Source organism: Neofelis nebulosa, chromosome 8, assembly GCF_028018385.1.
Source record: "Neofelis nebulosa isolate mNeoNeb1 chromosome 8, mNeoNeb1.pri, whole genome shotgun sequence".
NCBI classification, from domain to species: Eukaryota; Metazoa; Chordata; class Mammalia; order Carnivora; family Felidae; genus Neofelis; species Neofelis nebulosa.
In genome coordinates, this window is record NC_080789.1 from 104,838,374 (window position 1) to 105,096,075 (window position 257,702).

The window sequence follows — 257,702 nt, forward strand, 5'->3', positions numbered from 1 at the left end:
GACAGGAGGTCTGTTTCCACGTCCCTATCTCAGTGACGCTCCCTGCTAGCTCTAGATGTGTTGAGAGGGCAAAGGGGTCCAGAGGGCTCAGAGCCCTCACTCACCTCCCAGGCCCCAATGGCAAGGATCACATTGCCTTGTATGTGTGCACTCCTTCAGCACATGCTTACTGAGCACCTGCTATGTTCCAGATGTGGTGTTTGGTTTACAGAAAGCAACAGACCAAGGAAGCTACAGTCTCCACCCACAGAAGCTGAGTCTAAGAGGAAAGACAGACTCAGAAGCAGACAATTACATGTGCTTCTCTGTGGTCCACAGCAGCTCCACCATTTATTTCTAAAAAAAAAAGGCAAAGATTAAAGACCAAAAATATTTACTGCTTGTTTCAAACACTTCCAGGATCTCCCTTCACAAGGAGTAAAACCCAAAGACCTTGCCAAGGAAGGGGGTGTTGGGCTGCGGAGGAAGTTGGATTGCCTGGCCCCCACCCTAGTCTGGGCGGCTGGCCCGACCAGGATCTAGCCCCTGCTGCCTCCGTACCTTAGCCTGTGCAGCTCTTGCTCTCTGTACCTGGCACACACCTCCTCTCTGCACCTGCCCTGCACCCAAACCTCCCTGCCTCTACTCAGAATGCCTTCCCTCACCTTCCCCGGGCGGGAGAGGCTTTCCCAGTGACTCTCAGCTCCCCTCACTGCCGTGAAAGCACTTGCCATGGTCTGCACATCCTGTTATGTGCTTTGTTTCCCTCCTCAATGAAATGTAAGCTCCCCAGGGACCGCATCTGTCTTGGTCAGTGATATGTTCCCAGTGCCTGGCACAGAGCAGAAATTAAGTAAATATTTGCTAACTGAATGAAAAAAATGCATTAATACTCTAAGCAAGTTAGTTTACTTCTCTGTGCCCCTTTCCTCATCTTTCAAAGGGGGACAGCACAATACCCACTGGGTGAGGATTAGAAGAGGTGACAGGGTGCCTATGTTCTGGTACCATGTCACAGGTGTCCAAGGGGTCAGGAATAGAAGGCTTCTGCCGCATAAGGGCAGGTGTGGTTAACCCTTCTGCATGAGAAGGGGTGAGTGCACACCAGCTCCTGAAGAATGTAACAGTTCTCCAGTGGGAGAAGGGCAGGGCACAACTGGCCAGGGGAACATTTGGTGCCAAGGCCGAAAGGCAGGGAAGGGCACCCACCTCGGGCCGCAGGGCAGTCAGTGTCAGAGATGCCTAGCAGGAGAGGCGGGCCAGGCCAGGGCTCCCACTTGCCCCCATGGCCGCAGTCTGCACTGCACCAGGGGAAAGGCACCTACGTCTGCATTCCTGTGGCTGACTGGCCTGGAACTTACAGCTGTAAGTACATGACTTTCCATTAAGCTACTGAGGTCAGGTCATAAAGAAAAGGGAAAATGCACAGCCAACACTTGGCCCCCACACCTGCACTGACTCCTTTCCACCCATAACACAAAAGATCATCTCCTTGACTCGTGCATTTGTGCCACGGCCAAGAGGCTGCTCACACATCCTTCCTGCATATTTACCTAGAGGTTCACAGTCAAGCTAGAAGTGTAGGCATAAGGTGCCCCTTATCCAAACAGCCTGAGGGGAAAGATGCGGGGAGAGGGCAAGGCTTGTGACAGTGACTAGGGGTGGGGTGGGACAGGCTCACACAAACCCGCCCACAGACACGTGAGCACACGTGGTCTGCTCAGACACTCCCGGACCCCAGGCCCCACCTCCACATCACATCTTTTGATGCGAGCCGGCCCCGCATAGAGTGCAGTTATGTAACTTGGCACGAGGTCTAGCAGCCGTCCAGAGGCGTCTGCTTAAAGTTGCTTCTTGATGAGAAGTGGCAGTCCTGGCCTGTGAGGTAGGAAACTGGATAGCCAGCTTCTTTTCCCCATCTGGAGCACTGGCCAGCCCTCATCCTATCTGCTGATCTAAACACTGCTTATCTAAACCCTTTAAGGGGCAGCCCCTCTCAATCGCAACCTCTTCCCTGGATCTTCCACACCCTGCTCTCTACCATCTCTGAACTCCAGTTTCTGTGAGGACCAGCCAACCCCACTTAAGAGTTATCCAATCTGGCTTTTTAGATTGCGAGCTCCTGCTATGAATAATAATGTATATTTATCAAACATACTTATGTGCTCGGCACTATGCTAGGCACTCTACGTATACGAGGTAGGTACTCTTATTATACCCATTTTACAGATGGGGAAACTGAGGCATAGTGACATTAAGTAACTTGCCCCCCAAGGTCACATAGCTAGTCAGTGGCTGAGTGCCAGGATTCCAATCCTAGCTGTTTGACTTGAGCCCTTGATCCTAACCACCATAACACCTCCTAAATGCTATTTTACTCACTTTTGTATTCCCATAATATATCTCCCTGAGTGCTGGACACAAAGTAAACACTGGTAGGTTGAATCTTCTTCCCCTTCTGCTCCAGGTTGCTGGAATTGTGGTTCCTGCTGTGGATGATAACAGAGGGCCACTAGATGGCAGCAAAGAGCCAGGCCCAGGCTCCCCTGAAGGAAGGGAGGGATAAACTAATTAACAACACTTAATTAGTGCATCTTGCACCAGGCACTTTTATAGACATTAGCTCTCTTTCTCACTAAGGCCTTCTAAGGTAGGTACTATTGCCTTCCCTTTTAGAGAGAGCAAAGGACACTAAGGCTCAGACAGGTAGAGAAATTTGCCCAAGGTCAGACAGCTAAAAAATACCAGGACTGAAGCCAGGACCACCAAAACCCTAAGCCCATGCACTTCTCAAAAGAGATGAACCAGGGAACCCTTCACTGGTTCCCTCAAGGCCCAGAGAGGGTTTCACCCCCCTCCTCCACCCACAGGGAGTACAGAAACTACTACTGTCTGGGGAGGGAGTGGACAGTCTGGACTGACTCCGAGGCAGTCACCACCCAGCAGGCACCCCGGCTGGGGGTGGAGGGGAGCCCAGGGAGGACTCACAGATCATCAGAACTGTGTGGTCTCAGAGACCACTGGTGCACTGCAGACCTCTGACCCATTTTCTTGGCCTTCACCCCCCACAAAGGATGCTGTGTGATACCAGCCTCACCACCTAAACTCTGCAGGCTGGCTTCCATGCCACCCCTCTCACCCTCCCTGTCTCAAGCTCCTATGATCTGCGACAGCTACTCCGAAGCAGCCAGCATGACCATGGAATCTATGCCCACTGGGGATGGACGGATAGAAACTATCTAGAGAGCTCTGGCTGTGTCCCCTTCCAACCTTTCCAACAACTGTTACCTCCACACCCCAAATCCGACCCCCGGGCTGGACCAAGCCTCCCTGCTAACTGTGCTGGGGAAGGGGCAACAGAGGTGGCCAGGGCCGTGCACAAGTCCCGCACGTGCACACATGGATATGCACAGAACCCACAAGCCTATCCTCAGGCCTCCCAGGGTGACCAGCAGCACAGTGCAGGGCTCGATGACAGCAGAGGAGGAACAGAGAACCCGCGAGCCTATCCTCGGGCCTCCCAGGGTGGCCAGCAGCACAGTGCAGGACTCGATAGCAGCAGAGAAGCCATCCTATCTTGAGCTTCAGCATCTGGCGACGTTCCTGGCTGAGTCCACTGGGGATTTCGGGAACTGCTTCTGGCTGCTTCCCAGTCGGTTCCCCTTCTCCCACAGTCCCTCCCGAGGCTCATACAGCCAGATCAGGTCCTCTGAAAATACACACCATCTTGGGTTTATTTGGGATTGGGCATTGCAGGTTCAGGCACAGTTTGTTCCTGGATAGGAAGAGTCATGACCTCTCAGCTCTCCTGGCACTTCAGGGGCCGCCCCCACAGATCCCCTCCCCATGTCCCTGCACACACGATGTCACTTCCCCCCTCCCTGCTCCCTGAGTCTCTTATTCTTTCACCAGCCGGTAGATATGGTGCTGAGCCCCGTGCTCGCTGGCTGACACCTCAAAGACATAAGCAACGCACAGCAAGGTCTCTTGCGTGTCTCTGTTGGTGACCACCTGCAAGTGATGAAAAAGATGAAAAAGGTGAGCCCCAAACAAGGGCATGCCAATTGCTCTACCTACCGATCCGCTCCCACCCCACACGTGCGGGGCCCCTGTCCCCTCCACACACACACACCTGCAGGATGGTGAAGTTCTCCAGCACGCTGTTCATCATGTATTTCTCGGGCAGGTGCTTCAGCTTATGGATGAAATTGATCATGTACTCGCAGAGTGGGGACCGATGAATGCGGTATGAGTAGTGGCCATTCTCATAGCGGGCATACTCGGTCTGCAGGACCCAGGGAGCAGCGGAGGCTTAGAATCTCTTTGGACGACCTCCAGCCCAGGCCCAACTCCACAGGGAAGCTCCATGACCCACTCACTCTCAAGTAGGAAGAAAAGGCAGGAGGCCTGGAGGCCCTTGAGAACAGAGCCCCCCTCCTCCCTCAGTGATAGGCAGGCCAGGTACAGGAGGAAGGAGCATTGAGTGTAGCAGCACTAGGCGAGATGGGACAGAGCGATGACTCAGTCCTGACTGCACACTAACACACGCTAACGTGCACAAATGACAGCATGTAAACAGGTGACACCCGAACCGGATTGCTGGGCTGCATCAATGTCAATTTTCTGGTGGCCAATATTATGCTCTAGTTATGCAAGATGTTGCCCGATTAAGGGTACATGGGGTTACAATTGCATTGCGTGTGGAACCATAATTATCTTAAAATAAAATTTTATTTAAAAATAACTTCAAGAGGGGAGCCTGGGTGGCTCAGTCGGTTAAGCGGCCGACTTTGGCTCAGGTCATGATCTCACGGTCCGTGGGTTCGAGCCCCGCGTCAGGCTCTGTGCTGACAGCTCACAGCCTGGAGCCTGTTTCAGATTCTGTGTCTCCCTCTCTCTGTGACCCTCCCCCGTTCATGCTCTGTCTCTCTCTGTCTCAAAAATAAATAAACGTTAAAAAAAAAAAATTAAAAAAAAAAAATAACTGGAAGAGCATCTTATAAACTACTATTGCTGTGGAGTGGGGTTCAGGCACTGGTGTGTTTCCAAAGTCCCCAGATGACCGAAGGTGCAGCCAGGGCTGACAAGCCCTGGGATGGGGGGCACAGTCTCTTCCCTGGTGCCAGCCCGGCGTCTGTGTTTGACATGAGGTGGGTTGCCAATAGGTAACAGACTTATTTATGAGGGGAAGAGCTCACTGACTCACACAAATCTGGGGAAAGAGGTGGGGTGGGGGGGACAGGGATGAAGGCCAACCTGAAGCAGCAAGGGGCCTGGTTTAACAAACATATGGGGAGGGCTCCTACCTCCACTTTCTCTACCACCTGCTTGCCGAAGGAGCAGACCTTGGTGGAACAAGTGATTATCATGTTCTCCGGACTCTCATATTGGCTGGAGACTCCGTAGAAGGAGCTGCCTTCATCCTCGATGTTGGTGTTGAGGTCTGCCTGGAGGAAGACACAGGGAAGACAAGCAGTGGACAGGTGAGTCAGCAGGGGCTCCACCAGGGGTGGAGTCAGAAAGAAGCCTGGGGCCACAGTCCAGGTTCTAGGGCCAGGGAAGACATCAGGAGGGCCTAAAAAGAACTTGGACAGTAGGATCTTGGAAAGCTTCCACCTTTCTCCATATCCAGGCCTGGTATAAGATCAGGTTGTGTTGTCTAAACAATGGAAAAAGAGAACACTGGCACCTGTGTTAGTTTCAGGCCTCTGCTACCCATTTAGGCACCAACACACCCAGCAGGTGGGGCCCCCAATTTTGTCCTTAGGACTTCAAGTCCTATAGTCTAAGGCTCTGCTCTTGTTAAACTGCAAACATCTGAATCTATATCAGTCATTTCTATTTTAGTATGAATTTATCAGATCCTCTCCAGAGTCCATCCTAATGGTGAAGTAAGCGTGGGAACAGAAAGCCAGAATGGGAGACTGGCAGAGCGGAGAGTGGGAGGGGGTGCTGGTACATGGAGGAGAAGCTGGGACTTGACTATGTCTCATCCTCCAGTCCAGCTGGCCACTGGACCCTGCCAATGCTCTTTTGGAAATGGCTCTGGGGGTTGGCCTCTCACCCATCTCTACAGCATTACTGAGTCTAGCTACCCTTGACCTTCTTACATCTCTGTTTCAGCCTCCAGACTAATCCCAACACCAGTCTCCTTCCCTCTGGTTCATTCTCTAACTTCTCAGAGTTCTCTCCGAAAAACAAGTCTGATTGCATCACCCCATAGTTAAAACCCTCTCACCGAGCCCCTTGCCATCAGAGAACACTGCTCTCACTCTCCAGCCTGGCTTGTGAGCCTCTGGTCCTCTAGATCAGCTTCTTGCTATTCTCCAACACACAGCTTTTCCTCCCCTCCTGAAAGCAGAGCCCGAAGCATCTGCTTGATGTTGGGTTGATTAGAAAAGGTGGAGTAAGATTCCTGATTTCACACACGGATCTCGGCCTCGGTCTGATCAGTGAGGCTCCCTGACCACAGGCCCCGCCCAACACCACACAGCTGACAAGGGATGGGTCCCAGGTCTTCAGGCTCCGACTCCAGTGCTTACCCAAATCTGGCAGAGTTACAGGACAGGGAGGGAGACACTGGATGAGATAATTCAGTGCCTTGGAGACTCTGAGGCAAGAACTGTATTTCAGAAGCCCTGAACCACTTGGGGGTCCCTATCCCCAGAACTTAGGCCCCACATCAAATCATTCCATCCGAACCAGGGGTGCTAACAGAGCCACTTAGGACCCAGAACAAATGCACAGATTTAAAAAGGTTCATTCTGAGGGTGGAGCCTCTCGTCCCGCCTACACACTTATCTGAAATCACTGCCAAGCTGGACTCAGAGTGAGCCCTGCGGATGCAGTAGAAGCTCTAGACCCTTGGTGTCTAGATCCTGACACCAAGGACTCTTCTGCACAAAATAAGGGGATCCCCAGAACCCCAGGAAGCCTCTGGCACCATTTAGAGCCAGGCACAGGCAGTTCTGTTACTGGCCATTAGGGGAAGCTCAGTCATTATTTTTCTCTACTTTGGGGAAAGAAATTTTCCAAGAACAAGAACATTCTCTAGACTGGTGGAGGGCATTGAATGTCTTACGGCACAACAGAAATATTATGTAGCCACAAAAACTGTTGAGAAGGACCTGTATTTACTATTGTGAATTGACTACAACAATTGTTAAGTGGAAAAAAAAAAAAGCAGGTTATGGTTATGGAACAGAATGTGGATGTGTTCCTTTTATGATGAGAAAAAGAAAAAAGGGTGTTTTCATGTTGAATAGAATGGCATATGTTTAGTGTAGTCTGTGATGGTTTTAATGAGGCCACTGGGAAGACAGGAAAAAAAGGAATTACGGCTACATTCAAGTCAATGCTCAGCCTCTGAAATAAACAGCAGTGTTGTGAACACCCTCCGTCCCGCCCCCGGGCTGGCCTGTCTCAGTACTCTGTGGTGGGGATGGGGCCTGGCAAGAGAGAGGGCCCGAGTCTTGGCTGGGGTGGACCAGGCCTCGGTGGGCTGCACACTGACGGCAGCTGGGACTGGCCCAAAGCTTTACAGTTAAGTATAAGGTGAACTGGGCTCAAAATCCAGCTATTTTCCCTGCTAAGTCACATGCTCCTCCTGGGAGACGAAGTTTGCCAGACTTCTTTAAAAAGGAACAGTTTGCTCAAAGTATGCTGCAGCTTTTAGCGCAGGGCAGAAGTGTGAAAAAGAGCTGGCAGGAAGCCCGGCTGCCCGGGAGGGCAGGCACCCGAATACGGGATGATGGGTGCCAGCCAAGTGGTAAGGCCAGGGCATAAGATAGTAGCACTCAGACTATAGCCCCTGCCAGCCTCCTCTTGATTAATGGTGTATGTGTGTCCCACCTACCACAGGCCTTACCATGCCCCTACTGGTTTCTCTTAAATCAACTCGTTCCCTAACTCCATGCTAAGTAAGCAATAATACCCATGAAATCAGTCAGGGATTCTATTTTTTTCTGATACATGTAATAACAACAGCATGACTACTAAAGAAGAAATATTTATTCATATGTCACCTAAAAGAATGCTGTGCACCATGGCTGGGCAGGACTGGTCCAATCCCTCCCTGGTTCTTCCCAGCACACAAAGGTCATGGCTGCCTAGCACCCCTGCAGTGCCCTGGACGTGACATGCCCTTCATCACCTTGTGCTGGTAGGATCTGTTCGGATGGCCGTGGCCCCTTCCAGATGGTAGGCACCCTGCCAGCAAGGACTAAGCTCTCCCAGGGTTTGGACCATACCTGGTGTGAGGTGTGCCTGTAACAAAGGCCATGTGTGGCTGTTCAACCTCTCACCTTTCGGTGGCACTGAGCGGGGAGAGAGATGAGCCCCACACCTCCCACCCCACCCCACCCCTGCCAACCTCCCCCTGCAACCTCCACACCCTCCTCTGTCCCAGGTCTTGGTCAGAGCCCTCCACTCACCTGGCCCTTCCATCTCTCGGTCACCCACTTTATCCTGCTCCCTGCCCCCAGCACAGCCAAGGGGGGTGGGGCTCAGAGAGGCTGAGACATTGTCTCTGCTGTCAAGGAATTTGGAACTTGTAGGACAGCAAGTAGGATAAATGCGATGGTGTTTTGAGTGGTAGAGAGGACAGAGAAAGAGGGAGAGAGCTAAGGAGGCAGTGGGAGAGAGATAAACATCCCGCCAATGACCATCCAAAGTCTGCCCCGGGACCTGCCCTGTGATTATGCTGCACGGATCCTGGAGAGGCAGCCGGGGACACAGACAACCCACTCTCAGCACCCCCTCTAGCCCTCAGTGCCCCATCCTCCTAGTTACTACCCCACCCCCTCCTGCAGCCACACTTCAGGCACTTCCTGTCCACCCTTACATTCCCCCTTACTCTAATAAGCATGGCTTACCTTTCTCAGCCTAAGAGGAAGACTGCCCCCCCCCTCGCCCTCCTGCCCTCTGAGTGCCCCCATGCTCCCCTCCCTTCACCCTATTCATAGCTGTGATGCGGGTGGGCAGCCCAGGCGGGGCCTGGAACAGGTGTGGGGGATCGGGTGACTGACAGATGAGCCGAGACAGCCGCAGCCCAGGAGTGGGGGCCAGAGGGGCTCAGATTCATTGTCATGTGCTGGTATGTGCCTGAGAGAAATGTCAGGGCCCAAAGGGAGCAGCAGGCTGGGATGCAGACCAGTCTGGGGTACTCGCCTCCCTCCAAGGCCTCAGCTCACCTCTGCCCAACATTTTCAATTTACAGACTGGTGTTAACAACCATCAGTGTCTAAGAGTCCTCTCTCCCCCGCCCCAAGGACAGAGGTGGCCTCAGCTGGTCTCCTGTGTTGTGGGGAAGGAGGGAGGGATTCAGCTTCTCAGTCCCTGCTCTAGACCGTGCATGTCACATCCAACAGAGCACAGCCTCACAACTCAACCCCTCCTGCACCCAGATGCCAGCTCCAGCTGGAAATGATTTGTCCCGGCAGCCATGAGCCTAGGAACTAATACCACAATCCCATCAAAGAACAGTAACTTTCAATGGGGGGTGGGCTAGGAGGCTGGGTTGGGGGTATTAAAGTCCTCCTCCAAGCAGACCCTGATCAGCTCCCCAGCATGCACAGTCAAGGCCTAGGCTGGACCAGAAGAACACTGCCAGGCTGGAGAAGAAAGGGAGGCTTTGGGGGAGGGGGCTTTGTTTCCTTGTCTGCTCAGCTCTCCTAACTGTGTGTGGTTGGTCTCACAGCAGCTCACAGCAGGGGAGGGAGCGGCCAGGCAAGTGGGCAGGAGAAGAGAGTTCCAGATGGCTGGGAACGCCAGAGCTGGCTGTGAGGACCCCATGGCTGACCAAAAGTCTCATGGTTAGCAAACAGGAGCATTTATTTTCCCCCATCACAGATTTGTACTCCCTGGTGGCTCTGCCCTCCCCACCCAGGAGGGACCAGATGGCTGCCAAGGTGCCCTGGCTGCTGCCATGCCCCCATCTCCGATTTCACCCGTCCTCACCCTGACCAAGTGTCTGGCCTTCAGAGAGGGCCTGGCTCTAGGGGCTCAGGCAAGGGGCAGGGGCAAGGCAGGCACACAGCCTCCCTTCAGTGCCAGCAGACCCCTCACACATCGGGGTCCTCAGAGAGACAGCCTCCTGCAGGCCCTCAAGAACAAATCTGCTGACTGTTCAGAGAAACAGGCCCAGGGAGGCTGAGATCTGCTTAGGTCATCACAGTTCTCAAGCGGCAGAACGGAGACAAGAGCCTCTACAGCCCAGCTGGGCCCCACTGCTGCCCCCCTGCTCTCCCATGGCACACTGGAAGGGCCCCACTTGTGGCCCACCATGCTCCCCTATATCCTGGTTACTGTCCCGGGATCCTGAGATCTGCTCTGGATTCTCCCACTTGGAAGGTGAGCTCTTGGAAGACAAGGTCCATGTCAGGTCCACACAGTGGGGGCTATGGGCACAGCGCAGAGGCCACAGGGGAACCTGCTGGTTTTTTCCACCCCTCCCTTCTCCCATCAATCCCTGCCTCCTACCTCCCCCAAAACATCAGAAGGAGGGGATGTGGGCCACAAGCCCACAAGGTTGGACAAGAACACTCTAATTCCTTTTCCCTACCCGCCCAACTCTCACCTCTGGCAGGACAATCTTCTTCATTTTCTGGAAGGGAAGTCTGGACTCTAGAAAACTCAAGAGGCCTAAGTGCCCAACTCTACAAGAAATGCGCAGTTAAGTCTGCCATCTCCACACCGCCATTCTCTGCTGTCCCTCAGGGCCTTGCAGATCCTTTCTTAGGCAATCCAGAGCCTTCTCCAATGGGAACAGGGGGAGCACAGGACCCTGAGCAGGGTACACCCCAGGCACTCTGTAAGGTCGGGCAGCTCAGTGTCATGGTTCCGAGCACACACCCTGGAGACACAGTGGGTGTGAATCCTCGTGACCCTGGCAAGCCATTTCACCTCTCTGTGCCTCAGCTTCCCCTCTATAGAGTAAGGCTGTCAACTGAACCTGCCTTTGGGGTTGCAGCCAGGATGGAACATGCTGATATATGTAAAGTGATGAATAGTGCCTGGTGTGATTGTCCACCGACTGCCCTGACCTACCTTACAACATGTAGATCACGAGAACGACCAAAGGAAAAGAGGCTCACCCTGGCTGGATGTCTTAAAGCCAGGCCCCTGCTTACTCTATGCCTCAGTTCTCCCCTGCCTTTGTGAGATGGGAGGCTGAGGATGGTCCTCGTCTGGATGGTGGCTAGAAAAATACAGAATATTACGACTAAAAGACAGGAACTAGTGAAAAGGCCCCAAATATACCATTCACTCCTCCAGGGTACTGTTCCCATAAATGCTTCCTGCCAACTAGGCCTTCCTCTTGATCCGAAATTGCAACCCCAGGGTGACTGAGCCAGTGCTGAGAAGGAGCCACAAATCACCTTCCCAAGTTCCTTCTTCCAAGTCAAGGCTAAGCCTGGACTGATGTGGGGGCCTGGAGGAGGAAGACTCAAGAGAGGGTGCAGCCTTCGCCAAAGAAAAGACCAGAAGCCTCCCTAGACACACAGCAGGAACAGGAGTTGCCTGTACAGTGACAGTGCTAAATGGTAGCCCATGGCAAAGCCTCTTGGCCCCAATTTCCATGTCATAGCTGGAAGGGAGAGTAGGGAAAGGAAAAAGGGAAGTGAGGTGGACTAAGCCCCTCCTGAAAAAAGGGAGAACGGGTCCCTGGGTGGCTCAGTCGGTTGAGCATCTGACTTCACCTCACTCAGGTTACGATCTCACAGTTTGGAAGTTCAAGCCCTGTATCGGTGAGCACGAGCCCTACTTTGGGTGAGCCCTGCTTCTCTTTCTCCCACTCTCTGCCCCTCGTAGGATTCTCTCTCTCTCTCTGCCCCTTGCTCACTTGCACCCTCTCCCTCTCTCACAAAAGAAAAAAAAAAAGGGAGGACAACCTGCTATGTCAGCCTCTCTGGCTGAGGTCCTGAAGAGGCTGACATGCCTGCCTGACCTACCCTATTGGCTTCCAGTCTGGATGGCTAATTATTCAACTCAGGACAACTCTGGCCACTTCCCACCTGTTCAAAACCCTTCAATGATTCCTTATTACTAAAGAGAAGGGACAGCAAATCTTTCTCAAGTGTGCCACTATCTTCCCCCACTGCCTTCACCCATGGCAGTCATTGCCCGTCAATCCAGAACTTTCTCCTTCTAGATCTTCTCAACCCAGCATGGAGGCAAGACCACACCACAAGAAAGTTCAGCAAACTCAAGACTAAAGGCTGGCCAGAGCTAGAAAGAGCCCTGGGGGGCAAAGGAAGCAAAAGGAATTATAATCTAAAGCACCTCCAGAGGGCTTAGAGATAAGAAGTGAGCTGGTGTGCCTGAGAGAAGGCCTCAGTGGCTCTGGCCTGGAGGGACCAGGACAGTGGGGGCAGGGGAGGGACAGGCTTCTACACAAGGAACTGACTGAAAGGCAGTACGAAGGATGGTTAGGCCTCCGGGCCACCTCTCCCACCCTTCAGCAAAAGACCAGGGAAAAATCATCTTCAGAAATTAAACAGGAGGGCTTTGGGCTTCAGGGACCCTGGGCAGGCCCAAACAGGGAAGACAGAATTAAGTGAAACCCGCATAAGAAATGTTTGGTGCCCCCTAGCCCTTCCTGCTACCTCACGCCTCGGATGCAGTGACCACGTATACCCCTTCCAGGGGCACAACTCAAGAAGTCTTCTATGGAGAAACTGAGCCACCTCAAGAAAAAAAAAGGTCTAACAAATATACTGACATTTATTGATTTCCTAAAAAAAAACAAAAAACAAAAAAAAACAGATGTCAAGTCCGACCTTGCACACAGAGCTCCCAATAACTATTAAATATGGGCATGGCATAAACAACAAAAGAACTTCAGACTTCATCAAAATGAAAACCCTCTGTGCTCCAAAGGACACTATCAAGAATGTGAAAAGAGAGCTGACAGACTGGGAGACAAATCTCCAAACCGCACATCTAATAAGGGACTTCTATGTATAATATATAAACTCATGACTCCATAATAAAAGACAATCCAATTTAAAAATGGGCAAAGGAGCTCAAGAAACATTTCTCCAAAGAAGATACAAAAATGACAAGCACAGAGAAATGCAAATCAAAACCGCAAGGAATCCCACTTCATACCCACTAGGATGAGTATAATCACAGAAAATATCAATTGTCAGCATAGGTCTGGAGGAACTGGGACCCTCATACAACTACTGGGGGGAATGTAAAATGGTGCAGCTGCTTTGGGGGACTGTCTGGCAGCTCCTCAAAAAGGTAAAGAGTTGCCATATGACTCAACAATTCCACAAGTGTCTACCCAAGAGAAATGAAAACCTACGGCCACAAAAAAACTTGTCATGAAGTTCACAGCAGCATTATTCATAAAAGTTGGAAACAACACAAAAGTTCACCAACCGATGAACACATAAACGAAATTTGGTATATCCATGCAACGGAGTCTAAGTGAGCCATAAAATGGAACCAAGTACTGATTCATGCTATAACACAGCTGAACCTTGAAAACATTATGTTAAGTGAAAGAAGCCAATCACAAAGGATCACATATTGTATGATTTCATTTATATGAAATGTCCAGAAAAGTCAAAGCTATAATGACAGCATTAGTGGTTGCCTAAGGCTGGGAGAGTGAGCATAGGATGTGGTAGCTAAAGGGTATGGGGCTTATTCTGGAGGTGATGAAAATGTTCTAGAATTGACTGGATGCACAACTCCGTGAATATACTAGAAAACACTGAACTATACATTTTAAGTCAGTGAATGTTATGGCAGGTGAATTATACGACAAGAAAGCTATTAAAGAAATATGGACCAGGGGCGCCTGGGTGGCTCAGTCGGTTGAGCATCCGACTTCGGCTCAGGTCACGATCTCCCTGTCTGTGGGTTCGAGCCCCGCGTCGGGCTCTGTGCTGACCGCTCAGAGCCTGGAGCCTGTTTCAGATTCTGTGTCTCCCTCTCTCTCTGACCCTCCCCCGTTCATGCTCTGTCTCTCTCTGTCTCAAAAATAAATAAATGTTAAAAAAAATTTTTTTAAATATATATGGACCAAAAAATATGACCATTTTAGGAAACTGTCCAACTTAAAATACAGACATCAAAACAGATAGAAAAAGGGATTAAAAGGAAACAAAGAAAGGAGAAGAAACTTAAAAAATGATTCTAACTTTGTATCCCCAGAAAGGAAGAGAAAAACTGTAGTCATGAAACAAGATCAGGATGCACTCAAAGAACAAAAAGGAACTCTTAAAAATGTCATGGTCAAAGTTAAATATCTGACAGAAGGTGGTGCAGAGAATGCCACCATATTCCATTGATCTAATCCACCACTAACTGTGTGATGTGCCAAGATCTTTGGAATGACTAAGATAGGAAAATGCCACCAACTGAACTATGACACACTAGCAACTGAAAGACTCATCCATCTTCTTCTACAGTCACAGAACCCTAATTTTATTGAGAATGGCAGTTTACTCCACCAAAAGAGTACATTTCCCTGGCTCCTTTGCAGCTAGGTGCAACCATACAACATAATTAGGTGCTGTGTGGGACTTCCAAGAAGGCTCCATAGAGGGAATGAAGTTGGCTTCTTCCTTCCTGATGGCTGGAACTGGAAGATAAATATGATGGCTGGAACTCCAAAAGCCATGATCTTGAGGACAGAAGCCATGCACTGTGTATGGCAGACAGTTGGAAAGGAGACGGGCCCCAGTGACTTCAAGGAGCTGCTGGACCAGCCTAGACAGTCCATCTCGACTTACTTTACATGAAAGAAAAATAAACTACATCTTTATGCCACTGTTACTTTGGGTTTTATGAACTATACACTTAGATACACTCTTAACTAATTTAGAAGAATTAGAAGATAAAGTTAAGGAAATCTCCAAGAAGATGAATTGGAAAATCAACAAAAAAACTATAAAATTTATAGAGGATAGGTCCAAGAAATCCAACATTAGACTAACAGGGGTTCTTGGTAAAGAACACAGAGCAAACGGAGGGAAAGAAACAATATAAGTAAATTTCCCCAAATTGAGAAATACTAATGTCACAATTGAAAGTGCCTGGCTTAAAAATTAGAAAGTAAAAACACAGACAGCCCAAAGCTCATGAATGTGAAACTTAAGAACATAAGGGATAGAAAGGAAAATGCAAATTTTTCAGACATAAAAAACAAAAACGAAACCCAGTGGCACAACAAAGGATAGAGAATTAGGATATCATGAGACTACTAGTGTTTGAAGACAACGGAGCAACACATTGAAAAATGATTCTTGCAAATCCTTTCTGGGAAAATGATTTACGACCTAGTTTCTCTACCCAAACTATTGATCTGGTCCCCAAAAACAGGCATTCAAACAGGCAAAGACTTAGAACATTTATCTATCACACATTTTTTTCTTAGGGAGGTACTAGAGAATGTTTTCCAGCAAAACAAGCGGGACACCAAACAGAGAGAAACAGGAGATCTGGAAAGCCATAGATTCAATACAGGAGAAAAGTGGAAGCAGTCTAGGTGTAGAGAATAACCAGTTCAGATTGGAGCAGAACAGAGGCACCCTGGAGGAAAATCTCCAGGAGAAAGGGTAAACTGATGAATGATCTGATAGCATTTGGGGAAAAACTTAATAAAAAAAAAAAATTTATATGATGGTTATGATGGAACAATTTGTAAAATTTTAATAATAGGTTTATTTAGAAATATGCAAGTAAGAAAGCCATTTATTTGTAAGAAAAAAACAAGAAAGTTGTACAAAAAATAAAACGTGATCATAACACATAATTACATCATAAGCATTATTCTTGGCTCTCTGGTAGTCATTTTGCATGGTCAAAAATGTAAACATTTTATTGCTTTTATTAAATTATACAACTTACTGTATATGATAGTACTGAGGTGATGAGGGGGAAAGTGATATAACATTGCTGATGCTTTTCTACAGTACTGGAATAAATACAAAATGTCTTAGTTGTGATATCAAGGTATAGCAATATAAAGGTAGGACTTTGAACTCAGGAGATAAAACCTAGAATAAACAAGCGAAAATTTACATCAACTGCCTCTGGGGATTGGGGTTGGGGAGGAGTGGGACAAAAATCTGACACTTTTCATTATAAGCCTTTGGTATTAGTTAATATTCACTGATTTAAAAATAAGATAAAAAGAAAATATAACCAACCTATTTTTCATCCCAGGATAAATTAAAACTCAGACCTTGTATGACCAAGACCTTCAGGATCCAACTCCCCTTTCCAGTCTTATTTTCTATTTTTCCCTCTCACACACCTGTACCCATGATTTCCCCTCTAGAGCCCACTTCCTTATGCCTCCCCCAGGCTGTACCAGCCCTTGCCAGGCTCAGATCCTGATAGATCTGGCCCATCCCTAAAGGCCCAGGTCCAACTTCCATTCTGCTCATATAGCAAGCCTGCAGTGTGTAAAAGCCAAGCACCCTAAAGCTCAGGGGCCCCGAGTCTCAGTTCTAGCACTGTCTCTTCTGAAGATAGCCAGGCCCGTGGGTTTGATTATAGAAGCCCAGGCTGGAGATTCCCAGCCAGCGGCCTTTAAGCCACCTGGAATTATATGTAAAATACTCTGAAACTGTTCAAAGGCTCCAATCAGCATGCCCGAAGGACTCTGCACTTCCTCACCACTGGCTTAGTGTGCACTTGTCTGACTCTCTTCCCTGCACCCCTTTTCTGCATATACTGGGCCCCCAGAAGGTAAGCTCCCAGCGCAGGTACTACACCTCCTAGTCTTAGAGGAGATGTTTCAAAAGCAGGGGGCTCTCCCAACACAGAACCCGTCCAGGGGTGAGGCAGGGAAGGCAGCAGAGGCAAAGCCTACGGGCTCAGCTGTTTGACAAGCTGGGTAGGTACTCCTCTTGGGGTGACCTATCCTAATCCTACGGCCTACTTCTCCAAGCCCTGCCCAGCCCAAGAGCTGCTCTGTTCCAGCCCTGAAACCAGCTCAGGAGTTGGCAAACATTCCACGTTGGCTCTTTACCTATGCCCCCTTCAGTGTCTCCTGAGGTCTGTTTGCAGCGCTATAGCCCCCTAGAGGCTGCATTTCCTGGCCAGACCCGGATGCCATCACCACCTCTCAGAAGAGGGACTGATTCTGCTAGCTCGGCCCTCCAGCACCACTGGCTGGCTCCCTGTCTCAGCCTCCCGCCACTGTGTGGCCGTTTTGTGCTTGCTTCCCCACTCTCCACTGGCCCTGCCTTCCCCGGGTTTCCACTCATGGAAGGGGCACCTTATGCTCACTCTTCCTCCGTTCTCCTCATTATCATCAACGTACTAGGGACTGGAAGGAAGAGTTTATCAAAGGGCTTACCCAGAATTTCACAAGAAAAAAGGCATTGGAAGGTCCCCGTTCAAAGAGCTCCTTGAGTCCCCCCTTTTTCTCTGGGAATTTGTCATAGATCTGGCGGATGTCCACGGCTTCGAGGTAGGGGTCACTGTAGCTTGGGCTTGACTGGCCAATGTGTACAAACAGGTGCTTGTTATACTGTGGAGAGAACAGCTGGTTTCAGGGACAGGTAGAAGGTATCAGGGCAGACACAGCAGCCCAGAGCTCAGATCACAGCCATGCCACCTAGAGCACGTGACTTCACTTCTCTGGGCCTCAGTTTCCCAACTGGTAAAATGGAGACAGTAAAAGGATCAAATGTAAAGCAAAGTTAACGGGTATAAAGCATTTGGTGCTGTGCCTGCACCTAGTCAGTACAATTGCAGTTATGTGTATCATTCTTGCCCTGGCTATGTGGGCATTTTCTATCTTTGGGCCTCTGTTATCTCATCTGTCACGTCAGACCACTGACCTAGATAAGCTGTTTTCAAACGGTGCTCCACCCTATAGATGGGGGCTAGGCTGCCTCTGTGTCCCTTACAGGCACCTGGCTACAACCAAAGTCTACTTCTTCTGTTGTACCCACTGGGCTTCTGAGAAAGAGTATGATTAATGGGTGCCTCAGCTGAAAAAACAAGTTTGAAAACATCAGTGTGAAATGGTCTGTGAAGTCCCCCAGGCTCTGGCACCCTGTCAGCCCAGCCTCCTCTAGCTCCTCCTCCTCCTCTGACCTCTGCAGGTAACGCTGGTCACCAGGGACATGGGACCCTGAAGGAGACAGGGTGGGGATGGGGCTCCTCTCTCTGCTACCGTCCCAAAGATATGGGTCAGACACAGGAGGCTCCTCAGAGCCACAGGGGAAAGGGGGAGCGGTGCTGGGTGGGAGGGCAGAGAGCATGGAGGGAAGAGTACAGATCAGAGAGGGAGCAGCAGAGGGAGAGGCCAGGAGAACCGGGATAGAAAAAGAAACCAGGGGACGGCTTTGGGGTGGGAGCATCAACAGTGTCAGGGAAAGAGGGAGGTGAAGTGAGGAAAGAAGAGGGAGGGAGGATGAAGGAAAGGGGGAGGGCCAATGGAAGGGAAGACTGGGAAGCAACAGGACATCTAAGTAAAACCCAGAAGTGGAGTGGGGCAGAAGGCCAGGGCAGGAAGCCAGAAGCGGGTGGGAAAAGAGCTGGAAAGACATGGGAGCAAGAACCTCCGGGAACAGGAGAGGGTGGGAGAGCCGGCCAGACCCAGGCCAGGACCTACCGTATCAGGGTCCTGCTGCTGCTCCAGGAAGGCAGAGAACTCCAACATCCAGAGCTTGGAGCTGGCCACACTGCGGCCCTGCCATGGGGGTGCCGGGGGCGCTGAGGGCGATGGGGCGGGTCCTGCAGGAGACTCAAACCCTGCATGCAGCAGGAAAGGCACATGGGGACGGGTCCACACCTCAGCCTCTGCGAGGATCCCAGGCCCAGCCGTGAGACCCTGTGCTGGCAAGGGAATCATCTCCTGCCTCCCCTAAATGGGACCCCCACCCCCGGCAGGGGTGGTGGAGGGGAGTGCCTGGCCTGGTACAAGTTAGGCCCCTTGGGCCCCCCGTACAGAACTGTCCTCAAGGGAAAATGGATGCCGCATGGAGGGGCCGGGATGCCAGCTGGGCTGAGGGCTTCCGAGCAGCACAACTACGTTCTTGTGGAGGAGCTTCTGGTCCGGTCAAAGATAACCAGACACACTGACTGCTATAGTGATGGAAGCCTCGTGAGAACTGGAAGTTTCCGGATCTGTTCACTGCAGTCTCTCCAGCCCCTAGAACAGTGCCTGGCATTCCTTACAGGTTTGCTAATAACAGAAGTAATGAGTGTGATAAGAATTGACAAAGTATGCACTTGGGGGTGGGCAGGGAAGGTTTTTCCCAAGAAAGTGATGCTTGAAGGAAATAGTAAGTACAGGCAGAAGGGGAGAAAGGGGAAAGGGTGCTCCAAGCAGAGGACACGGCAGAGGCAAACTAGGAGCTGTGAGAAGCCCCGTCCTCAGAGGAACTGGAGAGTGGGTGGGTTTGTGCCAATGGCAGGAAACGAAGACAAGAGATGAGCCGGACGGGGGATCTGGGCTAAGCAGCATGAATTTTAGCCTGAGAGTCTGAGAGGGACAGAGGATTTTAGGGAGGACAGTGAACTGATCAGACATGCATTTCTGAAAGATCCTACTCAGTGTGAGGGAAGGACTAGGCAGGGGTGAGGTGGTCAGAGGCTTGGTCCCAGGGATGTTTTCCCAGTGGAAAAATGAAGGCCTGAATGAAAGCGGTGTAGTGGAGGGAAGAGTAAGGGATAGAGGAGGCACATCCTAGGCCTTAGTGACTGATGGGACGTGAGAAAGCAGTGAGACAGAACTCCAGACACCAGCTTTCCAGGCTGGGAAGCCCCACATGCTGAGGTGGGTAACTCGGGAGCATTCAAGGAAGGAGACAGAGAAGAAACACAGGGGTGGGAGGAGGGCCATGCTGGACACTGAACAAGTGCTATGTGCCAGACATGACTGGATATACAGAAGACACAGACCAGTCAGCCACAGACGTTGCCCCCCACCCCAGATACTAGCAATAGAGTGTCAAGTGCCAGATGGGGGTGCAGAGCGCTCAGGATGCCTAAACTGGGTGGGGGCAGGTCAGAGGAGCTTCCAGGAGGCCTGAGCAACAGCCCAGAGGCAGGGCGGGGCTGGGGGCATGGAGGGAAGGAGGGAGAGGAGAGAAAGCTAAGTTACCAAGGAGGTCCATGCAAGTCCTACTACAGAGTTTAGATTGTACCCAGAAGGCACCAGGGAGCCAGGATTGGAGTGAGTGAGTGAGTGAGTGAGTGAGTGAGTGAGTTATTTATTTTAGGATTGGAGTTTAAGCCTAGGAACCACATGGTGGGATTGATGCTTTAAAAAGGTCCCTGGGGTAAATTACAGGGTGAAGAGGGGAAGCAGGATAAAACCGGTGTCAGGTTAAGAGGCTGCTGCAGTAATCCAGGCAAAAGTAGGTGGGCCTGAACCAAGACAGTGAGGCCAGGGAGAGGAGGGGACACACAGGAGGGTGGATCACTCGTGCTGGGAGAAAGTAGCAATAGGGACACCAGGAGGGTGGTGGTGGGCTGCTCTCAGAACAGAACCAGCCAGGCCAGAAGGTCAGCAGGGAGTCATTCCCCGAGCCAGAAAAGGTGGTTAAGGGGAAGGATCCTGTCTTGCCCTTCAGAGAGGAAGGAGGTAAGGCACCTCCTCCATGAGAAAGAAGCAAAGACAGGGCAGGTTACCTGAGCAGTGAGAGGGAGGGGCCCTACCTATGCTCCAGGTCTCTGCCCAGGAGTGTTCCCTCTCCTCACAAGTGGCTCCAGGCAACAAAGCCACGCTCTCCTTGGACCTCCCATTTTGAAGGAGACATCTTAGCATCACCAAGAGGGAAGCCATCCCAGGAGCCAAGCTGCACAGGACACACATGCAGCATAGAAAGATGGCCGGGGGACAGCTGCCCTGGGGCACAAGGACCACCCCCTCTGACCCATGTGCACCCCTGGAAGCCCTGAGTGTATCAAACAACCCAAGAGGCATGGCGGGCTTGGTGCACGGCAGAGGTGTGCGTGGCAGGAGCACAGAATGGGGTGGGGCCAAGAGACTGAGCACACGCCAGGGCAGCATCTAACAGGGGCATGAGGCATCCAGCTGTCGGGGGGCCGGGACCTGGAGGGCAGGAGCTGCAGGTGTGCGAGGTGCACGGGAGCTGTGCGCTGCCGACCCACCTGGCAGAGGCAGCGAAGGCTGGACAGCGTAGGTTTGTTGAGAGAAAGGTTTCACACTACGGAGACAGGAGAGAGGAGGTGTAAGCCCTGGGCAGGTTGCAGCCCAGGAGTCTCTGGCAGTGTCCAACGCTGTGTGTGGCTGGCCCCAGTGGTCTGAGCATAAGTGGCCTTAATGGGCTCTGGCCACCTGCTCCCTCCCCTGCCAAGTCCCTCAAGTTTCATGGATGACCCACAGAAGCAGCATGTCTGTTGGGAAAATCCATTCCTCCCTCCTTCCTTCCCTCCCAAGCCAGTCAGAGGTCTGCTTCCTAGCCTCTCTCCCTCAGGGTCCCAAGCTCTGGCCTTGTTTCACGCTGGACAGACTGGAGTTTCAGCAAATGCCACCCCAGCGTGTCCACACCACAGACTGAGCTATTGCCTAAAAAGCAGGACAGCCTGATCCCAAAGCTCAAGCCCCTCCTGAAAGGCTGCCCCCAGACTGCTACCCTGTCCCATACTGGGAGCCAGGCTCAACAGCACAAGTTCACAGGCTCAAGTTCAGTTCAGAGAGCAACTGGTAGCAGGCCATACTCACTCATGGGATGTTCCAGCTTGGCCCGGCAAAGCTCCTTGCCAAAACTGAGGAGGCAAAAAGCACAGAGTCAGCACAGCCCCATGCACCAGGGCCGTGGTGTGGGAAGACCGAGCAGGGGCCTCATCTGGAAGGCAGGGTTGGGGGCCTAGACCCAGTGGGCAGTAAGGAGAGTCAGCACTGCTACACTGGGCTAGGTTACAGCAGTGTCCCAAAGTGTGTTTCAAGGAGCTCTAGTCTCTAGACACACTCTGCCAAGAAGGTGCTCCTTGAGAGAAACCCCAGGTTTAGAATTACAGCAACTGTATTCCTCCCTTAGAGGCCCACAGTGCGTAGCAGCACATAAGGCCTGAACAGTCCAAGGTCAAGAAACCTATTTAGGTGTAAGCGTCCCAAACTTCCTTACGCACAGAATTACTTTGTTCCCTATCTATGCAATATTCTGATGGACTAGCAGTCTCTGGAGCACACTTTGAAAACTCCTGGACGAGAGGCTCACTGAGCATGGGGTGAGGTCCTTCCCTACACGCCTAGGGCAGTGCTATGGGTGCATGGTGAAGACCCATGTAGACCCTATAGCCAAGAAAACCTTGTGAGGACACAGCCCTAGAAAGGAGGAGCCTTTCTAGATCATTCTGAAAGGGTGACCAAAATGGCCGTGGCCAAGAAATTTAAAACCCAAACAAGCGTTTGTTCTCCGACTGGAAAGAGAACAGTGCTGAGGAGCAGAGGGGAGGGGGGAGCCGGGACAGGGCGGAGTGGTGGAGAGCTGCTCAGGGGCATGCTGATGTTACACCAAAGACTCAGGCGTCAGCCCCCTCACCTGTCAATCAGGCCAACTCTGTAGAGCTGCCTGGTTGGTCAGCTAATGGGAGCTGCTTGGCCCCTTGTGGGAGGTCTGCTGTGTCACCGTCAAGGCCCCCGAGAAGGTGGTGCCGATGCCAGCAGAGCTGTGCCTCAGCGTGGCCCCTTGGCCCTTGGTCCCTCCTTCCCCCTGGCTCTCCTGGCCTGGGAGGACTCAAGTGACAGAAATGTGGCCTGGCCAGTGCCTCTGGCTCCTCAGGAGGGGGAGGAGTGAGAAGGAGGGGCTGGTGTGGTCTCTGGCTCCAGGCAGCCCCACTTACCCCTGAGACTGCTGGGTGGCCTGGGCCCCGGGCGAGGGCCATTTTACTGTGGAAGGCTGTGGCGGAGATGGCCTGGGCGGGCGACATGGGAGCCATGCTCTGCAGGGCCTTGTCCTTAGCTGCCTGGTCCTGGGGAGACATTGGAAGGGAGGGCCTCAGCAGTGGTCACTAGGGCAGGCATGGGCAAGGCGGGGTCTGAGCTTGTGCTCAGGAAAGCTGTCCTATCGCCAGTGGCCAGAGCCCTGGACAAGGCCCTGAGGGCCAAGGCTTATGCCCCTGCAGTGCTATTAACTTTGTTTGTGACTAAGTGCAGGTCACTTGGTTTCTCTGATCAGTTTCCTCATCTGTCAATGGGGCAAAATACGTGTCCAGCCTATTTTATTAGAGCTTAAAGGGCCTTTTGGAGACCATCTGCCAGGCGGTGTCTCCACGGGGATACTCTGAGAACAGAAGCTTTTTAGTCCTTGCTCGCCTCCACACCACTGGCAGCTGGCATGGTACCTGGCTCATAGTAGATGATACATAAATATGTCAGAGCCCTCCTCGAATGGACAGGAGGGGTCATCCTCGGTCACACGAACTGTCTAGAGGCATGGGGCGATCTCCTGTGGCCCCACCTGTCTCAGGCCTGCCCCAGGGGTCTCCCCTTGCACTGTGGACACCCGAGGCACCCCCAGACTTTTCCATGTCAGGATGTAAACACGTACAGTCTGCCCTCCCTGGGTCCAAAGGCCCCAAAAACGGGTTCACCCTGCACCGGCTCTGAACAAAGAAGTACTCAGGGAAGCATATGTGAGGAACAAACAGGCACTTAATGACATTAGTGATGATGACAATAATAGTAGTAACAATTTTTACATGTGTGTAAGCCAGCAGTTCCCATCCGGAGTGTCCTAATCCCACAGGTCTTCAAAAGTGATGAGACCGTACTTCAGTACTGAGATTTCTGTATTTCAAAAAGCCTGATGGGAACTGTGTTTTTGTCCAAAATAAGACCACATTTATAGACTGGAATGGCAAGTATTATTCAGCATGTATAGCTTAATTGAGGCCAAAAGATTGGATTATGTCAACTCAGGAGCTCAGATTAGAAATTCTATCTTTATGATGAATATTTTTAAACAGAGAAAATAAATTAGCTGTTATTTGGTAATGAAGTTGGTAGACCCAGATCTGTCCTGAGTCATAACCGAGTCACCCCGGAGAAGCGATGGAGGTCCCTGTAGCCTACAGGTGCCATTCTATGACAGTTTCACTGAGTCCCCACCATAGCCCTGTGAGGCGGGCACCACCTTGGTGGCCCCCGACAGCATCCCAACACCTCGTGATTGTGGAGCAGGATTCCAAAGGCCCCTCCACTCAGCCTCTCCAGGACCATCTGCACTCACTTGGCACAAGGTGACCCACACGTGGACTCTGAACATCACAGCACTCCTGTGAGGCCAACAGGACCAGTAGGATCCCCATTTTAAGATGAAGAAACCGAGGCTCAGAGAATTTATGTGACTACGGTGTTGACAGTGGTGATGGTTGGCCTGAGAGTTTGGCCCCAGTTGGCATTATCAATTTACCTCTGGGCCTCTGCAGGGCCGGGGTAGGGGGGCGGAGGACACAGGGCAGGGAGTGAGGAGGATGGACACTGACATTTACCAGCACCCAGCGCACACCACAGAACACACAGGAAACCCTTCTGAGTGGATGGGTCATCCTCAAACCACTGTCCTTTTGGGGTCAAACTTGGGCCTTGCTCTCAGAGGCTCCCTGATAACCAAAGAGGGAGCTAATCAGCATAAGGTGGCCTCTTCCCAAGGACACTTGCACTGTTCAGGAGGAAGAAGTCAAACACGCCCAGGCCAGCTGGCTCAGGCCTCTCCCTCCAGGAGGACATGTATGATGCAGCAGGCCGTACCCTCCCAAAGCTTGCAGACCTCTGTGGTTAACAACTACATTATGAAGCCAGAGAGCTCCATCCGCTCAATGTCAGCCACTTACGTCCCTTCCCGGATAGCTGATCTAAACAAATGACTGGGACTCAGGAAACCACGTCCTCACCAGGGTGGGACAGGAATCAAGGGGAAGTAGGAAGGACATTATGAGGAGTGACATCAAATGGCCAGGCTATAAGGCCAGGGAGTCACTGAATTTTGGGGCTGGAGAGGACCTCAGACGTCAACTTGCTTAACTCTGTCATTTTACATTTTAAACCAAATGGAGCTTGAGGAAGGTCAGTGACTCATCCAAGTTCACATGGTACAAGGGCAGAGCATGCTACACCAAATCCCGGGTCCTGGAGGATTTCTATCTAATTAATAGAAGTCTGTCCACCAGGGATTATGTTAGGTCACAGACCCCTTTGAGAATATGACAAAATCCTCAAACCAATCTCCCCAAGAAAACTCATATAAAGATTTGCATATTATTTAAGGGGCTCATGGCTGCCCTTGATGTCCATCCAGTGGTCTACGAAGGCTCTCCCAGGCCTCCAAGTTACAGCCTGTGGACAAAGGTAGGTGCGATTCCTTGAAGCAAATGTGCCCATACAGATGGTCCCCAAGGGAATTAAAAGTTTCCCTGGATGGCTGTAAACAGAACACTGTAAAGTCTTGTCTCCATTCTGGCCCCCTGCCAGGGTCCCAGTGAGAGGCAGACCGGAGAGGGAAAGTGGGGCTCAAGTTGGACTCCAGGACCCAAGGGTGTCTGAGGGTACGTGTGCTGGCTTGAAAGGGAGTGACAGCTGAGGCCCAGCCAGCTGTCCCAGGGACAAAGGAACGAGGTGCCGGGCTGCAGCTGTGGGGGCTGGGGACAGCTGGGCTGAGTGGGCAGCGGGGTGCGGCTTCCTGGGAGTTCCCACCACTCATTTGGAGCCTCCCATGTCAGGATCACAGACAACTGAAGCCACACGGGACCTTCAAGCTCCTCTAGTTCAGGGGTTTTTAACTGGTTTATGAGCTACTTTGGGGTTCAAGAGCCACAGAGCATCAGAAGCAGATGGGAGCAGGGTCTCTGGCCTATTCCTCACTAACCTAGCTTTGACTGGAGTAGCCCCTTTGATAACATACTGGGGTGATATTTTGTTTGGGGGGGAGAAGGGGGACCCGGCTGCTTAAAAAAAAAGTGTGTTAACTGCTGGACTCAGTCTGATTCCCTCAGATGTTAGCTCTTCCTGCCAAGTAGCTGGGCAAACTCTGCTACAAGCGTGTCTATGGTGGGGTGGGGGCTCACTCCCTCTTGCCATTCACCAAAAGGGTCCCCTGGCTCCAACGACCAGGAGGCCTAAGTCCTGTGGGGAACAGAGTGCACCGGGGGGGGTCCTGTGGGGCATGGCCCTGTAAGGTAGGGCTGACCTGGGGAGGGGAGAGAACTGCCCATCTCAGAGAGCAGAGTGCAGGAAGGAATTCCACCATTTCCCACAGTACAACCCACCCCCACCCCACCACCCACAGCAGTGCCTCCCAAGCCTGACCACCCTGTAGGCTCAGCAGATGGCAAATAAGGGGCCAGTGACTCAAGGACGTCCTCAAGGAAGGGGGTATGGAGAACAATCCCACTGTGATCTGGGAAGTACTCTGTCCAGGGAGGAGGGATGCTCTAGAGCCTGGTGGTCACACATACTTACACACACACACACACACACACACACACACACACACACACACACGGCTCTGAAGTCAAGTGTCATTCCCTATATAGACAGGAGCACGATTATAGGCTAAATCCCAGTCTTCTTAACACCAACAAGCATGCTGGCTCTGCACACAAACAGCCAGCCCCTGAACCCAAGGGAAGACTTTTCCTGCTGGAAAAGGAGCTCCAACTTCTAGGAAGCTGGCCCCACCCATGCTCTAGGTCCTCCCTCCCACTGCTGCTGTTTGCCTTACCTTTAGCTTGGCCTGGATCTCACGGGCTTTTCGACGGGCCAGCACCTGGATGTGGCTGGAGACCTGCAGCAGGAAGAGAAGGCTCCTGTCCCTACCTCCCAGAAGGCCTGTGCTCCCCATTCTGGCTCCCTGACCCTCAGCACCGCCCTCCTCAGCCTCAATCCACATCTGTGGAATGAATGAATGAAAGGGCCAGTCAATGGTGGGCCTTGAGTCCCTCCATATCCAGCTAATCCAGACTTTGGCAATAAATACAAGTACAGTGCCAGCACTTTGTCCTCTGTTCTTCTGGTGTCCTGGAGAGGGGAGGGGGCTGCTGACTCCCCTGTAAGGTGAGGGATTTCCTCCCAGTTGATAGCAACAGGAACCACAGGGAAACTGAACTATCTGTGGCACACCAAAAAGACACAACCCCTGTGAACCAGCCCCACCAGGAATCCACACTGGGGCCTACAGAGGCCCTGGCCCACCATGGGAGCAGGCTGGAACTGGGGTACCTGCCCCTGGGACTCACACTCATCTTTCAGGGCCCACCTGCTTCCTGGTGCGGGTCTTGCCTGTCCGGAGCTTGATGTAGCGGGCAATCAGCTCATTCCGACCTACAGAGACACCAACAGCTTCTCAGCAGAAGAAGGACAAAAGGCAGGCACACAGGACGATCTGGGAGATCCCTTCCCTCATCCTCTGGCCACCTTGACTGGGTACTTGGGGTGAGGATTCTACAGGTTGCCTCCTGCCCTCCTTGGATCCCACGGATCTCCCAGCAGCAAGAGGAAACTGAGGCCTTGGTGGGAGACAGGTAACCTGAGAGCAAGGAGGTGACAGGGCTGTGGGCCCCACACAAACTTGGGGAGCCCTCTCAGAGGCCACCTCCTCCCCTCCACTCTACAGCAGCCTGACAGTCCTGCCTCCTCCTGGGGCCTTCTGCACACTTGAGAGGCTGCAGGGAGGCGCTTGGGCTTTGGCCATCCCCCATGCAGTCCCCGCGGCTTCCACCACTTCCATATGAGCAGGGCCTTACAAGATGTCTTGTCTGGTCTGTGAGCAGCAGCGGGGATGGGGGACATACGTGCTGAGACACCGAGGGTCCCCAGAGAGGAGGTCTGAAGCACTTAACTCAAAGAAAACCCAGACAGACCACAACTCCAGCTCCATGCTCTAACCAGTCAACAAGTAATACTGAGTGTGCGCCATGGGCCTACCCTGCTAGGGGCTAAAGCTGCATCTAAGGGATCTCAGAAAACTGTGAGGAGCCACCTGTGTCCTCTACTACTATAAATGCAATTATGAAAAGAGGTTCCGTCTTCAAAGAAACTGCCACCTAGCTGAGGAGAGACGTGTGCCCATGCTGTAACTCCAGTGCGTGCCACAGACAGGGAACACACAGTGTGTTCAGAGCAAAAGGGGTCAGTTCAGGTTGGGTGGTCAGGTGAGCCTTCAGCTGCACCTTGACCACTGGGTAGGATTAAACCATAAAGAAGGGCATTGGGCTGGGGAGAGGGAGGGCAAGGGGATTTCAGCAGGAGCTACCACCTCCCTGGTCCAGCTCTGGGGTCAGAGGGCACAGCCGACAGCCTGCCCTGTCCTGCTGGCCCTTGTTGAGCCTGGAGGACTGTGACTATGAGTAAGGAGACTGCTGGTGCAGGGGGTGGGGGTGGGGTGGTGGTGATGAATAGGCTGTCCGCCACCCTGCTGTAAGCAGAGAGCACAGCCAAGGCCAAGCTGGCCCCCCAGCTGACCTTTCCCCACTGCCAATGCTGAATTAAGAGGCCACCCTGAAGAGGTCTCATCTGCCAGAAAGACTAGCTGGCCTGAGCACTGGACTGTCTGTGTCAGGGAAAGAAGGGAGGGAGGATCAGACCCTGAGGATATCACCTGCTGGCTGGTCTGCACCTAAAACAGGGATCCAGCAAGGTGGCTCTTCTCAAAGCTCTCCAGGGAGAGGTATTCCAAAGGCTCCTTTAAACAAATGTCTGAATAACGTTCAACAGTCCTGCCCCATGTCTAACTTGAGACACTCATGTTGCAGCTATGAAGTGCTATTATCACTTGCCAGAGAGTCTAAGTCATCACCAGTGGTGACTATACACGGGTCACAGAACTGGGATTTGGGGAGCCAGATGCTAGCCCAGTGGTTCCACAAATGAGCTATGGGACCGTGGCCAATGGGATTTTATTCCTCCATGGACCTTTACCCAGACTTCTCTTCTTAAAACAGGCCCTTTTAGGTGCGCCTGGGTGTCTCAGTCAGTTGAGCGTCCGACTGGCTCAGGTCATGATCTCGCAGTTTGTGGGTTTGAGCCCCACATCGGGTTCTGTGCTGACAGCTCAGAGCCTGCAGCCTGCTTTGGATTCTGTGTCTCCCTCGCTCTCTGCCCCTCCCCCGCTCATACTCTGTCTCTCTCTGTCAAAAATAAACATTAAGGGGCGCCTGGGTGGCTCGGTCGGTTAAGCGTCCGACTTCGGCTCAGGTCATGATCTCACGGTCCGTGAGTTCGAGCCCCACATCGGGCTCTGTGCTGACAGCTCAGAGCCTGGAGTCTGTTTCAGATTCTGTGTCTCCCTCTCTCTCTGCCCCTCCCCTGTTCATGCTCTGTCTCACTCTGTCACAAAAATAAATAAACATTAAAAAAAAAAATTAAAAAAAAAAATAAATAAAAAAATAAACATTAAAAAAAATTTAATAAAAATAAAATTAAATATAAATAAATAAATAAATAAATAAATAAATAAATAAATAAATAAATAAAACAGGCCTTTTTAGGGTATTTTCTCAAGATTATTCCAACTAAATTTTTATAGACTTAGGAAACAGACCTTAACTTTGGCTCAGTTTCCTTTCCTGTAAAACAAACAGGCCTGTGGGAGTAGTGTAGCCCCCACCCCACCATAGACACACTTGTAGCAGAGTTTGCCCAGCTACTTGGCAGGAAGAGCTAACATCTGAGGGAATCAGACTGAGTCCAGCAGTGTAGTAGTGTAGTTCAGAGACCAGCCTGGGAGCAAGGAGAAGAGCAAGGGGAGAGAGAAGGTTCCTGAGAGCCAGGAAGCTGACTGCAGTGCTGGAGGACATGCTCTTGAGAAGGGCAAGTTGGAGAGTCCTGGGGCGGGTGGTGGGAAAGGCAGGGGGCACTCGTCTGAATGGCATCAGAGACCATTGTGTTCTCGTGCTGCTCCTCTAGCCCACACCTTGTGTGCAGGGAGCAACCTATCAGTTCTATCTGTCTTTTCTGTTAGATTCTCAACACCTCAGAGCAAGAGACTACACATCCCCATTCAGGTCGGCATCTCCAAAATCTGGCCCTGTTTGTCAAATAAAGGGTATATCAGCAAATCTTGACAGCCGACCCTTGAAGAACATGGGTTTGAACTGCACAAATCCACTTACACATGAATTATTCTCAATAAATACAGCACAGTACCATATGTATTTTCTCTTCCTTAGGATTTTTTAAATAACATTTTCCTTTCTCTAGCTTACTTTACTATAAGGATATAGTGAATACATACAAAATATGTATTAATCGACTGTTTATATTATTGATAAGGCTCTGGTCAATAGCAGGCTGTTAGTAGTTAAGTTCTGGGGGAGTTCAAGTTATACGTGGATTTTCTACTGTGTCTGGGGGGAAGGTAGCATCTCTAACCCCCACATTGTTCAAAGGTCAATTGTATAACCGGAATCTAGACACTTCTCACCACCTCACCCTCTGTGGTCCAAGCTCCCATCCTCCCTGGCCTCAACTACTAGAATAGCCTTCTACCTGGATCCCCTGATCAGCCTATTCTCAACACAGCAGCCACAGCAATCCTGTGGCTCAAACACCCTCCAGTGGCTTCCCATCTCCCTCAGATTATAAGTGTCCAAGCCCCTACAATGGCCTAGAGAGACCCACAGGATCTGTTCACTCCATCCCCAGCTCAGCCCCTCCCTGAACTTACGTCACCTGCTACTCGGTCTCCTGGCTGTTCCTAAGACCTGCCTGACCTATGCCCATCTGAAAGCCTTTATATGCCCTGTTCTCAGCCCAGTCACATGTGGCCCACAACCTCACCTTCACACCCTTGACACCTTCTTTGCTCAGATGCCATTGCCTTAGAGACCACTTCCCTGAACACTCCCCTGAAAACTGAGGTCAGCCCCCGCCTACCCACCTTGGACTGCCTACTGTCTTTACTGTTCTCATAGCACCTTCTCACATGCCATGTGATCTGCCTACTTACTCGGAGCACTGCCTACCTCCTCCCCACTCCCAGCAGAAGGAAAGCTCCTGAGAACAGGGATTCACACCCAACACCTAGAACATTGCCTGCGGTTTTCTGTAGCAGGTTCCCACAAACATTTGTTAAATGAATGATAAGGGATAATGTTAAATAGTGATATGATACTGGCCAAATGTCCCACAAGGCTCTTTAGCCTTCTATAGGTAAGGTACAAGTTATAGAAAAGCAAATACCCTTTTACTTCTGATTAGTCCAACATAATTTTTTTTTTCAACGTTTTTAATTTATTTTTGGGACAGAGAGAGACAGAGCATGAACGGGGGAGGGGCAGAGAGAGAGGGAGACACAGAATCGGAAACAGGCTCCAGGCTCCGAGCCATCAGCCCAGAGCCTGACGCGGGGTTCGAACTCACGGACTGCGAGATCGTGACCCGGCTGAAGTCGGACGCTTAACCAACTGCGCCACCCAGGCGCCCCAGTCCAACATAATTTTTAAAGTGATTTCTTATCCCGGTCTCATTTGACCCTCTCCATGCAGGAACAAATCCAGATTTGGGGGGAGCCTAAAGCATCTAAAAATTGGAAGGCTCTCATTGAGAAAAAGAATTTAAAATATAAACCAAAATTAGGCTAAGATCATTTTAGGTTAAGATGGGTATGTTTATTCTCTTAATGATAGTAATTGGTTTCATAGGTGTATATGTCTGTCAAAACTCAACCAAATTATCCATTTGAATATGTATGTATAGTTCACTGTATGGTAATTATATTCCAATAAAACTACTTTCCAAATTTAAATTAAAAATAAAAAGCTTAGAGGTGTGTGGGTGGCTCAGTTGGTTGAGCATCTCATTGCCTCAGGTCATGAATGATCTCACGGTTCATGAGTTCAAGCCCCTCATCGGGCTCTGTGCTCACAGCTGGGAGCCGGGAGCCTGGAGCCTGCTTCGGATTCTGTGTCTCCCTCTCGCTCTCTGCCCCTCCCCCATTCCCTCCCTCCCTCCCTCTCTCTCTCTCTCCCTCAAAAATGAATAAACATTAAAAAAAGAATAATAAAAGGTTTAGGGACTTTGGAAGGGGCATATACTAGTGATGGTCTTGAAGCGTTAGCCCCATCAACTTCACGGTAAACCTCCCTACTGCCTGTAGAAAGGCCAGCAATTACACCTATTACCAAAGGAGAAAACTGAAGTCAGAAAATCTCACCCAGATTGTCTACCAGCAGATCAAGGACCAGCTGCCTGGGTTTGAGCACTGGTGCAGCCACTGCGGGCGGTACAGTGAGCACCTGGCACCAAGAAGGTGCTGCTCAGTTAATGGGAACTCGCCTCCAACACTGGGCCAGCGTCCTGGCCCTTTACGCAGCGGCACATCCTCTACAGTACATGTCAAGCAGCAGCAGCAGCTAGAGAGGAGGCCTGTGTCCTCCAGTGGCCAAGACCCTTACTCCAGACATTACAGATGGCTCGCCTCCTGTGAGAGCCCCAGGTCACGAAGACAGAGCCCCTCCTAGCCCCACAACTGCCTCTGCCCTCGGCTACAGAGTTCAGGAACCAGACAGGCCATCCTGGCCCTGGGCTAAGCAGTGGGGGCCATGGGAGCCAAACCCAAGGGGTCTGGGCTGGCTCAGCTGTCTTTTACCAACTTGTGCATCCTCCCCTCCCTTACCAGCTCATCTCAGACCATTATTCCACCCAGCCTTGTTCTGCTTATCAGAGGCAATGCCAGGAGTCGAGAGCTCCCCCTGGGTGGGAGTGAAGTGCTGGGCTTCTGTGGGTGTGTTGGGCTAAGAGGGGTCAAACAGCTTCCTTCCTGCCACCGGGGTGCTTTGGAGGTCACCCTGGCCATTCTGCCTCCAGGCCAGCTGGCATCTAATCCAGGCTTTACACATACATGGGGAGTTTCTACAGCTTCTTTCCCTCTTGTAACAAGAGCTACGATAGTGAACATTTATTTATTGAGCACTTATATGAGCTAGTACCTGTGCAAATACATGATGTGTACTCGGAGTTTTATTTGCATGCTCCTTGTCAATCCTCATGTCAACTCTATGCAGCTGCTACTACTGTCACATTTAACAGACAGGGAAATCGAGGTACAGAGAGGTTTGGAAAGCTGTTCAGGGTCACAGGCCAACAGGTAGTTAAGACTGAAATCCATGCAATCTGGTTCTATAGTCTGTCTCTTCAGTATTGCACAGAATTACTTCTATTTCACATGGGATTGAGGGCCGTCTCTCTGAAGGGTTGGACCTGGAGATCCCACAGGTCCAGTGTAGCCTAAGGAAGACAACTCTGTGGCCCAAGCAAGGGAAGTGATTTACTGAAAGTCACATAGTTTGTTAGTGTTCCAGGTGCCATGAGAACATACATTTCTAAGGCTTCATGACTATGATACAATGACTGCCCTCCCTTCGCCAAGCTGGGAACTTCCTCTGCAAGACCACTGTGCTCCTCCCTCTGGATTGATCCCCCAATTCTCTGGGGCTCTGCATGAAATAAGTCCTTGATGATGTCTGACTGCCCCTCACCTGACCCAGGTGCTGGAGGAAGAGCCGACTATTTGAACCCAAAAGCCTGCCCACCTGTTTTCATTCTCTTATGGACAGTGGTACCCACAGCTGATAGAAACCAATGTGCTTTGGATGATGTAGACGTCAGGAAGCCACAGAGTCAAAGGCAGAAGCGGAGAGAAGTAGGGAGCATGTGTTCAGAGGCAGAGCCCTGAAACTACAGCCAAGGTCAGCAAAGAGCAAGGGCCGAAAGAAACTAGTACAAAATCCAGATGAGTTAGTGGGAGAGAAAGAGACCTGCATCCTTGTCCCAGCTCTGCCACTTGCTGCTAAAACCCAGGCCTTTCTTCTCCCCTCCAGTTCAGAGACCACATGCTGGGGCAGCGGGAGGCCAGCTTGGACCTCGGTGGGGGCAGCTGGGCATTACAGTGTGGCAGATGGCCTTGGCCAACCCAAGAGAGGGCATGGGTGGGGCTTCCAAAAGACAGATGTGGCCCATCTGTCAGGGGACATGTGTCCAACAGCCCCCACCTCATGTCCACAGCCCCATCCCATCATGGGTGAGGACAGCCGATGGACAAAGGTCAGCCTTGGCCTAACTACAGGCTGAGGGTGGGGCGTTCTCGATGCAGGGTCCACATATCACCACCACTTCCTCCCAACCCCACATACAGTGTCACACGTACCTGCCAGCCACCCCAGGCTTTTCCTTGAACACACACTACCACTGAAATCCTTATCCCGTTTGCACAACCCTGTCTGGAATAGGCCATTTCTGCATCTCATTTCCTCTGTATTGCCTCCTCTCTCTGCACCAGCCCTCTGTCTGGGCCATAAGGGTATTAAATGGCACAAAGGAAGTGAAGCACCTACCACCTAGCAGAAGGTCAGTAAGGTCAGTAAGGTCAGCTGTTGTTGTTCAGGTTGTTCATAAGGCCCCATTACACTGAAAGCTATTAGTTTTCAAAATTGGAAAAGTTGAGAACCTGGGCACAGAGCCTCCCACCCAAGAGGAGACAGATCTGCACCTGCAGTGTTTTGGTTCACCAGAGGCCTCTCACGGGAGGGAGCCTCTTATGAGCTCTCCATTTCACCCTGGCAGCTTGGGACTGGTGGGGGGGGGTGGGGGGGGAGGCCAACCTTCCTCCACAACAGCCCTAATCCCGATGGCCTGGGGGCCTCTCTGTCCAGGGATCGGCTGAAGCTATAAACACCTGCAGCTGGAGGAGGAGGCTATTTGTGGAGAAGAAACTTCTGCCCGAAGCCTGGAAGCCTGAGAAGGCAGTGATTAGGCCTGACATCGGAGCTATTACCACCGTTGTCCCTGGAGGGCTCTGAGGCTTCTGGTGAAATCCTACTCGGCCTTCAAGGCTGCCGCCCCAAGAAGCCTTCCCTGATCCCCACCCAAGTGGGTGTGCCCACTCCCACCTCCAAGTCTGGGTGCACAGGGGTCTGTGCCTTTCTCTAAAGTCACTGGAGCGCCTGTCTTCCTCCCTCACTAACATTCAAGCTCCTTGAGGGCAGAGGACATGTCCCATTCAGCTCTACACTCCACTGCTGCTCTCTGGGCACCTCCATGGGCTCCCATCCCTGCGGTAACACTAAAAGGTCATGTCTTCTTCCAATGAGCACACGAAAAGATGCTCAACATCACTAATCATTAGGGAAATGCAAATTAGAACAAGATGCCATTTCACACCCACGAGGATGACCATTAAAAAAACAAACAAACGGAAAGTAACAAGTGTTGGCAAAGACGTGAAGAAATTGGAGCCCCTGTGTACCACTGGAACGACATAAAATGGTGCAGCCACTGGAAGACAGTTTGGCGCTTCCTCAACAAGTGACCTCCAATTACCATTCAATCCAGCAATTCCATCTCTAGGTCTATACCCACAAGAATTGCAAGTAGGGACTCAGATACCTGCACACCCATGTTCAGAGCAGCACTACTCACAACAGCTGAAAGGTGGAAACAACTTACTGTCCATCAAGAGGTAAATGGATATATAAAATGTGGTGTATCTGTGCAACGGAGTATCATTCAGCTATAAAAAAATAATAGAGCTATGACACAGGCTACAACAAGGGTGAACCCTAAAGACACTGTGCTAAGCAAAATAAGCCAGTCACAACAGGACAAATATTGTATGATTGATTCTACTTCCATGAGGTACCAAGAATAGGCAAATTCATATGGACAGAAAACAGAACAGAGGTTACCTACGGCTGGGGGAGGGGGTTGGGGAGTTAGTGTTTAATGGCTACAGTTTCAGTTTGGGATGGATGAGAAGGTTCTAGAGAGAGATGACAGGGATGGCAGCAACAATGTGAACGAATTTAATGCCACTGAACTGTACCTTAAAATGGTCACAATGGTAAATTTTATGTGATGTATATCTTCCCACAATAAAATAAATGAATGTAACCAAAACCAAACAAAAAGGTGGCATTACTGTCATCACTCCTCGGTTGTACAAAATGAGGAACTGAGGCTGAGAAAGGTTAGACCACCAGCCCAAGGCCACACCAGTGCAAGTTTGAACTGAGGGTCACATCATCAGGCCTCCAGAAGCATGAAGTTAGCATTGTAAACCAGAGGGGCGGGGGGGGTACACAGAAGGAGCCAGAAACCACAGAGCAACAGAGCAAAGGGCAGTGGAGGATCCAAGGAACATGGTGGTGGCAGGGGGCAGAAGCTCGGATGAGGGCACTGACTGCTGTCCCATCACCTCAGTGACCAGAGCCTTGACCTGGGCCTAGTCCCTACTCTGCCTCTCCTTAGCTGTGTGAGTTATCCAAAACAGGGTCTCTTCACCTCTGACAGTGGTCATCGCAGCACCTGCCTACAACGTCCATCAAAACCACCACACAGAGTCCCTCCTCTGGATGGGTGCTCACTGTCTTCCCCCTTCCCTGAGCACCTCCCTCCTCTACCCTGCTCACGCTACACTTCCTTCCAGAAAACTTCTAAGATAGCTTAGCCCCCTGAGTAACACTATACACAACATAAGTGCCATGAGATTACTTTCTAAAGATGTTTCTCCTGCCCCTCCATTGTCCCATGCAGTTGTGGACAACAGAGGCTGCAGCCCTCAGCCCAGGCCTGGCTCAGGGCAGTGGGAGCTTGTTCAAGAGGAGCTGCCCAGGTGGTAACAAGAACAAGAAGCCTGGGCCACAGGGCACCCAGTGAGACAATGGAGAAAGCAAGGAGAGGAGAAGCAGAAAGAGGGAAGAGAGGCCAGGAGAGCTCAGAGATTCAAGAGCATGGTGGGCAGGAAGGAATGGACACACAGAGAAGACACAGCTGGCCAGCCAGCCCTCTTGCAGGCAAGGCAGAGATGGCAAGACAGCGGGGACCAGGGCAGAGCTGCGAGGGGGGAAAGACAGAGTGTGCGGGCAGATGGGGGTGACAAGTTACCCCACGCTCACCTCCCCACCACCTGCCCACGGGGCCAGAGGCCAGGCTGGCCAAAGGAGGTCAGAGTGACCAGCATGGCGATGCCAGGGCGAGGGTCACACAGTGACGGGGCACAAATGAAGGCAGTTGTGAGCAAAGACGGCTAGCGGCCCTGGGAGCCTGTCTGCAAATGTGGGAGGCTCAGCTCAGAAGTCACAGGCGCTAATCTGTGCTGCAGCTCTGCGTGCTATCCACATGTCTGCCTGGCCTTCCTCAGTGTCCTGCTCGGCTGCACTGGGGCCAGAGCTGGGAGCAGGCCTAATTCCTGTCCTCAGAGCCTCCAGCTCTAGACTCCTCCTCTGGGCACCCTGGAATCACTCTGATGATCCTCAGCTCCCACCCTGTGCCCCACTGGGCTGGCCCACCTGGAAAACAACTGATGGCCTCTGAATGTGGGAAGCGGGGTGTGTACGGAGCGGGGCTCTCAGGGGCTCAGGCACTGGGGGATGGCAAGAGAGGGTCCCCAAGGGAAGATGAGAAGACGCAGGAGAGCAGCCAGAGTAAGGTGACGTCTGAGTCAGCTTGGCAGCCTGTCCCTCTTCCTCCACCTCCCGGGTCCCATCTCACACACACACACACACACACACACACACACACACACACACACACACACACACGGGGCTGAGCTCAGAGCTATATATACCTCCCAGCTGGACGGCAGCCCCTGCTGAGTGAGGGCCCCTTCATCGACTCCCTGCGAGGTCCTGCCCTGGCTCAGCCCCCATGCCTGGTAAGAGGAGATGGGGATAAGCCAGCGTCTGGACCCCAGCAGGATCTGTAGTCAGGGAAGACAGGTGCTGTGGGGGCTGAGTGAGTCATCAGACTCATAGTGCCCCTGCCCAGAGCCTGGCCCACCTGGAGCCCAGGCCAAGCAGAAGGGGGAGGTGGTGCAGGGAGGAGAGGAGCAGGCGGGGCAGGCTTCACAGAGCACACAAAGGCGTTCAGGGTGATGGGGGAGCACTGTGCTTGGGGGTAGGGGAACTGGTTCTACCCGTGGCTCTCGCACTTACTACCTGAGAGACTCTGGGAGAAACTCTTGGCCTCTCTGAGGTTCTATCTATCTCTACATCTGCAACCAGAGATTATAATTCCTCCCTCCTCTCCTTGAAAAGATTGAAGCGATAAAGGGTATCAGAGACCACTGAGAGCCTCTATCTTCCTTGGCACAACTAAGAGGCTCCGGGCCCCTGCACCCCTCCCCTCCCTCCCTCCCAGGTCCTCCCCTGTGTGATCCCCCTCCTGGTCTCTCTGCACAGGAGGAGAACCACAAAAGGGACACCAACATGGCCAGGGCAGTTTGCCAAACACCATTTTCAGCCTGTTTCCCCACCACTTAACAGCTCCCCTCCAGCCAAACAATTCCAACCCAAGGCCTGCCAGAGGCCCGCAGGCTTGCACTTCCCAAACTGGCTCAGTCACAATCTCAGGCTTACACTTCCCAAACTGGCTCAGTTACAATCGTCTGCTGACTGATAACAAAGTCTCTTAACCCAATTCCTTTAAATGTGAAATGGGGAGAGAAATATCTACCCACAACCACTAAATAAAACTAAGTATCCCCCCACCAGACATCCACCACCAGGTGAACAGATAAACAAACTGTGGTCTATCCATACGGTGGAACATTATCTGGCCTTGAAAAGGAAGTTCTGACATAGGCTGCAACGTGCAGGAGCCTTGAGGACATTACGCTGACTGAACTAAGGCAGTCACAAAAGGGCAAACAAACAACACCATAGGATTCCACTTCTCAGAGGTGCCCAGAGCAGTAACATCCATAGAGACAGAGAGCAGAACGGTGGCTGTCAGGGGCTCGGGGGAGGAGGGGATGGGATGTAGTGTTCAGTGGGTACGAAGCTTCAGTTAGGAAGATGAAGTTCTGGAGATGGATGGGGCTGGTGGCCGCACCACAATGTGAATCTACTTTCTGCCACTGAGCTGTACACTTACAAATGGTTAAAAGAATATACTTTATGTTATATATATTTTACCATACATGCACACACACACACACACACACAAAGAAACATCTCAGCATTCAAAGTCTGGTCCACAGTGGCACCCAAATAAATGTCTGCTGATTCTTCCACATTCTGCCATCTCCACAGGTACCCTCAGCTCTTGCCCTTTCCTGAATGCCTCTTAGCTGCTTGTGTTTGCCAGAAAAACTTGTGCTTGTCCCGGGCACACATCACGGCTTCCCCACAAGAGACTCTGACAACTCTCAAGCTAAACAGTTTGCCCTCCCCTTCCCCCCAACCCCTTCATACCTTCACACCTCAGCTCTTAATCAATACCCATCCCATTCTCCACTAAAGTAGTAGAAAGAGCCTAGAACATCAGTTCTCCATTCCTCTCCAGCTCTATGGGAAGAAACTAGGTAAAGCGCTTGATCCCACATCTAGCACCCAACAGGTGTTCCATACGCATCCACCATCTTCTCCATGAGGATTCCCAAGGGGCCAAAAATAAGAAGCAACTACTAGAGCAGGAAGTGGTTAGAGCAGGGGTGGTACGGGGTGTGGGGAGGACGATGCAGGGCATGGACACCTACAGAAGTAAGACAGACTCTGTAGGGATCCAGCAAAGCCACAGCGGTAGGGCTGGTGAGGAGAGATGAGCAGTTAGAACTTGTAACTGGTGCCCGAGGATGAGATCCAGGGTCCACCTTGCCCACCTTGCTTTCCCAACAAGTTAAAGAAAGAGAGGAATCACTCTGGCCTTGTAGGTAAAGCTGCAGGTAAAGAGTGAGTACCAGGTGCTGTGAGAGCCCTATACTCCCCAAGGCAGTAACACACAGGACCCATGTTCAGTCCAGTTGAGCTCAGTTGAATAGTGTCCCCCCAGAATTCTTGTCCACCCAGAACTTCAGAATGTGACCTTATTTGGAAACAGGATCTTTACAGATGTACTAAGATGTACACTGGATTAGGTGTGACTAGTATCCTTACAAGAGGTCAGGACACACAGGGAAGACAGTCGTGGGACAACAGAGTCACTGACTGGAGTGATGCAGCTACAAGCTAAGGAAGGCCATGGATTGTGAGCGACCCAGGAGCTAAGAGAGAGGCTGGAACAGATCCTGCCTCAGAGCCTCCAAGAGGAACCACCCCAAAGACACCTTGACTTCAGACCTCTGGACCCCTTAACTGTGAGAGAATACATTTCTGCTGTGTTAAACCACCAGTTTGTGGTCATTTTTCATAGCAGCCCTCTGAGGTGAATACAGCTAGCTCCCACGAACCCCTCACAAAGCGCCCTTTACTGTGTTGGAGGGAGGGGCACCAGCGTTGGATGGGGGAGAGAGAACCTGAATGTAAACTTCTGGGGGTGGATACCTGGCCTACAACCATTTTGTTGGGAGCCAGGGCAGGGCCCTCTGTTGTCAAGGGTGCCAACCAGTTACAGAAATCCTCCCACAGCCTACCCAAGACCAGTGTTTCAAGCTGGGGGTCCTGGGAGACTTTCCACTGGGAATGAAAGCCTGACCTGGGCCTTCCAACAGCTATTCAGTTTTTGGTTTTGTTTTACTTTTCCACATAACCTCTCTTCCATCCAAAAGTCAGCACAGCCCCAGGCAGACTGCTTGGTCCTTCCCACAGGGCTACTGGACATAAAGTATCTCTGAACGTTCTGAATCCTCAGCCACTCACAAAGATCAAGCCTTTCCAGATCACTGTGAGCTCAATGGGACCTTTCCTGAGGGAAAGGTCTACAGCACTCTGCTTGACTCTCTCCTGCAACACTCCACATCTGTCGTGTTGCACAGACATGTGTGTGCTCACCTCACCTACCCCCACCATATTGTGAGCAGGGTCCAGATCTTCCCTGCTTAGGCTTGGCACGCAGAAGCCTCACGACTGAGTGCATGAATGAGGGAATGAGTGAGTCCAGTAACCACCTTCCTAACCTCCCTTCACAGTCAAGGTAGGGAGCTGGGAGCTCATGAAGCATTTGCCTGGGGAACAGCTTATGGGATTTTCCCAGCTTGCTCTGGCGGGAGGGGGTTATTCTTCTCCTTTCCCAAGCCTTCTACCACAGCTTCTCTCCCACTCTAAGGCTTCTCCTCACACACCCTCCCACACTTTGGGAACCCAGGTCAGTGGAAGCAGTGTCCACCTGATAAATGCCCTAGCAGTCATTCCCCCGTGCATTACTTGAAGAACCCCAAGGTTGCTGTGCCTGGCCCCTTGCCGGGCCCTATTTCCAGAGCTGGATCACGAGGGCAGGGGCCTGCCACCCTACCCCAACAGGCTCCTTACCGTACATCTTGCCCTCATCCGAGAGGATGATTTTGCGGCGGCCGCAAGGCGGGTAGATGGCCAGGGCCTCCTGGAAGCTCTGCTCGATGTCCGGACTCCATACACCCTCCGCATCATTGTCGATGGGCTTGTCCAATGCCTGGCTGCCCCCAGAGACGTTGCTCCCCTCAGGGGAGTTAGGAGGGCTCCACTCGTTGGAGGTAATGGTGCCGGCCTTGCCCTCCAAGGCTCCGCTTGGAGGAGCGCCCGTTGGACCTGTTTAGGCAGAAACCTCCGCTTTGGTGGAAGAACACATGTCCGTGGGATGGGGCACCCAGGGGAGTGCCAAGCCCCAGGATCAGTTGCCCTTCCTTGCTTGGCCACCCACAGCACAGGAGCTCAGAGGAAATAAGGCCAGGGACCCAGGGGATAAGGAATGAACTGAAAGATCTGGGAGCATCAAGAGACCTGGAATCTGGGGCAGGTCATGTCCCCTCTGTAGACCTAAGCTTCCCACCCTGTTAAGTGAGCACAAACATCCCAGGCACCTGGGGTGACCTGACAGATACAGGGAGGTTGGAACTCAGAACTAAATCTCAATCTTCAGCAAAAAGACAGAATACTGACAAAATATGACAAGACTGTCTGTCTGCCTAAACCCTAGGTTAAAAAGACAGTCTTAACCCACACTGCAGAAAATTCCCAAAGATAAAATCTTGCTAAAGAGCTTCTCAAAATCTAAAATTACAACATAGAAGAAAGAGGAAACAATCTACCATGATCAAGATTCAATAGAATTAGAGCCAAGAACTAGAGATAACTGAACTATCAGATAAAAACTATTATATAATGGTATTTCAAATAATTATTGACTTAAACAAGGAATTGGAAACATGAGAAAGAATTAGACACAATCAAAAAGCACAAAGCAGACTGGAAAAAGAACCAAATAAATATTTTAGTCACTGAAGTTAAAACTAAATCGTTTGGGGCACCTGGATGGCTCAGTTGATTAATTGTCCTGCTACGGCTCAGGTCATGGTCTCACAGTTCGTAAGTTCAAGCCCCGTGTCGGGCTCTGTGCTGACAGCTCAGAGCCTGGATCCTGCTTTGGATTCTGTGCACCCCGCCTCCCTTCCCCACTCATGTCTGTCTCACTCTGTCTCTCAAAAATAAATAAATGTTAAAAAATATATATTAAAAAAACTCAATGGTTTAACTGAGATTAACAGCACATTAGATACAGCCAGAGAAAGAAGAACCTGGAAAAAATATCTTAAGATATTACTGAGAAATGTATTTTTGTAATGATGATAAAGAGCAAAGGAGAACAAAATAAGGCACTTCAACATACCTCCAATTAGCATTCCAGAAAGAGAGAATACAGAAAGTGAAGTAGAACAACATTTGAAAAGATAATGGCAAGGAAATTTTTCAGAAATAATGAAATACATGAATCCTCCAATTAAGGAACCATACTGAATCCTAACCAGGATAAATTAAAATAAAATAAACACATACTGTAAGGACACTGCAGAATACCAAAAACAAAGAATAGGTCTTAAAAGCATCCAGAGTGAAAAAAGACAAATCACCTACAAAGGAAGGACTATGATATTAATTGTATATACAGATAGTGGACTTCTCAACAGTAGCACAGGAGGACCCAAGATAAAGTCTCTAAACTGTTGACAGAAAAATAACTGTTAACCCAGAATTAAAAGCCCAACCAAAATATCATTCGAGAGTAAACATTTAAAAAAAAAAAAGCATTTTTAGACAAAGATGGAGAGAATTTACTACTAACAGACCCTCACTTAAAAAAAAAAAAAAACAGTAAAGGAGGTATTTTTTTAAAGGGAGCTTCTAGGAAAAGAAGGCATGACACACATGGAAGAGGTGAGCAAAGTTATGGTAAAATAAAAATGAATCTAAACAATATTAACTATATAAAAACAATAACAACAATGATGGTGGCTACGTTTGGTCATGCAATACACACACGTGTGTATATGTACATGCAAGAAAAACCATGTTTCTGAACCATACATTCTGAAGATGCATCTGCTAAAACTCCAGACCCAGTCACAATAAAAAAATACTTATTAGCAAACTCTATAAACAAGGAAACTTCCTTAAATGTGACAAATGGCACCTTCCAAAACCCTACTGTGATGTTGTGATTTATAATAAGAAATGTGTATCTGGTCTTTGTCCCAGTTTCTAGCACAGAGTTCCTAAAACCCCTGGAATTTCCAAAGAGATGAGAACGATAAAGGTGTCTTATTATGTGAATGTGGTGACTTTTGGAATGCATCTATCTAAGGATGAAGGCTGGTGGTCAGGAGAACTAATTTTAACCATGTAATTAGAGGGTTGGAACCTTCAGTCCCACACCACCACCACTTTTGCAAAGTACAGGGAAGGGAAAGGGACTAGAGGTTGTATTAATTGCCAATGGTCAATAATTTAATCAATTGTGCCTATGTAATGAAGCCTCCATAAAAACAAAAAAGGAGGGGCTTCCGAGAGTTTCTGAGTTGGTGAACACATGGAGATTTGGGGAGAATGGCACACACTTGTAGAGGTTATGGAAGTTCTATGCCTTCCCCCCGACCTTGCCCTATGTATCTGTTTCACTTGACTCTTCCTGAGTTACGTATTTTTTGTAATAAACCAGTAATCTAGTAAGTAAAGTGTTTCTCTGAATTCTATGAGCCACTCTAGCAAATCAGTTGAACTCAAGGAGGGGTTACTAGAACTTCCAATGTATAACCAGTGATAACCTGGGCTTGCCACTGGTATCTGGGGTTGGGGGGGCAGTCTTATGAGATAAGCCATTAACCTGTGGGATATGATGCTACCTCCAGGTAGACAGTGTCAGAATTGGATTGTAGGACACCCAACTGGTGCTAGAGACTTGTTGATTAGTGTAGGAACATCCTCACCCCCCAACCCCACTCACACACATGCACATTGGAACTGGTAACCAGAACTTTAATGTGCACAACACTTACTGATTAAACACTAGAAGCATTACCTTAAATTCAGAAATAAGGTATCACTTTCAACATTTATACTCACACTGTACTAGAGTCCTAGCCAACACAGTAGGACAAGACAGATCTCAAGATTGGAAAAAATGAAGTAAACTGTCATTATTATAAGGAATTACAATAGAAGACTGAAGGGATTTCACAAATTACAATTACATTCTTTGATACCAGAAGTAAGATGGCATATCTTACTAATTTCTAAAAATATTCCGTCTAGAGGGGAGTCTGGGTGGCTCAGTCAGTTAAGCATCTGACTTTGGCTCAGGTCATGATCTCACAGTTCGTGAGTTCAAGCCCCACATGGGGCTCTGTGCTGACAGCCTGCTTTGGATTCTGTGTATGTCTCGCTCTCTGCCCCTCCCCAGCTTGCTCTCTCTCTCTCTCTCTCTCTCAAAAATAATTTTAAAAATTTTTTAAGAAAAATAAATAAATATTCCATTTAGAAACCAAAGTCGTAATTTACCTACTGATAAATCTAACAATAGGTGAGACAAAGGAAATCATAATGGTTTTGAAAGACATAAAATACCTAAATAAATGGAGAGGAAAATTGTGCTCCTGGATGGGAAAATATCATAAAGATGTTGAATCTTTACCAAAAAAATAATTTCAATGAAATTATGATTAAAAATTCCACAAGGTCTCAGGGCACCTGGGTGGCTCAGTCAGTTGAGCATCCGACTTCAGCGCAGGTCATGATCTCACAGCTCGTGGGTTCAAGCCCCGTGTCGGGCTCTGTACTGACAGCTCAGAAGCAGAGGCTTGCTTCGGATTCTGTGTCTCCCTCTCTCTTTACCCCTCCCCGCTTGTACTCTGCCTCTCTCTCTCTCTCTCAAAAGCAAATAAAACATTAAAAAAAAAAAAATTCCACAAGGTCTTCCACAAAACTTAACAAGCTGATCTCAAAATACATGGAAGAACAAAGACCATTCTCAAGTTGTCTTAACTCACTGTCTTCACCCTTCCTTTCTTCTCTTTGGTCTCATATTTTGCCAGACCCATTCCCTACATGTTTTCCTCAGGGTTCTGACCTGACCTCTCCTTTCAAAACCCGATACATACCCCCCTGGGGGATCCCCACCCACAGCTTACATTCCCACTGTATATTTTTGATTCCCAAATCTGTACGTCCTTCCTGAGTTTGGGCATATATGGCAACTGCTTACCAGGCAGCCCTAATCAGCCTTCTCTGAAGCTCCTCAAACTCAACATGCCCAAAACCAAATTTTCAGCTTGCCAGTGAGTCCGGGTCCTCCTCCTCCTCCTCTGTGTCTCTCAAGAAATGACACCGCCATCCACCCAGAGGCCAGAAATCTAAGAATGTATTGACTTTTCCCTCTTATCTCCATAAATAATTAACAACCACATCCTATCTATCTCCTAAAAGTCTTCTTGAAGCCACATCTCTATCTCAAGCCCTAATCCAAGCTTCCGCTAGTGCTCACCTGGATGACTGTGCCAACCCCATGTAGACTCCATAATCTGTCACTGCAGCCACAGTGATTTTTCTACAATACAAATCTGATCATGTGATTCCTCTACTTAAAATCTTTCAATGGCTTTCCCATAATCTTACATAAAATGATATGTTCCACAATAGGATTTTATAAGGCCCTTCATCAACTGATTCCTGCTCTCCTGCCATACCTTCCATGCACCTACATGGTCCTCTATACTCTCTTCTTTGCACCCGGCCCTAACCCCCACACTCAATTAACATAGTAAGCTCTTTATACCTGGAAGGGCTGCCTGCAGCCTTCCTCCCCATCCCTCCCTCACCTAACTCCTACGCATCTTTAAGGTCCAGCGAAAATGTCATTTCCTCTGGGAGGATGACCCAGACCTCAAGTCTGGATTAGGCACCCACCTCTGAGCTCCAACAGGTCCCCGTGCTTTACATATCTGACCCCTCCATCTCCCATGAATGATCGGCCTCCACCATACGTCAGACTCCACGAGGGTGGGGATGGTTGTCTTTCTCTAAGTCCTCAGCACACTGCACAATGCGGAGAACAAAAGAATGAATAAATGAGTAGATATTTGCTAAGTGTTTTTTGTGAAGTAATGATTTCCCTGTGGGGAAAATGAACTGTTCTGTGTTTAGTGTCAGGAAACCAAAAAAATATCAGTAAATGTCCGGACTTTGGCACACCAGGGGGAGAGCTTCAGTTGTAGGTTAATTCCTTTGGGATTTATTTTGGAGGTTTGTAAAATGAAAGTGTGATGTCTGGGCATCAAGAGACTGGTTCTAGTTCCAGTGTTATAAGCAACCGTGTGACCATTGTCAAATTGGTCCATTTCGTAGATTGGGATCTAAGGTCCTTTCTGTCCTACAGTGCCTGTGGCTCACATTCGCTGCCCAGGTCCTCCACTTCTTCTGGGACTGCTCCTACCATGCAGACTTTCACCTGTGGCTTTGCTCAGAGAAGGCTGGAGAACTGACCTGCCATGGAGAGATATCCCATATGCTGGTCAACAAGATCTGATGTTAACTAGCATGGGGCATGACGTAGAGTCAGTGCTCAGTAAGAGCTATATTAATTGTCACCATCATTATCTAAGCTACAAATAATGCCTCACGTGGAAGGTCTAAAGTCCTAAATGGACCTAACAGATACATATACCTTCAGCTAGTATTAATGTTAATAAATAAATAATATTAATACTTAAAGTCTTGTATGTCCTAGCTTCAGCCTGGATTCTCTTCTGGGACCTGGCACTAAACCCAAATGGTTACCCCAAGCCAGATGGAGGGTGCTATGAAGTCCAGAAAGGAGAGAAGGAAAGGAGGGAGGCCCAATCTCCCTGATACTACATAAACCTTTCTGAGGAGTAGAGACCGGGGTATCTGGGCCCTCTTTCACCACAGCTGAGCTAGACCAGCCAGGTGAAGTAAGCACGTTCAGCCCCTGTATTAGTTGGGCCCAGGGCAGCCCAGTGGACCACCAGACCTGGGGAAAACCAGAGAGTCCTGTCAGATACTGCCCCACAAGTGAGGTTTCTGAGGACCTGCGCTTTGTGTTCCCAAGATTGGGTCCATCCCAGGGGAAGCAAGGCAGGGGGTCACCCAAGGCCCCAAGCCCTGGGATTTGTGACTGAAATGGAGTTGCTCCCAGCCCTGTGTGGCCCTGCTGCCCCCAGGCCATAGCTCTCACTGGCTGGCCTCTCCCAGCCTCACTGCCCACGGCCCCAGGCCTGGCAGCTGCCTTCCCTCACCAGGCAAACCTCCCACACAGCCTAGGCCCTGCAGCTAGTAGAATGGAGGGTAAGCCAACACCAGTCCAGAGAAGGAGCCCCACTCCCCCTCCTTCCCCAAACCCTCCACAATGACCCCATGGGCCTGCCAGGACGAGAGCAGCAGGGGAGGACAGATGGCACAGTTATGCCTGGGCCATGTGCCATGAACAGAGGAATAAAAATAATCCTTGGCTTAGCTTCCAGGGCCTGGCCTGGAGGCCTCTGGTTCTGCCCCCAGCCCCACCCAAAAGCCCACCAGATGGCCCACCCAATGCCAGCTCCAGGCCCAAACAACACTCAGCTCCACCCTAGGGACCACAGATGCCAGTTACTCAGGAATTTTCAGGAGAATTACAACTCACAGGCTTTTATTAAGATCTTTTTAATAATGAGAAGAATAAACTCCCCAAAAACACTTTCAGGAGAAGAAGGGGATCAGGATCCCCAGGTTATAAATGGAGAAACGAAGCCTCAGGGAGGGCAAATGGCTTGCCCTGAGAAAGTTGAAGAACCAGACCTCATCCCCTTTGGTCCTGTCCCCTGCCTGCTCCAGGGCCATATCCTCAATCAAAATCTCCATCTCCTGCTCAAAAGCCCACCCCTTCAGTACCCTTCCATGGCCATCAGGGACCACTAAGCTCTACCCTTCTCCCCCTAGCCTGCAGAACCCCCAAGATGCAACTCAACACGGGACAGTGCCTGATCTGTGTTCACCTACTTCCCCACTGGTTTGTGAGCTACCTGAGCACATAATTATTTCTTATACATTAGCACCTCCCCCAACTCTCCTGGCTCAGTGTTGGGAATTTAGATAGATGTCACCCTACTTTAGGTAGTACCAGTTATCCCACTGATTCCCTTTCCTCAGTCAAGAACAAATCTCCCACTCGTTTCCTTTTATCATAGTATCTCTAACTTGTTGAGGGTCAATGCATGTTATAACCTTCTCCCTGTGCTCCCGACCCCAAATCGGAAGTGATGGAGACTGAAACTCAAAGTTTATGACACTTGCCTGGTATCATCCAGAGTAAAGGAGAGACAATTCAGAGGGGCCCTGAGTTCCCTGCCCAATTATGAGGGTAGAAACGGTTCTCTCTGCCCCTTGTCTCCCGACTCAGATTCCAAGAGCTCTGGGATCCAGGCTAAAGGCTCCAGCTCCATCAGGGTCCTCATGACCCGTGGGCCCTGACATCCAGCACACCTGCCTCAGCTCTTACTCTGATGCTCTCCTGGGGCCCCTGGAAAGAATGGCCACCTTTATCCCAATGACTCTTTAAATAAGCTGAAAGGAAAGAGAAAATGGGATTTCCTTCCAGGAGAACCATCCCATCTCCCACTATATGAGTCTCAGAAGTATAAAGTTAGAGGAAGCAGAGGGAGCTGCTAAAGTAGTTAGCAGCTTCTGCCTCAATCTGAGAGCATGAGACCTTCTTCAGGCTGGTGGGCTTATCTGCAAGGCTTGGTAACCGAGGCCAGTGGAGTTATGTCTCTGAACCTCAGGCGCTTTGTTCAACCCACCATAGTTGTGGTTATAGAACATCTACGTTGGATGCAGTGTGGATCCTTTGTATCAATACATTTCAGAGCAGAGACAAGAATGAGCCCTCCCATCATTACGTTGGCTATTCCCACTGGACTAGACTCTGGAGACTGGGCCCAACTGTACGAGTGCCAAACAGTGCTACACACACTGAACCACAAGTACAAAATGCAGAGCTCTGTGCAAGCTCCCTGATTTGGGGGGGTTGCAGTAGATCTCTAAGTCTTCACTGCCCTGACCTCATTTCTTAGTAAGAACAGGAAGGGAAATCAGGAACAGCGGATGCCAGACTCATCCCCACTCTCCCCTCCAGCCCCCTTGGTCTCCTCAGCAACCCCTGAACCCCAAGTTTACTCACAATGACTTCCTGCTTAGGGTGGGCCTCCTTCCTGACACCAGTCCATTAACAACCATCTGCTGAGGGTAGGAGAAGTGGGGGGAGGTGGTTCAACTACAAGCTGAATAAGGTCTGAGGATCTACTGTAGAACAGGGTGACTACTGCCGATAACACTGTATCGTATCACTGAAAATTGCTGAGAATACAGCTTAAATGTTCTCACCAAAAAGAAAGACATGAGGTGACAGATGTGATAATTAAGCAGATGAGGGGGGATCCTTTCACAATGTGTATGAATATCAGGTCACCACAATGCACACTTAACATATCTTACAATTTTAAGTCACTTATACCTCAACAAAGGTGAATTTTTTAAAAAGAAAAATACATTTTTTAAAAACCACCTGCGTACCTATTTTGCGGACTCAACTCTGGAGAAATGGGTTCGGGCCCTCAGGGAACTTAGATGGGGGAGGGAGGCTGAGTGCTACAGAGGGTGAGTGGCTTCGGAGGAATCAGGTACAAGGCACACAGCTCAAGCCAGGGCCTGCATCGGCCCCGGGCTCCACCCACAAAGTAGTTCAGGTCCGAACTACTCACTGGGCCTCCTCAGAGGTCTCTGTCCTGATTCTAGTTGATGTCTTCTTTACCAGTCGGCGATGTCTGAGGAGCAGGGCAAATTTACAGCCCCCAAGGTGCCTAGAAGACTGGCTGCTTAGTTGTAACTGCAGAGGCTGAGAGATGGAGGAAGAGAGAACCCAGCCTCCAGGCAGGGCTAGGCCATAGTGGGGAGGCCCACTTCCCCAACACACAGTGCTGCCTCCTCCCCTAGTGCACGGCCCCCATGCACTGGGCAGATGAACTGCAGGACAGGTTCAGGTGGCCCAACACTCGTGGCAGAGAGGGCGAGCAGTCAAGGAAGCACCGGGACACTGAGGGACTGACATTCTGCTCACCGAAGAAAGAACTAGTTTTATATTAAGACTAGAAGGTACCATTTTTACATACCCATTCTGTGCCTGGCACAGGGCTAAGCACTTGACTATAATATCTCCTCCAATCCTCCCAACCCCCCTTTGAGGAGGCTAGTACCACTCATTTCAGATGATGATGCCGGGGCCCCCCAGGTGCAGTGCTATGCCCAAACCCCAAAGCTCCAAGTGGCAAGGCTCAGTCCCTTCCCCTCAGCAAACTGCCTCTTGCCCACTGCAATGCTGCTTGAACCTCTTTGCCAACAGTTCTGTGAACAACGGGATGCTGATTCTACACCATGCGGGATTTAAGTTAGTTGTAAAGCGTAACAGGGACAGGTACCAGCTCCAGGACTGACCAGGTAAGGGGAGCTGGAGGCATACGGACCCCACAGCCCCCACAGCCTCTGGCAAAGGTCCCAGGTGGGAGATGCAGGCATCCCAAGGTTTGTGTGTGTGACAAAAACCCCAAAAGAGAAAGTTGCCCTCCATCTTACAGATACAGGGACTAAGGCCCTACGAGGTAAAACAACTTGCCAAAAGGCCTCATGGCTCATTAAAACCGGGACTAGAACCAAGCCTCAGCCCCATGCTTTCTTGCCACGCAAGTAAAACTGCCATGCCCATCATCTGGATGCCTCTCAAAGAGGAGAGAAAGTTGGTTCCTAGGAAGGAGGGCAGCAGGTGACCCACATGTGGATAAGCAGGTTCCCCAGCCAAAAAGATTGTTCCCTCCTATTTTCATGCCCAACAGCTCCCCATAAGGGATTTAGTCCTTTGAGTCTTTCATTCATTCATTTAAAACTATATATTGAACAAATACTATATGCCAGGCCTTGAGTACAAGGTCACAACTGACATGGTCCTGCTCTCAACATCCTTCAGCCTAGTGGGTGCAGGGGCCCAGAGTTCCCTGTGAAGCTCCTGATTATTCACAGAACATTCACAAATTCTGTATTGCAAATCCACCTACCTACTAAAATCTATAACTCCTACATCAATACTTGCAGCGCTTCTGTGGTTATTTGGAGAAATGTACACACTCTGCACAGCCAAAAATGTGAGTTACCATCATACACACTCCCACCTGAGGTTGACCAAGGCTGTATCTGCTTTCTGGCTCCAGCTCTCACAGTGTACACAAGTGTCCTTTTCACCGTCTATTCAGTGCCACTTTTTTCACAATTTTATGCTTTTTGTTACTGATTTCGCAGTTTAAAATGGCCCCAAGAGCAGTGCTGCAGCGCTGGCTAGCGTTCCTATGTACAAGAAGGCTGCCATGTGCCCTACGGAGAAGACATGTGAGTCTGATAAGCTTCGTTCAGGTTGACTAATAATGCTGTTGGCTGTGACTTCAATGGTAGTAAATTGGTAACATATATTTTTTTATTGTTTATTTATTTTTGAGAAAGACAGCATGAGCAGGAGAGGGGCAGAAAGAGAGGGACACACAGAATCTGAAGCAGGCTCCAGCTCTGAGCTGTCAGTACAGAGCCCGACACCAGGCTCAAACTCACGAACCGTGAGATCATGACCTGGGCTAAAGTCAGACACTTAACTGACTGAGCCACCCAGGCATCCCAAATCATGAGACATATTCAATAAGGTGTCTTTGAACAGAAACACACATAAAACAAGGGTTATGAATTCATCAGTTGAAAACATTGCACTAGATGCTCATAGGGACCTAATAAGAATCAGGTGTACCCATGGAGGGTAACAGATTAAACAATTATAGATGAGTATCTTAGGGGGTGGGGATAGGATTTTAATAGATGCTGAGCTCAAGGCCTTGGGAATACCACATCTAGTGGAGACAGAAACATCAAAAGGTAGAAACCACCCAAATGAGCATCAAAAGACAAAGGGACAAACAAAATGTGGCATATCTATACAATGGAATATTATTCAGCCTAAAAACAGGAATGAAGTACTGACACAGGCTACAACATGGATGAACCCTGACATTATGTTAAGTCAAATAAGTCAGTCACAGAATGACAATTCTATGCTTCCACTGATTTTACAGCAATCCTTTTAAGCGCACCAGGAGACAGAAGGGAAAAAGATAAGGACAGAGAAGGGGATCAGGAGACACTTCAGGAGACGTGGGCCTAAAATATAGGAAACACAGGAAAAGGGCCTAGTTATAGCTAGAAATGAAAGAGACAAAGACAGCAGTGTTTGGGTCATGGGTGGGGAGTCCCTGCGGATGAAAAGAAGGAGAAGGAACAGAAGAGGAGAAAACAATCCAGTGGAGAAATGGGCCTACATGGCCTGAACTGAGCCATATACTCAGCTGAAAAAAACTGGCCCCAATGTGACTTTAGAAGGCTGGCCAGGGCTTACTGGATGTCCGAAGTAATACATACATATAATAATATTTTTATCATAAAAATAATAAAACTGCACAAAACCTGGGTGTCCCAATTGCACCCCAGGAGCAGCCTCCCTAGCTCTAAGGAGTTCCTCTTCCTCTGCTGACACACACAAGGCCCTGGGGAAAGCATGACACAAGGCTGGTCCACTGTGAGCAGCTTCAGAGTGGTACAAGCTGAATGAAAATCCTACCAGCTGTGCAGCCGATCAGGAACTTCTTTAACCTCCCCAAAGCTTCTGTTTCCTGATCTCTCAAACAGGGATGAGAAGACTGGCCTGGCAGAGATGAAGGACTGAGACATAACAGGTAAAGAAGCTGAAACACAGCACACTGTGTGTGAACCACCACCACCCTCACTGACCTTTCAGTGTGAAGGTCACTGATCACACCTTGTTCCCTGACAGGACAGGAGTGGGGAGAGGTGAGAAAAAGGACAAAGGAGGACCCCACCACCCCAGCAGTGTAAGCATGCATCGGAAGGAACCAGTCACTGAGAGCCAACCCACCAGGCCAGGAGAGGGGTGCCTGCTTGGGCTCTGGAGTCAGAGGCCCGGCTCAGATCCTGGCTGGGCCTTGAGCAGGCTACTCAACCTCTCTGAGTCCGTCCCCCTGAATACATGCCAGAGGTAATAATGTCATCTCCTCATGGGACTGTTGTGAGGATTAAGTTCAATTGTATCCACAATGGGCAGGCACAGAAGCTGCTCTCAACAGGGCTCCTCAAACATTCGGGGTTCTTGGCAGGATGGTGGAGGGGGGCAAGAACCAGGGAGAAGGAATTTTCTCTGGGACACAGTGAACAGGAGAGAAGCAGGAGGAATGAGGGGTACAAGAAGAGGTAAGGGTGAAGAGGGAGCAGGTCGGTGGGAGGAGCCTCAACAGGGAGGGGCAGCGGTAAATATACGGATGTAGCCCCAAGCCATCAGCCCCATTGGGCAGCAAAGAGTCTGTGCTCAGAACCCTCAACCTCAGGAGGGGCAAGCAGGGTAAATGAGAACACGGATCCAGCTTCCCAGGAACTCAACCTGGGACACTGCCCCATCCATCCCTTCCAAGCAGCCAGGAACGTGGGTGTCTATGGACCTGGCCCTAACACATCCACGAAGTGGGTCACAGCAAGTGGGTGTCCACGGCCCTCCACTCCCCACCCCACTCCACCCCAGCTCTGGCCCCAGAGCCACTAAAGAGTCTGGTGATGCGGTGATGGGGCTTTCGGTCCCCGCAACAGTGCCTGCACAGAAGGCACCCCGCCAAACAGGTCTCGAAGGAAGGTAAACCAACCTCGCTCCGAGCTCAGCCTTGCCACAGATTCGCTTCCCCTATCTGGACCTCGGTGTCCCCACTCACACAAAGAAAAGGTGGGGAAAGAAAGCGGAATATCATTCAGCGATAAAAAGAAATGAACTATCAAGTGACTAAAAGACATGGAGGAACCTTAAAGGCGTATTGCTAAGCAAAAGCCAATCTGAAAAGGCTACACACATACTGCATGATCACAACCACAGGACATTCTGGAAAAGGCAACACTGAGGGATATGCGGAGCACTGAAGTTTTTAGGGCAGTGAAACTCTTCTGTAGAATTCTATAATAGTGGAGAGAGGACATTCACCTGTCAAAACCCAGAGAAAGCACAACACAAACAGTGAGCCCCAATGTAAACTATGGACTTGAGTTAATAATAACATATCAGTACCGGTTCATCAATGTAAAAAATATGTTGCACCAGTGCAAGATGTCAATAATAGGAGTAAGCAGGCGAGAAGGGAAGAAACTGTACTTTCTGCTCAATTTTTCTGTAATCCCGAAACTGCTCAAAAAAAAAAAAAAAATACAGGGGCGCCTGGGTGGCTCAGTCGGTTGAGCATCCGACTCTTGGTTTCAGTTCATGTTATGATCTTGTCGTTGGCAAGTTCAAGCTCCGCACTGGGCTCTGTGCTGACAGCATGGAGCCTGCTTGGGATTCTCTCTCTCTGCCCCTCCCCTACTCTCTCTCTCTCAAAATAAATAAATAAACTTAAAAAAATTTTTAAATAATAATAATAATACTAATAAAGGAATGGGAGAGGTTAGGCTATTAATTTATTTTTTATTGTTTTCAGTATATTTATTTTAGAGAGAGAACGAGCAAGCAGAAGTGGGGTACACAGAGAGAGAGAGGGAGAGAGAGAATCCCAAGCAGGCTCTGCACTGTCAGCCCGGAGCCTGACACAGGGCTCAAACTCTCACAAACCATAAGATCGTGACCTGAGCCAAAATTGAGTCGGACCCTTAACCAACTGAGCCACCCAAGCACCCCTCCTTTTTTTTTTTTAAGATAAGGAGAGTAAGGCTTGCACTTTTTTCTCCTTGGGGCCTTTCTTCAGGATTTTTTTTTTTAATTTTTTTTTTTAACGTTTATTTACTTTTGAGACAGAGAGAGACAGAGGATGAACGGGGGAGGGTCAGAGAGAGAGAGGGAGACACAGAATCTGAAACAGGCTCCAGGCTCTGAGCTGTCAGCACAGAACCCGACGCAGGGCTCGAACTCACAAGCCGTGAGATCATGACCTGAGCTGAAGTCGGACGCTTAACCGACTGAGCCACCCAGGTGCCCCAGGATTTTTTTTTTTTTTTAACGTTTATTTATTATTAAGAGACAGAGAGAGACAGAGCATGAGCATGGGAGGGTCAGAGAGAGAAGGAGACACAGAATCCGAAGCGGGCTCCAGGCTCCAAGCTGTCAGCCCAGAGCCCAATGCGGGGCTCAAACTCACAAACCGCGAGATCATGACCTGAACCGAAGTGGGACACTTAACTGACTGAGCCACCCAGGTGCCCCTTCTGGATTCTAAAATAAAGCAAAGGTTATGAAAGTTCTGGAGAGGCAAAAGTACTGAACCAAACTAGCTGACTTCACCTTAGATAGGCCTACGAAAATTCAGATCAGGGCGCCTGGGTGGCTCAGTCAGTTAAGGGTCCAGCTTCAGCTTAGGTCATGATCTCGCAGTTCATGAGTTTGAGCCCCGCGATGGGCTCTGTGCTGACTGACAGCTCAGAGTCTGGAGCCTGCTTCAGATTCTGTGTCTCCCTCTCTCTCTGACCCTCCCCTGTTCATGCCCTATCTTTCTCTCTCTCTCTCTCTCTCTCTCTCTCTCTCTCTCTCTCTCTCTCTAAAATAAGTAAACAAGAGGGGCGCCTGGGTGGCTCAGTCGGTTGGACGGCTGACTTCGGCTCAGGTCACGATATCGCGGTCCGTGAGTTCGAGCCCCGCGTCGGGCTCTGTGCTGACAGCTCAGAGCCTGGAGCCTGTTTCAGATTCTGTGTCTCCCTCTCTCTGACCCTCCCCCGTTCATGCTCTGTCTCTCTCTGTCTCAAAAATAAATAAACGTTAAAAAAAAAAATTAAAAAAAAATAAGTAAACAAGAAAGAAAGAAAGAAAGAAAGAAAGAAAGAAAGAAAGAAAGAAAGAAAGAAAGAAAGAAAGAAAGAATAGATTCAGATCTCAAGGTAGATCCCAGAGCTGGAGAATCTTTGCCTAACAGACTGGCCACTGAATCCCATCAAACAGTGACTCTCCCTGGGCACCGACAGAACCAATGTCTTTACATGAGCCCAGTGTGCTGCTCCACAAATGCTTGCTTTCCCCAGCCATGGGTGGGTTTGCCCCAATCAGCTGCTTTGCCAAAGACAGACATGCCATACCTCACCCTGCCAGGACCTGAGGGTGTGCCCACACTGGGCCCCCAAGCAGCACAAGGCACCATGGGTGGGGGCTCTAGGTGCACACCCCGCCCACACAGGAGCTCTCTGTGCTGAGGAACAGCCCTCCAAGGTCCAGAGCATCAGGGAGCTGCGGGGAGCCTATAGGGCCATAGAGGTAACCAGGCAGCCAGCCTTAGCAGCTGCAAGAAAGCAGGACCCATCTTCAGCTCTGTCCCATTCTCCACCTGTAGGCCTCTGGAAAAGGCCTACCCCTGGGAAGAATGAAGGCTCTAGCATCTGGACAGTGCCATAGCTGCCAAGACACAAGAGCAGGGGACATGCTGGACTGGACTTGGCCAAGAGGCAGGAGGCAACACCTATGCTACCATTGGTCGTCTTTCACAGAAATGTTGTTCTGTCTCAGAGCTACCCCGCCTGGACAGGGACAGAGATGACAATCACAATGCTCTGGAGATTCTAATGGCCCAAAGCCCTCAGATCTTAGGCTGAGGTCACCATCACCGAGGACCCAGCCTGACCCAGAAAACTCACTGCACTGATTCTCTCTTGCACCAGCCACACAGCTACCCAGTGGCTTACCCCTGCAGGCCCAACAATCATTCCACCTCCCATTCCAGAATGCAGTGGTCATCCAGTTTGGAAACAAGGCCATGTAAATGGTTGGTACCCAGACTGGGCACAAGCAGTTGTTGTTCTGGATGGGGCCGGCCCAGCTTGAGCCAGGGGCAATGAGGAGTAGACCAGGCATAGCAGTCAGTCAGGGAAGGTCCTAGCAAACTAAGAAGCTACGTGCACCTCCTATTCAAAGTATACTCTACTGCAGGTGCTAAGCCAGGAACAGAACTTCATAGAAGGCCCTGTTCCTTCCTCCTTTCCTCTTCCTAAGTCATTCTGTAGGTGTTCCCCGCCCTCTATCCCCCTGGGCCCCACCTTTGCCTCTGAAGAAAGGCCAAGGCTCAGGGCACCAAACTCTTTCCTTGCTTTCAGAGTCCCTAACACCCACCATATTCTTTTGGAGATTCTCTCCTTAAATGAATTTTCTCCAAAAATTTGTAAGTCACACATCTGACAAGGGACTTGTATCCAGAATATTAAAGAACTCTCAAAACATAACCATCAAGAGGAAAAATACGCAAAAGATTTGGTAGACGTTTCATCAAAGAAGTTACATAAATGGCAAATTAAAAACACAAAAAAACGTTCAACATCATTAGTTATTAAGGAAATGAAAATTAAACCGTGCTGAGCTACCACTACACCTATCAGAATGTCAAAAAGACAAAAACAAAAAGAAAGCCAACAAGACCAAACGCTGTTGAAGATACAGAGAAACAGAACTCTCCTGCTTTGCTGATAGAAATGCAAAGGGTATATACACTTTGGCAGTTTGCCAGTTTCTTAAACCACTGCATGTATACTACCACGTGACCCAACAATCCCACTCCTAGGTGTTTAAGAAAGAGAAATGAAAGCTTGTGTTCACACAAAAACCTGTATAGAAATGTTGACAACAGCTTTACTCAAAATCAACAAAGGCTGGAAACAACCGAAAAGTCGTTCTGCCAGTGAATGGATAAACACACTGCAGTGTAGCTATAAAATGGAATACTACACAGCAATAAAAAGGAACAAACTATTGATACACACAACCGGATGAATCAAAGCATTATGCTGAGTGAAAGAAACAGACGCCAAAGCTCCATACTGTCTGATTATCCATCTGATATTCTTGAAAAAGCACAATGACAGGAGTGGACAGATCCATGTTCTCAGGGGATGGGCATGGCGGGGGAGGGGGAGACAGATGGACAGCCCACAAAGGGTGGTAGCGTGAGGGCATCTTTTGGAGATGGAGCCCTTCTGTATCTTGACTGTGGTGGGGAATCCCATGCCTTGCATTTGTCAAAACCCACAGAACTGTATACCATGAAGAGTAAATTTTGCTGTATGTGAATTTAAAAATAAATTTTTAAAAAGTCCTCCTTACTCTGCCCAGAGGACCTGGCTCAAACCCTCCTCACTTATAAAGCTCCACTGTCTCCTCTCCTCTGATTATTTCATGACCATGACCCTGAAATCACTACTTTTCCTGTCCTCTCACCTATATTTCTCCCTCTGTCCCTGTTTCTCTCTCTCTCACACACACACACACAGCGTGCAACACTACCCATCCTTCAAAGTCAGCTCAAGTGCCTCCTCCTCTGAGAAGCCTTCCCTGACTCCTCCCAGCCCCATCAGAATGAATCACCTTTACAAGACACCCCCTCAGCGCTAGTCTGTGCTTCTAACTAGCCCTTCTTTAATCTTGCAGGTGTTCAGTGTTTGCTGTGCAGTCCGTCTTCCATGCAGTATTGCAAGCCCCTTGAGGACACAGACCAGGTCTTCCATTCCACATTTCCCCCACTGCCCCTGGCACAGTGCCAGGCACACTGTGGGTGCTCTGTGACCACTGCAGGCTGGCTGGGGGCAGGTGCAGGCAGAGGGGGCTGATGCCAAGAGAGGCAAGCAGGCAGTGTTGGGGCTGGCAGAGTCCTGAGGAGAGTATCGGAAGCCACTAATACAGCTCTGCTTCCTCTCTTGCAGAAGCAGCAAGACTACTGCTTCAACCTCCAAGTGCTGGAAGTGACCTCACCCCCCATTCCAACATGAGGTCACGCAATCTAAAACGAAGCATTTCGGAGGATCCTTCTGTTTCTTCCATGTCACGCAGCACATTTCCAAGCCCCAAGCAGGACAGCTGCTCGGGACATACCTGTCAAAGGATTGGAGCCTATCTTATACAGGTGCTGCCATTTCTTCTCACTTCCAGAAGGCGGGCCCTCTCTTCAGCAATAGATTAGGTCCATCTGATCTGAAGGCAATTTCATTTTGTAGAACTACCAGATATAGGCACAGCCTACCAGTAATGTACAGGGACTCTCCACGACTGGGTTTTTCCTAGCGTATCACAGGCCTCTCCCTCCAGAGTTTATGGGTCATTTACTTGATAAACACTTAGATGGTGTTTAGTATATGCCAGGCAAAAAAACTAAGTATATTACAAATATTAACTAATGTACTCTTCACGTCAGCAAGAGGTTGGTCCTATTAATATTATTTTCCTCATTTTGCAGAAGAGGAGAATAAGCTACTGTGCAGTTAGATAACTTGTCCAAGGCCACATAGCTTGATAAGTGGCAGAAAAGGGATTCAAACCCAGGCAGGCTGGCTGTAATGCTATACTGTCTAAACATGAACCACTAGCCACACATGGCCATTCAGCACTTGAACAGCAGCTAGTCCAAATTGAGATGCGCTATTAAGTGTAAAATGCATGCTGGAATCCAAACAGTTTGTATGAAAAAAAATGTGAACTTCTCATGAACATTTTTTCACTATTGATGGTACAGTTAAGCGATAGTATTTTAGATACAGCTGTTTAAATTTTTTTTTTAATTAATGTTTATTTATTTTTGAGAGAGAGAGACCGAGTGCAAGTAGGGGAGAACACAGAGAGGGAGACACAGAATCGGAAGCAGGCTGCAGGCTGAGCTGTCAGCACAGAGCCTGACACAGCCCTCAAACCCACACACCATGAGATCATGACCTGAGCCAAAGTTGAGCGCTTAACCAACTGAACCACCCAGCTGCCCTCAGATACAATTGTTTAATAAAATATATTATTAAAATTCATTTTACCAATTTCTTTTTACTTTGTAAAAGTGGCTCTAAGAGAACATAAAATGACATATCTGGCTTACATTGTATTTCTATAAGGCAGGACGGGTCTGGAGTCTGTGCTTATAGCCACTACCCCATGCTGTGCTCATCTTCCCCTGCCCCAGCCTCAGGGGTGCAGCCTGTCCCTAACACCTGCTCATTCAGCTTGTACAAAGGTGATGGGGAGCCAGGCAATAACTCCCACATCTCCTCATTTGGTCTCCTCAAACTGCTGGGACTGGACATTCCCACCTCACATTTCTCAGCCTTGCTTCCAGCTTTGGAGACAGCTTATCTTTACCTCCCTCCAGCAGGGATCCCAGAAGGTCAAGGTGGGAAAATATCTCCTTTATCGCCAGGGCAATCCCCACCTGCTGCATGCAGAGAAACTGAGGCCCAGGACCACATGGAGGAAACAGAAGCCCTAGAGGTCATCTGGTGCAATCTCCCACCCACTGGAGAAACTTCCTCCAAAGAAGCCCTAGCAAGTTCTACCTACATCATTCTACATTATAAAACTCCACATAGGTCTATGTAGTACTAGAGTGAAACCGACTTCCAATCCCTTGGACCTGATCTGCTATTACTGCAAAGAGGGACTAACTTCTGGCAATGAGAAATGACAGCACGCTGAGGACTGCACAGGTTCCAACCCCCCCTTCACCAAGACACTCACAATATCTACAAGCTCAATACTGAATAGATCGGGGTGTATCTACCCCCCAAAACCAGACATGGTTCTCAGTGTGACCAGAGCATCACAGAGCCTAGCAGACTATGGTTTTCCTTGATGCAGAGCCCCCGACCCCACTAGCCCACAGGCTCAGGGTTTAACGGGTGACAGGAAGAGTCAGGCTGACCTGGGTTCAAACTCCAACCCCAGCATTAATCTCTGGGTAACTTTTCTCCTCTTTTGTTAAAGCAAAGGTGAAAAAAAAAACCACGGGCACCTGGGTGGCTCAGTCGGTTATGGGTCCGACTCTTGATTGTTGCTTAAATCATCATCTGACAGTTCATGAGTTCGAACCCCACCTCGGGCTCCAAGCTAACAATGTACAGCCTGCTTGGGATTCTCTCTTGCTCTCTTTCTCTGCCCCTCCCCTGCTCACGCTCTTTCTCTCTCTCTCTCTCAAAAATAAATAAACATTAAAAAAAAAACAGGGGCGCCTGGGTGGCTCAGTCGGTTAAGCGTCCGACTTCAGCTCAGGTCACCATCTCGCGGTCCGTGAGTTAGAGCCCCGCGTCGGGCTCTGAGCTGATGGCTCAGAGCCTGGAGCCTGCTTCCGATTCTGTGTCTCCCTCTCTCTCTGCCCCTCCCCCGTTCATCCTCTGTCTCTGTCTCAAAAATAAATAAAACGTTAAAAAAATTAAAAAAAACAAAACAAAAAAAACGGGGCACTTGGTTGGCTCAGTCAGTAGAGCCTGTGATTCTTGATCTCGGTGTTGTGAGTTCAAGCCTCATGTTGGGTGTAGAGATTACTTAAAAATAAAAATTTAAAAATTAAAAAAAAACAAAAACAAATCAGCAAACCCTATCTCACAGGGCTGCCATGAAAATTAAATGAAGTGATGTAGACAGAAATGTCTAGAACAAAGCTTGGCACCTGGTAGGCACTTAATAAATGCTCATATCCCGGGGCACCTGGGTGATTCAGTCGGTTAAGCATCCAACTTTGGCTCAGGTCACGATCTCACGGTGCGTGGGTTCAAGCTTCATGTTGGGCTCTGTGCTGACAGCTCAGAGCCTGGAGCCTGCTTTGGATTCTGTCTCCTTCTTTGCCCCTCCCCTGCTCACGGTCGGTCTCTCACTCAAAAATAAACATTAAAAAATTCTTTTTTTAACTTGTCAGAATGGCTAACATTAACAACTCAGGCAACAACAGATGTTGGCGAGAATGCAGAGAAAAAGGATCTCTTTTGCCCTGCCGGTGGGAATGCAAACTGGTGCAACCATTCTGGAAAATGATAGGGAGGTTCCTCAAAAAATTAAAAATAGAACTACTCTACGACCCAACAACTGCACTACTAGGTATTTATCCAAGGGATACAGGTGTGCTGTTTCAAAGGGACACATGCACCCCAACATTGATAGCACTATCAACAATAGCCAAAGTATGGCAAGAGCCCAAATGTCCATCGATGGATGAATGGATAAAGAAGATGTGGTATATATGTATACAATGGACTATTATTCGGCAATCAAAAAGAATGAAATCTTGCCATTTGCAACTACGTGGATGGAACTAGAGGGTATTATGCTAAGCGAAATTAGTCAGAGAAAGACAAATATCATAGGACTTCACTCATATGAGGACTTTAAGATACAAAACAGATGAACATAAGGGAAGAGAAGCAAAAATAATAAAAAACAGGGAGGGAAACAAAAACATAAGAGACTCTTAAATATGGAGAATAAACAGAGGGTTACTGGAGGGATTGTCGGAGGGGGGATGGGCTAAATGGGTAAAGGGCATTAAGGAATCTACTCCTGAAATCACTGTTGCACTATATGCTAATTAACTTGGATGTAAATTAAAAAAATCAATTAAATTAAAATTTAAAACAAAAAAAAATATTATTTTTAAATTTTTTTAAATCTTTATTTATTTTTGAGAGAGAGAGAGAGAGAAAGAGAGAGTACGAGCGGGGGGAGGAACAGAGAGAGAGGGAAACACAATCTGAAGCAGGCTCCAGGCTTCTCTGAGCTGTCAGCACAGAGCCTAACACAGGGCACAAACCCACAAACTGTGAGATCATGACCCCAGCCGAAGTCAGACACCCAACCAACTGAGCCATCCAGGCGCCCCTAAACAAAAAATTTTTTAATAAATAAAATAAATGCTCATTTTCCTTCCCCTGCTTCATCAACCAAAACCCCAACTTTTTTTCCACAAGAATTGACAGTAAATTCCTATTATATATATATATACCTATTATATATATACCTATTATATATGTATATATATGTAATATGTATATGTATATATATACCTATATTATATATGTGTATATATAATATAGGTATATATATATAATTGATGCTCTGACCTTAAATGCAGGATTTTACATTTATGTCTATTAGAGTTCATCTTGAGATAAGTGTACCTATTTAACATCACTCAACGTCAAGTAATTTTTAATGGCTAAAAATTGAACACAATTTTTAAAAATGTTCAGGAGTGTGCAGTTAAAGAAATTAAAGTGTATTCATATGAGGTAATATTATCCAGATCCTTACAATTATAGCTTTAAATTATTTATGATAGGGGATATTACTCACTACATAGTATTCAGTAGGAAAAAAACCAGGATAGAGTATAACTGCAATTATGTTAAAATACACAGATTTATTTGCATGAACACAAATTTGAAGGGACATATACCAAAATATTAACTGTGCTCACCTGAGTTGTGGCATTATGTACCAGTTTTTCTTGTTTAATTTATAAAAGTTGTCTACAATGAGTATGTATTAATTTTAACAGAAAAAAACATGGTTCTTCATTTCCTATTTCTGCTTAATCTCAGCATTTAGTTAATTAAGATGACTTTGAATCCTGGTTCTGTCATCCAATACTCTTGCTATCCTAGACACGCACAGAACTGACAGGGGACAAAACCAAAACGAGAGTTCTGTGGCATATCACTAGAGACTGCCCACTCCATGGTGACAAGAGCTCAGTATGAGTAGCCTGGACAGCCTTTCAACCAGTTACAAATCCATCTTACTGCTGCATCAACCAGATCCTATTTATTTCTCTTGAACCCAAGAAACCTCATTAGACTCAAAGTCCTTACTAAACGTTCTTCCATCTAAACTAGATTGTTTTTCCAAGACTTGGTAGGGTGACCCATGTGGGCTAGTAGCTATCTCAATGTCATTTTTGAAGGCCCCACATCAATAAGAAGCTTACCGGCCTGCCATTTCCTGGATCCCCATCTTGCCACATTGAAGAAATAAAACAGGACAACATTTATTATGTTGCTACCCTTACCTCTCCGCTCCCATTTGTCAGGGCTCCTCCCAGATCCTAGAGTGATTCTGTGGTCACTCCTGCAGTTGCTATCAGGACCCCAAAACCTGATCTGTAAGAACCTGGCCACCTGAATTCACAAAAGGCAACTCAGTGCAGTCTCTCACTTCTCCCAAAGCCTGCCTTAGCCCTCTTGCCAACTCTGTTCTTCCTTTACAGAGATAAAGGCAAGATAAGTGTGTTGTGCCTCCAAGAACATTCCACCACCTGCTTCAAGCAGGAATCTCCCCCTGCCTGTCCTGGTTGTCTTCTTGCTCTGAAGATGGCTTAAAAAAAAAAAAAAAATCCCTTTATGTTGTCCAGCTGACCCAGGCCTGTTGCCTCCCCACCCAGAGCTCTGCCTACTGAACAAATTGCCTCCCTCGTCAACTATTACTCAAGGCTCAAAGCCAAGATGGAGACCAGCCAGGAAGAAACAAAACTAGACTTTTATTCAAGCCAGGACAATTCACGCAGACCTCTGAAGTGCTTGAAGGGAAGGGGAATTCATGGTTCTGGCAGGGGTCAGCTTGGCATGAGCTGACACTGGCAGACACCACAATACCTTTGCTGGTAAGACACAAAGCAGACGGCTCCATCAAATAATGAGCTCTAAGCAGCTCAGGTTTCACTCTGAGTCAAGGGCCCCCTTGGAAGGAGAGGCCCACCCTATGTGTCATCGGCCCTAACCAGTGCCCTCTGCACTGCCCCCAACACCCTGCCTTTCCTTTTGGCCGGATATGCAACCCCATCCTGCAGGAGGGTCACCCTGCCTTAGCACAGCTCCTATTTCCTGCCCCTGGTGACTCCTCTGAAGTCCATTGTTCCCATGAAGTTTGGGTCAAAGGAAGCTGGGTCCCCACCCATGGGGGCCCGCCTACCCTCAGCTCAGCGAGGGCGCTGGCCCACACCACAGGGAGCCAGGGCCCATCCTCCGGCCTTTCCAAGGGCCTGTATTACAGATAGGAGGGCACGGTACCTATCTTAGGGACTGGAGTTCCAGTGGAAATGTTCCCAAAGATCCAGTCGCTAGCAGCTGAAGGCTCCAGGACCGTATCACCCAGGAGGTGACTCGAATCTCCCTAATATCTAAATGGAAAAACCAAAAGCAAGGGAAGAACTGTCATTTCAGAAGAGTTCAGGAAAAGCTCCAGAGTTGGAGACCGCACTGCCCAGTGACAAAGCCCTGCCCCCACCTCCACCTGGGCCCCTGAACTGGTTAAACCCCTGGGGGGGAAGGGGGGGGGCAGGAGAGCAGCTGTTCAGCTCCAATTTCAGAGCTTTAAAGGGAGCTGTCCTCCAAACCCCTGCCAACAAAGGGTCATGGGGGGCAAAGCAAGACAGACAAGGTAAAGCCACCCTCACAAGCCCTGAATTTCCCACTGCCCCCAGACTGACCTCAACTACAGGAAAGGCAATGGAGCAGAGCTGGTGACCTGTGTCCTCCACTTCCACTGAGAAGGAGGAGAGGAGCCACGGATTAGGCAACAGGTATTGCTGTGTGACAGTCACCAGTACAAGACTCCAGAATGGAGGCAGAGGGAAGTTGCGACACTTGCATCCCAGAAAATCTAGAAAGATAAGAAGACCCTTCTCCACCTGGCTGAGTAATGTACAGACCAGAGAGGAAAAAGGAGGGTGCATTTAAAGACCCTTTGAGGGTCCCTTCCAAAGTTGGCATTCTCAGATTCTACAGTTCTGTGCTTTCTGCTGGGAAGGAGGGGAGAATTTCTGCTTCCTATCTGAGCCACAGGATGGGAGACATTGCCAAGCCAGACTGTTCCAGCCTCCACACCTGTTAGATGAAGTGGCTAGGGGGTCTGAGCATTGGGAGCCACAGAGCAGGAGACAGAATGCAAAGTGGAAACAAAATGGACTCTAGTCCCAGCTCTGTGACTCACCAGTTGTGCAATCTTAGGCAAGTTACTGTCCCACTAGGGGCCTCGGTTTCCCCATCTTTAAAATGAGGGAGTTAGAGGCTAACATTAGAGTATCCAATAATGTTCAGCAGATTCACCCTGAGGTCAAGGCAAAACTGAAATTAGAACAAAGGTGTTGGAGGACTGCCTGGGTAGCTCAGCTGGTTAAGCATCTGACTTCTGCTCAGGTCATGATCTCACAGTTCATGAGTTCGAGCCCTGCATCAGGACCTGCACTGACAACTCCGAGCCTGGAGCTGCTTCAGAGTCTGTGTCTCCCTCTCTCTCTGCCCCTCCTCCCCCTTCTCAAAAATATATAAACATCAAAAAAAAAACAAAAAAAAAAAACAAAGGAGTTGGAGACCCTGTGCCCCTGTGACAAAGCCCTGCCCCCACCTCCACCTGGGCCACTAGCTACCTTGGTTCCTAAGGATGATGAACATCACACAGGGCCTGGTCTATGGTAAATGCTCAGTTCATGTTTGCTGAGTAAACACAAATGAACAGGGCAAGGTTTGTCAAAGGGTATTCAGTGAAGTTCTTGGGGAAAAAAGAGGTTCCATGCTGAAATAAGCTTAGGAAACACTGGAGTCTGCAATATGCCATGCACTGTGCTAGATACTTGGCAAACAATGAATTTTCACAACAAACGTTTTAGATAGATATTAAATAACCCACCCTCCCATATTACTCATCAGGAAACTAAGCCTGAGGGCCTTAACAGTTGTGACTGTCGGGATTTGCACCCAGGTATGTCCAGCCCCAAGTCTGTACCCTTTCTATTCCATCAATGCTACCTTTAGACCCGGTGCCCTCAAAGCCCCAATCACACACCTGGTCAGGTGAGAGGGTGAGGTGGCTCCCACCAAAACATCTGCATCCTCAAGGTGCATGGAGGAGCAGCAACCAGCCCCCACCCTTCTGAGAGGATCTTGTTCCTTCCTTCCAAGAAATCCTCAACATTATGCCCCCCATCACCTTGTTGTAGGAATGAAGAAAGAACTCTGATTCCAGGTCTGCCTGTGCCCCCCCTCCCAACACCATCACATGCTGTGTCACTTCTGCCAATCTCCCGGACATCTGTGGCTCCCTCCCCACCCAGCTCCCACCTTTAAGATATTTCAAATGGGTAATCCCAACTGGAGTTGGGGGGGGGGGGGAGCAAAGCATAAAGGAAGGGGTGGGGAAACTGAGACACCCAGAAGGGTCTTCCCTAGCAAGTCAACTAGCAAGTCAGAGGCAGCCCTTCCCTCCCGGGTTGGTACCAAAGCATGCCTGCAGTTACCCCTCTCCCTTCCCACAGCCAAGTGCAGAGTGGTCTAGCAAGTTGTAAAGAACTAGGATTCTTCCATCTGACTGCTGGGGAGCTCCAAGGAGAGGTGGACCAGCAGAAAGTAGTTCAGGCTGGTATACATCCATTCTTCTTTGTCCTTGGGGCCAACTTGAAAAGCAGGGGCTACACACCCTTCAAGATTCAAAACGGTTTCCTCGGGGGGGGGGGGGGGGGAATCCTCCCCCACGAACATCCCCAGTTCTGCCAACAACCTGTGCCATCAGGGAAAGACAAAGATCTCCACTTCCTTTAGCCTTCTACCATCTTGCTCTGTGAAGTGTTTCAGGCAAGAACAGCACCCACTCTCCCTCAGAAAGACAGCTGCCTGGAAGAGGCGGGTGTGCACAGCTTCCTTCCAGCTCTGCCCAGTCCAGGGCGCATGCAGCCCGCGGACCGCACTCCCGAGCACCACGGTCCAATTATCCCTGCACACCTGACCAGAGACAAACTCTCTTGCCCACGGCCGTGCAGGGAGGAAGAACAGTCATGCCCAGAACCAACATCCTCGCAGAAAAATACACACGCAGAGACGTAGCATTGCACAAGGGCTCAGAGACACTCAGACTTCCAGATAGGCAGCACTGCTCTGAAGTGTAAATACACTCACGTTCAACACAAACAAGGTGAGTCACATGTGAACAGATATCACCCTCACCTACACCCAAACCTAGGGAGACGGGACAGTCAGGCGGTCATATGAAATCATCCGACAGCCACCGTGTGTGCCCGGAATCCCCTCTCCACACGTGTGCACGGAGGCTGTGTCCCTGGGAAACGTGCGCTTCGGGTCTGGGAGTTCTCCTCCCTGGAGCTAGTCCCCACCACAGAATACAACAGGCTTCTCAAGTCCCGGGGAGCCGGGGACCCTGCGGAGGGCTCTCCTCTTTCGCAAAGCCTCAGCACTTAAACCGGCCAATACACTACCTCCAGGGCTCGCTCTTCCAAGTCGGAAAAGGGCCCGGCAGAAAAGAGGCATGGGTGCTGGGTCTCTCCGACCGCCGCTGCTCTCGGTTCTGCTTCTGGGCCTTTCGGCTTCCGGGACCCCCTTCCCGCGAGCCCCGAGCATCCACCCCCGGCCCGGCCAGAGGTCCGCGCCGCCTCCACGTGCCGGGAGAGCTCCTCACGCACCGCCGACGCCGGCCCTCGGGCGAGGTCCTGGAGACCCCGCGCCGCGCCGCAGCCTTACCGGTCCCAAGGTGCGGGGAAGGGGGGGGGCGGAGGCGCTAAGCCGGCTCCACGGGGTCCGCAGCGCGCGCCAACTCCTCGCCGAGGTCCCGAGGGCGGCGACGGCGCTGCGGGACGACAGGGGTCAGCGCGCGCGGCCCCGCGGCGGCCCGGGCCACCGGCCGGGCAGGGAGGAGGGCGGGCGGCCGCCGGAGCCCACCCCGCGCCGGCCCGCACGCGCTTCGCCGCCGCCGGGGGGCTGGCGCGCCGAGCCGAGCTGAGCCGAGCGGAGCGGAGCGCGCCGAGGGAGGAGTTTTCCCAGAATGGGACTGACGGGAAAGCACGGGAGCTCCCTATTCCTGGAGGAGTGAGTCAACGGGCGAGAGGAAGGCAGCTCGGGGGCCGGCGGCGGAAGGGAGGGCAGCGGGGGCGCGGGCCGGGCCGGGAGGTCCGGGGCGGGAAGGGCGAGGGGGGGAAGAAAAGAGCGGCGGCGCACGCGGCTGAAGGGGCCGGCGGGGCGGAGGGGTGGGGGCGCGCGGCGGGGCGGCGGCGGGGCGGGCGCCACTCACCTGGGGGACGCGGCCGCGGGCGGCGGGAGCCGGGAGCTCGGGCCCTGCCCGCCCCCTGGCCTGGAGTTTGAAAGGAGGAAGCCTGGAATGTGCGGAATGAGGGCTGGTATGAGATGCGCGCAGCTGAGGGAGGGAGGGACCCGGAGGGAGGGGCGGCCCTGCCCCCGGCCCCTCGGGGAGGAGACTGGGTGGTGGGGGGGAGGGGGGAGCCGGGCTGGGGCGGGGCCGGCGGAGGAGGGGAGGGGCGCGCGCGGCGGGGCGGCCGTACTGCTGCGGCGCGGACCCCTCCGCTGGGACCCGGCCTCCGCTGGGACCCGGCCTCCGCCGCTCCCCCGCACCCAGACTTTCCCTTGGATCTCTCCGCTGCGACTCTGTTCCTCCTCCCCGAGCCCCCCGGTTCCTGCCTTTCCTGGCCGAGTCTCCGACTGCCTTTCCCAGGAGCTGAAAACCTTCCCCGTAACCGAGATGGGGGGTCCTGTAGGTGGCCCCGCCACCCTCGGCGTCCCCGGTTGCCGGCTGGCGCCTCTCCGCACAAGTCCCTGGGAGGCCGGGGGAGGGGCGGGCGCCCGACGCGCAGGAAGGGCTGCTCCCTTCCCCGCGGCTCCCACCAAAGGACACTCGCCCCGGGGAACCAGGAAGCAGGAACTCCCGGGCTGTAGTCCCAGATCCGCCGCCAATGCCCCCACGCGCGCTCTCCCTTGCATTGGTCCTTTCGGTCGTTGTCCCGTGGCCCCGGCAGATCTGTCACTACCAAGAGCAAAGCACATGGGGAGAGGATATTCGATGTGAAGTACGTGTGGTGCGAGGAGCCACCTTTTGGGCTCAGTAACTGAATGAATCTTTATCCAACATGTATTATGTGGCCACCAGATGCTGTGAGAACAAAAATGAAAATACGACTTAAGCACCTGCCCTCGAAGAGCTTATAATTTAGCTGAGAAGACTCCACATATAGAAGAGCATTACCACAAAGTGGGAGTCTGGGTTTGAAACAAACATGCCAGATAGTTTAGTCTCTTGTTGGGGAGAGGGGTACTGGAAACGCGTTGGGCTCCTGTTTGGCATTGGTTTAAGGCAGTGTGTTATCACATACCTCTGTCACTCACCTTGTTGGAAGGTTGAAACCAAAGGACTTTTGGCTTTTTCCAAAAATCAGATCGCTGGGGATCTGATCACTGGGGAACATTATCACTTAAGCTTGTATTGCAGTGTTTGCCCAGATCTTATCTCCCTTACCAAATAGAAACTTCTTTGAAGACAGAGTGAATGTCTGATTTATCTTATCTTTCACCCAGCACCAGTTTGGTGCCTGGGATAGATAAGCACATAATAAATGTTTAATAAGTGGAAACAAAAAGCTACCACGGGGGAGATTGAAAAGAAAGTGCTACAAATGCCGAAGTTGTTTCCAAGAGAGGTGTTCCAGAGGTGTTTTGAACAATGAAAGCATGGCAGGACTAAGTATCCAGCCTCACAGGATGAAGACTTTGAAGGAAGCAGCTAAGCAGCTCTCATTTGGTTCCATAAATTCTGGTATGCTTATTAAGTAATGAGTCACATCACGGCTTGGTCACACCTCATATGTTTAAAAAGACTGCCATACAAGACAGTATTAGGCACCAAGGGAAGTACAAACTGTAAACACTGGCTCTCTAATGGAATAATTATTTGTTGAATGTCTATTGACTTTGAGCACCATGCTAAGTGCAGATTCAGGTCCCTGCCCTCAAGAAGTTCACAGTCCAGGTAAGAAGGCAATTATACAGAGCTCAATGGAAGCCCAAGGGAAGGAACAGTGAATTCCAAGTTATAGATGTTACATTTGCTCCAGCTCTTAAAGGGCAAATGAGAACGTACCAACTCGAGGGTGGAAAACCCACAAAGGTATAGGAGCACGTACACACGGGGTGTTTAGGAAAACTGGTGTGCTGGAGGAAGAGGTTACAAATAAGTGGGTGCCAGGTTGTGAAGATCATTATATACCATGCTGAAGAGTTTGGGCATCAGAAAGGCCCTTTAGACAAAGGTGTGACACGATCAGTACCATTAGAAAGACCCCTCTGGCAACAATGTCTGGCCGGATTGGAGAGTCAAGATACCCTAAACTCAGGCAGTGCTCCTGAGTTTAAGGATGAGGGAAAGGCTCTTAGAAACAGCCCAGAGGCAAAATCAACAAGAATTGGTAACTAGGCTGGCTGTGAGGGTGAGAGAGGAAACCAGAATCACTAAGCTTTGTCAACTGAACAATTGGTGGTGCCATTCACCGAGATAACAATTCAAACACAAGAAGAAATAGGTTAGTTGGGAGCTGAGTCCAGCCAAGGTTCAGAGGGTTTAGAGGAAGACAGGACAGAGTCCAGAATGGAGACAATAAAGCAACCTTGGAGTATCACACCCAGACTGCTGAGAGGAAATTCAGAGCTCAGACTGGCTTATTCCCCCCAAATCTTAACTATCCAAGACCCTAAGTGATCCAGGCTGGAATAGTGTGCCTTCAGGACCTCAGCCTCCTGGTCCACACCCTTACAGGCTAGGGAGCTCTGTGTCTTCAGGAATCCCATTTCCCAAGCTTTTGTGGTCCCTTTAGGTAGAAGAAAGTTCTCAGACATGGAAATTCCGAAGATTCAAGACTAGCAGTGATTTTACATACATGCCCTGCCCTTACCAAGGGTATGTACATTTCTTAAGGGACAGGACCCTCTTTCACTGACCCTCAGGAATGAATCTGTTGGTGGAAGTATTGCATCTGTCTGGATCAAGCTAGAAGAGATACATGTGACTCCCCTCAAATGACACCATATAATGCACAGCTCACCTCACTTCTTAGCAATCCAGGCCACTCTACCTGGTCCTACAAATGGCTCTCACCCAGGGCTTGATGTTCAGTAGCGCAGAAAGAGGAGGGCAGGGGTGTGGTCAGAGCTGGTTTTCACGTGGGAAGGCTATTTGTGTTGTCTGTACTCCAAAATTATAGTAAAAAATTTTATTAATTACTATTATCACATGTTGTTTGGTATTATTTCCACTCCTTTAATAAATTTTGTTTTTCCAACCCACATGGTCATGGTTAAACAAATTATCTATATGTGTTAAACAAATTCAACCACATCTATGTGATGGAATTCTTTTCAGTTATTAATAACAAGATTTTTAAAAATAATCCAGACAAACATTGGTCATGATATAATGAATGGAAACATGGATTCTAAGAGCAGTATATGTGGGATGATCCTGTCTTTGAAAACTAAATTGAAAAGTGTTGGAGAATGACGGGTTAAAGGTAAACAGGATCTTTTTTTAATTTTCTCATTTTTATTCTTTATTTTTTTTACTGAAGAAGACTTGACACACAATGTTACATTAGTTTCAAGCATTTTTTTATTTTCTTCTTTATTCTTCTATATTTTATTTTCTTTATTCTTCTTTCTTCTATATACAACAAATTTTATAATCAGGGAGAAAAATGTGACTAGAACCCTTCCCTAACTTCTCCACATCTTTTTTTAAAAAAACACCCACTACTGGATTTAATGGCCTCATAAGAAGTTGACCAGGAAAAGATTGTTCCCGCGCCTTTAGGTAAGAGGCATCTCTACTGTTTTTCGGATATCTTCAAAGCATACCCTCGCCCCCCTTCAACACTATCACGTGGCTGACCCCTACCGTGGTTGTGGTATCCATGACTCAGGTTCCTTTTCTTTTTTCACTTCTCCATACTACACATCTGTTTGCTTTCCCTGAAGAAGACTTTTCATTCCATATCAGCTGGACTGCATCTTGTGTTTTGGAGAACAAAGCAGACCTTTAGCAAAGGTGTTTGGAGTCTTTCTCTTTCAATAGAATAAAAGTAGCCTATAATTTGATAAACATAATATTCGTTGCTATCTCTTGTCAAAGAGAAATGTGGAAGAGAATGGACTCTGGGTCTATCTAGGAAACAATGTACACTTATGGGCTGAATTGTGCCTCCCCCAGACTCGCATGTTGAAGCCCTAATCCCCAGGATTCAAAATGTGAGTGGTTTGGAGATAATGTCTTTAAAGAGGTGATTAAGTTAAAAAGAAGTCTTTAGGGTGGGCCCTAATCCCATCTGACTGGTGTCCTTATGAGAAGAGAGATTAGGAAGGACAAAGACAATGCACAGAGGGGGACCACGTGCAGACACAAGATGAAGATAGCCAACTGTAGGCCAAGGGCAGAGACCTCAGGAAAAACCAAACATGCCAACCTCTTGATCTTTGTCTCCTAGCCTCCCTCCCAAACCTCGAGGAATAAATTTCTGTTTAAGCCACCCAGTCTGTGGTATTTTGCTATGGCAGTCTTGGCAAACCAATACAGTGTATTTACAGACCAAAACAAACCATTGGTTCCCAGAGACCAGAGGTTGGGGCCTTCCCCACCCAATTCTCAAGTGAGAGTGTTTCTCTGAGGTTCCCAAGGGATCTTTAGGATCAGATATCCAAAACTTCCAGGAAAAAAAAAATCAAAAGGAAAGAAAAGCTTTCTCCAGTGTTATTCAGCTAAAATTTTCATTTTTGGTAGCTATTGATTCAGTATCTTGAAATGAAAGTTAACGTAAGTCATGTCTTATAACCTTACCCAGGGAGCTAAATAATCTGGGTTCAACAGCTGAGGCATATCCTGATTGTGACCTTGGGCATACTTAGACCAGGAGCCTCGGTGTCCTCGTCACTCATGTTTTCACTCCACATTTATTGAACATGGATGATGTCCTTGGCACTGTGCTAGGTAAGCACTAAGGAGAAACAGAGGAAAGTTCATCATCCCTCCAGATGCTGACAGTCTAACGAGGGAGGTACAAGAGGAGCAACTTCCACATGGCAAAAGGGTAGAGAGTGACCTTTAGACCTGAGGTTGAGATTTCTGTGCACCCGTGCTCTCCAACAGAACTTTCTGCAACAGTGAAGTGTTCTTTATGTGCCCTGTCTGATGGGGTGGTCACTAGCCACTTGCGGCCACTGAGAACTTGAAATGTAGCTAGTCTGACGGAAGAACCGACTTTTATTTTGATTATGTTAAATTTGAATAACTGAACAGCACAAGTGGCTATGGTGTTGGCCAGCATAGCCATGGACCACCCTCAAGGAGATGCTCAGCAAGCAGTCAGGGGACACTTGCAGAGCAAAAAGGAGAATTCAAGGCTGTGGGAGGCACCAAGTGTAAAGGGAACGTTGTGGTAGTTACTGAGTATGGGGAGTGAAAAAGAAGAAGATTACAATAGGTAACATGGTCCCTGGAACACTGCTTGTATTCAAAACACGTTGATAAAATTTCTTTTTTCACTTCCTCCCCTGATAAAATTCCTTAATGTGCAAATTGTCCATGTATAGGGGATTAGTTGAAAACACTGTGGTACTTCCCACAGTGAAATACTGTGGTGCACAAACAAGTATAAGGCCTGCATTTACTGATCTGGAATTATCTCCAGTGTAAGTAAAAAAAAGCAAGCTATCGAACTGAGTATATAGTATGCTGCCTTTTGTGCACAAAGTTTGGGGAATTACAAATGCGGGGTTTTAAAAAAATTTTTTTAATGTTCATTTATTTTTGGGAGAGAGAGACAGAGCATGAGCAGTGAACCGGCAGAGAGAGAGAGGGAGACACAGAATCTGAAGCAGGCTCCAGGCTCTGAGCTGTCAGCACAGAGCCTGACACAGGGCTTGAACTCATGAGCTGTGAGATCAGGACTTGAGCCGAAGTCGGATGCTCAACCAACTGAGCCACCCAGGCATCCACAAATGCATTTATTTTTGCATAAAGATACACTAGAGGGAAATTAAAAATAGTTAACTACAGGAGGAAGGCAGGGCAAGGGAAAAAGGGGACAGATATGGGAAGAGGCTTTAATTGTAATTTTTATTTTTTTTAACTATAGTGTTTAAAGTTTCTTTTGGACCATATGAAATTATTAATATTTAAAATTTGTGTCTCTATGTATCTGATATAGAATATAAAATTGACTAAAGACAAAATCAGGACATGTTTTTTAAGGTCCTATTTCTATCATGTGTATGTATTTTGTCCTTAAGTGTATTTGTGCCCTAGAAATTGCATATTCACCTCATTTTTCTTAATTTTATTTTTTATTTTTTTTAATTTACATCCAAATTAGTTAGTATATAGTGCAACAATGATTTCAGGAGTAGATTCCTTAGTACCCCTTACCCATTTAGCCCGTCCCCCCTCCTATAACCCCTCCCATAACCCTCAGTTTGTTCTCCATATTTATGAGTCTCTTCTGTTTTGTCCCCCTCCCTGTTTTTATATTATTTGTGTTTCCCTTCCCTTACGTTCATATGTTTTCTCTCTTAAAGTCCTCATATGAGTGAAGTCATATGATTTTTGTCTTTCTCTGACTAATTTCACTTAGCATAATACCCTCCAGTTCCATCCATGTAGTTGCGAATGGCAAGATTTCATTCTTTTTGATTGCCGAGTAATACTCCATTGTATGTATATACCACATCTTCTTTATCCATTCATCCCTCGATGGACATTTGGGCTCTTTCCATACTTTGGCTATTGTGGATAGTGCTGCTATAAACATGGGGGTGCATGTGTCCCTTCGAAACAGCACACCTGTATCCCGTGGATAAATGCCTAGTAGTACAATTGCTGGGTCGTAGGCTAGTTCTATTTTTGGTTTCTTGAGGAACCTACATACTGTTTTCCAGAGTGGCTGCACCAGCTTGCATTCCCATTACCTCATTTTTAAAATCTTAATCTAAATCCTAGCCCTCCTCTACCTGCCACTCTCTCTCGGACCATTCTTCCTCCCTAGTCTTACTGTCCCCAGACTACAGAATAAAGAGAACTACTGGATTATTCTTTGAATCTTTGAAAATCATGATAAGGGACAGAATCTAGGTAGATAGTAAGTACTTAACTAGATGTTAACACTCTGAGGCTTGAAAACCTCTATATTAAACGAAAATGTTTGATAAAAGGTGGTAATAGGCCAGAAAAAAACCCACTCCCACATGGGCCCCTGCCACCTTTGCGCTTTCTGGGGCTTATTCTTTTCTTGCCCTCCAGATGCCTGGGCCATAGCCCTAGAAGGTAACATGCAAAGGAGCTTGGGCCCGATGGACCAAAAGACTAGGCAGAGCTGTAAAAAACGTTGGAGGCCCATTTCATATTTGAAGTGTTTCCAAAATTTCCATTAACATCAGGGTTTTTTGTTTGTTTGTTTGTTTGTTTGTTTGCCTAGGCTGTTCCTTCAAGTAGAAATGGAGAGATGGGTACAAAGAAAGGAATGTAAGGTAGGATCAGGGCTGAGACTTGAACCTGGATGTTTAGTTTCCCAGTTAAACTGTGTTTTTCTTTCCTCTCCTCATAGTCCCTAGAAAACCATCTATAGTCTATGATGTATACACTATATGCAATCTATGAGTGCATATAAACCATTTTGTATAACTGCATGGCTAGCAGAATTATCTGGAATGTATTGCTCCACTTTGAAAGGATATTAATAGAAGTGATATTGATACTTATGTGCCAAATCCTGGGCATTTAAAAAAAATTTTTTTTTGGGGCGCCTGGGTGGCGCAGTCGGTTAAGCGTCCGACTTCAGCCAGGTCACGATCTCGCAGTCCGTGAGTTCGAGCCCCGCGTCAGGCTCTGGGCTGATGGCTCGGAGCCTGGAGCCTGTTTCCGATTCTGTGTCTCCCTCTCTCTCTGCCCCTCCCCCGTTCATGCTCTGTCTCTCTCTGTCCCAAAAATAAATAAAAAACGTTGAAAAAAAAATTTAAAAAAAAAAAATAAAAAAAAAAATTTTTTTTTACACTTATTCATTTTTGAGAGACAAAGAGAGACAGAGCACAAGCAGGGGAGGGGCAGAGAGAGAGGGAGACACAGAATCTGAAGCAGGCTCCAGGTTCTGAGCTGTCAGCACAGAGCCTGACATGGGGCTCAAACTCACAAACCGCGAGATCATGACCTGAGCTTAAGTCAGAGGCTTAACTGACTGAACCACCCAGGCACCGCCCCACCCGCCCCACCCTGCTCCTGGGCATTTTACCTGGAATACCTCTACGGCTTCTAAACTCCAGAAATATTACTGTTCTCAAACCTTTAAAAGACTCACACTGTATCACAAGGGTGCTTAGTAAATATGTGGTAATAGGGACTAGTCGTTACAGTCACTGAGCCCTTTGTAACTTCCTCTTCTGGATTACAGAATCAGTTTTAGTCATTTTAATGTACTTGTAATGTACATCCTTAGTCAGTAGGTGGTGCCATGAACCCATCTGTGGTTTAAGGCTTGCCTAAGTTCTGAGCATCAATGGCAAATCCTCCATTTATTGTGGTTTCCCTGGCTTTTGGTGGATGAGAAGAGTGTGTGAGACTTTTAAGGAATGTACATTGACCAGGATAGCTAGGTGAAAAGCAGGAAGAAGAGGCAAAACAATCCATTATGCAATTGGTCAAGAAATGTGTCTGAGGGGGTGGGACAGGATCTGGCCAGTCCTTGGCAAGCCCCTAGCTGGGAAGATGAAAGGAGGGCTATAGATGGGAGTAAAGCAGCTATTAGACATATGGCATGAGTACACAGGCAGGAGCCATTCTATCTAGAGGGGGATCTGGAGGCTGAGGGAAAGGGCAACTTGCAACACCCCAGGTTTTCTCAGTGGAGCAAGATGTCTCCAGTGGTTAGGGAAAAGCAGTTCTGAGGTTTTGCACATCCTTAGCATCCGACCCTGTCTCTCCCACATCATGTACCCCTGCCATTTCAGAATCTCTCACCAAAGACACATTGAGAATCTCCCCTCTCCAGTTCCTTAGTTTAAGCATCCATGGTCCTTTCCTGGGGTATCTGGCACTCCTCTCAGAAGTATCATCAGCTACGAAAGGCATAAAGCTGTCCATGAGGTAACCAGAGTTCAATTCAAAACACAAGTAGATGGACCTCCACACTGTTACCAGATGAGTGGGGGGAACCATACGCAAGAATTGAAGATCATATCAAAATCTCTCAATCTATAGATGAGGAAAGGGGCACATGGCAAATTATTGGCAGAAAGGGGGCCAGAACCCTGGGATTTGGCCTCAATCAAACCATCCCTTCATTTCTGTACCTGTAATGCTATCTAAAGGAAGTGAATTGATGCTAATTGTGTGATCTACTAAACTTCTGATTAAAAAGAACCTTTTGGGGGCACCTGGGTGGCTCAGTCAGTTAAGTGTCCAACTTCAGCTCAGGTCATGATCTCGTAGTTTGAGAGTTTGAGCCCTGCTTTGGGCCCTGTGCTGACAGTGAGGACCCTGCTTGGGATTCTCTCTCTCTTCCTCTCTCTCTCTCTAAATAAATACAACTTAAGAAAAAAGAACCTTTTAAAGGCCTGTTTTAGATTTTTAAAAAACACTTGCTAATATCTTTCATGTCAGTGACCATTGATATTATTCCTGGTCACTGAAAAGTACACAAAATTGTGTCACAAATGATGTTTAGCTAGCCACGCACTTTAACCAAAAAGAACCACGTGAAAAAGAAAAACCAAGCTCTAAGAATTAAATTCTGACTCCAGCTCTCCTCCTAATTTTTAGGCACTTCCTGCTTCCTTCCACATGACTCATTTTCACTATGACACTGATAAGAGCAGGAAGGCCTGGTAAAGATTTGTGAGCACATTTTTTTTCAAATTGTCTCTATAAGGTGGCTCTAAAATGTGAACATGCAGAGGCAAGAGATAGGGTCTATTTCGGTTTTAGATATTTAATTTGTTTTGCTGCTGAGTCAGTAAGCAGTACCAATGAAGAAGATCCAGGAGGCCGACTGGTGCAGGTTATCTACAACAATATAAAATCCCACCCTTCTGTGGCCCCCTCTTTGTTCAGTTCTTGGCCCCATCATGTATCTAGAAAATTCTTGGCGTCATGAATATGATGAGTCTAGACAGTCTCTAGAATACAAACTTCTGAGTCTGCAGGCTCCTGCTGTCCTGGGATGAGCTGATTTACATGATGAAAACGATTATTACAGGGGCGCCTGGGTGGCTCAGTTGGTTAAGCATCCAAATCTTGATCTCGGCTCAGGTCAAGATCTCACAGTTTGTGGGATCGAGCTCCACATCAGGTTCTGGGCTGAGTGTGGAACCTGCTTGGGAATCTCTGTCTCCCTCGCTCTCTGCCTCTCCCCCACCCATGCCTTCTCTCTCAAAATAAATAAACTTAAAAAAAAAAGAAAATGATCATTACAGAACATGACTGCAAGAACTCTGTAAGGGATAGGACTTTGCAAAGAAGACGATGACACATTTTTATATAAATTATCTTTATTTCTGTAGCATACAAAAGGTATAAATATGATTTATGTAAAACCAATCAGCTGCACACTTAAGCAGAAAGTACAAGGAGCTGGGGGATAGATGTCTCTGAGCTGAACAGAGAGGAGGAAGCAGGATTAGATCCAGTAGTCCCATCAGGCTCCCTTTCCCCAGACACTGTCATATACGCAATCGGAGAGAAGTGAACAGCTTTCTGTTTTCAACAAGGGTTGATCGGACAGTCCATCAGGACGGTGGTGCCAGAGGCCTGAAGGGCTTTAGGGCACTTCTATGAATGAGGCACTTGATAGGAAGCATGCCTGAGATGGAAACCAGCCATGTCAAAACCAAGCAGATAGGATTTGCCAGCGGGGGATGAGTAAAGAGTCTTTTCATCTCCCACATCTCTTTCCTTCCCATTGCTATTTGATGTGGAGCAAGGAACAACAGGAAGCGGGGACGAAAAGGAAGTCCACAGAAAGGAAATATGATGGACCAACAGCCACTGATCCCTTGCCCCACGCTGGCCAACAGCTCAGTGCACACTGGGAGTTGAACAATGCTGAATGTAGAACTCACAAAGTTCTTGGATTCTCAAGATTCAGATGCATTCTGAGACTGGTGAACTAGTAGCAAGCAGAGTCATATGGTTTGTTGGGAGGTGCTAACAATCTGAAAGACTTGGCAAAACTCTTATGATCTGTGAGGAAAAGTGACAGGAGTGTGATCTCTACCAATGAGCCAGGCTTTAGGGAGCTGATAATATTTAGGTTAAGAAGAGAGGCCCAAAGCTCCACCTAACAAGGTCCACAGAGCTCAGAGTCAGCTAGCTGGTCCTCACCAAAGCCTCCCTGCCACCTCTCTGCACAATGACAAGTTTCGAAATATAATGTTCTCTTACTTCTTACATGGTCTATAGGTGTGTGTGTCCCTTTATACTAATGGCTCCATGTAATAGAGCTGTAGGAAGCACTCCTGGATTGGAAATGAAGGCAACTGTCAAATCACCCTGTCTTAACTAGACTAAGTCACCCCTAGACTTTATGCTTTCAGCCTAAACTGAAATTAAGACAACTGCATACATTTCTCACATCCCTGATCACAACAAGTTTGGCCACAGCCACTTTGAGATTGCTGCTGGCCGACCTACTCTGAGGGAAGAAAGGGAAGAGGGGGACTGTGACCATCAGTGCCTTCCAAGCCCCAGGGGGAAAGTAAGCTAGCCCCACCAAAGAAATACCACACTCCCTCTGATAAAGGTAGTGCAATGCCCGATTTATTTCCTAGTGAGCAGAACTTCTTCCCATAGGGAGGGTAAAGTGGCTGGCACTGGCTTCCCCCATGGGTACTTCAGGTAGGACAGCAGAATTAAGCCACCTGTGTGGACTCAAAATGATCACTAATGGGGGGGTTTTCCCAGTTCTGAGGGTAAATGATGCTCTGGAAACGACTGTCACCAAAACAAGGTAAAAGCAAGGCTTACTTAATAACAACAACAAAAGGTAAAATAAAAAATTTTTTAACCCCCACGTTGGGCATAATACTTACTTGAAAAAAAATTTTTTTAAATAAATTTTTAAGGGGTACCTGCTGGCTTAGTCGGTAGAGCATGTGACTTTTGATCTCAGGGTCATGAGTTTAAGCCTCACGTTGGGCATAAAACTTACTTAAAAAATAAAAAATAGAAAAATAAAAACCAGGTAAAAGCTATATGGATGTAGCCTTTTCAGATCCAATTTATGGGACCGTTGCTTCCCAGAGATATGCATTTCCCACTCATATGTTGTCATGACCACGGGCCCATTCTGGAAGATGCCCAGGTAACTTACAGAAATATACCTGGAGCAGGGGTCAGCAAACTATGGCCCACAGGCCAAATCTGGCCTGCTGCCTGTTTTTTGTTAATGATGTTTCAGTGGAACACAGCTGCACTCATTCATTTATGAGCTGGCCATGCCTGTGTTTGCAATACAACAACAGAGCTGAGCAGCTGTGAGAGCCTCTCTGACCATTTACAAAAACAGTTTGCAGACTGAAGACCGAAGGCAATTTAGGGAACTATCCCACTCAGGAAAGGTCTTCAAGAAAAAAGACCCAAGTATTTACTCATTAGAACCTGATTCTAGCTGTACATTTCCAAGCACAGGAAATCGGACCCTTGAGGGCACAGAATCTGTTGGGCAATAACCTCCGGAGTCGCCAATGTGCCCTGAACAAGAAGCTCTCTGTGCTTTGAACAATCTGTCCCCCACGTTAAGCTGTGATCCCTGACCAGGTCCGTGAAACCCAGAGAAGTTGGGTGCATGTGTACATATACGCATGTGTATGCACATGTACCTATGTACACATGCACACGTGTATGTACACATACATACATACAGGGATTACTCCCAAAGGGGCAGGCAGTCACTCTTCAGTCCTGGGGCAAAAGCAAAGGAAGTGACTCAAAGCTGTGAGTGAGAAAACTCAGCCCTTTTTCTTTCTCTTATTCACATGCTAGCTTGCTGTCAAAGCTGGAAAGTCCAATGGCAAAGGCCTGAAGTGCACACAGTGGGTAGTTGTAGTCCAGGGTGAACACATCGTCTGCCACACGTCCAAACTGCATGACTATGTAGTCAGCTAGGAAAAGAAAGAAATTAGGACATTAGAAAATAGTGGGGCTGTACTGGGGAAAAGCCTATGAAAGATACAGGGAAAAAAATCCTTCAAATCGATCAGTTAATCACCAAGTCTCTTTAAAATGGGAAACTTTGAGAAGGATGGAAAGAGGCATTGACAAGAGTATCTGCTAACCATGAGCCAAGCTTCTATTACTATTCCTCTCAAATACAGAGAGCAGGAGACCACTCATGACTAGCATGACAGGACAAGAGGAGGGAACAGTACAAGCTCCAAGGACCAGAGTTTGAATGAGGGTCATTTGCATCTGCTTCCCAAACAGTGGTTCAGAAGTTTTACTCTAAAGGGCTGCCTGGGTGGCTCCGTCGGTTAAGCATCTTCTGACTGTTGATTTCAGCTCGGGTCATGACCTCAAGGTTCATGAGATTGAGCCCCACACAGGACTCCAAGCTGTCAGCACGCAGAGCCTGCTTGAGATTCTCTCTTGTGCGCTCTCTCTCAAAAATAAACATTTTTTTTAAAAAAGAAGTTTTATTTTAAACTACACTTCAATCTTTCCAAAGAAATCATTTCTTTCTTAAATAATTTTCCCCTGGGGGTGGGTGGGGGGGCACCTGGGTGGCTCAGGCGGTTGAGCAACCAACTTTAGCTGAAGTCATGATCTCATGGGTTGTGAGTTTGAGCCCTGCATCAGGCTTGCTGCTGTCAGTACGGAGCCCACTTCAGATCCTCTGTCTCCCCTCTCTCTCTGCCCCTCCCCAGCTCATGCTATTTCTCTCAAAAATAAATAAACATTTAACTAATAATAACAATAATTCTCCCCTGGGCAGAACTTCCTGTCAATGATAGGAAGTGCTCATTTCCCCACCGTGTAAGAGCATCTTTCCTCCTATTCCCACCCAACCCTTCCTGCAGGCTCACGGTCATTCTCGTGGACTATCTGAAAGTTCTTCACAGATGCCTGAGTGACCCGGCCGTGGAAGTTCAGGACATAAGACTGTGTGTCGTCATTCCAGACTGGGGACTTGTTGTGCAGTTCAATCAAGTTTTCCATGGTTTTGTTCTGCCATTTGGAAAGCAAGCTCTCGTGGTCCTGTTTGAAGAGAAAAATCACTGCTTTGTACCGAGAACCACAGGAAATCATTCACTTTCAGCTCTGTAAAGTAGAAGGTAGAGTAGGAGAGTATTTCCTCCATTGCAGAAAGGGTACAACAGAAACAAAGAAAGCCCACAGTGAAGGCAGCTTTTAAAAATTGTGGTAGATTATCTAGCATTGCTCTTGGCAGACCAAGCGGTTTCAAATCAACCGCTTTCGCAATTCTGCTGCAACGGCCCTCATCCTGAGGTTCGGGACTGATCACTCTCGTGAAGAATGGTATGAGCCACACTCCACTTTGGGATTCTGTAAGAATCAATACTTTTTTGTAGTGATCTCATCTGTACTGTATTCTTGTCTTTGAGGTTCCTTTGTTGATTAAATACGTTCTTACTTACATTTCGTGGCCGAAATGGGATCCGTTCATGATTCATATTCATTCCTGGAATGATCACAGACATTTTCCTAGGACCTTTAAATCCAAGTACATTTGTTTCCTGGAAGACAGAATAAGGCAGGAATTTGAAAACGGAAAGGAAAAACACATGACTTTCTTGGGCATGTAAAATGTCCAGTGATGATGTCAAAAACACTAAAAACTATTTTATTACTTTACTGTAGGTGAACAAAGAGACAGAGAGTCAAAACAAGGAAGGTAATACTGTACCTCCTTTTAAACCTAATTTGAACACTTGAATTTAAAACAGATTCTATTGGCTTGAAACTTTATTCTCTTTACTCTTAAGTGAAACTTGAGACAACTGTGAGCACTTTCCAATTTTGTCCTCAACACAGGGGCGCCTGGGTGGCTCAGTCAGTTAAATGTCTGACTCTTGATTTCAGCTCCACTTATAATCTCACAGTAGTGAGATCCAGTGCAGAGCCAGCTAGGGATTCTCTCTCCCCCTCTCTCTCTGCCCCTCCCTCATTCATGAGCACATGGTCTCTCTCAAAATAAATAAATAAACTTAAAAAAACTAACTTTGGGGGCGCCTGAGTGGCTCAGTCAGTTAAGCATCCGGCCCTTGGTTTCAGCTAAGGTCATGATGTCACAGTTGTGAGTTCAGGCCCCACATCAAGCTCTGTGCTGACAGTACAGAGCCTGTTTGGAATTCTCTCTCTCTGCCCCTAACCCACTTGCTCTCTCTCTCAAAATAAATAAATAAACTAAAAAACATTTTGTTTTTTAATTTTGTCATCATCAATAAATATTTATTTCCCAATGAGGACATATGATATACAATTAGAATTACAGCTTAAATTATATAGGGAATGTACCAGGAAGTAAAAACTTCAAATGCCTGTATCCACATTAGGAATATAATCAGTGGTATTGTAATAGCCATATATTCAGGACAGATGGTAGCCACATTTGTTGTGAACATAGCATAATGTATAAACTTGTCAATCACTAAGTTGTATACCTGAAATTAATGTAACATTATGTGTCACCTATATAAATAAAAAATAATGATCATAATACTATACTGTACATTTGAAAGTTGCTAAGAGAGTAGATCTTAAAAGTTCTTATAAGAAAAACAGCTGTAACCATGCGTGGTGATGGATATTAACTAAACTTAATAACTAAACTTATTAACTGAATGTGATGATCATTTTGCAATATATACATATATATAAAATCATTACATTATACATATGAAACTAATATGCCAATTAGACCTCAATTAAAAAAAAAACAATAAACCTAGGAGCACCTGGGTGGCTGCGGGTACAGCCTGCTTGGGATTCTTTCTCTCTCCCTCTAACTCTCTCTCCTGCTTTCTCTCTAAACACATACTTTCTCTCTAAAATAAATAAAATGAAAACTAAAAATGAAAAAAAAAAAAAACCTAAAAAACCTTAAATGCCTGTCAGGCCAGGCAGATTATATATGAATAAAATAAGCACATTAAAAAGGTAAATATATACGTTTGTATGTATACCTATACATATATACATGTACACGTGTACATATATATGGAAGTTATGCATAGTTAAAACATGTAATGGAGAAATGAAATTAGGAGAAAAAAAACTATACATTATAAAAATATTAAGTTAGCCATTTAATTTCACAACATTTCATGGGAAATGATGAGATTAATTCCAATTTATGAAAAAGTTGTGACTTTGGGATCAAAGCAACAGGTTAAGTCAGGTTAATTGCTTCTTATTTTCTTTTACTCAATGACTTTTGAGTGCTTACCATGCACTGGGCCCTGTGCTAGTGGGGATGTAGCAGAGAATAAGAGTTTACAAGAGAAGGTTCGTGTGGCACAAGCAGTAACAAGTATAATGTGTGAGTTACTAGAGGAAGCACGGGGGCCATGGGGATGTATACATACAAAGGTCAACTCTATCAAATGTTCAGAAAAGACTTCTCCGATGGCATCAGTTGGTTAGACAAAGGACAAGGAGGGGGAAAGGAGAGGCTCTAGGGTAAGGAAAGATCACATGGTGCAGCAAGGCAATGACAGGGGGCTGTTATGTCTCCCATTATGGGAACAGGACAGGGCCAGGGCCGTTAGAAGAGTCTGGAGGAAAGGCCAAAGCATTAGGGCTTTATTCTGTATGCAGTGGGTAGTCACTAAATGCTGTGAAGCAAGAGAACCACAGGATTTACTGGCACTGTATTTTAGAAAGATCCATCTGGCAGCAGTATAGAGTGAATCAGGGAAACACTAAAAGTAAAGAGAGATCAGTTTCCACTTTGTTGTAACCTCTGGCCAGTGGGTAAGAGATAATAAAGGACTGAATTAATACAATGGCATTAGGAAATAAAAGAGCAGACAAGAAATGTTTTTAAAAAATTAAAAACAACCAAACTTGGTAATTCATAAATAATTAAAATGAATATACAGAAAAAACGATACCAGCAACAGAAAAAAGGGGGATCATAGAGCTAGAAACAAGCTTGGGAGGGAAGATAGTGAGTTCAGTATTGGTTAGGTTTAAAGGGCCAGCAGGACACCCAGGAGATTAAGGAAAAGACTCAGGAAAAGAGTGCGTTCTGAGACTGGCACGTACGTAACAGATGGCTGCCAGCTCCTGCCGGGTATAGGCCTTCTCTACCAGACCCTGGGCCTTGGCTGGGCTGACACCGTGATCGTAAACTGTAAACTTGGTCCCCATGAGGTTGGATCTAGAATCAAGAGGAAAAAGTCGCCATTAATGATCTATATTTTTGCTCCTACACAAATACAAATCTAGGACAGGTATGTAACAGAGTGGAAGTCCATTTGCCTGTTCTCCAAATGTTCATCACTACTTTTTCAAAGATCACTCATTAAATAAGGAAGGGACTTAGATTTTCTGTTAACTTTTATGTTTTTTTAAGATTACAACATCAGTACATGCTCATTGCAAAGAAGATATGGATTGTTTTGGGTCACCTGGGTGTCTCAGTCTCTTGAGTGTCCGACTTTGGCTCATGTCACAATGTCACAGTTCATTGAGTTCGAGCCCTGCATCAGGCTCTCTGCTGTCAGCTCAGAGCCTGCTTGGGATCCTCTGTCCCCTCTCTCTCTGCCCCTCCCCTGCTCATACTCTCTCTCAAAAATGAATAAACATTAAAAAAAAAAAAAAAAAGAAATTGTTCTAAAACAACAGGAATAAAAGTATCAGAAAGAATAGATCAGTAAAACAAGGCTGCACTCACCTGAGTTTGCCAATGTAACTTTCCCCTTCACGAGATAAATCTGTTGGATCAGTGGAGATAAGATAGTTGGATGTTTTGCTCTTTTTCCGCTTTCTACCTGCAAGAAGAAATATCTGGAAAAAGAAAAAAATGTCAGTCAAAAATGTCAAGAGAACCACCGTGGCTTATTCCTTTTTTTTTTTTTTTAAGTTCATTTATTTTTGAGAGAGAGACAGCATGAGTGGGGAAGGGGCAGGGAGAGAGGGAGACAGAGGATTCCAAGCAGGCTCCGCGTTGTCAGCACCAAACCTGATGCAGGGCTCGAGCTCACGAACCATGAGATCCTGACCTGGGCTGAAGTCAGGCACTTAACCGACTGAGCCACCCAGGTGCCCCATCCCATCCTTCTAATTCTTTACTGCAGCTGCTTTCCTCATATTCCTTTTTGTATCTTCAGTGATATGAATACTGTCGTATTTATGCACCCTTCCTAAATCCCACTAGACTTGGACAATGACAGGGAAGCAGGAGAATGGCAGTAGCTAAGGAAGGGACTTTGAAATCAGACACAGGTTTGAGTCTGGCTCTGCCACGTATTAGTGTGACTTGAGGCGGGTATGTCACTCTCTATGCCCCAGTTACTCATCTATGAAGCAGGGATAAGAAATCCTATCTCACAAGATTGTGATAAGGATTATAGGAGATATTATATACATGAAGCATTTAGCACATGCCTGGTACAGCATAAACAATAAATAGTGGTTATAACAACAATGATATAAACCATCATCTCATTTCTGTGCTGTTAAAATCATCCACTTAGATCTGGCAGCAGCAATACAAAATACATTGTTCATTAGCAAGTATTAAATTGCCTCAAATTTGTATTTAAAGTAAATTAGAATTCCTAAAGTGAGAAATAAGATATTTCACTTGCATGTTGTTCCGTATTTCCACTTCCTCCTATCCCCTAAAGCTTGCTCTTTCTTCCACAATGTCATGTTCTACCATAATTAAAATAAAAACCAAAGAGCACACAGTAACACCCTCCCCCTGCCAAAAAGTTGGATAGAGGTGCAAATAATTACATTCAAATATTCTCTTCTACTTTCTTATATTCTGGATAAAACTTTTTTCTTTGGGGTGGAACAGATTTTGCCTATGAGACTATGAGCTCTTTCTTTGAAGACAGAACACAGCACCTGGGAGTTAGGAAGTACAATCTGCTTCCAGATGACTTAGTCTGTTACCAGTGCTGTTCCTCTATCCTAAGGCCCTTCAACAATCTATTCCCACAACATTCTTCCCCTCTATTTCAAGGTTTGTCTTAAGAATCAATTCTTAGGGTGGCTAAAATGAACAAATCAAGAGACTATAGATGCTGGAGAGGATGTGAAGAAATGGGAACCCTCTTGCACTGTTGGTGGGAATGCAAACTGGAAAACAGTGTGGAGGTTCCTCAAAAAATTAAAAATAGATCTACCCTATGACCCAGCAATAGCACTGCTAGGAATTTACCCAAGGGATACAGGAGTCCTGATGCATAGGGGCACATGTACCCCAATGTTTATAGCAGCACTCTCAACAATAGCCAAATTATGGAAAGAGCCTGAATGTCCATCAACTGATGAATGGATAAAGAAATTATGGTTTATATACACAATGGAATACTACCTGGCAATGAGAAAGAATGAAATATGGCCTTTTGTAGCAACATGGATAGAACTGGAGAGTGTTAGGCTAAGTGAAATAAGTCATACAGAGAAAGACAGATACCATGTGTTTTCACTCTTATGTGGATCCTGAGAAACTTAACAGAAGACCATGGGGGAGAAGAAGGAAAAAAAAAATTAGAGAGGGAGGGAGGCAAACCATAAGAGACTCTTAAAAACTGAGAATAAACAGGGTTGATGGAGGGTGGGAGGGAGGAGAAAGTGAGTGATGGGCATTGAGGAGGGCACCTGTTGGGATGAGCACTGGGTGTTGTATGGAAACCAATTTGACAATAAATTTCATATTTAAAAAACAAAGAATCAATTCTCAGGGTGCCCAGGTGGCTAAGTAGATTGAGCGTCCAGCTCTTGGTTTTGGCTCAGGTCATGATCCTGGAGTTGTGGGATTGAGCCCATGTCAGGCTCTGTGCTGAGTGTGGAGTCTGCTTGGGATTCTCTCTCTCTCTCTCTCTCTCTCTCTCTCTCTCTCTCTCTCTCTCTTTCACTCTCCCCCCACCCCCGTCCCTCTCTCCCACACTCACTCTCCCAAATAAATAAAAGAAAAATATTTTAAAAAAATGTTTTTAGTGTTTTATTTATTTTTTGAGACAGCGTGAGTGGGGGAGGGGCAGAAAGAGAGGGGGACAGAGGATCCAAAGTGGGCTCCATGCTGACAGGCTGACAGCACCAAGTCTAATGCGGGACTCTGAGATCAGGACCTCAGCCAAAGTCATTCACTTAACCAACTAAGCCACCCAGGCATCCCTAAACAAAACAAAAAAAATTTTTTAAAGAATCATTTCTCATACCTTCCGATTTTCATCTTTTTCCAAGTGCATATAGTAAGTGGGGAAGAGACCCCGATCCATTCCTTTTTTATCCCTGGTTATCCGACACTTTACTGTAATACCCCGAGGGGCAGGACTATATGCAAAGTCCTCCAAATTCTCCACTTCTCCCAGCTGGTTATCACTTTGTTGGGCTGCAGTACCATAAGCTCCTGTATCCTGAAAGAACAGCCACATGTGAGCGATAGAGGTTGGATCAGAAAACTTGTTATTCTTATCAAGAAACAACATACAAAATAATTTAGTGACTTATCCCTATGTCTCTAGTCTTCTGACAAAATAAAGGGAAACTCTGAGAAGTGAAATAGGCATATGAATATTGGGAATAATGAAGGAGCCAAGTACAAAAGTGGGATATAACTTCACAATAGCTGGCTTGAGACACAAGAAATTTAGGGGGGGGGGTCATGAACTTTAAGACTAAATTTGAGCTTAAATCTTTTGAAAGAGGGGCACCTGGGTGGCTCAGTTGGTTAAACATCTGACAGGCTCAGGTCATGATCTCATGGTTCATAAGTTCAAGCCCCACATCAGGCTCTCCACTCTTAGCACAGAGCCCACTTTGAGTCCTCTGTCCCTCCCCTTCTCTGCCCCTCCCCTTCTCTGCCCTTTTCCTACACGCGCATGTGCATGCACTCTCTCTTTCTCTCTCTCAAAAATAAAACATTTTTAAAAATCTTTTGAAGGAACCCTCATTCAGTAATCCTGTTTAAATATTAGAGATGCATTTGGGAAATAGTTAAATAAGTTCCAAAAGAACAAGTTTCAGAACTACGTACTGTGGTTGATTTCTGGCTGGATGCAGAACTGGGTCTCTCTGCATCTGAATATGGCGAATGACATAATTTCTTTCCTTCTTCTTCCCCATCAGTCTCCTCTTCATCAAAGTTCAAACTACCTGAGATACCTGGAAGAAAGGAAGAACTGTCAAAACTGCCAACACTGGTTTAAAAACTAAATCTTCAAACCAAAATAATTTTAATTTTCTTGCTTAAAACATCCCAGCTATTCTGACTTAAAATGTAGCTATTTTATCCAAATTTTGACAGCTCTTTCTTCATATTCTCACTCAGATCTATCCCTTGTTTTCCGTTTCCACTGTTGTCATGTATCTGATACAGAATTAATATCCAGAATACATAAAGCACTCCTACAACAATAGCAAAATAAACAACCCAATTCAGAAATAAGTAAAGAACATGAATAGACATTTCTTCAAAGAAGATATGTAAGTGGCCAATAAGCCCATGAAAAGATGCTCACTGCTAAGTGAAATATGCCAGTCACAAAAGGACAAATAAAAAAAAAAAAGGACAAATATTTTATGATTCCACTTATATGAGAAATCTAGAGTAGTCAAACTCATAGAGACAGAAAGTAGAATAGTGGTTACCTGGGATGCAGGGCATAGAAGAATGGGGAGTTATTATTTAATGATATAGAGTTTTATGGGAAGATGAAAAAGTTCTGGAGATGGATGGTGGTGATAGTTGCACAACAATGTGACTGTACTTAATGTCACTGACCTGTACACTTAAAAATGGGTAAAATAATAAATTTTATGTTATGTGTATTTTACCACAGTTTTAAAAATTCAATGATCTAGGGGCACCTGTGTGGCTCAGTTGGTTAAGCGTCCGACTTCAGCTCAGGTCATGATCTCGCAGTTTGTAAGTTCAAGCCCTGCGTTGGGCTCTGTGCTGACAGCTCAGAGCCTGGAGCCTGCTTCAGGTTCTGTGTCTCCCTCTCTCCCTGCCCCTCTCCTGCTTGCCCTCTGTCTCTCTCTCAAAAATAAATAAACTTAAAAAATTAAAATATAAATAAAAAATATATAAATAAATAATCTATTGTTCTCTACTACACCAGTTACTTTTTTGTTTTCCAGAATTTTGTTCATCTCTAAGTCTAGTTAACTAATTTGAGTTGGGAATGTTTGAAATGCCTTAGATTTATGAAGCATCTTTTTTTAATTTTAATTTTTTAATTTAATTTAATTTTTTGTTAAGATGAAATTTATTGTCAAATTGGTTTCCATACAACAGTCAGTGCTCATCCCAACAGGTGCCCTCCTCAATACCCCTCACCCACCCCCCCATCCCTCCCACCCCCCCATCAACCCTCAGTTTTTCTCTGTTTTTAAGAGTGTCTTATGTTTTGGCTCCCTCCCTCTCTAACTTTTTTTTTTTCTTCCTCTCCCCCATGGTCTTCAGGTAAGTTTCTCAGGATCCACATAAGAGTGAAAACACATGGTATCTGTCTTTCTCTGTATGACTTATTTCACTTAGCATAACACTCTTCAGTTCCATCCACGTTGCTACAAAAGGCCATATTTCATTCTTTCTCTTTGCCACGTAGTATCCCATTTATTTTTATTTTTTTATGAAGCATCTTTTATGAAAAATTAAAAATTATTTGATTAAAAACTATTTTCTCATTTTATCCTCACATTTATATGAGTTCAAAGAGGAGATACTGGTAGTCTTTCTTGTTTTGTTTCTTGTTTGTTTATGGATCATATCTAGGGAGGAACACAGACATAAAATAAAGTGTGATGTGTGTTGTAAGAGAAGTATAGTACTCAAATTTATATGTGATAATATCAGGCTGAGGAAGAATCATTTGCCCAAGAGAAAGACGCAGAGCCAAGACTGAAACTAAATTCCCTTTTCTCTTTAGGATAAAGTTATCCCTCATATTCAAATTATGAATTTACAAGTAGACTTAAAAATAGGCAGTGTGGCTTTTTTCTCAAACCATTTCTGCTTACATTCAACCATCTCAGAGGACAGACAACTATGATCTATTCAGTTCGCATTATGACTTTCAGTGGCATGTTGAATAAAAGTGGTGAGAGTGGATATCCTTGTCTTGTTCCTGACCTTAGGGGAAAAGCTCTCAGTTTTTCCCCATTAAAGATGATGTTAGCTATAGGTTTTTCATATATGGCCTTTATTATGTTTAGGTATGTTCCCTCTAAACCTACTTTGTTGAGAGTTTTTATCATGTTGAGAGTTTTCTGCATCTATTGAAATGATCATATGGTTCTTATTGTTTCTCTTATTGATGTGATGTGGATTGATTTGCAAATATTGAGCCACCCTTGCAACCTAGGAATAAATTCCACTTGATTGTGGTGGATAATTTTTTAAGGTGTTGTTGGATTTGGTTTGCTAGTATTTTGTTGAGATCTTTGCACACATGTTCATTGGAGATACTGGCCTGTAGTTTTCTTTTTTCGTGATATCTTTATCTGGTTTTGGAACCAGGGTAATGCTGGCCTCATAGAATGAATTTGTAAGTCTTCCTTCCTCTTCTATTTTTTGGAATAGTTCGAGAAGAATAGGCATTAACTCTTCTTTAAATGTTTGGTAGAATTCGCTTCTGAAACCATCTGGTCCTGGACTTTTGTTTGTTGGGGAGTTTTTTTAAATTACTGATTCTATTTATTTTCTGGTAACCAATCTGTTCAAATTTTCTATTTCTTCCTGTTTCAGTTTTGGTAGGTTATATGTTTCTAGGAATGTACCCACTTTTCTGTCCAATTAGTTGGCATATAGTTTTTCATAATATTCTAATTGTATTTCTGTGGGGTTGGTTGCTATTTCTCCTCTCATTTATTTGAATTCTTTGTCTTTTTTTTCTTGATAAGTCTGGCTAGAGGTTTATCAATTTTATTGACTTTTTTCAAAGAACCAGCTCCTGGTTTCATTGATCTGTTCTATTATTTTTTTTAGTTTCTGTATCATTTATTTCTGCTCTAATCTTTATTATTTCTTTCCTTGTGATGGTTATTAGGCTTTGTTTGTTGTTCTTTTTCTAGCTCCTTTAGGTATAAGGTTAGGTTATTTGATACTTTTCTTGCTTCTTGAGGTAGTCTTGTATTGCTATATACTTCTCTCTTGGAATGGTTTTTGCTGCATCCCAAAGGTTTTGAACCTCTCCCTCTCTAAAAAAAAGAAATGCACGGTATGACTTCAATCTTTTTGAATTTGTTGGGGTTTGTTTTGTGGCCTAATATGTGATCTATTCTGGAGAATATTCTATGTACACTTGAAAAGAATGTGTATTCTGCTGTTTTAGGATGGAATGTTTTGAATACATCTGTGAAACCCATCTGGTACATTGTGTCATTCAAAGTCATTGTTTCCTTATTGATTTTGTTTGGATGATCTGTCTATTGATATAAGTGGGGTGTTAAAGTCCCCTACTAGTATTGTATTACTATTGATTAGTTCCTCTATGTTTGTTGTTAACTGTTTTATATATTTGGGTACTCCAATGTTGGGTGCATATTTACAATTGTTATATCCTTTTTTTTTTTTTTTTTAATTTTACAGAGAGGGAGCACAAGCAGGGGTCAGGGGGAGAGGGAGACAGAATCTTAAGCATGCTCTATGCTCAGCATGGAGCCCAACATAGGGCTCAATCACACGACCCTAGGATCATGACCTAAGCTGAAATCAAGAGTTGGACACTCAACTGACTGAGCCACCCAGGCACCCCTACAATTGTTATTATTTTCTTGTTGTACTGTCACCTTTATGATTACATAGTGTCCTTCTTTTGTCTTGTTACAGTCTTTTTTTTAAAGGATTTTTTAAAAATGTATTTATTTGAGAGAGCACATATGAGTGGGGGAGGGACAGAGACAGAGAGAGGGAGAGTGAGAGAGGGAGAATGAATCCCAAGCAGGCTCTGCACTGTTAGCACAAAGCTTGATGCAGCACTCGATCTCATGAAAAGTGAGGTCATGACCTGGGCTGAAATCAAGATTCAGATGCTTAACCAACTGAGCCACCCAGGCCCTATAGCCTTTATTTTGTCTAAATAAGTATTGCTACTCTGGCTTTCTTTTGACATCCATTTGCATGATAAATGTTTCTCCATTCCCTCACTTTCAATCTGCAGGTATCTTTAGGTATAAAACGAGTCTCTTTAAACAGCATATGGATAGGCCTTTTTTTTTTTTTTTAATCTATTCTGTCACCCTGTCTTTTGATTGGAGTGTTTACTATTTATATTCGAAGTAATTATTGACAGATTTGTCTTCATTGCCATTTTATTACTTGCTGTGTGGTTGTTTCTGAAGATTTTCTCTGATCCTTTCTTGTCTTTCTTCCATGGTGCTGGGGTTTTTAATAATATATTTGGATTTCTTTCTCTTTATTCTTTGCATATTTATTAGTGGTTTTTGATTTGTGGTTAGCATTAGGTTTGCATATAACCTCTTCTGCATGTAGCAGCCTAATAGTCTATATTAAGTTGATGATCATTTAAGTTTGAACCCATTCCTTACTTCTCTCTTCCCCACTCTAGGTATATGATGTTATATTTTACATCATTTTATTTTGTGAGTTCCTTGACTGATTTTTTACAGAAAAATTCATTTTTACTGCTTTTAAATGTTTCCTACCTTAATATTGTCATTTTTGGTCTTTCCTTTCCATTCAAGGAGTCCTCTTTAATATTTCTTGCATGGCTGGTTTAGTGGTCAAGAGCTACTTTAGTTTTTGTTTTTCTGGGAAACTCTATCTCTCCTTCTATTCTGAATGATAGCCTTGCTGGATAGAGTATTCTTGGCTGTAGGTTTTTCCCATTCATGCCACTCTTTTCTGGCTTGGAAAGTTTCTGCTGAAAAATTCACTGAATATCCTTATGGGGTTTCCTTGTATGCAACTGTTTTTGTCTTGTGGCTTTTAATATATTTTTGTTATCACTATATTTGCCATTTTTTTAATTAAAAAAATTTTTTTAACGTTTATTTATTTTTGAGACATAGAGAGACAGAGCATGAACAGGGGAGGAGCAGAGAGAGAGGGAGACACAGAATCTGACACAGGCTCCAGGCTCTGAGCTGTCAGCACAGAGCCCGACGCGGGGCTTGAACTCACGGACCATGAGATCATGACCTGAGCTGAAGTTGGACGCTTAACCAACCAAGCCACCCAGGTGCCCCAATATATTTGCCATTTTAATTACAACATATCTTGGTGTGGATCTGCTTTTTGTTGGGGGATCTTTGTGCTTCCTGGGTCTAGATATTTGTTTCCTTCCCCAGATTAGGGAAGTTTTCAGCCATTATTTCTTCAGATAAATTCTCTGCCCCTTTCCCTCTTTCTTCTTCTTCTGGGACTCCTATAATACAAATGTTATTATGTTTGATGGAGTCACTGAGTTCCCAAGTCTATTCTCATTCTGCATAATTCTTTTTTCTCTCTTTTGTTTATTCTGTCTTCTAGGTCATTAATTTGTCCCTTTGCTTCTTCTAGCCTGCTTTTCATTCCAACAAGCATGTTTCTCATTTCATTTATTGAGCCCTTTATATCTGCTATGCTATTCCTTATCTCTGTGTTAATGGTCTCACTGATGTCCTCCACTCTTTTCTCAAGTCCAGTGAATATTCTTATGATCATTGCTTTAAATTCTCCATCAGGCATGTTACTTACCCCTATTTCACTTAGATCTCTTGCTTGGCCTTGTTCTGTTCTTTCATTTGGGACAAATTCCTGTCTTCTCATTTTGTCTAAATCTCTGTGCCTGTTTCTCTGTGTTAGGAAAGTCATCGATGTCTCCTGTTCTTGAGGGTAATGGCTTTATGAAGAAGAGATCCTCTAGTGCCCTGCAGTGTACCGCCCCCTCTTCTCCAGGGCCTGGTGCCTCTAGGAGTGTCTCAAATGTGTCCTACATGTGCCTCACTGTTGTGTCTTAGCCATTTTATCCTCTGGCCAGTCCTCTGAAGAGGCTCCTGTTGTGGGCAGTGTTTGGTCCCTGGCCTGAACAAGATGCGTCTTAACTAGATATGCTCTGGTCTGCTTGTGAAATGAGTCCTGTTGCCACCACTACTGGAATCGAAGCCTCACCAAACTTCTGGTCAGGGAGATATGGTGTGGGCAGGGTTTGGGCTGGTCTTCTGGGGGAGGAGACTTGTCATGCCAGGACTGAGGCATGCATGACTGGGAAAGGCAATTCCACCCAAGCATGGGGGCAGGTGGGGCTTAGTGTAAGCAAGTTAGGTAGTGAGTGTCAGCGCTGCACTGGTTCCTACAGGTGGCTGTGTGCTTTTGCTGAGGGATGGGGGAGAGAATTGGTGCCTGCCAGTTCCTTTGTTCCTGGAGGGGGTCTCTCTGTGAATGCTGTCTCTCTGGGGCATGCTCCAAGATGAGCAACTAACCTCCCCACTGTGTGTCCTAGGCTCTCTTCAGATCACTGCTTCCATACTCTATGTCCACAGGTTGTTTGCCTGCCTTCTCTCCAAGAGCAGTGCAGTGCTCTCTGGGCTCTCCCTGAGCCAAGCCCGCTGACATTTAGAACTCTAGGCTTTAAGCCCCACTGGTTGCAAAAACACGCAATTCAGCCCCTCTCACTTTCTAAATCAATCACTATGGGGATTTATTTTCTCCATGTGCTTCCCTCTGTGTTAGTCTGTCTCTCACCCTTTTCTGCAACTGCAGCTCCCTCCCCACTGTAGCAGCCATGATTCATTTCTTCCCAAACTTTATCTCCATACTTCCTAACTTCTTCAATATGGCCTCTTCTCTACCTTTAGTTGTGAAGTATGTTCTGCCAGTCTTCAGGTCCATTTCTGGAGTATTCAGGATGATTTCATAGTTATCTAGTTGTGTTCAAAGGGCGAAGTGAGCCTAGGGTACTCCAAATCCACTGCCATCTTCCCCCTCCATACCCACTGTTCACTTTAAATGGGTCAATAGTATGGCATGTTAAGTATATCTCAATAAGGCTATTTAAAAAATTCTTCAGTTTGTGAAGGGGATTTTTTCTTTTGTTTTCTAAAATGTTAACCCTTTTTCTCTTTTGTAGCAAAAAGGCGTAAAACTCTTCAGATCTCACCATCAATATGGATGTCTTCCGTTAGTACTATGTTTGCAAATTCCATTTTTATAGAAAGAACTCAGCTTATATGAACATAAGTCTGGTCTATATGATCAGAGCCCACTTACCCCTCCTCCAGGCTCACCTCTCTAATCCCTCTGCCCACATCTTATCCCCTCATACTCTGCTCTAGCCATTCTGAACTGGCCAGTGCCTCTTCCTGCATCATGCTCTAGCTTGGACATCATTTTCTCTGGGAAGCTTTCCAAACCTTCAGCTCTGGGTTAGGTACCCCTCTCAATGCTCCGTTGGCTATTTATGTACATGATGCCTCAATTAGAATACACACTTCAGGAGGACAGGAACTTTGTTTACTATTGTAGCCCAAGTGTCTAGAACAATGCCTAATATATAGTATATACTCAATACATGTTTCTTAGATGAGTATGTGAATTTGTTTGCGTGTACATCTGTTCTACTACTGTGTGGTAGAATCTCCTGCTTCACACATCCCAGGACCTACGATGTCCATCTATTACAAAGCAGGGACCTGATAAACATGTCTTCATACCAATTTCAGTCTTCTTAGCAGAAAAAAGGACACTTAATTCCTTCCACTATAAAATTATTTTTCTAAGAAGGAAAATAAACTACAAGAGATCTCCAAAATGTATAGGAATATCCATGGAAATGATAACTCCAACTAGCAGAAAGTAGGCTCTAGTAAAAGTATTAGCTCTAGTAAAGTATTAGCTTAAGGATATTTTGATACAATTTGTATTTCTGCTCAGCTGTTACTTGTTTTTCCCCTTATCACTAGATCAATATAAACTGAAATGGAGGCCAAGTAGGGGTGCTGAGTGGCAACTTTGTCAAAAGAAGGGAGTGGGAACTAAAAATAAAATGTCATGTTGCCTGGCTGGCTCAGTCAGTAGAGCATGCAATTCTTGATCTCGGGGTTGTGAGTTCGAGCCCAACACTGGGTGTAGAGATTACTTAAAAATAATATCTTAAAGGGAACCTGGGTGGCTCAGCTGGCTAAGTGTCCAGCTTCAGCTCAGGTCATGATCTTGCAGTTCGTGGACTCAAGTCCTGCATCCGGCTCTGTGTTGACAGCTCAGAGCCTTGATCCTGCTTCAGATTCTGTGTGTGTGTGTCTCTCTCTCTCTCTCTCTCACTTCAGATTCTGTGTGTGTGTGTGTGTGTGTGTGTGTCTCTCTCTCTCTCCGCCCCTCTCCCACTCATATTCTGTCTCTCTCTTTCAAAAATAAATATTAAAAAAAAATTTTAAAGGGGCACCTGGGTGGCTCAGCTGGTTAAGTGTCCAACTTCAGCTCAGGTCATGATCCTACAGTTTGTAAGTTCAAGCCCTGTGTAGGGCTCTGTGCTGACAGCTCAGAGCCTAAAGCCTGCTTCAGATTCTGTGTCTCCTGGGGCGCCTGGGTGGCGCAGTCGGTTAAGCGTCCGACTTCAGCCAGGTCACGATCTCGCGGTCCGTGAGTTTGAGCCCCGCGTCAGGATCTGGGCTGATGGCTCGGAGCCTGGAGCCTGTTTCCGATTCTGTGTCTCCCTCTCTCTCTGCCCCTCCCCTGTTCATGCTCTGTCTCTCTCTGTCCCAAAAATAAATAAAAAACGTTGAAAAAAAAAATTAAAAAACAGATTCTGTGTCTCCTTCTCTCTCTGCCCCTCCCCCATTCACACTCTGTCTCTCAAAAATAAACGAAAAAAAATTCCACACTTCTAAAACTCAAACAGGAATAAATAGAAAATTTGAACAGACCCATAACTAGTGAAGAAATTGAATCAGTTATCAAAAATCTCCCAACAAATAAGAGTCCAGGACCAGATGGCTTCCCTGGGGAATTCTACCAGACATTTAAAGCAGAGGTAATACCTATCCTTCTCAAGCTGTTCCAAAAAATAGAAAGGGAATGAAAACTTCCAGACTCATTCTATGAAGCCAGCATTACTTTGATTCCCAAACCAGAGACCCAGCAAAAAAAGAGAACTACAGGCCAATCTCCCTGATGAATATGAATGCAAAAATTCTCAACAAGATACTACAAATCGAATTCAACACATATAAGAATTATTCACCGTGATCAAATGGGATTCATTCCTGGGCTGCACGGCTGGTTCAACATTTGCAAATCAATCGATGTGATACATCACATGAATAAAACAAAAGATAAGAACCATATGATCCTGTCAATTGATACAGAAAAAAGCATTTAACAAAATACAGCATCCTTTCTTAATAAAGACCCTCAAGAAAGTCGGGATAGAAGGAACATACTTAAACATCATAAAAGCCATTTATGAAAAGCCCACAGCTAATATCATCCTCAATGGGGAAAAACTGAGAGCTTTCCCCCTGAGATCAGGAACACGACAGGGATGTCCACTCTCACCGCTGTTGTTTAACATAGTGTTGGAAGTTCTAGTATCAGCAATCAGACAACAAAATGAAATCAAAGGCATCAAAATTGACAAAGATGAAGTCAAGCTTTCACTTTTTGCAGATGACATGATACTATGCATGCACAGACTCCACCAAAAGTCTGCTAGAACTGATACATGAATTCAGCAAAGTCGTAGGATACAAAATTAATGTACAGAAATCAGTTGCATTTTTATACACTGATAATGAAGCAACAGAAAGACAAATAAAGAAACTGATCCCATTCACAATTGCACCAGAAATCATAAAATATCTAGGAATAAACCTAACCAAAGATGTAAAAGATCTGTATGCTGAAAACTATAGAAAGCTTATGAAGGAAACTGAAAAAGATACAAAGAAATGTAAAAATATTCCATACTCATGGATTGGAAGAATAAATATTGTTAAAATGTCAATACTACCCAAAGCAATCTACACATTCAATGCAATCCCAATCAAAATTGCACTGGCATTCTTCTCGAAGCTAGAACAAGCAATCCTAAAATTTGTATGGAACCACAAAAGACCCTGAATAGCCAAAGTAATATTGAAAAAGAAAACGAAAGCAGGAGGCATCACAATCCCAGACTTTAGCCTCTACTACAAAGCTGTAATCATCAAGACAGTATGGTTTTGACACAAAGACAGACACATAGACCAATGGAATAGAATAGAATCTCCAGAATTGGACCCACAAACGTATGGCCAACTAATCTTTGACAAAGCAGGAAAGAATATCCAATGGAAAAAAGACAGCCTCTTTAACAAATGGTGCTGGGAGAACTTGACAGCAACATGCAGAAGAGTGAAACTAGACCATTTTCTTACACCATACACAAAAATAAACTCAAAATGGATGAAGGACCTGAATGTGAGACAGGAAACCATCAAAACCCTAAAGGAGAAAGCAGGAAAAAACCTCTGTGACCTCAGCCACATCAATTTCTTACTTGACACATCTCCAAAGGCAAGGGAATTAAAAGCAAAAATGAACTATTGGGATCTCATCAAGACAAAAAGCTTCTGCACTGCAAAGGAAACAATCAACAAAAATAAAAGGCAACTGATGGAATGGGAAAAGATATTTGCAAATGACATAACAGATAAAGGGTTATTATCCAAAATCTATAAAGAACTCACCAAACTCCACACCCAAAAAACAATCCAGTGAAGAAATGGGTAGAAGACATGAATAGACACTTTTCTAAAGAAGACATCCAGATGGCCAACGGGCTCATGAAAAGATGCTCAACGTCACTACTCATCAGGGAAATACAAATCAAAACCATAATGAGATACCACCTCACACCCGTCAGAGTGGTTAAAATGAACAAATCAGGAGACTATAGATGCTGAAGAGGATGTGGAGAAATGGGAACCCTCTTGTACTGTTGGTGGGAATAGAAACTGGTGCAGCCACTCTGGAAAACAATGTGGAGGTTCCTCAAAAAATTAAAAATAGATCTACCCTATGACTCGGCAATAGCACTGCTAGGAATTTACCCAAGGGATACAAGAGTGCTGATGCATAGGGGCACTTGTACCCCAATGTTTATAGCAGCACTTTCAACAATAGCCAAATTATGGAAAGAGCCTAAATGTCCATCAACTGATGAATGGATAAAGAAGATGTGGTTTATATATACAATGGAATACTACTTGGCAATGAGAAAGAATGAAATCTGGCCATTTGTAGAAATGTGGATGGAACTGGAGAGTATTATGCTAAGTGAAATAAGTCAGGCAGAGAAAGATTTAACATATGTTTTCACTCTTATGTGGATCCTGAGAAACTTAACAGAAGACCATGGGGGAGGGGGGAGGGGAGAAAAAATAGTTACAGAGAGGGAAGGAGGCAATCCATAAGAGACTCTTAAATACTGAGAACAAACTGAGGCTTAATGAGGGGTGGGGGAGAGGGGAAAGTGGGTGATGGGCATTGAGGAGGGCACCTGTTGGGTATTGTATGGAAACCAACACTGGGTGTTGCATGGAAACCAATTTGACAATAAATTATATATGAAAAAAAATTTTTTTAAATAAATTTTTGTTGCCACTCTAAAAATAAATAAAATCTTAAAAATAAAATATCAAAAAGAAATAGTCACATATAGTAGCTAATGCTTCTAATATATATTTAATTATTTTATTTTTCTCAAGCAACAGGATAAATACAATGGTTGACAATGGTCAGTTCTCAGATATTACCTCTGTAAAGCCAGAAGCCACATTCCAAGCAATTTTGTTTTTTGTTTTTTAAAAAAATGTTTATTTATTTATTTTGAGAGAGAGAGCGAACGAGCATAAGCAGGGGAGGGGCAGAGAGGATCCCAAGCAGGCTGATGACCATCAGCACAGAGCCCAACGTGGGGCTTGATTCCATGGCCCTGGGATCATGACCTGAGCTGAAATCAAGAGTCAGACACTTAACCAACTGAGCCAACCATTCACCCCCCAAGCAGTTTTGAATCATGTAGATTGTTAACCAACAATGAAAAAAAGGAAAGGAAAAGTTATACGTGGCTAAGGTGATTGACTGCCTTACAATCATTACCAATCCTCACCATGTTTTTGGAGAATCTCCTGGAGATCTGGCTTGGGCGCAGTATCCACAGTGCTTTCCCCATCAACACTTCCTTCGGTATCCTCTTCTGTAGCAGAAGAGCCTACTGAAAGAACATGAAGTTTGGTTTCCAAATCTTGAGCATCTGGCTTCAAAAAGGCAGCTGGACCATCAATGCCTATGGTCCAAAAGAAAGGAAAAAAGAGGAAAATATTATCCATTATTCAGCTGGTGGTTTTGGTGTATGTGATCGAATTAAGAACCACCAAACCATTTCGCTTCTCCTTCCTTAACATTCACACAGATATTTGTTAATAAAGTAACTCAGGACTGGTGTTCAAGTTATTAACATTGTGACTGTCACTAAATAAAATGTACTTGGTTGTATGCTCTAGAAACTAAAGAATGAGACCATGAAAACAAAATAGGTCCTCCAAAGTTCAGATCCTGTCCAAGTCAATAGCTCACCATCTCACATGGTCCGTTGAGTCCTATCTATCGGAAGAATGGATGGTCTCTACTACTCCTGGCTTCATGGTTAACTCTGTCATGATGCAACAATCAAGACAATCCCTTCCTCAAATAGGCCATTCTGGACTAATTCATTTGGCAATGAAAGGAACAGTTCTAGGGTGGACACGAACTTCAATGTATCTTCCACTGATTAATCTATGGCTTTTATTTTAACTCAAAGATCCAGAATGTAATTAAAAGATTTATGAAGGTACCTAGTAACGATGCTAATAATTGTCCCTCTGGTCCATCTGAAAATCCTCCTGCCTTCTCCTAGGTTTGTGAAAACTATACCCTAGTGGGAAGAGGTGCTGCCTAAACACACACCATGTAGGATGACATCATTCTGTGGGGTATGAGGTTCCACCAAAGGAGTTTGCTCCTCGCTACCTCTTGGCTTTGATCGACGTAGCCTTGCTTCTGGATTTGGCTGTACCATGAGTGGCTCAAGGCGCTTTTTTCTCTGCTTCTTCTCCAGCAGCGCTCTCTAGGAAAAAATTGTGATATTATAGCCAGAAGAGTTATGACAGGACCTAGCTGCTTCGAACATTTACAGTTTTTCACTAATCCTCACAAACCTCTTGTGAATTAATTTCTCCTGCTTAAGACATGGCAACACTGAGGCACAGAGAAGGACAATGATTAACTCATTTTGTTTACTATATATTTACCAAACACCTTTAAAGATCTATTTAAAATGATACAAATGCATTTCTAGCCAAGCTGAGGCAGTGATCCAAGTCTATTTAAAATATTTATAGTAATTATGGGGCACCTGGGTGACAGTTGGTTGAGCATCTGACTTCGGCTCAGGTCATGATCTCACAGTTTGTGGGTTCGAGCCCCGCATCAGGCTCTGTGCTGACCACTTGCTCAGACCCCAGAGCCTACTTCAGATTCTGTGTCTCCTTCTCTCTCTGCCCCTCCCCCGCTCATGCTTTGTCTCACTCTGTTTCTCAAAAATAAATAAATATAAAATATTTATAGTAATTATCATATTATTATCAAAGCACGATCACAAGTTTAAAATACATAAACATGCATAGGAGAAAAGATAAAGAAACATAGTAATGGTGATTTCTTTGGGTGGTAGATTACGGATTTTTTTTCCTTTTTCTAGTTTTTGTATTTTCTAAATTTTCTAACTTTTATAATTGAAAAAACATAACACTTCATATCCTCTAAACTTCAAATTATTTCCATATTTTAGTCAACTACGGAGCAGTGGCTTTTCCTTTCTTGCTCATTTTTACATAATTAGAAATAAAACAAATCAGAACCAAGGATAAAGAGAGGGAAGAAAACTTTCAGTCAGGACATTCTAAATAGAAGCAATCAATTTTATGGACAAAAGTGATAGAGAATATGGTAGCAAGGAAAGTCAGGAAAAAAGTATGAGAGACTCTGAGAAAAAAAACCCAACATGATGAAAAGAAAGATACTAGCACATATATTATTTTTAAGCTTTGACAAATAAGAGATTATAATACCTGGAAATTATTATGGATCTGGGATATCTCAGAATAGGAAAGTGCTAAGCCCCAAGCTAAAAAAACTAAACCATGATTTTAAAGCAAAGATATTATAACCTACTTTATTGTTTCTTAGGCAGAAAGCTGTCTATTTACTTTTTTTCACTGATACTGCTTTTAAAAAGTGCCACGAGAAGAAGAGTTACTCCACGGGGTGAGACAATCAGTAGAAAAGGATGTATGTTTTTCCTCAACTGGGCTGATGAAAGCTTGTAGATAAATTCAGAGGACACAGAAGAAACAGAACTACTCTTTACCCAACCCCGTGAATAAGAAAAAAGACTAGGGAGCGAAGATAATGTGCCAAAATGGACTATTCCATCAAGAATGAATAAAGGTTAGAGCAAGCTGGGAAGGAATAACTGAAGTTTCTCAGATTATTTTGAGACTCATGAATTGATATGAATAGATGGACCTTAATGTAAAAGGAACACTAAATACATAAGAGGCCCTAATGAGCTGCTTCTAGCAACTGAGAAGTCTTACGTAGTGGATCGGAAGTAAGCCGGCTGAAGAGATGGGACATGAAACATAATAGACATGAGAAACTGCCGCATCTATGTGGCCACAGTTATCTAGTCTCATATAGTCTCATAACTGGCAACAATTGATGAAGCAAAGATGCAAGCCACAGCCAATCCATTCTGTTAACATATGGAAAGAAAAAATGCTCTACAGAAAAGGGGTATTCTGCTGGTGGTCCAGAAAAGAGCAGCCAAAGACCAAGAATTTGATAGAGGTTATCCAACCTGTCCCAAGACAGAGAAACGTTGAATCTGGTAGACAAGAGTATCCAATTTCCTGGGAGACCTTAGTCTGTTTGTGGACAGGAAACCATATAAGGGCTTCTTCACGGCCTTGGTGAAATGTCCCTTGGGACTACTAATTTCATTTCCTCAAATTCCCTTCTTACCAACCAGCATTCTAATTTTCAATTAATTTCTTAGGTATCATGTTCCCAGAGCAGGGAAGCATGAGCAGCAGAGATGAATGTACACTGGAAGAGCTGGAGTTCCCATTGTATATTAATAAATTGGTATCTGGTTTCATACCTGACTGTCGCGAGTTTGACCAGTGTGAGTTTGTGCCAAAGGACCTGGTTATATTTAGGTTCACTGACAAAACCCAGTTTTTAGACCTGTAAAGGGCAGACCAGACTCCTGGCCAAAGTGATCCTACCAGTGTATCTGGTGAAGCCTTTATCAACTTCAACACAAGTCACACTTATTTAGATCAGCAACTTGAGGGAAAGACACCAAATGTAGATTGTAGTAGCCACCACTACTACATTATAGCACTGAATATAACCTGCTATTGTCCAAATTTTTAAACGAGAAAAAAATCATAAAATATTGGCGGGCAAATTGCTATTTTGGTGAAAAGTGTCTCCTGATTTAGCATTCTAATCATCCTCACACAGTTTGGAGGAGGGAGATAGTAGGTGTTAATTGAGCTTCAATGCAACAATGTCAACTCATATTTCATTTGTTTTACCTTCCCTAAAAAGCTGTAAATGAAGCTGCATAAACAAAGGATTCTTTACAATATTAAAAGAAGGATGGGTAGTCAGGAAGAGAGCCACAGGTGACTGATTGATACCCTATATGCAATTAAAATACGTTGCTTTCAGGACCTTCAGTGTCACATAAGCCAAACCTTTAAATTTCCCAATTCCCTTGGAAACTGAAGAATAACTCAAAGAATCCATCTTTTCCAGAATGCAGTGGTATGTCCTATTATCACTCCCCGGGAGCAAAATATTGGATGGTGATTCCAAAATAAATGAGGAAATAAAGGAGATTAGATGGAGGGGGGATTCCATCAAATGGCTTCATGCAATAAAATAATAAAGCTCAGGCAAGCCTCAAATTAGTGAGAGTCTGACTTCACTGATGCTCAATTTTCCAGAAAGACTCCCTAGAAGTGATGGGCTGGTTACAGTATGACACTTCTGGAACAGACTGGCTGACCACAAGGGGCAACCAGCAATATCAGAATGGTTGCCTGCAATCTAACAGTTTGGCTAAACATAACTAATCTCCCTAGCACGCAAAGTGAGATCAAAAGAAGACGAGACTAAAATTTTTAAATCACACTTCTTTCTCTTTTTTTTTTTAAAGAGAGAGAGAGAGAGTGAGTGAGTAGGGCTAAGGGGGAGAGTGAAAGAATCCTAAGAAGGCTCCATGCTCAGCACAGAGCCCAATGCAGAACTAAATCCCACGACCCTGGTATCATGACCTGAGCCAAAACCAAGAGTCAGGTGCTCAACCAACTGAGCCACCCAGGAATCCCTAAATCACACTTCTTAAAATACCAATTCAGTGTGCGAATGACCACCTCTGTTATAATGATAGGAACAAACAGATGAGCAACCTGACCAAAAGGGACTATGTTGTACTTCAATCCCTTGTCCACCAGATGGCATAAATGTTCTCCACCTAATGTGCATCCGTGGCTGAGTAACATCCCTGGAAGAATCTAAAAATCTTTACAATCTGTAGCCAGCTAAGGAGTTCACATACCCTGAAAAAAAAAGTGAGTACCCTAGAGAAACAAGTAAAAATAAAAACAAAATACACTCAATGAGAAAGAATACCTTTTCAATAAATGGTACTGGGACAACTGGATATCCACATGCAAAAGAATAAAGTTGGACTCTCATCTTACACCATATATAAAAATTATCTCAAAGCAAATCATAGGAAGTGTAAGACTCTTAGAAGAAAACATAGGAGCAAATCTTGGTAATCTTGGGTAAGCAATGGTTTCTTAGATATGACACCAAAAGCGCAAGACACAGGAGAAAAAATAAATGAAAACTTTATGCTGAAACCAATACCATTAAGAAAGTAAAAATTGCAGAAAGTATTCACAAATGATACTTCTGATAAAGAACTTGGATCTAGACTATATAAAGAACACTTATAATTTAACAACAAAAAGACAATAACCCAATTTAAAAATGGGTTTTCTCCATTTCTCCATGTCTCCAAAGAGGACATACAAAGAGCCACTAAGTACATTTTAATGCTCAACATCATTAGTCATTAGGGAAATGCAACTCAAATGGCTGTAATCAAAGACAGAAAATAATAAGTGCTGACAAGGATGTGGAGATGCTGGAGGCCCCAGACATTGCTGGTGAGAATGTGTAAAATGGTTCAGTGACTTTTGAAGACAGTCTGGCAGTTCCTTAACATGTTAAACAGAGTTACCATATGACCCAGGAATTCTCTCACTCCTATTACCTGAGGTATATCAGACAAGAGAGATGAAAGTATGTCTGTACAGAAACTTAGACACAGGTTCAGAGCAGCATTATTTGTAATAGCCCAAGAGTGAAAATAATGCAAATGTCCATCATCTGATGAATAGATAAATGAAATGTGGAGTATCCACAACTAGGAATGTTATTCAACAATAAAAAGGACTGCAGCAGTGATACATGTGACAACATGGATGAACATTTTCCTAAGTAAAGGGGCCAGACACAAATGACTACATATTATATGATTCCATTTTATATGAGGTCTAAAAATCATTTGTACACTTTTTTCTCAAAGTTTATTTATTTTGAGAGAGAGAGGGTGTGTGTGAGTGGGGATAGGGCAGAGAGAGCAGGAGAGAAAGAGAACCCAAGCAGCTCCATACCACCAGCACAGAGCTCGACATGGGGCTTGAACCCACAAACCGTGAGCTCATGACCTGAGCCAAGATCAAGAGCCAGATGATCAACTGAGCCACCCAGGCAACCTTCATGTGTACACTTTAACTGGGTGTATATTTACCGTGTGTGAATTAGACCTCAATAAAGCTGTTCAAAAACCTATATAGGACAAAAACAGCCATGTGTAAATTATCTGTGAATCTAGGATTTTCAAACATTAAATACTAAGATTATACTATCAGGGAAAAAAGACAGATATGAAAGAAGCAAACCTGCTCAGTACTGCTGAAACATGGATGATGAAAGAATGAGTTAAGAGAAGGGAAATGGTCAGTGTGGAAATAAGGTAGGATAAAACTTAGAGCAAGAGTTACCTTGTGTCTCTCGTACTATATAAGGCAGCGAGTGGCCTGGCCAGATACTCACATATCTCATTCTGTTGGCAGGTGTATCCCTTTAGTAGAGATGAATTAATTATACCTTCACACAATGATATTTACTGTAGATATCATTTTACAGACTCCACTTGCTCTGATTCCAAACTTACCAGGCCACTTTAATAATTGCAAACCTCCTGCAGATAGGAATGTGATGACCAGCTGATTCTGGTATATAGTTCATTAGAAATTAATAAATTAATCCCCTGGCTTAGGTTCATCACTTATGAAATTGGTTAGTATGAACCAATCCTCATGAGACTTATGACCTCTGGCTGCTCTTATCAAACTATCTCTCATCCTACAAAATTCATGACCAATGACTCAACCATGGGAACATTCCCAAAGCAGGACTCCTAAGAGGTTAATCTACTGTATACTTCAGGCAGGCGTGGGGAGAATAAGGTTCCCTAGGCTCTCCCACCTCCACTGATAATCACTGCCACAGTAAGCCACTGTCATGGATGGGAGTGCATGGTACACCTCAGGTAGGTTGGCAGGCCCCGGACTATGAGCCTTCCATCAAGATCCTACCAGCCTGTGAGGCCCAGACCAAGCAGCAACCTAGCCTTCCTCAATATACTTCCATCTCAGCTCTAACTTACTCTAAGATCCTATCTAACATTCTGTTATCCAGTCTGACCCCACTCTACAGATGAAATAGTGGGCCCCAGAGTTGAAGAATCTTACCTAAAATCAGGAGCACCTGGGTGGCTCAGTCGGTTAAGGGTCCAACTTCAGCTCAGGTCATGATCTCACAGTTTGTGAGTTTGAGCCCCGTGTCAGGCTCTGTGCTGACGGCTCAGAGCCTGGAGCCTGCTTCAGATTCTGTGTCTCCCTCTTTCTGCCCCTCCCCTGCTCATGCTCTCTCTCTCAAAAATAAACACTAAAAAAGTATTAAAAAGAATCTTCTCTAAGATCACATAGCTAATTAATGGCAGACTAAAAACTAGAACCAAAGGCTTCTGATTCCCAGCCCTATGTTTTATTCATTCTGTAGTGCTGCCTTTGTTACAGGCCATTTGAACACTCAGTTTGCATTTGTGGAAATTCCCTTGCCCCCTGATGAGCAACCTCCTTCTTATGCCCAAGGCAGCATTTCAGGCCCCTTACAGTATTCTCGCACACTATTTAACACCATTTGTACATCAGGCCTGGACATTTTTTGAATTTTAAAATACTCCTACAAAATTTTATGTCTTGATATTCATTGACCACCTCTGGAAAGATACATTAGAAGTTAGTGACAGCCTCTGGTAAAAACTAAGTCATATAGAGAGGGAGAGACTGTTCATGAAATATCTTTTCTGTATTACTGGAATCCATACTTTTATTTTTTTTATTTTTATTTTTTTTTAATTTTTATTTTTTTATTTTTTGGGACAGAGAGAGACAGAGCATGAACGGGGGAGGGGCAGAGAGAGAGGGAGACACAGAATCGGAAACAGGCTCCAGGCTCTGAGCCATCAGCCCAGAGCCCGACGTGGGGCTCGAACTCACGGACCGCGAGATCGTGACCTGGCTGAAGTCGGACGCTTAACCGACTGCGCCACCCAGGCGCCCCTGGAATCCATACTTTTAAAATAAAATATATCTCTATACAAAATTCAAAAACTGCAAAATTCAAAAACTTACATCTACTATGTTATTTCATAGATGACCATAGATTTTAGATGCTAGCACAGTATGTACCAGTTAGCCTTATAAAAATAAATCAAACAAAGATCTACAATTTTATGGGCACATCTCCCTAAATAGAGTTTGCTACGCAATGGAATATCGAAAATAAAGGGCCCATCTCAAGTATTTCAATCTCTTTTGTGTGTGGTGGGGAGGTAAGTATAAGTAGAAATATATATATATATATAATCAGAATTTTCCCCATGATCCCAGTTAGATTAGTTTCCTTCCTAGTTTTAGTTTATGTTTTCCCAGTATTCAAAAGGATTGTTTATTTCACACCCTTTACCCGGCAACTTTACAGATGTGTGCACAACACTAGATGGGTCTCTGTTTAGAGGCAGCCTGCCTCGCAGAGGAAAATGCTGAGACAACCACCTGTAATTGCTGAGAAGTGTTTTTGCTATTTTCCTGCTTGGCTGTGCAAAACTAGACTTGCTTAAGATGTCCCTGCGTCTCTTTAAAGGAAGCAGGTTGGAGGGAGGATACAGCTGGTATATTAACCTCAGCAGTGGTTTCAAGGAAGCCTACTTATAAAAAGTACTACAGCCAGGCTCCCCCAGGACAGGTCACTCATGTTGGGGTCCCCAGCCTTCCAAGCCCACATGCCCTGGGGATCCCTAAGCCCCAAAGTGGATTTCACCGACATATGCCAAGATACAGGTGCCAGGCTGTTGGGGTTCACTTGGCCCTCCCCACGTGGAGGGTGGGCTCTGAACACCAGGCTGCACAAGCACTCCCACAATGGCCCAGGGACAGGCAAGCTCTGTCGTGTGTTCACCTGGGTGCAGGGAGAGCCCAGGGCAGCTGGGGCCCAGAGCGCTAGGCCCAGTGGTACTTGTCCCTGCCAGCCAGCCCTCTGGGGCCCTTGCCAGGGGTGGAGAAGCTGTGGTTGTCCTGTGCTTAGCCAGGTGGCTCCAGACAGGCCTCTGTTGCTATTTAGACCTTGAAGGTGACAGAACTAGATGGGTGGAGCCACAGCCGGGCCACCCTGTCCAAGCATCGTGGCTGCTCCTCTCTGCATACTTCACGATGCAGCATGTGAGTAGGGCTAGGGCCTGAGCAGGATGATGGCACAGCTGATGATGGAGGCCACCACGGCCACCTAGAAGCCAAATGTCTCCTATGGTGGCACAGGCTTGCATACACGGGGTCTCTGAAGACCACTGGGCAACATTTCCCCTCCAGCTGCACGTGAGGAGACTAGACCCCAACATTTGGTGACTTGAGTGTCAGTGGAATGTGATGACAGTTTCTGCCATCACCATGAAAGACTCAGAAGGTGCCATTCAGGGGTGGCCACACATGAGCACAAGCACCAGTGCTGTTCCTGGGGCCAGTGTGGCGTTCCAACCCACAGGGGCCTTGCCCTATGGAGAGTAGGCCTGCACATCCCCACATGCCCCAAAGAGACCTCTTCCCCAGTTTTTAATGAGTCCACCTTTAAAGCAACTTATTACACTAGAAGTCCCATTATTAATTCCAACATTAACATAAATAAGGCAAAACTTTAGAGGTATGTTTAGTCACCTAAAGTCTAGACACTACACGGGAAGACTAGAGCTATAGAATGTCCTAAATTAGAAAACATGCTCAAATGAAAGCAAAATATGTTGGGCATAGGTTCTAAGCTGACTAACAATGATGATCATAGCATATAACGACACACAAGTGTCCATTTATTCCTTCCTTCCTTCAAATATTTAACGAAGGATTATTATGTGCCCAGCCCTATGCTGGGAACTTCTGGTCATCATAAACAGACTTGACTCCTATTCTCATGGAGCTTAGCCTAGTGGAGGAAACAAACACAAATCAAATCACTGAAGAAAAGAATGAATGTGTAACTGAACACTGGGACCAGTGCTGTGAAGAAAACTGTGCTGTAAGCAATCGGGGTTTTAAGCAGGCACAGCAGCATGCTCAGGTCTGTATTTGAGAATGAGAAAAACATTGTAGTTCGATGAAATTGAATAAAATTCCATGAAATTGTAGTTCATTCTTGTAGTTCAATGAAAGTACAATGTAGAGACATATTTAAGGCAGCAGGACCAAATTACTATACAGAAATACAATGTTAACATTCTTCTAACTCTTAGGAAAGGTGCCAAGGAATTTCCAGTGACTATAAATCCAAGGCCAGTTTTATCGCTGTGCTCCTGAAGGCAGTTGGGTCTTGCCAGAGCCCAGGGCCTTGGTTCAGCACTGCTTAGTTACAACATCAGAACCTTTCCCTTTCCTGTCTTCTTTCCATGACCCTGCCAAGACTTCAGAGTTCAAGACTCTGCACCAGCAGATGCATCATCATCATGGTCAGTATAGCTGTTCACTTATTTCATAACAGGAGGGAGACTCCTGATTTGCTCACCTGATTATCTAGTTTCAGCTGTCGAAGCTTCATTGTCTCATCTTCAAAGGCACTATTTTAAAAGGAAAAAAAAAAAGCATGTAAAGAGAAAATTCTGTTAAAAACATGTCAATTTTGTATTCTCCATGTATCTACTCCCCTGGGCTATTTTCAGCCGAATGATTCTGCCTTAGGGAAAGTTTCTAGATGTTACCTGACACTGGCTTCAGGAGGACTTGCCACGCTTATTCTATGGAAAACCTCAGGAGACTGAAGTACCCAAAGGGTAAAAAGAAAAAAAAAAAAAAGATGTAGAACATAGACTCACATGCATGCAGGAATTTTTTTTTTTAAACCGTATGTTGGGTACTAACTATAGCCCAGACACAGTGCTAAGTATCTGACATGCATTATTTTATTTATTCCTCAAAACAATCCTACAAATTAGGCACTATTATTCTTCACACTTTGAACATGGAGAAACAGACTTAGAGGGCTATGCATAAGGTTAAACAGCAGAAACAGACTCTAATCCAGGTCTCTTTCCAGAGTCTAAATTCCACCTAAAAATCCAATATATTTTTCTTCTTTTTTGGAGCTAGTTCTAGGAAATAGAGAATTAAACTAAATGGGGATTGTGGCAGGCTGCCCCCAAATACGTCAAAGTAGCACACTGATAATTCTGAATTAAAGTTTACTTGAGAAACAGCCAATGCAAGCACATTCTGACCCTCCTTTCTGTCCCCCAGAAGCAGGAAGTCAATTTCCCACGTGAAAGGTACTCTTCCTGTACCAGGAGGTAAAAAAACATTTATCACCAGAGATAGAGAATTCAAGGCCTAGAAGTCAATGTACACAAACTCTGCTTAAGTTCTTCACTAATTAGTAGCCAAGACTAAGGTTCTTTGTCTTGTCATTTCTTCACAAATTTATTGTTTCTTTCTCTAAAAGGTATATAAACTGCCTACTTTGGTCATTTCTTAGGTTCCATATCTATGAGACCTCCACATGTACAAAATTAATTTTTCTTCCCATTAATCTATTTTGTGTCATTTTAATTGTTAGACCAGCCCAAAGAACCAAGATTAGTAGGGGGAATTTTCCCCCACCCCAACAACTGTGTATAGCATCTGACTACAGCCTACTGATTTCCTTAAGATCTAGGCAAGTTGGGCACCTGGGTGGCTCAGCTGGTTGAGTGTCCGACTTTGGCTCAGGTCATGATCTCATGGTTCGTAAGTTCGAGCCCGACATCAAGCCCTGCATTGGGCTCCACCAGGCTCACTGCTAGTAGAGCAGAGCCCACTTCGGATCCTCTGTCCACAACCCCCCCCCCCCCACCCCCCCGCCACCCCTTCCCAGCTTGCACTCTTTCTTACTCAAAAATAAAAATAAACATAAAAAGATTTAGGCAAGTCATTTAACTTACTTTGCAAGTTTGCCATTAATAAAATATGATGCCAGTCATGGAAGGAGACTATAAATACAGTTGAACAGACAAGACTTAACACCACTAGGAGACAGATTTGTTTGATGGAAGAAAACAACAACAAAAATGGAATCCAATGACTGTTTTCAACTGATAAACCAAATGCTTTTGAACTTTTAAAAAAACTCTCTCTGAAGCCATTTCTATTTTTGAAAATTTTCTAACTTAAGATTTTATTTTGTGACTCAGAATTCTTGGAAACAGTAGAGAATGAAACAAGGCAGAAATGGTTCTCAGTTATTATTATTTATAATAATAGTAATTATTATTTAATTATAATTTTTTCTGGAGCTTACTATCAGAATCTATTTGAGAAGATAAATTCCATGGTTACCAAGGGAAGCATGGCTTTTCCTGCATTTGAGGTAAAAATACCAAAGCATCTACCCACAGCTTAGTGGTTTACCACTACCTTCACACATTTTAGAAGGTTTTATGCATTTTATTTTATTTATTTATTTATTTATTTATTTATTTATTTATTTTTTAATTTTTTTTTTTAACGTTTATTTTTGAGACAGAGAGAGACAAAGCATGAACGGGGGAGGGTCAGAGAGAGGGAGACACAGAATCTGAAACAGGCTCTAAGCTCCGAGCTGTCAGCACAGAGCCCGACGCGGGGCTCGAACTCACGGACCGCAAGATCATGACCTGAGCCGAAGTCGGCCGCTTAACCAACTGAGCCACCCAGGCACCCCAGTTTTATGCATTTTAATAATGCATAACAACTTGGAATTTGTGTACTATCTCCAAGACTCCTCCTGCCTACTAACCTATAAGCAGATTTTTTTTAAATGTTTATTTTTGAGAGAGAAAGAGAGAGAGCACATGCGTGAGCAGGGAAGGGGCAGAGACAGAAGGAGACAGAGGATCTCAAGCAGGCTCTGCGCTGACGCAGGGCTCGAGCCCAACAGTGAGATCACGACCTGAGCTGAAGCCGGACACTTAATCGACTGAGCCACCCAAGCTTACAGCCTGAACCTGTAAGCATATTTCATAACCCCTTAGATATAGATGACATCCTGGTTCTCTGACAGTTTCCTTCTATTAATTTCCTTCTAAACTATATGCTTAAAAACCTGTTGGGTATTTAAAATAAATCATCTCCTTTATCCCAGTTCAAAAGAGGGAGGGACAAGCAAACAAACAAAAATGTCAGATATGATGTATTCAGGCCTTGACTTTGTAGGTCCCTAACAGTTCTCCTAGACATGTTCCTGTTTTCCTTAATATTTTTAATATTCATTCACATATTTTTAAATCCTAGCTTTATGAGTACAGTACTAGAATATTATTAGTATTTAGTGGATATTAGTATAAATTTGAAAAACTCTATAAAGCAACTAAGACAAAAAATTAAGAATATTAGGATATATAGGGAAAAAAGTATGAATACACAGGAACAGGTAACATGGTAAAAAAAAAATGCACTGTTACATGCTGGTATTTTCTTTTTTTTTTTTTTTTTTAATTTTTTTTTTCAACGTTTTTTATTTATTTTTGGGACAGAGAGAGACAGAGCATGAACGGGGGAGGGGCAGAGAGAGAGGGAGACACAGAATCGGAAACAGGCTCCAGGCTCTGAGCCATCAGCCCAGAGCCTGTCGCGGGGCTCGAACTCACGGACCGCGAGATCGTGACCTGGCTGAAGTCGGATGCTTAACCGACTGCGCCACCCAGGCGCCCCACGTGCTGGTATTTTCAACAGCTACTGCTATGAATCCTGCTTCTCCTCTAACTCACTTTGCCTTCAACACTAAACTAGAATTGCAAAACCCCCTGGCATAGAAAATAAATCATCCTATCCCACCCCCACCCCCACCTCTACACACACACACACACACACACACACACACACACACACACAGCTAAAATCTCAATCATGCTAAATTCTCACACACATCTAAAGTTCTCAAACACTTCTGTTAAAGACGCTAAGAGTGAGGAAACCAGCTGTATCTTCAATGCCAATCTCGACACCATGTAATTCCTTTCATCAAGCCTGAGCAAGCTGAACAGGTTTTGTTATGACCTTAACAAAAGCACTAAAAATATGCTATATAATTATAACATTTAGATACCTCCTATACATCAAGAGCTATGCTTCCTTTGAGCTCTAGTTTTAAATTGTAATTTACCAGAAATAACATATTTTATATACTTATATTAATCTGAACTAGAATTTCTGGTCTAAACTGGAAGATGATCTTACTAAATTTGCATTTTTTCCTTCAATACTCTCTCCTTCCTTTAAAACAAAGTTGTTTAATGGCAGGCCTAACCAAGCCTGGTTCATAAATCAACATAAAACAAGAAGAATTCCTACAGTGTAAAAGAAATGGAATTACGTACTATATTTTCTCCCATTTTTCTCATGGAAAATTTCCTATTTACTGGATACAAACAGGAAAAACCCTAAATATACATCTTATAAAAACAACATAGATCCAACATTGAAGTGCAGCATAGAATAATACCCACAGAACGCCATTCTCTTGAACTACTCTCCATTATATATATGTGCATTATACACACACACACACGCACGCACACACACACACAATGCTCACCACAATAAGTGTAGTCACTATATCTGTCACCTTGAAACATGATTACAATATTATTGACTATATTCCCTGTGCCATACTTTTCATCCTCATGACTTATTTTATAACTGGAAGCTTAATGCCCCTTAATGCCTTTCACCTATTCACCCTATTATTTCTTTAATTGAAAGGATTTTTGAGATAATATATGTGTTACAAGAAGATTGCTGGTGACAAACTCTTTTTGTATGATTTTTTTCTTTCTAGTTTTTTTCTTCATTGGTTGTAAAAATAAAGCATATTCATCTTATAGATTTTGTAAAAATTTATAAAGAAATAGTCTCTTCATAATCCTACCCTCATGAGATAATAATCCCTGCTAACAAGAAAATATCTTTACAAATATTTCTAGTAATTTTTATATATTTGAAATAAAATTTATGATTTTTATATCATTTTAACTCAAGATTATATCATAAGCATCTTTTATGTTATATAGGTTTTTGAAATATAATATTAAATGGCTAGTATTCTAAAATATGGACATTCCATAAATTTTTTATTGTGGTAAAAACATGTATCATAAAATGTAATATCTTAACCATTTTTAAGTGGACAGTTCAGCAGTGTTAAGTATATTTACATGGCTGTTTGCATACAATTTTTTATAGCAGCATTATTCACAAGGGCCCAAAAGTAGAAACATCTCAAGGGTCCATCAACTAATAAATAGGTAAACAAAATCTGATTTATCTATACAATGGGATTTATTCTGCCATAAGTAGAAGAGCTTGAAAGCATTGTGCTACCTGAAAGAAGCCAATCAACAAAAGCCCACATATTATATAATGCTGTTTTTATGAAATGTCCAGAATAGGCAAATGCATAGAGGCAGAAAGTACGTAAGTGATCGCTTAGGGCCTTGTGGGGATCAAAGTTAAGGGATGATAGCGAAAGGGCATGGGATGAAAACATCCTAAAATTCACTGTGGTGATGATTGCACATTTCTATGAATATACCAATAAGCACTGAAGTGTGTATAATTTAAATGGGTGTATTGTATGGTATATGAATTATATTTCATTCAATAAAGCTGTTATTAAAAAATTCATGAGTCTATACTAATTATAAATAAATGGCACAACAAAGATCTTTACAGAATAATCAACTAATAAATATAGAATGAAAAATGGAAGTAGAATGTCACCATTTTATAACCACCATATTAATAATTGACTCTTGCAAGAAACATTGATGGATCCTACAACCATTGAGTAAAATAAGATATTCAACACAATCTCAAGTATCTCCCCACAGATTATATTAGTTACAAAGAGGGAAAGGTAACCTTACAATGAGAAAATCTAGCAGATATCACCTTAACCAAATGAACAGATTCAGCAATGATGGGACAGACTGACATAAGGTATTTCCTGATGTGATGTATCGAGAAGAAAACAATATCACGTATGCAATATTCCTGCCAACAATGTTTGTCCTAAATCTATTCAAGAGGAAACAAACCAAATGGAGGGAAATTCTGCAAGACAACTCTCAGAATTCTTGAGAAAAACATCCTTATTAAGAGACCAAAAAAATTTTTTTTCTAGATTAAAGTGGAGAGACTTAAGAGATTTCTAGCAAGAAAATATAACACATAATCTTTGAATATTAATCATAACATACACACAGTAAAGACTATTATGGGTGCACTAAGGATATTTGACTCTGAACTGTGCTTTAAATAAGAGTATATTAGCATATTAATGTGATAATAGTATTGTGGCCATGTAGGCGTGGGAATAAGGTGGAAATAATAATGGAACAGGGTAGTATGGATGGGGGGAGCCACATTTCTCTGAGTATCCATGAGTCCATAATGATTAGAATCAATGAATCAATGAATGAATAAATAAATGAAGAAGGTACACCTCTTCCTTACAGAAAAAAAATCCAATTAAAAAAGATAAAAGGGAGGCACCTGGGTGGTTCAGTCGGTTAAGCATCCGACTTCAGCTCAGGTCATGATCTCCTGGTTTGTGAGTTCGAGCCCTGCGTCAGGCTCTGTGCTGACAGCTCAGAGCCTGGAGCCTGCTTCGGATTCTGTGTCTCCTTCTCTCTCTGCCCCTCCCATGCTCATGCTCTGTCTCTCTCTGCCTCTCAATAATAAATAGATGTTAAAAAATTTTCTAATAAAAAAAAAGATAAAAGGAATGATGGAAATAGAAAGTCACCAAAGGCAAACACAGTAATAACCATTGCAGACAAGAACCATAAATGGACACTAAAATTAGTAGGTGTAAGTATGATGGGAACTAGATATTTGTATAGTCTCAAAGTATCTGTCCACAGGATAATTACTGATTGCAAAGGGAAAAAGAGTAACTTTATAATGGAGAAACCTGGAAGACAGCACGTTAACTAAATGATTAAGATTAACATCACCAGTAAGAAGACACAGCAACATCACGCTCCTCCTGATATGATGTGCTGAGAAAGGTACAGTGTCATTTTTTTGTGGCACTCTCGGCAGAAGTGCACAGCCTTAATTTAATCATGAGGAAACAACAGAGGAGCCCAAACTGAGAAACACACTACAAAATAAAAGGCCAGTACTCTTCGAAACTGTCAAGATCAGAAGGGATGAAGGAGAATGGGAGGTACGAGCTTCCAATTATGTGATGAATAAGTCACAAAGATAAAAGGTACAGCATAGGGCATGTAGTCAATGATACTAGAATAGCCTTGTATGCCAACATATGGTAGGTACACTTATGGTGAGCATGGCATAAAGTATAGACTTGCTGAATCACTATGTTGAACACCTGAAACTAATGTAACACTGTATGTCAACTATACTTTGATTTTTAAAAAAGGAAAGGCAAAGGGGCACCTGGGTGGCTCAGTCAGTTGAGTGTTTGACTCTTTTTTTTTTTTTTTTTTTAATTTTTTTTTTTTCAACGTTTTTTATTTTATTTTTGGGACAGAGAGAGACAGAGCATGAACGGGGGAGGGGCAGAGAGAGAGGGAGACACAGAATCGGAAACAGGCTCCAGGCTCCGAGCCATCAGCCCAGAGCCTGACGCGGGGCTCGAACTCACGGACCGCGAGATCGTGACCTGGCTGAAGTCGGACGCTTAACCGACTGTGCCACCCAGGTGCCCCGAGTGTTTGACTCTTGATTTCAGCTCAGGTCATGATCTTGCAGTTCATGGGATGAAGTCCCACATCGGGGCTCCACTGTCAGTGCAGATCCTGCTTGAGATTCTCTCTCCCTCTTTCTCTGCCCCACCCCCACTCGCTTGCTTACCATCTCTTTCTCAAAATAAATAAACATTAAAAAAAAAAAAAAAAAAGGAAAGGCAAAGAAAGACTGAGATACTAAGCAAGTTGGAGAACACTAAAGAGATATGATGACTAAGTAGACTACAGGATCCTGGATTTGGATCCCAAATTATTAAGAGACATTAGTGGGAAAACTGGTAAAACTCCAAGAAGACCTGTGGATTAGCTAATGGTACTGAATCAGTATTAATGTCCTGGTTTTGATAATTTACTATGATTATGTAAGATATTAACATTAGGGGAAGCTCAGCCAGGGAATTCTCTTACGTTTTTACAACTGTTTTTTAAGTCTCCTTTAAAAGATTTTTAAAAGTGAGATATTAAGAGATAATGTTAATAAGTAATGACTCTAGGTGAAAGTCATAGGTTATCGGTTTATTTTCCTTGCTTGATTTCAATATATTAAAATTTTTTCAAAATAAGAAACTTGAGGGGAAAAAACAAAAAACCAGACATTTTCCTAAATGTGTACACTTAAAAATCCACATGCCCTGGGGCACGTGGTGGTTCGGCCAGTTGCGTGTCTGACTCTTGATTTCAGCTCAGGTCAGGATCTCATCATGGTTTGTGAGTTTGAGCCCCACATTGAGCCCCGCATTGGCTTCCATGCTGACAGTGAGGAGCTTGCTTGGGATTCTCTCTCCCTCTGTCTCTGCCCCTCCTCCTCTCTCAAAATAAATTAAAAAAAAAAAAATCCACATGCCCCTTAGTCGAGGGTCTAATTTACATGCACAGTATTTCTAAGGAATGGAGATGGTATGAACAATAAAGAAATTTGCCCAAGATCAAATATCTGAGACACTCAAGAGCCCACCTTAAAATGTTACTCACTGAATTGCTAGTCTAGGGCTGTACCCAACAGACCATGTTGCCAAATAGTTCGAAGCATTTAATAATGTATCAATAACATGCTAGATTCTATGATTACACTTTTAGCATTCCTGTCAAGTTCTCTACGCATACAAAAAAAAAAAAAAAGGATAATTTTTTCTAACACAAAATCCATTGCTGCAATACAGTCAGGGAGTGCTTCTTGCCACCTCCTACACGGTGCCAGATAATAAGGATGCTGTAATCAGCACTTCGCTGCAATTTGGCCAGGGATGCAGGTGGCTAAACAGCTCCTTCTGTGGTGCTGGAGGGAGTAAACACCATTCTTGCCAGGAGCACAGCAGGCTAAGACTTGCAAAAATGAAGGTTATGAACAGTCCACGGCTCTTCTAATAGTAACTTGAGTGAGTACTTCCTTTACTGATTGCAATATTGCTTCATAACATCACAAATGATCGTTTTTAGTCTCAGGAATTAGTTAAGAAACAAGGAAAGGCTTACCCTGCTTTATTACATAAATTCAATAAATGCCAATGCGGACTGATAAAGGAGACAACTTCGAAGGCAATTTATTCATTTTAGTTAGAGGAATTCATAATTGTAAATTGTTAGTAATTAGCTGCCTGTGTGAAGTTACAATAAAGCAATTTATGAAAATCTGGTTCAACTCAATCAGAAATAAATGTACTATGTGTGACAATGAACTATTAGATGATATTACAGGAAAGATGAAGGAAAAAAGGTTTACCTGAAGACAAATAACTACATAAAGCAATGTAATTTTTAAATTCTTAAATCTAGTCCATTATTCATACTTAATAAAAGATCTGACTCCTACTTCTGGGAGAAAAACTGTACATTTTATTATGCCTTTCACTTAAATACACATACTAAAAAATCAATAAAATCAACAAATTAGACTTCATCAAAAAGAAACTTTTAGGGGAGCCTGGGTGGCTTAGTCGGTTAAGCGTTTGACTTCGGTTCAGGTCATGATCTCACGGTTTGTGAGTTCGAGCCCCGCACTGGGTGCTGTGCTGACAGCTCAGAGCCTGGAGCCTGCTTCGGATTCTGTGTCTCCCTCTCTAAAAATAAATAAAATGTAAAAAAAATATATTTTTTAAAAGGAAACTTTTAGAGAGAGTACATCAAACTAAAAAGTTTCTGCACAGAAAGGAAACTATAAACCAAATCAACAGGTAACCTACTAAATGGGAGAAAATATTTGCAAATCATATATCTGATAAGGCGTTAAAACCCAAAATATATAAAGAACTCCTACAAATCAATAGCAACCTCCCCCCAACAATCCAATTTGAAAACAGGCAGAGGATCTGAATAGACACTTTTCCAAAGACAGACAGATGACCAACAGATACATAAAAAGGTGCTCAATATCACTAACCATCAGGGAAATGCAAATCAAAACCACAATGAGATATCACCTCACATCTGTCAGAATGGCTATTATCAAAAAAAACTAGTGTCGTTGAGGATGTGGAGAAAAGGGAACCTGTACACTGTTAGTGAGAATGTAAATTGGTACAGCCACTATGGAAGACAGTATGGAGGTTCCTCAAAAAAATTAAAAATAGAGCTTCCATATGATCCAGTAAGTCTATTTCTAGCATTTATCTGAAGAAAACGAAAACCCTAACTTGAAAAGATATCTGCACCCCCATGTTCACTGCAGCATTATTTACAACAGCCGAGACATGGAAGTAACATAAGTGTCCATCAATGGATGAATGAATAAAGATGTAATATGGAATATTATCCAACCATAGTAAGAATGAAATCTTGCCACTTGCAACAACATAGATGAACCTTGAGGGCATTATGCTAAGTGAAGTAAATCAGAGAAAAGACAAATATTGTATCTCACTTATCTGTGGAACCAAGCTTACAGATTGGTGGTCACCTGAAGCAGGTGGGGGCTAGGCAAAATGGGTGAAGGAGGTCAAAAGGTTATAAAATAAACCAGTTACAAAATAAGTGATGGAAATTTAGGGTATAGTTAATAATAAAGTATTGAATATTTGAAAGTTGCCAAGAGAGATCGTTAAAGCTTTCATCACAAGAAAAAACAAATTTTATAACTATAAATAGTTATGAACATTAACTAGACTCACTGTGGTGTTCATTTCACAATATATACAAATATTGAATCATTATGTTGTACACCTGAAACTAATATAATGTTATATGTCAATTATACCTCAATAAAAAATATGTTCTCTTCATCTGTGGCTTTTGTTGTACAAAAAGATATTGTTATGAAAATTAAAGGACAAGGCTCCGATGAGGAGAAACTTTTTGCAAAATACATATCCAACAAAGGATTTATATTTAAAATCAAAGGTAGTCTTACCAGTTTACTCAGAAGACAACCCAATTAAAAATTGGACAAATGTTTCAACATTCATTTCATAAAATAAGATCTACAAATGGTCAATAAGTATTTGGAAAGATGATCAATATGAATAGTCATTAGGAAAATGCATATTAAAACCACAATGAGATTGGGGCGCCTGGGTGGTTCAGTTGGTTAAGTTCCCAACTCTTGGTTTCAGCTTGGGTCATGATCTTGTGATCTCACGGTTCATGAACTGGAGGCCCACAATGGGCTTCGCACTGACAGCATGGAGCCTGCTTGGGATTCTCTCTCTCCCTCTCTCTTTCTGTTCCTCTGCTGCTCACTCTCACTGTCTCTCTCTCAGAAATAAACTTAAAAAAAAAAAACCCAAAATAAGATATCAATACATAACCACTGGAAAAGCTAAAAATTAAAAGACAGACCATACCACGTGGTGAAGACGTAGAGCACCTTGAACTCACATTGCTGGTCAACCAGTATTTGTGTGCAAAATGTGCAACCACTTCCAGGTAATTTTTTAAAACAGCAAACGCCAAACTGGATGGCTCAGTCGGTTAAGTATTCGACTTCGGCTCAGGTCCTGATATCCTGGCTCGTGAGTTAAAGCCCCATATCAGGCTCTATGCTATCAGTACAGAATCTGCTTTGGATCCTCTGTCCCCCTCTCTCTCTGTCCCTCCCCTGCTTGCACTCTCTCTTTCTCTCTCAAAAATAAATAAACATTAAAAACAAAAGTCAAATTATACCAACTATTTAATCCAACTACTCCACTCTGAAATCTACCTAAGAAATGAAAGCATATGTCCACAAAAAATATCTACATATGCATGTTCATAGCAGCTTTATTTGCAATAGCCAAAAAGTGTAAACAACCCAAATGTCCCTCATCAGATGAACAGATACACAAATTTAATGTGGGATGCCGTTTGGAAATAAATAGGAAAAAGCTATTGACACACAAACAAAATGGATGAATATCAACATCATTCTGCTAAGTACAAAAAAGAGAATATACTATAAGATGACATTTACATAAAATTCTAAAAGATACTAAATCAGTAGTGACAAAAAGGAGTGGGTTTCTGAGAGTGAGAAGAATTGGATTATAATAGGGCAAAAGGAAACTTTTGGGGTTCATTATCTTGACTGTAGTGATGGTTTCACAGGTGTATACATATGTCAAAACTCATCAACACATACAGTTTAAATGTGGGGTTTGACGTATATCAATTATACCTCAATAAAGCTATTTTTTAAATCCACCTACAAAGGGAATTAAATGAGTAAATAATTCACAATCCAGTTCCAACTACAGTATGAGTATCAATATAGTGTTAAATCAATGCAAACCATATATTTTAAGCTTTTGCAAATTATCATGATGAAAAATCTCCAACATATTAAATATATCTCCAATATATTAAATGTGTTCCCATGCACATATTTCAGACATTTTATAAATATTTGGACACAAAGATCTAAGGTCAGGCTTGCCACAAAAATTCACACAATAAAAAAGCATGTAAATTGGAGGCGCGCCTGGCTGGCTCAGTTGGAAAAGCAGGCAATTCTTGATTTCAGGGTCAGGAATTGGAGCCCCACATTGGGTGTAGAGATTACTTAAATAAATAAACTTAAAAAAAATTTTTTTAAAAGCATGTAAGTTGGAGAATGAAACATACCATGTGAATTAGGTTTCAGCCATTCTGTTATTCTTCTCCCAAGAGGGCCCAAGGGCCACATAGCTCCTCTTTACTTAGGTGAGGTAACAATTTGAGAAGCAAATTTTCATCATCTTCTCCAACCTTATAAAAACACACTTTCTCTTCCTATCACAGAGGAAGATGTTCTTCTCCCTAAAGTGAACTCTGATACTGGTGAATTGATTCTGTCCCGTTTCCCCAGAATTAACAATGCATATTGCTCCTGTATCCTCCGTCTTTCGATCTCTAGTAGTGCCTTTCCTCAGCTCACAATCTTTCTTTAAAAAGATACCTTCCTAGACCTTATCTATCTATAAAGCTATGAATCTATCTCCACTTTCCATCATCATTAAATAACTTCAGGATTATCAACACTCACTGTCACTTTTTTAACTATAATTCACTTCTCAACTCGCTGCAGCCTGGCTCTATTCTCTCATTTTCCTGAAACTCTTTCTCTGATTGCCAAAAATAACACTTTGTTTTCACCCTTCATTCCTCCTTGATTTGCCTAAAGTATTTGACAAAAATAACCACAGGCTCCTCACTGAAACATGTTCCTCCCTTGTTTTCTTGAAAACTCCTTGGTTCCACCCTTACCTAGCTGCTGCTTAGTCTCCTTTCATTAAATTCAGCCAGCAAATATTAAGCATGTCCTACGTATCAGGCACTGAGAGGTAGGCACTAAGGATACAGGAATGAACAAGGAATTCACCTCAGCCTTCACAATACTTTCACACCTGTATTTTTCGTCCTCTTCCACTGACCATTATTGTAGTCAGGATTACATGCTGATCTACACCAATCTATTCTCCATTGTTGGATACTTATGTTGTTTTAAATTTAATAACAATAAGTGTTACAGGTATGTATCCAGGAGAAATTAGCAGATACGTCCTCAAAATGACCTATACATGAATGTTCATAAAGCCAAAAACTAGAATCATATATCTATGAACAGGAGAACAAATAAGCAAATTGTAGCATATTCATTTAATGGAACACTACTCAGCAATAAAAAGAACAAACTGGTAATATACACAACAACATCGTTAAATCTCAAAAACATTATGGCTGATTGAAAACAGCCCTGCACAAAAGAGTATACACTGCATGGTTTCACTTATATTAAGTTCAAGAACCAGCAAAAGCATATATGGTGATAGAAGTCAGAGCAGTGGTTACCATTGTGGGGTGACAGGTAGAGTATAACCAGAAAGAGGGCAAAGGAAACTTTCTGGGTGACAGAAATGTTCTATATCTACATAGGTAAAATAGTCATTGAGCTGTACACTTAAAATGTGTATTTTACTGTATATAGATTATACCTCAATAATAAATAAATAAATAAATAAATAAATAAAATGTACAGTTTATATCTGCATTTCAAAATTTCTTTCTCCTTTTTTAAGTAGGCTTCATGCCCAAAACAGAGCCCAAGGCAGGGCTTGAACTCACAACCTTGAGATCAAGACCTGAGCTGAGACCAAGAGTCGGATGCTCAACCGACTGAGCCACCCAGGCACCCCTCAAGGTTTCTTTTTTTTTTTCTTCCTCAAGGTTTTTTCTTGACACAGATTCCCAGAAATAGGCTCACTAAGTTACAGGGTGGATCTAAATCCTTTGTGGAATGAGAAGACTGGTCAAAAGCTATGACTAGTTTTATTACCAAATAGCTTCCCAAACTACATCAATTCACACTCCACCAGCAGTGCACTGCGGATCACACATAAAGTGAAAATTATCTTTCTTGGTAGTCCACATTTAGATAACCTGTTTACAGGTATAAAAAAAATACCTTGACCATATGTATCCTAACACCATAGATATTTTAACTTTACCTTTAAAAATAGTTTTAAATTTACTTAGCCATCTGGTTCTTATTAAGTCTACTATAACTTCACAATTCTCCTTAAAATAAAAGTAAAAAAAAAAAAAACTGTCTATAATTTTAACCAATGCCCAACCAATGCCAAGTATAACAAAAGCCTATCAACAACAGAAATACAATAATAATAATCACATGTCACTGGGGTAAAGGGTAAGACAGAGGTTCTACTATTTGCTAGGGAGAGTGTTAAGGGGCTTTATACATATAAACCTTATTTACTATTCATCTGAACCATGAAGGTCGATATTATTTTATAGGTGAAAAAACGGTGGCCCAGGAGATTAAGTTACTCACTAAGCCAAGCTTAAGGTCATATAAATTAGAAAAAACAAAGCAAATTTTAATGCAAATATGTCAGACACCAAATTCCATGTTCTTTCCATCACCCTGCTTTTCAAAAACAGGCACACATCAATAAAGTAAAAAAAAAAAAATTGATGTATAAAAAGCATTTGACAAAATTCAAGATCACTCAACAGAATAAAAATAGAAGGAAACTACCTCCATATACTAAAAGCCATACATGAAAATCTACAGCAAACAATACACAATGGTGAAAGCATTTCCTCTAAGATCTGGGACAAGGCAAGGACGCCCCTTTCATCACTTTTATTCAACATGGTACTGAAAGTTCTAACCAAAGCAATTAGGCAAGAAAAAGAAATAAAAGGCATCCAAACTGTAATGAAATAAGTAAAATTACTTCTGTTTGCAGATGATATGATCTTAAACACCGAGTATTCTAAAGACTTCACACAAAAGAGACCCTGTTAGACCTAATAAGTGAACTCAGCAAAGTAGCAGGATACAAAGTCAGCACACACAAATCAATTACATTTCTATACACAAACAATAAGCAACCTAAAAGGAAATTATAAAAATAATTCCATTTACAACAGCATCAAAAAGAATAAAATATTTAGGAATTAACTTAACCAAAGAGGTGAAAGATTTGTACAAATAAAACTACAAAACATTGCTGAAAGAAATAAAGGAGACATAAATAAATGGAAATGCATCCCATGTTCATTGGTTGGAAGACAGTACAGTTCAAATGTCAATATTACCCAAAGTAATCCCTGTCAAAATCACAATGATGTTTTTTGCAGAAATAGAAAAACCCATTCTAAAATTCATAAAGAATCTCAAGAGGCTCTGAATAGTCAAAATAATCCTGAAAAAGAAGAACAAAACTGGAGGATTCACATTTCCTGATTTCAAAACTCACTATACAAAGCTAATTAGTGTGGTATTGCTAGAAGACACATACAGACCAAAGGAATAGAATAGAGACCCCAGAAATAAACCCTCAAATATATAGTCAAATGATTCTGACAAGGGTGTCAAGACCATTCTCGTGGAGAAAGGATAGTCTTTCAACAAATGATGCTGGAAAACTTAATATCCAAATGCAAATGATAATAATAATAATAATAAATTTGGACCTTACCTAACACCACATACAAATATTAACTTAAAAAGATCAAGAGCCTAAACATAAGACCTAAAACAATAATTCTTAGAACAGGACAAAATCTTCACAACATTGGACTTGGCAATGATTCCTTGGATGTGACACCAAGGGCACAGGTAACAAAAGAATAGACAAAATGGACTTCACGACAAATTTTTTAATTTGTATATCAAAAGAGACTATACACAGAATAAAAAGGCATCCCACAGAATAGGAGATAACACTGGCAAATTATATATCTGATAAGGGATTAATACCAAAAATATATAGAGAACTCCTAAATGTCAACAATTACCAACAACAACTCAACAGTCTAATTCAAAAAGGGGCAAGACATTTCTCCAAAGATATACAAATGGCCAATAAGCACATGAAAAGATCTTCAACAGCACAGATCATTAGGGAAATTCAAATCAAAACTACAATGAGATACCACTTCCTACATATGAGGAGGACTACTATCCAAAAAGCAGAAAACAAAAGTTGGCAAGGATGTGAAAAACTCAGAACCCTTGTACACCACTTGTAGAAATGTAAAATGGTACAGCCATGGTGGAAAACAGTACGGATATTCCTCAAAACATTAAAAACAGAATTACCATGTAAACCAGGAATTCCACTTCTCAGTATTTACCCTAAAGAAGCAGGGTCTTAAAGAGATATTTGTACATTCATGTTCACAGCAGTATTATTCACAATAGCTAAAGTGCAGATGCAACCCAAGTGTCCATCAACATTCGAACGGATAAGCAAAATGTGGCATATACAAACAGTGGGATATTATACAGCCTTAAAAAGGAAGGAAATTCTGACACATGCTACACAAAGTTATAGAAAGACAAATACTATATGACTCCATTTATAGCAGTTAATCTAGAATAGTCTAAATTATAGAGACAGAAAGAATAGTGGTTGCCAGGGGCTGGGGGGTGGTGTGGGGGGGGGGAGGGGAGAATGAGAAGGTACTGTCTTACAGGTAGAGTTTCATTCAGTTTTACAAGATGAACAGAGTTCTGGTGATGGAGGGCGGACGGGGGTGGTTGCACAAGAACGTGAATGAATATAATTCCAGTGAACAGCACACTTAAAAATGGTTAATGGCAAAAAAAGAGAAAAGCTTAATGGTAAATTTTATGCTATGTATATATTAACACAATAAAAAAAGAAAAAAACACTAAACATAAATTTGAGAAAATATAGGCTAATGTTTTTATAGTGTGAACTATAGAAAAGTCACAGCAAGACATAAAGCCCAGAAAGTATCAAGGAAACAACTGATAGATTTCATTACATAAAAATTTTAAACCTGAATGCTAAAAATTAGTAAATAAAATAAAAGCCAAGGACTACCGAAGGGGGAAAAAATGTAACAGGTACAACCAGCAGCTCTTTAAAGTGTCATTATTTTCTCATTTTTAAAATAATACTGCATTGCTTTTTAATTCAAGCAATGCTCCATGACACCACAATGGCCAAATAGCCCAGATTATCCAAAATAATCCTGATGCTTTCCACATTTTATATTTGAGGAGAATAAAAATCAGTGGTTTTGAAGGATAATAGTAGTAGTAGTAAAAGCTTAGTGTTTGAAGTCTGAAAATCTGGTTCAAATTCTGATTCTGGTACTTCCTCACTGTTTAATCTTCAATAATCAGTTCATACACCTAAGCCCTAGTTGCATCAATTATGAAATGTGGACAGTAGTATCTACCTCACGTTGTTTGTAAGTATCAGATAGTTATGTGTGAAAGTATATGCAGACATACATAAAAGTGCTTTGGAAATTGGCTGCTAAAGCATCCACTTTGTTCACTGCTCCGAAGGTAGGCCACAGGCCAGTACAGTGAATTCACTCTTTAATTCTGACAATACTGAGCATAATATAAAAAAGACCATCGAGTACCCTGGTGATACAGAGGAAAGAAGACCAGTGAGTCTGGTGAGACCAGTCTACTGAGTACTGACTAGTCAAAGTCTGATGAGAGTACCAAATATAGTTGGATGGTTGCAATACCCTGTGAAAAATACATTAACATAGGTACAATCTACCCAGTAGAAGTTTAGTGGCATTTCCTCCCCTTAGGCGATTAGACCGGCATCCTCAACTTTGGAACATCTATACATACAAATGACAAAATCATTCTCAGAGTAGGTAATCCTAGATGAGTAATGTAAAAAATGAACAATATGCCTTTATCTACCATGATCTAAGTCAATTATAGAACAATTTTCTCCATAAAAATTCTCAAAAAAAATTTTTTTTAATGTTTATTTATTTTTGAGAGAGACAGACAGACAGAGAATCCAAAGCAGACTCCAGGTTCCAAGCTGTCAGCACAGAGCCGATGCAGGGCCCGAACCCGGGAACCATGAGATCATGACCTGAGCTGAAGTTGGACACTTAACTGACTGAGCCACTCAGGTGCCCTTCCATGAAAATTCTTATAATTAATGTTTAGGTTTCCAGTCAAGCTCAGAAAGGCCTCAAACCATGATAAATAAATAATCAATTGGGTTTTTAAGTTTATTTATTTATTTCGAGAGAGACAGAGCAAGTGGGGAAAGAGGAGAGAGAGAGGGAGACAGAGAATCCCAAGCAGGCTCCGTGCTGCCAGCACAGAGCCTGATGTGGGGCTTGAACCCACAGAACCATGAGATCATGACCTGAGCTGAAACCAAGAGTCAAAAGCTTAACCAACTGAGCCACCCAGGTGCCCCAATCACTAATTGTTTCATAAACTTGAGTTATATTTACTTTTATGTATTGCTCTGGAAATCCAATTTCATTTGAAAGATTTTTCTATAGGAAAACATCCTAAATGCTGAACAACCAATTCATACTAACAATTGGAACATAAATACGGCTATAAATTGGGGAACTATCCGTATATCCTTTTTTTTTTTTTTTTAATTTATTTATTTATTTTGAGAGAGACGGAGAGAGCATGAGCAGGGGAGAGACAGAGAGAGAGAGAATCCCAAGCAGGCTCTGCAGGGTCAGCACAAAGCCCAATGCAGGACTTGAACGTGTGAAACTGTGAGATCATGACCTGAGCCGAAATCAAAAGTCAAATGCTTAACCAACTGAGTCACCCAGGCAACCCTACCCGTGTATCTTTATAAACTCACCTGAAGTACCAAAGTTCGTGCTTAAAAAAAGTACCAGAGGCTACAATGGCAATACAGTCCACTCCAGACAGCATCAGCATTTACAGCAAGGACAGGGTGTTAATGTAACAGTAACAGTAATTCTAATGGATGTGACAACAGAATAGTGAGTAGAGAGAAGAGAGCCTCTTTTCTACTCTGCTATTGACAAAGTGAGTTATTTCCCACAATCTTTCAAAACCTCCATCTTACTAATAAAAGAAACACAAAAATATGGATTTCTTATTTAACTAGCTAAGAATATATGAAAATAAATTTAAAGGTGGCAAATTGTTGTGGTAGCCTCAAAAGATCATCAAGTTTACTACTTCCCATATGGAAAAGTGAAGTGAAGAGAACGCAGGAAAAAGAGGCGATATTAGAATTGGGAGTAACCTTTCCTTTTTTCTTGTTCTTCTGTTATATCGGGGAGGGGGTGAATATTAGAAAAAGGAAGTTTACAACTTCCTATATATCCTGTGATACATATGTGAGAATTTTGCTAGGAAGCCTAATGTTAGTATCACCACTTGCTGGTGATATGGAGCCTCGCTAACCAACAGTATAAGGCACTGTGTAGCCCTGCCAACTAGGAAATCACCATAGAAAAGCAGAGGCCAGGAGAGGTGAAAAATAATGCCAACTGAGAGAAAATATTTACAAAACACATATCTGATAAAGGAGTCATATCCAAAATATACAGAGAACTCTTAAAACTCATCAATAAGAAAACAACCCAATTAAAAAATGGGCAAATGATCTAAACAGACTCCTTGCCGAAGAAGATATACAGATATCAAATAAGCATATGAAAAGATGTTCCACATCTTATGCCGTTAGGGAATGGCAAAGTAACAAAAACAAAACAATGAGTTGCCACTGCATCCCTATTTTGTAATGGCTAAAATCCAAAACACTGACAACACCAAATGCTGGCAAAGATGTGGGGCAATGAGAAATCTTGTTTATTGCTGGTGGGCATATGAAATGGCACAGCAGCGTTGGAAGACAGTTTGGTAGTTTCTAACAAAACTAAACCTACTCTCATCATACAATCCAGCAATTGTGCTCTTAGTATTTACCCAAATGAGTGGAAAACTTTTGTCCACACAAAAACTTGCCCATGAATATTTTCATTGTGGTTACAGTAGCTTTATTCATAATTGCCAAAAACTGGAAGCAACCAAGATGTCCTTCAATAGGTGAATGGACAAACTGTGGTATATCCACACAATAGATTATTATTCAGTGATAAAAGGAAATGAGCTATCAAGCCACAGGAAAAAAAAGACATGGAGGTCTAGTGATAAGTGAAAGACACCAATATTTTTTTTTTGTTATTACATTTCTTTATTTTTGAGAGGCACAGAGAGATAGGGAGCAAGCAGGGGAGGGGTAGAGAGAGATGGAAACACAGAATCCAAAGCAGGCTCCAGGCTCTGAGCTGTCAGCACAGAGCCCAACACGGGGTTCGAACCCACAAACTGTGAGATCATGACCTGAGCTGAAGTCGGATGCTTAACCAACTGAGCCACCCAGGCACCGCTAAAAGACACCAATCTAAAAAAACTGTATATACTTTATGATTCCAACCACATGAAATTCTGGAAAAGACAACACTACAGAGATAGTAAAAACAGACCTAGAGGATATAACGCTAAGTGAAGTCAGCCAGAGAAAGACAAATACCATATGATCCCATTCTTATGTGTAATTTAAGAATCAAAACAAATGAACAACAACAACAACAAAAGAAACAAACAAAAAAAACAGACTCTTAAGTACAGAGAACCAACTGGTGGTTGCCAGAGGGGAGGTGGGTAGGGGTATGGATGAAAAAGATAAGGAGATTAAGTATACATATCTTGATGAGCACTGAGAAATGTATAGAATTGTTGAATCAGTATATTGTATATCTGAAACTAACACAACACTGTATGTTAACTATACTTGAATTTTAAAAAATAAAATAAATAACAACAAAAAGATCAGTGGAGAGATGAATAAGTAGAGCACAGAGGATTTTTAGGGCAGTGAAACTATTCTTATGATACTGTAATGGTAGATACATGCCATTATACATTTGTCAAAACTCACAGGATGCACAATACAAAGAGTGAACCCTAATGTAAACTACAGACTTTAGTTAATAATAACGTATCAATATTGGCTCATCAATTATAAAAAATGTATCACACTAATGCAAAATGTTAATAACAGTGGAAATGGGGTGGGTGGGTGAGGGGCTATATGGGAACTCTCTGTACTTCCATTTATTTTTCTATAAACATAAAACTGCACTAAACAGTAAAATCTATTAATTAAAAAAAAATGATAGTATCAATACTGTGCTTTTAAGTTCCTGCCTTCCCCAAAATAATCCCCTATTTCTGACAAGACTGGACGTCTGGAACATGTTTATACGGCTTATTATTCTGTATAGGCCTGTTTCCACGGCCATAAACTGACAGACTGGAATACACACCTGATAAAGGCTGAAGTAATCAGACTCTCCTGGGATTTTTAATTGGCTCTGAGAGATCTGAGATCTGAGTTCAGTATAGGCTATTTTATTGTAATTCAACCTTTCAAAAAGTAATTTAACCTTTATTTTACAGTTGGAGAAACTGAGGCACAGCTAAATTATGTGGTCCCACAATCAGTAAATGAGAGTGCCAGGATCCAAACCCAGGAAGCCTGGTTCCAAAGCTTATGCTCTCAACCCTTATATGAAAGAATATTTTACTTTACATTTTATTTGTAACCAAGAATACTAGGACACCTAAAACTGGATCTGACACAAATTGATAGGTCAGTTACAACTGCCATCTCTAATTCAAACTTTCTTTTAGAAAGGACACAGAATTGAGATCTAAGAAAAAATATGGATATATATAAACATTCATAAACAGGTAATTTTCTTTAGGAGAATTGATACTGCCTTTTACCCTCTTGGCATTACCTTCAATGATACCATCAACCAATGTAAAGTAAGGTTTTGTACTCCATATTTTTAGACCCTTTCAAAATACAACTCTAAAATTTTTTTCCTTTAGAACTCCTTTGAAAAGTCTAAATTTCCCATATGCCTTTCAAATGAAAGCACCTGATATTTTAATACATTTATTCCCAATCACTGAGTCATAATATTTTGTCATATTGTGACATCCTTCGCTTCCTTATTTCCCACTGCCAAGGAATTTTGGCATGTGTACCTGTGAGATTATACACAGCATTTGTAAGAAAGAAATCAGAATAATTTTAATGAACTACATGTAAGTTATTTTCACTGTTTTATATGCATATGATAAACATTTTTAAATGTGAATATGGATGTGAATTGATAAACTTCTGAAAAGATGTAGATGAATCAGGGACTAGGAAAGTCAATGAAAAGGGAACAGGGAAGCATTCCCTCCCCGCTGCCGTATCCACCCCCAAGTCCCCATTTTACCCACATCCCTAGAGTTGCTCAGCAAACATTTACTTTAATAAATTTCAGACCTTTACTAACACCAATGAAGAGATCCCTTTTTCCCCCAAATGTAGTGCCTGGTCTTCGTTTCTTGAGGCTTTCTTCTCTTTTTTCCTGACCAATTCTTTATTTCTTTCTTTCTTTTTTTTTTTTTTTTATGTTTGTTTATTTTTGAGAGAGAGACAGCGCGGGGGAGGGGCAGAGAGAGGGACGGAGGGCGGAGAGACACACAGAATCTGAAGAAGGCTCCAGGCTCTGAGCTGCCACCACAGAGCCCAATGTGGGGCTCGAACTCACCAACCAGTGAGATCATGACCTGAGCCAAAGTCAGACGTTTGACTGAGCCACCCAGGTGCCCCTTGACCAATTCTTTCAATGATCAACATCATACAGAATTTTACCCTTTTGTATGGGACATCAAATGACAAAATACCAAAGAGAAAGGGCATTTCAAGACTGCAATATATTTACAAGAATCCCAAAGTTGAATTTAAAAACCAGTGACATTCACAGACCATAATTCTCATGACTCCTGGAAAGTTCCTTCTGGAGCTGTCATGGAAACATAATACAATTCCTCTCTACAGAGCAGAGTGAATGATCATTTCTTGTTTCCTGCTACCTCAATTCTATTATATTTTTAAGCCACACACCCTTCCTTGTGAATTGTTTTGTTAGTGTAAATATAAAAAAGCCTCTTGGTTGACAGATAAACAGAAAGGACAAGAACAATCTGTTTAAACATATAAATTGCTGTCTTAGCCATAGTCAAACCAGTGATTGCTCAACAGCTATGCTATTCAAAGTCCAGGAGGAAAAACCTATCATCTTCCCCCTAGGATCTTTACCTATCAATACTCTTTTTATTTTTTTTAATTTTTTGACCATTTATTTATTTTTGAGATACAAGGAGACAGAGCACCAGCAGAGAAGGGGCACAAAGAGACAGGGAGGCACAGAATCCGAAGCAGGCCCCAGGCTCTGAGGTGTCAGCTGAGCCTAATGTGGGATTTGAACTCAGAACTGTGACATCATGACCTGAGTCCAAGTCAGATGCTCAACCAGATGCTCAACTGACTGAGCCACCCAGGCGCCCCACCTATCAATACTCTTAAATTGAAAGCACTAACCTTAGGCCTTCCATAAACATGGAAGCAAACAATCTTACTTTTCTACATTTTCCTTCCCTAATAAAAGGGATAATAATAACGATCTCATAAAACATTTAAGAATGAAAGTAAAGTCAATCAGCTTTACAGAAGAATAAACTAAGGACAGGCTCTGGATCCAGACTCCAGATTCCCTGGCTTTTTAATATCATGGCTCCTTACTACCTCTGATGTTATTTCACCTCTGCCCACCTCATGCACACCATAAGGATAATAATAATTTTTATCTCATATGACTATATAAAATTTAGACAAAATAATAAATAGAAAATGATTAGAATAGTGTCAGGTACATAGGAAGCACGCATTAAATCTGTATTATTTTCTGAATCTCTAACTTGCCTATGTGTTTTGTTAAGAGTTAAAGATATAGTTAATGACACTAACATTATTAAATGTTAAAGAAAATTTTTGTGTTAAAATAAAATGGCCTACTACTTATAAAACAATAATGGGCACTCAATAAATTCAAGCGGCTACAAATAAAATGTGTGGCCTCTGTTAATATAATGCATCAAAGAGGGAGCAGTGATTTTTACTCTGAACCTTCCATAAGGAATTATCATAGTGTCAATGAAGTAATTTTTTTTTTAATGTTTATTTATTTTTGAGACAGAAAGACACAGAGCATGAATGGGGGAGGGTCAGAGAGAGAGAGGGAGACACAGAATCCGAAGCAGGCTCCAGGCTCTGAGCCTCAGCACAGAGCCTGACGCGGGGCTCGAACACACAGACCGCGAGATCATGACCTGAGCCGAAGTCGGACGCTCAACGACTGAGCCACCCCGGCGCCCCTAGTGTCAATGAAGTAAGAAAAAAAAAGTAACAGACACAAGTTCCCACTTTTTCCCTTCCCCCACTCCAACCTTCCAATAGCTCCCACAGTTCCATTATTTCTTTAACAAATAAGCTTAACAAATAAGCTCAGCTGTGGATAATGATCACATATTTGCTCTAACATTAGTTTTTGAAATATTAAAAAATATGTTGGTATGAAATGTAAAATTTCTGATCACTAATGAATTCAACTTATACTCTTAGAGAAACTCATCTTTAGGGAAATATATGCTCCTTATTAACTTATTATTTCCCAACTTTAGCCAACTGTCCAGTATGATTATAAACTTTACATGACTTTGCAGCACTATTTGTAACAGCAAAAGATAGCACAATCTAATGTTCATCTGTAGGGACTAATTAGATAAAGTATACCATATCCATACAATCAATACCATGCAGCTGTTTAAAAAAAAAAAGCACCGATATAAATAAAATATGGAAATATATAGAAACATAGGGATACTAACTTGGAACAATTTCCAAGAATGTTTTATTAATTGAAAAAGGCAAGGTGCAGAAAATTGGGGAGTATTTACCATCATTTATGAAAGAAAAATATATATACAGATATTTCTTCTGAAATGCAGAAAATATCTGTGGAAGGATACACAGTAAGCTGGTTTCGGTGTTGCCTTCAGGGAGGAAAACTAAATAGGTAGGGGATGGGAAGTATTCTTACTTTTCATTATGTGCTCTTTTCCACCTTTTGAATTTTGTACCTGTGAAGGGCAGATCACCTGGTAAGAAGCTTGGAAAGATCAAGCCCTGATAAGAAGCTTGACATTTTCAGCTCGGCTACTCATTCTCTTGAAGAGGAAGGGCTGAGAATGGAATTCATGATTGATAATGCCTATCTGATGAAGCCTCCATTAAATACCACAAGTAGAGAGTTTGGAGAGCTTCCAGGTTGGCAAACACATCCACACTGGGAGGGTGATATACCCCAACTCCATGGGGACAGAAGTTCCTGCACTTGGGACCCTCCCAGGCCTTGCCCTACGTATCTCTTGATCTGGCTGTTCTTCCACATCCTTTATCATATCCTTTAATAAGCCGGTAAATGTTAAGTGTTTCCCCGAGTTCTGTGAGCAGTTCTAGAAAATTAATTGAACCCAAGGAAGAGGTCTTTGGAACATACAGTCTACAGCCAGTTGGTCAGAAGCACAGGTGATAACCGGGGCTTGTGAATGACATCTGAAACTGGGGGGGGGGGGGGGGGGGGACAGTCTTGTGGGACCCAGCCCTTAAATCTGTGGGATCAGACACTACCTTGGGTAGACAGTGTCAGAATTGAGTTGAATTGTAGGGAACACACCTGGTATCACAGGGAAATTGCTTGTTGTACGGACAAAACCCCCCACATTTGGGGACCATAAATGTCAGAAGTGTTCTGTGTGAGTAGCTGAGGAGACACAACAGGGAAGAAACACACAGTAGGAAAGGACTGGGTTTTCCCCTACCTAGAAAGGAAAAAGCTGAATTTTTCTGTAACAGTACCATGTAAAGGCATTTTAAAAATATATATTAAGTCAACTTTTTTTTAAATGTTTATTTACTTTTGAGAGAGCACGTGCATGCACAAGCGAGGAAGAGGCAGAGAAAGAGGCGGACACAGGATCTGAAGCGAGTTTTGTACTGACAGCAGAGAGCCTGACGCAGGGCTTGAACTCACAAACCGTGAGATCACAACCTGACTGAGCCACCGAGGTAACCCTATTAAGTCAACTTCTTAGCTCATTAGGTGTAACTAAGAATAAAACAATTTGAAACTATAAATGGTTGAAATTAATATAGGATCCAGCAATGTTCTGCTATGTATTACTCAACCCCATGTCTCAATTATAAGCACACTGGTCTGATCTCCACTAATTGCTACATGTGTTCACTCAAAATATGCTTGAAGGCTCTTAAATGGCTGCATTTTAAAATGAAAAAAAAAATGACTGTAAATGTTGTTATTTATTTTTATTTTTTAAGTAATCTCTACACTCAATGTGGGTCTCAAACTCACAACCCCAAGATAAAGAGTTGCATGCTTTACTGACTGAGCCAGCCAGTCAGCCCTAATTTTTTCTTTTTTTAAAGTAAGCTCTATGCCCAATGTGGGACTTGAACTCATGACCCTGAGAATTTTTGTTGATTATTTTTCAACTAGAAATCAAAACTGATGCCATTATCCCAGTTAGCAACATGAACCCCCAGAACAACCACAGGAGCACCGTGCTGTGTTAGCAATACAGTCGACGCTTTTAGGAGAGATCTGTTAAGGGAATGTGTGCATACTTCTGGTTCAAGTGCAAGCTTGTGAGTACTGAAGCTAAATTTATCCACATCAGTGTCAGTTATAGGGTGTTTATGCTATGGCTGTGCTGTCAGGAGACGCACTCTACACTTCCCTGGGAATTCTCTTGTTTTCACCACAACAGAGCAACTGCCAAAACAGTGCCTCTGCTAAGCTAAGTGACACCCACAGTAATTTCTTTTATGACTTTTGAGAGACCACTTCAAACACTCAAAAGAAAAGCAAAATTACAAAAGAAACTTAATGAACATCAGTACTTTCTAACATTACTCAACATTGGCAATGGCACATGATGTCGAGAACATGGAAGGCGTGAAACAGATGTTTATAAATAAATTAATTTTAAAGTTAGATGAAAAAACTCCTTTTAAGTATGCCTTAAAGAAATATTCTAATTCATTATCTCTTACTTTTGGACTTTCCAAAGTAGGTAAAAATTAGATATTACTGTCCCCATTTTATAGTTGTATGGCTATGGAAAATAATTAAGAAACTGAGAAAGGATCACTAAGTTACCCTGCCTAACCATGAGAAATAATCTGAACAGAAGTTACTGTAAACTTAAAATCATTTTTAATGAAAAAAAACTTTATTTTCAGTTTAAAACTGTGTATGAACTTTTCACAGACTTAATAAAATAGTACCTACCCTATTAGCTTTACACATTACCAGAGATGATAAAGACTTCTGCTCTGTTCTTTGGTTGTCTCATTTAAATTTCCTCTTAGTTATGTGCTTAAATGGGACAATATGTCTAGCACATAGCAGACCAAGATTACTCAGTCTGAGATCATTATTCTATATCAGAAAAGCTGGAAGCAGTTATTTTTTTAAATTTTTTAAAAATCTTTTATTTCTGAGGGAGGGAGAGAGACAGAGAGAGAGACAGAGAGAGAGAGAGAGAGAGAGAGAGACAGAGCATGAGCGGGGGAGGGGCAGAGAAAGAGGGAGAATGAGAATCTAAAGCAGGATCCAGGCTCCGAGCTGTCAGCACAGAGCCTGATGCGGGGCTTGAACTCACAAACTGTGACACCACAACCTGGGCCGAAGTCAGATGCTTAACTGACTGAGCCACCCAGGCGCCCCTAAAAATTTTTTTTAAAAAAGAAAGTGAAAAGGCAATCCACTGACGAAGAGGTAATATCTGTAAATCATTTATTTGATAGGGAATCACATCCAGAATACATATAAAGAACTCTTACAACTAAGTAATAAAAAGACAACCCAATTTAAAAGTTTACAAAGTAAATGAACAGATATTTCTCTAAAAATATAGGAATGACCAATAAGCACACGAAAAAATGCTCAACATTATTCATCATTAGAGAAATGCAAATCCAAAAAAGCGCAATGAGATGCTACTTCACATCCACTAGGATAGCTATAATCAAAAAGATAGCAATAACAAGTAATGCTGAGGATGTAGAGACATTGGAACCCTAACACACTGCTGGTGGGAATGTAAAATGTTGCAGCCTTTTGGGAAAACAAGTCTGATAGCCCCTCAAGTTGTAGAACATAGAGTTACCATATAACCCAATAACTCGACTTAGGTATATATGCAGAAGAAATAAAAATATATGTCCACACAAAGACTTGGACACTAATGTTCATAGCAGTATTATTCAAAACGGTCAAAAAGTGGAACAACTCAGCATGCTAACCCACACCCCGACCACATACACTCAAACGGTCAGCAGAGTCTGGAATTTCACTACCATGGTATTTCAGTAAGTCTGCCAAGAATCTTTTCAGTCAAAATGCCAGTTAATTTGAATTGTTAGGTAGCAGAATTTCCAACCCAGTGTATGCACGCTGAAGAAACCCATGGGAGGAATGGATTATAGTATATACAAGTGAAAAAGAGTCATCAGATTTCATGATCTGAACTGATTACGGTGACAGGTAGTTGGGGCAAGAGCTATCAATAAAGTAATTTTCTCTAAGTCAACTGACAAATAGATTCGCCTTGTCCAAATCCCAAATGTTAATATTGGAAGGCCATATTTTCACATGTACTGAGACACCAAGAATACCTCTGGCTCTAACAAAACATTGCTTCCGGAGAAAGGTATGTAAAGGTCAAATTAGAACTGCTAGAAAAGACTCCTTTGAAAGCTATCCTTCCTCCTCTGAGGACGAATATTAGTATTCTAGTCTCAGCTGTCTTCTACTTGAATGACTGCCACAATCTGGAACTAACTTAATTGAACCTAGGGAATGAAAATCCATTTCCTAAGAGGCCCATTTAGTGGGGCCCATTTCTTTCCTTCAGAAAGAAGGGGGAATTGTTTGGGGATAGAGGCAACGAGAAGGAAAAGTTGGCAGCTGATTAAATCATCAGTTTGTCCCCAAATAATGCAGCAAGGAAAATTACTTCAGAATGAACCCTCTCCGTTTGCATGTTCCACAGAACAAAAGCAACAACATTCTTTCGAGTGAACCAATCAGAAAGGTTATTTTAAATGCATAATTTGATTCAGAAGTCAAAAAACTTCATTTCTTCTTTCTAGATTTAAAAAGGCATGTTACTCAGAATCTAAGTTCATTCTACCTTTTGCCTGATTCTCCTTTCCTCGGGGGTTACATTTCTCTCTTCAGGAATGTTACTTATTTCCCTTCTATTTCTTGGGTAGAGATGAAAGTGCATTCGTGTGTGTGTGTGTGTGTGTGTGTGTGTGTGTCTAACAATACCAAAGAAGTATTTCTATTCCCTTTACAATGGATGAAATTAATACTCATTTGTACTTCACTAAAACATCTGATTTCAACTGTTCATCCTAAAAATAATTAGAATGTAATCAGTATCGGGGCGCCTGGGTGGCGCAGTCGGTTAAGCGTCCGACTTCAGCCAGGTCACGATCTCGCAGTCCGTGAGTTCGAGCCCCGCGTCGGGCTCTGGGCTGATGGCTCGGAGCCTGGAGCCTGTTTCCGATTCTGTGTCTCCCTCTCTCTGCACCTCCCCCGTTCATGCTCTGTCTGTCTCTCTCTGTCCCAAAAATAAATAAAAAACGTTGGAAAAAAAAAAAAATTTTAAAAAAAGAATGTAATCAGTATCTGTTGTTATCATTTATATGTAAAAATGGCATCCAGAATATTTGGAATAGATATTTTGAAAAGTGGTGGGGGATGGAGGGTGGGGAGGGAAGAGGAGACTTCCCTCAGGGGCACCTGGGTGGCTCAGATTGAGTGGCTGACTTCAGCTCAAGTCATGATCTCACAGTTCATGGGTTCCAGCCCTGCATCAGGCTTGCTGCTGTCAGCACAGAGCCTGCTTCTGATCCTTTCTCCCCCTCTCTCTCAAAAATAAATTAAAATATTAAAAAAAAGAAGAAATCAAAAGCCTGGATTTTACTTCTGAATTTTACCTCTGACTACATCATTTACTGGTCATGTGACCTTAGGTACATCACATCCTTTCTGAGCCTAAACTTCCCCATCTATAAAATGAAGGTAACAACGACAGCCCTGCTTTCTTCAGGGCTATGAAGCTCAAAAGAGATCAAATGAGTGAAACACTATGAAGGCTGCAAAAGCTACCCAAATGTAAGCCCTTATTACTGATAATTTTATCCTGACAGATCTTCCCTAATGCACAGCTTAAGGACTTTACTCAGCCCAAACACTCTTTTCTACTTTGTCTCTGGCTCATATGGCATTGCTGTAACAAAATTAAACTGTTAGAATAGGGAAAACAGGTCAATCCTCTATTAAATTTGTTTCATTCTAAAACCTAAAATCAAAGGCAAACTGCAGATTTATCGAAGTTTCTTCCTGAAAAGCTGAATAGCAATGATTTATTCTTCCTGAAGACTGAAAAATAATCTGTTTTCTTCTTACAGTTCTATTTTCCATACTTTAATTACTCCAGGAAAAAAATTAAAACTAGCAGTAACTATATAGTTCATATTTTTTTTTAATGTGGTCATTTTTTAAAATATTATTTTAGTGCTTTCATTTATTTATTTTGAGAGAGAGAGAGAGCAAGCAGGGGAGGGGCAGAGAGAGAGGGAGAGAGAATTCCAAGCAGGCTCCACCAACTCGGGGCTCAATCCCACAAACTGTGAGATCATGACCTGAGCTGAAATCAAGAATCAGATGCTTAACCGACTGAGCCACCCAGGCGCCCTGCTATAGTTCATATTCTAAAAATACATCTTGCCAATGATGAAAGTAGAAATCTGAGTTTAGTTAATTATATTTTACCCTAAAACTCAAAATCATCCAGTATTAGCAGTGGGGAAAGAATATTTGAAGATTTTTAAATATAATATATTTGAAAGGTCCCATAAGACGCCCATCAATGAACTAGATGACATGAAGACAATAAGACACATTTTTCACTGAAAATCATTTTGTACCTTTTGAAATTTGAGCCATGTGCTGTTAAATATATATATATTTGCTATTTATTAATTCATTATAAATCACTTAGGGCATCCAAGGAAGCCCTCATTTTCCAGAGGAGAAAACTGAAGCCAAAGAAGGAGATGTGCGGCTCAACATCACACTGCTAGAGAGGGAAAAGGCTGGGATTAGAACTCAGGAACCCAGAGGAAGTTTCCAGTGCCTCCCACAATACCATGCGGTCAAACAGCAAATGCCATCTTATAAAAAATAAAAGCATTACTCTAACCCTCTTCAGAACTGTGGTCTTCCAGGGGGTTCTGGTGACACATATAACACAATGCTAATCATTCGTGTTTTCACAGAAGTTCTAAGGCAGAGACAGACATGGCAATCTTCATTATCAAGCCTCATACCAGGTATTAAAGTAAGTGAATAAAGACAGCACATCAACTGGCATGTGGATAGGGCGTCTTCTCTCAAGCATAAGTGGATTTAAGTTGTAACCAGGCCAGGAAAATTTTGCAGCTTTCATTATTACTAACAGTAAGGATGTCTGATGAGGCAGAACAGATTCAGTAGAACAAAGAGCTTATTTCTAGTGAATTGATTCAGAGAAAATAAAGCAAAAGCAGACTGCAAGAAATTCTAGTTTTAAAGAAGCCATAATAATTCCACTATTCTCAAACAGGAGATCTAGGGGAATTATCAAGTCCCCTTCTAGTCCTAAAATCCTCAAGCAAGCAACTTCAACTCCTCCTCTTGAGTAATTTCAAGCATACTTTTCCCCTTAGTAAGCAGAAACGTTACCATTTTCTTTCAACAGGCACAAATGCAGGGAAAACAGCAGAGTTTCCATAGGAAAAAATAAGAGAAATCAGAAATAAAAACTATTCCAAAAACTGTCTGAATTGTCTGCTTGGAACAGAAGGATCTTAGAAAAAAGAGAATTTACTGCAGGGATTATTCTCTCCTTTCTAAGTCTGTATTTAGCTTTCACATTTGGAAAAATACATTCATGATTGATATTGGGAGCTTTTAATATTTACCAAACATACTGCAGTCCTGTATTAGATAATCTGAGTATCTTTAAGCCCTGAGTAAGTCTCTTTATTTGTCAACAAGTAGTTGATCCGATGAAACATTTAAAAAAGAAAGAACATGAGAGAGGATACCAAGCCTGGATGATACATAACCTCCAGCTACTACTGTTCATATTTCTAAAGAGAAAGCATGGCGTGTGGATAAACCACAGATGACTTTCTAAATCAACAGGGCTGCAAGGTCACATCACACCAAGAAATCTCTCGCCATACCTTCAATTATCTATCAGGAATAAAAGGCCAGAAAGAGCTCAAGTTCTACAACCAACCACAAGCATCTCCAAAGAATCTAGACTATAAAATGCCTAGTTTCACCAAAGGTCCTGAGTGTTGTTTCAAATTCCATCTCCAATTTTCACTAAATATTTCAGAAATAGGAAATATTTGGGGTTAGTAATTTTTCCATTTTGTTGAAAAGAAATCTTTAAAAATTTTTAAAAATAAAAGAGGGGGGGGCCTGGGTGGCTTGGTCAGTTGGGCATCCAACTTCAGCTCAGGTCATGATCTCACAGCTCGTGGGTTCCAGCCCTGCATTGGGCTCTGTGCTAACAGCTTGGAGCCTGGAGCGTGCTTCAGATTCTGTGTCTCCCTGTCTCTCTGCTCCTCCCTTGCTCACACTGTGTGTCTCTCTCTCTTTTCAAAAATAAATGAACATTTAAAAAAATTAGAAAAAAAAAAAGAAATCTGTTTCATGGGAAAACAGTCACATAATTCAAAGAAAAAAAAACACAGGAAACTTAAAAGTCAGATGTTATACTTCACACTGAAATGTATTCATACCAAAAACTCATTGAAACCATTAAACACACAACCTGAAGCCAAAATAGAAGAGATGTTCCACTCCCTCTCAGCAACAACTGAGTTAAGCAGTGATAGAAACTGCACTTAAAATTACCTAGGGCAGGAGACACATTTGGTGACTCACTCTCCTTTGATGTCTGCTTTTAAATTAAAGAGCTGTTTTCTTTGGAAAGAAAAAGGAGGGAAACTTTAAAATTATCCCTTTAAACTTCAGGTCCAATAAATTAAAAACCATTTTGCCTCATGGTCTCGGTTTCTAAGTCAATTCCTTTTTTCCCCCCAAAATCATGAGTCATATATCAACATCTGGTACCCATGAAATTTACTTCCGTAAATTCACTTAATTAATTTATTGAATGCCCACAAGTGAACAAATACCATCTGAATTCAACGAAGACGCTGATTTTTAGCTCTACCTCCTCCTAGCACTTCCATATTTATGTCGGAAAACGTGGGTTATTTTTCTCTCATCTTGAAAAAAAGAAAGCGTAGCAAAGAAATTTCTCAGAGAGCAGCTATCACGTAAATAAAAAGATAAAAGAGGAAAATGGGCGTTCTCTATCCCCAACACCTCCTTCGTGACTTTTTAAATGATTTCGAATTGCTTAAATATCTACTAAACATCAGACTAAATCATTACACGCTACATCTTTATTTGCTTTGGTAATGGAATAAAAAGCGGGGAATACAGTTGGCGTGTATGATTTCAATCCTCAGACAATACCAAAGTTTGAAGCCAATGATTTCATGCCGCTCCCTGTTAACTTTTCATTAACCTAGCTAACAAGAAATTGACAGACTGAGATTTCAGATTGTTGTATTTCCCAGGCTCTCCCTCTGGCGGAGGCAGGAAAAAAGGGCACCGCAGAGAAAAAGAAGCACAAACAAGGGGTATGGTAGATGACAAATAAGACGACAATCCTAAATAAGAATTACTGTAAAGCAGATAGATAGAAGCTAAAGAACAGTTTTGCACTTTCAGTTCTCGGACTCTGTTCTAGAATTCAGCACCGCCTGCCAAAAACAATGGCATTAGAGCAAATGATTAAATATCACCCACAGCCTTCCCCTGCGACACCCCGAGAAAAGACTTCATCCACTTCAATTACGATGACACTGCTCGGCAGTGCGTGAGAAGCAATAATACCGAACATTTTGAGTAAGCGAGGCCCACAGAGAGCAAGGCGAGCTCGTAACCAAAACTCCAAGAGTTTCCCAAGCAGGGACCAGAACACAAAGTCTTTGCTCTCAGTACCGGCTGCAGAACCGCTGCCTCCTACCGCCCACCGATAAAAAGGGGATCCTCCACCTTCGAGTAGGGGTTAGGGGATTCGCCTCCTGCCGCCAAATCTGTCCCTACCTCCCCAACCCAAGCCCACCGCCTTCTCTCTTCAGAGCTCCCAGAGAGGAGCGCCACAGTCTCACTCCATTCTTCCGCCCCGCTCGAGACGAAACCAGCCATCACCCCTCTCGGACCTGTCCCCGCGGGGTCCGAGTCGGCAGCGCGATGCCTCCATCTCCGCAGCTCAGGAAGTGGCGACCACGTCCACAATCCCCGACTCCGCTGCTAGGGTGGCAAGCCTGGCAGGCATCCGGGCCCCGCCCCCTGGCAACCACACTCTGCACTGTCGCCACCGCCTATTGGCCCTCGTGTCCACCGCTCTTCTCTCATTGGCTATTGCTGCCGCCCCAAGATGCGGGAGGGTTTCTAAGGGGCGGAGGCGCTAGGAGTTAAAGGCGCCTGCGCGGGAGCTCTGGTGACGCGCCAGTAGGGCCGGGTCCACTGACCGCGGCACGGGGAAGGGGCCGAGGGCGGAGGGATGTGTTCGCTTCAGCAGTGTTGGCTTCCAGCTGCGAAGTCACTTCGTCGGAAGAGCGGCCCATCCCCCTAACCGCCACCCACGGAGCGGCTTCCCCACATCCCAGCAGTGTCTACCCAAAGACCACCCAGAGCGCTTCCAGAGGTCTATGTAATGTTAGGACTCACAGACCTCCGCCGACTCCGTCACAGTCCGGCCCCTCCCCTGACACCAGAGCCTTCCGGGAACCACACTTGTACCCACTACGGCAGTCATTCCCGGGTAAATGCATCTTTCATGGTTACCTGGTCTCTCACTCCAATTGAACAAAACTTTAGCCCCCTTCCTCCAGCCCAAACTTTTAGAGCATTGCTAGACCGACTCTACAGACTCTAGGAACCTTTCCCATTTATCTTTCTCTACAGCCTATGAACAATCTTCAAACATCCACATCCCGTGAGATCCGCTATCTAAATATGTACTCTCGTTTCCAATAAACGTTGTCGCCAACCGTCACCGCCTTCTCACCACCAACTTATACATATCATTATAACCTGTACAAAATATCCTGGCAAAAGTTATCGCATTTTATAGCATTGCGAGGTCAGCTGTTTCCACATCGGGTTCGCTTAAGAGGCACAGGACTTGGCACAAGCTGGGAGAGCAGAGCATCGCCTTGATGTGTCAGCCTCCACTCACTGTGTGACCCTAAACACAGTTCATTATCTGGGCTTCAGATCCCCATCTATAAAATAAAACGAAATAATCCCTGCTTGTTCAGCTCGGGCTGAACAGAATAGGTTCTTAAAGCTGAATGGCTGCAGTTAAAGGAGACGCTATCTGTTGGCGAAAGGGCAATGGAGGCAGTTTTTGACTGGGTAGTTTCGCATTAGTTATGGTAAGCAGGCTTCTCTGAAAAGTTTCCATATTTGAGGCGCCTGGGTGGCTCAGTCGGTTGAGCATCCGACTTCAGCTCAGGTAACGATCTCGCCGTCCGAGAGTTCGAGCCCTGTATCAGGCTCTGGGCTGATGGCTCAGAGCCTGGAGCCTGCTTCCGATTCTGTGTCTCCCTCTCTCTCTGCCTCTCCCCCATTCATGCTCTGTCTCTCTCTGTCTCAAAAATAAATAAATGTTAAAAAAAAAAAAATTTAAAAAAAAGTTTCCATATTTAATTACATATTTTAAACAATCATTACAATAAATCAGTTTCCCACCCTGTGTGGTATTTTCAGATTTGTTTGAATGGAAATATAACCAAAACACAGCAAGCTTAATTAACATCTCTGTCCCCTTTTTTTGCTCCTGATCCCACTGTACTCACTAACACAGGGCTTGGCACCTTTCCTCATCCTGACTTTTTAGCAGATGAGCAAGGTTGCAGAGGTCTAAAAAGGTTGCTCAGCTCTAAAATGTCAAAGTTTGCTTTGATTTTTCCATCCAACATGTCACAAAGGAAGCTGCCGCTGAGCCTGACACAAGAGTTGGTACTCAAAAATGTGGAATAAATTAGGTTGAATGGGGTGATTAGAGGATTAATTAGTGGATTAAAAAAACAATGAAGACCTTTTGTGGAGAAGGCAGTATTGCTGCATGATCAGTAATCAGGAGCAGGGTTCTCTAAAACCTTTCTGCAACCATTTATTTACAAACATTTTAAACAGTTACTATAAGATACTTTAAAATTTTAAACAGTTAATAGAAGAAAAATTTGAAGTGAACTGTTTATGACACTAAAAACTTTTTAGGAAAAGACATTTTAAAAAGCAAAGCTGGGAATCAAATTCCCTTATGACTGCAAGTCTCTAGTTAAACTATCTTTTTTCTGTTGATGTTATTGGCAGTATTTGCATTTTATTCTTCTGACATACACTTCTGTGAGCCAGAAAAGTAATTTAGCAACTCTATGAAAATTTCTTGAGATTGCTGCTGTCTGAGAAATCCAGTGAATTTTTCACAAGGAATTGGTTTTTATTCAGCTTCCCTCTCTCCCTGAGGTAAGTAAACAAGTGGCGTCGTCTCCTCCATGTGACCTTGATCCCATACTTCTCCTCAGGAGTGTCTTTAACTAGAACAGGCCCAGGCCCTGGGGTCTTGGGAGTACTGGTGTGAAAGGAGCCACTTGGAAGGCTATCTTCCCTCTGATCTGGGGGAATGGGCCCCTCCTTCACAAACGAAGACTCTGGGGTCTGAATATCAGGTGGAATGAACACGTAAGGTAAGTTTTGAAGTGTATGTGTGGACAGCTCCCCACAGCTTTGAGGACTGAGCACTGGAACTAAGGGCCTTCCAGAAATGCACTTTTCTGACTGATTGGCGCACTCCCTGGTTAAGGGGATCCCAAGTGTGGCTGAACTGGAAGACGGGGGGCTCTCAAATGTTAGATGTGGAAACTTGGAGGTGATGGATTTCCGACTTGAAAGTCTTGCCTGGTTTCGGTGATGGTGTTTCTGGTTCATTGGGAACCAGCTTTCTCCTGTTGTATCAAACTGAGGTGAAACCTAAGTAAGAATCAAAAACAAAAACCAAAAAGAAGTGAGGAGGGCTAGGTACCAGGTATGAACCTGAAGGAGGAAACTACATCCAAAGACCAGAATCTAAATGGGGGCCCATTATAGTAATGGACACAAAACAAAACATCTGTCTAATGGGACATTAAGAGAAAGGGATAGGAGGTGTGGGCAAGTTACTCAATCTGGTTTTCCATTTCCTCATGTGTAAGAAAGGGGACAATGCCACCTTCACGTTATCACACCACATGGCTGCAATTTGCTTAATTATCTTTAAACCTTGAGGGCAGAGATGGGCAGTGTTCTTCGCCTTTGATCCCCAGCACCCAGCAGAGTGCCTGGCACCAAGAAGGCCCCCAGGAAAGTGAATGGATGGATGCAAGAATAGGGAGTAGATGGACAGCAACTGGCCTAAGACCTGGCACGTGATGAGTTCTCAATAAATGCTCACTCCTCTTCTCATCCACAGGATTCTAGCATTTCAGTTTCTTCTACAACTCCGAAGCAAGTATTATGGTTCTTCCTAGCAATCCTGAACAAGTTTTATTAATCAAGCACTCTTACGTGGAGATTTTTGCTTTTGTCTGGCCCTTGGCTATACCACCTCCCTGAAATATAGTAGTTCTGTTCTCTTCCCAGCGCTTCAAAACTGTCAAAACACAACATGCCATGGTGCACCTGGGTGGCTCAGTCGGTTGAGCAACCAACTTTGGGTCAGGACAGGATTTCACAGTTTGTGAGTCTGAGCCCCAATCAGGCTCACTGCTGTCAGCACAGTGCTGGCTTCAGATTCTCTGTCCCCCTCTCTCTCTGCCCCTCCCCTACTCATACTCTCTCTCTCTCTCTCTCTCAGAAATAAACAAATATTTAAAAACAAAAAATAGGACACGCCATTTTCTATGAAACAGTAAATATAGTGCCTAGCTAAATATTTTACCTCTCACATGAAGCTCAGGGAATAATCTCATTGTTTACTCATTCTGCCATTTGTCTGGCTTTTTCACCCAGCTACTGGTTAATGAAACTTTTATACTGAACTCTTTAAGAAGAATGTGGGGGGAAAGACTCCAATTCCAACCAGCCCTCAGCTTGAACTTAGAAAAGATATATACCAGAGAAGACGGCTGATGACAAAAAGAGTACATTGCCTCCTTGTCCCTGCCCCATGAATCTTATTCCTTGGAGGCCCTGGTTCAAGGGGCAGAAGAGTCAGCATCCTGAGAAGCCTAAATGAGCAAAAGTCAAAGTTAGAATCCCATGGCCTACCCAGGAAGTGATGGTGTTGTGGTCAATGGGCTTGCTGGCCACCTGTCTAGTGTGAGTGATGGGAAGTTGTGTAGATCCGTAGTGGTGTTTGGGGCCCTCCAGTGGTGGTTGTTGGAATAGCAGCTGGGCTTTCTGGAACCCTTGGCGGCGTTTTTTTCTGGGAGGCATCAATAGGTGAATGAAGAGCGGTTAATAACCACATCATGCTAGCTGTAGTCAGGTCGGGGTACAGGCTCCGATTCCGACCCATGCCTGCAGAGAAGAAACAAAAGCTGGGAAAAAATAATTCCGATGATTCCGTCCCCAGCTCTTCCTCATACTCTGCCAGCCAGTTCTATCAACCACCATTCCTACCTCAATACTTTGAGGGGCACAGCTTCCTATTCCTACACCAAGTAAAAACACGGTAGTTCACATTCAACAACATTCAGTCAATGAACAATTGACCAAGCACGTGTTGAGTGCCATGCTGGGTGCTGGGAATTTAAAGATGAAGAACCATTGATTCTACAAGCATTTATCAAGTGCCAAGTACTTGTAGGGACTCATAGGTGAGACTGTCCCTTTCTTCAATGAGCTGAGAGTCCAGCAGGGGGAGAGAGACAATTACAATAATGAGGAGAATGCTTCCACTCATTCCAGAGGAGGCTTTTAGACTTTCTAGAGAGGATGATATCTGACCTAGTATAAAGGGCTACAGAAAGCCAAAAAGCAGACAGGGCAAGGCCCTCTGGGCTGCGGAGCAGCACATACAAAGGCCCAGAGACTTGAAAGGGCACTGTGAATTCAGGGTATTGCAGACTATGTAGCCAGACACAGGGTATGAAAAGATGAATATAGGAACTGAGAGGCTAGACCTGGTGTCAGGGTCAGATAAGAAAAGCCAGGAGTGCCACAGGTGTTTGGACGTTAGCCTAAGGAATCACCGAAGATTTTCAAGCAGAAGGATGTGATCACACCTGGATTTTTTTCTTTAACTTTTTACTCCAGATAATTTTGAACATACACAAAAGCAGAATGAATAATATAATGAGCCTCCAACAACCATCAACCCATAGCCAATCTGGATGCATCCATGCCCTTTATCCACCTCCCTACACCTATATTATTTTGAAGAAAATATGACATTCCCAGTCTTTGTACCATTCCCATGAATAAACCTTACATATATGTATTCTTTAACATTATTACATATCCAGACATGTTCAATTTTTTCAGCAGTTTCATAAATGTCACAGTTGGTTGTTGTCTTTTAGACAGATCATCCTGGCAACCGTGGGAAAGGAGAGAAGTACCCTGGAAATACAGGGACCAGTTTAGGAGGTTTTGCTATGTTACTTAAGTGAGAAACGATGAGGCCTGAATCTGGGCTGTGTCAGTGGAGATGGGAGGCTAGAGACAGAGGCAGGATCAAGGATCAAGAGGACCCACAGAGTAATAAAAAGTCTGAAAAAAGTGTCCACGGACTCTAGTAACCAGATCAACTTTAATAAGAACTTCATCAGTGGAAGAGTGAGTGGGAAAGATGTTTGAATTCAACAGAGCAGTGAATGGGAGGAACAGCCGGGCATCCTGGAAAGTCTGGCAATAGGGCAGACTGGCCATTCGTGATGCATACATACAGCCAACAATCAAAAGTAACCTGCTCTGATTTATATCACTAGGCCGTGGAAATATAGGGAAAGCAAAAAGGAAGGACAAACTCTACCTCAGCAGCTAAACATTTTTAGGGAGAACACAGGTAATACATACATCTACTTGTTCATTCATTCGGCCACTCAACAAATATTTACTGAGTACCAACAGTGCTCCTGGTGCTGGAAATATATGCCAGAGAACAAAATGAAATCCCCACCCTCATGGTGCTTACATCCTAGTTAGGAAGTGACTATGGAGAAAAGTCAAACAGGATAAGGGGTTGAGCCTACTTAGTGCTCCTTTAGACAGGGTTGTCAGGGAAGGTAACTGAAAAGGTGATATTTGAGAGGTGCCTGGGTGGCTCAGTCAGTTAAGCGTCCAACTCTTGGTTTTAGCTCAGGTCATGACCTCACAGCTTAGTGCAAGCCCTGCATCGGGTTCTGTGGTGACGGTGCGGAACCTGCTTAGGATTCTCTCTCTCCCCATCTCTCTCTGTCCCTCCCCTATTGCACTGTTTCTCTCAACATAAATAAACTTTAAAAAAAAAAAAAGTGATATTTGAGCAAATACCTGAAATGAAAAAAGGAGAATAAGCAATCAATAGAAAGGCAGAGTGAAGAATACTGCAGGCTTCGAGAACAGTAAATCCAAATATCACAAGGTGAGAATATGTCTGATTTGTTCAAGAAACAGTAAGGTCAGCATGGCTGAACTGGAGAGCAGTAACAGATGTGAATGGGTTCACAGGCAAGGTTAAGGACTCCAGACTGAATTATTCCTAGAGTGATAGGAAGCCACCACAAAGCCCTGGACAGGTAAGGGACATAATGTGATTTACACTTTTCAAAGATAACGTGAGGTGGTTTGTGAGAAAAGGTGTGTTGGGGAGTGCGGGTGTGGAGAAAGGCAGCAGGACAACCTAAAGAGTTGCTACAGGAGTTCAGGGGAGAGTTGACAGCAATAGCAATGGCTCCAGTCAAAAGTGGTGACATTAGCCAGCCTGCAATGGACACTACGGTGCTCAACAGCAACCCTATTATGTTTCCTTCATCAGCTCATTATCCGCAATGATTATCTTAAGATGTTTCCACTTTCAGGGACACTTGGGTGGCTCAGTCGGTTGAGCATCCTACTTTGGCTCAGGTCATGATCTCGCAGTCTGTGAGTTCGAGCCCCGCGTCAGGCTCTGTGCTAACAGCTTGGAGCCTGAAGCCTGCTTCGGATTCTGTGTCTCCCTCTCTCTCTGCCCCTCCCCTGCTCATGCTCTGTCTTTCTCTGTTAAAAATTAAAATAAACATTAAAAAAAAAAGATGTTTCCACTTTCTTAAAACTTCAGAACTCCCATTCTCTCTTTTTAAAATAAATAAATAAATAAATACTTATTTATTTTTAGAGAGAGAGCACGAGAGGGGGTAGGGGCAGAGAGAGAGAAGAGAGAACGTCCTCAAGGAGGTTCTGCACTCAAGGGCCCCATCAGGGGGTTTAATCCCAGGAACCATGAGATCATGACCTGAGCCAAAATCAAGAGTCGGGTGCTTAACTGAGCCACCCAAGTGGCATTTCTCTTCTCTCTTAACAAATGACCTTACTTTCTACTTCCAAGGAAGCCGGGAGACACCAAAGAAAATATTCTCACTTTCCAGAAACCAAACATACAAACCTATATAGATCCATATCCATCCTCTTTATGTGACAATCACAGATCAGTCCCTTCACTATCTAACACCTTGCCCTCTGGCTGTGCCTCAGAACATTCCTTACTCTACACCTTTCTTAGGCAATCGGTTCACACCTAAAAGTGGGTGACTTAAGTATTTATATATTCAGCCTAGAGTTCTCCACGCTCAGGACCCATATACCTGCTGCCTACTTGACAGCAACCAGAGGACTCAAATGCACCTCAAAACCCAATACGTTTAAAACTGAATTCGTGATCATTTCCCCTGCACCCGCTCCACAGGTGATTACCTTCCAAGGCCCTTGCTCAGGGAATGGTATCACCGTTCATGTAGTGATGCAGCCAGAAACCTTGACATTTCCCTCCTGTCTCCCCATCCAACAGCACCAAGCCCTGACGATTTTACCTCTTAAGTAGGTCTTCAATAATGCCCCTTTCTCCCCTGTCACTCTCTTTCTCTCCCCACCACCCTTCAATTCCAACAATTCTGATCCGGAGTATTGTAATAGCCTAAGTGGTCTACCCTAATCCACTCCAAAATGCCCTGAATGCGTCATCTGATCTTGACTCACTTCTGCTTAAAATGTTTGATTTCTGGATAAGGACCAAATTCCCCCAGTTCTGGCTAAGGTCCTACTTCCTGTGGCTCCAGCTTCATCTCACACCACACTCCACTCAGGCCTCTTAGCTCAGACTCCTCAGATGGTCTTCAGCCTTTGTACCTACCAATCTTCCTCCCACCACCTCCTTGCACACCTTAATCCTTTTGGTTTGAGGGTTTCACTCCTTTCTTTGCACAAAGACATCAGATCTCCCAACAAGCTTCAGTTCGGAAAAGCCTTTCCTGACCTACCTAAGGTAAGATCTTATTGTAGATACTCAGTTATCAGTGACCTCTAATTTATCCCTTCACAGCTGTAATTCTCCTTTTGCTTATTTGATTCTTCAAAACCGTCTGTTCTGTCCTCTCTTCCCATTACAGGTACCCAGGGTAAGAAAAGAATCTCCGCGGCCACTGTATCCTAGCAGGTCCTGGCACATAGTAGGTGCTCAACAAAATTTCTTGACTACATTAGTCAAAGAGCTTTATGGTGTGGAATTTAAGATGTTGGAAGCTGAAACGAGATGATAGGCTAGGCGACTAGTCGAGATAGCTAGCCGATCGTTAGGTGAATGGAGTACGGTGTCCCCTTACGGGGAAGCCAAGGCCTCAGAGATTTTGGAAAAGGCCAGAGGGAGGCGGGAGGAGCGGCGTCGGGGGCGGGATCAGGGTAGGGACCGGGAACACGCGAGGGAACGCAGGCCGAGGGCCCCGGCCGTCCCCGCCCGCCCCCCGCCGCGGGAGCCCTCCGGGCCGCCCACGGCCACTCCCTCCCCACGAGCCGGTAGCCGGTCCGCCTTACCCGCCCGGCGGCTTCCCGGCCTCAGCTGCCCTCAGCCGCCTAGACGTTCAAGCCCGGAACGCGGAGACAAGGGCGGCCGCCGATTGGCGACGCTCCGTCACGTGACCGCAACGCTCCGCCGGCGCCAATTTCAAACAGCGGAACAAACTGAAAGCTCCGGTGCCCGACCCCACCCCCGGCCCCCCGGCCCGGGACCCCTCCCCTCCCGGGATCCCCCGGGATTCCCCACCCCTCCCGCACCGCCGGGGACCCGGCCGGCCTGGCGCGAGTCCCTGTCCGGGCCCCTGGCTCGGCCCCCAGGTTGGAGGAGCCCGGAGCCCGCCCTTGGAGCCACAGCCGAGCAGCGGCGGCGGCTGCAGTCGGGAGGTGAGCGGGGGGCGGAGGAATGGAGTCTGAGGCCCGGCCCGGGCAGAGGCAGGGAGCCCGGGCCCGGGCGCCGAGGTCAGGGGGTCTAGCAGCAGGGCACGCGACCCGAGTGGAGGTTTGGGGCCACACGGAAACCAGGGCTGAGAGAGGGTGCAAACTTTTTCGGCATCCAACCTCCTGGCCTAGTCCTCACTCCTTTCTCAAAGCACCTTTTTGCCTTCCCTGGAAGTTTGACCTCTGCACCCTGCCCACAACCTTGAGAGGGCTGCTGGGGTGGCCTACCTTTTTAGGCAGACTGGCTGGGATGAAGACTGGCTTTATTCTGCATTAAGTCAAAGACAAACCTGTCCACACCCTCCCCTGCTCCCAGGCGCTCTCACCACTAAGCAACACTGCCTCCGCTCCACCCTTTTCCAGGGCCCTTCTCCTGGATCCTGAGAACCTGCAAGATTTCTCTGGTCCGGATGGGCAGTGGTGTCGGAGGGGTCACTCTGGAAGTCCCCTAGGTTAGATAAAGTGTTGGCAATGATAAGAAAAGACTGGTCAGAGAGTAGGAGGCAAAATTAAGCCTTAGACCAGGAAGATATCTTTTGGGGATGGGGAAGGAATAATAATATCTACTGTTTGGCAGGGGGGGAGAGGGAGGCCTGAAGAGATAGGAGGTAGAAGTAAAACTGAGATTTTAAAGTAGAGGAAACCTGGTTATAAAGGAAAGGGAGGGGGGCAGAGCGGAGAGGGCCTATGAGCTCTAAGCAGACAGCAAATGTCATAGGGGTGTCACAGTCATTTTCAGGGAGATAGATGTCCTAAAACAACCCATTCCTCTGTCAAAGTGCCTCTAAATAGGATTGCACAATGTTACATGACAGCAGAGTATCCTGTGTATCTATCTATTTTCCTTAACATTGCAAAATCACCTTAGCATATTGATGATAGCGCATTCTATTGGTCAGGAGATAATGGATTATAGTCTTAGCTGTGGAAGAGAAATTAAGCAATACAGTAGCATGCTTAGAAAGTTAAAATATGAATAAGCACATGCAAGCTCTAAAATGTCACTATATAAATAATTTGTAAATTGGTACAACACGGTGGTTATATACTTAATACTACTATATTGTATATTTGAAAGTTGCTAAGAGAGTAGACCTTAAAATTTCTCATAACAAGAAAAAAAAATTGTAACTGTGTGTGGTGATGGATGTTAACTAGACTTACTGTGGTGATCATTTCAGAATACACACAAATATCGAATCATTATGTTGTGCACCTGAAACTAATGTGTCAATTCTATCTCAATAAAAAATAAAAGTACAATAAATAAATAAATAAATACATAAATACATAAATTGTAAATTGTGAAAGAAAGATGAACTTTTTATCAATGCAAGGTTAATGGCCTGGGAAATGAATAACACCATGGGCCTTGAATAGAGCAATTTCGTCTTGAGATTTTGTGAAGGAGGTGATGGCATGAGAGCAAGATTACAATCTGCCTTTCTCTCCCCTCCCCTCCCCTCCCCTTGCTTCCCCTCCTTTCCTCTATGGGCACTGATCCTTTTATTTATAACTAAGATGCTATAAACATATACCAGCTTTATCAACCCTAAAATAGATTATGGGAGCAGAGTTTTGTCAGGACTCCTAAAATTGCCAATGTCCTCCTATTCCAGCATTCCTGTCCCTACAGTCGCTACAAGTGATCTGTATTATAGGAGGCAGTGATAGAAACTTCCACATTTTTGTAACTGTCCCACTCGTTTCTGTAGCCAAACATTCTTAAGCTTCCAGAAGACTTTTGGCCATGTTGACCTACATTCAACCCAATCCCACTTTCCCCTTTTGAAATGCTTCAGTTTTAGCCTTGTTTTGTCGTACAACTCATCTCCTCGTTGTCTGAGGTCTTTATGAGGCCCAGAGATCATTAACCTGGGCACATGGGCTCATGTTTTTCATCATGGAAAGAGGAAAACGCCTTTCTCTAACAGAACCTCCTTCTCAGCCTAACAAATCTCTGACATCCTGCTGTTCCTTACACTTTCCAGGGTCTATACTTGTGATTCTCAATGGAGAGTGAAAGCACAGATTCATAATGAAAACCAGCCCCCATCGGCCACTGATTCTGAAAAGACGGAGGCTGCCCCTTCCTGTTCAGAATGCCCCAGATGAAACATCAGGAGAGGAACTTAAGAGGCCCCCTGCCCAGCAAGAGCCTGGTCAAGCCTCCAAGGAGGCAGCAGAGTCCAACTCTTGCAAGTTTCCAACTGGGATCAAGATTATTAACCACCCCACCATGCCCAACACCCAAGTGGTGGCCATCCCTAACAATGCCAATATCCAGAGCATCATCACAGCATTGACCGCCAAAGGAAAAGAGAGTGGCAGCAGTGGGCCCAACAAATTCATCCTCATCAGCTTTGGGGGAGCCCCCACGCACCCTTCAGGACACCAGCCTCAAGCCCAATCCAGCAATGATCCCAGGAGGACAGAAGTGGTCACTGAGACCCTGGGACCAAAGCCTGCAACTAGGGATGTGAATCTACCTAGACCACCTGGAGCCCTACCTGGGCAGAGATGGGAGAGCTGTGGTACGTGGCCTGCAAGGCAAAGGAGTGAGGAGCCCAGCCTTTCCTTTCTGGTAGCAAGGACCGCAGTCCATCACGTTGATACCTAACAGGCACCTAGCCTGAACCAGGGGAGCGTCTTGTCTTTCTTCATCTCGAATCCTTGACCCAGATCCTTTGGGCGCCATCAAAAGTGCCCCAAGTATAATTTAGCATCTCTACTACTTTCTTCATATTAGAAAAGGATGTTTATTTTTTCTAGTTATCTTTCTCATTGACCATATAAGGAAATAAGAATCTTTCTCCATTTTAATAAAGGAGAAAACTGAAGCATGAGGAGGAAAAGTGACTTTCTTTGTGCCAATACCCAGTAACTCTTTTGTAAGGTTACCTTGACTGATTGTAAGGCTCACTGAAATGCAGCTTGAGCAATGCTCCTGAATTTCTCCTGAAATCCATAATAGGGCAGAGTATCTGAGGGCCACATTAGATTGAGCATGTGTTCCCTGTCCCTAAGGGTAGAGGTCTTAGAGAGCTGCTCCCTAACCACCGATTTCAGTGGGCCTGCCAGGCACTGGACCGGGCAGCTAAGTGGCATCTCGGATTGTTTCCCCTCTAGCTGGCGGTGAGGCAGCAGGCTGCACTCTCGACAACAGCTTGACCAACATCCAGTGGCTCAGAAAGGTGAGTTCTGATGGACTGGGCTCCAGCAGCATCAAGCAAGAGACGGAGGAAAAGGAGAATCGTCACCTGGAGCAGAGTCAGGTAAAGGTGAACAGTTCTGTCACTCACTAGGGAAGTCAGGGCCAGTGCAGAAAATTTCTAAGAAGGGAAATGGATCAAGTGGCCTGTGGAGAATTTCCAGGTTCCGGTATTAGCATTTCACTTACTGTGATTCTGCATAACTTTTGAGCTACCTACCTTTCTGCCTGGAATCTTTTTTTTTTTTTTTTTTGCCCGGTCTCTGAAATTTCCTTGAGGGCAGATTCCCCTGGCTCACTCTGTATTCCATTAACATGAAGTTTAGTACTCTGCCCTTAGCAGGTACTTAGTAGGTATTCAGGAAATGATGAAGAGATCTTAGTGTGGAAAGCCACTTGAACTTTAAAGAGACACCCCCAACAGCATGAAAGGAATGGAGCATTTTTAACAAGATAGATTTATTAGAAGATACAGTAAATAGCAAATAAAGTGAGTGAGGTGTGAATTTTAAATACTTCCCCAGCAATCAAATTTGATTTGGCCCAGGCTTGTTTTTCACAGTTACCACATTGTTGCATACATCCTTAAATCATTCATTCAACAACCTTTATGAAAGTGAAAATTTGCATGGATGTGTGGATAAGTAAAAACTCAGCTGTTTGCTTCAAACTTGTGCACTTTCTAAAGTTAGAGCTCCGTTTTTTAAAATGTAAATGATCAGCTCTTTGCCTAAGACTTAGCCAGATGTGTGTTTTGCAGACGTTTGTCTATCCCATGCTCTTGGGAATATGTCTCTCATAGAAACACTGAAAAGAGATAGTTTTATTCACATCACATTAGTAGAATGCAGACGAAGACCTTGGTCTCCTGACCCCCCCCACCAGGTCTGAAAGATGGGTACTGGACTTCCACTTATTATTGGACAGTATATTCGACAAAATGAACAGTGACAGAGAAATGGCTCCACATTGTCTAGGGACATCGCTACCGTTCCTAATCCTAAAATTTGATTCTATGGAATAGTGGTCTCAGATGAGTTGGTTTCTAGTATAATTCTGCAGGTTAAAGTTTTCTCTAGGGAATGTTCTTAAGGGGCCCCGGGGAGGTCTTATGAACTCTTCCATGTCATTCCTTTTTCTCCTTGCCTTTGGCTTCTCATAACCCTCAGGTTGAGGAGCCCCCGGGAGCATCAACTTCCTGGCAGGACTCTGTGTCTGAGCGGCCACCGTATTCTTACATGGCCATGATACAATTCGCCATCAATAGCACCGAGAGGAAACGCATGACCTTGAAAGACATCTATACTTGGATTGAGGACCACTTCCCCTATTTTAAGCACATTGCCAAGCCAGGCTGGAAGGTACATAACAACCCATGACAATCCATAGCAACCAAAGTCAAGGTCACTCTGAACCCGCAGTTTGTCTACACAGATGTGCAGCAGTTCTGTGTCTGGTACTCTGAGGAAGCAGTTAAATGCAAAGGAAGCTGGAATTATAAACAATTGTATCTTTTAGACTGTGACTTGATCCTGCTGAATCCAGGCAAAAAATGGTCAACAACAGCTCTGCAAAGCACTTCATTGGTCCCTACCTAAATGGAGTCTCTCCAGTGTAACACTAAGCCTACGTTTGCGCTACATTGAAAGGCAGCTGGAGTGACTAAGTAGCAATGAAAAAATGCTGTCTTTGAGCCTCGTGACCTGAGATTCACCTCCTATAATGTCACATGTCATCTCCAGAAGGCAGGGACTTTCTCTTCATTGTACTTATGGGAACACTGAGGTCCTTTGGAGTTGCTGTAGCTTACTCCACACTGTCAGAGCTACAGTGTTGATTTTCTGACAGGTGGGCAACTCCAAGCAAGGGTTTTTTGTTTTGTTTCCTCCACAGAATTCTTAACTGCACTGTCTTACCTCAAAGAAATTTCCTAGTTTCTTAGTTGCTTTACTTACCTATCTTGCTACTGATTGCTTCATAGCCTCCATACCCTTTCCTTGCTGCTGACAGCCATCCAGTTCTTTCCTTTATCACCAGCTGATGGCTTTGTGGACTGATGGCTTGATGGCCCAGCTTGCCAGCTCTGCAGTGTGGAGCAGCAGGGGAGAGAGTCGCCAATAGGCGAGATCATGAGGATCCTGCTGGCCACAGTGGGGGAGGCCTGAGGCTGCTTTCAGCCTCAGGAAACATCAAAGGTGATAATTCAGAAGCTGAAATAGCTGGTAACTAGTTGTCTTTCTCTCCTTCCAGAATTCCATCCGCCACAACCTTTCTCTCCATGACATGTTTGTTCGGGAGACATCTGCCAATGGCAAAGTCTCCTTTTGGACTATCCACCCCAGTGCCAATCGCTATTTGACATTGGACCAGGTATTTAAGGTGAGTGTCCTGGCTTCATCTCAATAGGGCCAGAGTTGGTCATCATAATATCCATCTCAAAAGGAAACAAGTCCTCCTTGTGATGATCTTACCCGGCCAGGGCCGAGTTAAAAGCCAGCCAGCCCAGAGGTGAGCTGTATAAAACTAGCTGAATTCAGTACAGTTGACAGATACCAAATGACACACTTCTGTGCCAGACCAGGCCGTGGAGGAGACCGCTTTGATCCAAACAGAGGACTACTCTGGGCAGTGTTTCCCTAACTGCCTTGCGGATAAGAATTGCCTGCCACCTGTTAAAAAAATACAGCTTCCCAGGTCCCTCCCTGGGGGCTTCTGACTCAGTGGGTCTGGAACGGGGCCAGGAATACATATTTTTAACAGGCATCTTGGGTGATTCTTACAGAGAAAGTCTGGAAAACCATTTTAAAAGAGCCCTTCTTTAGCCTGGAGACCAGAAATTGAGCCATGAGAACCTCTTTTCAGAAATGATTGTTTGGGGATTTCAGGGTGCCCATAGGCCGCTATCAGCTGTAACTGTTCTCCTGGGAGGGGAAGTTGTCCCGGGTGGCCCTCAGCATCAAACAGAAATAGCTGTTTTTCCCGACCTGGTCAGATTGGCCACGCTGGTGGTAACTTCATTTCATTTCTTTCCCACAATGCCTGACCGCCACCAGCCACTGGACCCAGGGTCTCCACAATCGCCTGAGCACTTGGAATCAGTAAGATTCTTTTCCTCCTGGCTCGGGGCTTGGCCTTGTTTTCCTTTCACTGCTCAGCATGACTTTAGTGGACAGGGGAAGGGAGCCTGGGGCTGTGTGACTTCCAGCCCTGAAGGCAGAGCACCCCTGAGCTTCTGGGAGTAAGGAAATTTATACCGCCACCTCATTCCCCCACCAGCTTCTGCCCACTTCCCTCCCCTCCCCGCACCCCACGCTCTGGGCATGACGAAGGTTCACTGAGCAGAGCGGGGTGTGGCAACAGGACATGCCACGGGCTTCGTGCAAGATGGCAACCACAAGTGCATGGCATGGGCCTGGCAGGTGGCAGTTTTCTCTCTTCCTTTTCTACCTGGCTTTTCTTTGTCGCTCCTAGAACAACACGCGTTAGCATCCCCCGGGGGTGGTGAGGACACCCAGATGAGGTGGTAGGACTGTCCTGCCATCATAGATCTGTGTGCCGTCCACCTCTTCCCACTAACCAGGCTTTGGAGACAGTGCTCACCTGCATCTGCCCCAGACGGCCTTTTCTTTCTGGGCCATCGGTTAGCTCGGTGCACAGTCCCAGAGCAGCTGGTGGGTTCTCCTGGCTTCTCCCCCTGCCTTATTAACCCAGGTTTCTTTCTCTCCCCATCTGCCACAAGCAGCAGCAGAAACGACCCAATCCTGAGCTCCGCCGGAACGTGACCATCAAAACTGAACTCCCACTGGGCGCACGTTAGTATGGGAGAGTGGGCATCAGGCTAGTCCTTGCTCTGGGGGCGTGTTTTGAGTCTGAGCCCAGAGAAGGAGAGCAAAGCTCCTGGGATTGAGAAGGGGTTTATCCCTGGACCCCTGCTCCTGATCTCCCCTGTTTCCTCTTAGGGCGGAAGATGAAACCACTGCTGCCACGGGTCAGCTCATACCTGGTACCTATCCAGTTCCCGGTGAACCAGTCGCTGGTGTTGCAGCCCTCAGTAAAGGTGCCATTGCCCCTGGCAGCTTCACTCATGAGCTCAGAGCTTGCCCGCCATAGCAAGCGGGTCCGTATTGCCCCCAAGGTGAGTGGCTTCGGTTTTTCTCCAAGGAGAGACCGCAGTCAATTAAAAGTGTTGGACCTCTAGTTTGCAAAGCACTCTGCTAAGTGTTCCTTGAGAAGTTTATAAATCTATATGGGTAGACAAGGCATAAATACAAAGGAAAATTCAAGAGCATTAGAAGAGCTAAAAAAGAACTTGGATTACAATATGAGTGGTGTCAGAAGACCCATGAATACCTAATGAGTTTATAAGAATTCAGACCAGGGGGATTATGATAGATGGGCTGGGATGGGTAAGGAAGAGTTCACAAAGGAAGTAGGTTTTAGAAAGACATACATTTGGATAAACAGGTGTAGCAAGAGCATTCTAATTGGCAGTGCCATGGAGGCAGGAGATGCCAGTTTATACCTAGTAACAGCAGAGTGATTGGGTCGGGTTTTCATCCTTGGTACTATTGACATTTAGGGATGGATCATTCTTTGTTGGGGGTGGACAGGCGTGGTCCTGTGTGCTGAGGGATCTTTTTTTTTTTTTTTTTTTAATTTTTTTTTTTTCAACGTTTTTTATTTATTTTGGGGACAGAGAGAGACAGAGCATGAACGGGGGAGGGGCAGAGAGAGAGGGAGACACAGAATCGGAAACAGGCTCCAGGCTCTGAGCCATCAGCCCAGAGCCCGACGCGGGGCTCGAACTCACGGACCGCGAGATCGTGACCTGGCTGAAGTCGGACGCTTAACCGACTGCGCCACCCAGGCGCCCCTGTGCTGAGGGATCTTTAGCAGCACCCCGTGTCTCTTCCCACTAAAATGTGTCTGGACATTGCCAAATATCCCATAGGGAGCGGAAGAGTGCAGATATGGCCCCTGGCTGAGCATCAGTGGTCTAGCTTCAGGAGAAGGTGAGGAGCCGTATCTTGATGGGCTATCAAGTGTGGACATAGAGAAGGATTTGTGAGCAAGAGCTCTCCTTTAATAGAGCAGAAGAAAAGGCCCTCCCTGCCTCCTCCACTGAGATGGCAACAGCATGGGCTCTGGAGTTCAGAGAGACTTGGCTTTGCTTTAGTTTTGTTTTTGTTTTTTTATTTTTTTTAACTTTATTGAGAGAGAGAGAGAGAGAGAGAGAGAGAGAGAGTATGCATGTGCGAGCGTGGGAGGAACAGAGAGAGAGGGAGACTGAGGATCCCAAGCAGGCTCTGTGCTATCAGCGTGGAGCCTGACTCAGGGCTTGATCTCACAAACTGTGAGATCGTGAGCTGACCTGAAATCAAGAGTCAGACTCCACCAACTGAGCCCCTATTTTTTTTTTATTTAAAAAATACTTTTTAAATATACATAAAATTATACATACTACCATAAGTCATTTTACCTAAATGTATCCATATGACTGTAGCACATATACTGTTCTTGTTTTAATGCAGTCTTTTTTTCTTCATCCACATCCCCCCTGCTGACATCCCCCCCTGTTGACAATTTAGTATGCTGGCTTTTATAATTTATCCATGCTCTTAGTGTACCATACATACATCTTGCCATAGCCATTTTATATAGGCACATACAACACGCAGAACATTAAAAACGGGATCTCGTTGCACTTTTCTGCCACATGGAAATTCTTCCAATTCATTTGGCATTGGCTCTAATTCATTGTTTTTTAATGGCCACCTAACATTCTACTGTGTGGCTATGCCAAAAATTTTCCAGCCATTCCACTTTTATGGGTACATTTTGCTTCTAGTTTTTTTTTGCCCTATGAACAACACTGCAGGAAATATCCTTGCAAGTATCTTTCTTACAAGTGCTTGTATTTCCATGGGATAGAAAACCAGACACGAAATTCCTGAGTGGAAACGTGTTACCAATTTTATTAAATATTGCTAGATATTGGTTTCCAAAATCATATACAGTATTTTACGTTTCTACCAGCAATATATGACAAGACCTGTATCTTTGCCAGCAGTCGGTATAGTCTTTTAAATATTTGCCCATCTGCTATATATAAATGATATCTCCTTGTTTCATTTTATCTTTCGTTGCTTATCGGTAAGTGTGAGTACCTTCTTATTATGTCGGGTCACTTGGAATTGTTCACTATCAGATACTTATTTATAGGCTTGGCCCATCTTTCTATGGGGTTTTGATAATATGTGAAAATTCTTTGTTATTAAAATACTAACTTCAGTCTTTTATGCTGAAGATACTTCTTTTACTTCTGTTGTTTGTTTCTTTGTTTATGGAATCTCTTGCCACAGTAAGATTTTAAGTTTTTATGTAGTCAAATATGTCTCTCTTCTCTTTTACAGCTTCTGGGTTTCCAGTCTTGCTTAAGAAGGTCGCACCCACCCTCAGATTGTACATGTAGTCTCCTAGATTCTCTTTCAGGATTTGTATGGTTTTACTTCTTCTATTTAAGTCTTTGTACATGGTATGAAACAGGCATCCAATTTTATTTTCTCTCCGATGGGTACTAATTATACCAGCACCATATTAAATGCTCTTTTACTCCCCGGAATTGAACCACCGCCTTCATCCTATATTCTCCTATTTAATAGTTTGTAAAACTTTAAAAAGACAAAAAAGAGGAACAGCACCAGCATGTGTCTTGCTTTAGCCAGGATCTTGTGTCCCGCCTGGTGACCGGGTTGAATCTCAAGGCCTGGAGAGCTCTGTCTCACCGTATCCCTGCTTCACTTGCAGGTGCTGCTAGCTGATGATGGGGTAGCCCCTCTGCCCACCTCAGGGCCTGTGCAAGAGGACAAATCCCTGCTTGGAGAAAGGCTGTCTCCTCTGCTTCCAGTTCAGTCCATCAAGGAGGAAGAAATCCAGCCCGGGGAGGAAACGCCACTCTTGGGGAGACCCATCAAAGTAGAGAGCCCGCCCTTGGAGGAGTGGCCTTCACCATGCCCGTCTGTCAAAGAGGAACTGTCGCACTCCTGGGAGGGTTCATCCCACTCTCCCACCCCGAGGCCCAAGAAGTCCTACAGCGGGCTCAAGTCCCCAGCCCGGTGTGTCTCAGAAATGCTCGTGATCAAACGCAGGGAGGGACGAGAGATGAGTCGGTCTCGCAGAAAACAGCACCTCTTGCCTCCCTGTCTGGATGAGCCTGAGCTACTCTTCTCCGAGGGCCCCGGGGCTTCCCAGCGAGCCACAGAGCTCACTTTGCCTGCAGTGTCCTCCGAGCCCACCTCCCGGCTTGGCTCCTGCCAGGAGGAGGGAGGACCCTTTAAGACACCCATTAAGGAGACACCGCCCATCTCCTCCACCCCGAGCAAGTCTGCCCTCCCCGTGACCCCTGAATCCTGGAGGCTCACACCCCCAGCCAAAGTAGGGGGCCTGGATTTCAGTCCGGTACAAGCCCCCCCGGCTGCCTTTGGCCCCCCGCCTGATTCCCTGGGGCTAACAGATTTTAGCACCACCCCACTGAAAAGTATCCCACTCTTTGACTCACCCCGAGAGCTCCTCAATTCAGAGCCCTTTGACCTCACCTCTGACCCCTTCAGCAGCCCTTCCCCTTCAGATATGGAAGTCCCGAAGCCGGGCTCCCCCGGGTCACAGGTTGCCAGCCTTTCAGCCAACCGTTCTCTGACGGAAGGCCTGGTTCTGGACACAATGAATGACAGCCTCAGCAAGGTCCTCCTGGACATCAGCTTCCCTGGCCTGGAGGAGGACCCTCTGGGCCCTGACAGCATCAACTGGGCTCAGTTCATTCCCGAGCTGCGGTAGAGGCCTGACCTTACCCTTGCTGCCCAAGCCCTCCGCACTTCCAGGAGCTCGTGCACCTGGGCCATCCAAGCCCTCTGAGTGAGGACAGCAGGCAGGGACCGTCCGCTCCTCTAGCTCCACTTTGCCTGCTTATGCCAAGGCAGATGTCACGCCGTGGCCACCACTGGGCCCTCTGCAAGCCGCGAGGGCCTGGTGACTGGTCCCTGGGCCACCTGATGCTCCCCAAGAAAATCTGACTCCTCACTCTTCCTGCTAGGAGCTGAAGGGTGAGAACAGCAAAAGAAAGGGTGAACCCCCCCCCCCAAACTGCGCCTGTGCCCAGTAGTCCCCCACCTTCCCTGCTCCTTGTAAATAGTGTATATTCTCCAAATTAACCTCTAATTATAAATATAAGCTTATTTCCTTAGATCATTATCTAGAGACTGCCAGAAGGTGGGTAAAGTAACAAGGGGTTTCAGTTTGCTTCTGTTCCTTGCTTTTAATTCCCAGAGAAGGGAGGACCTGCAGTGCATGGTTTCTTCCAGGCCTGGGGTACTTGCCTCAAGGGCTCTTCACTGTAGGCACCCAGACAAGCAGATCTGCTTCCTAGGGTCCCTCTTATTGCCCCTCCCTCCCACCTTCCCACATTTCCAAGTCAGCTTTCCTGCACAAAGAAATCCTGGTAAAAGGTAAAAAGGTCTCGTAATGGGTCAAGAGTTGAATTGGGGGTGGGGAAATGGATGCATCTGAAGCAAAGAATGGGTGTCCAAATGTGCTCCCGAGAGATGTTTCTCTGATAATATCCCTAATCATGCCAGAGAGACTAGCATTGCCAAGAACTTGGCCCAAGGCTTGAGAAGACTAAAAGGGCCCTGTCCTGCCCTGCCTAGCTTCCTTAGCTCACTCACACCTCAGCTTTGCAAAGAGCCACCCTAGGCCCCAGCTGACCACATGCATGTGAGCCAGCTCAAGAACACTACCATAATTCAATAAAATCCAGGGTGGAAGTGTGGTCTCTGGTGCATCGGTGTCTGGTCCCTGAGGCATAAGGAGGGGTTGGAGAAGAACATGGGAAATATTGGGCATGGTGGTGACAAAGAAGAGGTAAGGCCTAAAGCTGAGAAGAAGCAGGTGAAGGAGAGTGCTAAGGGTTTTGGCCTGGCCTGCCTCCCACACGGCATGGGCACACATTTTTAGCACAGAAACTGCCAGCTTTCTCTTTAGAACCCCTGAAACTGATGGTTAACTTAGGCCTTTTAGAGATCTCTAAGGGAAAGGCCTGCAGAGGGGCAGGACCCTCCCCTCCTGCAGGATTAGGGAAGGATGGGCACAGTTTTAGATGCCTCATGGCCACCTCCACCCTAATCCAGGGCCTGGAAATCAGCCGGCCCTCCCGCTTTTCTCTTCCTGCCCTTCTAGGCAAGCCCTTCCCAGAAGCCCCTCTGGTTACCATCTTTTGCAATCAAAACTTAGGAGTCCTATCCCATGCCTGTCTCGCCTGAAAGGCAGCCAGGGCCCAGGGGACTGATGAGTGCTCCCAGGGAGAGGTAAGGGCCTCCTCCTGCGACACCATCCAAGAAACATCACCATAGCAACCCCAACAGCAAACAATGCTGCCAGGAAAGTCTTCCCTTACCAAGCTGCTCCTCCTGGCAGTCAGGCCCAGAAGAGGAATGGCCAGTAGCCCACAGAGACAACCCAGAGGGCGGAATAATCCACTCCATGTCCAAGAACCTTTCTTACAGGTAGGAGGTGGGGCCCCATCTCCACAGCCTATCTGTTTGCACCCTGCTGGACTGAGTCCTCCCCCTGGGATGGGCCATACTTTCCTCTGGTCAGTAGATGTGGCCCAGAGCTCTCCACTTACTTCCTCTCTTAATCCTGTACTACTGTGAACACAGAGCTCAGAGCAGAGGAAAGGAGGTGCCTGGTTATTACACCTCCCAGCCCCACCTACTAGGGTGATGCTGTGGAAATGACAGAGGAGTGGGCCCAAGAGACAGGTGAGCTTTTAGGATCAATAAAGTCCTAGGGTGGAAAGGAGGGAGAAGCACTTTAGAAGAGCATATATGATAAGTAGTGCAGACAGATGGCTCGAGTCCCAGCTCTGCCACTTGGGTGAGCTATTTGCCCTCATTATGTCTTGCTTTTTGCATCTTTGAGATGGGACAGTAACAACGCTTGCTCACAGGGTTATAGGGTTAACTGAGTTGTAGATGTATTTAGCACAGTGTCAATACATATTTGCTACTGTTTATTTCACGGGAGGTGGGACACAGAAAAGGGAAGGAGGCAGCCTTCTAGATATTTTCCATACTTGCTTGTATTTGGATGAGAAGTGAGGGAAATGCACCAATGACAGTAACAGGTCGAGTCCGGGAGAGAAGAGCACCTGGGCTGCATTCTCCCGAGAAAGCTTTTCCTCCTATGCGCGTTGCCGGGTAATGGGCACTACCCCTCACTCCACCCCCCACCCCACCCCCACCCCTCAGTATCCTCAGGCTTAGGAGCACCAGCTCCAGGCAGGGGTGCGGGAGAGCCAGAGCGCGGAGGATGTGGAGTAAAGAGTGGAGAGAAGGGAAATCAAAACCCAACAGACGGAGAGAGAGCGAAAGCTGAGGAATCCTACAGAGCGGACATAACTTCTGACGGCAGGGCAGGCGCGGAGAGAAGGGTTCCGGCCAGGCCACCGTGTCCTGATGAGAGTCCGGGGTCCGAGGAGGCCGGCAGCTTGTTGTCTCTGCGGCTGCTCCTGGAAAGAGAGGCCGAGCGGTCCCCCGGCACCCTTTTGTCTCTCCCTAGATGGCCCACGCCCGAGAGCCCCTCCTGACCCACCAACCGCGGGCCCGGCGTGAGTTCCTCCTCCCCAGTGAGCCCGGGGAGTGGCCCGGCTTCACCCGGCAGGCCTACCACCGGCTGGCCCTGAAGCCGCCGCCTTGCACCGAAACGAAATCCGAGGTGCGCCGCCGACTGATCCGCCCTTGGAAGGACGCGGCGCCGCACACGTGGGGCTTTCACACGTGGCTCGATGTGGGCCGTTTGCCAGCCACCTTTCCCACCAGGCCCGACAGGCCCTACGACAGCAACGTGTGGCGCTGGCTGACGGACTCCGGGGCCCACGGCCGCCCCCCAGCGGAGCCTCCCATCCCTCCTCCCTCCTGGATGGGTCCCAACAGCTTTCTGACCTTCATCTGCTGTACTCCCATCTTCGCGGACGACAACAGGAAAAACCAGGTGACCGTCAGGACGGTGCAGGAACTGAGGGAGCTGGAGAAACTCAAGCTGAGGAGTGAAGCAAGGGCACCTCCCCTCGACGCCAAGGGCAACATCCTGCCCTCGAGGAAGTTCAAGAAGTAAGAGGAGCTCCTTCCTCTCTCTGATTCCTGTTTTCTGATGACGCCTACCTTGGTACTCTGACCTTCACGCCTTTGGGCATCTGACAACTAAACTCTGTTTTAAGTGTAGCTGGAAGGAAGGTGTGGGAGCAAGAGAGGGGACAGCCAGGGGAGAGGCTTAACCGTTTAACTAGAATGCAGGGGATACAACTAGGTGCTTAACACCTGCTAGGCCCTGGCAGTACAGAGAGATGTCATCCAGTCCCTTCCTGCAGGGAGCTTATGAAAGGCAGAGACCTACCTACATGCATGGAAAGGCAGCTGACCATTCAAGCCCATGCGTGCTACATGCCCAAAATGTGACACGGATAGGGAATGTGGTAAGAACATCAATTACTAGTGGAAAGTCCTGAGATCTGGAGTCAGAGGTTTAGGTTAAAGTCCAGACTAGGCAAATTGTTTCGTTTTTCCAGACTCAATTCCATCCTTGATAAAATGGGGACAGTAAACACCATGTCTACCAACCTCGGTGAAGAGAAAATGGGTAATGAATATATGAGAGCACTATACAAAAAAACATGTTACTACAGAAATTCAGAAGAAGGAGGGGGTGGTGTGGGCTGGAGCATTCCCCCAGGAAGCCTTTGTGGGGAAACCAGGTAAAGGCTGGAAGGGTAGGAAGCCCTCAGAAAGGTAGAAAGAAGGGGGTAGAGGGTTGACTGGTCTGAGAAGAGGCAGCAGTGTGGAAGGAGTTACTGGAGTACCCAACAGCCCTTCCTCCCTGCCACTGTGGGAGCACACACAAATCTCCAGTCTAGTCAAGGGGATAAGAGGCAGGAAATGGAGTGGGGAATAAGGACAGAATATCTCAAATTCCAATCCCAAGGGCATTAACAGAAGCACTAAAGGGTTGGAGGGGAGGCTGTGGAGATTTTTGATTTTTTTTTTTTTTAATGCCAACAGTTGGTGATTTTGAGAGAAGATTATTCAGGACCTTGGCTTCTCTCTGCAGCCCTCGCAGTACAGATTATTGGTTGCTAGTATGTGCTAACACTAGGGATACAAAGGTGATAAAACTTAGATCACTCCTCAAAAAATAAAAATAAACTTCAGTGAAATAATAGTGCCAGATGTTCTAATCACTTGAGTTATATTACTTATACCCTCCCACTACCCCAGATAGAAACTATTACTATCAACCCCATTTTACAGAGGGGGCATCTGAAACGGAAAGGTCACTTATTTCGCCCAAGTTCATATGGCCAGTGAGTGGCAGAGCTGGGATTGGAACCTAGAGAGGTCAGTTTTAGAACTGTGTTCTTAACCTCTGTGCTCCACTTCCCCTCCTGTCTACCTGGGGAATCAAAGAAGTTCACAGCTACTCCTGATGTGATATAATGTTCTATAAAGACAGCATAAGAGAAATACAATTATCCATAGAAAGAGCTTAGCACAATGCTTGGCAAACAGGAAACCTGTGTGTGATGGTGGAAGCCTTGTGGGTTCAAGAGCCAAACACATCTTAGGTTGCAGTCTACCCAGCTCAATCCCAAACTTGCTATACAACAAAGAAACTTGACTTTCTTTAAGCCTGACTTCCTCAAGTCTGGATTGGAGATGTACCTGGTACCTTGCAGGGTTGTTAGAAGACAAAAAGGCACAATGCCTGGCGTAGAGAAGGGGGCTCAGTAAATCGTGTCATTAGTACACTGTCCCCGTGAGAGAAGGATCCTTGTTTCCCTCTGTTTGCTGCTGGAGGCCCAGTTCCTGGAGCCAGGAATGAGAGAGTCACAGGCAAGGTTTTGCTGTTCACGGGGGATGTGGTACCTGAGCTACGTGGACCTTGAAGAATGTGTACAAATTCACTAGGTGGGAACCAGACAGGATGGTGGGAAGAAAGGCCCATCCAGTCCTGTTATTCCTTTCGAGCAGTTCTCTAAGGCATTAAAATATAGTTAAAAATGTCTCTAGATCAGCGACCAAGCACATTTTGAACATGAGAGACCCAGAAAGGACTTCAGACAGGTCTAAGCTTCAAGAAGTCCATGATGTTGGTGAGAAATAGAACATTTATACATAAACTCATGATATTGCTGAGAAATAGAACATTTATACATAAACCCATGATGTTGAGAAATAAAACATTTATACATAAATAGAACATTTGTACATATACATAAACCCGTTTATGCATACATCAACTCTGGTTGATGGTACATACAATCACCTGGGTCTTTTTAAAAAATGTGTGAGACCCACCCATGAGATTCTAATTTACTTGGCCTTGGGGGTGTGCAGCTTGAGCACCGGAATTTGCAAAAGGCTCCTAGGAGTGATTCTAATGTGCAGCCGGGCCTGAGAATGTCTGATGTAAACCAAAGACAGTAAACAGGAGAACATCTACTGGACGAGGTGCAAAGCATGTTGAAACAGGAAATTTGCCACTATTCAACTATGTTTTTTAAAAGGTCCATTTCTCTCGGTTGAACCTAACACTACAGGCCTGTAGAAGAGGGAGCCATCAGATCAGGTGTCATATGGCAGCAGGTCAGAGCAGGAAGGGCTCTGAGACATCATCAAGTTCACCAGATGAGAAGGGGCCCTTGAGTTTCATTCTCTCTTCTTCCTGCTGGCACTGTGTTAGCAGAGGAAGTGGGACTGAAAGACAGAATCTGGATAATGAGATACACTGTGTAAAAAGGATAGGAGACTGACCATCTAAACAACATAATTTCACCATCTTAACACCAAACACACACACAGGGTGCATGCTATCTGGATAGGCCAATATCCAATCAGGAGGAGAGACAGAAGTGATTCCCTACAACCTGATCATTCGTTAGCTTGTGTTAGCTTAATAGAAACATATTGGCAAAACATGGCTTTATACCTCAGTCTCAGGATGCGCACGACAAATATACTTTCAGAATACAAATGCATTATTTTCTTGTGGCACTCACATCAATGACAACAGTTGGTCACCCTTTGCCACCATCAAAAATCTAACAGGATCCCAATGATGATTCTTTCTTATTTTGAATGATTTTAGTTTGGGATCATGATTGGTTAGCATTTTATTATTGTCATAAGTTGAAATGATTCAGATTTTTTAAAAAGCCTACAGAATTTTTAAAAGTATTCTCTACATCCAGTGTAAGGCTCGAACTCACAACCCTGAGATCAAGAGTCGGATGCTCTACCGGCTGAGCCAGCCAGGCTTCCCAAGTCCATAGAATTTTTAAGCATGATTTGATATTTAATACTAAGGCTTTTCAAAAAAATTTTTTTTCAAGAGGAACATGAAGAATTATAAATTTGGGGGCTTACCTTTGTAGCATTGTGAAAATAAACTTTGAGTAAGCTATGAAAAAAGCATCAAACTTTTCCTTCTTACTCCTTCCACCATGCCTGCATCCCTCTTTTGACCTCTTTGTTCTCTCCACACCCCTTTCCCCCAACAGGTACCGGCACATCTCAGCTGGTGGAAGGTTTGAGCCTGGAGGCCTCCAGCTCATGCCCAACCCACTTCCCAATGATTTCGCCAGGGGCTGGCCCTGCCCAAACCCTCTGCCTCATTACCAGGAGAAGGCGCTAAAACTGGCCTTCCTGCCTAGTGCACCCCTGAGCCAGGACCTCCTGAGGAATTACCAAACCCTGATAGAGAACTGGGTTGCCTTGCCCCTCTATCAACTCTCCAAGGCACAACCTGGTAAAACCTTAGTGAGGAAGACCAAGAGAAGACCTGGACAGAGCTAGTAAAGCCTCCAGCTGGGCAGGGACCACTGTGGGCTACAGCGTTCTCAACCAATGCACCTTCAACAAGAAGCTTCTGCAGAACAGAACCTCTGCACCATCCCTCCAACTGCAGGCCACCTCTGTCCCCCAGGCTCCTAGAGACTCTACTTAAACTCTAGATGATTATCTGTCTTCCTTGGAGGATGCTCTCATAGCAGGTGGGAGGATTGAATCAGGTAGAGCAGAGAGAGCAGAGGAGGATACAGCTTTTAGGGACAGAATGAGGAGTGGGGAGGAAGAAGGTGTGTGTGTGTGTGTGTGTGTGTGTGTGTGTGTGTTGGGGTGGGGGGAAAGGCACTGTAAGAAATGTGAATAAGAAATTACCTTTACTCCCATAATCCATTTGGAACAAAACCGGGATTGGTCAGGGTACAGGAAGCTTCTTAGACAAAATAACCTCAATTCCACACCTCCCTAGACCATTTTAATGTTGGACAGAGACCAGAAGCAACTCTGCTGGGTTGCAGTTCCCATGCAGGGTCTGGGGGAGCAGAGGTCAGGCCAAGGCTGGTGCTGGAAGATGGAAAAGTCAGGTCTGAGGAAAGCTGACCAGGTCTCCGTGGAGGAACAAGAGTACAACAAAGTGGAGATTTAAGGCAAAATAGTAGTCACCCCAGAGCATAATGTCAGGGCCTTGGGCCTATGTTGTGGTTGACCCCAAATGCCTCAGCTTTTGTCATGGGGGGCCAGAGGCAAAAGGCCTAGAGTAGAGACAGGCAAATCGGGTTGGTCAGAAATGTGCTGACCCCAGCTGGGGTGGATATTGGGTATGGGAAACCCAGTAGAAGGCCGCAGGGAGGTGGCTGGAAGGGGAGAAGTTGTATGGTGGGGGCCTACCTCACCTCCTCTTGCCCCTGTGACACCCCAAGTTGGTCGTCTTCCTTGGCTGGGATTCTCCTGGCCTTCTGGCCACTGCCCTCTCACCCACTTTTCTCGAGCCCCCTAGGTACCTGGGAATCAAAACCCCACCAGGGTTCTAGCCCTGGTTTAACCACTGACCAGCTATATGACCTCAGGCTTTCAGTTTCTTCCTCGGCACAGTGGGAGCCATGGCACAGTGGGAGCCACGAGGGTACAACTAAGGGGAATAAATAAAATAAATGAAGTACCCGCAAAGTGTCTGAACATTGGAGGCCCTCCATAAACGAAGTTATCAACCAATCATTACTCATGGGATGAAAACAATGGATGGGCTATTATTCAGTCAAAAAAAGGAATGAAGTACTGATACCTGTTACAGTGTAGATGAACCTCGACAATATCACACTGAGGGAAAGGAGCCAGACACAAAAGGCTGTATATGGTATGATTCTATTTACATGAAATATCTAGAATCGGCAAATCCATAAAGACAGAAGGTAAATTGCCAAGTGCTGGGGGTGGGGGAAATGGGGACTGACTGCTCAGTGGGTACAGGGTTTTCTTTTAGGGTGGTGAAAATATTTCAGAACTAAATAGAAGTGGTGGTTGCACAACATCATGAATGAACAAAATGCCACTGGATTGTATACTTTAAAAATGGTAATTGCTCAGGGAGCCTGGGTGGCTCAGTCGGTTAAGCATCCAACTTCTGCTCAGGTCATGATCTCACAGCTCTTGTGAGTTCGAGCCCCGTGTCGGGTTCTGTGCTGACAGCTCAGATCCTGGAGCCTGCTTCTGATTCTGTGTCTCCCTCTATCTCTGCCCCTCCCCCACTTGTACTCTCTCTCTCTCTCTCTCTCTCTCTCAAAAGTAAATAAATATTAAAAATAAAATTAAAATGATTACAATAAATAGGGTGTGATATAGTGAGTTTCCAAATTTTCTTCTAGTTCCAAATCTAAAGTTCTATTAATAGTTCTTCTCCTTAACACTTCTCCCCCTGATATGTATGGGGGATGGGTGGAGGCAACCAGAGCCAAAGGGTGAAGGAGAATTCTCTCAGTACTCCAAGGGCTTGCCAGAGCTCTGGGAATGTGCCCATTCTCCCCACTCTGGGTTAAGAATAGTGGTGGAAAGCAGGAGGTCCCCTCACCTAGGATCCTAACATGTCAGAGCTGGGCAGGCCATGAGGACACAAGTCGAATCCCCTCAGTGTTTAGGTGGCCAACCGAGGCCCATGGGCAAGTGACTTGCTTGGGGCCACAAAGCCAAGCAGTCCCTGCCCCTCCTGGCAGTAGAAAGGAGGCTGGTTGCTAGGACTCAGGGGCTTGTTTTCTCATCCTGCCTCTCTTCTGTTATCCTACTTCTGCCCATGATGCATGGATTTTGTCACCTCCACAATGAAAGGCCCTGGGGAAACTTAGAAGGTTGGTATGAAGGTTTGGGGGGTGGGAGGAAGTAGGCCAGGCGGATGCTTAACCGACTGAGCCACCCAGGCTCCCTGAGCAATTACCATTTTTAAAGTATACAATCCAGTGGTTCTTCACAGAAGGCTGCCTACCCCCTGGCCTGGAAGGTGCAGGAAAACAGAATGGTAAGGTGCACTTACACAGACTCCTGCCTTGGCCGACCAAGACCACTCAAGAGGTTGCTAGCCTCATGTCAGAAGGACTTCCACCCTTCCCACCAGCTGTTTGCTCTGTTCTCTGGATAACCGTCTTTTTCCTGCTGGCAGGGAGACCACACATTATCAGAGGCCTTCTTGTCCACTGGCCACCCTAAACTGCAGAAGCAACACCCTGGAAATTCCTGATGCGGTGGGCCGTGGAGATCTGAGGGACAATGACAGCATCCATACACCCTCCTGGTCCTGGGGTCTCTTCCAAGGCAAGCCCCAGCTCAACCTGCTGGCAACCATGAACACCCCTCATCCCCCAACCCCACATTCACTAATAAATATGGCATCCTCGAAAGCCTCTGTTGGGGTGGAGTGGGGGATTCCTGTAACCCAGACCTGCCTTAGAGATCTACTGTCCTACCACAACTTTTGACGGGAAGCAGGGTGAGCATCCCTCCCTCGACATATCACCAACCCCATGGGACACCTTATGACCTGCTGAATGCCACCAGCCTCATGGAAACTGATTAATCTCACCCAGCACAGAGGCCTCAGAGCCACTTCCGGGTCAACACCTCCCCTTCCTCAACCACCCTATCCGTAAGCCAGGTATAGTCTCATGAGCTGGATGGCCAAGGCCAGTTCAGGTCCCTGAGTTACCAGGGCCTGAGGAATGGTTGGGGGTCAGTGAGTGCTGGAGGCTGTGGGGCTGGGAACCCCTGAGGGAGATGCAGGGGTTTTGCCAACCATGATCTTCAGTCTTCATTCTTCATCTGGCTCTCTGCCAGTGTTGTCCTGTCTAATTGCCATCCCTCAAAAAGCCCCATTGCTGCTCCCCAGTGTGACACATCAGACATCCTCTCTCCAGGCTTCCCCAGATTCACTTCCCACCTTCCTCAGGGCCCTCTGCCCTGTCATTTCTACTCATCACTGACTTGCTTATTCCAAACCCTTTGTCTTCTTGCTTCTCTTCCACCTCCAAGCCCTCTCCTACTTGTACTGTCTGCTGAACCACATACATGTGTTTATTTACAATGTAAATAATTACTTCTTCCTATTTATCATATTTAGTGGTTTTCTGTGGCCACTCATACAGTTCCCCATCTCATGGTAGTCTCAAGCCAACACACACTCTGCAGGTCCCAGGACAGAACCTCACAAATGTCTCCATGCTTGTAAGCTAATGCTATTGCATCTTGCCATTGTTCAGAGGCAAAGGTTTTGCTGGGTGGCTCCCCTCGGCCCACCATCACTCCCACTGGATGTCCACTGAACACTGACACTAGGTATCATATATGGTTCTTAGAGAATAGTCTCTGACTTCGTTAGCATGAATGTCACTAGGAAATGGAGGTCATGTCTAGGGGTGCCAAGGGCAGGCCCAAAGCTTAGGCAAGGAGGAAGGGGGAAATGGAGGGAAATGGAAGCAAGAAAGGAAGCAGATAAACACAAGAGGGAGGAAGAGAAGTATTGAAGCCAGAGGAAAGGCAAAACAGGAGTCTCTGAAGCTCAGAGGTCCAGAATATTTGGTGGCATTGGGCAGCTTGGTCAGATTCTCTGAGGGTATTTGCAGGATCCAGATTTTGGCAAAGACCCCCGCGGTGAGAAGAGTTAGCAAATAAATCCTATGGGTGCAAAGGAAAGGGGATGAGTAGAATAGGGTCTTGAATGATCCCCTAGGGCATTAGTTGGATTCTGAGGCTGAAAAATTCAGGCAGGGAACTCGACAGGCTGTTCTGGTGTCTCATCACCTGCGTAGATGGGGTAATAACAACATGTTTCCTCCTGTGTCCACTGGAGTCCTGCTGCCCAATGCATTCAACTAATGTCTTAGCCTGGTAGTTTTTGGGGTGGAGGTAGGGTGATACATTTCAAAACTGGTATGACCTCCTGGGACCTTTGCTAGACAGGATAATTCTGGAAAACAGCTTCATTCCTGTCCTCAGCAGATCTGACAGGTCCAGAGGATAAAGACTGAAATAGAACTGGCTGCCTTTAACCTTCCACGGGCTCAAGGGAGCTGTTTGTCTAGCTCTGAATAACCCATTCTATGAAGAATATTCTGGGAATTTCCTTATGTGGCAGAGCAATGTCTGGGTGATTTCACTGTGCCAAATGAGCTCTCCTCTCCATCCCTACCATCAGAGATAAGAATTGGTACTAGTCAGCCTTGAAGAAAAAAGGTTACAAGAAGAGGTATAAAGATATTCAGAGGCATGAAAGTGTATCACAAGGAAGGTGGGAACCAGTTCATCTCCATCTCTACTAAGGCTTGGACAGGAAGGCAGGGATTCTGAATATAGGTACAGGGATTTAGATTAGATATAAAGAACTTCCTGAGTCAATGGAGAGTTGTTGGCATAGATTAGATCAGGTTCAAGGAACCAGCTGTGAATCTATTTGGACCAGTGCCATCCAATAGAAATATAATAGACCGGTATATGTAACTTTAAATTTGTTAGTTGCCATATTTAAAAAAGTAAAAATAAACCAATGAAGTTGATTTTTATAAAGTACTATATTTTACTTAATACAATAGATCTGAAATATTATGAATATAAAATAATGTAATCCATGTAAAAATAGTTGAGATATTTCACATTGTTATCTTATATTGTTTTCAAAATCTGGTGTATATTTTACACTTATAGCAAAGCTCTCTTCAGCCTAACCACACCTCAAGTGCTCAATAACTGTATGTAGCTGGTGACTGCTATATTGGTCAGCACAAATCTAGACTTGCTAAGGGTTGTCTGACACCCAGTGGCAAGTATAAGGTGTGATCTGGTTTTATCTGGAGGCAGAAAGTTCTCTAGAGACCTGAGAGCCTCTGAGGGTAAAAGTCAAGAAAGCCTTAACTTAGGAGCCCCTCTCAGCCTTCCTCATTGCCAGAAATACAAAGACCCATCGCCCTCTGGCTGTTCTTAGAACCCACACAGCAATGTTCTGTGTTCTCTTTCAGTAGAGGAAATCCCAACTTCCTCAGGTCTGTTGGACTTGGGGTTTGGCGGCTAGTCAACCCAAATGGGAAGAGCACTGCGCCAAGCAGAGCAAGGAAAAGGGTTCATCCTGGGGTAGACAAGGTAGCTCTATTCTCTCCATGGCAGGAGACAATGCTCCATACCTCAGTCAGTCTTCCTGGTGCAAGTGACTGGTCACCAGAGGAGCCAGGCTGGACAGAAGGGATGGACAGGTGTAAATCTACCCTGTCTGGGGTGTGTGTGGGGACAAGCACTGTCTCAGCCTACCTTATCTTACCTGCAATATTCTGAGTTCTCTGTCTGAGACACCCTTCCTCCAGGTATGTGCACAGCCTTCACCTTGTTCTCATCTCGGCACAGTGTCATCCACCCACCACCCTACCCCATCACTCTCTCTCCTCTCATCCTGCTCTAGTTTTGTTCAGCATTTACCACAACCTGACATTATAAATGTTGTTGTTCCTTATCTGCCTTCCACGTTACAATGTGAACCCCATGAGGGTGGGGCCTTCATTTCATTCACCATCCTAGGCCCAGAGCCTACCTCGGTGTCTGACACGTAGTAGGTGCTCAATAAATATTTTTTGACTGAATGAAAGGAAAACTTGCTATAATTCAGAGGAGAACCAGTGCAGTGAGGGAGCCAAATCTCACACTTCCATTTTTCTCCTCATGAAATTTCTGAATCTGGATCCATTCACTTCAACATCTATGTGAACCACAAGATGAAATAAATGAGAGAAATTACAGATATTTCCCAAGTATCTTGGAAGGGAATATCTCCACTTCCTCTGTTCCTCACTGTAGAAGACTGGTTTAATATTCCTGAATAGTGCTCCTGGAAGTTTTCTCCCCCTGTGTCTCATCATTAGAGCTCAATGTAGTTATCCCTTGTTAATGAACTGGTTTGTTGAAGTCTATAATCTTTAGGTTAAAAAAATGACCAGGGGATGAGCATCTGGCTGGCTCATTAGAAGAGTGTGTGACTCTTGACTGTGGGTTCAGGCCCCATGTTGGATGTAGAGATTACTTAAAATAAATAAGCTAAAAAAATGACCAGGGGAGGGGAGTGAGGTAAATTATTGGCAAAGACACAGACCACCCAGCTGAGGATACAAACTGCCTTCAGAGGTAAGTTATTGGCAACGACACAGAACACCCAGCTAAGGATACAAAGTGACCTCAGAACATTCCCTGGCACTCTCCACCATTTTTTTTAGGATTAGATGAGGCTAGATTTTTTTAAGCCAAAGTATAGTTGACATATACTATTAGTTCCAGGTGTACTACATAGTGATTTGACAATTATATACATTATGCAGTGCTTGCTATTGTGAGTGTGGTTACCATCAGTCACCCTACAAAGTCTTAAAATATTATGGACTATATTCCCTAGGAGATAATTTTCACCCTCATGAATTATTTTTTATAGTTAGAAGTGAATCTCTTGGGGTGACTGGGTGGCTCAGTCTGCTGAGCGTCTGACTTCAACTCAGGTCATTGTCTCATGGTTTGTGAGTTCAAGCCCTATATTGGGCTTGCTGCTGTCAGCACAGAGCCCGCTTCAGATCCTCTGTCCCCCTCTCCTTCAGCCCCTTCCCCCTTGTGCTCTCTCTCTCAAAAAAATAAATAAAACATTTAAAAAAAGTTTGCACCTCTTAATCCCCTATACCTGTTTTGCCTATCCCCCTAATTCCTTCCCTCTGGCAACCATCAGTTTGTTCTCTGTATTTATGGGTCTGTTCCTGTTTTTTGTTTATTCATTTGTTTTGTTTTTTAGATTCCACATATAGATGAAATCATGTGACATTTGCCTTTGACTTAATTCATTTAGCACACTACCCTCTTGGTCCATCCATGTGGCTGAAAATGGCAAGATCTCATCCTTTTTATGGTTGAGTAGTATTCCAGTGTGTGTGTGTGTGTGTGTGTGTGTGTGTGTGTACTACATCTTTATTCATCTATGGGTAGACACTTGGATTGCTTCCATATCTTGGCTGTTGTAATTAGTGTTGTAATATGTATAAAGGTATATATATCTTTTCAAATTAGTGTTTTCATTTTCTGTGCATGAATACCCAGTAGTGACATTTTATACCACATCTTTATCCATACATCTATTGATGGACATTTAGGTTGCTTCCATATCTTGGCTATTATAAATAACACTGCAATAAACATAGAGTGCATATATCTTTTTGAGTTAGTGTTTTTTTAAGTTTATTTATTTACTTTGAGAGAGAGGGAGAGAGTGAACATGCAAGTGGTGGAGAGGCAGAGAGAGACAGGGAGAGACAGATCCCAAGCAGGCTCCACACTATCAGCACAGAGCCTGATGCAGGGCTCAAACTCATGAATGGTATCATGACCTGAGCTGAAATCAAGAGTCAGACGCTTAACTGATGCCCCTTGAGTTAGTGTTTTTATTTTCTTTGGGTAAATACCTAAAAGTAGAATTACTGGATCATATGATAGGTCTATTTTTAGTTTTTTGAGGAGACGCCATACTGTTTTCAGACTGGCTGCACCAGTTTGCATTCCCACAAACAGTGCAAGAGGGTTCCCCTTTCTCCACATCCTCACAACATCTGTTGTTCTCGTATTGTTGATTTTAGCCATTCTGACAGGTGTGAGGTGATATCTCATTATAGTTCTTATTTGCATTTCCCTGATGATAAGTGATGTTAAGCACCTTTTCATGTGTCTGTTGGCCATCTGTATGTCTCTGGAAAAATGTCTATTCAGTAGGTTGCCTTTTTGTTTTATTGATGGTTTCCTTTGCTATGTAGAAGCTTTTTATTTTGGTGTATTCCTAATTGTTTATTTTTGCTTTTGTTGCCATTACCTTTGGAGTCAGATCCATAAAAGTGTTGTTAAGGTCAATGTCCATGAGTTTACTGCCTTGTCTTCTTTTAAAATTTTAATGGTTTCAAGTCTTACATTTATGTCATTAATCCATTTTGAGTTTATTTTTGTGGGTGGTGTGAAAAAGTGGTCCAGTTTCATTGTTTTGCGTGTGGCTGTCCAGTTTTCCTAGCACCATTTGTTGAAGAGACTGTCTTTTCCCCATTGTGTGTTGTTTCCTTTGTTGTAGATTCACTGACCATGGGTTTATTTCTGGGCTCTCTCTATTCTGTTCCATTTATTTATGTGTCTATTTTTGTGCCAGTACCATACTGTTTTGTTTACTACAGCTTTGCAGTATAACTTGAAATCTGGAATTGTGATGCCTCCAGCTTTGGTTTTCTTTTTCAGGCTTGCTTTGGCTATTCAGTGTCTTTTGTGTTTCCATACAAATTTTAGGATTGCTTGTTCTAGTTCTGTGAAAAATACTACTGGTGTTTTGATACGAATTTCACTGGATCTGTGGATTGCATTGGGTTCATCTTATCAAAGGGAGTTCTTTAGCTCCTTAAAAAAACTTGGCTTTCCGTTGCCAAAACATTCTCATTCTCCCTACAATTTGAGGAAAAGCAAATTTACAAAGAAAGAAAACAAAGAATACAAAAAAGGCAAAAGAGAGTTTTTTTACCCCTTAGCCCTACTCCAAGATGGTGTGCTAGATAATGAATGAGACAGTATTAGTTTGGGTCACAGAACACAGGGACCAATTTGACTCTTTTTGCACAGCTATATTCCAAAGAATGGCATTTCCTGAGCACTAGTGGTTCTGAGCGCCAGGCAACAAAAGCCTTGTCAGAACTGGAAAAGAGGTGATGCCGTCCCCAACCTCACTGCATCCAAACTGTAAACTCCAAAGGCTCCATTCTATACCACAGGTATGTTTACTCCTCCCTCGGGTTTTGTCTGCAGACCTAAGTGCACCGATGAGTTTGGAGACATCCCATCCATGTCATCAGCCTGGCCCAACGCAACTTTGCTAAGTGCTCTGGAATCATCTCATTCTTGTTCATCGATAGCATTACTTTTCCAAGAAATGGATTAATGAAGGACTCTTGAAGATGTTGAAGGATTTTTCAAACCTAAAGAATGAATTGCCAAGAATAAAGTTGAAGGAGATACCTTTTAGTGTTGGCCTGCCCAGCATCATAGTATGTAGGCCACTCACTCATCTATCAATGCGTACAGTTGATCCTATCGAAACAATCACAGGAACCAGTGCAACATGTCAGTGGCCCCTCCTCGATCTCTATCCCAGGCAAACGTGTGGTGGTAAAGGATGCCAAGGCATGGGAAGGGGCTGGAATAGTCCACTGAAACTGTGTTTAAATGAAGCCAGGTTGTGGGTGGTCCAGAACTCAATCAATGGAATCATACTATAGCTTAGTTTTCATGCCATGATTTTCATCTCTGTCAGTCTTCTCTTTATGGCATAGTGGACACTGAGCAGGACTTGGGAGACAGAACATAAGGGGCTGATTCCTGGCTCTGCCATACAGTAACTGAATGTTAGGAGATTTCTAAGTCTCAGTTTTAGCTTCCCAGGGGTGCCATAACAAAGTATAACAAACTGGATGGCTTTAACAATAGAAGATTATTGTCTCACAGTTCTGAGGATTAGAAGTCCAAGATCAAGGTACTGGCAAGGTTGGTTCTTTCTGAGGGTGCTGAGGAAGAATTTGGCCTAGGCCCTTCTCCCAGCTTCTGGTGGTGCTGGCAACCTTTGGTGTCCCTTAGCTTATACATGCATCACTCACACTCGGCCTTCATGTTTACGTGGTGTTCTTCCTGTGTGTACCTCTGTGTCCAAATTTCCCCTTTTAGCAAGGATATGGTCATATTGGATTAGGGTCCACCCTAGTGACCTTATCTTAGCTTGATTATGTCTTTAAAGACCCTGTCTCCAAATAAGGTCACATTCTGAGGTGCTGGGAGTTGGGACTTTAATGTACAGATTTATGGGGGACACAATTTAACCTGTACACCTTAACTACTTTCCCATCTGTAAACAGGGATCACAACGCAATTCTTCCTCATATAATTGTCATGGCTGTGAAAATACCTGAAAAAGGCTGGGTCTGCAGGAGGCCAGAGGACATCTTGTCTGTCTGAACGTGTGTGTGCCTTGTGGATGTCTGGATCAGACTGTGCCTCTAAGGAGCAGGGCTCAGTCGGGGCTCCCAGCCTGTAAGTGTCCAACACAAGTAAACAGGTGCTTGACCAATGCCTTTTGATGATGGTGAAGATAAAAGGCTGGAGAGAAATATCTGACAACAGGTGAGCCAGGGCTATAAAAAAGTTTGATTCCAAGTGCTGGTGAGGAAGGGGAGGGCATGGAACCCCTGGACACTGCTGCCTGGGGCGCACCCTGGTATAAATCCTCTGGAGGGCAAGATGGCATTATGCCAAAGGGGGAAAGCTGTGAGCTGATGCCCTGGCCATTCCACACCTAGGTATGTACTCTAGAGAAATGCTCATATGTGTGCCCGGGACACAAGTGTAAAAATGTTCAAAACACCATTGTTTGTAGAAAAATAATCTAAATTTCCTAAGTGTGATGTATTCATATAAAGGAAAAACATACAGCTGTTAAAGAGAATGCATAGCTCAGGGATGAATCTCGCGAATAAAGTAATGGGCAGAAAAGAACAAGCTGCAGAAGGTCATATATAATGTGTCAGGCAAAATAAATGATATGTTGCTTCGGATACACATATACGTACATGCATAAAGAGTGAACAAACGTGGGAATGCTAAAATGCCAAATTGAGAAAAGGATGTTATCTGGGGAGAAGGGGTGGTGCAAGGGGGCGTTTTGACTATATTTACAATAGTTTGGTTATTTTTTTTCACTGGGGTGGCCAGCAAAAGGTAAAGGTTATTCTTTACAACTTTCTGCATGCTTGAATTGTAATACTTTTTAAAGAGCCAGGACTCCAGAAGCCTTAAATAAAGAAAAGGGAGGGGTGCCTGGGTGGCTTAGTCACTTAAGCAACCGGCTCTTGACTTCAGCTAGGGCCTTGATCTCACGGTTGGTGGGTTCGGGCCCCACATGGCAGTGCAGAGCCCGTTCGGAATTCTCTCTCTCCCTTTCTCTCTGCCCCTCCCCCGCTTGTGTGCTCTGTCTCTGTCTCCCTAAATAAATAAATAAATAAATAAACTTTAAAAAAGAAGAAGAAGAAGAAGAAGAGGGAGATGCTGGGGCGCTGCTTGTGGGGAGATTCAGAGCTGCTCTTGCTGCCCCCCTGGAATCCAGAACCCAGAATAAATAAGACTCTGACATCCGCCACATCCGAAAGGTCGAGACCCAGAAGGGTGAAGCCTCTCCTGTTGACAAGGAGAGGGGGGAAGACCATTTTGAGGCCGCCCGTCTCTGTTCTGAACCTGGCTGTTGGCCTGCCCCCCAAGCCCGAACTGCAGAGGGCCCCAGGGGAGAAAAGAGCGGGGCAGCGCAAGAGGAGACGGGAGGGCACACGCACAGGGCCGCACGTGCCCGCATCCCACACGCAGGCTGACTCCGTCCCAACACCCACGCACTGCCTTTCAAACAAGCTGGCACGGACACCCTGACAGTTTACAACACCGTCACACCCCTCGTGCTTGCAGGCGCCCGCGCCCGCGCGCGCGCACACACACACACACACACACACCCCTTCCACCGACCGCTCCCACCAGGACCCCAGAGTTGGACGCGCTGCAGAGCCTACCACCACCACCCCCCACCCCCGCCCCTCCTCCTGGAGTGCTGGGTTTTTCCAGCCGGAGCCTCACTCCCTCTACTGCAATCTCGGGGAAATTGGTGTCTGACGCGGCTGCTCCAGCACGTTATTTATTGATTTACTCTGTCCCCCGGGGAGACCCTCCTGTCAGGAGAGCTGCGACCCGGAACTGAGGGAGGCGGGAAGCGGCGGGGCCACGGGTGGCGGGGCAGAGGGGATGGAGACGAGGACGGTTCAGCAGCCCCCGCCCTGCTCATCAAGCTCCGGGAGCCCCGCAGGGGCCACCCGGCAGGAGGCCAGAAGAGTGGAGGGAGACTCCAGGAGGAGGGGACAGGAGGCATCGCTTCGCGACCGAGCCCCCCTGAGCCAGCAGCGCCGGCTCAGACAGGCCACCCAGTTCCTGCACAAGGACTCTGCCGACCTGCTCCCCCTGGACAGCCTCAAGAGGCTCGGCACCTCCAAGGACTTGGTGAGGCAGCCCTCTCCCCACCCTTCCCCTCTCTCTTCCTATATCCTGGGGAGGGGGCGGAGGGCCGGAAACTGCAGACCCTAACCTTCAGATCCCCCCTCCCTTGCTGAGAGTGGGGCAGCGGTAGTCCCAGGTGGAGGGGCTCCACCCCGACCATCCTCAGACTCTTCACTGGGGGTGCTCCCGTGGCTTGGTGGCTCTGGGGGGCCTAGTCTCCTTGCTCAGTCAGCTTCTCTCACACAGCCCAAGACTTATCTTGGGGGTGATGAGGAACTGTGCTCTCTAGGAGAAGAGGCTTACAAGGACACAGGAACCTTCTGGAGCAGTCATTTACTGCTGGGAGGGCCTGGAGGCCTGGCCAGTTTAGGGTTATGGTTTCTCTCCTGTCCCTAAACAACGGATTCCTTCCTACCAGCTCTGACCATCCATTTGCCTTTTCCCTCCAGAATGGAAGCACTAAGGGCCTCTGTCCTTTCCAGAGCCTCAGGGTTTCATATGGCTCTTGCCTGGGCCACCAGCCCCCTGAGTGCCCCCTTACTTCCTCGTAGGGGCAATGGCCCTTCCAGGCTTCTTTCTTTCCATCTCCCTGCAGCAGCCGTGGCCTCCAGAAGGAATGGGGTGGGGGTGTAACAAGAAGGTGAATGGGTCAGGGGCAGCTGCGTACACTCATCCCTCCCCCGCCCCCACCGAGACAGTGGTGAAGAGCATGGGCTTTGGAGCCACGCTGCTTGGGTTCAGATCCTGGCCCTGCCACTTACTACCTTAGGCAAATTGCTTGATGTCTCTGAACCTGTTTCTTCATCTGCTAAATGAGGACGAAATTAGTAGTATCTCCCTCATGGCATTGCTGTGGGAGTTGCACAAACTAATGCCTATAAGGAGCTTAGAAAAGAGCCTGGAAAATAGAAAGCATTATTTAAGGTCTGAGTATGATTGTTCCTCCAGCTACGACTCCATTTAGCTTGAGGGAGAAAGTAAGTTCTGTAGGGCCCAGAGAAAATGGAACCCTCTGTGGCCTGCGGCTCTTCTAGAAGAAAGGAGGGCTTTTGCTTGGAAGCACTCTGTTCCCTCACCCATTTCCTCATCAGAAGGTCTGAGAGGAGGACACTCTTCCAAACTGAAGGGCACGAAGTCAACTCTAGGGGCCTCAGCCAACGCAGCCCCTCATTCCCTTTCCTGACCCAGCCCTACCAGATTCCTCTCAGACGAAATGTTCCTCCTCCAGGAACCCAACCCAGAGGCCAGCAGATTCCCAGCCTCATCCCGGCAGCTCCCAAACAGGAAAAGTGACCAGACCGAGATCTCAGTTCAGGGAACTTCGGGGCTGCTCTTGCACACACACAGAGAGCACAGCTGAGAAACAGGGAGAAACGGGACAGCAGGGAAGCTGGTGCTTTGGCTCCCGGTGGCTAGGACCTCTGAGCCTCTATGGTTTGGAGACCACCCTACATCCATCTGGCCCTGGATTAGAGGCTCTGTTAACATTACCATCCCAGTGTGGCAGGTCCAGCCTTTTGATAAGTCCTGAGCTTTTCACCTCACCCCACTGCCTCAGGACGTCCCAAATTGATCTCAAGCAGTTACCTTGTGTGGCTTTGGCAGTGAAGACACAACAGGTTGGGGGACCCCACCGTCTCCCTCCTTAGGATGACTCTGGAGCAAACCTCACAGCAGTGGGGGCCTGAAGGCTGTGTCCATCGTGGGAAAGGTGGGAGGAGAGCTGGGAACTGCAGAGCCGCTCTTTCCGGCCTGCCCTGGAGTTCACTGCCCTTTTCCCAGACCTGGGTCTCCTGCTGGCAGCCTTGCTGGCGGGAGCAGCAAGTCTCAAGGGGCTCATTAAACCAAGGGTAGAAAAACAATCCCACGTTCCCAAGAAGAAAGGGCAGGTGGAGAAGGATGTGTGAGCCTGGACAGATAGAGTCATTCTTCAACAAGCATTTATTGAGTGCCTACTATATGTTAAGCTAAGCCTTGGGGTATAAAGATCTGATGTCACAGGCTCTCCAGGCTAATGGGAGAGTAAAAGCCACAAATAACAACTGTGAGAAGCATGACAAAGGGAGCTAAGAGAAGGGATGCTGGCCCCAGCCTGGCGTGTGGAATGAAGAGTACAAAGAGGTCAGAGAGGGCTTCCTGGAGGAGGTAAACCCTGTGTTAATTACAGGACACACATGGAATTCCAGACTTAGATAAAAACCTCTCTCCCAAATAAAGAGTAGCTCCGGAACAAAGTACGTTGAACCAGTCATCCAGTCTGGCCCACAGAAGAATGAGAGTCGTCTCAGGAAGGGGGTTGAACAGGAGCAAATGTGTGGAGGCCAGGAGCAAGCAGCCTGGTACAAGCAGTACACGTAGGGTCAATGGGGGCAGATAGGCGGAGCGAAGGACAAGGCTGAGGATGAGGCTGTGACCAGGTCATCTGGGCTGTGCATCCCCTGAAAGTTTGGGCTTTATCATGCAACAGGAAGCAGGCATGCTTTGATGGGAGTTTAAACAGGAGTAATATGGTTAGTTTTGTTTTCCTTTTCTGCTTCTCAGACTTTACCATGCACACGAATCATCAGGACATCTTGTTAGAATGAAGCTTCTGATTCAGTAGGTCATGATTCTGCATTTCTAACAAGCTTCCAAGTGATGGCAAGTGATGTTAAAGCTACATATCTGAGGACCACACTTTGAGCAGAAAGGGTTTTATTTTTCTTAAGTTTATTCATTTATTCTGAGAGAGAGCGTGAGCTTGAGCTGGGGAGGGGTAGAGAGAGGGGGAGAGAAAGAATCCCAAGCAGGCTCCACATCATCAGTGCAGAGCCTGACATGGGGCTCGAACTCACGAACTGTGAGATCACGACCTGAGCCGAAATCCAGAGTTGGACCCTTAACCGACTGAGCCACTCAAGCACCCGAGTAGCAAGGGTCTTAGATAATCACTGGCTTCAAGCAGTTGTGTCTGAGAGACAGCAGTACTGGAGGCCAGTTCTTAGGAACTTAGGGAGGTGGTCCAGTGATCCGGGACAGCTGAGGTGAGGCTTGAATAAAGGCAGTAGTACAAAGCAGGGTTGGACTCTATAAATACAGGAGACAAAGCTGGCAGAACTTAGTAAATTGACCAGATGGAGTGAAGGTGGTTTCAGGCGAGGGATGGTTCAAGCATCCTAGTTTTGAAGATGTGACTTTTTTTCTCTGACTTCCATCACAACATCAACTCTGGGATCTGCAGCCCATTGAAGGATGAGGTCAGAAGGGGAAACAAAGGGGGAAAAAATGTTAAAAATGTGTTGTAGACCTGAGACAAAAAGTTCCCCAAGCATAATACTAGCTCCTGAGAGGTCTTGGCAGTCAATAGGTTGGTCTAACCTAGAATGGACTGTTCTTTTCTCATTTCTTCATTGCTGAGCAATCTATTGGGGTCTCAGCAAAACAGTATGATTTGATACGAGGGTTCACTCTGCTATAATGATGTGACGGCTGGGACTCGGGTAAGATCCTGCCCCTTTCTTACTCCCGTGAGACGTGGGACTGGGGTGGGGTTGGGTTGAACATCGTGGGAGATCTAAGGTGGGAGAGCTGAGTGGCCTGGATACTTGGGTTTAGACCTGTCTGCCTTCTTTGTTTTGTGACGGAGCCAGCAGCCGCACAGTGTGATCCAAAGACGCCTGGTGGAGGGAAACCAGAGTCGGTTTCAGGGGGAGTCTCCCCCCGCGCAGGCCCCGATTCACAGTCAGGAGAGCAGGAGGAAGACCAGCAAGACACAGATTCCTGCTCTTCTGGTGAACTGCAAGGTAAGAGGCCTCCCAGGGCACTGGCTTTCATGAATGATCCTGTGAACGGCTCACTTCTGCCACTCTCCTTCCTCCCCTGGGTGGTGAGGGAAGGAGGGAGGGAGAAAAAGCACCTCTCCCCCGAGGTTGGACCTAAAAATGGGATCCTGTACATTCTCTACTTTCTACCTCAACCCATCTTCCCTCCGTGCAATTCCACGTGTCCATGCCAACCCTTTTATCAAATGTAATCTCCAAATGCGCATGTATAAATACTTGCCAGTGTTTCCCGATGACAGCCTTGTCCTCTCTAGAGCCATTTGACCACCCCAGCGGTACTGAACACCCACCACTCCTCTGCCACCACTTTTGTGTGGCATTTCCTCTTCCTGCTCTCCAGTCTGTGGCCACATTCTAGAACCTTTTAAAGCCTCAACTGTTACCTCTTTGAAACCTTTTCTGATTTCCCCAGGGGAGAAAAAGCCTCCCCTCCCTCTCAATATCCAGGACACTTTATTGACAACCCTTTCATAGACCTTAAAACTTTCTACCATGCATTAGTTACATGTCACTTCCCCTACACCTGAGCACAGCATTCATTGATGTACCTTCCAGCAACATCTCTGGCACACAGCAGGTGCTCAGCAGAAGTCTGGATTGAGAAAATGACATGCATTTGGGATGTCCAAGTGTACCCACAAATGTCTGTATATATCCAGAAGAAAGTGAACCCGTCTGTTTCCGTGGTAAACCTGTCGCTTACCCTCATCTGAACTTCCCGGCAAGACAGCCTGGTCTTCTCACCCCTCCTGTATCCCTCACCTAGACCTCTCTAACCTAAGCCCCCAGCTTCCCAAGAATTCCTCTACACAAACAGATCTCCATTTCTGGTCAAGTGGTTCCCAAGTTTATAATCTCCCCATAGACAGCTCTATTTCTTTTTTTGATTCCTCCATCTAAGAGCCAGTTTTGCCTCAATTGCATGAGTGCCATAAAGATCACTCTGAAAGGCTTGGTTCATTCCCTTCACTCGTTTTTGAGAGGGAGTCATCAAAGGGCTGGGAAAGGTGAAGGATCCAAGCCCAATCCATTCTCACTGACTCCCCGCGACCCTCTCTCTCAGTGCCGAGACCAGGAGCTCCGGGTGGCCGTGGACACAGGCACCCAACACAACCAGATCTCGGCTGGGTGCCTCAGCCGCCTGGGGTAAGAGTGCGGCCTAAAAGGATGGAAGGGGGATGGGGTTTCTTTAGGGGGGGTGATGAAAATATTCTGATATTAGATAGTAGTGGTAGTTGCATAACTCTATGAATATACTAAAAACCTCTGCATTTATAAAAGGGTAGCTTTTGCGGTATATGAACTATATACCAATAGAGCTATAATTGGAAAAAAAAAGATTGGATGGGGGCTCTGGTAGAGAAGACAAGGATTCAGACCCCACGTGGGGGCAAGGGATTGGATGAGAACCCACGTGTAGGGGGAGGGGCGTCAGCTGACAAAGGCATTGGGGTTGGGGGCTGTGGTGGCCATAACCCTTGCTTCCCAACCACAGGTTAGGGAAGAAGGTCCTCAAAGCCCCAGGTGGGGACGTGGCACCTGGGCCCCCCACGCAGGTGGAGCAGCTGGAGCTACAGCTGGGCCAGGAGACGGTGGCCTGCTCAGCCCAGGTTGTGGGTGAGTCCTCCGTTCATTCACAGCCTCTTCTTCCTCTTCCGCCTTCCTCTCCTGGCACCATATGAGGTGCCCCCAATCTCTGGGCCCAGATCCTCAGAGCTGGGGGTGGGGAGGGCAGACAAGGAGTGAGTGCTCACAGGGCACCGTGACCCCTGGGTGCCCTCCAGCCTCTTCTGTTTTCAAACGATTCCTGCAGATGTTGAGAGTCCTGAATTCTGTCTTGGACTGCAGACTCTGCTTTCTCTCAAGGTAAGAAGGATGCGGGCGCTTGACCCACATTTGGGGCCTGATCCAAAGGGCTGGGATAAAGAGGTAAAAGGCACAGGCGAGGAAGCGTGGGCCAGCTTCTGATGAGAATGGCTCAGAGCTGTGGGATTTCACCTTGCTTCCTTAGAGGTTCCTTATTGGCCCACAAGTGAAACATAAGAACCAGGTCCCACTGCCCACAACCACAGAGTTCCAGGTGAATGGAAACAGGGGGATGAGCAAGGAGCAGGGGGCTGGGGGCTGTGGAAAGTTTGGGGGGGGGGAGGGCTGAGGGAGAGGCTACCTGCTGAGAGAAGCACACATTTCCCCCTACCCCCCACAGTGCTGCATCGACCTCGAGCATGGAGTGCTGCGGCTGAGGGCCCCCTTCCCAGAGCTGCCCTTCCTGCCTCTGTACCAAGAGCCTGGCCAGTGACTGATGAACCAGTCAGTCCCCGGGGGAAGGACCTTGCCTCGGGGAAGAGCCATGTTGGGGAATGGGGCATTACTAGAGCCAGTTACCTGGGACTATCACGTCTGTCCCTTCTGTCACCACCCTGACCCTGCCGTCCCATTGGCCTCAGTCAGCCACATTCTTCTCTGCTTCTCAGCAACTGCCCAATCCTCCAGAAGACTTCCAGAAAGAGGGCCCATGATCTCAGGGGACTGGCCTCCCCGTTCCCCTCCAAATCAGGACTGTGGAAAAGGATGTAAGCGTGGCGTGGTAGGAACTGGTCCAAGTCAAAGGCTGCAGCCCGTACTGTCCTTTACCTGCCTCCAGATCCACCCCACACACCCCTCGGTGGCCTTCACTCCCATGCCTCTCCCTTCCCCTCCTGGGGCTTAGTACCTCTTGCAACTAGACTGCCACATCTCACCCACCAGGGGTCCTGTCCCTGCTGCTGCCTGCCTTTCTGATTCTGCGCACATCTGCTCACAGCTGAGTGGGGGAAGAAACAGGAAACAGAATACTCCGGTACAGTAGAAAGGCGAGTTGGCAGAGGAGCTTCAGAAGCTTTCTCAGTTACCTTTCCTGGGATTGCAAATGTCGGAAGTCAGTTATTATTTGATTTCCCTGTGCAAAACCTTGGGTGTACCTCTAGCATTTCTCCAGGTGTCTCTCCTCCTCCACTTGCTTTTTTACACTTCAGGGGGATGGAGAGGAACCCTGTTGGGAACTGCCCCTACAAGGTGGACAGGATGGCAGGGCCTGGCCGTACTCAGACTTGGAACCTAACCAGTAGTCTTTCTTATTTCTAGAACTACTCACCTCATTAGACGTTCTTCCTTCCCCTCATCTCTGGCCTCCTGAGCTTGAGCTTGTCTTATTTTGGAATCTTATTTTGATCCCTTGCCAGGCTCTGAGCCAAAGCACAAAAACAAGGAGGCTTTTCATCTTCACTGTAAAGAGAGGAACCCAAACCTTAAGGAGCCAGACACCCTGAGCGTCTTTCTGGCAGGTTTGAGTCTCTCAAGTCACGGACGAAGGGGAGAGGAAGACAGTGGTGTAACTAACCTCAGCTAGGGAACTAGGACGTTGGGGTGGAAACAAGATTGTGAGCCTGGGGTAGATTAGAGAACCAGCTGCCCTGTGACATCTGGTCTTGCCTTTCCCAGCTGAGTCCCCTGACCTCAAGAGAAGAGGAGGGGGCTCACTACCACGCGTGTAATGTGGGTACCCTGGTCCCTCACTGCCTTGCCCCATAACCTCTGCTTTCCTGGCTCTGCTTGTTCCTTCCTGCCTCCTGCTGCTTCTATAACTGCAGACCCCAGACCCAGTGGCAGGCCTTCAGCCCAGCTGCTTCTCCACTTGAATAAACACCTGTTTCTCTATGCTCATGTCCTTCTCTGGTTTCCCTCCATGTCGATCAGAGTCCAAATTGGTACCTCTGCCCTTATTCCCTTACAGAAAGGTGATGTGAATGTGGACCTTTCCCCAGGTTGACCCGTCTGGCTGGGTTAATATAATTGAGAGCAATGGCTTTCTGACTCCTCTGAACACAACTCACAGCAGGAAATACATTTTACAGAGCAGTTAGCATACACACGCACATGCACATGCACATGTACAGTTATAACAGAACAATACTTCCCTATGCTGTGAGTATGACACTCTGATATTTTTCCTTCTATTTTATTCTACCCCATTTCGTTTATTCAAACAATGCTGACCACTACCCACCAAAGAATCGCAGCCTGTAACGTGAAAAACACTAACTTACGGTGCACAGAATCGAGAGCAGAAGGAATATAAATGGTCCAAGATAGAATTCTGATTGTGGTCTGGATCATAAACCCGCATCGGATTCTAAAGGTGTTTTGGGGGGATGTGGGGGCAAGGCCCACAAAGTTGCACAAGCAACATGGCAAAATGAGAAAGTGCTAGCCCAGTTTCTTTGGTAAAAAGAAGACAATCATCTCAGCATTGCTGGGAACAATTAAGACCGGACTGTAAGATAATTAAAGACCCCCGCTTCAAAAGCAAAACAGTGTGCCATTCCTGTAATAATCCCTAATGCCAGTGACTTGGAGCTGTGCCATGGAAGACGGAGCTTGGGATGCGGGGAGCCCTTATCTCATTGCCCTACTGGCTCCGAAGTCTGGTTTCCTTACAGGCATCAGAGCCATGCAAAGGATCTGTGCTCCCTCCTCATGAACAAGTCTGTTTTCCACACAATGAGATTTGGAAGTGGGGGGGGCGGGGTCTAGGAAGGGGGCAGTCCCAGATGATGTGGAATGAGGCTGGGGTTCTATGATTCTGCTGATGTGATGGGTGAGGTACATAAGGAAATAGGGCCGAGGGCCAACTCGCCTCTTCTTTCACCAAGGAGACCATGAAGGCTATAGTTCACAGCTTCCCTAAGGTTGCTGCCATCTTTCCATGCCCCTCTGTGATGTCTACTCCCAATCCTTCCAGCACTATGGATACCTTGGGGGGTGGGTTGGTTCAGGAGGCTCCTTCTTCAGCTAAGAGGGCAAGTCCAGCTAGGTGGGATCGTGAAGGCTTGCAGGAGCATACTGTGGGGGCTGGTCTGGATGGTAGAGGGTTTGGTGAAGCAGGGCGCGGACAGCTGGGAGGTCATCAGGATCTGAGGGCAAGAAAGGGGCGGTTCAGAGGCTGTGGATCTCCTGGGCACCTGGCATGGGGCTTCTCAGGCCCGAAGCACTCCTGGGACTCACCCACGCCCAGCTCCTGCAGCAGGCTCTGGAACTCTGGCTCAGCCTCCAGCAGCTTCAGCAGATTGGTCGACTCCATCCGCTCAAGCTGCACCTCCCAGTACACGTAGATCTTCTGGTTGAACGTGACGTACACGAGGCAGGGGCTGTTGCGGCCCTCCTTGCAGGCATACAGGCCTGCAGGGTGTGGGGGTGAGACAAAGGTCAGAGAGTTCCAGTCCCAGTGGGGAAGGGCAGAGAACAAGAGGCCTTGGAGTCAGCAGTTTGACCCTCCCACAGACGTCAAGCAGAAAGCTAAAGGCCCTCTTTTTTTTAAATTTTAAAAAAATGTTTATTTATTTTTGAGAGACAAAGCATGAGTGGGGGAGGAGCGAGAGAGAGGGAGACACAGAATCTGAAGCAGGCTACAGGCTCCAAGCCTGTTGCGGGACTCAAACTCCCAAACTGTGAGATCATGACTTGAGCCAAAGTCAGATGCTTAACCGACTGAGCCACCCAGATGCCCCTAAAGGCCCTCTTTCTAATCCATTTGTGTTGGGAACTCAGTAAAATAGGTAAAATACCTCCCATTTCAGATATGAAAAAACACCATGGGGGAACCTGGGTGGCTCAGTCGGTTAAGCGTCTGACTTCGGCTCAGGTCATAATCTCACAGCTTGTGAGTCTCAGCCCCGTGTCGGGCTCTGTGCTGACAGCTCAGAGCCTGGAGCTTGCTTCAGATTCTGTCTCCCTCTCTCTCTGCCTCTTCCCTGCTTGCACTGTGTCTCTCTCTCAAAAATAAATAAACATTAAAAAAAAATAGGTGTTGAGTTATGGTAAGATGGCTTAATAAATTAAAAAAAAAAAAAGAAAAAAAACTCACCAGGCAGAATGGCCCCACAAAAGTGCTTTGCTGATTTTCCCATCTTAGTGATAGGCTTGGAGGAATGAAGGACAGTCTTGGTAGTCCAAGGGGTAGATTAGCAAAACACGATCAGAAACTAAAGCTGGGCACCTGGGTTGCTCAGTTGGTTAAGTGACCCAACTCTTAATTTCAGCTCAGGTCATGATCTCACAGTTTGTGAGCTCTCTGATAGCATAGAGCCTGCTTGGGATTCTCTCTCTCTCTCTCAAAGAAAGAAAGAAAGAAAGAAAGAAAGAAAGAAAGAAAGAGAAAGAAAGAAAGAAAGAAAGAAAAAGAAAGAAAGAAAGAAAGAAAGAAAAGAAAAAAAGAGAAGAAAGAAAAGAAAGTAAAGAAAAGAAACTAAGGCTTCTCTTTGGTGGCAGTCCCTTCTTCAAAGGCATTTTAACCTTCTGGGTCACTGGAGTATGTACACCAGAGCGCTGTACAATTCTTACCATTTCAGCAACCAAAGATCTCCCCATGTCACCTGAAAAAGCCAGGACTGCTTTCCAAGTCCCTGATTTGGAACAAATGCAAATTGTCTGGGAGAATGCTCCTCACAGAGTTCTGACATGCTCAGATGGGAGAGAACTTTCCCATGCCTTCACACATCCCAGACGGGCAGATGATAAGAACTCATCCCATTCTTTAAGATATTGAGAGATGAACCTGTCACTGTCTCTCATTCCTTATTTAAAACTGTGCAGACGGTAATTCAGTACCCACCATCACTCTCTAACAAAAGTGCTGAAGAACTCATTTGTTTATGAAGACGCACGTTAGGGGACACAGAGAGAGTAGAAATGAGAGGCAGACAAGTGTGGTTAGAGAGGGTCCACGGGGTGGGGTCCTACCTGCACAGAAGGCTCGGATATTCTCGTCCACTTGGAAGCGGACGACAGTGCGGTTGTGATCAATGATATACGTCTGTCCATCCCAGGCACAGGCAACCACCTCCTCATGCCCATTGCCCTGAAAAAGGCCAGAGACAAGGATGCAGGGGTGGCGGGGAGCTGGTAAATAGAAGAGCCCGAACGATGGGTCTGGATAGCACATAAAGGACTTGTGGACCTAGTTCTGGGTGACCAACAGCCGGGAAGGAAAGCAGCCCTAAGTTTCTTACTAAACTTCCTCCGTGCCCCAGTCACCAAACAACTGATGAAGGAGACACCGTTATTCCCAATTTTATATGGAGGAAACTTCAGCTTATAGAAATGAAGTCGCTCACTCGTGGTCACACAGCATAGAAGGGAGGCAGCACAGAATCAGGACTCAAACCCAGGCCTGTTCTACCGACTTCAAAGCCTCGTGCCTTTTCTCCTACCGTCACACATGCACAACGGCAAAGTATGCCCCTGTGTCGCAGATTCTGGGGCTGCAGCCTTGGTAAAGAGAGGCTCATAGATAGACGGGAAAAAAAATTACAGAACATACATCTGGAGTTGAGGCCAAAAACTCACTTCTGGACCCTAATAAATTATTTCTCTTTGGAGCCATTACTCCTGGAAAAGTTGCCGCCAAGAGATTCCGCGGCAGTGCAGAGATGGTACTAAGCCCTGAGAAGTTAGGAAAAAGACTCACTTGAGATGCAGTTAAGAGTCTGTCTGAAGAGACTTAGATAAACATCGAGAGCGAACTGTGAAGTGAGAATGGACTCATTTGTATCACATCTCTCCACGTGAAGAAGGTAAGAATGTTCCTCTCACCGTGACATCCAGTTTCTCTAGGGCAAAAAGCTGGTGATCCACCTGCACCGACCACAGCAGCTTGTCCGCTTCCTCCATGAGCTTCAGCGTCCCTGCAGGGTGACAGGCAGGCCGGGGTGGGCAGGACAAGGACCCCTGAGCACACCCCACAGGCACACAGCCTCCTGCCCCAGCAGGAACTCACCATCCAGGGTGCAGAGGGCAAAGAGGCCGGAGCCACCCATCTCAGAGTTGTGGCCTGCAGGAGGGACAGAAGGACAGGAATAAGAAAATGTGAAGGGTAGGGCAAGGTCAGAGCACACAGGGTGGGGTGAGAGGCGGCCCAAGGTAGGGAGGAAGGGAAGGCCCAGCATCTTCCCTCCCAGGACTGATGCTTGCCCCTCAGCTCCCTCCTGTGTCCCCACCCCACCTTCACCTCGTTTGATGTTGCCAATGAGGTGGGTGGAGACATTCTTGTTGTGGATGCGGCCGGAAGTCTGGTGCAACATGACATCTCGGGCAGCCGGGGCCTCCCTGTGTGGGGGTGGGGTGGGGTGGGGTGGGAGGAATACTAAGTGGGGACCAAATGAGCCTAGTTCTGCAGGACGTTTGTGGCCCCGATCTCTGTACGAGCTTCTAGGATGTGAATCAGCCTGGAAATCTATTGCTGACCCTGTCTGGCCCATGTGGCGAGTAGAAAAGAGAGGGACAGAGCTGCCAAGTTAGAATCTTGGAATCTTTTCCAGGTGCTACGAGGTTAAAGCCCAGGATTTCCTGGGTCCTGAAATCATTTTCCTTAATGGGGCAAACGTGCTGTGCCAGGACTCAGCCGAAGCAGCTCTGTCCACTGCAGTCCTGTCCACTGCTAGTGCATCCAGGAGCCCATCTAGATTCCACACACCCACACCATCCACAGGTCTGCGCCCTTACCTGCTGCCCTCCGGGGCCCCCTCAGAGGTGGGAGGGGGCCCGGCGTCCTTGTTCCAGGTACACAGGAGAATGGCGTAAGCACAGCCCGGCTGAGACACCATCAGTTCAGGAACACCCAAGGGCCCTGGAGTCACTGAAAGACTGTCCACCTGCACCAGGGAACAAGGCCTTAAAGGGGGCTGGGGACAGAAATGGGACCCTGCCGAGAGCATGGGAGAGAAGTGGGGCAGGGGCCCTGGGAACAGCATCCCAGGCTTGGGGGGCAACAGCAGGAGGAAGAATTTGAGTTTGTAGGGTTCCTGCCTCGTGCCATCGTCTCCACATAGCCCATCTGCTCTCCACTGTGCATGTCTCAACCAGGGTCCACACTCTGACACAGAGCACATCACACCCTCCAGCACACTCTTAACTCTTAGCCTGGTGCTCTTTGCCTCTTATTAGTAATTTTCCCCTAAGACCCTGATTTGAAACTCTCTTCTTTGGATTTCTCTCAACAAGGAGATTTTCCCTTCCTCCCACTCTAAACCCTGACCCACGACTGTTCTCCCAAGAGGGCCCCTGCAGGAGGGCTTCCTCCCTGCTCCCTGGGCTCCCTGAGCACCCCCCGCTCAGCCTCTCACCTGACCCTCCAGTGTCCACTTCTTGAGTGACACCAGCTGCCCTGTTGGATGTTCAGTGCCTTCACCCAGATCTTCCCAGCGGAAAGCCCGTACCACACGGTCCGTGTAACCGACCACCAGCTCACAACACCCATCTCCATCTGTGGGTCCACAAAGTAGGACGAGTTTGGAGCCACATGTGTGTTCATCAGCTTGAATCCTACACACACGTCCTCTCCGCCTCCTGCTAACATCATCAGCATTTGCGCCGAAACCCAGTACAACTTCAGACCCCAAGAGCTGTGCTAGTCCCCTCACACTTTGTGCTGTGCTTCTTCTCTCAGATACACAACTCGAGTGTCCTGATTCATGCCACATACCATCACCTTCGTGACAGCTTCTGGCCAAAACATCAGCCCTATATCTGTACGACTCACTCCCTTGCCACTTTCAGTGTCTGATCAAATGTCACCTTCCCAGAAAGGACTTTCCAGATAACTCCATTTAGAATTGGTAGCTCTACTTCTCTACCCTGACACTCCCTAGCCTCTTTCTGTGGTTTATTTTCTCCACGGCACTTACTACATTCCAATATACTATTTAATCTTCTTAAAATATTTTACACTGTTTATTTTCTGTCCTTCCTAGGAAAGGTCCAAGAAGGCAGTGATTTTTGTCCATTTTATTCATTGCTGCAATCACAGTGCTTAGAATGATACCTAGTTTATAATGGGAGCTTAGTAACTCAACATAAAATGCATAATAATTGCACCCATGAATACTAACTACCTCCCTGAATCCCGTGACATCTGCTCTACTACCCATTGACTCCTATTCCCCTGGCTGCCTGCGGAGAGAGCCATGCCCACCGATGTCGCTGATCAGCATGACCTTGGTGTTGGCAGGGATGTGCTGCTTGAAGACTGGATGCTGCTCCTCTCCCATTAGGGTCTCGTGGTGCCCAGAAGCATCCAGGGCCTTGGTAGGCGTCAGGTCACACAGGTGAAACCATCCCTCAGCACTCACCGCCACCACCAGGTTCTGGGAGAGGCAGAGGCATAGGAGGGATGGCTGGGGAGGGAAGTTTGGGCACAAGCCTGGTCGTTAAAGGACAGAAGTGAGGGCTAAAGCCTTTAACTCTCAACTGATTTCCACCAGGAGAGGGGGAGCAATCTAGGCAAAGCCTTGGAGTTCTACCGAAATCCCAATGTCCCTTAGAGTTCTTACCTTTCCTTTATTACAAACATCTCCAACCCCAACACAAGTCAGCTGCAAAGAAAAGGGGAGACATGCTGAAGGAGACCAGTACTCTCTAATCTCAGTGAAGCAAGGAGAGGGTTTGCTAACTACCATCATTTGCTGAAAAGTTGTGCCCCATGACCTACACAGATAGTTCGTGCTAATCGCGTTCTTGTGCTCTAAGTCTGGTTTACCTAGAGCAGTAGGGAGACCTCAAGTAGTTAAGTCTGTCTGGGCTGAACAAGACAAAGCAAAAGATACACCTAATACAACCAGTCTATCATATTTCTAGACTTATGCAAAGTATTACCCCCATTTTGTACTATACTTTATGAGATCAGATGACCTTGGCAGTTTTTAAAGTACTGAGAGCCACGCGGAAACAGAAGATAAAAAACAACCCACCAGCTGGAGGCGCACTGTCCAGCGGCTTCCCTCCCTGAATGGAATGAACCCTGAAACGGTGGCTGGCTGAGTAGCTGGTGAACTGGGACACACTGGTCGGTTTCTGTATGGCTCAGCCTTGATAGTCCCTGCACAGAAAGGATCCTTCTGCCCCTTACGCCCCAGGAAGTTGAATACTGACCATGCCCTGGCAGGAACAGGTGAGCCACGGCCGACTGTCATCATTCTTATACACAAACAGCTTCCCGCTGGTGTCCCCCACCACCAATTCATTTAACTTCAAACGGAGAGAGAAGACAGTGTTAGGATGGGATCCTATGGAACCACCTGAAGCTTTTCTCTAGGCCCATCCTGGGGACATCATAAGACCTTAATTTGTATCTTCGCCAACTTTAGTAAAAATCTTTTGCAACCAACAAAGCCACAGTTTTCCAGTTTCTTTTTTTTTTTTTTTTAATTTTAGGGATAAGCATTGGGTGTTGTATTTAAACCAATTTGACAATAAATTTCATATTTAAAAAATTTTTTAAAGTTTATTTATTTTGAGACAGCAAGCGTGAGCTGGAGCGGGAGAGGGGTAGAGAGAGGGGGAGAGAAAAATCCCAATCAGGCTCCACATTATCAGCGTGGAGCCTGATAAGCCTGATGTGGGCTTGAACTCACAAACCATGAGATCATGGCCTGAGCTGAAATCAAGAGCTGAAATTAACTGAGCGAGCCACCTGGGCACCCCTCCCAGAGTTTCTTTTTTTCCCTGTCAGGGGTGTGTGTGTGTGTGTGTGTGTGTGTGTGTGTGTATGTGTGTGTGTGTCAGAGGAGGATAGCAGAATGGGGCAACACGGAATCTATGACTCTTCCCAGAAAAGTCTGACAAGTGAATAGCTCCATGACCCGCTTGCCTGATTTCAGCTCTTCCAATCTGTCCATTGCCAATGGGACATGTTTTGAAAACAACCTAGAACATTGAACTTTTGGAAAATTGAACTTCAGACCACGTACTTAATCAAGGGCCAAATAAAAGACAAGGTCAGCTCTGGGGGCTCTCCTTCCTCTACAAACATCTCCAACCCCAACACAAGTCAGCTGCAAAGAAAAGGGGGCCTTTTGAACTTGGTGTGTATGAGTGAATATATACAGGGGATGGAGGTGCTGGAGGGGACAGCACGAAGGGGTTGCTGGTGTCAGCCTCCTCTGTACTCTGGGCTTCTGGCGCCCCCAAGTGGTGGCCCAGCTCTCAGGAGGGGGGTTCCCTGAAGGGAGTCTCTTCCTATTTGTATTTGGGTACTCCATTTCCCAGTCATTCCGCAAAGGCTGCCTGCCTTTCTAGGGGTAAACAGTGATAACAAGGTAGCACCAAACCCTGTTTCCACAAGTAGCTTTCTGATTTCCCCTGTTGAGGAGTGGGAGGGTGGTGGGGAGGGAAGGGGTGGAGGGGTGGGCAGCCAACACCCCCTTCCTATTCTCAAAATAGAGTGAATATCAGATTCTCAAGAGATTTAATTCTAAAGGCAACAAAGACGTAACAGATCACAAATAAAGTTAAAAATAAATTGGGATTTATCAATGATTTACTTGATTTGAATCTTCGATTTACTTTTTTAATAGTTATGGGAATATTATATTATATTATATTATATTATATTATATTATATTATATCTGGTGGGAATATTAGATCACAGAAGCATAAAACAAGTTTATTGACATTAAACTCTCTCCACCTGATGTTTCCATTTCGGCTGCTCCAGAGGACTTTGGCAGACACACCGGGGGCAGGCTGCACAGCACAGAGGCTGAGTGCAGCTGCCTGGATTTGAACCCAGCTCTCTATGCTTAAATTTTGTCATCTATAAAACAAAGATCATAAGGGTATTTACTGAATAAAGTTGTTCTAAGAACTGAGCTAACAGAGGAAGACCTTTAAAACAGTGACTGGCAGGGGCACCTGGGTGGCTCAGTCAGTTAAGTGTCCGACTTTGGTTCAGGTCATGATCTCACAGTTCATGGGCGCTGTGCTGACAGCTTAGAGCCTGGAGCCTGTTTCAGATTCGGTGTCTCCCTCTCTCTCTGCCCCTGCCCCACTCCCACTCTCTCTCAAAAGTGAAGAAACAATAAAAAACAAACAAACAAACAAACAAACAAACAAACCAGTGACTGGCATACAGCAAGCACTAACAGGTGGTTTTCAGCTTCTAGTTAAAAGGCCTCCATGGCTAGGGACCCTGGTATCTTTCACACAATCTATTCTTTTTTTATACATCCATTCAGCAAATGCCATAGTCCATACCAGCACCTCAGTAAATGTTTGCTTTTCTTTTAAATTAAATTTGATCTAAAAAAAATTGTTTTTTCATTTTTGAGAGAGAGCATATGTAGGGGAGGGGCAGAGAGAGTAGGATGGAGGACCTGAAGTAGGCTCTGTGCTGAGCACAGAGAGCCCAATATGGGGCTCGAACTCATGAAGCATGAGTTCATGACCTGGGCTAAAATCAGACACTTATCTGACTGAGCCACCCAGGTGCCCCAAATTTAATTTAATCTGAGAGAGAGAGAGTGCGAGTGGGGGAGAGGGGCACAGAGAGACAGAGACAGAGAGACAGAGGGTGAGAGAATCCCGAGCAGGCTCCATGCTCAGTGAGGAGCCCAGCACAGGGCTTGACCCCATGACCCTGGGATCATGACCTGAGCCGAAATCAAGAGTTGGACACTCAACTGACTGAGCCACCCAGGTGCCCTGATAAATGTTTAATTACTAGACAATTAACAAAAAAGATTTTAAGAAACAGAGAAAAATCAGAATGAAAGGGAATGCTCAGTCAGCCCTTGAGTTTCCAGGTAAAGGTAGATAGTGAGTTAGGGGTACAAAGATAAATGCCACAGACTCCCTACTGAGGGGGACCTTACAGTTTTAACAAGGGCACAGACATGGGTATGGTAAGAGCAGTGACCAAGTAAATGTGGCCCAGCCAGGCAATGATAAGCAAGACCAAGCAATGACAGTGAGGCAATGGCTGGTCTCCTGGAAGAGGACATTTCCAAACTAGCCCATCTGCTTCCTGGCAGCTATAATGCTTCCCAGCAGTTCTGCTTCCCTGTGGCTGATCCTGGCTCTGGCCTCTGGAGGTCACTCACGGACGCTAAGAAACCCCAGCTAGAGGGTACAGTCGCCATATAATACTAAAGGAGGCAGGAGGAGAGATCTCTGATCTGCTATAGCCTTCTAGAGATTTTCCCCTGGTGTAGCCAGGCTTCCATGGGCAGTCCTACAGGGTGTGCATCCTATTCCTGGCTTCCCTTCCCCCACAACTTACCAGGAAACAAATTAGTTTCAAAGAACTTTAGGCTAATGATTTATGAGGATGAAATAAGTCTTTTTCCTGCCCCAAATGCTGAACTAATAACAGCGTTTCTATCCACACTCATGCAGGCTGAATGTACCACGTGCATACATACATGTACCACTAGGCAACGATCTCAACTACTTGCCCTTCTTTCAATTATATTTATCAATAACATGCAAAGCCCTTCAAATTGCTTTGAGACAAATAATCACATTTGCTTTCCATAACAATCCTCATTTATTCAACAAACATCTGAGTACCTACTATGTGCCAGGCACAATTCTAAGTGTTGGGAATATAGCAGTGAAAAAGCAGATAAATCCCCAGCCTTATGGAGCTTACAACTCAGGGTTAAAAAAAAAAAGTAGTACAATATATCTAATATTGTAGAACTGAGTGTATTGGTGCAATCTACTTAGAAAAGTACAATTTCCAAAAAAAGCTGATGCCATGAAGCTATGAAAAAAGGCAGGTATTTTTCCCTTTTAAACAAAGAAGACCATCAGATAACACGGAAAATCATGTACGCCTAAAGTCACTCTGTTAATTTACTATTTGAAAATGCCTCTCTTGATTTTCTCATAAAATTGTACTGCTTGGCATATTACGAAATGTGAAAGTCCAAAAAACAATACAAATTTATGAGAATAACTCCTTCCTCCCTACAGGGAGTAGAGCCAAAAGAGGCTTCATAAAATATCTTCTCTATCACAGCACAAAGGAGGCTGGGGGCAGGGGTATGTTTTAGCCCTTTTTTCCCCCAGGGAAGAGAGCACAGAACAGTTAGGGACGTGAGAATGAGAAGACGGCAGAATAGGAAGGTGGGGCAGAGGGTAGGAGAGGATGGCAATAAGGTGCTTTGCATTAAAAATAGGGAATAATGAATGAAAAGAGTCTGTTAAGAGTGTCTCACACCAGCAACAGCCCCCATCCCCTCTGATGCTCCACCTCAAAACTCTACATATTTTCATCAATGCACCTCCTTACATTTCGTTGTTCTGGTGACTATCACCCTACCTGACTGTGAGCTAGCTGAGGGCTGGGACTGTCTTGTTCATTTTGGAATTCCCAGAATATAGCAGAGTCCTTGGCGCACACAATGGGCACTTGAATAAACATTTGCAGAAACAGAATCAAATACTAACAACACTAACACTTGGTGTTAACTGTGGGCCAGGCATAGTTCTACCTGCTTTATCTGTATTAATGCATTTCAACAACGAGAAAAAGAACAGCTGCGGAGATGGTAGATGTCAATTGTTTTTGTAGTCCAACCAAGGTATAGCGCTTTCAAGTTGCCATACGCTTGGTGTACTATGCAGCAGGCATTACAGAAACCAGGCATTACAGAAACTCGGCATTAGGAATGGGGTGGTGGGGTGGAGAGGCAGAAAAGTACAGCAGTGTGTTCCGGCGCAAGGAGCCACGTGTAAGAGCAGCAAAGGCGCGTTTTAAGCTTCTATGGAGGCTTCGAAAGGCAAAGTGATTTGAGGTGATGCCCCTGCATAAGGAGAGAAGCAGTGAGCCGGGATATCGGGCCACTGGTTTACCAGGCTCCTACTGTGAACCAGTTACTGACTTAGGCAAAGGATCAGTTATCTATGTCCCTAAAAGAACACCAGGGCAGGGAAGCAGTGCAATTCGGACCTGACTTCCAGGCACGTAAGCTATCTGCCAAGTTCTCCTTAGGTCACCGCGCAGCCCCACCGCGCACGCGCTCCGCTCCCCCCGCACCCCTAGGGCGGCTTCTCCATTTCCCCGGCCCCGCCCTACCCTGGCGCAGAGCTAGGCCGCGTCTCTCGCAGTGCGCATGCACTGACCGTATCATTATCGACATCTCCGAGGCAGATCGCGTGCGGGAAGAGGCTCCCGCTAAATTCCAAGGCCACGCGTTGCACGTAGCTAACCGACCTCATCGCACTTGCACGGGCCGAGGGACCGGGGAGGCCTGCCAAATGTTCCCCGAGCCCCTCCTGAGAGCAGCCCAAGCGGAAGGCCAGCCAAAGCGGAAAGTCACGTCACCACTCGAGCCTCCAATTGCGGCCTTTCTCGCTTAACCTGAAAGAGGAGGTGGGTCTTCCTAGCCCTCTGAACTTGGGGGCGGGCTTATCTGATGTGAGTGACAGGGGCATGGGCCACTCCTAGCCTGGGTAGACCAATCTTAATGGGGGGGGGGGGCGATCTGTTCCCCAGGCAACAGGCTGTCCGGGGTTAGACCTAATAACCTTGACCTCTTCCTTTGTTGCCCTAGCATTGAAGTCTCCAGGCCATTAGACTAAACCAGGGAATCATAATAATCGTAATAATTGACAACTGTATGGTTTCCAACAGTGTTTTTTTTGGAAACAACTATAAGTTACCTGTTAGGAGCCCTGCAAACAATGTAGTGAATTGAACCAGCATTTAAAAAAAACAATAGAATAGAAAATACCAAGTGACTCTAGAGTAGTAAGTATTCTTTTTGTGAAACCTTTGTTTCAATTGTAAATATTTATATATGTATATTTTATATACTGGCTTACCACGTGAAAATTACTTTTTAAATGGTGTGTGTATGCTTTTGTGGTCCTTAGTTAGAAAGGTCCTTAGTTACACTTGCTGTAAAGCACATTTCATGTATATTGTTTCACGTAATGAGCACAACAACCCTGAGAGCTTGTATTATTATTCAGTATTTTTGGATGAGAAAAACAGGTTCAGCAAGATTAAGTAAGTCTTTCTTTGGGGTGCCTCATCAATCAGGGCATCAGAAGTATTATTTGCAAAATTCTGTAGTTGTTCAATACACTTTAAAGTTCAGATCTGCAGCTCTAGGCCAGTTATGCACTGGTTTTTCAGGAGCCAACGTTGTAAAAATAATATCTACCTCACCTGGGGATGTTGGACCAGGGGCTGGTCCCGCTTTCTGTATCTGAGCATGATGGGAGAAGGCACTGAAAAGCAGGACATTTTTGTCTGGGAGTGTGAGAGGGGGATGACACATTTTGTCCCAGAGGTCCCAATGGATCTGACAGCCAGGTAAGATGAAAACAAGGAAGAGCAAACAAAACGGTAAACAGGAGGCAGTCTAGACAAACGCTGGGGACTGCAGATACATTCATGTTTCTGTTTTTGGTGATACATATACTGTGGGGTTGGCCGGGTCTATTCAAAGGTACTGTGTCACACAGGTGTACCTAATGCTTTCAATATATTATCTAATTACGGAGGGGCTGCATGCAACCTCCGGCTACCATATCTCTATCCTTCTCCCATTGTAGCTGAAACCCTAAGCTTCATTGTTGGTTTTAAGGGGTAGGAAAATAAAAAGCCAATTTAAAAATGTTTACCTCTCAATGTAAAGTTAAAATGTTTTGAGTTCTGTTTCTTCTGTTATTTCTTCATTGTTTTCTCTTCTTCCAGCCTTTTGAATGAAATTGTAAAATAAATAAATAAATTCATAAATAACCCAGGACAAAATAGATGAGGATCACCCTGCTTCTGCCACCAAGTGCCCTGGCCTGACCCAGTTCTCTGAAATTATACCCTGACCCAGCACTTTGCAGTGCCTCAGTTTTATCTTCTCCATTACTTGAGTTTCTTGTTCTTGACCTTTCTGTGCCAAGGGGCGCCTGCTAATGTTTGTCCTGTAGGTCATGTCATTATGGTATTATGTTACATGGCAACTTGGATACCATGCCTTTTAGCTTTTGTCAAGAGAACCAAATGAATTTAGAAAGGGAGGAAAGATAAGTCTTCAGGAAATATGACATGGACCAAGTCCCTCTCCCCACTGTGTGTCAATTACTGTAACTGCCTTGCATTATAGTCACAGTAAGTGGAACACAGGGGTTGCACAGCCATGTGGACAGAGCCCTGGTTCCACAAGGAGCACCCATGTTCTTGACTCTTTCGAGGGGGATGGTTGGTGGGTCTCCACCGGCACCATCTAGAGCTCACCTTTTTAAAGTCAAGCACTCTTCCAGTATCAGTTTTGGCTTACTCCCCAGAACTGCCTAACCAGACCATCTTCCTGGTTAGATGACATGGTACAATTGTGTGGGTAGTGGCATAGTCTTTACCAACCAGCCAAATGGTAGCTTCAGTAGAAACCTGCTATGGGAGTGGGGAGTGGTGGGGAGGTGTTAGGTGGGAAGGATTTCTAGGGAGATTCTTTGTCCACTTCTTCCTCCAGGAGTAGACCCCAGTAGAGGGGTCCAAGTTCTGTCTGCTTAGGAAGGCCAGGTAAGAAATAGGACCTTTAAAACTTTCTACACAGCTTTCTATACGTGAGGTCCAGAGTCACTCACCATCCTGGGGGGGGGGGCAGGGCCTAGGGCTTCCTAATGGGCTCAGTTTGAGACTTCCTCATTCTCCTTCGTGATCTACAGTGCACCTTAGCATACTAAAGGTTCTGAGAAGTCCTTAAAGACAGAAACCTGTTTCTCAGACTGACTTGACCCAGAAATTAGGTAGAATTAACAGTGTGGGCAGCCCTGCCCTGAGTGAAATGCTGTTATTTGCTGCTCTCCTTTTGAGTCCCACCCCCTCCCTCACAAGTTTGGCCCGTTAGAAGGGACCACCCACTCTGGGAAGCTTTGATCCTAGAGCCTGTCTGCGTTGTTGTCTGGTTTTTGTTTTGTTTTGTTTTGTTTTTTGATGTTTTAAGTAATCTCAACACCCAACAGGGGGCTCACAGTCACAACCCTGAGATCAAGAGTCACATGCTTTACCAACTGAGCCAGCCAGGCACCCCAGGGTTGTTGCCTGTTAAAAGACTTCTGGCCATTTACTTAAGGATGAAGAGTGGTCCTTCATGGTCTCTGAAGTCAAAACATGAGGACATGGGCTTCAAACACAAAGGATGATGAAAATGTTTTAGAACTAAACAGAAGTGGCAGTTGTACAACATTGTAATTAGACTAAATACCACTGAATTGTTCACATTAAAATGGTTAATTTTATATTATGTGAGTTCCACTTCAATTAAGAAAAAAAAAAATATATATATATACAAACAACAATTTTATGTGTGAAGCACTCCTAACAGGGGCACAGGAGACTGGTGATCCTGGAGCCCACATGTCTTGGGGGAGGGGGATGGGGTATGGCCAGTCCTCTCTTCTAGCCAAAGAAGTCTGGAAGGTCATGAAGGCATTATTAATATTATTATTATTTTATGTTTATTTATTTTTGAGAGAGGGACAGAGCATGAGCAGGGGAGGGGCAGAGAGGGAGACACAGAATCCAGAGCAGGCTCCAGGCTCTGAGCTGTCAACACAGAGCCTGATGTGGGGCTCAGACTCGTGAACTGTGAGATCATGACCTGAGCCAAAGTTGGACACTTAACCGACTGAGCCACCCAGTAGCCACCCGCCCCTACTATTATTATTTTTAATGTTTGTTTATTTTGAAAGAGAGGGACAGCAAGCAGGGGAGAGACAGAGAGAGAGAGGGAGAGAGAGAATCCTAAGTAGGCTCCATGATGTCAGTGCAGACCACGACTCTGCTGTGGGGGCTCTATCCCACAAACTGTGAGATCATGACCTGACAGAAACCAGGAGTCGGAGACTTAACTTACTGAGCCACCCAGGTGCCCTGGCATTGTTTTTTTTCTTGATCATCTCTCCTCAGAACCACTTTGTGAATCTTTCATTCTTACTTTGCCTCCCAAATTGGTGTATTTAGTGTTGTGTCATTACACGCTAAACAAGGTTTTATTATGAGCCTTAGATTTTATAGTTGAGGATAGTGGGTGCATCCAAGTTATCTGAGGTTGGCAAGCAGCTGGGGAACTACAGCCATAAAGTCAGCAATAATGATTTCCAGAAAGAGGACAAGTTCTCTTACGTAGATCTTTCCTTTGGCTTTATTCAGCACTGCCCTTAGCCTCTTTCATTTCAGCTTAATGGTTACAAGGCTCTGAGATGATCTGTGCTTGGAAAGGGAATGGAAGAAACATGGAAGACAGGAATAAGATGTGAGATTCCACTCTTGTAAGTGAAATGACATGCATAATTTCCCCCTTCTACTCTTCAGGTGGTGTGGCCAGTGTAGAGTGGAGTCCAGTGCTCTGATGCTGGTGTAAGGTTGGCAAGGTTGTGCTGGGCCCCACAGTGGCTGTGGACTACAGTAAAGTTTCTAACCTTCAGACTAAATGGGATAGGAAAAGATTTTAAGCAGTTGGAGAGGTAGGATTTGGATGCAGTGTAGTTAAGTGCACCTGGGGCAAGAGAGGATGCAAGACAGGAGGAACCTTTTGCAGGACAGGAGAGTGGGCTGGAGGTGCATGGTGACGTTGGAGAGGGGCTGCTGGAATGGAGATGGGAAATACTCAGGAGATAAACTGTATAGAACTTGACATTAGGATCAGCAATAGGACAAGATGGACCCTTACATTTTCCAGAGACTGCAAATCTGCAGGAACAGCTAGCAGTGCTGGTCACTACTAGTTTTCCTTTATTCAAGCACATTGTCTCCGTATGGGAAGATTTTAAAGGTTGGTGAGGGTCAACGGACTAGGTTATGAACTTTGAACGTGGGTCAGAGCAGAGTGTAAGTACGTGCTGGGTCTGTTTTTAATCCTGAAGACTTCTGGCCACTTAAACATCTTCACAAGACAGTTTTAATGTTACATAAAAGACTTGTCCAGTTCCATAGAAGTGCAATTGTTTGAAATTCCCGGAATCCCACAGAACCATTCAGGTGTATTAGGAACCTCAGGAGTGCATTTCATCCACTCCTCTAGTTTTGCAGATAAGGAAATCTCTACTTGCCCAAGGTCACGTAAACCTCATATTTAAGAGTTTGGGTTTGTTCAAGAGAGCTCCTATTCCAGGCAGACCCTTTCTATTTAACTTGAGCCTTGGTTTCCTCTTATGTAAAATGGGGCATTAACTCCTTTGCCAAGGATTAAGGTTAATTCACATGAGGGGCACTTGGGTGGCTCAGTCAAGTGTCTGACTGCAGCTCAGGTCATGATCTCCTGGTTTATGGGTTTAAACCCCACATGGGGCTTTCTGTCAGTGCAGAGCCCACTTCAGATCCTATATTCCCCCCCACCCCCTCCCCTGTTCATGCAAGCACATGTGTGCTTGCTCTCAAAAACATTAAAAGAAAAAAAGGTTAATTCACACGAGGTTCCTGGTTTAATGCTAGGCTTATGTTCTAGGTGCTTAGTGAGTTAGCTACTGTTGTTGGCTATAGGGGCATGACAGATCTTGAAATGTCAAAAAGACCCAGAGGCACAGGACTGTGTGAACTCAGCAAGAGCACTCAGGAGACTAAAACAAATATTAGTTCTGGCTCTGGCACCAATCATGATGTAGGACTTGGGTGAAATCTTCACACAGAAATGAATCTTACATAGAAAAGCATGGAGAAATTTCTTCTGGGAGGAACTATATAGGCATGTAGGTAGGCAGACTACCTCCACCACTGTACAGGCCAGCATACATTGGAGAGAAGAGGGTAAGGCTATAGACAGAGGCTCTAGCCTACAAGCAAGATCATCTGGAGAAGACAGATTTGTGCCCCCTGGCTTCTCTGAGGGCCCCATAATGCTATAGGAGCCAAAGGTCAACACATAGTTAGAAGCATAAGCATAAGCTTTTTTCTATTAAGGTCAAAGAGGAAGCTGGAAAGCGGGCCTGAGCGCATGTTCCCTGGCTTTACTGTTCTTCACCTTAATTGTGTAAAAGGTGTCTAACTGGAAGGATGGGTAACAGTTTTACCTTGATGAGAAACCAAGAAAGCTGTGCTTTCTGCTAATCACTTAGGCAGAAGTAGACAAATCTAACCAAAACACACACAACTGGTCCCAGTATTTTACATGTTTATATTTTCCTAAGTGTTAGGGAACAAAAGCAGAGCTATGAAAACCCACCAGGCTGCGGGGTTGGGGGGTGGAGTGGGGAGTGGGGTGGCGGTGGTGGCAGTGGTCTGGGCAGCACCCAGGAGGCCCCGTATGCGGGCACCACTCCATGCTCAAAGAATGCTCCTCCATCGTTGTTGCACTTGCACAGCCACCATGCCCACCCTCTGAGGCCAAACAGAAAAAGGTTGCCTGACACTCAGGTTTCGTTTCCACTTTATTGCTCAAGCATAGAACTTGAGGCAAGCCTGGACCTTCAGCAACGTGCAGAGAAAAGGCTGAGGGGGTTGGGAACACAACCTGGTTGAGAAGGGAAACAGATCCAAAGGGAAATATTGGGGGGGGGGCGGCGGCAGAGGAGGTCATCAGGACACCAGAAGACATCTCAGCCATACCATCTGGGGCGAGGACGGGAACAGAGAGCAGTAGCGGGCACAGCAGTGGTTTTCCCCATGCCCCTAGCACCCACATGGAGGCCACATGTTTGGGAACGGACCCGGAGGAGGGAAGGACAAGGAAAATGGCTGCCCAGGAGTCTCCCTCTCCACCCTGGTTTCACATCAGACCCCGCAAGTATCCCTACCACTCACTCCCTTCTACCATTTGAAAAATGGACATAGCAAACAGAAGCAGCAAAATAAATTAACGTTCTGATGAGTGTGCGTGTGGATAGACATTCGTTCACATGTAATGGGGGAAGGGGGAAGGGAAGAGGGGGTGACATCACCTAAACCGATCCCCCAGCCTACTCCTTTCCCCCTTCCCCCAAAGCCACCATCTAACCAGATAGAAAAATAAAGGTCTAATTCACTCAAAATTCTTCAGTTTTTACAAAACTAACAGGGTGGAGGAGGGGAGGGAGCAGGGGAGGCAGGCAGCCGCAGGAGTAGGGCTGGGTAGAGGCTATGCTTCCGTCTCCACCTGAGGCTGGCTCCCTGCCACATCATTCTTCTGGTCATCCTTCATCTCCATGTCAGCATGATGGTTTCCTGCAGCTACTGCTGCCTTGGCCTGCGGAAAGGAAGACAGGAAGGGGATGAGTTCCAGTTCTCATCTGGCCCAATCCCTCTGATGAGAAAGGGGACTTTTACTTCATGTCCCCACTCCCACTTGATTGCACTGATCTGGGGACACAACTATATTCACCTACCACCATGCTGACACTGTGTTGGGTCTGTACCACAAATACTCATCCCAAGTTGAAAAAAAAAAAAAAAAAAATACATGCTAGCTTCCAACAGAATTACCCCAACACAGCCAACTCCCTTTCCAGGTATGTCCTAAAGGCACACACACATGAAATTGTAAATTTACAAAATCGTTCACTATGGTGCTACTTAGAACTGTACTCATCCAACATGGCAGTTACTACCACATTGGCTACTGAGTGCTTCAAATACAGCTAGTTCAAATGGATGAGTTTTAAGTAGAACAGAACAGTGGATATTTAAGAGATTTACTTAGTCTGGAAAAGAAAAAAAAAAAAAAACCCAAACAAATGCAATTAAAAAAATTTACCCACTGCTATATTTTTTCTGTTCACTTATTTATTTATTTTTAATTTTTTTTTTTTTAATTTATTTTTGAGACAGAGAGAGACAGAGCATGAGCAGGGGAGGGGCAGAGAGAGAGGGAGACACAGAATGGGAAGCAGGCTCCAGGCTCTGAGCTGTCAGCACAGAGCCCGACGCGGGGCTCGAACTCACAGACTGTGAGATCGTGACCTGAGCTGAAGTCGGATGCTTAACCGACTGAGCCACCCAGGCGCCCCTCTGTTCACTTTTTTAACACGGCCACCAGAAAACTTAAAATTGCTGTGTAGACTGCATTATATTCCCATCAGACAGAGCTAGTTTAGAACACTGGAAGACTAATCAGACTGGGTAAGAGGATATAGGTTATGTGTCCAATGCTACACCATGTTAAGTGCAGCGAAGAATGTGAAAGCTATTTTTTCTGTTGATACAAAACAATCTTCTATGTATGATCTGAAGACAGCATAATGTAGAAAAGAGGTGGAACATGTGGCCTTTTATTTCGGGAAAAGGGAGAAAATGGTCTACTTGTGCATGTACGAATGATCTAAGTACTGGTAATATCAATTGCTTCTGGGGGTGGCAGTCTTTTTACTACATGTTCTTTTGTGCTATTTAAAGTTTTTTTGTTTTTTTTTTTTAAGTTTATTTATTTTGAGAGACAGAGAGAATCCCAAGCAGGCTTGGCAATGCCTGTGCAGAGCCTGAAGTGCGGCTCGATCTCACAACTGTGAAATCATGACCTGAGCTGAAATCAAGAGTCAGATGTTTAACCAGCCAACCAGGTGCCTCTGCGCTGTTTAAATAAAACTACATAACTGTATTATCTATTTAAACATAGGGCTTTTATTTATTTATTTTTTTTTAAATTTTTTTTCAACGTTTTTTATTTATTTTTGGGAAAGAGAGAGACAGAGCATGAACGGGGGAGGGGCAGAGAGAGAGGGAGACACAGAACCGGAAACAGGCTCCAGGCTCCGAGCCATCAGCCCAGAGCCTGACGCGGGGCTCGAACTCACGGACCGCGAGATCGTGACCTGGCCGAAGTCGGACGCTTAACCGACTGCGCCACCCAGGCGCCCCAATAGGGCTTTTAAAACCTAGGTTTAGCAGGTGCCTGGGTGGTTCAGTTGGTTGATTTCGGCTCGGGTCTTGATCCCAGGGTCATGCACTGAGTGTGGAACCTGCTTAAGATTCTCTTTTTCTCTGCTCTCCCCCCATCCCCTCCATGTTCTCTCTTTCAGACAGACAGATGGATAGACAAACAGACAGATAAAACCTAGGCTTTAAAAAGGTACAGGTTGGGAAGCACACACAGAGTAACCAACTCCCCACCTCTGGGGCTTGTGAGTGGGTTTTTAGCCCTGATCACTGAGGAAGTGTGGCCCCCACAACAGGGTTCTGTGCTGAAGGAACATACATGTTCTTCCTCCAGAGACAAGGGTAGCTTCTGGTTTCCAGGAGTGACCCATACAACCAGAGGCATGAACAGCCACGGCACTTGGGTTAGGCCTAGCCTCCTCTTCTGTCTATCCCAACTGTTCCCTGTCCCAATCCTTACCTTGCTCTCCTCCTCAGCTAGCCTCTCAAACATGTTGGCATAGAGCTTCTTCTCCCGAGCGAGCTGCTTGCGGATCCGCTGCTGGCAGATAGCCAGCTGGGCCTTGGCGGCTTTGTTGCTGGGGTAGAGCTGCAGAACCTTCTGGAAGTCAGCCCGTGCCAAGTCAAAGTCATTCACCGCCAGGTGGGCCTCTCCCCGGCGGAAAAGGCCCTTCTCGTTGTTGCTGTCCAGTTCCAGGGCCTAAGGAAGCAACAGTGAGACGTCAGTCCCTGCAACCTGTGGCCAAGACTGGGTTCCAAAGGTAGTCCTCACTCCGCAGGATGAGGCAGAATGGAAATGGCTGGCTCCACCCCAGAAAGGAGTTTTGGGGCACTAAATGAACAAACCAAGGTTTAAGAAAGAATCCCAGTTAGTCCAAGAAGCAAAGGGAAAACAGAGCTTTAGGTGAAAGAGAAAGACCCGTGACAACATTTTCGTTTTCTCTAGAATAAAGCAGGTATAGAAGAGGGACACGGGGCGCCTGGGTGGCTCAGTCAGTTGGGCGGCCGACTTCAGCTCAGGTCATGATCTCGCGGTCCGTGAGTTCGAGCCCCGCGTCAGGCTCTGTGCTGACAGCTCAGAGCCTGTTTCGGATTCTGTGTCTCCCTCTCTCTGACCCTCCCCCATTCATGTTTTGTCTCTCTCTGTCTCAAAAATAAATAAACGTTAAAAAAAAAAAAAATTTAAAAAAAAAAAAAAAAAAAAAAAAAAGAAGAGGGACAGACTAGGAACCAGGGCCGAGAAAATGCCATAGCGGTTTTTCCCATCCAGTGTTACCTTCTACCTGTGTCAGCCGCCTCCTACCACTAAAGCCAAGGTGCTTGCTTCTCCTACCACTAAAGCCAAGAGCCCTTGCCTCTGGGCCCTTCATCTCTGAGCTTCCATTAGCCCACCTACTATCCTCCCCTATCCTAGTCACTGAGACCAAGTTTCAGACCTGCTGGCAGCTCACCAGCCAAATCCGTGAACATTGCTCCCATGCCTTCTCTAAAAGGGCCTCACCTTGTTACAGCTTTCGATAGCAGCTGAGAAGGCCTGTAGTTTCAGATGACACATGGCCAAGTTGAGGTGGGAGGCCAGGCGAAGGGCCTGTGCCTTCTGTGCGTCCTCATTAGAGAAACTCGACTCGTATTCCAGCCAGGATACAATCTTCTTGTACTGCAGTAAAGCTTGCTTGTACTTGCCTTCCTAGAGAGGGAGGGAGGCTTAGGCAATAGACATAGGTTCAGGGGCACCAGGCTGTCAGACTCTGTAGACATCAGTGATGTATGGGCATGAGAAGTCCTGCCTCCCCTCCTCCTCCAGCAAGAGCAGCTAGCTTAGATCTACTAGGTGAAGACTATAGGCATTCCTGCCGCTGCCATCCTCTCCCTGGCAGAAAAGGACTTCAGGCATCAGGAGGAAGGATGGGCCCAGAGGGGCCTTCCCCCAGGCCCCAGATGCTGGCTCACCTTGAAGTACACCGTGCCTCGCTCTTTCACTATGGTGCTCTGTTCCAGCTTCTCCTCGGAGTTCATCTCCCAAGACTCCTTGGCCTAATCCCAAGACAGAAACAAAGCTGTGAACTACCTCAAGGCCACCTACCGGGACCAGATTCCGGGACAGAGAAGACCTCGAGCAAGCTCACCTTCTCGAAACTCTTGAGGTGTACTTCGTATTTCAGCTCAGCATTTGGTGGGATTTGGAATTTTTCCTTCCCAACACTGCCAAAAGCATAGCTGGGGGGAAGGAGGGGGGCAAAAAAAATCTAGGTCACCGCTGCCATGCCTAACCCGCTCCCTACTGAAAAGGCTTCCTGTCTGTTTCCTGCAAAGTAATTTCCCATCCCTTGAGACTTGGTTCAAATGTTTCCTGTTTGGCAAAATCTTCCCTGACCTCTTCACACAATTAGCTGGTCTCTTAGCATCTTCCACATCCTCCTCACGCACACTACACACTGGGATGATTACTCAATTACTAATTGCTAAAGCTCACTGAGCAACGAGTCACTAGAAGGCAGGAATAAGGTCTTTGAATACCTGGGAATTTTCAGCATTATACCTGGCACATAATAGGCATGTTTTAATAAATATCACAATGATGGAGTACATTAATGGAAAATAAAAATTTTTACATTGGTAAAGGAGGGAATCTTGAGCAGCCTTGACTGAAAAGGTTAGCCTTTGATTTGAGATGTGGACAACTGTGACCGTGCTCCTAAATATGGAGATCACGTTTGCTGTGCACAGAGTTGCAGGACCCTCTACTGAAGCTGTGGGAGTAGTGAACACACACAGAGGAAAAGATACAAGTGTCCAGTTACACAACTAACTGTGGACATGTGGATCTTGGACTTTTGATCACCCCATCTGTTATACAAAGCACCCACTCCTCACCTGGGCTTGAGGTACACAATGGAACGTTCTCCTTTTTCCATGCGCTGAATGGCTTTCTCCAGCCCACAAGGCAGGTCCAGGCTCTCCCCCTCACCAACCTCAAAGCGGAGCTCCCGCCGGTCGAACATCTGGTCCTTATAGTACCCTTCCAGTGTAACTGGCATGAAAAAGAGGCAATGTGTCAGAGATGTGAGCAGGCAGGGGATTGAGGAAGGATGACCCCGGCTTCCCTCTATCACCTCATCACTTCCTGCCCCCAAGATGTCTTTGTCGTGTTCTCAGAGCTGGAGGGACGTTAAGAGGAAATGGTCCAATCCCTCGTCTCTCAGACAAGAAATTAGGATCAGAAAAGGAAGTGACATGGGGTGCGTGGATGGCCCAGTTGGTTGAGCGTCCGACTTAGGCTTAGGTTATTATCTCACAGCTTGTGGGTTCGAGCCCCACTGTCAGGCTCTGTGCTGATAGCTCAGAGTCTGGAGCCTGCTCTGGATTCAGTGTCTGTCTGCTCTGGATTCAGTGTCTGTCTCCTCTGTCTCTCTCTGCCCCTCCCCCACTCACGATCTTCTCTCTTCCTCAAAAATAAACATTGAAAAAAATAAATAAATAAAATTAAATTAAAAAAAAAAAAAAAAAAAGAAAAGAAAAAAGGAAGTGACTTGCCCAGAACCACCCAGGGCCTAAGTACCAGAATCAGAAAGGAAATCCCAGACTATACTGTCTCACCCTCCACGATAGCGCCCTCATTGGGCCTGGCATAGCCTTCACCCCGAGTCCGTATTCTCCGGATGATTCCGCCATCTTCTTCTTCCGTCAGGTCCTCTCCCTTGAACTCAAAGAGCTCTACCTGTGGGACAACACATAAGGCAACACGACTCCTTTGGGCACTAACTCCATCAGCAGTGAGATGCAACTTCTCCCTCACTCAGAACAGTCCTTAGTAACTGCCAGACCAGGAGTGGACAAAATGGCACTTAGCAAAAGTTCTAAGTCCCAGGGGCTCTAGTCTCAACTCTGGTAGGGGTGGGCCAGTCCCATGGCTTTTGTTGACCTCAGAAGATCCATCCATTTACTACCTGGCTCCACACAGGAAGGACACATTCCAGCCTATTCTAATCCAGCTACTTGAGAAGGCCAATCTGGTAGGCATTGGAAATGACCCAACATCTTTCAGTAGTCTTCTGAACATTCTCCAAGTATCCAGTAATGAGGGCTAAGCCATCCTCGGAATGAATGAAGTTCCACCTCTCAGTGAAAGCTTTCCTTATCCCCTTGACCCACGGGGCGCATCCCTCCCCTCCTCTGATCCTAAAGCACTGGTATTCCATACTGTCATTTAGAATGTATAGACCTCCTGACCTCTTCCAGTCAAAATTATAACCAATCTCTGGGCGCTGCTCCTGACATAAAACATGCCTCAACCCTCACCCTGCTTCAGGTCTGAAGAAGGGTTTGTGGCCACCTCTCTCCACCCGAGACCTCCATCAGCTGCTGCTCTCTGGCAGCAGCATGCTATGTGTACAGCAGAGTAAGCTGCCCTCTCCCTGTCTCTTCCTCCTCTAAGGCCAGGCCCTTAGCCTTGGCTACATTGTCTCCAAGCGGCAGGAAGGGCTGGAGGGCAGCCAGGACCCAGGCGAGATAAGGCTGGTTCTTCGCCTTGCTCTCTGCTCCTGGACACTCACCTCAAACACAAGTGTAGCATTGGGGGGGATTTTTGGAGGGCTGCCTGCTGAACCGTAGGCATATTCGGGTTTGCACGTGATGTGGCACACTTCTCCCACCTTCATGGTTGCTACAGCAATGTCCCAAGCCTTAATGACCTCCCCTGTAGGTATAGAAAGCAAACAGGTCCTCTTTGGCAGGGATCCGACTCTGGGCTCAAACACTGGCTCCAAAAGACTTTTATTATACCACGCCCAAGGGGAGGCTAGACACTCTTTAGAAAAGTAGAAAACTTAGTTGCAATAAGTGCTGTCAGGTCTCAGACCTCTTAAAAAGAGAAAAGTAAAGGAAAAACAAAACAAAAAAACCCCCACTCAACTCTGGAACAAAGGAGTTTAAGGAATAAGGCAGTCCATCCCTGAACAGGAACTGAGGTGTTCAGAGATGATCAGGGAAGGTGAGATAGAGATCAGAGATTGATAGTTACAGAAGAATAGAAGAAAAAAAAAAAGAGTAACAGAAGAAAAATTAACAGAGTGTAACAAACCATTCCTCCTTAAACTTCTGTGAGTATAGTTTCTGTTTGTGACAGCTTATACCCTCCACAGAGCCTACACTACCAACCCACTAACCATGCCTACCTTTGCCCAGGTCAAAGGAGAATTTGTCCTTGCGGTCCAGACTGGAGTCAAACTTAGTGCCATCTAACAGCCAGCCAGTGTAGTGGACAAAGACTCGGTCCCCAATCATGGGCAACTCTGTGCCCATGCCCTCTCGCTTGATGACCTGGGAGGAAGGGGGAGAAGGTGAGTACCCAGGCATGGGGGCAGAAAGAGGCACCCACGCTACCTGCATACTTCTGATGGAAACCCAGAAGGAATCGTCTGCTTCCTTGTAAGCCAAGGGACTAAGCCTCAAATGATTCTAATATGGAGTTTGGCTAGAAGTCAACTGACCTCCCACCCCCTCCCCCCATTTTACTTGAGGTGGAACATAAAACTTGGTTTGAAAACTAGAGCCAAAAGACCTGAGGTTCAAGTTTTTGCTGTATGATCTTGTACAAGTCCAACTCTCTAGACCTTATTTGTAAACTAGCAATAATAATCTCTATCAGGGTTGGAGAATTACATTGGTAAAAAGTTAAAAGATGATCATCATCAGCAGCAAAGAAATGCCAGTGGTCGTCAGATCAAGATCTGGTTTGCAGATAAGACAAGGATGAGAATATGAATAATGAACAGGATAGTAGCAGTCCTAAAATACCAGGTCACTGATAAGCACAGGGGCTCTCATTCGGGCCCTTAAACTGACTTGGGACACCACCATTCCTGACTGGTAGGCTAATTAAATCTTTTATTTCTGGGCTAAGAGCATTTCTCAGGAACTTAAGTTCTGCTCCTCTTCTTTAACACTTAAAAGAGGTGACAAGGAGACTCCATAGATCACCTGGATAGGTATACCTTCTAAGGAAAAGGACAAATGACTTGAGGAATAGAAAGGCAAAGGGGAAGGACTGGAGGAAAAAAAGGGGAAATGGCCCTTCTGAGATGAATAACCTTGTAGAAATCACCAGAATGCTGGAAAGAAGGGGAAGCCACATGCCCACTGGGAGAACAGCTTAAGATTCGAACATGTGGGGCAAAACCAGGAGCGTTTCTGGACCAGATAAGGGCTCGCCAAGATCTCTAGCTTTGCTCAGGTCTGTCTGTCTGTCTGTCTGTCTGTCTCTCTCTCTCTCTCTCTCTCACACACACACACACGTGGAACTGAGCAGTGGGAGGCCAGGACGAAAAGAAACACTGGTTGAGGAGGAGGTATGAAATCCAGGCTGATTTCACCATCCTGTACTCTGCAAAACCTGTTCTGATCTGAAGCACCATTAGTCGTTCAGACCCAGGTCAAGATGCCCTTCCCCAAATGCCAGATCCCTCCCTTTCCCTCCTCCGAGGCTCCCAGCAAAGCACCTCCTCCCGGCCCCACACCCCATGCCCCAAATCAAGACGGCAGAGGGCGAGGTGGGAGGGGAACTACAGGTCCCGGCATGCACTGCTCCCTGGTTTTCCCGGGGCCGGGGGGGGGGGGGCGCAGCATGGCAGAGCGGGTGACCTAGCTGAGTCCCAGCCTTTAGGAAGAGGGTAACCAAGGGGACGGAGGGCACCAGAACCTCTTTCACGGCGAGGCCCCGGACGCCAAGTCGTACAAAGGCCTCTGGGCCAGGAAATAACTCTGGTGACCCGCTTCAGGTCCTAGCTAATGTTTAACTGCCCGGGGGGTGGGGTGGGCGAGCTCTCGCAGCACCGCCAGCGAAGGCGGCCAGGGACTTCCCGCTGCGGCGGGCGGCCTGGCCGGGGACGCAGGGTCGCGGAGAGCTGAGGTGAGGGAAAGGAGCCGGAGCGGGCCCGGGTGCATGCCGCCCGGGGCCCCCTAGCTGCAGCTCGCGTGCAGCGTTGCGGCCCCGCCCCTCCCTCCGCGCTGCACCGCGCACGCCGGAGTTGGCGCTGCAGTCCCGGGCCCGGGCGCCGCAGGGCTGGGGGGCCGGGGCCTCACCCGCATCGCGGGCCCCCCTTAGGGGGCCGGAGAACGGCCGTGGGGAGGCCCGCGCACATCGGCCACCCCCTGCGAGCGTGCGGTGGCCCTCCCAGCCCGAACAACGCAGCTAGATCCGGGAAGGCGATGCAACCGGCCGCCGGCCCGGCTCAACGACCCGCCCCGACGCTGCAGAGGCGGCCCGGGGCTCCCGGGCTCGGCGGGACGGGCGGCTGCGATGGGCGTCTGCCGTGCCCCCCATCCCCCTACCTTCAGCACGCCTTCGTCTTGCTTGGGGCTAATGTCTACCCCCTCGAGGGGCAGCGGCGCCGACTGCGCCCCGCTCTCGGCCGCCTTCATCTCCTCGGCGGTCATCGCCACTCGGTGCGCCGTTTACTCCGGGAGCACTGGGCGCGAGCCAAGCCCTCTCGTACGGGCCTGTCTGCACGGGCGTGCGGGCGGGAAGGCGCTAGCGCGGCGGCCACCCAGCTGCGAACCGGCCGAAGGCTCGAGCACCTCTGGCTACCGGCGCGCTCGCAGCCCGCGGCGGATCGGGCGCGGGAGCAGGAGTAGGTGGGTAATGAGCGGCCGCGGGGAGCGATTGGTCCCACCCCGCCGCGGAGGGAGGGGCTGGGAGGAGCTGGGGCGGGAGCGACGGACGGAGGGGGAGGAGGTGGAGAACTTTCTAGAGACGGCGGCGTCTAAGCCTGTTCGGGCTGTAGTACTAAGGGTGCTTATATTAAATTTTTTTTTTTTTTTTCCGTGTGGGGGGGTTATTCCTTCTCCTAGCTGCTTGGCTCTCCCCTGCCCCCACTCCTGAAACTCTAGGACCCTGGGGGTTTCCCCCAATCACTACTCCTGCTCCCCTCCGGCCCAGCGCCCTTCCCCGGCCCTCCCCCGTCCGTTTCCCGGTCTAACCGGATTCTTCCAGATCCTTCTCCATCCCCCTACATCACTCCAATACCGAGCCTGCCAGCCGCCCCAGATCCGCCCTATACATTGCATCTTGCAGCGTGGTTTGCTTAGAGCCTTGTAGCCGGATGTGAGTGGCAGCGCGTCCGTCTCCCCGGGACCCGAGACGCGCATTTTTATAAAAGCCGGTCGTAAGCGCGGACAGCATGATCTCTCCATCTTTACTCGGTGTATATACTTAACGCATTGGGAAGAAAGTGAGTGAAAAGATGTAACCCCAGTGCACAGAATTGGGGAAAGCAGCCTTGATTGCCCCAGAGCCGGCAACACGTGCCGCCTTCAGCTCTTTAAAATGCTACAAGCAGCAGATCTGCAAGAAATGACCCGCTGAGCTGAGGGCTCTTTAAATGGGGCACATATTAAAGGGACCTAACCCGGCAATAATAAAACGACCGTTTAGGTTAATATTTAAAAATAAGAATGGTTTCAAGTCACGAAAAAAGTCATTCCATCTTATCAAAGGCCCGTGGGAAGGAATCTTTTCTTAATACTTGGTTCCGAAGTATTTAGCGACTGCCTGTGGAGTACCGAGCATTTGTGTGGCAAGTCAGAGCTAAATAGCCTTTGACAAAAAGATACATCTAGGGAGAGTTGGTTTTGCTCAGCACTCAACCGTTTAACATAGTGCCTGGTGAGCAGTTATTGGCTGCATAAATTTGTATTCCAATAATAATTATTTATTTATTTTTTGGAGTCCTTGCTATGTGCCTGGTCCTGTGCAAACTCTCCCATTTAGGTACGCAATTTAATTTGCTTGTGCCTGGTCCTTGCTGTGTGCCTGGTCCTGTGCAAACTCTCCCATTTAGGTACGCAATTTAATTTGCCCTATTATAGATGAAATTTCAATACCATAACATAATTTGATAATTTACTGTAGTCTTTTCTGATGGAACTTGAGGGGAAGGGGATACAGAAGAAATAAAACCGTCTCCTCCAGCAGTTTACAGCAAATGACTTTAATGTGTATTTATTTTAGAGGGGGGTGTGTGTGGGAGAGGCAGAGAGAGAGGGAGACATAGACTCTGAAGCAGGCTCCAGGCTCTGAGCTATCAGCACAGAGTCAGATATGGGGCTTCAACTCCGGAATGGTGAGATCATGACCTGAGCCGAAGTCGGACGCTTAACGAACTGAGCCACCCAGGCACCCCTACAGCAAATGACTTTAGCCACAACTAAGACATTTCTCATTAGATGACTGGGGATACCCTCAGCGGGAGGGTATGGGGGGTTAATTTTTTTTTTCTTTTTTCCTCAGTAAATGAGGAAATAACTGTGAATGGAGGTCCTCCAAAACTCCAGGAGACAGAGGTGGTGGGGAAGGTGCTGGCTTGCTGGGTTGGCAGTTATCTTGCTGTTGGTTTATGCACAGGGCTATCCCATCATGTGATAGTTTCTTTTGATGCTAGGTTCATTGGGTATTATCTGGAAGAACCAGTTGGGATGGAAAAGAAAAGTTCACCTTTAGAGGACTGCTTTTTGCATCTGTTTCCTAATTGGAAGCAAACAGCATAAGTCTGCGTCTTTTAGTTCTTGTCAGTACATATTGAGTGCTTAAGATGCACCTGCCATTGCCTGAACACATAATAACAGAAAGAGCATGTGCTTTGGAGTAAGCAGAGAGTTGGGTCACTGGCATACTATCTGATTTGGGGCAGGTTATAGGGATAGTAACATTGGTCAATGGAAGTAGTTGTGATGGTTAGGAAAGAGGAAACACATGGCAGGTGTCTAGCACAGTGCCTGCCTTCAAGTGGGTGGTTACTAAACAATGGTCATTATGTGATAATGTGATTATGTGATAAGTGTAATGGTAGAGATGGGGGCAGAGTGCTAAGAATACAGAGGTCTATTAGAGAGGAGAACAATGGGGTGGAAGGGAAAGGGGAAGGATAGGAGGGACAGGTTTCCAGTGAGAAAGTTCTGACCCCTTTTGAGTATAAGAGGAGCTAGGGAATGGAAAGGAGAAGGGAGAAGCAATAGGCATTGGATTTTTGAATTCCCAGACCAGAGCCTTATTGTTTCTAGATTTTTTCCCCCAGTCCTTTACATTATATTCTTCTGATTGTAAAACTTACACATACTTAATGTAGAAAGTGTGCAGACGTTTTGTTCTTTCCCTCCCCTGACTTACCCCTTTGTCCCAGCCCATTTAAATTAGTACTCCCATTAAAGATGTTTAAGAGTGTAATTATTTTCACTGGTATTATTCACTCATTCAAAACCCTTCCAAAATTTTCCCCTTTTGTTGAAGAAGAGAACATACTTTTTTTTTTTTTTTTTTTAAATAATCCACTTTATACTGTACATGACTCATGCTGTGGTCAGAAGCTGTGTTATTACCAAAATCAGCCTTCCTGAGTTCATCTGGTTCATCTTTGTAATGCTAGGCCCATCCTTCAGACATAAAGACCCCATTATTTAAAAAAAATTTTTTTAAGGTTTATTCATTTTTCAGAGACAGAACGTGAGCAGGGGAGGGGCAGAGAGAGAGGGAGACACAGAATCTGAAGCAGACTCCAGGCTCTGAGCTGTCAGCACAGAGCCCGACGTGGGGCTTGAACTCAAGGACCATGAGATCATGACCCGAGCTGAAGTCGGATGCTAAACTGACTGAGCCACCCAGGTACCCAAATATCCCCCTTGGTTTTTAAAGTTGCTATTTTGACCTTAGACTGCCAATGCTCTTAAATGTTAAAAAAAAAAAAAAAAAAAAAAATATATATATATATATATATATATATGTACACATGCACACTTTATATAACATACCAACATAACGAACCTTGGGAGTATACCACCTAGCCTAAGAATTAGAATATCACCAATATGATTTGTGCTAAAAATAGAAGAACAAACACTACTGGGTATTTACCCAAAGAATACAAAACCACTAATTCGAAGGGATATTTGCACCCCTATGTTTATTGTAGCATTATTTCCAATAGTCAAATTATGGAAGCAACCCAAGTGTCCATTGATAGATGAATGGGTAGAGATGTGGTATAGTCACACAATGGAATATTACTCAGTCATAAAAAACGAAATCTTGCCATTATCAGCAACCTGGCTGGATCTAGAGAGTGTAAGGCTAAGTGAAATAAGTCAGAGAAAGACAAACGCCATATGATTTCACTCATATGTGGGATTTCAGAAAAAAAACAAAGAAGAGACTCTTACCTATAGTGAACAAACTGATGGTTACCAGAGGGGAGGTGGGTTGGGAGAATGAGTGAAATAGGTGAAGGGGATTAAGAGTACGCTGAGGGGGCGCCTGGGTGGCGCAGTCGGTTAAGCGTCCGACTTCAGCCAGGTCACGATCTCGCGGTCCGTGAGTTCGAGCCCCGCGTCAGGCTCTGGGCTGATGGCTCGGAGCCTGGAGCCTGTTTCCGATTCTGTGTCTCCCTCTCTCTCTGCCCCTCCCCCGTTCATGCTCTGTCTCTCTCTGTCCCAAAAATAAATAAAAAACGTTGAAAAAAAAAATTAAAAAAAAAAAAAAAGAGTACGCTGAGTACTCTTAGAGTAACGTATAGAGTTGTTGAATCATTAAAAAAAATTGTTGAATCATTATATTGTACACCTGAAACTAATATAACACTGTATGTTAACTATATTGGAATTTTAAAAAAATGTAATACTAAAAATGTTAAGGACTTATGGGGCGCCTGGGTGGCGCAGTCGGTTAAGCGTCCGACTTCAGCCAGGTCACGATCTCGCGGTCCGTGAGTTCGAGCCTCGCGTCAGGCTCTGGGCTGATGGCTCGGAGCCTGGAGCCTGTTTCCGATTCTGTGTCTCCCTCTCTCTCTCTGCCCCTCCCCCGTTCATGCTCTGTCTCTCTCTGTCCCAAAAATAAATAAAAAAAAAAAAAAAAAAAAAAAAAAAAACGTTGAAAAATGTTAAGGACTTATATCATTTCTTGCTACTTTCGGTGTCTTTTGACTGAGGAAATACAAACTATACTACTGACCAAAACAGCTGCTCCATAGTTCATGAAGCATACATATATTTACTTATTTATTTACTGGTCCATTTTCATACACTTGAAAATTGGTAGACGTCTGTGTGAAGTTTGCACATAAGAGAGATCTGCATAGTGTAAAGCTCTTGAGCTCTGGATTGGGTTCAAATCTCGGTTTCATCATTGAACACATTGTGGGCCCTTGGGCAAGTTTTCCTGAGCTCTAAATTGGGAATCGTGATAGTCCCTACCTCATAGGGGTTTTCCTGGGAGGAGTAAATGAATTATTATGTGTGAAGTACTCAAAGCAGTGCATGGCACATGGTAATAAGTAAGTCGTAATAACCCTAGTGCCCCGTTTTATTGATTCAGGCTGTCGATTGCTGGACCATGAAATAGAAGCCCTGGAGGACCCTGGCTCTGGCCTTTAGGTTGAGAGCCACTGGGTTTGCTCTGTCATTTCCAGAGGAGTGCTCTCTCCTGATGTTAAATCATATCTGTACCTTTTGCTCTTTAACACTCAATTATGAATCTACCTAATTCTAACTCATAGTATCTTTGTGTGCTGATAATTTGTCATTCCAAAGAGACCCGGAATCCTGTGATGGTAAAGATTTGGTCCTAATATTTCCTTGGGCTCCACCATTATCTGATCTCTCTGGGGACAGGAGGACAGGATATTTAGTGGTTATCCTGCTAAGTAAAGAGTTTTTCTTCCTTTTAAAACTAAAATTTCCCACCACAGATAAATATATATTTTTTTGTTTTGCTCCTAAGGTCATAAAAAGTAGCCAATCTTCATCCCCTGTATCTATGAATGCACTGAAATATGGCTTCGGCCTTGTTTTTCAGAGGGTCATATAGCCAAATACTTACTTTGGTATTATTTCTAGTTTCCCAAACTTGAGTGTGATTGAAGATCAGGTGTTTGTCGTGGTTGTCATCATGTCTAATTAACATAATTAAAACGGAGATTTTCATTTCGGAAAAATACAATCTTGCCCTCTATTGTCCTCATTTGAAAGTAAATGTATATTTAATATCATAAATGTGCACTGTAATGACCACAGGAGCAACCCAGTAGCTGTCATTACTGAAAAATTAAGAAATTATTTTTCCTTCAGTATAGTGTCAAACTTCTATAGTTGGTCTGCTTACATTAAGTAAGTTCTGGGGGAACCTGAGTGGCTTAGTCAGTTAAGCACTGACTTAGGTTCAGGTCATGATCTCGTGTTTGGTGAGTTCGAGCCCCACATCGGGCCCTGAGCTGATAGCACAGAGCCTGCTTGGGCTTCTCTCTCTGCCCCTCCCCACTCACACTCACCCTCTCCCTCTCAAAATTGAACAAACATTTAAAAAAATTAAAGTGTTTAAATTGTAATAATAATAAAAAATTTATGTGAAAGTTCAGATTTATTCTTATTTCCCAGAAGTTTGTTCTATATCGGTAATAGCTTTACCAGTTAGTCAAATATTGGCTTACTGTTTATTCTTTTAGCATTTATTCAGAATGTGTATTCAGAACATCTCTGTCTTTAACCTTTCACCTGGGTTCTCTCCACAACTAGCCACCTCCAGGGAAACTATTCTGGTATTTCCTTGGGCTCACTTCCTCAGGTTTAATTACTTCATATGATACTGGGAACCCTAACCAAGGTTGGAAATACTCACATAGATTCTGGGATAGACCAGACAAAGCCTCATACACCTTTGGGGGAGAAGGGTATCCTTTTATAAAGGGGTTCTTGGTCTGCTCCTTCATTGATCAATTATTCGACATCCCAACTGTCCTCTCTTTCCCATGGGAAGGAAAGATAGGGTTATGGAGAACATCCCTCATCCCTTCCTCAAGACTGGTGCCCACTAATGCTTGCTGCTACTACTTCCTATAAATGGCCAGTTGGTATAAAGTTATTTACTGCACACATATTGAGTTCCAAGGTCATCACTAGGGTTTGTAGGGTGCCTAGAGTCTACAACAGAAGTACCCTACCCTTGAGATGCTCACACAGAGAAGTTAGAGCAAAACCAAGGGCGAATCAGTGTGGCACTGTTTCAGAGAGCAAAATGCCCAGATCTGGTAAGGGGGAAAGTATGCTGGGAAGGCCTCAGAAAGAGCTAGAACTTAAGGAAGATCTGGAAAGATGGGTAGTATTATCTATTTACTTAAAAAATATGTAAATGTACAGCTCGATAAATTGTTACATGTATATGTGTGTATATATATATATATATACACATATATATGTATATATATGAACCCACATATATATGTATATATATATAGGTATATATGTATACATATATATGTATACACACGTGTGTGTGTATGTATACATATATATAAATGTATACACACACGTGTGTGTATACACACACACACACACACACACACACACACACACACACACACATATATATATATACCTAACTACCACCCAGATCAAGATATAGAGCATTTCAGCACCCCAGCAGCCTCCCTCATGTCCCCTGCTTGGGCAATAATCATCCCTAGGAGTAGGAGTAACCACTATTCTGACCTCTATCACCATAGATTAATTCTCTCTGTGTTTGGACATCATTCAAAAGGAATCATATAGTATGTACTTTTTTGACTGGCTTCCTTCATTCCACATTGTGTGTGAAATTCATCCATTTTGTTATATGCAGGAGTAGTTCATTACCTTTTGTTGTTATATAATATTTGATCTTGTGACTGTATCACAATTTTATTACCCATTCAATTGTTGATGATATTGGGGTTGTTTCCAGGTTTGAGCTATTATGTACAAAGCTTTTATGAACATTCTTTTTTTTTAAACGTTTATTTATTTTTGAGAGAGAGCGAGAGGGAGGGGGAGCAGAGAGAAAGGGGGACAGAGGATCTGAAGGAGGCTCTACACTGACTGCAGAGAGCCCAATGTGGGGCTTGAACTCACAAACCGCAATATCATGACCTAAGTCAAAGTCGGACGCTTCACCGACTGAGTCACGCAGCCACCGTGTGAACATACTTATACATGACTTTTGGAGACACAAGTGCTCATTTCAGTTTGGTATATACCTAATAAACACAATTGCTGGGTCATGGGTTTTCCTTATATTTAGCTTTGGTGGATACTGCCAATTTTCCGAAGGCATGGTATCAAGTTACACTCCCACCAAGAGTGTCTGAGAGTTCTAGTTCTTGCTCATTCTTGCCAAAACATGGTATTGTCAGTCCTTTTAAATTTAGCTTATCTGGGGGAAGTAGTGCTATGTAATTTGTATTTCCTTGATAGCCAATGAAATTGAACACCTTTTCATATACTTATTGGCCATCTGTATGGGTCGTTCAAATCTTTGTGAGGTACCTGTTTGTATCTTTGGCCCATTTTAAAAGATTACATTGTCTATGTTTTTGTTATTAATTTTGGAATTTCTTTATATATTATAGGTATGATTTGCTTTGACAGATATATTGCAATATTTTGGTCTGTAGTGTGACTTTTCACTCACGTAATGGTATGATATGTGTTTTTTTTTTTTTTTTAGTTTATTTATTTTGAGAGAGAGAAAGCATGAGTGGGGAAGGGCAGAGAGAGAGAGGAGGAGAGAGAATCCCAAGTTCCATTGCCAGCGCAGAGCCCGATGTGGGGCTCGAACCCATGGACTGTGAGATCATGACCTCAGCCGAAGTCAGATGCTTAACGGACTGAGCCACTCAGGCACTCCACATAATGGTATGTTTTGATGAACATTTTAATTTTAATGAAGTTCAGTTTACTAATGTATTTTTTATGCTTGGTGATTTTCTCTAATAGACTTTAGTTTTTAGAGCAGTTTTAGGTGCAAAACAAAACTGAGCAGAAGGCGCAGAGATTTCGCCTAGAACCCTACCCTCACACCCATTATAGCCTCTCCCCATTATCAACATCCCCCCACCAGAGGAGTACATTTGTTAAAATCAATGAACCTGCATCAATACATTACCACCAGTCAAAGCCCATAGTTTACATAAGGGTTCACTCTTGGTCTTTTTTTTTTTTTTTTTAAAGTTTATTTATTTTGAGAGAGAGAGAGAAAGGGGAGAGGAGAGAGAGAGAGAGAGAGTGCATGAGCATGGGAGGGGCAGAAAGAGAGGGAGAGAATCTCAAGCTGATTTTGCACTGTTAGCAAATAGCCTGACGTGGGGCTCAAACTCACGAGATGGACTTGAGTTGAAATCAAGAGTTGGACAGTTAACCGACTGAGCCATCCAGGCACCCCAGGTTCCCTCTTGGTCTAGTACATTCTATGGATTTGGACAAATTTGTAATGACATGTATGTACCATATACCATACCATATACCAATAACTGAATAAAACTGTTACAAACACCTGTGTGCAGGTTTTTGTATGGACATAAGTTTTAGATGTCTTTGGGTAAACCATTGTATGATAAGAGTATGTCTGGTTTTGTACGAAACCGCTAAACTATATTGCAAATTGGGTGTTTTGCCTTCCCACCAGTGACAGTTAGGAACTCTCTTTCCTAATACTTCACATCCTAATCAGCATTTGGTTTTGTCAGTGTTATGGATTTTGGCCATTCTAGTAGGTGTATAGTGTTTTCTTGTCATTTTAATTTTCTTTTCCCTGTGGTGTATGATGTAGAACACCCTTTTGTATGCTTATTTGCCATCTGTGTATCTTCAGTGAGATATCTGTCAAGGTTTTGGGCCCATTTTTAAATCACATTTGTTTGGGGTGCCTGGGTGGCTCAGTCGGTTGGGCATCCAACTTCAGCTCAGGTCATGATCTCGTGGTCTGTTAGTTCGAGCCCCACATCGGGCTCTGTGCTGGCAGCTCAGAGCCTGGAGCCTGCTTCAGATTCTGTGTCTCCCTCTCTCCCTCTGCCCCTCCCCCATTCATACTCTGTCTCTCTGCCAAAAATAAATAAACATTAAAAAAAATCAGATTTGTTTGTTTTCTTATTGTTGAGTCTTAAGAATTCTTTGTATATTTTGGACAGCAGTCCACTATCAGATGTGTCTTTTGCAAATACTTCCTTCTTGTCTGTGTCTTGTCTTCCCATACTCTTGACATTGATTTTTAGAGCAGAAGTTTTTAATTGTAATGAAGTCCAGTTTATCCATTGTTTCTTTCATGGATTGTGACTTTGGTGTTGATCTAAAACCTCATTGCCATGACCAAGGTCATCTAGGTTTTTTTTCCTGTTACCTTCTAGGCGTTTTGTAGTTCTGCCCATAGACATTTAGATCTGTGATCCAGTTTGAGTTAATTCTGTGAAGGGGTTACGGTCTGGGTCTGGATTCTTTTTTTTGCACCGGGGTGTTCAATTGCTCCAGTGCCGTTTGCTGAAAAGACGGTCTTCGTTCCGTTGTATCTCCTTTGCTCCTTTGTGAAAAATCAGTTGACTGTATTTATGTGGATCTGTTTCTGCACACTCTGTTGTGTTCCATTGATCTGTTTGTCTTTTCCTTTGTCAATACCGTGCTGTCCTGATTACTACTGTAGCTCTATAGCTCCTTTGTCATCTGTCACATGTGACCATATATTTATATCTGTTTGTGTACTCTATTTTGTTCCATTGGTCTGTTAATCTATCCTTGTGCCAATATCTCACTATCTTAGTTGCTCTAGCTTTAAAATAAGTTTTCATATCTTGTGGTACTAGTCTTCTAGTTTTGTTCTTCTGTTTCAAGATTGCCTTGGTTTTTCTATTCTTTGATTTTTTTCATATACATTTTATAGTCACCTTGTCAATGTCTTCAGAAAATGCTGGGATTTTGATTGAGAGTTCATTGAATTTATAAATCAAATTAGGGAGTTTTGACATCTAATACTGAGTTTTCCAACCCATGAACATGATATATTCCTCCATTTATTTGGATATTCTTTACTTTTATTTCAGTAATGTTTTGTGTTTTTATTTTCAGTATAGAGGCCTCACACATCTTTTATTAGATTTATTCCTAGGAATTTTTTGTTTGTTTTGGTGCTATTATAAATGCTATTTTTATTTTGATTTATTTTTAATTCTTTTAAATGTTTTTTTGTTTGTTGTTTTTTTTTTACTTTTGAGAGAGAGACAGAGACAGAGACAGAGAGACAGAGTGTGAGTAGGGGAGGAGCAGAGAGAGAGAGGGAGACACAGAATCCAAAGCAGGCTCCAGGCTCTGAGCTATCAGCACAGACCCCAACATGGGGCTCAAACCTATGAACTGTGAGATCATGACCTGAACAGAAGTTGGAGACTTAACCAATTGAGCCACCCAGGCACTGCTTTATTTTTATTTTTTTTAACTTTATTCATTTTGAGAGAGAGAGAGCACATGCACGCAAGTGGGGGAGGGTAGAGAGAGAGGGAGAAAGAGAATCTCAAGCTGGCTCCACACTGTTAGCCCAGAGCCTGATGTGGGTCTTGAACTCACAAACGGTGAGATCACACCTGAGCTGAAATTGATGCTTAACCGACTGAGCCACCCAGGTGCCCTGGAGCCTCCGGAAGGAATGTGGCCCAGCTGACACCTTGATTTTAGCCCAGTGAGACTGATTTTGGACCTCTGACCTCGCACTGTAAGATAACCACTTTGTGTTGTTTGAAGTCCCACATCTGCGGTGATTTGCTAGAGCAGAGGTATATCGGCACTCAGTGTTTATGGAACAATTCAGAGCCTTTTTCTTTGCTTCCGTGTCCAGTCTTGATTTTGTTTCTGCCATACTGTTCTGAGTGGAGGGGGCAGGGTGTTCAGGAGGTGAGAACAGTATGAGAGAGCTGCCCTAAAATGGACATGAGCACCTGCTGCACAGAGTAGATGGGCCTCGGATGGGGTAGAGTGTGCCAGAGAGCGGGAGATGAGATTATTAGGTGGAAGCAGAGGAATTTGGCCCTCCACTGATAAGAGACCACTCGGATTGGAGTGTTTAGGCGGTTCATTGGAAGTTTGGAGGGGGGTGTTGACTGGACTGGGATGCAATGAGCAGGGGGAGAAAAGACTCAGCCTCTCTCACTCCACCTGGTGGGAGGGCGAACCTGGCATGCTGTTGACTGTTATTCCAGAACAGCGTCACACAGTTCTGCGAATCAAAGGGATTCTGTTCATGAAGGTTGGTGGATCTGGGAGTCACGGCCACCTCATCTGTCTGAGACACTCTGGCTCTCCAGATTGCCCAGCATGCCCCACCCCGTCAGTCGTCTCTGAACTAATGCAGGCCTCCCTGATGACATTCTGAGGTGGCGCTGTCAGCCTGGCCAGCGCTTCACTACACTCTGCACGGGCATGGGTTTTGTTGGAGGGGGCCCATATTCAAAGGGCACCAAAGCACACTATTTGGGATCTTGAGAGGTATGCACTTGTCCTCTCCACCTCTCTCTCTGGCCCTGGTGGCACACTCCATGCTGAGAACGCGGGCGGGCTTACACTGTCTCCCCACCTCTGGAGCTTTGATGAGACTTCTGTCCCTCAGACCCAGGATGCCTCCAGACCCCTGGACAAGGAATTTTCCATTCTCTTTACTACTTCTACCTAGTCTAGGAGAGTTCAAACCCAGCCTCCTTCAGGAAGCTTTCCCTGGTAGCTCCACCTGAATTCTACTTATTTTCTACAGTGCATGTTTTCAGCGCCCAGTGATTGTTGGTTGACTATTTCATCCTGTATTATAGGGTCATCTAATTATTCTGAAAAGGCAGGTACAGATGGACGCCTTGTGTTCCAGTGAGATGACTTAGGAATTGGTGACTCAATTGTTCCCTTCCTGAGGACAGGGAACAATTTTCTTCATTCGTGCTACGTCTCACCAAGTATATTGTAAACCACTTGAGGGCAGGTACAGTTTTATGTGGAGACAATGTTTATGATGCCATTCCAAAGTTGTTCAGTAAACTCTTCAAGGGTAGGATGATTGGACCGGAACTAAGTAAGAGATGAGGAGGCCTTCTTTGGAAGCCCAGAAGAGATCATTTGTTCATTGAAAAAGGCATTTCCTTTCTAGTGGGGTGAATCCCTAAATTTACGGCAAATCTATCAGGCAGCTCTAATCATTCACACTATAAAAAGTTGGGCCTCTCATCCTTGTCCCTTTTTTTCTTTCGTGTGTGTGTGTGTGTGTGTGTGTGTGTACTCTCCTTTCAATATTTCAACAAACATTAGATATTTACTGAGTACCTTGTGTGGTAAACATTAAGGACTCAAAGATGAGTAAGAGGTGATGTTTCTCTGCAGGTGGCTATCTTAGCTGCTCTGAGTCTTTACCTATCTGGGTACACATCACTCACCAACTTCTGTCTCCAGTCTCAAGCTCCTTCACCAAGTCGATTTCTCATGTTAGGTGTTAGACAATTTTCCACATGTCAAAGTGCAGGCAATAAGATTATGGCCCCAAGAGGAGCAAGGTAATGATTCTCCTTGCCGAAAGCCACCCTTCCCTGCCATGACTTCACGTGGCTTGTTGAAGCTGTGGGAAGGGGTGAAGGGTGGGGGATCCTAACTGGTGTTTGTAGTTTGGCAGAAAGCAGAGACACCCAGAGCACTAGACACAACACTAGACACTAGACCAGTGGGAAGTTGAATTAAAATCAAGAGAAACTAATGGTCAAATTCAGTCTTTCTATGTACAAGAACAAAACACATGTTTTATTTATTAATTTTTAAAAATGTTTTATTATTTATTTTTGAGAGTGAGAGAGAGCACGAGCAGGGGAGGGGCAGAGAGAGAGAGGGAGACACAGAATCTGAAGCAGCTACAGGCTCTGAGCTGTCAGCACAGAGCCTGACGCTGGGCTCGAACTCACAAACTGTGAGATCATGACCTGAGCTGAAGTTGGACGCTTAACTGACTGAGCCACCCAGGCGCCCCAAAAAACATGTTTTAAAACAATGGAGGAAAAAATTACTGATTGCCTACTAAAATGAATGAAAACAGCAGGAATAGCAACAACAATGACAACAGGACAGAGTGGAAAACAAATACAGTATAATTTAGAGTTTACAGTTCAGTGTGAGGGACAGACCCATTCTAAGGATATGCCCTCCTTTGGAAGCACTGACCTGGCTTTTGCACCCTAGCTTGCATGGACATGGGAACAGTGTGGGAGTGGACGAAGGTGTCCCACCAACACCTCAATCCAATTCTATTCTCCATCCTCCCCTTTTCCAGCTTACTCCTCCTCCAAAAAAAAATTTTTTTTTTTTTTTTGCAAGGTTGGATGGTGTCTGTGGTTAGGACAATGCCTCATGTTGTCAGCAGAGGGCAGCAGATCATTTCCCCCTTCACCCAGGTGATCACTCCAGAGCTTCCTTGGATTCCATTCAGTTTTCAGATGGTTACTGACTGCCCACTATGTGCTGGGCACTGGGGATGCAAAGCTGACTAAGATATGGGACCCTGCTCTGGAGAAGCCAATGGAAACACATAAAGTGCCAGATATGGCGTGAGGTGCTAAGGCAAAAGGCTGCTTGGAGGACTGCAGTGTCTCAAGGAAGGATGGGGAGACATTACAAAGCACCCCCTTAGAGGAGATGCTTGAACTAGGTCTTGAAAGATGATGGGCACCTGGGTGTTTCAGTCAGTTAAGCAGCCTACTCTTGATTTTGGCTCAGTCATGATCTCATGGTTTGTGGGTTCGAGCCCCATGTCTAACTCTCTGGGATTCTCTGTCCCTCTCTCTCTGCCTCTCCCCCACTAATGCACACTCTCTCTCTCTAAAATAATAAATAAATAAGTAAATAAATAAATAAACAAATAAATGAAAGAACGAAGTCATATGTATGTGTCCATACACAGCCAAGAAGGGCATCCCAGGCAGGGAAGCCAGGGTGAGCATAACACTGACTATGGGCAAAAGGTGCTGGGGAGGGAGCAGGAGAAGAGCCTCTGGAAGCTGATGGATCATGTAGTGCTATCCTTGGCTGCCATGCTAAGGAGCCTGAACTAGAGCCATGAAGGAAATGGAAAGCCATTGTAGGGGTTTAATTAGGAGAATAACACACTCAGATTTGCACTTTAAAAAATTCACTGTTTTAGGGGTGCCTGGGTGGCTCAGTTGGGTAAGTGACCAACTCTTGATTTCAGCTCAGGTCATGATCTCGTGGTTCATGAGATTGAGCCCCTGTCAGGTGCTGTGCTGACAGTGTGGAGGCTGCTTGGGGTTCTCGCTCTCCCGCTTTCTACTGTCCCTCCCCTGCTTATGTGTGTATGTGCATACTCTTTCTCTTAAAATAAATAAAAATTAATAAAAAATAAATAATTAAAAAGTTCACTCTTCCAGGTCTGCAGAGGAGGGATACTGTAGGGTTGTAGGAAGGGCAGACCTGAAGACTGATTTACCTGGAACAGGCAGGGGTGCGAGATGATGGTGCTCTGAACAAAGATGGAAGCAGTGGGGTGGGGAAGGAGAGTTGGACATGAGGTTTGGTCTCTGATTAGATGGAGTGGGTTGGGGGCAGATGTCTCCCAGGTTTCTGGCTTCAGTGGCAGGGGTGAGTGCTGGTGGCAGCTGATGAGATGAACAGAAGGGAGGAGGAGAGATCTGGTGAGAAAGATGGCATGTCGTTGACAAGTATGGGGCATCATGTCCTACTCTACATTTCATTCCTGTCATACTCCTCCAATCTAGACCCTTAGTATTTCTCACTGGCAGAGGCTTCCTGTTAGGTCTCACCATGTTTAGTTTCTCTCACTGTTGGAATAACTTATGACTTCTTTTATTTATTTATTTATTTATTTATTTATTTATTTATTTATTTCCATCCTTCCTTCCTTATTTATTATTTTAGAGAGAGAGAGAGAGAGAGAGAGAGAATGCATTAGTGGGGGAAAGGAAGAGAGAGAGGGACAGAGAATCCCACAGAGCTAGATGTGGGACTTGAACCCACAAACCATGAGATCATGACCTGAGCCAAAATCAAGACTAGGCAGCTTAACAGACTGAGCCACCTAGGTGCCCCAAGAGAGAGAATCTTTTTTTTTAAATTTTTTTTTTTTAAAATTTTTTTTTCCAACGTTTTTTATTTATTTTTGGGACAGAGAGAGACAGAGCATGAACGGGGGAGGGGCAGAGAGAGAGGGAGACACAGAATCGGAAACAGGCTCCAGGCTCCGAGACATCAGCCCAGAGCCTGACGCGGGGCTCGAACTCACGGACCGCGAGATCGTGACCTGGCTGAAGTCGGACGCTTAACCGACTGCGCCACCCAGGCGCCCCTTTTTTTTTTAATTTTTAAAAAATGTTTACTTATTTTTGAAAGAGAGAGAGAGAGAGACAGAGTGTGAGTGGGGAGGGACAGAAAGAGAGAGGGAGACACAGAATCTGAAGCAGGCTCCAGACTCTGAGCTGTAAGCACAGAGCCCAATGCAGGGTTCGGACCCACATAACCGTGAGATCATGACCTGAGCCAAAATTGGACGTTTAACTGATTGAGCCACTCAAGTGCCCCAACCAAGAGAGAGAATCTTAAGTAGGTTCTATGCTCATCATGGAGCCTGATGCGGGGCTCTGTCCTATGACCTTGGGATCATGACCTGAGCCAAAATCAAGAATCAGACACCCAACCGACTGAGCCACCCAGGTGCCCCACGACTTCTTTCACTTAATAAATGTTTATGGGTAGCCCATTACATTCAGGCACTATGATAAGTTCCTTCCCCCACAGAGCTTATGGCCTAGTTCCGGGGGATAGGGTGAAGGAAGAGATAGATACCTTAAGCTGATAGTTGCAATACAGTATGAAAAATGCTCTCATAAATGAGAACATTCCAGGGGCTGGGGGGTGCACATTATCTGGATGACAGCAGTGTGGGCCAGGTACCCAGGCAGAGTTTTTAGAGCAATGACATCAGGGCTCAACTGGATCAGTAGAGACTTACCCAATGAGGGAGCGGGTGGCAGTGGGGGTGGGACTGGAGAGAAAGTGTTTAAACAAGACTGGAAATAAAAAGGGGGGGTATGTGTGGTGCCTGACCCTAAGGTGTGCAGCACAGGAGAAAACAAGCAGCCTCCACTTGAGAGCATGCAGGAAAAATCATGTTCTCAGGTTTCCGTTTGAGGATATGGACACCTGGGTGGTCCATATCCTGGCTCAGTCAGTTAAGCGACCGACTCTTGATTTCAGCTTAGGTCATGATCTCATGACCCCTTGTCAGGCTCCACGCTGTCAGTGTGGAATCCCTGCTTGGGGCGCGCTATCTCTCTCTCTCTCTCTCTCTCTCTCTCAAAATACACTTAAAAGAGTTGAGGAGAGAAGGAAGTTTTTGTAATACAGAGGCTTTTCCAAAGGCGTTGGAGAGAAGTTGGAAGGGGTGGAGGCAGAGGAGTAGTTGGAGGGAAGAAGCACAGAGCAAATAGGGCAACTCATTTATTTGTTCATTTTATTTAATAAGTTGGTACTGAGGACCAGGTACTAGGCCAGAAATACAGTAGCGATCAAGATGAGCAAGTTTCCCAATCTCATGGAACTTACATTTTTGTGGGAGGAGACATATAATAAATAAGATAATTTCAGATAGTACAAAGTGCTATGAAGAATGGAAAATGGAAATGTAATTGAGACTGACTAGGGGAGCTTTAATAGGTTGAGGGACCAGGGAAAACCTCTCTGAGGAGGTGGCATTGACATGTGAGCTGAGTAGGAGGTGAGCATCCCTTCTAGGGAGAGGAGACAGTAAGAGCAAAGGCAAAGAGGATGTGGGAGAGTAAGACGTTTGGAGGGGCTTGTATCCTTGGGGGGTAAGCAAGGATAACAGTGGTGTGGGCCTGATGGGGTTTAGCCGTCACAAGCTTAGGCAGAGAATTAGTTGCTCCGGTTCTTCAGTGGGCAGATGGACCCTCAGGCCTAGAGGGATTGTACTTCTGAAGGAGCTTTCTTAATCTTTGATGAATGACACTAGTTTTCTGGAAGGAGTTGGAGTTGGTCTGTATCTGGATTGGTCACTTGGGTTCTGGAAGAGGCTCCAGACTCTAGGCTAGGAGTTGGCAAACTATGGTTCAAGGGCCAAGTCCTATGTTATTAGAGCACAACTCAGCTCCTTCATCTACACATTGTCATTGGTTGTGTTAGTGAGTTGAGTAGTTGCAACAGAGACCACATGGCCTGCAAAACCTGAGACACTTACTATCTGACCGTTTTATGGAAAAAAGTTTGCTAAGCTTTGCTCTAGGCTGTGGCCGGAAGTTTTCTCCGAGGCAGTTCAGTGCTGGTCTGGGTGCTGTACTCTGGAGCGCGGTCTCCAAAAGCTTCAAGTGCATCTTAGGTGCTATAAATCTGTTAGTCATTAAGCTTGTTCACATGCATGTAGGAGTGTGCTGTGAGCCTGGAGATGTAGTTCAGGCTTGAACTGGTCTTCCACGAGTGGCCTGTGGGCTCTGCCACTTGCTGCAAGACGCATTGTTCCAAGTCACAGTTCTGTGCGTGTCATGCCCTGCTCAGTAACATTAAACAATTCTCTGTTGCTGCCTAATAAAATTCAGATCCCTTAACCTAACTCCACATAATGGCTCTATTGTACCGTTCCAGCCTTAGTTTCCAACTCTACCTAGACACTTAAATCCTCCCGCCAATCTTGACTACTCACCACTTCCCACTTTGGTGACTGAATCATTTTGGGACCATTTATCACATTCAGCTTTCTATTCTTGGTTGTTTGGGTTCTTGTCTCATGGGCTCTATCAGTTTTTAAACTATGTGAGGGCGAGTACCACATCTCTGTTTGTTTATTTATTTTTCCAGTGCTCATCAGTGATAATTTTTTCATAAATACCCTTTATCAGAAAGCTTTTTCTTTTCCTAATTTACTGAGAGTTTTTTTTTCTATTTTTTTATTTTAATTTTTTAAAAAATTTACATCCAAATTAGCATATGGTGCAACAATGATTTCAGGAGTAGATTCCTTAGTGCCCCTTACCCATTTAGCCCATCCCCCCTCTCACAACCCCTCCCGTAACCCTCAGTTTGTTCTCCATGAGTCTCTTCTGTTTTGTCCCCCTCCCTGTTTTTACATTATTTTTGTTTCCCTTCCCTTATGGTCATCTGTTTTGTGTCTTAAAGTCCTCATATGAGTGAAGTCATATGATTTTTGTCTTTCTCTGACTGACTAATTTCACTTAGCATAATACCCTCTAGTTCCATCCAGGTAGTTGCAAATGGCAAGATTTCATTCTTTTTGATTGCTGAGTAATACTCCATTGTGTGTGTGTGTGTGTGTGTGTGTGTGTGTGTGTGTGTGTGTATGCACATACCACATCTTCTTTATCCATTCATCCATCGATGAACATTTGGGCTCTTTCCATACTTTGGCTATTGTTGATAGTGCTGCTATAAACATGGGGGTGTATGTGTCCCTTGGAAACAGCACACCTGTATCCCTTGGATAAATGCCTAGTAGTGCAATTGCTGGGTCACAGGGTGGTTCTATTTTTAGTTTTTTGAGGAACCTCCATACTGTTTTCCAGAGTGGCTGCACCAGCTTGCACTCCCATCTCTGTTCATTTTTATGTGCCCAGTAGAGCTGCCTTTTAGGAGAGAGTTAGGTTGTGTATTTGTTACAGTTACTTAGCACTGTTTCTTGAATGCATTTGGCACTCAAAAGTATTCATCTAGTGTTCAACCAAAGGGCTACTGTGTTTTTTTAAAGTAATCTCTCTGCCAAACATGGGGCTCAAACTCACCACCCCTAGATCAAGAGTCGCATGCTCTATTGACTGAACCAGCCAGGAGCCCTAAGGGTCTACTGTATTAGTATTTATTAGTATCTACTGTATTAGTATTTATTTGTATCCTTACACCTAATACTGGACACATAATAAATTAATGAAAATAATGACTAAATGAATGATTGCAAGTATTTCTGCAAGGTGAGAGGAAAGCAATAATTTATTAGTAGTGATAGGGAGGCATTTGGGATTGTTGCCTCTGCTGTTGTAGGGTAGGTTTGGGACTCTGAAGGTTGGCATTTCCTAATTCTAAATTTGAAACTTCAGTAAATTACTACTAGGTGGATAAAGTCATATGAACCATGGGTCTTTGTCTAAGTAATGTACTTTTAGGTGTGATTAATTAATTGAAAGGGAATATAAAAGTGAAAAACAATGTTTAGAGGTTATCTTCAGCCATGGTGATAAGCCCTCTAGATAATTACTTATTACTACAAAGTCATGAAGTAGATTTTTAGAAAAACTTTCTATTGTGGAAAATTCTAATCATACAGAAGTCAAGAAAATAGTGTAGTCAGCCTTCCTGTACCCATCACTAAATGTACTGTTTATTAGCTCATAGCCATTCTTGTTTCACATATACTCCCACCCATTTCTTCCCCTCGCTTATTATTTTAAAGCAAATCCCAGACATTATATAATTTCATCCATAAATATTCAGTATGTATCTGTAAAAGATAAGGTCTCTTTAAAAAAACATAAGCACAATACCTTTGTCACACCAATCATCCCACACAATTATTCTTCAATATCATCAAATATTCTGCTATCTCCAAATTTACAGTTTCATATATCTTTTTTACAATGTGTTTGTTTGAACCTGGATCCAAATAAAGTCCCACTTCATGATTGTTTGATTTGTCTCTTAGCTTTTTTGAACTTTGATTTCCCCTTTCATCTCTTTTTTTCTCCCTTGTGATTTATTCGTTGAAGAAAAAGGACTGTTTTTCCCATATTTTGGATTTTGCTAATTATAGCCTCATGATGTTGTTTTACATGTCCCTCTGTTCTTTGTATTTACTATAAATTAGTTTGTTCTGGTGGCTTGATCAGACTCTGGTTAGAGATGTGGGGGGCAACAGAGATAATCATATCTGGATGTCTTTTTTTTTTTTTTTTTTTTTTTTTTAGTATGTTAGCAGCTATTGATCAATTATGAATTGAAAAATGTTGGCATAGGGTGCCTGGGCAGCTCAGTCGGTTAAACATCCAACTTCAGCTCAGGTCATGATTGTGAGTTCCAGCCCCGTGTCAGGCTCTGTGCTGACAGCTCAGAGCCTGGAACCTGCTTTGTATTCTGTGTCTCCCTTTCTCTCTGCCCCTCCCCCACTCACACTCTGTCTCTCTCTCTCTCTCTCCCTCTCTCAAAAAATAAATAAACATTAACAAAGTTTTTTTTAAATGTTGGCATTATTATATCATTGCTTCTCCCTTTATTAGTTGGTATACTTCTGGAAAGAGATACTGCTCTTTATAAACTGTTTTTGCTACCCAGTGCTACAATTTATATAGAAAAGCCTGAATAATTGCTTGATTTTTATTACCATTTTTCAAAATAATTTTTTTTATTATGCCCTTCAAAGGTGGCCACTTTTTTCCCCCTTTAAGAATCATTATGAACTCAGGAATTTAAATGCGTTTGATGTATTTTAATACATTGCAATTATTAACTTTGTTAATATGCAAAATGTCTCATCTTTGGTCAGAAGGAGTTATTTTTATTTTCTTCTTGATTTCTAGTGACTAATGATGTTGAGTGCTTTTTTTTACGTGCTTATTGGTCACTAATATATCTTCTTTGGAGAAACGTGTATTCAGATCCTTTGCCCATTTTTAAATTGAGTTATATGTATTTATTATTGAGTTGTAAGAGTTCTTCAGGATACAAGTCACATATATCTATATGATTTGTAAATGTGTTCTCCCATTCTATGGATCATCTTTTCACTTTCTTAACGTGTCTTTTGAAGTGCCAAAGTTTTTAATTTGTCATTTTGTTTTCTCCTTGTGCTTTTGCTTTTTGCCTAATACAAGACCACAGAAATTGACTCCTATGTTTTCTCCTAAGTTTTTGTTCTAACATTTAGGTTAGATGTGACCTATTTGAGCTAGTTTTTGTGTATGGTGTGAGGTAGGGGCCCAAATTATTTTTCCTCTGAGGTTATCCAATTGTCCCAGCACCATTTGTTGAAAAGATGATTTCTTTCCCATTGAATTTTGGTACTTTTGTAGAAAATCACTTGACTATAAATGTAAGAGTTTATTTCTGGACTTTCAGTCCATTTCCATTAACCTGTATGTCTATATTTATGCCAGTACTACACTGTCTTGATTATCTTTGTAGTAAGTTTTGAAATCAAGAAGTGTAAGTCTTCCAACCCTTCTTATTTATTTATTTATTTATTTATTTATTTATTTAAATGTTTATTTATTTATTTTGTGAGAGTGAGCATGAGCAGGGGGAGGGGCAAAAAGAGAGGACAGAGAGAATCCCACACAGGCTTTGTGCTGTTAGTGCAGAGCCCAATGTGGGGTTACCATGAACTGTGAGATCATGACCTAAGCCAAAATCAAAAGTTGGATACTAACCAACTGAGCCACCCAGGCGCCCCAACCTTTCTTTTTAGGATTGTTTTGGGATTCGTTGCATTTCCATATGAACTTTATGATTAGCTTGCCAGTTTTCACAAAAAAGACAGCAGGGATTTTGATAGAGATTATGTTGAATTTGTAGACAATTAGGGGAGAATATTCATCTCAGTTATGTTTAGTCTTCTGATCCATGAACATGGGATGTCTTTCTATTTGTTTAAGTCTTTTTTAATTTCTTTCAGCAATGTTTTATAATTTTCATTGTACAAGTCTTACACTTCTTTTGTTCAGTTTATTCCTAAGTATTTTATTCTTTTTTATCTTATTGTGAATGGATTAATTTTCTTAATTTCATTTTCAGATTGTCCATTGCTACTGTATAGAAATACAGTTGGTTTTTGTATATTGATTTTGTGAACTTGCCAAACTGGCTTATTAATTCTAGCTTTTTTTTTTTTTTTTTTTTTTTTAGTGAATTTCCTAGGATTTTCAATATACAAGATCATGTCATTTGTGGGTAAGACTGTTTTACTTCTTCCTTTCCATTTACCCTATTCAAGTCTGAACCTGGAGTGCTTCTCCTTGGCCCCTCCTCTCACCTTTCCTTTTTATTTTTTTTTAAGTTTACTTATTTATTTTGCATGCATGTGCAAAATAAGTTTATTTATTTTCCATGCCTGTGCATGCACAGGCAGGGGAGGCACAGAGAGAGAGAGAGAGAGAGGGAGGGAGGGGGAGAGAGAGAGAATCCCAAGCAGGCTCCATGCTGTCAATGCAGAGACTGACACAAGGCTCGATCTCATGAACCTTGAGATCATGATCTGAGCCAAAATTAAGAGTGGGGACACTTAACCAACCGAGCCACCCAGGTGCTCCTTCCTCTTGCCTTTTCTTTCTGTCTCTTTTTTTAAAAATAAAAAAATGTTTATTTATTTTTGAGAGAGATAAAGAGTGTGAATGGGGGAGAGGCAGAGAGAGAGGGAGACACAGAATCCAAAGCAGGCTCCAGGCTCTGAGTTGTCAGCACAGAGCCCAACATGGGGCTTGAACCCACGGACTGTGAGATCATGACTTGAGCCGAATTCAGAAACTCAACCAACTGAACCAGCCAGGCACCCCTCCTGTTGCCTTTTTTTTTTTTTTAATTTTTTTTTTTTACGTTTTTATTTATTTTTGAGATAAGGAGAGACAGAGCATGAACAGGGGAGGGTCAGAGAGAGGGAGACACAGAATCTGAAACAGGCTCCAGGCTCTGAGCTGTCAGCACAGAGCCCGATGTGGGGCTCAAACTCACAGACCGTGAGATCATGACCTGAGCCGAAGTCAGCCGCCCAACCGACTGAGCCACCCAGGCACCACTCCTGTTGCCTTTTCTAATCAACTGCCTAGTTCTGCCTATTTTAACCTCCAAAGTATCTTTGTAATGTGTTCTTTTCTCTTCATCTCCACTGCTACTACCTTAGATCAAGTGACTATTATTTCTCACTCCTCCTCAAATCCACCTTCCACATTACCCAAAGGGTGATTTCTCTAAATCACAGATCCTCTGATATGTGAACCCTTCAAAGATTCCCCATTGCCATAGCATGGCAAACAAAGTTTTTCCTCCTCAGTTTCATTTTGTACACTTCCACCAAATATTGAACTCATTAATGCACTTTAAGATATCAATTTTAACAGCTACATGACACTTACATCATTTGGAGATATTATACATTTTTGATGGGTTCTGTGTGTACTTCCCTTTACCTATCATGTTGTCTCATGCCTCAGGGCTTTTTGTGTATCTTGTTCCTTCTCCCTCCATATTATCCCCTCTACTCTGTTTCATCCTGAGAAACCACACTCACCAGCCCATTCTTTCTGAAAGCTTCTCTAACTCTTACAGAATTAACTATGTGCTCATCTCTATTTTTTTCAGAACATTGTACATGCCTATAATATTGCACGTATTGTCCGACAATTGTCATGTGTTCTTTACTAAGTTCTTTGAGGTCAGCAATCATGTTAGATTTATCTTGAGGGGCGCCTGGGTGGCTCAGTCGGTTAAGCATCTGACTTCAGCTCAGGTCACGATCTTGCGGTCCGTGAGTTCGAGCCCCACGTCGGGCTCTGGGCTGATGGCTCAGAGCCTGGAGCCTGCTTCTGATTCTGTGTCTCCCTCTCTCTCTGCCCCTCCCCTGTTCATGCTCTGTCTCTCTCTGTCCCAAAAATAAATAAACGTTAAAAAAATTAAAAAAAAAAAAAGAAAAAAAAGATTTATCTTGAATACCCTCACAATACCTATCATATAGACAATGCCAAAAATTTTTTGTTGAGCTCACTTGAATTAGGCTTTTTCTATAAACCTTGCTTTTAATAGACCATTTTCTAAATTGTCAAACTGTTTACATTTTCAAAAGAACATACTTAAAAATAACATTTTTTTAGATGAGAAAAGTAACATATGTTTATTTAAACTGAATGGTACTTATAGAAAAGTCCTTAGAAGAAAATAAAAATTCTTTGTAAATCTACCATCTGGATATGTTACCATTTTGATGTAAGCTCTTCCACTTTTTTCTGTGGACTCATATGTGTTTGTGTATATATGTGTGTGTGTGTGTGTGTGTGTGCATAATATATGTGTGTGTTTTTAATTTTTTATTTTGAGAGAGTGCAAGCGGGGGAGGGGCAGAGAGAGAGGGGGACAGAGGATCCAAAGCAGGCTCTGTGCTGACAGCAGAGAGGCCGATGTGGGGCTTGAATTCACAAACCCATGAGATCATGACCTGAGCTGAAATCAGACGCCCAACCAACTAAGCCACTCAGGTGCCCCTACATGTGTGTTTATATAATGTACACAAATACGTATATATTCATATATACTACACATATATGTATATGTGTAGTATATATGAATATATGCGTATATATGTATACACATATGTGTATGTGTAATATATATGAATATATATGTATATATATAAAACAGTATGATACATACTTTTTGTAGCCTGTCTTTTTTAACTTAATGTAATATTAATGTTTTATCATGTCACTAAATATTATTTTACAAAATTATTATTACTTTTTAAAGATTTTATTTTATTTTAAGTAATCTTTACACCCAATGTGGGACTTGAATTCACAATTCTGAGATCAAGAGTTGCATGCTCCACCAATTAAGCCAGCCAGGGGCTCCTACAAAAATTTTTGAAAATATTTTTAAAATTATTAAAACAATTTTTTGTTAACATTTATTTACTTTTGAGAGAAAAACAGAGTGTGAGCAGGGGAAGGGCAGAGAGAGAGGGTGACACAGAATCTGAAATAGGCTCTAGGTTCTGAGCTGTCCACACAGAGCCCAATGCAGGGCTCAAACTCATGAACTGTGAAATCACGACCTGAGCCAATGTCAGATGCTCAACTTACTGAGCCATCCAGGTGCCCCCCAAATTATTTTTAATTACTGTACATATATGTATGTACTGTGATGTAAATATCTATGTATTGTTGAGTGTCAAGAAAATTTTGAAATTTTACTTATAGACGAATAATGCCATGGTAAATATTTTTGTATATAAACCCTGTGCACACCTTTGGTTCAACATAACGAGTTTATTGAATAGTTACTATGCAGCAGGTATTGTAAAGAAGTTATAATAAAGCCATTTCTCTCCAGGAGTCATAATTGGGGGAGGGGAAGCTCTATTCTACCTTCGGTTCTTTAGAATAGGAGCTGGTGGGTTAGTTCCAGGGTACACATTCCAGGTTTGGTTGCTAAGGTGTAATTGTTTCTCAATAATTGGGTAGTATTCCCAGGAGACACTTCTATGCCATCTCAACTGCTTCCTCATAGTGCTGTTGTCCATCTGGTGTGGGCAAGAAGGAGAGAAACAGGGACTGGAGCAGGGTCAGGCCTAGAGAGAAGGTGAGTCTGAACATGAGAAATGAACTAGACAGGGGTGGGAAAGGAATGGATTCAAGGGACTTTTTTTTAAAGTTTATTTATTTATTTTGAGGAGAGAGAATAAGCAGGGGAGGACAGAGAGAGAGAGAAAGAGAGAGAATCCCAAGCAGACTCCATGATGACAGTGCAGGGCTTGAACCCATAAACCATGAGATCATGACCTGAGCTGAAACCAAGAGTTGGCCACTTAACCGACTGAGCCACCCAGGTGCCCCATTCAGGGGACATTTAATAAGTAAAATTCTCTGTCCTGGCAGGGCTGTGGATGGTGTGGGAGAGAAGTCAAAGATGACTGAGACTTAAGCTCTGCCCAGAGATAGGGATTAATTTTGGGATGGAGAGAAGATAATATGTTCAATGTTGGATGTGCTGAGTTTTAAATACTACAAGAAATGAAGAAGTCTAAAATATAGAAATAACTATTTGCAACTTAAGGCCTAGGGAGACAGATTTTGTTACTCTGAAATTACTCTATATTTTTCTAACGAAGTTTAAAATTCACCAATTCTCTATTTTTCTTCTAAAGAAGATAAGGATCTTAAACTCCTTAATTAGCCTGCAACCTCACCCTTCTCATCTTTTGTGCTGTGTTGTCTAATGTTTTCATTCCATCATGGTTTTAACTCCCTCAAATTAGTGGTTATTATTATATTTCATAGTCAATACTTATTTAAACTTACCAGCCTCTCAGTCTCCTAACAGAAAATAAATTACACACTCAAATTAGGATAATTCAAGGACAGTTTAACAAATAAATTAAAGCAACTATTTCTAATGAGTATGTGTGAATAGAGATTAAGAAACCCACAAGATATTAGGGTACCTGTGTGGCTCAGTCAGTGGAGCATCTGACTCTTGATTTTGGCTCAGGTCATGATCTCAAGGTAGTGGAATTGAGCCCTGTGTTGGGCTCCACACTGAGCGTGGAGCCTGCTTAAAATTCTTTCTCTTTCTCTCTGCCCCTTCCCCCTGCTTGTACTCTTCCCTCTCTTAAAAAAAAAGAAAAGAAAAGAAAGAAAGAAACCCACAAGAGATAGTATAATATGCTGGAGCTGATAGCAACCAGAGTTTTATCACCCCTAGACCTGAAGGGATCTGGGGAGGGAGCCATCATGAAAAGCTGAAAGGAGAGTAATACATATAGGGCTATCATGAGAGAAATAGTGACCTCAAGGTATACACCCAGCCAAAGACCACCATGATAGGAGGAAACAAAAATATATACTCTGATCTGACATCTTTACTTTCTGCAGTGTACTATTAGGGCTCCCCATTGGCAAAACCCAGTTCCAAGCCAGAGGACAAGGGAGTTTATTTGATGTAGCCTCCAAAGCATTTAGCAGAGTGTAGAAGAGTGTAGGCAAGATCTGGAGAGCCAACAGAAGATATTCAGGATACAAAGTGTTTTACTAATTCTTAGTACATAACTAATACATTTCTTGAATCTTCCTCCTCCTTTCCAGGTTTATTTTATTCCTTGCTGAAATAAGGAAATATACTAGTATTTCTTTCATTGGGGGCTTACAAATAAAAAATTTCTTAGCGTATCTGGAAATGTCTTCATTTAGCTTTCATTCTTGCATGATATAGCTGAGTATAAATTTCTAGATTGATAGTTATTTTACCTTATTTATTCATTCATTCATTTATTTATTTATTTGAGAGAGAGAGAGAGAGTGTGTGTGTGTGAGTGAGCAGGGGTGGGGCAGAGGAAGAGAGAGAAAGAGAGAGAGAGAGAGAGAGAGAGAGAGAGAGAGAATCTCACGGGGCTCAATCTCATGACCCTGATATCATGACCTGAGTTGAAATCAAGAGTTGGATGCTTAACTGATTGAGCCACCCAGGTGCCCCATGGTTATTTTCCTTCAAAACTTGGAAGCTATTATTGCGCTGTCTTCTCTGTTGTTGCTCATGAGAAGTCTGTCTGGTAGTCTTTCCTTTGTAGTTAATCTTTTTTCTCTGAAGCATTTAGTATTCTTTTGCTTTCTCTGGTCTTTTATTTTATTCCAGTGTATCTAGATATGGATCGATTTTCTTTATCCTGTGAAAGACTTGGTGTTCTTTTTCAATCTGAGGATTCATATTTCCTTTAATTCTGAAAGACCAGACATTTTCACTTCAACTATTAGCTCTTGCCTGTTTATTCTTTTGGAATTCCCATTAAGTGTATATTGGAGTTTTTCATCCATCTCTCTAAACTTCTCTTTTATTTTCTTCTCTATATGTCTGTGCTATATTCTGGGTCACTTTTGCTACTCTTTCTTCCAATTCACTAACTCACTCTTTAGCAGTATCTTGTCTACTATGAAGCCTATCTACTGAGTTGTTTGATGTCTATGTTTTTCTTTCTGCATTATCTTTTAAAAATATAACTTCTTGTTTCTTTTATGTAAAATCCTGTATTCTTTTTATAAAGGTTTTTTTATGTTTACACACTTTTTAAAGACAGAGAGAGAGCACAAGCAGGGGTGGGCCGGAGAGAGAGAGAGGGACACAGAATCTGAAACAGGCTCCAGGCTCTGAGCTGTCAGCACAGAGCCCGACACAGAGCTCGAACCCACGAACCGTGAGATCATGACCTGAGCTGAAGTTGGATGCTTAACCGACTGAGCCACCCAGGCTCCCCCTGTATTCTTCTTACAGTTCCTATTTTTTTATTAAAAAAATTTTTTTATGTTTATTTTTTGAGGGAGGGAGAGAGAGAGAGAGCGCGTGAGTGAGTGGGGGAGGGGCAGAGAGAGAGAGAGAGAGAGAGAGAGAGAGGGGGACACAGGATCTGAAGCAGGCTCCAGCCTCTGAGCTGTCGGCACAGAGCCCGACATGGGGCTCGAACCCATGACCAAGAGATCATGACCTGAGCTGAAGTCAGATGCTTATCCGACTGAGCCACCCAGGATCCCTTACAGTTCCTGTTTCTTAATTTAAAAACTATTGTGTTGGGGCACCTGGGTGGCCCAGTTGGTTAAGCATCCAACTTCAGCTCAGATTCCTTCAGGAGATCCAGCTTCAGATCTCCAGGTTCCTGAGTTCGAGCTGTGTGGGGCTCTGTGCTGACAGCTCAGAGCTTGGAACTTACTTCTGATTCTGTGTCTCCCTCTTTCTCTGCCGCTCCCCTGCTCATGCTCTGTCTCTCTCTCAAAGATAAATAAACATTTAAAAAAAAACCCTATTTTGTTAAATAAACACACAGAAAGGTGCATGAAATGAGTAAGTAGACGTCAATGATTTACCACAAATCAAATATCTGTGTCACCACCATCCAGATCTCTCTATTGTGATCCTTCCTAGTCATTACTCCCTTCCAAGATAATCATTAATTTAAAACATTTTATTATTGAATTATAGTTGACACACAATGTTATATTAATCTCAGGTGTACAACAGAATGATTTGACGACTCAATATATTGTGCAATGCTCATTACAATAAGTGTAGTTACCTTCTGTCACCATACAGCATTATTACAACATTATTGGTTATATCCCTATGCTGTCTTTTCATTTCTGTGACTTATTTATCTTATAACTGGAAATTTGGACCTCTTAATCCCCTTCACCTACTTCACCCATCCTTCCCCTGCACCCTTTCCCTCTGGCAACCACCAGTTTGCTGTCTGTATTTATGAGTCTGTTTCTGTTTGTTCATTTGTTTTGGTTTTTAGATTCCACGTAGAAGTGAAATGGTTATTTTTTTTAATAAAAATCACATTCTTGCTTTTCTTTAAAGTTTTACTACCTAAATTTGCATCCTGAAACACAGTAGTTTATATTTGTCTGTTTTTGAGTTTTTTATAAATACAATAATGAAGTATGTATTATTTTGTCTCTGGCATCTTTCACTTATTTTGTATTTGTTAGATTTACCCATATTGTTGCAGGAGATTGTGGTTTGTTTATTTGCATTGTTATATAGCATTCTATTATATTAATTTGTGTGAATATATCACACTTTATCCATTAGGATGATATTGGACATATGAGTTGCAGTTGGGGGCTATTATGGATAATGGCGCTATGTTGCTATGCACATTATCTGTTGCTATTAGTAAGCATGCATTCCACTAGCTGTGTACCCAGGAAAGGATCATGGAGTATGCGTATTTTAAGCTTTAGAAGGTAATAACAAATTGTTTTCCAAAGTGGCTGTATTATTTTACATCCCACTAGTAGTATGTGAAAATCCCCATTGTTCCAATCCTTGCTACACTAGTTATTGTAAACCTTTAAATTTAAGCCATTCTGGTGGGTGTGTTGCAATATACTTTTGTGGTTTTAACTTCTACTTCCCCAATTCCTAGTTAGGCTGAGCCGAACCTTTACATGTGTTTATGGACCATTTGGATATCCTCTTTTATAAATTCCGCTTAAGTCTCTTACCTATTTTTTTATTTGTGTTTTTCTCTGATTTGCAGGAGATTGTTATATATTTTGGATATGGTTACTATGTTGATCTTATGGATGATATGTATCTTTTTTCACTCTGAGCTTTACCATTTTTACTCACCTAATGGTGTCTTTTGATGACTGGTGAATTTTAATTTCTCTCTTACATTTTATTTTAATAAAATACCAAACCTATAGAAAAGTTGAAAGAATAATGTAATGAACACTTATTATTCTTCAACCTACATTCACCAATTTGCTAAAATATTTTGCCATATTTGTGCTCATCTCATATTGTCTCTGTCTCTGTCTCTCAATCCATACACAGACACACACACACATAAAGATCTGAATCATTCCAAATTAATTTCACACTTATATTATAGACTTTAAGTATTACAGCATGTATCCCCTTAAAAAAAAAGGAGGGCGTGCCTGGGTGTCTCAGTCAGTTAAGCATCCAACTTCGGCTCAAGTCATAATCTCACAGTCCGTGGGTTTGAGCCCTGCATTGGGCTCTGAACAGCTCAGAGCCTGAAGCCTGCTTCAGATTCTGTGTCTCCTGTTCTTGCCCCTTCCCCACTCATGCTGACTCCCTCTTTCTCTCTCTCTCACAAAATAATAAGTAAACATTAAAAAAAAGGAAATTCTAATAACTTTATTATCTCAAGGAACTTAATATTGATACAGTATTATTATTGTCATATAGCCTATGGTCAAATTTCCCCAAGTATCCTTGAAATTTTCTTTATAGCTAGAATTTCCTTTCTAGCTGTTTTTCTCCCCAGCTAAGATCCAATCAAAGATGATTATTGCAGGGACGCCTGGGTGGCTCATTCAGTTAAGTGTCTAATTTTGGCTCAGGTCATGATCTCACTGTTTGTGAGTTCGAGCCCTCCTGTCGGACGGAGCCTGCTTCAGATTCCGTGTCTCCCTCTCTCTCTGCCCCTCCGCTGCTCACGCTGTGTGTGTCTTTGTCTCTCAAAAAGTGAATAAACATTAAAAAAAAAGAGATGGTCATCGTATTCTCCTTTCACTTAAAATAGTCCACTCAACATTTTTGCCTTTACTTGTCTTGTAGAATGTGCCATAATCTGGATTTGACTAACTGTTTCCCATTTTAGATTCAGGTTAAACATAGTGATAACTATGTTTATAGTACTACATGGTGATATGCATTTCCCATGGCATCATCAGGAACACATAACATCAGTTGTATTATTGATAATTTTAAGTTTGATCATTTGGTGTAGTGGTATCCATCAGATCTCTCTATTGTGAAAGTACTTTCTTCCTGTTATAATTAATACATGACATGTATGGTGATGCTTTGAGGCCTTGTCAATATTTTGTTCCTTGATATTTCTTGACTGCATCAATTATTTCATTTGTAGTTGTATTTCTATCATTCTCTCCCCCACTATAACTACCATGAATTTTTTAGCTCCAATTTGGGTCCATGGATTCCTTCCTTTTTCTTTTTTCTTAAATGGATTTTATTTAATTTATTAAAAAAAATTTTTTTTAATGTTTATTTATTTTTGAGACAGAGAGACATGGAGCATGAGCAGGGGAGGGGCAGAGAGAGAGGGAGACACAGAATCTGAAGCAGGCTCCAGGCTCTGAGCTGTCAGCACAGAGCCCGATGCGGGGCTCGAACTCAGGAACTGTGAGATCATGACCTGACCCGAAGTCGGACGCTTAACCGACAGAGCCACCCAGGCGCCCCTCTTAAATGGATTTTAAATCTATTATCATTCTTTTTTGATGTTCAAATTGCTGCTCATTTGGATAGTGAGAGAAACCTTTAATCTGGATCTTTTGTCCTTTTAATGCATACCCATTAGTTTTTGAGCACTTCCCTGTTTCTGGCACAAAAAGGTAGAGACTTATCTTGTACTTTACCTACTCCCAATCAGTAATCAACCATTTCTCCAAGAAGCTTTTTTTTTTTTTTTTTTTTTTAAGACCAGGCTATGAATGGTATGTAGAAAGTAGATTTTAGGTAGTAGGTGTGGTCATTGCTTCTAGGCCTCTTCAGTGGACACAGTGATACTTTAAATCAGGAATTATTAATTAAATTATTTAAAATTAATTAAAATTTGAACATCATGGGCTCCCATTCCATATTTGCATCTGCCTTTTTCCATGGTAACAGTCCTGTTTCCTGAAAAACAGTTTTTTTCCTACAATATACAGAATAGTTTCAGAATCACTACCCCAATAACACTACCAATAACAAACTCAGTAAGTAAAGTTCAAGGCTTCTTTGCAGGTCTTTTTATCTTTAGAATATATCCCAATAAGGGCATATGCTTAAGGTATTGTGTTTAAAAGTTACTGGAATACTTTTCTGTGTAGTTATATAATCACTTTCATATGCAGTTAGGTTCACTTCTTTCTGTTTTATTCATTTATAGGGTCTGTCTTTTTTGTCCCATTTGGATTTAGCTTATTTTTGAATACATGAAACATTTACATGGTTGAAAAGTCAAAACTTTATAAAGAGGTAAAGCCAAAGAGGTCTTTTTTTAAGCTTATTAATTTATTTTTAGTAATTTCTACATCCAGCATGGAGCTTGAGCTCACAACCCTGAGATCAAGAGCTGCAGGCTCTTCCGACTGAGCCACCCATGTGCTCCAAGCCGAAGGAGTCTTGATCCGATATTTCTCTCTTTCTCTTCCCTCACGCACCAATAAGTAACCATTTCTATTAGTTTCTGGTTTTATCCTTTCTCTGCGTTTTCTTTTCAAAAAGGAGCAAAACTTAGGGGCACCTGGGTGGCTCAGTTGGTTAAGCGTCCAACTTTGGCTCAGGTCATGATCTCACTGTTCGTGGGTTTGAGCCCCATGTCAGGCTCTGTGCTGACAGCTCAGAGCCTGGAGCCTGCTTTGGACTCTGTGTCTCCCTCTCTTTCTGCCCACCCCCCCACGCTCTCTCTCTCAAAAGCAAATAAATAAACATTAAAAAAATAAGCAAAACTATACACATACTTAAGAATATATACATACACAAAAATGTACACATATATTATCATTTTATTACACAAAAGGTAGCAAAATTTTATATCATTTTGTGGAGATCTTCCTCACATTTTAGCTGCACATTCCCCCACTGGGGAAGGTACCATAGTTTCTTCATCCAGTTTCCGATTGATAGGCATTTTGTTTCCGGTATTTTGCTGTTACAAGCAATACTACGATGAGTGATTTTGTCCACATATTGTTTCATATTTATAGAAGAGAAGCTTCCAGGTAAATTTTAGAAATGGAATTTGCTGAGCAAAGAGTTAATGTGTATGTGATTTTATTAGATGTTGCAATACGTCACTCCATTGGGGTCATGCCATTTTGTACACCTACCAGCAATGTATGGCAGAGTTTGTTTTTCTAAGCTTTATTGGCTTTGAAAATTTTGTCAATCTGATGAGGGGAGAAATTGATCTTGGTGTAGTTTTTTAAAAAAAAAATTAATGTTTATTTATTTATTTCTGAGAGAGAGAGAGAGAGCAAGCAAAGGAGGGGCAGAGAGAGAGAGAGGGAGACAGAATCCCAAGCAGTCTCCATGCTGCCAGCACAGAGCTCGATGTGGGGCTGGAACCCACAAACCATGAGCCAAAACCAAGAGTCAGACATTTAAACAACTGAGCCACCCAGGTGCCCCCCTTGGTGTGGTTTAAGTTGCTGGTGTGTGTGTGTGTGTGTGTAGACCTTGTAATGGGTTAACATTTTATTAAATTTTATTTTTTATTTTTTAAAATTTACATCCAAATTAGTTAGCATATAGTGCAACAATGATTTCAGGAGTAGATTCCTTAGTGCCCCTTACCCATTTAGCCCATCCCCCCTCCCACAACCCCTCCCATAACCCTCAATTTGTTCTCCATATTTATGAGTCTCTTCTGTTTTGTCCCCCTCCCTGTTTTTTATTATTTTTGCTTCTCTTCCCTTATGTTCATCTGTTTTGTATCTTAAAGTCCTCATATGAGTGAAGTCCTATGATATTTGTCTTTCTCTGACTAATTTCACTTAGCATAATACCCTCTAGTTCCATCCACGTAGTTGCAAATGGCAAGATTTCATTCTTTTTGATTGCTGAGTAATACTCCATTGTATATATGTACCGCATCTTCTTTATCCATTCATCCCTCGATGGACATTTGGGCTCTTTCCATACTTTGGCTATTGTTGATAGTGCTGCTATCAACGTTGGGGTGCATATGTCCCTTCGAAACAGCACACCTGTATCCCTTGGATAAATACCTGGTAGTGCAATTGTTGGGTTGTAGAGTAGTTCTATTTCTAGTTTTTTGAGGAACCTCCATACTGTTTTCCAGAGTGGCTGCACCAGCTTGCATTCCCACCAACAATGCAAAAGAGATCCTCTTTCTCCACATCTTCGCCAACATCTGTTGTTGCCTGAGTTGTTAATGTTAGCCATTCTGACAGGTGTAAGGTGGTATCTCATTGTGGTTTTGATTTGTATTTCCCTGATGATGAATGATGTTGAGCATTTTTCATGTGTCAGTTGGCCATCTGGATGTCTCCTTTGGAGAAATGTCTATTCATGTCTTTTGCCCATTTCTTCACTGGATTATTTGTTTTTTGAGTGTTGAGTTTGATAAGTTCTTTATAGATTTTGGATACTAACCCTTTATCTGATATGTAATTTGCAAATATCTTCTCCCATTCTGTCGGTTGCCATTTAGTTTTGCTGATTGTTTCCTTTGCTGTGCAGAAGTTTTTATTTTTATGAGGTCCCAGTAGTTCATTTTTGCTTTTGTTTCCCTTCCCTCTGGAGACGTGTTGAGTAACAAGCTGCTGTGGCTAAGATCAGAGAGGTTTTTGCCTGCTTTCTCCTCAAGGATTTTGATGGCTTCCTGTCTTACATTTAGGCCTTTCATCCATTTTTTAAGTTTATTTTTGTGTGTGGTGTAAGACCAGTGGTCCAGGTTCACTCTTCTGCATGTTGCTGTCCAGTTTTCCCAGCACCACTTGCTGAAGAGACTGTCTTTATTCCATTGGATATTCTTTCCTGCTTTGTCAAAGATTAGTTGGCCATACGTTTGTGGGTCCATTTCTGGGTTCTCTATTCTATTCTATTGTTCTGAGTGTCTGTTCTTGTGCCGGTACCATACTGTCTTGATGATTACAGCTTTGTAGTATAGCTCGAAGTCTGGGATTGTGATGCCTCC

At 45.0% G+C, this 257,702-nt stretch overlaps 8 protein-coding genes and 4 long non-coding RNA genes across 35 annotated transcripts; 5 read left to right on the forward strand and 7 right to left on the reverse strand.

The window, feature by feature from the left end:
* Positions 1-340: 340 nt before the first annotated feature.
* Positions 341-69,146, reverse strand: TEAD4 (TEA domain transcription factor 4). 7 transcript variants are annotated; one of them, XM_058744027.1, is made up of 13 exons: positions 69,011-69,125; positions 46,012-46,140; positions 41,110-41,364; positions 27,186-27,250; positions 26,652-26,714; positions 22,774-22,902; positions 21,653-21,696; positions 21,079-21,134; positions 18,572-18,759; positions 17,306-17,479; positions 5,286-5,426; positions 4,112-4,264; positions 341-3,990 (listed from the first exon to the last, which is right to left on the reverse strand). In XM_058744027.1, exons 2-13 carry the CDS (start codon positions 46,064-46,066, stop codon positions 3,877-3,879), a joined length of 1,437 nt encoding a protein of 478 aa, XP_058600010.1. In that variant the 5' UTR covers positions 46,067-46,140; positions 69,011-69,125; the 3' UTR covers positions 341-3,876. The 7 variants fall into 7 exon arrangements, with proteins under 7 accessions (XP_058600010.1, XP_058600009.1, XP_058600008.1 ...); XM_058744026.1 differs by lacking the exon at positions 69,011-69,125 and adding an exon at positions 68,202-68,316; XM_058744025.1 differs by lacking the exon at positions 46,012-46,140 and having other exon boundaries at positions 69,011-69,146.
* Positions 69,147-81,747: 12,601 nt separating this feature from the next.
* Positions 81,748-146,810, reverse strand: TULP3 (TUB like protein 3). 6 transcript variants are annotated; one of them, XM_058744031.1, is made up of 12 exons: positions 146,541-146,810; positions 112,245-112,296; positions 102,888-103,047; positions 102,049-102,225; positions 91,658-91,729; positions 89,991-90,118; positions 89,173-89,370; positions 86,673-86,785; positions 86,042-86,156; positions 83,410-83,508; positions 82,837-83,008; positions 81,748-81,915 (listed from the first exon to the last, which is right to left on the reverse strand). In XM_058744031.1, the coding sequence occupies exons 1-12, from the start codon at positions 146,579-146,581 to the stop codon at positions 81,782-81,784; spliced, it is 1,461 nt and encodes a 486-aa protein (XP_058600014.1). In that variant the 5' UTR covers positions 146,582-146,810; the 3' UTR covers positions 81,748-81,781. The 6 variants fall into 6 exon arrangements, with proteins under 6 accessions (XP_058600014.1, XP_058600019.1, XP_058600015.1 ...); XM_058744036.1 differs by having other exon boundaries at positions 102,049-102,153; positions 102,951-103,047; positions 146,444-146,546; XM_058744032.1 differs by having other exon boundaries at positions 102,951-103,047; positions 146,444-146,546.
* Positions 146,811-147,061: 251 nt separating this feature from the next.
* On the forward strand, positions 147,062-147,379 carry LOC131520171 (uncharacterized). Its single transcript, XR_009265961.1, has 2 exons — positions 147,062-147,145; positions 147,289-147,379. It is a non-coding gene; the product is annotated as an uncharacterized LOC131520171 (long non-coding RNA).
* Positions 147,380-148,017: 638 nt separating this feature from the next.
* RHNO1 (RAD9-HUS1-RAD1 interacting nuclear orphan 1) lies at positions 148,018-155,439 on the reverse strand. 2 transcript variants are annotated; one of them, XM_058744044.1, is made up of 3 exons: positions 155,356-155,439; positions 150,637-150,888; positions 148,018-149,361 (listed from the first exon to the last, which is right to left on the reverse strand). In XM_058744044.1, exons 2-3 carry the CDS (start codon positions 150,802-150,804, stop codon positions 148,765-148,767), a joined length of 765 nt encoding a protein of 254 aa, XP_058600027.1. In that variant the 5' UTR covers positions 150,805-150,888; positions 155,356-155,439; the 3' UTR covers positions 148,018-148,764. The 2 variants fall into 2 exon arrangements, with proteins under 2 accessions (XP_058600027.1, XP_058600028.1); XM_058744045.1 differs by having other exon boundaries at positions 150,637-150,908; positions 155,356-155,408.
* Positions 155,440-155,484: 45 nt separating this feature from the next.
* Positions 155,485-167,810, forward strand: FOXM1 (forkhead box M1). Of its 5 annotated transcripts, none has more exons than XM_058744041.1 (9): positions 155,485-155,721; positions 157,767-158,309; positions 158,905-159,050; positions 160,156-160,347; positions 161,237-161,365; positions 162,040-162,084; positions 162,726-162,798; positions 162,946-163,121; positions 165,400-165,608. In XM_058744041.1, the coding sequence occupies exons 2-9, from the start codon at positions 157,814-157,816 to the stop codon at positions 165,565-165,567; spliced, it is 1,425 nt and encodes a 474-aa protein (XP_058600024.1). In that variant the 5' UTR covers positions 155,485-155,721; positions 157,767-157,813; the 3' UTR covers positions 165,568-165,608. The 5 variants fall into 5 exon arrangements, with proteins under 5 accessions (XP_058600024.1, XP_058600023.1, XP_058600020.1 ...); XM_058744037.1 differs by lacking the exon at positions 165,400-165,608 and adding an exon at positions 165,794-167,810 and having other exon boundaries at positions 155,491-155,721; XM_058744038.1 differs by lacking the exon at positions 165,400-165,608 and adding an exon at positions 165,794-167,810 and having other exon boundaries at positions 155,494-155,721; positions 162,729-162,798.
* A 290-nt stretch (positions 167,811-168,100) lies between these two features.
* TEX52 (testis expressed 52) lies at positions 168,101-174,060 on the forward strand. The gene is made up of 3 exons (XM_058744042.1): positions 168,101-168,543; positions 169,601-170,151; positions 173,595-174,060. The coding sequence occupies exons 1-3, from the start codon at positions 168,409-168,411 to the stop codon at positions 173,887-173,889; spliced, it is 981 nt and encodes a 326-aa protein (XP_058600025.1). The 5' UTR covers positions 168,101-168,408; the 3' UTR covers positions 173,890-174,060.
* LOC131520176 (uncharacterized) lies at positions 169,291-174,774 on the reverse strand. The gene is made up of 3 exons (XR_009265964.1): positions 174,253-174,774; positions 169,984-170,658; positions 169,291-169,550 (listed from the first exon to the last, which is right to left on the reverse strand). It is a non-coding gene; the product is annotated as an uncharacterized LOC131520176 (long non-coding RNA).
* A 14-nt stretch (positions 174,775-174,788) lies between these two features.
* Positions 174,789-179,773, reverse strand: LOC131520175 (uncharacterized). 2 transcript variants are annotated; one of them, XR_009265963.1, is made up of 3 exons: positions 179,666-179,773; positions 176,399-176,517; positions 174,789-175,006 (listed from the first exon to the last, which is right to left on the reverse strand). It is a non-coding gene; the product is annotated as an uncharacterized LOC131520175 (long non-coding RNA). The 2 variants fall into 2 exon arrangements; XR_009265962.1 differs by having other exon boundaries at positions 176,399-176,514; positions 179,666-179,754.
* Positions 179,774-185,669: 5,896 nt separating this feature from the next.
* Positions 185,670-193,997, forward strand: NRIP2 (nuclear receptor interacting protein 2). Of its 3 annotated transcripts, none has more exons than XM_058744061.1 (6): positions 185,703-186,477; positions 190,104-190,256; positions 191,359-191,441; positions 191,791-191,912; positions 192,109-192,161; positions 192,502-192,719. In XM_058744061.1, exons 1-6 carry the CDS (start codon positions 186,226-186,228, stop codon positions 192,592-192,594), a joined length of 756 nt encoding a protein of 251 aa, XP_058600044.1. In that variant the 5' UTR covers positions 185,703-186,225; the 3' UTR covers positions 192,595-192,719. The 3 variants fall into 3 exon arrangements, with proteins under 3 accessions (XP_058600043.1, XP_058600044.1, XP_058600041.1); XM_058744058.1 differs by having other exon boundaries at positions 185,709-186,477; positions 192,144-192,161; positions 192,502-193,997; XM_058744060.1 differs by lacking the exon at positions 192,502-192,719 and having other exon boundaries at positions 185,670-186,477; positions 192,109-192,400.
* On the reverse strand, positions 189,152-206,462 carry ITFG2 (integrin alpha FG-GAP repeat containing 2). 5 transcript variants are annotated; one of them, XM_058744051.1, is made up of 14 exons: positions 206,236-206,462; positions 202,796-202,921; positions 201,258-201,353; positions 200,660-200,701; positions 200,302-200,473; positions 199,454-199,593; positions 198,834-198,982; positions 198,340-198,437; positions 198,109-198,162; positions 197,925-198,016; positions 197,073-197,190; positions 195,339-195,512; positions 195,088-195,247; positions 189,152-189,688 (listed from the first exon to the last, which is right to left on the reverse strand). In XM_058744051.1, exons 1-13 carry the CDS (start codon positions 206,329-206,331, stop codon positions 195,144-195,146), a joined length of 1,461 nt encoding a protein of 486 aa, XP_058600034.1. In that variant the 5' UTR covers positions 206,332-206,462; the 3' UTR covers positions 189,152-189,688; positions 195,088-195,143. The 5 variants fall into 5 exon arrangements, with proteins under 5 accessions (XP_058600034.1, XP_058600033.1, XP_058600036.1 ...); XM_058744050.1 differs by having other exon boundaries at positions 200,302-200,503; XM_058744053.1 differs by lacking the exon at positions 202,796-202,921.
* Positions 206,463-206,491: 29 nt separating this feature from the next.
* Positions 206,492-209,358, forward strand: LOC131520187 (uncharacterized). The gene is made up of 2 exons (XR_009265968.1): positions 206,492-208,639; positions 209,083-209,358. It is a non-coding gene; the product is annotated as an uncharacterized LOC131520187 (long non-coding RNA).
* Positions 209,359-212,466: 3,108 nt separating this feature from the next.
* On the reverse strand, positions 212,467-222,535 carry FKBP4 (FKBP prolyl isomerase 4). Its single transcript, XM_058744057.1, has 10 exons — positions 222,233-222,535; positions 220,078-220,222; positions 219,457-219,599; positions 218,501-218,621; positions 217,778-217,934; positions 217,030-217,120; positions 216,854-216,937; positions 216,405-216,590; positions 215,364-215,603; positions 212,467-213,278 (listed from the first exon to the last, which is right to left on the reverse strand). The coding sequence occupies exons 1-10, from the start codon at positions 222,335-222,337 to the stop codon at positions 213,171-213,173; spliced, it is 1,380 nt and encodes a 459-aa protein (XP_058600040.1). The 5' UTR covers positions 222,338-222,535; the 3' UTR covers positions 212,467-213,170.
* Positions 222,536-257,702: the final 35,167 nt, after the last annotated feature.

What these genes read in the sequence shown, in the direction of transcription:
- TEAD4 (XM_058744022.1), bottom strand. Translation starts at nt 68,343, where the DNA reads ATGCTCGGGGCTCGCGGGAAGGGGGTCCCGGAAGCCGAAAGGCCCAGA. An exon ending in AGCAGCAGGACCCTGATACG is followed by an intron (nt 17,480 to 18,571) that starts GTAGGTCCTGGC and finishes TTCTCTCCACAG; the next exon opens with TATAACAAGCACCTGTTTGT. An exon ending in AGAACTTCACCATCCTGCAG is followed by an intron (nt 3,991 to 4,111) that starts GTGTGTGTGTGT and finishes CATCACTTGCAG; the next exon opens with GTGGTCACCAACAGAGACAC.
- TULP3 (XM_058744030.1), bottom strand. Translation starts at nt 146,526, where the DNA reads ATGGCTGGTTTCGTCTCGAGCGGGGCGGAAGAATGGAGTGAGACTGTG. An exon ending in CTCTTTGAACTCATATAAAT is followed by an intron (nt 90,119 to 91,657) that starts GTGAGGATAAAA and finishes CCTTTCTTCCAG; the next exon opens with GTATCTCAGGTAGTTTGAAC. An exon ending in CCAGCCAGAAATCAACCACA is followed by an intron (nt 89,371 to 89,990) that starts GTACGTAGTTCT and finishes CTGTTCTTTCAG; the next exon opens with GATACAGGAGCTTATGGTAC.
- RHNO1 (XM_058744044.1), bottom strand. Translation starts at nt 150,804, where the DNA reads ATGCCTCCCAGAAAAAAACGCCGCCAAGGGTTCCAGAAAGCCCAGCTG. An exon ending in ACAACACCATCACTTCCTGG is followed by an intron (nt 149,362 to 150,636) that starts GTAGGCCATGGG and finishes ATTCTTACTTAG; the next exon opens with GTTTCACCTCAGTTTGATAC.
- FOXM1 (XM_058744037.1), top strand. Translation starts at nt 157,814, where the DNA reads ATGAAAACCAGCCCCCATCGGCCACTGATTCTGAAAAGACGGAGGCTG. An exon ending in GTCACCTGGAGCAGAGTCAG is followed by an intron (nt 159,051 to 160,155) that starts GTAAAGGTGAAC and finishes CATAACCCTCAG; the next exon opens with GTTGAGGAGCCCCCGGGAGC. An exon ending in TGAACTCCCACTGGGCGCAC is followed by an intron (nt 162,799 to 162,945) that starts GTTAGTATGGGA and finishes GTTTCCTCTTAG; the next exon opens with GGCGGAAGATGAAACCACTG.
- TEX52 (XM_058744042.1), top strand. Translation starts at nt 168,409, where the DNA reads ATGCTGCCAGGAAAGTCTTCCCTTACCAAGCTGCTCCTCCTGGCAGTC. An exon ending in TCCAAGAACCTTTCTTACAG is followed by an intron (nt 168,544 to 169,600) that starts GTAGGAGGTGGG and finishes GTCTCTCCCTAG; the next exon opens with ATGGCCCACGCCCGAGAGCC. An exon ending in CCCTCGAGGAAGTTCAAGAA is followed by an intron (nt 170,152 to 173,594) that starts GTAAGAGGAGCT and finishes TTCCCCCAACAG; the next exon opens with GTACCGGCACATCTCAGCTG.
- NRIP2 (XM_058744058.1), top strand. Translation starts at nt 186,226, where the DNA reads ATGGAGACGAGGACGGTTCAGCAGCCCCCGCCCTGCTCATCAAGCTCC. An exon ending in TCGGCACCTCCAAGGACTTG is followed by an intron (nt 186,478 to 190,103) that starts GTGAGGCAGCCC and finishes TGACGGAGCCAG; the next exon opens with CAGCCGCACAGTGTGATCCA. An exon ending in GGGTGCCTCAGCCGCCTGGG is followed by an intron (nt 191,442 to 191,790) that starts GTAAGAGTGCGG and finishes TCCCAACCACAG; the next exon opens with GTTAGGGAAGAAGGTCCTCA.
- ITFG2 (XM_058744050.1), bottom strand. Translation starts at nt 206,331, where the DNA reads ATGAGGTCGGTTAGCTACGTGCAACGCGTGGCCTTGGAATTTAGCGGG. An exon ending in CATGCTGATCAGCGACATCG is followed by an intron (nt 199,594 to 200,301) that starts GTGGGCATGGCT and finishes GTGGACCCACAG; the next exon opens with ATGGAGATGGGTGTTGTGAG. An exon ending in GCTGCAGGAGCTGGGCGTGG is followed by an intron (nt 195,248 to 195,338) that starts GTGAGTCCCAGG and finishes TCTTGCCCTCAG; the next exon opens with ATCCTGATGACCTCCCAGCT.
- FKBP4 (XM_058744057.1), bottom strand. Translation starts at nt 222,337, where the DNA reads ATGACCGCCGAGGAGATGAAGGCGGCCGAGAGCGGGGCGCAGTCGGCG. An exon ending in ATGCTACACTTGTGTTTGAG is followed by an intron (nt 218,622 to 219,456) that starts GTGAGTGTCCAG and finishes GTTGTCCCACAG; the next exon opens with GTAGAGCTCTTTGAGTTCAA. An exon ending in CTATCGAAAGCTGTAACAAG is followed by an intron (nt 215,604 to 216,404) that starts GTGAGGCCCTTT and finishes TTGCTTCCTTAG; the next exon opens with GCCCTGGAACTGGACAGCAA.